The sequence below is a fragment of the Pseudochaenichthys georgianus genome, chromosome 11, assembly GCF_902827115.2.
Source record: "Pseudochaenichthys georgianus chromosome 11, fPseGeo1.2, whole genome shotgun sequence".
Taxonomy (NCBI): domain Eukaryota; kingdom Metazoa; phylum Chordata; class Actinopteri; order Perciformes; family Channichthyidae; genus Pseudochaenichthys; species Pseudochaenichthys georgianus.
The window spans coordinates 8,984,624-9,263,238 of NC_047513.1; the positions used below are offsets into that span (position 1 = coordinate 8,984,624).

Here is a 278,615-nt window from a genome sequence, read left to right on the forward strand (position 1 = left end):
GGGTAGTGTAGTGTCTTCTGCCGTCCAAAAACTCCGAAAATATATTTGTTTCTCCGAATCGAAGGGGGAAAATACAAAAGCATTGTACACAATTCAAACCAATCAATGTTGTGTAATTAACAAGGACAATCTGGTGTTTTTTAGTCGATGAGTAGTGCAGATATCACTGTAAAATCAATCGACAGTAAGGAGAATAGGCTACTTACTTCCGGGTGTAAAATTCTCCGTTATCCAATGGGAATGGACGCTCCTAATACAATACAGGGGACATGATCATTATCTTTTAAATAACGGTAACTGAAGGGAACAATCTATTTGACACAGCTGAAGCTCTGGCCTTCCTTAAAAACTAACTAATTTAATAAAAATAACAGTTGCATTACACACAATGCACGTTGTAGAAATGCGTGTGTGCACCACGACAAAGGAGCCTCATTCACTTTACATTGGGGTTGTTTGCGTGGTGCCGACACGCAAATGTAACAAAGTTCGTGACTCCACCACGCATTGTGGTGTTAAGGAGTCGTGGTGGAGTCACGCATTCTGGTGAGATCAGGTTGATCGTGACAGCTACGACCTGGTGCTGCTAAGACGTTTTTTTATTATGCGTAGAAAGCGTTCTCACCATACATCCTGTCTCAGCTGGAGCATGCCAGCAGAATTGATGTCGTGTGGGATGAATATTTCCCCGAAAGTCTGAAGGCTGAAACACGCAGCAAGAGAGGGAAGGGAGTTCATAGACGAGTTGAGCCATCCAGTGTCATTCCTGGAAACTGGCCAGAGTTTCTGCGCATTGAAGACAAGAAGGCTGAACTGTTCTTCTTCCTGGCAACCAGTGTGACAGCCCTCAACACTGGCAAACAAATAATCAGTACTTGCAACATGCACACATGAGGTGGCTGATACCTGCATCCTACTGCACCTAGGAGGTGCTGTGAAGGAAGGGTATAGCAAGGTGTCAATATGCACAGTTGACACGGATGTGGTAGTACTGGCAATCACAGCAGCCCAATCCCTCAGCATCACTGCTGTGGGTTGCCTTTGGAGCTGGGAAGAGTTTTCGGCATTTAGCAGCTCATGAGATGATGAGGTCACTAGGTCCAGATCGATGCATAGCCTTACCAATGTTCCATGCATTTACTGGATGTGACATTGTCATCTTTTGGTGGCAGGGGCAAGAAGACGGCGTGGGATACATGGATGACGTTTGATGATGTCACTAGAGCCTTCTGTGCCTTGGCTGCCACCCCAGACTCCGTACACAACTGGATGGAGATTTGTGGTATTGCTGTATGACCGCACTAGCAGCCAGGAGTCAGTCAATCAGGCACGCAAGCAGCTCTTCACCCAGAAAGGTAGAACAATGGATTCCCCCCAACACAAGCAGCATTGATTCAGCACACAAAGAGAGCTGCCTTCCAAGCTGGTCACTGCTGGGGACAGATGATGTTTGCAGCCCCTGAACTCCCATCCCCAGGTGACTGGGGGTGGAAGAGGAAGGCCACAGGTGGATGGGAAGTTTACTGGACCACATTACCAGAAGCGACCCAGGCCTATCGTGAACTCCTCCGCTGTGGATGCAAAAAGGGGTGCAGTGGACAATGCAAATGTGTCAAGGTAGCAATTCAGTACACTGCCCTTTGCCACTGTGGTGGACTGTGTTTTCAGAACTAAGTCTGCATTTAGTTGAAAACCTGTAATATTACATACAGTGGAGCAAAAAAGTATTTAGTCAGCCACCAATTGTGCAAGTTCTCCCACTTAAAAAGATGAGAGAGGCCTGTAATTTTCATCCTAGGTATACCTCAACTATGAGAGACAAAACGAGAAAAAAAAATCCAGAAAATCACATTGTCTGATTTTGAAAGAATTTATTTGCAAATTATGGTGGAAAATAAGTATTTGGTCAATAACGAAAGTTCATCTCAATACTTTGTTATATACCCTTTGTTGGCAATGACAGAGGTCAAAAGTTTTCTGTAAGTCTTCACAAGGTTTTCACACACTGTTGCTGGTACTTTGGCCCATTCCTCCATGCAGATCTCCTCTAGAGCAGTGATGTTTTGGGGCTGTCGCTGGGCAACACAGACTTTCAAATCCCTCCAAAGATTTTCCACGGGGTTGAGATCTGGAGACTGGCTAGGCCACTCCAGGACCTTGAAATGCTTCTTACGAAGCCACTCCTTCATTGCCCGGGCGGTGTGTTTGGGATCATTGTCATGCTGAAAGACCCAGCCACGTTTCATCTTCAATGCCCTTGCTGATGGAAGGAGGTTGTCACTCAAAATCTCACGATACATGGCCCCATTCATTCTTTCCTTTACACGGATCAGTCGTCATTGCAGATGCAGTCTTCCCAGCCTGGTGCAGGTCTACAATTTTGTTTCTGGTGTCCTTTGACAGCTCTTTGGTCTTGGCCATAGGGGAGTTTGGAGTGTGACTGTTTGAGGTTGTGGACAGGTGTCTTTTATATTGATAACGAGTTCAAACAGGTGCCATTAATACAGTTAACAAGTGAAGGACAGAGGAGGCTCTTAAAGAAGAAGTTACAGGTCTGTGAGAGCCAGAAATCTTGTTTGTTTGTAGGTGACCAAATACTTATTTTACAGAGGAATTTACCAATTAATTCATTAAAAATCCTACAATGTGATTTCCTGGATTCTTTCCCCCCATTCTGTCTCTCATAGTTGAAGTGGACCTAGGATGAAAATTACAGGCCTTTCTCATCTTTTTAAGTGGGAGAACTTGCACAATTGGTGGCTGACTAAATACTTGTTTGCCCCACTGTATATTATGTAACATGTATTACTTCACCATAATAAATATGGTAATGGTTTACTGTGTATTTTGTTTCCTGAATACCAGATACATATAGTTAGCTACATTCTAGCATGTTGTAAATAGTACCAATGCATTCCCCATCCTTGAAAATGTAGGATTAGCCACCAGAATCAAGATCCTAGGTGGTCTAGATCCTAAACTACTGGTAAAATAACAACCAATGGACACATTTGCGATGGCCCTATAGCCAAAAATCTTCCTTAGGGCATGCTCTAACATAGGGTGACCAGACGTCCCCGTTTTCCGGGGACAGTCCCTGTTTGTATTGGCCTGTCCCCGGTTGAAACTGTCCCCGGAAATGTCCCCGTTTTTTAATACGTTAAAAACACATAGCAAGGTGAAATAAAACGTTTCATGTCAGGAAACACTGGGTAAACAGACTGTGGTCGAGTCATTCAAATTCAATAAAATACTTATTTCACTTCAGGGTGATAGCAGGAGACCCCATCTAGTCAATCAAAGAAAATCAGGACAATCTGATGTAGAATTTCAAAATAAAATATCTTTGAAGTCTCATATATGAGCTATCGTCCTTCTGTTTGTATCCAGCAGTTAAAATGTTCAAATTACATTGAACCAGATTTGTCCCCCTTTTTTCTTTAACAGTGAAGAAAATCGGATATGTTATTGATATATTGACCTCAAAACTCAAAATGTCCCCGGTTTTAATTTCGAAAATCTGGTCACCTTACTCTAACAGTGTGCCAAATGTCATGCTTTTATCATCAAAAGCACAATTCTTTCACATATCTGCTGGACTAGAGGGAGTAAATACAGCGGCAAGCTTTGGGACAAACTCCCCTCTCTCCGGCAGAAACAGGAAATGCCGTAACTGTATGTAACAACGGTGTCACTACCATGGTCACTGTCACTACCCGACCCGTCCCCCTGCCCGATCGGTACTGCGCATGTGCGAGATGGTCCGCCATATTGGACAACTCCGGACGGCAACCCAAGTAGGACACTTGACACAGTGGCTTTTAGCAAAGCTGAAAAAGAAAACTCGAGAGAGATGAGTTATTGTTATTACAACGTGACTTCACTATTATTTAACAACTCTTTTTATTGGGTTCTTTTATTTGGGGTTAAGTACATAAGTGAGGAATGAATTTAACTTCTGTTAGACAGCTATATGCCATACATTTTTGCACACATTCACAGTAAATATATATTCAGTATGATAGCTATCTAACAGAAGTTAGATCCATTTCTCACTTATTCTGACAATGTACTTAACCCCAAATAAAAGAACCCAATAAAAAGAGTTGTTAAATAATAGTGAAATCACGTTGTAATAACAATAACTCATATCTCTCGCATTTTCTTTTTGTGATTTGCCAAAAGCCGCTGTGTCAAGTGTCCTACTTGAGTTGCCGTCAACCGTGGGTTGGACAACTCTGGACGGCAACCCAAGTAGGACACTTGACATTGTCAGAATAAGTGAGAAATTGATTTAACTTCTGTTAGACAGCTATCATACTCAATACATATTTACTGTGAATGTATACAAAAATGTATGGCTAATAGGCCTAGCTGTGCTGCAGATCGGGTAGTGACAAACGGTTTCAAATCAGCATCTCTTGGACAAAACAATTCAATTAAGAACTAAAATAAAACTCCAAACATCTTTAATTTTGTTACTTTTTTGTAAAGCTCTTTTAGTTTTACACCTGATTTTTATAAGCTTCTTAGTTTTTGCAACAGTCTGTAAATATACACAACTTTATAATAAAATGCACATTTACCTTTTTCTAGACTAAGCACAGGTATTGTTGTGTATTAGTAAAATACATGAATGAAGCAAGGGACAGAGGATACGGGTAGGCCTACTAAGCTCTTTACTGTTGTTCATGCTTAACCGCCACTGCATCAACTCCCGGGATGTTCTGAGCAGAGAAACCCTCCTGAGGATCTGCTTCTGCCGGGCTTCCTGCTGGATCAACGGTCTAAGGCAAACGTGTTCAAAGAGACACTTTGTAGAGGTGAACATTTAGGAAGGAACGCCAGATAATATAACTTGTAAGGTCATTTGTTTTCTTTTATTAGATAGAGACTAATGAGATGACAGGAAACCGATAAGAAAGCAATTACAAATAATCATTAAGAGCTGGACATGTACCAAAGATGCTGTGTTTATGTCTTGCTTTTTAAATCCCTCGGCCCTCAGGATGCACACATTTTCTTTTTTTAAATAAAAAAAGCAAGAGTGTATCAACCAATCAGGTGGTATTAGTTGCTTTCATCATCTCATCCAACCCTTTTTGCGCAGTGCTCGCTAATCCAAATGCTCATTAATGTGTTGTGTCTGCACCGTAACTGCACCAGAGTTTACGCGAGACAAACCGAATGACATCTTCTATGTTGAAAAGTACGACTTGCTAACTCCCGATTCAGGAGTGAGACCATTCATGTGCTGCGAGTCAAAAGTAGCAAACCAAGCTATCCTTGTGCAGCTCCCACTGAACATGCACCATCTCCAGAATTGAAATCTAATGTCACAAAGGCCAAAACTAACTGTTTGAAAGATGGTTGCAGGGAGATTTTTCTCAAATGTCATTAAAGTAAAAAAAATTGTAGGCATAACCCGGCTACAGTAAGATGATGTATTCAACACATGAGGACATTTCCATAGAACATTCATTCATCTGCCACATAGAAAGTGAGATATATTATTGGCAAATAACAGACTTTTTAATTTATTTAATTCAACTTATACATATTACCACTAATTAATGCCCCCTTTTGGTCATACATTTTTCCTATTTCTATATGTTGACAAGAAACAGGGGACTTGCATTTCACGGAGCTTTAACGTTGGTCAGTCTTTATTGATCTTTAAAGATGTAATAAGTCCATTATGCACACATACAGTCCTGCTGTGTTTACTGGAAAACAAGTGAAGTTTGTGCTGTCAGGAGTGTCTATTCAATTACTTCATGTCCAACAGGGGTTTCCACAGAGTCCATCTGCAGCAGCGTGTGTGATTCTCCCACAGGTGTCTTACAGCATGGGCTTTACCTCAGTGTGTATTGTCAGTTGTTTGGAGACCAGTAACTCAAATATTGGGAACAGGATGGAGTCTGGTTGAAGCTCAGGTGTGATGAGATTCAACACCACTGCAACCCGGAGAGACCTGTCCATCATGGCAGGCCCCCCCAAAGATTTTAGCTGAAAGTTTAATATCCTCTTAATGGACTTTAATTCCCAGTATCGCCACCAGACACATGTAAGAAATTAAATGATAGCTATTGAAACCATAAATTCCAATAATAGTGACTTATTTCAAGACAGTTTGGAACTTTTCTAACTTGTTTCAGTAGCTGGAGTCTTTTGGAGCCCCAAGATCTATAGTGAGTTGCATTTGGTGTTTATTGTATGACATTTCTTGTCAGGAATTACCTTCCTTGAACAACAGGGTTTGTTCAGCAGATTTCCGAATATATATTGGTTTGCATGAATTTTTTCATTTCATTTCAAACCTTTATTTAGACAGATAGGTCCCTTGAGATCATGGATCTCTTTTACAAGGGAGACCTGCATCAATTTAGTTCCACATGAAACATAAAAACAACATAAAAACAAACAATAGAGGACATCATAATTACATATTCACCAACACTTACAAACACCCATAGTGTCAGAAAGCATCTCGTGCAGACGTGCCTTAAAAACATTCAGAGAAATAAAATTGCTCAATTTCAATTTGGACTGTAAGCCTCAAAGTTGTATCAAAGTTTTAAGCTACTTAAAAAACGTCATTTTTTCCAAACATTGTGTATACTGGGTTTTTGGGGGCGTTCGTGAAAGACTGTTTAATTTGAAATGCCAAAATTAAATTTGAATCTCCCAATACTTGTTTTCTTATTTGTTACTAACGTATTGTAAGAAACTTGGTGTCTGATATGTCAAACAACATTAGATTGATGTATGGCACTGTGTATCAGTGGTTTGAAGAAATAATACAGAATAAATAAATAAAAAACGCCTCATTTCCTGTTCAAGACTTTTCCAAGGAAATTAATATCACACACCACTGCCAAGAACAGCAAATGTAAAACACTTTCTGAACTCGCTGATAAAGAACCCACTGTTGGTTTGTGTAAATGTAATCGGCGGTAGACCGGCAAAACTGATATGTGACCCAGTTTCCCTTTAAAACACATTGTTTGTTTAATTCTATTCCACAGGCTATAATCATGTTTTGTGAGGCTGTGTGTCGAATGGTTGAAATCTTTATTTGATGTACTCTGTTTTTTATCTTTTTCTCGCTTCACACTGACAACACATGACTACTTTTCATGTCTTTAAAACACATTTGGAATGAGGCTCTCACTCCTCTCCAGACATAGTGTGTGGGGCTTATGAAAGACCATGTAGCAAAAAATGAAAGACCCATTAAATCAGAGCTTTTTTCGGGGCCCCTGTCATAGCTAGGGGCCCCCTTAAATTGTTACCCACTTCCGGGCCAGTCGTAGAGCCTGCAGTGCCGTCGTGAAGTCGCAGCGAAATGATTAATGACGTTATTAAACCGTTTAGAGAGGTTGTGTGTTCTTCTAGCTGCAGCCAATTTAGAGTGATTTGTGAGGTGAAACAATGTAGTCCAATGAAGTGGAGCATGTTTTCCAGTGTGTGTGTGTGTGTGTGTGTGTGTGTGTGTGTGTGTGTGTGTGTGTGTGTGTGTGTGTGTGTGTGTGTGTGTGTGTGTGTGTGTGTGTGTGTGTGTGTGCGTGCGTGCGTGCGTGCGTGCGTGCGTGTGTGTGTAGAAATATGGAGTGCCTCAGTGTGTGTGGATGTTGCTTTGTACTTTCTGAGTGCATAGCAGTGGGCGTACATTTAAGTGAGGGTGAGTGTAGGAGAAAATATGAATTAAGTGTATAAGTGTGTGTGTGTGTGTGTGTGTGTGTGTGTGTGTGTGTGTGTGTGTGTGTGTGTGTGTGTGTGTGTGTGTGTGTGTGTGTGTGTGTGTGTGTGTGTGTGTGTGTGTGTGTGTGTGTGTGTGTGTGTGTGTGTGTGTGTTTTAGTGGCTGGGAAGGTGTGTGTTTGAAGGACAGAGAGACAAAGGTCAAACTGGGGACAGGTAAGCCAATAAGCCAGAATCTCATTTCCTGTGAACTGAAGAGGAGAAAGAGTGTGAGAGTGTGAGATGGACGGAAAAAGAGGGAGGGGGAGTCCAATTCAGCAAGAGGAATGGCATTGATCAAAAATTGGGATGGAGGAAAGAGAAGCAGACTCGGAAAATTGAACAAAAAGGCACAGTGAAAGAGAAACTATCAAAGAGGAGAGGAAAGGGGAGGAAAGCAGGGAAGAGGAAAGGAAAATATGAGAAACAGCAGAGGAAACATACGAAAATAATACAAGTAGAAGCAAGAGGACACTACAAGTATAGAGACACAAGGAGACAGGGGACGAGGAGGCATGAGAGGGAGAGGAGAAACGAAAGGTAACATGGAAATGAGAAGAGGCAAAAGGAGATGATAGGTGAGGAGAGGACAAGAGAGGAAACAGGGAGAGGAGATGAAAGGAAGATGAGAAGAGAGGAGAGAAAATGACAAAATGGAAAAAGTGGATCAGGATTCAAGGAGAGAAGATGAAAGGAGAGGAGACAACGAGAGGAAAGGGAGGAGAGAAAGTAGAGGAGAGGGGATGGGTTGAAAATAAAGGGACACAAAGAGATGAAAGACACAGAGAGAAGAGGAGACAAAGGATGGAAGAGACAAGGAGACGAAAAGAGGAGAGGAAAGGAAAATGTTGAAAGTGAGATAATCAGACGGATCAACAGCTGCTCTTGGGATCCTAGGGGGCACACGCACACACACACACACACACACACACACACACACACACACACACACACACACACACACACACACAGCTATGCAAACACACGTTTGTGTCATGGCTACAAAGACTCAGCTTTGACTGAAACACCTTCATGAAGCCCAGCGGAAGACAGAGGCGAGCAGGAGGTCATTAGAGGTAAGTTGAGCTTTATGTGATCCATCAAGACCCCGACTCACTCTACTCACTTACAACTCCAAATAACACGGCTGCTTCTCTGAGAGGAGAGATGGAAGGACCCCACTCTGTGTGATGTGCAGGGAGTGGCTCTCTGCTTCCTGTCCTCTGGGGGGTCTGCTGCCCCGAGCCAGGCCCACACTGCCCCCTGCTGGGACACCAGGAAACCACACTCGGACAGAAAACACTGGCTTCAAACTGCACCAGTTTGGAATTTGTTTTCATGTTTGCATCTGGTTTGATGTTTTCAGGAGGCCAAATCTTAATACTTATGAAAGACCATGTAGTAATACAAATGTGAGAGCCGAGAAGATGTCACCTTTTTTAGACATGATTTCTCCAAATATTTGAAGATTACCTTGCAATCTGCGCTGCAGGTGTAAGGTCCATTTTGAGATTAAACTCAGGCTTTTCTGGCCACTGCACTGCTGCATCCATATCGAGAATTATTATAAAAAATATGACTCTTTTAAGTCTGGCAGCTTTGTTTGGAGTGCTAAACTATATCAGAGGTGTACGTAAATCCTAAAAATCTAGACTATAACTTGCTTACTGTTACTTCCTTCCCGGATCTTCTCCTCTGCAAGTGTGTGACATAATGCAATAACAAATAATGATAGTTCTCTTTATTTAACAAACCAGTATCTTAAAACAACAATAAGTGTCCGAAATCAGTAGGTTGTATATTCCGTGTTTGCATGAATGAGTTTAATTTGAAGTGACTTTCCGACATTCTTTTGTTTAAAATGTGTTTACAAATCCATCTTAGATTATCAGACAAACAATACGTGCTTGCATTGATTTAAGATTACCAAACTATAAGAAACGTGTATATTGTCACAGTATTTCAGAAATACATTTAGAGCCATCATGGACCGTCATGACATGCAGCCTCGAATGCAGACTGCAGGCTTATTCTGCAGAGCTCTGATGACAGATAGAGAGAAATGACCCCTGTGTGTGTGTGTGTGTGTGTGTGTGTGTGTGTGTGTGTGTGTGTGTGTGTGTGTGTGTGTGTGTGTGTGTGTGTGTGTGTGTGTGTGTGTGTGTGTGTGTGTGTGTGTGTGTGTGTGTGTGTGTGTGGGCGTGCGTGCGTGTGTGTGGGCGTGTGTGGGCGTGTGCGTGTGTGGGCGTGTGTGTGTGTGTGTGTGTGTGTGTGTGTGTGTGTGTGTGCGCGTGTGTGTGTGTGTGTGTGTGTGTGTGTGTGTGTGTGTGTGTGTGTGTGTGTGTGTGTGTGTGTGTGTGTGTGTGTGTGTGTGTGTGTGTGTGTGTCAGGCCAGAGAGCTGCGAGATGAGGACTATGGGCAGTTACACTTTTCAGCCCTCTGCTTTCATCTCCATGTGACCTCTTCCCTCACCAACACTCACACATAACTGCTGTGTCCCTGAGACCCATCACACGCACACACACACGCGCGCACACACACACACACACACACACACACACACACACACACACACACACACACACGTCTCCACCTCAGTTTCAACTAAACCAAATCTGTTTTTACTCCGTCTCTCTGTCTGCCTCCATGCATCATCAGGGGAGAGAAGGTGCCGGCTGTTATTACAGGATGGAGCTCTGAGGGGAGTCTTAAAACGCCCCCCGCCCCCCATTGTTTCTATGGAAACAGTTCGGACAAATGTAATTGTCTCCCTCCACCTTTGCAGGTCAAGGCAGCGGGCATTTCAGCTCCATAATCTCTGTGTATTACTACGCAGCGGTCTGAGAGGGTGTAATAGGTTTCTGGAGCAGTGAGCTATAAAATGCTGCATGATATATAAACTGATTACATAACCTCTGTATGCTCACAGATTATTTTGCTGGGGAATGAGAAGCGGCTTCTTTACAACGCTGGAGAAAATCACAGCCAGACTTCAAATGGAAGAAAAAACAACCCTATTTTTCCTAAGGTTTATAAATGAAAACATATTTTAGTTCTCAAGACCTCCTTAAGATTTTGTAAAAAGAGTTAGCTTCATGTTGTTTCTTTTTCAGCCTCACATGGATGTTTTGTACATATGGATTGTCGTACTTTTTCAGGAGGTCTTGGGATTTGACAAATGTTAACTGTGAGTGAGTCAAGATTTATATGGATTATGCACTGAATGAATTATAAAATAAGTTTCCCTGAATGTATCGACATGTATCGTCAAATAAGTGAAATCGGACATAAATATTGGGGGGAAAACTGAGAAAAACTGAGCTCAGAGCTACTTCATAACTATTTAAAGGAGGGGTAGGTACGTTTCAGAAACCGGCTCGAGATACATTTTTTGTTATATTCCATGGAATGCTCTTAACATCCCGATAGCAATGAATATCTTAAGTGCTTTGACAAAAAATCCATAGAAAAAATTCATCTGTAGAAGCCGTAATACTGTAAAAAGTACAATCAATCCGATTGGATGGCCTACCTGCCTGTCAGCCTTCCATCGGGGCACAAACTTATCTCGTGCCCTCATTGGTCATGTGCGCGTTCATGTGTTGGAGGAGGGGCTCTATAAGGAAGTGGTAGATTTTCTCCGGTTGTGTATTTTTCAAATTCTAGCGATCTCGAGCCGGTTTCTCAAATGTACCTACCCCTCCTTTAATAACATAATTACAATAAATGATTACAAAAAATGAACTAACCAGTCTAAATGCTTCGGCGTCAAAGGTCAACACCTCACATGGGACTAGTTCATAGAAGATTCACAACTATAGATAGATTTGCAAGCATCATTTACCCTCTGCATATCTGATATTGGGTATGCTAGATGCTAGTAACGAGTACAACAATCTGGTTTCAGACAGAGGGTGGAAAGAGGTGTTGCAGCACATGAGAAAAATAAAGAGCTTTTTGAACATTAAAGCAGGAAAACATGTCAAAGTAGTCGGGGTAAGAATACTATTATGAACCTGGAAATGTTGCTGTGTTCCTGGATCCTGAGTCGTGGCTGTGCCTGTTGCTGTGGCCCTAAACTGTGATTGACTGATTAAATAATCATAATGTACGCTTTCAAAAGTCAGAAAGTTGTGAAAAAAGCCCATTAGAAGCCGGAGGTGTCATCTTCAAACCGCTTGTTTTTAATTGATAAAAATATAAAATGATTGTCAACAGGAAAGCTGCAAATTCTCCATTTTAATGAGCTGTAATCTGCATATATTTGAGGGCTGAACGATTAATCAATTTTAAATCAAAATCGCGATTTGAAATGATGCAATTATCAAATCGCAAAGCCTGTGAAGATGGTTTGATGAAACAAACCATCTGAGTCAGGTTAGTAATGCTCCACCACCAGTGGCGTTTCTATATGTACAAAAGTGGTGGGGCACAAAAAACTCAGATGTCTATATATAAGCTTCTGCGGAGAGGTTCATGGCTGGTGAGGCACTGGCACTGACTCTTCAGGTTTACAAATATATTAAATCAAAATATAATATTATTTTCAAAAGCTTTTTTTGTCTGATGCTTCAATTACTTTTAAACAGACAGTTCAACAGAAGGATACCCAAAAGAATGTAATTTTATCATTTAAATATTGAATTGTTCTCTCTTTAGTAAGATCCCATTTTCAATAAAATTGCAGTCTTACCTTGACTTGAAGATTAGGTTCATTTGCCTATCCTTCTGGACAAAAATCTCTATTACTTTTTTGTAAAAGTCCTCCTTATCTTCTTGTAGTTTCAAAAGTATATCATACATCTAATCCAGGGGTCTCCAACCTTTCTCCACCTGAGAGCTACTTTGAAAAAATGAAAGTGGCCAAGAGCTACTTGCATCGCATCGCTTACATTTATTCACATAGCACTCATCACTTGAATTAAGCTACTTTTGTGTGAAATTGCAATACCTAAAGCTTATCTTAAATCTTAACTTCACATCAAGGTCCAAGAAAACGACAATTTCTCACATATTAATATGGACAACATAGTAAGTACTTCACTGAAGATTCACATACATGTCCAAGAGCAAATTACAATGTTTTCACTTCTTCTTATGGCCCACATAGTAAATACATCGCCTTAATCACCACCTTGCAAGCATCTTATGGCACGTGTAAAATAAGTGCATTCACTCTTTTTCACAGATAGTGAGATGACTGGCGCTGCATAGAGTCCACCATACAGGTGTCTGCTGGACCCACTCAGGTTCACTCCAATAGAGTCATTCATGTTCATCAGTCGGTCTTGTTCTGTATTTAGATTTCATTCATGCCAGAAAAAGCTGCTTCACAAAGGGATGTATACAGAACCAAATAAAGCAGACATGTTCAGTGCTGCTTGGTGAATGTTCTTATAGTTTTCTGGGCGTACAAGGCTCCAGAAATGTTGTGAGTTTTGCTGAGACTTAAGATGAACATGATTTTGGAGATGTATAACCTCCATCTCCATCTCCACAGGATTGACACTGAACAGTGCAGCCATCTTTTCTTCTTCTTCGTGTTGACATGAAATTATAAACCATAATTAATCAATTGTATAGGTCTAGCCTCCCTATATCTGTGTGTGACATTTTTCCATCCTCAAAAACAAAAAACTAATACTTCTGCGGTCGAGCTGCAGCTTCAAGCAACGGTCTTCTGTTAAAAAAAGGACACTGAATGTCCTGTATGAGGCATCACACACAGGACTTAAGTCTGAACACAGCAGACAACAGGAGTATTTACAACAGCATATAAAAACAAAAATAGTGCATGTGGGTGCACACTTACATTCTCTGTCTTACTGTGACATGAATCCCATGAATGTATGAGATTAAGTTAGCTTCATCATCTCAATCAGTGATTAAGTGAATAATAAAGTTTCTATCGGGTCACTGTCAGCCTGTCACTCTTATTAGTAGTTATTTTTCAGGGGGGGGGGGGGGCGGGGTTTGGAGGAACGGAGAGGAGACGGTGATCGCGGAAGCTTTCCTCCTGCCTTCACAAACTTTACACGCGTATTTATCAACTGAAAATAGCAAGAGGACATTCATACTCTGCAATCCAAGACTTGATTGAAGCCACCAAAAACCTGACATTACGATAACGAGTGTTTTTCAAAAACACAAATCCCTCCTTGTGTGTCTCTGAGCTGCAGCGACAGGGCCTGATTCAGAGCGGGTCATTCTGCTGTTGGTTCTGGACTGGTGCTGCTGGAGAAAGCAGACTGCTCCATGTGTGGTGTCGCTGTGCCGCTGTCACATCTGCTCCTTGATCTCTGCGTCACGGACCAATTTTATATTTGTGTGACAGAAACAATTCTAAAATAAAAACACTTTATTGTCCGGCCGCGGCCGAAAAATCAAGAAGCAACGTTACTACGCTATAATCGATAATCGAGCGGCGAGCTACTGAAAAGCTGCCCGCGAGCTACCGGTAGCTCGCGATCGACGTGTTGGAGACCCCTGCTCTAATCTAATCAATGGATTTTTGATTCGAAAATAATAAAAGTAGGGTAGACATGTGGATATTAACCGGCTGAACAAAACGTACATTTATCTAACAGCTACGTTTCCCACAGATCTTACTTTGAGCTATTTTCTAAAATCCTATGGAGAAATCTCGTTGCTTTTTTGTGGAGGGAAGCCATGCGCAGCTTACTTCCTGGTTTTAGGACGCCTCACTGCAGCTCTCTCTCCTCCTCTTCACACACCACACTTTTCGCGGCACACGTACTTACAGCCAATCAGCTCTGAATTATGTGAGATGACGTATGGTGGGGATGGCAGCACTTTGCCCCTATGGTCATTATTTTTTGCCACACACATTAAATAGGAAAATACTCTGAGCATGCGCAGTGTAGTTTTTGCAGTCACCGTTCACTTAGACCAGGGGTGCCCAACCTTTTTTTAACCGAGAGCTACTTTTAAAGTTGCCAGTCTGCCGAGATCTACCAGTCCACATAGAGAGGCGTAGCCATTACTGACAGCCTACTACCAGGTAAATACACACTTCTACTTGTATAAAACTGACCTTTGTACGATTAATACTTCATAAAATACTGCAGATCCTTTATCTTACCTCTTTCTAATCTACACACATAAAAGTATTTAACTGAAGTTACACAACAGTGTTGTTGATACAGAGTTGGAGTTTATTCACACGTCACTACAGTGGGTAATGTTTTCAAGAAACATTGAACAGTGCTGCCACATGACACAGGAAAAAAAGAAAAGACACCAAACCCTTCTTTGCCATTATATAAAAATAGTGTTGCTACAAAAGTATAAATTAGGCTTACTAATAAGACAACTCAGATCTGAAGCTACACAGGAATCTGCTGCAACAGTGCAATAAAAAAGACTAAATTAATAGAATCAAACCCTTTTTTTGTTGCATTTTAGTAGATTATAAAAAGAAATGCCTTTAAAATAGGATGCAAGCAACACTAGTTTCTTAACCTGAATTGATAATAGACTATAATCAATTTAAGTTTGCATTCTTATACCATTTTGTACAATAATTATAATGAATAAGTTCAAACAAACTCAAACTTACAGCTGATTAATAACGGTATCTAACTTGAGGTTGTATCATATCAAAAACCTGTTGAAATGCTACTGTTATTTTTATTACGCATCGGCAGCCTCCAGGAATGCTTCTTTCACAACTTCGCCGTCTTTGAAAGACTTCATGTGTTTCGCAAGAACGTGACTGACACGATAAGATGCTCTGGAAAAGCCTTGCTCTGGTTATTGGCCTGGTGAAAATGGACTGCTGTGCATTTAGCTGTCCTTTCAGGTCCCTCCCCTTTTGGGAGCGTAGGGCAGAATTAGGAGGGAATTCCGTCTCGTAGCGTTTGTGCACTGTTTTGAAATGCCGCTCCTAAATTATCCTTCTTCGATAAAGCCACGCTCGCATTGCAGATGAGACAGATGGACTTTGAATTGGAATAGATACAAAAATAATCATCCTCCCACTCGGAGTGAAAATTATATATGTGTTGCTTCTTGTGTGTGTGCGGACTGTCACTCCTGGTGTTGACACGGACAACGTTAGCGAACTAGTGCACTGCCCACCAGCCACGCCCCGACACATGGGGTCACGCCGGCCAATCACAAAGCTTTGATGCGTTCAGGTGCATTATTCTGGCACAGGAAGATTATGTTATAGGACATTAACGATAAAACAGAATATTGTTGTTCTATTTTTAGACACATCTCGCGATCGACTGGGAATCTCCCCGCGATCGACCGGTCGATCGCGATCGACTGGTTGGGCACCCCTGACTTAGACAGTCAGAGGGAGGGGCAGGATCAGGTTTTGTCCCACATGGCTCTAAACAGCTCAATAGGCACACACTGTAGACACTAATTAGAAGAACACATACTAAAACAGAAATGTACAGACGAATCAGATGATTAAACATGATCTTAAAATATATTTTATATATTTTTTAATTTATTTTTTGCATTTTGTTGTAATCATTATTTTAATACTTTCTGCTGACACTAGGTGGGGCTGTGCCTGTACCTGCCCCTAATGACCAGTCGCCACTGTCCACCACATGTTTTACATCTATTACAGGGTGAATCTTAAACTGAAGCTTGACTTTAAAGCAACCCGACTAGTAGCTCGGGGTGCTAGAGGCGGGAGCATGTTGATACGACCTTCCGAGCCGGAGATATGGCCGCATTTTACAATAAACTTCCGTTGGGTCGCTTAAAAACAAATATCGCAAATTGAATCGCAATCTTTGTCAGAAAAATTGCAATTAGATTATTTCCCCAAATCGTGCAGCTCTACTATATTTAGGAGATGATCTAATAACAGATTGGCTCAACGATAGATGGTAATTATAAAGGGAAACATGTCAGCCTCTGCACCATTACGAGGGAAGGGACAGCAACACTATGCACATGATGCTTCTTCAAAACAACAGTGTCATTTTTCACAGCTATGGTGACGGATTACAATACACACCAATCATCTTATGGGCAAACTTCATTTAGAAATGCTGTAAGCAGTAATTCCGTTAGCAAATGTGACTTCATGCATGAGCTCAGATAAGAGAAATCCATTAAAAAGTTTAAGAAAAAGAAAGACGTCCTCGAAATGAAGCCGATTTAATGGCTTCATTTTCGGGATGAGGTTCTTCTTCTTGTTGACTCACTGATCATTTCAAGGAAAACAACGATAAAAGTAATAAGCAGACACACATCACATCTGTGTGGTATCACAGACGCAAAAGCCCGGAGGAAAACTAAATGTAAATGTCTAATTTCAATGTTCCATCAATCACGAATTGATGCGTAAGAAGATAAACGAAATATGTTTTAGATCGCATCGTCTTTGGATTAAAGAGGAAAAAACAAAGTTTTGGGGTGAAAAACAGACAACGATCCATTTTGAAAATATTCTTTAATTCCTCCCAGATAACTTTGATGCTGATGGCATCTCAGAGGGAAATGACAATTCTGTACAACCCCGCAAAACATCGAAGTGTTTCTGCTTTGAAATGTGACGGTTAGAGCGTAAAAGAAGAGTGATGTTTCAGTATTAAGCTGAGAAAAGGTCAGATGAAACATGACGAGACTTAAGAAACAAACACAACCTTCCACCTTAAGAGTCAAGCAGTAAACACAATGATTCATGTTAAGGCTCCAATATGCTGATGGCACACGAAACATTCAACATCAACAGTGTTATGAACGCAGACTGGATGTAATCTCAGTTTAATGTCTTTGAGGCAATGTAAACGAGACATATTTCAGATTTGCAAAGAATAATGTGGTTGTCAATATACAAAGATGATTTGGCAACTGATGACTGATCTACTTCAATTCAGAACGTTCTGAGAAACACCCATGAGCAGCCAGAAAGGCTATTTTAAAGTTGCTTGAACAAAAAACAAAAATATACAATGATTTTAAAGCAGAAATTCTTCCTTTAACTTTTTTTATTTGTGGATTGTTATTCAATTACTTCATCTTTTTTGTAATGCATTGCTTGTAACCAAATCATTTCTTAAAATGTAAGTAAGTCATAAACTGTAGGACAGATTTCCGCTTAATAAATGAATATATTTTTCCTGCAGGTTTAATAGAAAGTTGTCCGTTCATTTCTGACAGAACTTAATGTGAACAGATGGTAGTGAGAGATGCTTCTTGGTCTTTGCATTTCTAATTACAACCATCCGAGTCATCTGCACGTAATATGGCTTTTCCTTTTCTCCGTTCCATTGTCGTCACACTGCCAATCCGCCCAATTAAAAAGTAGCACTCTCAGCGACAGTCACGTGTAACTGCAGCTTGGGAATACATCCTTCATTAAGACTTTCACGTGCAGCTGGAGACAATGTGAGGAAGATGGGTGAGACGAGGAAGACATAGAAAACACATTTAAATATCTTAAAAAGCTCAAGAGACAAAAAGAATATGCAACATGTGATGAGACATACAAAACACAAATAACAGAGAAAACCTGACTATTTTGTTTTCCTTTTACATCAAAATAAACACTATGATATTAGGCTTCTTTGTTAACGTCTATAGTTGATATAGTAGTAGTGCAATGAAGTGGTGTTTCCTCAGAATACATGTTGGTTAATTTCATTGTAATGTTATGAAAGTGCATTTATCACACACAGAGATCCATGAACACACAGGATTATGGATCTCAAAGAACACTTTGTTGGGTCTCACTTGTAAAATAATTAAGATGAATCAACTCAATAAAACCAAACCAGTGATCAGTGATTTGTGTCAACTTCCTGCTTGTTTTGTGACAGCGCTTTGACAGCGACAGAAACAACATTTGAATCGACTGTAACCAATCATTTGTCTAATTTATTACAACTTTTCGAAAAATACATATGTTAAAGTTTTTTTTCTTATTTTATAGCTCAAGAGTCGACATTTCCTCTCCCTTGAACAGATCCAAAAATAAACGCTTATTTACACAGCTTCAGCCCAGAATCATTTTGATAAACACTAGCATTATCTGAACTGAGTCTATTACATGAAAAGGTGGTAAACGTTGCCGTTTAAAAAAAGGACAGTTTTTGTCCATGTCAATCAGATTTAAATAATAGAAAAGGTGCTTTAGAGTTTTTTTATTTCAGTCCAACTCAAGCAGCAGATATGTGTACAGTTACAGTTCAGTCAGGAGGAGCGTGTCCACCAAGACACATCACTGACGATCACTTCTGAATCCGTTTGTTCTGTAAAATCAGAGGATGCTATTTCATGACACTTCCCTGGTAACGAGTGCTTCCAAAGCAGCAGCCACACTGTCAGCCTGACGTCCCATAGCAACAGCTGCACACACACGCACTCCAGCGGCTGCTCCTGCCTTCAAACATTAGATTATCCTCCCTCAAGCGCCTCTCATCAGCAGCCACAATGGAAGTCTGCTGACGCACTTCCTGCCGTTGAATTGTCCTGAAACAACGTACGCTGATCCCCAGACAGCTGCACTACAGACATCTCATAGAGTTTATCATGGGGGGGGGGGAGCAGCCCAATGGGTGTGAAGGTTTCTTTCCGTAAATGTCCACTGAAGGTCCTTTCTGCCCTGAACAATCGCCGCTAAAACAGTGAAGGCGGCAGACATCCGATAAAGTTGAATGCGTGTGGACCTGAAACATTCCATCAGCCTCTGGTCAGCGACAGCCACGCTGCTCAGAAACATTTCATCATGTTTCCCGCCGTGACTGCACCTCTCCAGGCAGTCACAGCCGTAATGAAATCCCGCCTGAGACATTCCATGACACTTTGTTCTCCGAAGCCCGAGCCCTGAAACGGAGCAGCCAGCAGGTTCATGGCGCAGACAGCAGGTTCATGGCGCAGACAGCAGGTTCATGGCGCAGACAGCAGGTTCATGGAGCTGCCGTCGGACCTTTAGAAACGCTCAAACTTGGGACATCAGGCTGGAGTAATCAGGGACTTTTCCCTGCCATTAGCATCCTCAGTAAAAGGATTTCCACGGGTGTAGCTAAAGGAAATACAGATGTAAATGGTGTAAATGTGGAAAGTCTAACTGGGGCCTTTTATTTTACACCACCAGTGCCCCCCCCCCTCAGCAACAGCCGCAGTGGAAGTCAGCGTTGGGGTCCTTCAGCAGCTTCTTGCGGTCCACGTGCAGACAGTCTATGTGGAACCAGGCGTCACACACGTCACACTGGATCCACTGCACCGTGTCCTGCTGAGGGAGCCGGCAGCGGGGGGCCGCGCACGGCTCCACCGCGCCGCTTGTAGTCTCCTCCTCTTCCTCCTCGTCTTCGTCGTCCTCATCGGAGGAGGAAGAGGAGGAGCCAGAGGAGGAGGAGGCAGAGGAGGTGGAAGAGGAGGACGAGGAGGAGGGAGAGGGGAGGGAAGGCTGGGGGGGGAGCGGGTTCTTTCTGGGCCGGCCCCGTCGCTTACTGCGAAGAGAGGAGAAGAGGAAAGAAGGAGGAGAGGTGAGGGAGAAAGGAAAGGAGACTGTTATTTACTTTAACTTTTTTTGAAAGGCTTAGATTTCTCATCAATCACCCCATTAGCCATATATTACCAAAGACCCTCCTCAACACTTTTTAATACTTTTTAAAGTAAGTAAAAGTATGTCACAGTATAATGTATAAATGTTCTTCAAATAGACACAGGGACTTATGATACCCATCAGCAGCTAGAACTCCTTTTCAAATGTGCAATGCAGCATTCATATCGTTATTAATGCCAATTACACTTTCTATTTTGGAATACACATTTCATATATATTGTAGTGCAACGTGCACATTTTTACATTCATTTTTTATTTTGTAGATCTGTTTGGTCTATTTATTAAATGCATCTTCTAATGCACCTTTTTATGTAAACTTCCTATATTTATTTCAATATTTTTTTATTTTTTTATGGCACAAAAACTTACTTCTTTTCAATTCATTCTAAAATGAGGAACTGTCACCCACTCCATTTCCCCCTGGATGAGTAAAGTATTCTGATTTTTACAAATGATTCATTGGTTAAAAATGTACCTGATTATTAACAGCATTGGCCAAATTCTGAATAAAACATTCCTGGTAAGATTTTAAAAAAGAGACTTTGGTGCCCCCTAGTGGTGGTAGGACAAATACATGCAATATCCACCAACAATAGGAGATTTCTGCACCTCCTCCTCCGTGATAACTCACCTTGCTGGGTGGTGGAACCTGTTGAACTGCACCCTGCCTCTCTCCTCGGTGCAGATCCTCACTGAGGGGGAGGCCAGGCTGTACTTCTCCCCTCCCACCACCAGGGGGGAGAACACGGGGGAGCAGAGGGACCTCCGCCGGCCCCTCTGCGGCGCGGGGGTGCAGTGAGCAGACTTCTGCTGGCGGAACGCTGCGATGCTGCCGTGCGTCACCGTCTGGACGCGCTGCACCGCCTGCACTTCCTGTTTGTGGGCGGCGGGGCTGGAGAAGGACGCCTGGAGGAGGTGCTGGTTCAGACGGCTGTTGGTCATGGCGCCGTGGAAACTGCCGATGGTCCTGATGCCGGCGGGGAAGGGCTTGGCCTCCAGGGGCCGCCGGATGTCGGTGTGGGTCTGGGGCAGCAGCTGCAGAGGGGGGGGGCTGAAAGTCTCCGACTCAGACTTGTAGAGCCGCCGCCGCTTCTTCGCCCTCGACCTCTGTCCGTCCTCCACAGATCCTGATGGAGCTGGACAACATTAGACATGATTACTGGAAGCACATCGAGATAAAGATATCTCTGTTTTCCCCGCCTGTCTGTGTCTGCGTGCCAAATAGATAAACACAACTTTAACCCGACGCTGATCGATTCATTGATTGCTGTTATAGGAATGTTGCATTTTCAGTCTGAATAAAAACTAATACACTATTGAAGTGACAACCTTAACCTTACACAAGGTTACTTGTCAGTGAAAACAAATCATTTAAAATGTCCATTTGATGTTGAGTTATAGTCAAATGTAATTAACCAGACTTTGTTCCATACAAAATACTTAGAAATCGTTCTCATGTGGCTAACAAGGCTTTTTTAGTTGTATGTGTAATGTTTGTTTCACGCCAAGCATTAGCGTGGCGGTGGTGGTGAAGTCCATAGGGACTCGGCTTGGCAACTGGAAGGTCACCAGTTCAAGTCCCGGAAAGACCAAGTGCTACCGAGGTGTCCCTGAGCAAGGCACCGTTCCCTACACTGCTCCCCGGGCGCTGTACATAATGGCAGCCCACTGCTCCTAACACTAGGATGGGTCAAATGCAGAGAAACCGTTTTGTTACATAGTACCTGTACTACGTGATGACAATAAGTTGAATCATCATCATCATCATCATCATCATCATCATCATCATCATCATCATCATCATCATCATCATCATCATCATCATCATTTCCCCTTGTTTTCATGCTACCTACTGCACAACGTATGATGTATTGTGCAGAGTGTTCTCGAGGCAGGAAGCTGCTGATGTTCCCAAACAAATAATCAGCCGCTTTGAGGAACCAACCTGTGTCTGTGCTGCTGCGAAGAGCGCTACACACTTTATCATTAAAGTGTAGGTTTTATACTTTACGTGCTATTTAGCTTTTTATCCAAAGAGACTTGCATTAACTTTAATATTGTAGACATATTATGGGAGCAAAGTGGGGTTAAGTATCTTGCCCAAGGACACTGAGGTTAAGGAAACGGTCAGTCTATCGTGTGCAGCTTTACTAAGTGGCCTGGGTACATGAACAGAATCACTTGTTCTAAAAGCTAGGCTACGGATCTGGAGCCTCCATGTTTGCAGAGAGCTCAGTGTGGATTTCTTCAGGCATTAAGCTGAGCGTTACCTCCTCGACCCCTGGGCTCGTCGGAGCTGTCGTCCTCCAGCAGCACGGTGTGGGCCGACTTCCTGCGGCTCCTGGAGGTCGGCTGCTGGGACTTTGATGAAGGCGCTGAAGCAGCTGAGAAGGATGGAGGCGTGGAGGGCGGGAGCAGAGAGGACATGCCCACCTCCAGGGGGGGGGAGTAGGAGGAGCCGGGGTCCGAGGCGGTGCCCTCGTTGCTGTGGCTCCTCTTGAAGGTCCAGGCACTGCCCTTCATCTTGCTCAGACTGCCGATGGAGTTGAGGATGACGGTGGAGCGGTTGATGGACAGCTTGGACAGGTCCAGGTTGGCGGCCGCTTTACGCTCCTGGTTGGTTCTGATCCGATTCTGAAGGTCGGAGGAGAAGGTGCCAGCCTAGGAGACAACACATAGACATTAGAACTTTATGTAGCAAAGGCAAATACACATCGGCTTTCATTTGAAAGCATCATTTGTCTTTTTCTACACTTGATGAATGAGTACGTTTGTAATTCAAGTGCAAAATGTGAAAGCATCGATCATCTTTAAAATGGCCCAGAGATAACCTTTTCTGCTTTTACTATTCTGTCCATGGCATTTTCCCATTATCACAGCTTTACAATGCCTGCACTGTTGAAGCTTGAGCAGCAAATATGTAATCATCTTTCTCATTGTCAATAAATCCCTTTAAAAATAACCAAAACAACAATGTTCTCTATATATATATATTGCACTGTTGGAGGAGGAGCCTGTGGCCTACGTTTTTCATTGCCATATCTACATTGTAGCTTCTGTGTAAATGATAATAAAGCCTTGAATTGAATGTATGGTGCTTCTCTCAATTATGTACGACTTCCATACCCAAGTACAAGGCTTCACCACTGGTTCCAACAGAACACACGTTTTGGTTTTTCAAACAGTCATTTAAAATCACCAATAACAGGTCATTTCCAGTAGGACTTTTTAGGTGGATTAATACTTATTTAGTGTTGAGGTAGTGAGTATTTACGTGAGGATTCTTCAATTCTAAATACGACCAGATATCTGTACTCATTTTGTTAAAACAAGCCTGCGATATCTTTGTAAAAAAAAAAAGGTGCAATTTATAACTGACTGTTGAGGGCGATGAAGCGTCATTATAAATGTGTACCAGTAAACCAACACAGCACAGACTCTGGGAGTGAAGAGCCCACCATCTCTGCTTTATCTGACCTATGAAATCACAGAAGACATTACCTTTGGAATCGTGATGGCATCGAAGTCTAGCGGACGAACTTTGACCTTCTGAAAGAGGAAGTAGAACTCGGGGCTCCCTGGAGCCGACTGGCCCCCGAAGGTCAGCGTGTCCCCGTCTGAGAGCTCCCATTGGATGCCGGGCTGGAGGCGGACCTCGTTCACCCAGGTGCCTAGCAACGCAAGAGGAGAATACTTATTATTATATATATGTATATTTTGTAATACAATGTGCTGACTTGTTACCCCTCCTTATAAACTCTGGTCATCTGTGGCCAGACCTTTTTTTTAAATATGAACAAACAAGAAAGAGAGCAGGGCATCAAAATGAAGTCATCAGTTTCCTGTGTTTAGGGAAATGTAGAACAGACCAAGAATTAGCATAAAGGAGCTGGACGGCTCCAAGGCAATCAAAAGGCCGTAACAGCACGGCACACGATGAGAAATGCAGTGAATACTAAGGTTCAATAGCATAATGTGTGAAACAGTGTGAAATGACTTGGAGAGCTGGGCAGAGAGTGCAGTTTAGATCCAGAGAGTCCATCAGCCTTAAGTGAAGAGCTCACTTCCTCCCGGTACAGCTAAAGACTGAAGCCCTCTGAGGCCGAGAGGAGTGTTTCTGTACATACGGTACGATCCCTTTCCCTCTGGCTACTCTCAGTGCTCCTTATGCTTCCGATCTATTTTTGGGCTCTCAATCGTTTTCGACTACCTGACACTGAATTAGCTCCCGTTTCAGTTGAGGTGCAACAAAAAAGGATTTTTTCACTTTTCATTTGATTATGAAAACACATATATTTGCAATTCATTTTCTGTCCATCAACTTAGCGAATAATCATCCGAATTGTCTACTTTTCTTCGATAGCTGCTGTAAAACCTGTTCAACTGGTCTGTGAAAGTATTTACCTCTCAGTCTCTCACACCTCAGGATTTGCAACAAATGTATGTAATATTTCTGAATTCTATCGTGTGTTAGTGGGATTGTTTTGTTGTTGTTCGAGGCACTTTATGGGCATAGATATGTCTCATAATTATTTGTGTGAACATAAAAATTATTTGTGTGTAAATTAGGGCCGGGACTTTAACGCGTTAATTAAGATTAATTAATTACACAAAAATTAACGCGTTAAAAAAATTAACGCATTTTAATCGCACTTTAATCACACTTATTTTTGCACAGCGGAACGTTTCTCACTGGATGAGTTTCAGGCGTACCGATTATACTGGAGCACCAACTAATGTTCATGACTTCAGCATGGGACTTCAAACAACAACAAACCACGGTGAACAATAGTCAAACATGAACGAACAAGCTGATGGCCCGGGGCTATCGGGCAATCTATTATGCCAGTGTCATGCAGCTCGCGGATCCAGTAATGAGTGACCCGACAGTAAAACTAAACATATCTATAACTAGTTTAGGTACTTTGAGAGGTAATTAAAATAGCTACGTGTGATATTCTAACCTGAAATGTGTGTTTTGTTCCGCTCACCGCTGCATGTGATCATGCAGAGCTGCGTGTTGAGTCTCGACTCGTCAGCAGCAGCTGATCTCTCTCTCCCGTCAGATTAGACTTCACTCGCGTTTATGTCCATATCGATCAGATCCAGCTAGTTATAGCTAATGATATGACTACCTGCTTATTAAAAGACACCTAAACAATAAGTGTCGCTATGCAACTGGATGAGGCCACAAAGTATAGCGCAGCATTATGCATTTGTTTACATGCCCACCGGAACCCTGAGGCATTACCAACAGATCAACGCACAATCAACCCATACAGGACATCTCTTTCTCCACATTAAGTGTTAGACATTAGAGTTGACTATTCGTGTCTGTCACATACTCTTCTTGTCTGTCACATAAGTGGCGCAACTGAAGCGGTATTGCTCTAAAGGGAAATTATTTTGACCGAAGATATTTAGATTTGCCGGCTAACGGGAACTCTGACGTGTGCTTCGCGGATGCGCTCGGCTCCTCTCGACTGCTGCTCGGTCAGCTTCCGGATGAGGAGGCATTCGTTCGACCAACTTACAGTAGTTAACATTACAAACATTTTTAACAGGGGCCATAATAGTGTAAATAATGTTTGTTTTGGCAGTTATAACTGAATGTAATGTTTTCTACTTTTTTCCATCTGGGAAGGCATTTGCCTTCATCAGATGGAAAGTGTTTTGACCAACAACTTAAGTATTTATTATAGCTATGCAGGGCATGCAAGCGAGCAAACACAAACAAGAACAAACAAACAAGTGAAATGAAGAATAAAATTGAAATTGTACAATATAATATTGTGGTGGTTCATCTTATAATTCAGTCTAGAGAATGCACCAGACAGCATCTAAGACCTGCACAAATCTAAATTTTCTAGGGGGACGGAGGGCAATCTCTATTGGGCTCAGGGCCATCTGTAAATTAGCTTAGATGGCCCTGTGGGCCACCTAAGCTCTCTCTCCCAAAATCCTTAATGTCATGCACTTGGACTGTAGACCACTTGGAGTAAAATCCATGTGAAAATTGCTTCTCACTGTTCTCAGGTCAAATATGTATATTTGATTAAAAATGCGATTCATTTCGATTAATTAATTACAAATAGAGATGTCCCGATCCGATCACGTGATCGGGGATCGGAGCCGATCACGTGATTTTCAAAAAATCGGGGATCGGGAGAAAAAAATCGGGGATCGAGATTTCTTTTTTTTTTTTTTATAAAATATATTTTTTTTATTTAATGTTACAAAACAAAAATGACCATGTTCACATCTTAAAGTCATCCTGAGGACTTAGTTTTGGTTTAAAATTACACAACATCATGTATGTATTGCTTTCTTTGGGCTTGTTTTCAGACCTGGTTGCTTATTTCTCTGAAATCTGGCAACAGAGTGGGCGCAGTGTCTAATAGTAGCAGTAAGCTAACGAGAGGCTACGTTCAGCTGGTGACTCGAGAGTCGGGACAGAGAAAATGTCAGGAGTTTGGAAGTATTATAAAATTGAAAGCGAAGGCAGTGTAACAGCCAGATGCAATGTTTGCAAGGCAGAGGTTCCGCGTGGTGGAAAGAACAGAGCTACGTTCAACACGACCAATCTAATACGCTACCTGAGAAACCAACACCAACACGACGAGTACACAGCGGCCACTCAGGGAACGGCACTGAAACAACCGACACTTTCAGAGACTTTTAAAAGGAAAGAGAAACTGCCCCAGAACAGTGAAAAGGCCAACACAATAACAGCCAAGATAGCTGAATTCATCGGAAAAAAAATCGGTATCGGCAGATTGTCAAAATCAAATGATCGGAATCGGATCGGGAGCAAAAAAAGGTGATCGGGACATCCCTAATTACAAAGCCTCTAATTAATTAGATTAATTTTTTTAATCGAGTCCCGGCTCTAGTGTAAATATGTGATGTGTAAATGTAAAACACCACAAATGCATTTAAAGATTTGCAAACTCACAAATAAATGTGCAAGTGTAAAACGGATCTGCAAATACGCTAAATATGTTCACAAAAAAAAAAAAGATCTGTGAATATCTCTTTAACATTTACAACTTTCGATCAGGCATTTGTGAATCCATTTTATATTTGTCGTCTAAAAATGCACTTGCGGATCTCAAATCTCTGTTCGTGGATCGTCTTTTTACACACACGGAATTTTGAGACATATTTTCCGCCGGTCTCGGCTAAAATCTACTCGTGTCACTCGGTTATTTTCGGAAACCACGTGATGGCCTGCTGATGACGACATTTCCGCATGATTTCAAAGTAAGAGCATGATGGTTTGTTTAATGCTCTGTTTTTTATTATAATGAACAGCGGAACGTTAGATGCATTCTTTATCACCATCATCATCATCATCATCCCCCCCCCCCCCGGATCCGAAAGTGGCGTATAGCCTGTACTTCAACATCAACGAAAGTGCTCGATATATGCTGTATTGAACCAATAAACTAACACAAACTAACTGTATCACTATAACATGATGATGATGATGATGATGATGATGGTGATAAAGAATGCATCTAACGTTCCGCTGTTCATTATAATAAAAAACAGAGCATTAAACAAACCATCATGCTCTTACTTTGAAATCATGCGGAAATGTCGTCATCAGCGGGCCATCACGTGGTTTCCGAAAATAACCGAGTGACACGAGTAGATTTTAGCCGAGACCGGCGGAAAATATGTCTCAAAATTCCGTGTGTGTAAAAAGACGATCCACGAACAGAGATTTGAGATCCGCAAGCGCATTTTTGGTCGACAAATACAAAATGGATTCACAAATGCCTGATCAAAAGTTGTAAATGTTAATGAGATATTCACAGATCTTTTTTTTATTTGTGAAAATATTTAGCGTATTTGCAGATCCGTTTTACACTTGCACATTTATTTGTGAGTTTGCAAATCTTTTATATGCATTTGTGGTGTTTTACATTTACACATCACTTATTTACACACAAATAATTTTTATGTTCACACAAATAATTATGAGACATATCTATGCCCATAGAACTTCACTGAATGTTATGTGTGTGGAAATGATGTGACAGATGTGTACAAACTGTGCTCCAACAGCAGCATCATGAACACTTAATGAGGACAGCTATTTCAGCAGAAGCTGCTCTGTAGGCTTGTTGTGGCCCAACACCTCTCTAATACACTAATGTAGGTTTTTTATCATTCATATAGAACATACTGTAAGATCTGGGTCAAGAATCTGGAAAATGATTTGAATGACTTCATCATTATCAAGCTCCAATTGAGTTGATTTCTGTAACAAGGAAGGATTAGATGCTTCTCAACTGGCTGCAGCAGATTTAGATCATTCAAGGTCCTGGTGAGAGACACGATTGAAGAAGTGTTTAACTTGAGGTTTCAGAGATGCATGTAGCCCATAATGTGTGTTTGTGTGCATCGGAGGCTAACCTGGTCTGCATGTGCACAGCTGTGTTAGGGCAGCTAACACCTGTGATGTGCCGCTCTGTGGGGCTCCGCTGCTGCCAGGCTGAATGTGTTAGGAATTCAGAAAAACAGCTCGTGTGTGGGGTTTAGCATTTGTGTGTTGGGCTCCCTCACATCACAAAATGTGTGTGATAGTGTTTCACATGTTTACATTATTTAGTATCTGTATGTAAAGCGTCTAATATGCAACTTTATTACCTGTCAGTGAATCTGTATCTTTGAAACACAAATCAAGTGTGTGTGGTGTATTTGTGTGTGTGTGTGGTGTATTTGTGTGGGTGTGTGGTGTATTTGTGTGGGTGTGGTGTATTTGTGTGTGTGTGTGTGTGTGTGGTGTATTGTTGTGTGTGTGGTGTGTGTGTGTGTGTGTGCGTGTGGTGTATTTGTGCGTGTGGTGTATTTGTGTGTGTGTGGTGTATTTGTGTGTGTGGTGTATGTGTGTGAATGCGGTGTATTTGTGTGTGTGTGTGGTATATTTGTGTGTGTGCGTGGTGGTGTATTTGTGTGTGGTATATTTGTGTGTGTGTGTGGTGTATTTGTGTGTGTGGTGTATGTGTGTGAATGCGGTGTATTTGTGTGTGTGTGTGTGGTGTATTTGTGTGTGTGTGTGGTGTATTTGTGTGAATGCTTTTCCCCGTAATGGGTTTCATGTTTCTTGTAAGCGGGTGTGTAACTTTCTCTTCCACAATGACTGTAGAGGAGGGCGTGTCAGTGTGTGAGAGTCAGTTTGGACTTTGGCTGGTCTTAAGGTCTTTAAAAATGTTTCCCTTAAGCACAATATGAAGTGAATTGAAAAAAGCTTAAATAGTCAGCAACAGCTATTTTTAGTGTTATGAGTCTATGAACTTCATTTATTTGAAATAGCGTCTTTTTGTCTTCATTCTTAATAAAGCCTTCTAAACAATTCAGGGCTCGACATTAAGGACTGCCCGATGGCCCGGGGCCATCTAGTATTGAGCTCGTGCAATGCAGCCTCACCTGCTGGTTGCCCGATCGGGCAATCTATTATGCCAGTGTCATGCAGCTCGCAGATCCAGTAATGAGTGACACGACAGTAAAACTAAACCTATCTATAACTAGTTTACGTAGTTTGAGAGGTAATTAAAATAGCTACGTGTGATATTCTAACCTGAAGTGTGTTTTGTCCGCTCACCGCTGCATGTGATCATGCAGAGCTGCGTGTCGACTCGTCAGCAGCAGCTGATCTCTCTCTCTCGTCAGATTAGACTTCACTCGCGTTTATGTCCATATCGATCAGATCCAGCTAGTTCTAGCTAATGACATGAATACCTGCTTATTAAAAGACACCTAAACAATAAGTGTCGCTATGCAACCGGATGAGGCCACAAAGTATAGCGCAGCATTATGCATTTGTTTACATGCCCACCGGAACCCCGAGGCATTACCAACAGATCGACGCACAATCAACCCATCCAGGACATCTCTTTCTCCACATTAAGTGTTAGACATTAGAGTTGACTATTCTTGTCTGTCACATACTCTTCTTGTCTGTCACATAAGTGGCGCAACTGAAGCGGTATTGCTCTAAAGGGAAATTATTTTGACCGGACATTTTGTGTGCTTCGCGGATGCGCTCGGCTCCTCTCGACTGCTGCTCGGTCAGCTTCCGGATGAGGAGGCATTCGTTCGACCAACTGACATTTTTAACAGGGGCCATAATAGTGTAAATAATGTTTGTTTTGGCAGTTATAACTGAATGTAATGTTTTCTACATCTGGGAAGGCATTTGCCTTCATCAGATGGAAAGTGTCTTGACCAACAACTTAAGTGTTTCTTATAGCTATGCAGGGCATGCAAGCGAGCAAACACAAACAAGAACAGACAAACAAGTGAAATGAAGAATACAATTGAAATTGTACAATATAATATTGTGGTGGTTCATCTTATAATTCAGTCTAGAGAATGCACCAGACAGCATCTAAGACCTGCACAAATCTAAATGTTCTAGGGGGAGGCCCCCCAACATTTCGTCCGCGCGCATTTTTCAGGGCAATCTCTATTGGGCTCAGGGCCATCTGCAGATCCCAAAATCCTTAATGTCATGCACTGAAATTGATTTTAAGCTCACAGATATGTGACCATCATTTCTCCCATTTGTCAGGGACATTGAAATCTTCCCGGACGCAATTACTGCCATGTTTTTTTTAATCCTGGTGCAAGTGTGGTGTCCTTTTCTCACCATGACTGCTCCTGTCCTTGATGTGGACCATCCAGCCCTCCTCCTGCGGCGCCTCTTCCCCCGCCTCCCTCTCTGCGTGCAGCTCGGCATGGATCCGTGACACCGAGGTGGAGTCCAGCGTGACGTCACACAGCTCCGCCGCCCGGCCCAGCCTGAACACCGAGTGGCTCAGCGCCGGCCTAAAGGTGTACAGGTCCCTCGCCGAGTCCCCTGCAGACGACCCGATCCGCAGCAACTGGAAGCACGGCTGCACCCCGCACAGCATGACTGAAGGCTTTGATTGTCTGCCACCGCTGAACCCCCCCTGACCCCACCCAGAAGCCACACAATATCTGTGACAGGCCCTGAGCTACAGCAGGTTAAGATCCATTGTGGGATATACTCTTTGCTAGTGGACAGAAGTTAAATTAAAGGCATGTGAACTTGCAAGAAACTGCTAGATCAAATACTCTAAGCTCAGGCCTGGTTACAGGCAGGTGCAGCTGTTTGAGCAACAGTTGTTTGCATTAGTATGGAAAGCAGATGTCTTGTTGCGCCTTGCCGTGAATACATGAATAAATAATGAGGATATGGAGCACTGTGTAAGCTGGGGAAGTGTGGACATGAGCTACTGCACTCTGTCATGAGCTCAAACTCAAACAGATGAAATCCTCCGTGGAGTGGAGGCTGTAAGAGGATCTTTAGTAATGTGGACAGCCTGCGTGTTACCACTAAATGGGAAAGGTGCAGTATATATTAAAACCATGAAAAGCAAACCTGCCATAGAAACTTGACAGCCGCGACTTTTAGCCTGAGTTCTGGCGTTTAAAATTAACAGGTTTGAACAGCTGTCACCTGAGCCTGTGTGTAAGTGTGTGAGATTAAAATCCCAGGCTCCTGACATCAGCCGTCTCACAGGTGAGAAGCCTGGCAGTGCTGTCTGATCTGAAAGAAGAAAACATAAAATACATTTGCTTAATTGCTGTACTTAGTGTGTGAAAAACATCTTTATAGATGTTATTTTGTTGACACTTCAGACGCCACATAAAACATGCTTCATTACAGGCTGCCGTTAAATTAAACTAATGTCACACTGAGGGAAAAACACCAGATGCTTCTTAAACAAAAGAAACATGAAAACTGTCAGCTTCACACTGTGATCTTTAGCTTTGTGCAGTCTGCACCGCATGCCGTGCATCAGCTGCATGTAGACGTATCATGGGACACGGCACAAAGCAAGACACAATAACCAAGATAAATCAACGGAATGTCAAGTAAAACCTCGTTTTAAAAACAATTACTGCACATATCCTGATAGAATCTGCACATATACTTAAGAATGCAGCGATAAACGTTACAGTGAGATTGAAAGATCAATGAGGTATCGTAGTCCTGGTTTTTAGCTTGTCAGTCAGAAACAGGATCAAGCTAGCTGACGTAGTTCCTTGTAGGACAGAATGAAAGTCAAAGCTGCCACTTACAACAATGGCATTCCGTCTTTATGTGAATTATTCCTCAACCAGCTGCCGAAAAAACACCGTCGACTGCTCCACCAGCGGCTTCAGCTCATAAACTTTGAATAAAATGTTTTGTTTCTGCAGGTTTTTATCGCCGTTGTTCGCTTAGTTCGGTGCAGCTTTTCGCCTCCTGTCCTCTCGGGAGGAAGTGCTTTGAAATTTGGCGCGCCACTCCTGGGGCTTCCTTGCACGAGAACACGCGTCATGTCCTGCTCCGCCCTCATTGGCTGAGGGCCAAGGCGCCTTCAGCGGGAACAGGACGGGCTGAGTCCGGAGACCAGAATCACAGCTGCTGAACAGCTCAGTGGAGGAATAAAGCTCCTTTGAATTTGAATAACTACAAGTACATTAACTCAAGTACTTAAGTACAAATCCCAGGTAAGTTAGTTGTACTGCAACTCCATGCTGTACTCCACAGAGTGGGTGAAAGAACCAGCCATTCATCGTATATTTTACTTATGTTAATGTACTGTAGCAATAGGCCTACTTCAGGCCGTAAAAGTAGGCTAGAGGCTACTGCAAGTAAAGGTCATGCATTCATAATCTTAGTTCATAGTATACATTATGTATATATTGTAGATTACCCTGTAACAGCATACATCAATTTATATGTATTAAATACACTGCTTACACTGCCATATTCACCTACCGACATCATTCATGTACTAAAAGTTAAAGTTATCATTATCAGGAATGGGAATATATACTGTATATTATATTACTGCATGGATATAATTAGTATTGCATTAATTATTAAATTACTTTAATGTTGCAGCTTTGTAAGGTGGGGCTTATTTTAATTACTTTATACACTGTCATATATAGTATTATTAGACATCACACTTAATTCTTTTTTTGTATTGATAACATGAATCAACAAGGTCACTAAATCTGTCAAATATATTTAGTTGACTAAAAGTCAGCAATAAATGGAACAACTCAAGTAGTAACATTTTAGAACCTTTAAAGTTATACCTTAAAGTGCATTACCTTACTTTACAGTCCACCACTGCTAGGCTAATATTGTACTTTCCCCCCGCTACATTCCAACTTAACTGACATGTACATTCTAAAATGTTGGAAACACCCCTCATCTCAAACTGTGTTACACACTACAGTTAAAGCATTGAGAAAACGTTATGTAAGTAAGTTGCAGGCCTTTTGCTTCGCAACCCACTCTGCCCACAAGAAAGGGGAGTTTATATTTTTAAGTTGATAGAAGTTTATAAAATCCATTTTCTTCCTTACACAACTTTCAGTAGCTTGTAGCTCTGTGTATATTCAAAGTTAAAGAGATTACATATGTCTGAAACTTTGAGATCCTCTCTAGCCTATTACAAAATAGGTTTTCCTTGGAATACATGACTGAAATTAAAATGGAAATACTTGAGTTAGTATGAATGAAATCAGAGTATTAAAAGCAGGTGCACATAAAAAACAACAACGTTGGATTCATTCTCTGTTGAAAATTCATTTAATTGGAATTATTCATTCATTACAGAAAAAGAGAAGCTTTATAAAAGTCATTGCAGGGTGCCGAAGGGTCTAATATGATACAGGTATATAAATATTCATATTCTTCAAGCAAACAAGGCTGTATGGCCGCTTGTTCATGGCAGTGCAGTGAAGTATCGCTAGAGTCAAAGATTACTGATCTGGAGCAATGAGATCTGAACTCTTATAAGATATAATAAAGCATTCAAGTGATTTCTCTCAAAGTGAAAGTAACAACAAGGAACAACATGCAAACTCAATGTGCACTATCCTGAGGAATAAACGATTACATGTTTCCGTGTTTAATGTGCATGTGACAATAAAGCAGAATTAATCTGACTTCAATTAAATAAATGTAAACCTTAAACACAACACCAAATAAAATCAAACCACAAAAATGTTACATATATTTTTCCAAAGGCGTCATACTTCAGAATTCATACAGATTTAAAAACAGACCCATACCTGTGATGATGTTATCCCACATCTCCTCACAAAAAAAAGAAGCAACAGCAGTAATATCAACAGTGGCAATACTTCTCCTTCCCAAACCATGTGCTAAAACAACTAACAGGATATCGTTTTGCCTCAAAAGCCATCCTGACTCTGGGGGTTCCCAAAACCAAAACTAATGTCTAATGCCCCTTAGATCGAAACCCTCAAATAAACATAAGCCTTAACTCAGAACTTTGTTAAAGGAGAGTACTAGTGTCATTAAAATAATAAAAAAAATAAAGTATAAGCTAACATTGATTTCCTCTTGTGATTTGCAGAAAGGGAAAAAACAAATGTTGTATACCATTACATTTCCAATTTAAGAAGTTTGACTTTTCCAAATGGAGGCTTCAAAGTTTAAATGTGTTATATGTTCATCATTATTTTTGATTTTCAAAATAATGAGTTATTGTGTGCACCCAAAAGATTGGTAGCAACCTTTACAAATCTGAAATATTCTTCTCTAACTATCACTCTCAGCTTAATGCCAGCATTAACAAGTGATTGTAAGACCCAGGAGGATCATGGGAAACCAGATCTCAGCGATGGACTTAGGAGAACAGCGATACAGACAACTGCAATTCATACTATTATTATTAGAGATCATCATCACGGCTGCTGTCCCACAAAAAATCTACAGGTCAGCATGCTGCAGTTACACTAGCTCTTCAGGACAGCGGGTATAGGCTATAATATCAGAGTATGGAGATATATCAAGAAGCACATTAGTTGCAGGAGTAGTCTTTTTGGTGCTAAATATGATGCAACTGACAATGAGAATGTATGCATGTCCATTCATTCAAAAGAAGTGCGATTTATTTTTTTAGTTAATGCATTAGTTTGGGATGAGGTACGTTTGTCCCAAAGTAAATACATTGATTATATGAAAGTACTTTTTTAGGAATATTATTTAATCATTTTTCTTGTATAAGAAACCATTCTCAGGTGCTGGGAGTATCACGGTGGGGGCAGACGTGTGACAAATAACTATTTCTAAGCAGACAGTACAATGCATTTCTGAATAATTTCCAATGTTTGTCCAGAGATGGAGTTCTGCTGAACTGGGATCAGTTCAAGTCCAAGTGTGTGTTAGAGGGTGAGCTTAAAATGATGAGGAACAGCGGCTTTTCAGTTATATTCTCCAATTATGAGTCATCAATCAAAGTTAGGAATATATTCAATCGCAGCAAGAGCCACTGACTTGCGCTGCAGTGAATTACATTTAATTTATCTCAGTGTCAGCAAAGGCAGATGACATTCATCTCGTATTTCCACTAAAGCTAATTTCTATTATGATCAGCGGTATCACCAAACTGTGACACTGCAGAGATCATTTCATGGGTTTTCATTACATTCTTTGGAAATATAGAGAATAGTGGATTAGCAGAAGATTGAATCTACCAGAATTGAAAGAACATTTTATTAAATTCTCACCCTACGCACACAGGGACGAGCACTCCTGCTCTGGCTTTGTGAATGGCGGCTCTGATGTGTAATGAAACAGAAAACACCAGACAATGTTGAATGACGGAGAGTGAAATCCTTTCATCAAGACTTCCTCAGCTGAGAGTTCCTGAACTATAGTATTATTATTCCATCAGGCACACGCTGACATCCAAAGCAGGCTCTTTGCCCTCCACCCTGTACGACACTTAGTGTCCTTCAGCAGGGACTTTTAATGCGCGTTAAGAATAAAACATTTGATCTGCACTGAAAACAGCTCGATGTGATCGCAACAGACCTGAAAAGAACATCCTTACTGAACGTTACGCTCAATAAAGAAATGACCATACAAAGTGTTTGCAGAGGTGGAAAAAGTGCTTAACTAGAATTAAAAAAGACTATTGTCCTAAAGGGGACATATTATTCTCATCTCCAGGTTCATATTTATATTTTGTGCCTCTCCTCTGACTTTAAAATACTACAATACACGCAAAGGTACTGCATTTAAAATGCAGAAGTACAGAAGTATTTTCAGCCAAATGTACTCAAAGCCTCAAAAGTAAAAGTAATTGGTATGCAGGATGGCCCTTTGAGGATGTACTATATGATAATAGATTATTATACAGTATAATCTTGTTTTAATTACTAACACATACATGTAGGAGCATTTTAATGTTGTTTTTTGTCAATGTTTGGCCAATTTCAGATACAATACTGGTTTGATTAGTACATTAATGCATCATATCATATACTGTAAGTGGATATGTACTATATTTGCTTTTATAATGTCCTGGAATAGAAGTATAAGGTAGCATAAAATGGAAAACTCAAGTAAAGTACAGTTATGTCAAAATGAGGTGTGGTACCTGAGTAAATGTACTTAGTTACATTCCACCACTGCATGTTGGTTTCCTTGTGTCAGTCTACAAAGCTGTTACTGTGTAATCGTGCACCCCTGAGGCGACTACAGATACTCCAACACTACTGAACGAATATCTATGAAAGGATTTCACGCAGCGTCTGCATGACCCCAACATTTAAACGTGACATGAGTAAGAGCGAGCGTCTTCCTCCAGCACTACGTGTTTGTTTTCTACCTGCTGTGGACACGCGGTTAAAGGATCAATGCAGCGTTTGGATAGTATAAAACCTTGCATAAGCCTTGCAGTGAGAAACATATTAGTATCTTCACACTATACACATGCAGATCACATATCTTAATATATACAACAGTGGGGAAAAAGGGTGATGTTGAGGTGTCAGATTCCTCATTCTGCCCGGTGGATCATGTGAGGGATGTCTCAGTGATATCATAATGAATATTGCTTTAGAATTCATTAAAGATAAGTCACTTGACCACCAATTTGTTATGACCTAATCTCCTTATCAGAGCTTATTTGAATCAACCTGATATTTACATCAAACACAAAGTCAGTTTTGGAGCCTTACTGTCTTTGTGCTGTATATAAATCTGAAACATTACCTGAACAAGCAAACGTGCTTCCCTGTAAAACAGCCATACAAAATTAATATCCAATAACAAGTAGGGTGTGCATATCACTTTACACATTCAGGGTTTATATATTTTCCCTTTGCAGTAAATAAAAACTAAATCAAAGCCGCTTTTTCCTGAATAAGAAGGGACCTAGTTAGTCGTTTCTTTTTGCAAATCCATATATTGCATTTACAATAGCTGCTACCTTTTACATTTGTTGTTATAATGTGAACCTTCGTCTTGTTTTAAAAGGATCACATGATAAACGTTGTGCTCTTCTCGCTCAGACACCAATCGTGGGTGTCCGTGCGGCTGCTTTTAGTAACCCTATGAGGTCGTAAATCTTAAAGACTTTCCAGGTTGACATCAATTCAGTTATACACAGGGGTGGTTCTAGGGGGGGCCAGTGCCCCCCTAACACTGACCTCTGACCCCCCTGTGGCCCCCCTAACAATGAAAAGTGTTTTGTTTTTTTAAATGTATATTTTCTGGTACTCGGTTTGCCAAAAAACCGCAGGATTTTGTTGCTGTAATGTGAGATTGTGCAGACACCCTTATGTAAAGTAGAGATGTAACTGTTCATTGCCTTTATTTTTATATAAATATGGTGTTAGTGCAAACATTGCACTATAACTTAAGCTGAAGCTAACAGTAATAACTATAAGATCTATCTGAAATAAATAAGTGTACTGAAACAAATACCAATAACTGTATTGCATTGTTTTCTAATGCGCAATTACTTCATACTGTCTAGTTCTCTTTTTCGTCCTGCATTTATTGTGCCCCCCTCAGAAAATAACTGGCCCCCCAGTGGCCCCCCCAGTCAAATTTGTCTAGAACCGCCAGCATGAGGTAGCCATGCCGCTCTCTCATCTTCATCTCTGTCGTACTGCTTGTGGGTTTTTTGAAATCCCCCATCAATATGTTTATTGTTGTAAAGTGTGTAATTAAATGATACGCTGGCTGATGGAGGCAAACACCCTACAACGGCCCAAAACGATTAGGAGAAACGTGCTGCACTTTCAAAAACCATGTTGGTAGAGTTAGTCTGTCTCGTAGTCAAGTGTTTTGTCAGTATAACTGAAATGAGGTTAGCTACGTTAGCTAGTGATATAATAATATGGGAAGGAATGATGCAATCACATTCTTAAAAAAGTCAATAAAACAAACATTTGAGTTTTTCTGTGACAGTGTGCAAATGTTATAATCCTAACGTCAACAAGCGCTCCGGTCCCAGCTGTATGGATCATTTAGTGTTTCCGTTGTGTTTAGAGATTCCTGCAGCATGTTTCTATTTGCAGCGTTCTGTGTTTGTGCATGTGTTGTCAAGTTGTTGAAGATGTGTATTCATTTGCATGTGTTTTGGCACATTTGCGTTTTTATGTGCATTGTTTTTGAAAGTGCAGTGCATTTCTCCTAATAAGCATTTTGGGCCGTTGTAGCCACCGTAAAACGAGCCACTCTTTAGTCTTTTGGTGTCACAAGGAGATCGTTCAAAGTTTTATAAAAAATAAAAAAAGGATATTAAAGGATGTGAATAATCAGCTACCTGGTCAACAGTATCTGTACCAACTTTGATCTGTTCTTATTTAAACTCACACAGTTCAGTTTGAACTGTTAATTATTGGGATTTAAAATACCTTTGACTGAGAAAAATGGTGTAAAGAATAACTGAATATATTTAAACTATATTGGTTGTAAACATTTGACCTTATACACTATTACTGGTACAGTTAATAGCAGGACTGAATATTGTGTTGTAGAACTAATGGGTTTGGATTCACAGAGCACAAGCCGCTTTGAGCTATTATTCTGAACGGTTAATTAAGGTCCTCTGAGGTTGCTCTTCTCTTTTTCATTTCCTATTTTCCAGGAGCTGAAAGGGATCATGTTTCCATGCAGAGCACTGAATGTCTCATAATGTAAGTTGCTTTCTAACACACACCCACCCACACACCTTCACAATCGACTCTCTGTTGGGGCTGTAGGCTGCCTGCTATCCGGTCCCTTCATTTTGATAAATAACTGGGCTACAATTATCTGAGATTTGTCCCATGGAAGGTGGTTTAAATCATAAAAGTCAATTATCTGTTCTCCGAATAGTACCCTGATCCATCTCTGAGGTCTCTTCTATCGCCGCTGCTCACTCTATGGTGTCCGTGAACTGGTACTTTCTGCAAAGGGACCAAAAATCCAATGATGTTCTCGGGAACCATTCCAAAAGTGTTTCGCAGTGTTCTCCTAATTTATTTTGCTCTGACAGGGCTCGGGACAATTCCGCTGGGGGGGGGGGGGGGGGAGTTTCAAGAGTATATGCTGTGGCTCTTGAGGGAATATCTAGCAAATTTATGAGAGGGGGAAAAAAAACAATCACCGTCACTCACATAGGAATGGTGCTATTCAATTTATAGAGCTTGTTTCTGTGCAGGCAAGTTGAGGAGGTTTTTTCTAGTGGATATCTGTGAATGAGTGCTGAGACAAGCACTTGTGTCTGAGAGGCAGAGGCGCTTTCTGACATACATGCATTGTAGAGTCTGTGGATGGATGGAATGCAATCATTGCTGTTTGTCTGATGCCGTGAGAGCAGATGCAAGTGTTGTCAGGCTGAGATTCTCCTCAATACAGGAGAGGCTTTTTGCTGCTGTTGTCAGTCTCCTTGGTCTTAGTGAATCATTTCTGATTCCTCAGAGCCGGCTGACTCCCACTGTCACCTTGTTGACAGGGGGTGAAATCATTTGATCCCTTTAAGGTGTTTTCCCAACATTGCTGAGAGGGTTTTAACCCCTTTTTCAAATAGCTTCCTTTTATTGTCCGTTGAAGCTCGCATGCAGTCAGTCTACGCTAACGTCAGCATTTTCCTAACTATGATATATACTTTAATGTTTCATTTAAATGCATGCATTTTCCATATGCACACATTGTTCTTCTTAAAGAGTGTGGGTTTACTCTTTTGCATCTAACTTTTCAGTGCTCAGTGCGTTACGTTTTGTGCGTTTTGTGCAACATTTTCTTTTGGTCTAATATGACATCTGGATCCAAGCATGAATATTGTGTCTGTGTCGTCGATTGAAATGCAGTGATGAAGGACTCGTGGTGTTTGGATATGATGGACGGAGCCAGATTGTTGTGGCTGTCATTACTGTATGAGGATCATGAACTACCAAACACACCGTGGTGCCTCTCAGGTGCTCTGGGCCGACTCCTCCTTCTGCCCCACCTCTTCGCTCTCAGCCCCTCCCTCCTTCTGGGCTGGATCTGACCCCACGGTGCCCCCGGAGGTTGCTCCCGGCGACGCGGCTCCGTGCAGGCTGCCGTTGGGGGTGGCAGCAGCAGCGAGCGAGCGTGGATTGGAAGCTGGGCTCGCACTCATGGCCGAGTCAGGGGTCCGGCTGGCGCTGAGGTCCCCGTCGGGGCCCAGGGTGGCCTCCGGGCTCTCGGGGGGAACTTCTTCCGTCATGGCTGTGGGGGAGACGGCATTCAGGAGGGGCTTGTGGGAGGCGTAGGTCATGCCGCCATCCGTGTCGCTGTCCAGTGGGAGGCCAGAGGAGGTGAACTCCACCCCGGAGTCGCTCATCTCCAAAAAGTCGTCAGAGGAGAGAGTGTGGTAGCGGCCCGGTTTGGACACCTCCAGACCCTGAAGAGAGTAAGGGAGGAGGAGACACAGGAGAGGAGTGGTTAGAGGAAGGGAGGAGGGTGAGGGTCATGAAAGACACAGGGAATGTGAAATTACCATGGGCAAGGAAAACACAAAGAAGAATAGAGACGAGAAAAGAGGAGAGAATAATAAAACAACAGGGGGCAGAAAGAGAGGGAAACCAGGACAAAAAGGATTCCCCCACCAGAGGGGAAGAGATGGAGGAAGTGAAGAAGCAGAGGTGGTAAAAATGTAGGTCAGGAAACGCAACGTGAATAATTTATGCACATGTTTCCGCGTTCATATTTATAGATTTACATTCCACTCCCAGCTACCAACCCGACTTATGTTCCTCCTTGCATGACAACATGCACAGCAGCTGTGAATTGTTCATGGCACCAGCTCTCTGGCAGGCCTCCTGAACATTACCATCCCATTACCTTCGCTACCCGGATTCCTACTACCACCTAATACTACATTGACATCGGATGTATTCTCTGCGTGACTATATCTAACTGTAAATCTTCCTTGAAAATGTATTTCATCAGTGCTACTTTGTTTTTATGTTGCCTTTGTTGTATTATTTTATATTAAATTCCTATGTGTGTTGCAAGGGTCAGGTCTACAACTGGGCTACAGGTCTGAATGTGAACATTAAACTGTGATGGCAGTGTGTACAATGGGAATCTACAGGAGTCCACTTACTGTAAGTGTGTTGACACCAAAATAATCACTAAAGAGTGTTAAATGAGTGTTAAATATTCTGCTTGTTTTGCTGACCTATGAGCCTGATTTCCACTTTGTCACCAAACAATCTTATGATGGTTTCATTTTTACAAAATAAAACCTGCTTTTGTCTAAAACTCATAGCTGGCGTTTTAATAAAAAGTAATAAATAACTTAAGGCAGATATAAGCGGCATGTTGATAATGCATTACAACATAATTCTGTTTGAGGTCAACCTCTTTGCTTTCGTTGTTCCACCACTGACCTTTATGGGGACCTCTGTGCTCTCCGACGGGTTCTCACACACAGACTGCATCAGAGAGTCCTCAGTGAACCTGGTGTAAGCGTCATGGACCACCTGCAGACCCACACACACAAACACACACAGACATAGATACATATGTCAAAATTCAGCCAAAACAACGTTCTGCCCCAGCAGCAAACTAGTCATCATAAAACACAAAGACACCGCTAGAGAGGACACAAACACACGTCACTGGACACCAAGCCCCATATAGGATATTGAAGAGGAAGTTTGTGCGACATGAACTTTATATATACAGTCTATGGACATGACTGAGAGACAAGCTGAATTATTTGTCCTGACGGGGTGGCGGGAGGTTGAGAGGAAACAGAGCCAAGGGGGCTGCAATCGCTCAAATGTCGGCCTCACTGAACAGCACCGAGACACCACTAGGGGATAGATAAATGGATAGATGCTTTTGGATTAAAGAGTTGGAGAGGAAGAGGAGGAGAGGAAAGAAAGAGATGGATTTGTTGAAAAATAAGTCCTAGATGAAAGCTAATAGAAGCAGTTAAGAGAATGAGGGAAATAGATAAAGCTGTGAAGCATGGTATTTAAAGGGGGCCTTTAATACTCATTGTCAGGTTCATATTTGTGTTTTCTGTCTCTACTCTGACATGTCTCCATGCTTAGATGTTCAAAAAGCTCTTTATTTTTCTCATACTACCTGTGCTGCAGCACCTCTTTTCACCCTCTGTCTGAAACCAGAGCCCAAGCTGCTCTGATTGGTTAGCTGGCCAGCTCTGTGGTGATTGGTCAACCGCTTGGAGAAGTCCTGCCCCTTATCCCCTTATCACTTACAATGTGTTGGCGCTTTGTGTTACATAGTGATGGAAGTAAAGAAATGAGTCCAATGGAGACTTGTACAGTATTTATATCATCTTCAGAGATATCATAATTATCCTATGTTTACTTTCACTATTATTACAGCTGTATTTTTTAAATTGACAATGAGAGAGGGGAAGGGAAAGGGATTCAGGAGTATGAGGTATGATTGATTTTAGTTTAATATCAGACTCTCTTGGGTATTGTCCAGAGAGGCCGCTGACAACCTCTCACGCGTGTTCTGTGTTCTCAGATCGATGAGGAAATCCATAACATGTCAGAGATCAAGGGCAACTGCCGTCATCTCAACCTCCTACTGTCAACACACAAACACAAGTTCACATACACACTGGACCCACAAACACACCCAAAACAAAATCAACACAGTGAGTGAGAGAGATACAGGGGAGTGTGACCTGCTGATTTTACATGTATTATTCTATTTACTTACCTATTATATTGACTGCTCTTCCAGTGCTTTTACTAGTTACTGAAATAAGTATTTTAAGTATACTATTTACAGTCAACTGTTATTGGTCGCACTAACAGTAAGGAAATAGAATCTTGTTGTAAGTAGTTATTGTTTTAATTTAGTGTGTAATCAATAGTAATAATCTTGGCATGTCGTAGAAAATTTGATTTGATTCAAATACTCACCATTGATAGAGTGAGGCAATGACATGGAAAAGGTGCCAAATGATCCTATGTGTCTAAATGAAGGAGTAAAATACAGCTAATAGGGAGTGGTGTAAAGCTAATAGGGAGTGGTGTAAAGCTAATAGGGAGTGGTGTAAAGCTAATAGGGAGTGGTGTAAAGCTAATAGGGAGTGGTGTAAAGCTAATAGGGAGTGGTGTAAAGATAATAGGGAGTGGTGTAAAGCTAATAGGGAGTGGTGTAAAGCTAAGAGGGAGTGGTGTAAAGCTAATAGGGAGTGGTGTAAAGCTAATAGGGAGTGGTGTAAAGATAATAGGGAGTGGTGTAAAGCTAATAGGGGAGTGGTGTAAAGCTAATAGGGAGTGGTGTAAAGCTAAGAGGGAGTGGTGTAAAGCTAATAGGGAGTGGTGTAAAGCTAAGAGGGAGTGGTGTAAAGCTAATAGGGAGTGGTGTAAAGCTAATAGGGAGTGGTGTAAAGCTAAGAGGGAGTGGTGTAAAGCTAATAGGGAGTGGTGTAAAGCTAATAGGGAGTGGTGTAAAGCTAATGGGGAGTGGTGTAAAGCTAATAGGGAGTGGTGTAAAGCTAAGAGGGAGTGGTGTAAAGCTAATAGGGAGTGGTGTAAAGCTAATAGGGAGTGGTGTAAAGCTAATAGGGAGTGGTGTAAAGCTAATAGGGAGTGGTGTAAAGCTAATAGGGAGTGGTGTAAAGCTAAGAGGGAGTGGTGTAAAGCTAATAGGGGAGTGGTGTAAAGCTAATAGGGAGTGGTGTAAAGCTAAGAGGGAGTGGTGTAAAGCTAATAGGGAGTGGTGTAAAGCTAATAGGGAGTGGTGTAAAGCTAATAGGGAGTGGTGTAAAGCTAATAGGGAGTGGTGTAAAGCTAAGAGGGAGTGGTGTAAAGCTAATAGGGGAGTGGTGTAAAGCTAATAGGGAGTGGTGTAAAGCTAAGAGGGAGTGGTGTAAAGCTAATGGGGAGTGGTGTAAAGCTAATAGGGAGTGGTGTAAAGCTAATAGGGAGTGGTGTAAAGCTAAGAGGGAGTGGTGTAAAGCTAATAGGGAGTGGTGTAAAGCTAATAGGGAGTGGTGTAAAGCTAATAGGGAGTGGTGTAAAGCTAAGAGGGAGTGGTGTAAAGCTAATAGGGAGTGGTGTAAAGCTAATAGGGAGTGGTGTAAAGCTAATAGGGAGTGGTGTAAAGCTAAGAGGGAGTGGTGTAAAGCTAATAGGGGAGTGGTGTAAAGCTAATAGGGAGTGGTGTAAAGCTAAGAGGGGAGTGGTGTAAAGCTAATAGGGAGTGGTGTAAAGCTAATAGGGAGTGGTGTAAAGCTAAGAGGGAGTGGTGTAAAGCTAATGGGGAGTGGTGTAAAGCTAATAGGGAGTGGTGTAAAGCTAATAGGGAGTGGTGTAAAGCTAATAGGGAGTGGTGTAAAGCTAATAGGGAGTGGTGTAAAGCTAATAGGGAGTGGTGTAAAGCTAATAGGGAGTGGTGTAAAGCTAAGAGGGAGTGGTGTAAAGCTAATGGGGAGTGGTGTAAAGCTAATGGGGAGTGGTGTAAAGCTAATAGGGAGTGGTGTAAAGCTAATGGGGAGTGGTGTAAAGCTAATGGGGAGTGGTGTAAAGCTAATGGGGAGTGGTGTAAAGCTAATGGGGAGTGGTGTAAAGCTAATAGCTAAAAACGTTTGCTTATTACGATGTTATAGCTAGACATGCAGCAAGGAGGACATTTTATCCAGACATTTATGGTTCCAAGAGGAAACCTTCTAATACTTTTAGTGATCGCCTGACTTTTCCTGTTGCACCTCTATTCTTCTTTGTAATAAATCCGGAATCCATTTTGAAGGGGCAGTTGTTTGGATTTTTTGATATTTTTACAAATAAGACTTTACTAATATCAAATAAGAAACTAAGCATGTGAAGAATACTGACACATGTAAGTGATGGTTTTTGTTCAGTAATTACACTTGGGAATAAATGTAAAAACAGCACGTCACAGGGGAGTTTTCTCAATGTCACATGTCATAATTATGTCTTGAAAACTAGAATATGAACAAATAACATCTAATTCACAGAAACTAGACAAACACAGATGGACACAAAAAAACACAGACCGCACGCCAACACACTTACAAGAACAACAACTGCACTGTACATCATGAAGGTTCAATAACTAATCACTACCGCCCAGGCACGTGCACACAGACATCAAAGTGGGCTTGAGCCCCTGCCATTTTTCTTCCTCCAGAGAAAGTGCCCTTTTTTGTTTTAAATAAATGAATATATATCTACTGCTGTTTGCGCACAGTTTCCCTTTCCAAAAATATATTGATTGAATACTAAATAAAAATATCAGGTCAGGAGATTAGACTGTGAAGTTCCGATGCTCTCTCTACCCTCCCTCCCTCCACGTCTCGCGCACAGCGATGCGGACATCGGCAGTCACTTCAGACAGCAGCACCTCCCACTTTACTGTCCCATGTTATGCCAGCTTTTCTTGGCTTGTTTGAAAGTGAGTGGTGATGAACAAATGACTAAACTGCCAGTGCCTCGAGTTTACAGCTAATTAGCTAAAAGACAAAAACTATTATAGGCATTGCAGATGAAAAGGATAAAACAAACAGAAACACATATCACCTCACAACTTCCCCAGATAGTTACTTACGTCAAGTCAGTATTTTCCCCTGAAATGTTATGTTTAAATGCAGATTAGCTTTAAATCTATAGATGAATTCAGACGTGCAGTAAAACGAACACCATTTATCTGTGTTTTTTGGAAGTTTTCTTTCCATTAGAGTGAAAGAAAACATGGAAGCAAAATAGACCAAAATAACAAAATGTACAAGTACATGAAAAAACGATCTTTTAGCCTGTAATGTCCTTAAACAGTAACTTCATAATTTTGATTGTTGGCTGCTCATTTAATAACTATTCATTGTACTAGTTTTTTGTCTGCTCTTGTGCATTGTGAATACTAAAGAAGACCATTGTCTCTGTGTTAGCTGATTATTTTGTAGAATTCTGTTGAGTATTAAACAATTGCGTGAGTGTGAGGGTATTCAAATAAATTGGCCAGAAAGGTATAGTGCAACTATGTTTAACTTTTTGTTTTAAAACATTTTTTTATAAATGATTATGGGAAGTGCCCTTTTTCTCACTTGAGCTCCCGCGCCCCAAAATGTCTGTGCACGTCCCTGCTACTGCCCTAACACATACACAGCACGCAAAACCAGCACGGTTACCCACACATACACAGCATATTCACCTTGTTTATCAGCCCATACAATAAAACAACACTCAAGATACATAATGTGCATGTGTGTGTGCGTGGTAGCTGAATCACCACACACTGTATGTGAAGCTGCATGTTGGCACTTATCATAACTAGATTGTTTATGAGTAACTGCAGGTCTGCATCTGAGCCGTAAACCAGCGGAAATAAAAAGACAGTGAGAGAGAAACAAAGGAAGGACAGCGAGAGGCAAAGCAGAGGCGTGGGGGGCACACATGACATCAGTGTGATGTCATCTCAAATCATTGCTCAGCTGCAGTTACACACATCAATATAGAGGAGAGCTTAGACATCTTAATTAGTCACTCAGGACCTATACTTAGGTTTAAAACCTTATTTTCTTAAAGCAAGTGAACAACTCTACTTTTCCATTTGCTTGTTTCATAGACTGTCTTTGAACAAGGCAGAGTGTCACTCTTTTTAAGAAACGTAAGATTTTGATAGTTAAATATTAAATTGAATTACTTCAAAATGGACATTTTTGCAGTTTACACCCCGACCTGGTTCAAAACCGTATCTAAAATCGCTGCAGATAATTCACACTCATGACTGAGCTTGTCAAACTAACAGATATTAGGCACTGATCATTTGCCTCCCATGCTGTTGACCATACTTGTGTTTTTGCATCAACAACAACAAAAACAACACTGTGTAACATCATTTTTTAATGATTTCACAGGCTCCTGGCAGCTGTTGGTTTCTAGTCCTAATGTACTTATATTTGTAGGTAAGGTATACTTGGACAAAGCTCAGTCATTTGAATGTCGAATACTCTTTAAAGATCCCAGACACGGATTGTCCCAGATTGTGGAGCCCCACTTAAGGTAATTCATTGACTTTTTCTCAAAGTAGGTCTTCGATCAACTTCTGCCTGTTCATTTAGAAGGATAGCAGATTCTCCTCGGTGTTCAGGGTTTATTTAGCGTGTTGGTGGGGCATTGCTTTGATGGATTTGTATCATCTCAAAACCACACGATTTACCTAATACTGAACAAACATTTCTTAAACTGTCAAAAGTTGATCAAGGAACTATTTTGTCAAAAAAAAGGAGAGTACATTTCTCTAGACACCAAAGGAAGGGCAATAAAAAAGGAGGCGAGAACACAATTGTCTCACCAAGAAGAGGCTCCGTTTGAGGCTCCTTAAAGTAAGAGGGAGACACGTAACGCACAGGCATCCAGCTGGGAGCAGGAAGTCTGCACAGCTTTATTTTCAATTGACTCAAGCTGAACCAAGAGGCACATCAGAAACTTATCACATATATTATTTAAAACAAAAACAAACATACAGAAATACAAACACATGACCCTGAATGATGTAAATAGTTGAATTGAAGTTACATTTAAAAATGTGAAGCAACCTTAAAAAGACAGAATAAGGAATGTTGCATCTTAACAGCCTCACAAGACTGTCAGCTAAGACCTGCCTGCATGTCTATAGGTTCGGCGAAATCTGAATCTATGGAAACAATACAAATCCACTGCAACATGCATACAATTATACGGGGGGGAAAAGAGAACAGAGAAACATAAGTAACATTAATGTGTCATCACACACAAATACTCGCTTTTTCAAAGGCTGTAAATAACTGGTGCATTGCCCGTTGTTTTATTTGTTCAATTTGTCTCAAATTCTGGCCTCTGTTGGTGAACTCAAGTCAAAAGTCTCAGTCCTGATTTCTTCAAACCACATCTACACTTCTCTAAGTTGGGATCACATGTTTTAGAGTATTATATGACCTGACATCACCACATCCATCACAGAGAGGCAATTACAAATGTATTATCTTCCACTCAAAGTTAGCTACTGTGTGCTGCAACAGTACATGACGTTTATCTCACACCAGCTTCCACTCTAGCTCTGTGGTTTGGATCAATTATTATATTATTACCAGCACTTTTAAAGCCGCACTCAGACCATTTCTATTATTTCTAGAATTATCATTCAATTTCCGGATTATCTATGGAGTCATGTTCACTTAATTTGATATCAAAGACAGTCAATTGATCCAAGAAAGCCTTTATTCTGACTCCAGTGAGTTTTAATTGAACCACAATTACAATCTGTCTCTCAGAACATTAACTGTGGATGCTGGAGAGAGAGGGGATATCTGTCAGATGTTTTAAAGATCAAATGTATCATTCATTTTGGAAAACAGTACTCTGATTATAAACTCTGATTATAAGACGTCTAAAATAACCTTTGATAAATCAGTCCCATCGATTTGTAATGATATGAAAATGATCATTGGTGATAAGATAAGACCGGCAGAGTTTGAAACGCAACACTCGAGGTATACAGGGAGTTTTTTTTAAACACTCATGTAATTAATCTGGACATATCTCTGTTAACAATGGAGCCTGTATTGAACTAAACATTATATGGCGTCCCTCTGTGGAACAATCAATATCGGAATCTGATGTTTAGGTGTTTTTTTTACAGCCGAGTCATCAGTGTGTAATGGGCTTTTAATTGATCTATAAATGCAGTTGGTTAACAAACCCCAACTGTGGACGCTAAAAGGAGGGCCGTAGTGTCAGAAAGGTTAACTGTCAACTCCTCTTCATCATCCCATTGGTCAGTCCAGCCAGTATTGAGCAGGTGATAACAGGCAGAGCAAAGATTTTCAAATACAAGTATATAGAAAACATTGGAAAACAAGAAGTGTATTTTAGTTGTTTGTTGTGTACTTGTGCTCAAGCATTGATAGTCGTCAAATGTAATTCCTAATTGAAGAGTTGTGAAAAATAAATTAAATTAAAACGATGCAAATTAAAACGATGCAAATTAAAACGACTGACTCTCAAAAGCCTTTCTGTAGCGATACACCCAATCTAAAAACTGATTAATAGTTCAAAATTAAAATGAGTAATAAAGTAGTGCAAAAGGGATTTTATTATGTGACACAGGGTGCTTGTTATTGTAGGAACATTCAGTCATGTATATGACCAAACTACTACCCTGTGCAAAGAAACCATTTACAAATGTTGATACCATATAATATTTGTGCCAACATCTTGCCACTACCACTGACACTAGAGAGACTGTAACTTGGACCTGTTCTTCGTTAATAATGAAAATGCGAGCTGTGTCAAAACGTGTGAAAGTGGATTGCCACAGCTCAAAGGTTCCACATTTGAATGCAGTATGTTTCAGGCTTAAGTCTCCATCTCATAGTAAATTAGTAATAACTGGCAGAGCTGTAGTCGTTTACTTTAACACCACATACATGAATCCCTTCTGTTCCTTGAATGCATATGTTTGACTGTAAGAGTAAAAGAAGAAAAAAGAGACCCAGGGAGCTGAACGATAAATACTAAAGCTGCGGTCGAATAGTCAAAAAATGACGTTTCCTGATCAATTTTCTCGATCTCTCCTCGGTGGAAAAGTGTTAAGGGAGAATTCCTGAGCACACCAGAGACAACCACAATGCTAAACAAATCTGTTTCCAATTAACTAAACCAAGGATATATATTTTTTAAGTTAATATATTTATAACAAATAGAACTTGAGTCCACACCTTGACATTTTCCAGATTGTACATTAAACAACAAGGACAGATGTTTCTTACAGACACATGCTGGGTCAATATAATTGTTGCTGCTGTAATCAATTGTGATCCAGTTTGCCTTAACTAAATAATAAGCAATCAACCACTTTGCATTTAGAGGATTCAACCAACTTTCATCCTACTGTAGCTGCAGCTTAGATTCCTTCTGGTGTATCCCTCTGTTAGGAACCTTCCTAAGCTAAAAAGACAATTTGATTGCAACCTATATTTCTTGTGAGTTTTCCGCTGCATTATGGTTGTCTTTAATTGGACTGTACCATATGATCTCAGTAGGGGAGGATTGTACCAGCTGGCCAACCTATCTCCAACAACAGGAACATCCTGTTCTACCTTTGAATCCTTTTGCAGCAGACAAACAGACCTGACTTTCACCACGTGACACATGTTCATTTAGCCTAAAGATCCACTGTTCCCCCAGGGCCTTTTCTTATTCATATCTCAGTGACTCTACAACACTCCTCCATTCATAAGACATGAAGACGGTAATACAATAGGTGGATGTTACCTGTCTGAAAGCCTCTCCTTCTTTATTGCCGGTCTGCTGAGCGAGCAGAATCACCCTCTTGTCCTTCTCATTCCTCATGTGCACTCTGTAGACACAGGACAGCAGGCAGAGCAGCAGCATGAAGGCGACCACACCCATCAGAGCCAGGATGGCTACAGTCAGACGAGGCAGCTTATAGGCTGGGGGGGGGGGGGAGAAACCACAAGCACAGAGAAAAAGAATCAGCCTACTGTGACCTCATGCGTAAATGCTGCTTCAAACTGTGTATTAAAGCTACTCATCTGTTTCTTGTGGTTTTGCTATTATGACAGCTTCATTGTTTACATTTATGACTAGCCTAATACTGAGTTTAGCTGTAAAGTTTCAAATGGATAGAGCAATGGACTGGGGGTGTGGATTTCTTCTGTTACTTTGATTTCGATCCTGTCAATGGCCCAACAGTGTTATGAGTGCAAAGCTAAATCGGAGGGGTATTATTTTAACAGATGATCTGTGTTCTCTGACACTTGTGATCTCAATGGTTTCAAAATAGCTCCGAGTTCACAGCTATGCAGGATGTGCCAGTCTGCTTGTATACTTATTCAAGATGCATTACTTTGACTGTCACTACACTATTCCCACTGTATGAAAGTCTTTCAATCAACACAATCTATTAGAAGCTTTTTAAAAATGTTATATAAGATATCACTGTTAATCTTTCGTCAGTATATAAACCGATGCAGGTTAGTTGTATGCGTAGCCTAGCAGATGGTGGATGGTTGCTAGGCTAGGTTAAGGCAGAGAACATATTGAACATATACTGCATGTTAGTTCATAAAAATATTGTAGAAAAATATCTAACTTCGATATAACGCTATCATTTCTAAGTCATTTCTGATACCGAGCTCCGATGGTGAAAAGGCATCGGAAACGGCTGTCCTTATTCCTCCGACCTAGGTTTACAACGTTCCCACTAAAATCTACACGCAAGACCACCTGCTTCGGGAGGCAACTCACAGCGTGGCCTCAAACACTATCGTTTGCTGTTGTATCACTTATTTCAGGCACTAAAACGTTGCATGTCTGACGGCCAGGATATCAACGGAATGTGTCGTGTAGGTGTTGGTGGGCTGGTAGAACCCCAGAGCAGTGTCAAACTGCCCCTGGAGGAGAAACCCTGTGTCGGTTGGGACACTCCCCGGTTTCGAGCAGCTTCAGGACCCTCATTCCTTAACCCCCCCCTTTTTGAATCTTAATGATGTCCATTTTAATAATCTAACAAACTGAGCATAAGGGAAAAGTCAAACACAAATATCACAGCTGTGATCTTACAATGCCAGCAAAGCACAAATCATATTTCAGCATCAATCAAAACCAAATCAACCACAGTTACCGATATGAAACTATAGCTTATCTTTCACATGGTTTCTACTTTCCACATTTGAATTCCAACATTTGGAATTTAAATGATCAACTTCTGTCAGCCTTTTCCAAGGAAGGGTGTTCAGTTCTTACCTTACCAAGCAGATACCTTCAGAGACCACGAGAGACCACACATTGGGTTAAGATGTAAAAAGTACAAACCGGTTGTGTTGGTTTTTTACAAAAATAGAGGATTACAAGATCCAAAAAATAAAATACAAAAAGTTTAAGTCAGATACAAAGTCGAAAGCTTAAACTTCTTTTAACTCAATAGAAAATATGAAAACTAACTTCTTAAATGTTTAATTGTTCTTTTGAGGTAATCTTTTCAGGTTGTAACCGCCCTAGTCAAAATCACAAGGCCTTCTTTCCTAGAATTGGTGAAGAAACCTACGCTTACTCAAGCTGAGGAGTCAAAAATGAGATTAGTTCAAACGGTCAGTATGCATCAACTCTGGTTTCCGATGTCTGGTAAGAGATTTCTGAGAAATACTTTCTTTCCATCAAACCAAACTAACGCCTATTATATATGTATTAGCAATGGTACATGTCATAGAGATAGGATCGGTAGGAGAGGTCTGTCACAGACACTTAAACAGCAGATCTGTCAACAGTGTTTTTTCCATCTTACCTTCAACCTCTATGTGAACATAAGCCACAGTAAAGCCCGTCAGGTCTGTCACAGTGAAAACCCCCGTGTCTGTGAAGGTGGCCTTCTTCAGGATGAGCTCCGACCCCTCCACACTCAGCCTGCCCTCCAGCTCAGAGTCCAGCGGCGTCACCATGACCCCCTCCTCCAGGATGGGCCGGTCCTGATGGCCGGATTTGGGCCTGTAGACAATGTTAGCGTTGGAGTGGTGCAGGTAGAGTTTTATCTTCCGGTTTTCTCCGTGGATGAGGTGGAGAAATTCCTGGTGCTCTGTGTGAATAAATACAACGGTTATAATAGCTGGCTTAGCAATGTGCAGATGCTAATGTAGACTAATTTGTAGACGTTTCTTTTGATGGAAGCCAATTTATCAAGTTCGAGTGAAAAGCTAATAGTTAAAGATGCTAACTATTCACCGTTAGCGCTGATAGCATAAACATTTCAAAGTAACCTGATTTCATTGAACTGCCCCCTGCTGGTCTGAGAATGTGGAAAGTCAATGATACACATTTTAAAAGCTTCCGGAATTTTTGTAATCATTCTATAGCCTATGTATAATTTCGACCATATGTACCAGACTGAACTTTAGCTCAAACCACATGTACAACAGAATATCCTCAAAGAACAACAAGTATGGCTGTGGATAGCCTTGTTGGGAGAGTGTGACCTAAAATCAAAGATTAAAATGTTTGTTTTGGTTGCAAACCAAAAAACACTTCAGCACTTCCTCCTCCACAGAAAATGTATGAAGCCTCATGAGCAGTTTACTGTAGGAACTAAACTGCATTCAGGTCATGATTTCTGAAAAAGATATCTGAGTTTTTCAAAAACATTTTGTTGGCACCACAAGCAAATAATCATTGTTCATTTAAATTGGAGAGAAGTTAGATATATCTACGGTTTATGTCTCCTACATGTTTCAACCAACACCAAAGCAAGCAAAATAGCAAAATAAGCCAATGTATCTCAGTTGTCAGTTATAATATTTAATTTCCCTAGAATTGCAACAACTATAAAAACATGCACATATGATTAATATATCCGATAATTAAAACTGAGAGGATGCAGCAGAGCATAACTCTCTCCTCACCTCTCACATTCAGACAGTTTCTCCTTCTCACTTTGCCCTCACGGTCCAACACTGTGAAGCTCCCCTCGTCCGTCACCTTGACCGAGTGCAGTGTCACCTTTTTCTCCGACACAGTAAGGCGCCCCACATATTCCTCGGCCAGCACCTCCGTCTGGTTGTACAGCACCAGGGGGGGGGGCTCTGTAGTGTGATGTATCTCCGTCTGATTGGGCGGAGTCAGAGCGGGCCTGAGGTTCGGAGAGAAAGGAAGTGAATGAGTGTTAAACCACCACATGAGAAATCAGCGTAAATCCTGTTCAGCCCAGTCAGTGATGTCACAGCAGGTGTTTTAATGCTAATTGCTGATTGGCCAGTGGTGAACATTCAGCAAAGCAGCAGGATATCTCTCCTGTGTATTAGCCATAGCCAGCTAAATCAAAATGTCCACCACAGTTGTTTTTAACCTTTTGCCACATTTCAGCCTTCATCAGAAAAGAAGTGTTTTTGTCATGCTAATTTGGTACAAGAAGAAGAGTGTGGTCTATACTTCAAAACAGGCCAAGCTCTTGAGACATTTGTTATAGACTGTTCTGCCTCCTACACATAAGCCCCGCCCCCTTCATAGCCTGTTTGTTGTAGACTCTTGTGATGGTTGCAGCTATTGGAGTTTATGTAACAGATACTATACAGATCAACAACGTTACAATACTATACAATAGATGTATTATATATAGTGCTGGCTGCTAAATGTGGATACATCATCTGTAATAAGCATGACTCCATTCATGCATTCTTGTTTTTCTTGTTATGCTTTCACTGGCCGTACCTGAACTCCAGAGTGATGGGGCCTTCCACTTGGTTGAGATAGATTTGGTAAGTTTCTCCATACTTCACCATTTGCTCCAAAGCGCAGTCTGATCAACAGGACCAGAGGAAATAAAGGTCAAAGCAGGAACGTTTGTGAAAGGCAGATCACCTATGTTGTTGAGCTGAGTGCGAAAGGTAAAATGTTTTTATGGTTGCTTGGTTCCTTAATTTGAACAATCTTCTGGGGTTAACAGAATCTAATCTTTGCCAATTTGAGTAACACTTTAAAATAACCATCATTTGTAAATGGCAATTTAATTAAAATTGTTATTAAATGTAAGCTAATTGTTATTTCACTATTAAAAAACAATGAAATGTTAATTATTAGTGTTCATTTAGTATTTGTATTTTATATTTTTTGAATGGACCATAAACCAATTATCAACCATTAAAGAAAAACAAAAAAGTGCTACAGTGAGATAGCCACAGCTTACTCATTATATCATTAGGTCTACAAAATATATGTACATTTAGGACTACACAATTTTGTAGTCCTAAATATTCCAATAATGCCGTTGATAAAGATTGAAGCTAGTTTAGCATGGGCCACGATCTGGTATATCCAATAAACAAGCATATGTGACTGTTTGGCACCATCCTTCCATAGTTCTCTATATGTTTATTTTTTTTCTAGATAAGACACCAAAGACTAATAAAGTTGTTTTCACCAATCAAAAGGTATTTTTTTTAAAGATGAACTACTAAAGACTTTAAACAGCCAACCTCAAGCTGGTAAACACACTCTAGCGCTGCCTCTGGATAGGAGTGCACAGAGAGCTCACCTCTGACGATGATGATGAGGTGCTTGGCGGTGTTGGGGCTGTTCGTGTTCTTGATGACGTACACCCCTTCGTCCTCCTCCAGCATGTCCTCCAGCACCAGGTGGCCCGGGGAGCTGAGGCGGGCCCTGGGGTTCACCACCTGGCCCGCCTGCAGCAGAACCACCTCAGCGGAGCCGTTGGTCCTGGGTTTGAACACGACCTCACCAAGGTTCCCAGACGGGATGTTGATGTGAATCTCCTCCCCAAAGAAGGCTGTCAGGCGTTCCTCTTCAACTGGTGGAAATGTTTAATTAGATATGATAGAGAGCCTTCATTTTCTTATTATGGCCCTTTCCTCATGCATATAATCTGTTCATTCTCATAAAGCATTTTTAACGCTCAATTAATCGTATTTTAATCGCAATTACTATTTTGGCTTGCAACGATTATGAAAACAACAAAGTCGAAATAAAACGATTATTAATATTTTTTTTATTTGTATTGGTTTTTCAGTTGAATTATACTCAAAGTTCAGAGTAATCAACTGTTAAAAACATACTGTTCAAATATTTTTTTTTCAATAAATGGATGTTTTCAAAGTAAATGGATAATCGTTTTTAATAATCGTGATATCAATTATTGACCCAAATAATCGATGATTTTTGCCATAATCGAGCAGCCCTATTTTTAAGCATGCGTTATAGATTGGGATGGGCAATATGCAGAAAATCAAATATCACAAATGTTTTGACCAAATACGTCCATCCAGATACTGCAACAGTATTGCAGGTTGGATAAGTGGTGCTGTTACAAAAATATTTACTCACTGAGATTGATAAATAATTATCAGTATCCTCAGCCTGATTATGGATATAATTAAGGTAAATAAAAGAAGAGCTAGAACAGTCTGAAACATTTTAGAAAAGTACATAACTTTACTTTAAAACCAGAAAGAGGTAACACTTTTGCTATATTGTCACATCACTAATCTAATCTAAGACAATAGTCTGATATCACAATATCGATATAACATTGATGTGGCTCTACAAAAAGAAGCATGCAACGTTACCTTTCAAAGAGGCCACAGCTGCAAAAAGACAAGAGAGCGTGTTCGTTTTAAAATATATTGTTTCTTTTGTTGTCTTTTATTGTACAATCTCTTAAAATAAGTCAGATTTTCTTTGTTCTTAATAAGTAAAAAATAAGAAAGTATTGAAAAGGAAAGTGCACCAAATACTAATCAAATAGATCACAAAATAAATTCCTTGGTGCGGTTTTCATACAGTATGAGCTTATTATTGCAGGAAGTCTGCTTCAGCCGTTTATCTGAGCCCACTCCCAAGTGAATGATTTAGTTTGTGCTTACCCGTGCAGATCAGGGCGCTCAACACTGCAGCGCTGAGTACCTTCATCTTTAATGGTCAGTGTCTGGAAAATAGAAACACATAAAACACACCAAATAAAAAAAACGTACATTTAAAAAAAGCCTTTTATAGCAGGATTATGTCCAATTAAAACTTAGTAAAAAAAGAACCTGCTAATTACCTCATAGTTATTTGCCATACGATCAGGCTAAATGTAAAATGGGTAACCTATTTGGGTGTTTGGTTCAAAAGACCTCTGCAGAGTAGAAGCATACCAATTTCAATCTTGAAGTCCCACCCTGCATCACCCTGCTGCACTAAATAGCTTTTCACAAATTGGCTCAAATACCTGAGGGAGAGCACTGCCCATACATCTTAAACAGAAAATCTATAGTGTTGCTGTAAGGTAGAATATAAGCCCATTTGTGTAGATAAAGCATCTTAAAAGCAGAATGTGTGTTTCAAAGACATGGAGCTGTGTGGTGAGCTCAAGAGCAGCTATCATGACGAAGACCACAAACCGGAGAAATACACGATGAAGGAAGAGAAGCAATAAAGAAAGGAAGGAAGAGAAGAGAAATGGTGAAAGGGAGAGGGAGAGAGGGATAGAGTAGGTCCCATTGGGACGCTGAGATGGACAGCAGCCAGCTGGCCTGAGGGGCCTCTAACCTGTCAGCACTGATGCACTGGATTACACTGAGCAGTACAGCACGCAGTTATTAAGGTGGGATAATTAGATGCAGAGACCGAGGGAAACAGCTGGAGAGACTGGAATTTAAAACTGCATTACTAACAATTCTTCTTCAAAGAGGCCCTATTATGCTCATGTTCAGGTTCATATTAGTATTTTGTGTCTTTCATGTTCAAAAAGCTCTTTATTTTTTTTCACACTGCCTGTGCTGCAGCACCTCTTTTCACCCTCTGTCTGAAACCAGAGCCCAGTCTGGTCTGATTCGCTGTCTGGCCGGCTCTGTTGTGGTTGGTCAAGTGCTCAGAGACGTCCCGCCCATTAGCCTATGATATACAATGTGTGGGAGCACTCGCCAATAGAGACGAGACAAAGTGTTATGGAGTGATGTCACAGAAGTAAACAAAGGAGTCCAATGGAGTGTGTGAAAGAGAAACTCCCACGGGGATGTTAGCCTTTTGCAGACCACAAAGATCTATATAACACACTACAGGAAAGAGACAACCCCAAAAAGCACAATAGATTCTCTTTGAGCCCTCTGATCAACGAAAGAGTGGGAAACTACAGAAAAGTGACTATCTGACTCAAGAAAGATATTCAAATGTGCCGTATTCTTTCTTGTCTAAGTAGATACTATTTGCTTCTTTTGTTTGCTCTTTTTCGCTCTATTTTTACGTGTAGCCCCTCATGTTTTTGAAAGTAAAAATATCAACGAATTGCACTCGTCACTATTCCCAAAGTAAACCACAGTGAAGGAATATAACGTGGACGTTTTTTTGCCAAGAAAACACAGGTACCAACTTATGAGTGTAACAGATTTACATTTAACAGGATGCATTGTTTTCAGCTACTGTAAGTGTATCTTTTTCCTTTACGATATTACCTGTAGAATGATACTTTTCAAGCTCCTCTGCAGGTATTTCCCCAACGTATTCTCTTGCAAATGATATGTATATTTACTGTATACCTCTGTATGTGTAAATAAATAAACAAACATGCACATCACTGCCAAGACACTATGTCTAAATCAGACTGCTGAAGCATCATATTGGCTCAAGTACTTTAGCAGGACGACGGGATATGTTTTCTTTACAGGAAGTTAGAAGGGAGTTATTTCAGGGGCAGTACGTGGAGGAAGTTGATTAAACAATGTATAGCTATTCTGATGTATATGAGGTCATGTGAGTATTATATAGGCTGGCATAAAAGATCTGACAGTGTGGGATTGTGACATGATGCCGCACTGAAAGAAAATCAGTCTGTTTCCTCTCAACACTGAAAAGACTTTGTTTGTGTACAGTACAACTTTATGTGTATGGAAGGTCTATTGATTGTATGTTTTACTAAAATGAGATGAGCCCCAGCCTCATCATGTCCTGTGCTGAAGTTTCCAGTATGCAGTGTTAGGGGACAAAGTGAATAACCGCATCTTTTCACTCAGAACAATAAAAAGCCATTGAATCTCAGCCAGTTTCTTCAGATGAAGGATAAGAGTGCTATTTAAAGAAAGAAATAAAAGCCAATCTCACCGTGCACATCAACAGACGAAAATGCACTGCCAAATGACGCCCTAGCATTTAAGTGGGCAGGAAAAGAGCTCAAGAGGCTTTCAGTCCCTGAGCAGAACACAGTAATCATAGCATATGTTCTAATCAGTGGCCTGTAAAGCCGGTTGAATCAGCATCTACAGAGCCATTAGCTCATTGTATGTGTGAGTGCTTGAGCCTGAGTGCTGCAAAGACGTAAATTACAGGTTTGATGTATAGGTGAAGACAACTGAACATCTGAAGAAGTGCGTGGAAGTTAATAGTGTCCAATCAGAGTTTGACAAAAATGTTTTCGCCTGAGTGCAAAAAGTGTATTCCGTATGCATTAAAAGAATATGACTTGAAGAGGCCCTATTGTGCTTGTTGTGCGTTTCCCTTTCCTGCTGTGTGTTATACAGACGTGTGTGCATGGAAATGGCCTTCTTGAGACAGAAACTAGTGAAAACTGTCGCTTCTATTGGCTAGCACTCCAACACATTGTACGTCATAGAGCGGGACATCTCGAAGCAGGTCACCAATCACAACAGAGCCGGCCAGCTAACCAATCAGAGACAGCTGGGCTCTGGTTTCAGACAGAGGGTGAAAAGAGGTGCTGCAACATAAAATAGGCAACAAATACAAATATGAACCTGAACATGATAGGACCCCTTTAAACACAAGTAGAGGCCTAATCATGGTAAACGGTGCCTCCTTAAAACCCAAAGAGGTTATGCTAACCTGAACAAACAAAGTTTAACAAAGGGGCGAGGCAGGACTAGAATGATATGTGTCTATAGGAAGTGTGTTTATGTGGCTGCTTGAAGGTGAATGGGTTGAAAAGATGTGTTATCTAACCACTGGATTAAGACATTGCTTAACATTTTAAATCATTGGAAGGGATGATGGTGAACTCGACTCTTTATTTTGAATGAATGAACTCTTGGCTTCCTCATGAAGGAGGGTTAGGGCTAGCCTGTTCACCATGGGATGTCCTGAAAACACATAAGCTCAGCAGCCTGAGCTAACAATGTAACCTCTGTCCTGTGCCTGAGGGTGTGATTTCAACCTGACTCCAAATGGGTCACTGCTCTCCTGACTCGTGTTATGAGCAGTCAGGTCAATGGAACTGCAGGACGCTCAGCCTTTACTGGACTGCGTGTGGGACAGTTACATCTTTCAGGATGATCTCATCAGCCTCACATCCATCGTGACTGACGGACTGAAGAGCTGTTTCCCCCTCATCTCTCCTCGCCCACACGAGCATCATGCCTCTATACAGTCTCTCTCATCCTCCATGCTTCTCTCTGTTTCTCCTCTGAAACACTTGAGCTGCCTTCTCTTCCTTTTGTTGGCTGTCCCTCTCTCCTCAAATATCTTTCCATGTGTTTCCTCTAAGTCTGATAAAGTTATTTGCTGATGTGCTGCCATAATATAAAAATGTCACCCCTAGCTGATTTGATAGGTTTGCCTTGTACTTTTTCTCTCTACTAATGTTGCTACCTGCTGATTTACATGAACTTTCATAGTGAGATCAATGCCACCTTCAAAGTGGGTCACCCCGTGGCACTTGCACTTTCCTTTTCTGCAACACCCCCTCCTCACCATTTACGCATGCAGCCCATAAAGCCAGCAGCAGCTGCTGGTGCAGCCAAGGGTGTGTCACCACCGACCGGCATGAATGGGAGCTATCCCACTACAGGGGGTGTCCGGATGGAAGATGGAGGAGAGGAAAATAATGAATAAAGAATGGAAGGAAGTGGGGCCATTAGGACATTAAACACACACAAATAACCCCCCATATCCCCACTGTGCAATAATCATGGTCTGTCTCTATGTGTATACTGTTTATCATATATATTTTATCATAATTCTATTTTATTCATTTATTTATGAATCCTGGTCATCGACATGACGCTCCGAAGCTGTGTGCGCTACTTGCTGGTCGTAACTGTCAGACCTTTTAATCTGTGTTTTAAGATGTCTGTTTTTAAAGCACTCGCTGGAGCAGTAAACTATACATCTCGTTGTATTCTGTACAATGGCAATAAAAGCTTTTACATTTTTGAATTAGAATTTGGATGTATCACCACAGTCTGAGTATGATATATTAGTTTTAGTGTTGGAAAATAGCCTTTACTCTCTGCTTCAGCTGTTATATTCCTTCAGAGAATGAAAGGTTTTAGACACTAGCATTTACAGTGAGCCCACAATTTTCTTTAAACTGAAGATTAAGGGGGGAAAGCATCATATCGGTGGACGAGATTTGTTACAAAATGAATCTCATGGCTGTTCCACTTGAAGATGATATTAAGTTGTAATGGTTTATCACTAAGAACTCTTCTATGTGACAAATACTTAGTCAGCAGCTCTAATGTGTGCCGTAGCGCCAAAGTACATTGCGTAACCATTTCCACAGGGATGGACCAGAAAATACCCCAATCCAGACGGGTATATCCCACACACCGGGCATGCGAATGCACCACAGCCAGGGCAACATATTAAATCATTTCTTTATCGTGGGTTAAAACAACTAGCATACTTCTAAGCATCCGAGTGTAAATATGGTGGAAATCCCGTAGACAGCAGCAGAAAATGTAGGATACAGAATGAACACAATATTGAGAAAGAAGGGGGTCATTAGGTGCACGAAAACCTTACGAAACAATGTCTGCTCTGAGCAAGGCTTGGATTCCTGTCTCTACACTGTGCATTGTATCCATTTTGCCCGGAAATATGACAGTTTAAGCCTCTGTTTTGTGTCTATGAAGCGTTAATTGTTTTATTTTTGTGTAATTGCCGCCATCCTGCACGCCTTGGCCGCGTTGCTGTTGGTTACACGCCCTAAATCATCGGTTACTATATGTGATCATACCTCAATAAAGGAAAAAAGTGAAACAGCAAAGGAAAAAAAACTGCAAAATGTAACCCACTAGCTCCCCGTATGAAGGAAATATTCAAGGAAAAAAGACCAAGTGCTGTAATATACAATTATAATTATTACCTTTGTCAAGCCTCGAAGCCAAAAATCGCTGGGCTGGGAGGGGCTGAGGAGTGATGGTTTTCTTCAAAATCTTTATTTCATTAATCTCGTCCACCCCGCCACCCAAAACCCGACAACATCAGACTTCTATGATCGGCAGTAGAGGAAGTGTTTCGGCTTATGTCGGTTTTATGGACCAGTCGAGTTCGGCCACGCTCGGGAACATCCGGTATCGTCAATTCTGTCTCGGAGCCACAGCCGCTCTGCAGGCGACCATTACACATGCACGACTTCTCCAATGTGCTGTTCACTCCTAGACTAGCACACTTGGACACAATCCTCAGTATTTTCCATCATCCCTGAAGTTATATCTTACTTTGGGACCATTGCATTTACTTGTGTAGGGTATGTTGGTAATATCAGCAGCAGTAAACTAATAATGTTATTACCTCTGTCCTAATCTTTCCTAACCTGTTATGGTGCTGCTGTGAAAGGTCCACATTATGTAAATGTTAGTTTCTGTTGTTGTTGCTTGTGCTGTCCAAGGTCCTGAATGTAGCCACTGGCACATGGGGACTTTTCCCCCATTTGATAATAAGTGAGAAAAGTTAACGATAATTGTTATGGCCATATTAGGTTAAGGAGTAACATAACCACATTTTATACAGATATTTTCCAACATTTATTAAAGACATAAGGTTCCCAAACTGCTCATATGTAACCATTTGGAATTAAATTGGTATTTAAAGAGGGCACATTGTGTTTTAAAGTGCACCGATCATGCTATTTTTAGGCAATAGCATAGGTCTCAGATATATAGAAATATATAAAAGACATGTCTATGAAGTGTTTTGCTCAAAAAAAGAAAATTTCACTTCCTGTTTCAAAAGTGCTGATTTGGGGTATAAAGCGTTAAAAAGGAGGGGGCTGAGCTCATTATAAGACATTACAACATAGACTCAAGAATGGAGTTAAGAGACATCATTTTGACCTTATCTCAAAAGTAGTCAACTAGCCAATACAAAGATAAATCATTAGGCCATAGCCAATGGGTTTTGAGATTGCAGACAACACGTTTGGCACAGAAAGTTCACCTGCATTCAACCACAGATACTCCAACCTGACAGGTCTATAGGGGGACTACAAACAGAAGCCAGGATGTTGCATATGTTGGCAGATATCTGTCTATAGAGACAAAACATATCAAAACCGACTGCAGCCCATTCAGGCGAGCTAGGGCCTGGTTTAGGATTGTTGGCTGTTCCGTTGTTAAAGGCCTGCTTCATCTCTCTTCTGCTGGAAGAGCTATTTATCATAACAACAGTACAAGTTTTTCTGTCAAAATGCCTCTTTATTTCTCGCAAATGTTTCACAGTCACTGGGTTACAAAATGTTCTACAGGAGATAAAAAAATGGTACTAACAAACAATGGAACATAAACAGACAACATGGTTGAGGATCACACACTGACAAAAACAACTGTTACCTAAATTAGATTTTGTCCGTATTTGGGCGAGTTCTACTGATGCTGATGTCATTGTCTTATCAGAAAAGTGGCTAGATAAATCCATTTTGGCCTCTGACATTTACATAAATGGTTACAGTGTATATCGTACTGACCGCCCTAAAAAAGGTGGTGGCGTTGCCATTTATGTGAAAAATAAGTTTTGTGTAACTAATATGGTTTCCAAATCTGTTGGTAAACAGCTAGAATTTTTAGCCGTGAATATTGAGGTAACAAAGGGTCAACAGCTCAGGGTGGTGGGCTGCTACAGGGCTCCTTCGGCTGTCAAGGACTCTTTATCGTCATTGGCAAAACTGTTATCGCAACTTTCCTACAAGGAAATAGTGCTGCTTGGTGATTTTAATTGGGACTGGTTAACTTCTGTGTCAGAGGATTTTAAAAACCTGTGTACCTCATTGAATTTTACCCAGATTATAGACAGTCCTACTCGCCCAAATATTAAGTCCCCAAATAAATCCTCCTTAATTGATCTAATTTTAACAAATGTTCCACATAAATACTCATCTGTGGGAGTATTTGCTAATGATGTGAGTGACCACTGTGTTGTAGCCACAATTAGCGACACTAAGGTCCAAAAGGTTAAACCACGTATCATCACAAAGAGAGACAAAAAACACTTTGTGGAGCAGGGTTTTTTACATGATCTGTTTGATTTTGATTGGGGTAGAATCAATTTGTGTGCTGATGTAGAAACTGCATGGTCTTATTTTTATCTTGGTTTTATGAAAATTATAGATAGACATGCACCTCTGCGTAAATTTAGAGTGAAGGGACGAAACAATCCCTGGTTTTCTGCTGAGCTGTCCAGTCTCCTTCATGAGAGAAATAATGCTTGGGCTAAGGCTAGGAAATCAGGCTCAGAGGTAGAATGGCTACGTTTTAGGCAGCTAAGAAATAGCTTCACATCCCAAATAAAAAGTGCTAAATCAAAGTACTATTTGTCGGTTACCACAGAAAACCTGAATAATCCTAGGAAATTTTGGAAAGCCATAAAATCGATTTCCACTGGTGATATCCCAAATGAGCTACCTCCGTGCCTTACCACAGCATCTGGCACTATATCAGACAGGGCTACTATGCTAAATTGCTTTAATGAGCATTTTGTGTCTTGTGGCTCTCTGTTTGGCTGTGTGGCTCCTGTGAACGCTCCAATCCTTGACTCTGAACAATGTGGTCTGGAAAACCCTTTCAGTTTTACTCCTTTAACTGTTGGTATTGTTCATGAAGCATTATCCAAGTTAGATCCTAGGAAACCGGCTGGCCCGGACAACGTAGAACCTTTCTTTTTAAAGATAGCTGCAGATTTTATTGCTCCACCTCTTACTTCTCTTTTTAACCTCTCCCTCAGCACGAACACAATTCCAAAAGTATGGAAGTCTGCTTATGTCTTGCCTTTACTGAAAGGAGGGGAGGCAACTATTTTAAATAACTATAGGCCAATCTCTAAGTTGTCAGTTCTGGCTAAGGTGCTCGAACGCTTAGTGAGTGAACAGGTAAAGGAGTTTTTATGTAACAATGACATCCTGTCTAAACATCAGTCAGGCTTCAGAAAGAAACACAGCACCATCACTGCGACAATGAAAGTGGTAAATGACATTACTACTATTTTAGATAATAAGCAGAGTTGTGCAGCTCTGTTTGTTGACCTTTCCAAAGCGTTTGACACCGTTGATCATCGCATCTTAAAGCAGAGGCTACTCAGTATTGGCCTATCCAGCCTTGCAGTGGGGTGGTTTGTAAACTACCTCTCTGAAAGGTCCCAATGTGTTCACTTTGATGGGCTGTCTTCTGAATGGTTAAACATTTCTAATGGTGTTCCTCAAGGTTCTGTTTTAGGACCACTTTTATTCTCCATATATATTAACAGTGTAGGTGATAATGTGGATGAAGCTACTTTACATTTTTATGCGGATGATACTGTGATGTATTGTGCAGGTCCCTCCATTAAAGAGGCTGTTGTTAAATTACAAGCGGTTTTTAACATTATTCAGACTCAGCTCTCTGAACTAAAGCTTCTTTTAAATGTTGAGAAAACCAAGGTAATGCTCTTTTCAAAAGCTAAATAGACTCCAGAGCCTGTTTTAGATATTGTAACTACGCAAGGAACAAAACTTGAAGTTGTTGCCTGTTACAAATACCTTGGTATCTGGCTTGATGATTGTCTCTCTTTTAAACTTCATGTCAATAACCTGCTAAAAAAACTGAGGGTTAGGCTAGGTTTCTTTTTCAGAAACAAGTCCTGTTTCTCGCTTGAGGCCAGGAAAAGGCTAGTCACTGTGACCTTTTTACCTGTGCTGGACTATGGGGATTTGTTGTATATGAATGCACCTGCCAATTACCTGAGCAAATTGGATGCTGCGTATCACAGTGCTCTGAGATTTGTCACAAATTGTAAAGCGCTTACGCATCACTGTACACTGTATACCAAGGCAGGTTTACCATCTCTCTCTGTATGGAGGCTCAGTCACTGGTACACTTTTATCTATAAAGCTTTGTTGGGTAAACTCCCGTATTATATCTGCTCGCTGATAACACAGAGAGTTGCAAGCAGCTATTGTCTGAGGTCACATGATGTGGTCTTGTTAGATGTGCCAAGAGCAAGGACTGTCTCAGGTAAGACAGCTTTTATGTGCGCAGCTCCACTTGCTTGGAACAATCTTCAGCAAGAATTGAAACTGAGCAATCTCATTCCTCTGCATGTTTTTAAAGCTAGGGTAAATGAAATGCTTGCCGATACAATGGGCACTTGTAAATGTCTATAACTATGTATCCTGTAAATATAATGTATAATGTCCTTTATTGTTTTATGTTTCATGTGGAACCTATATGCTGCAGATCTCCCTTGAAAAAGAGATCTATGATCTCAATGGGACCAATCTGGTTAAATAAAGGTTTGAAATGAAATGAAATGAAACTTCCGATTGATTTTCAACGCAAAAAAAATCAGAAATATTAAATTGTGCACTTAGTCACGGGAATGTAATGAAATATTAATCTCCAGTTTGGTTCATTTTTGGAAAAGGAGAAGAAGAAAAGAACCCAGCATTTAGTGTTGGCATGTTTTGCAAGAAGCTTTAATACATCAAATCTTAAAAGGACTTTGAATTGTAGAAGGATATTTAGAGACAAAAAATGTCTTTGAATACATTACAAATAAAGAGAATAAATATCACTGCAAAGTCCTAGCAGGAATATTCTTTCCATGACCTGGCCTGGCCTTTGGACACCCGCGGTGTGTGATCCTCCTCATGAAGTTGGCTGGTGTCTGAGAATAATCCTGCTACTGTTGCTTTAAAACTATGAAAGTGCATATTTAACACGCACCATCTCCCCCGGCTTCATCCATGCCTACCACAATCATCCAGACCAAAACAATACAATGAAGATGGAAGCAGATTTCCAAACCCCCCTTTCTACAGTGTAGCCCCCACCCTGCCCTCCTATGATGAGAGGAGCAGGGTGGTGGGTCCTCCCTCCCCTTCAAAGCCTGATAGGGATGTGTGTGTTCAAAACGCTGCAAACTGATATCTGCTGGGTCCAGGCTCAAGGGCGTATGGCACTCTCAACTCTTTCCAGGACATGTACTAGAAACACTATAGTTTCTCGTGCAAGAAGTAATGTCATTTGATTATTTGGCTAAATGTATAAGCCGGTTTGGGGTGTGAATGACTTTACGTGTAATATAGCATTTCGAATCAGCAATTCAAGCATTTAACAAATGTTTTCATGGTGGACTTAACTTTTCAATATAAACCCCCATCATTATGTTTTCCCTGGTGTTTTTTTTTCCCTCCAGGAAACAGTAAGGTATATTCTTACGTGATCAAAGTGACATAGAGTAAGTGCTTCTGATTTGTGCATTTGCTACCCTGCAAGAATTAAGGGTGAATAAAAAGATGTTGGGAGGCGAAGTCAACATGGTGTCACATTAATGATGTATTCCTGTTCCTTCACATAGTTTCCATCCCTCCATTGTCCAATTCAGATTGTGTGCTTTCTTTCTTATCCAATCTGATACATTTTTTCTTTTAAAATCACAGCAATTGTTTTTCCACCATTTTGTATTTTGTCAGGACTTTGACACAAACTGATGAACCCAAATGCACGACCCAGAGACAAAGTCTTAAATGTAAAAAAAGTATCTTTGATGTCACAGATCAGGAAATTACTTTGAACAGAGTAGGTACTGGAATTAACAAAAAGTGCTCACAAGGAGGCAAAACTATGCATAACAAAAAGAGAACTTAAGAAAGAAACTTAAGCCTACAAAATTAACAAAACTAACATGACATGAGTGAAAGTGATCCTTTCTGAGCTGAGGCTTGGCGCGACCATTCGGGGAAACAAACAAGACGAACTGACACAGGACAGGGGAGAGGCAGGCCTATTTAAACATGAGGTGAGTGGGAAGTTGAACAGGTGGAAACAATCAGGGGCGGGGCAGACGCTGATGATGGTGGGAACAACACACAAGGGGAGGAAGAAACAGGGCCTGAAATGAAAGACAAGAGGTAAGTACAAAATAAAACAGGAAATGGAAAACGAGACATGACAATAAACACTGTGGGTGTTTCTCAATCTCGAGTAAAGCTGCTCCAGAGCCACTATTTCAAGCATACTACGTCATCGAGTGCCGCCGAAGTACTGTTCCAATGTCCAGCATACTTGGCATTCTACCGAGCCCGACGTAATTCGTAGCGAGAAATTTCGAGGCTGCACATGTGTAGACTCCACGGTCTTAAAATCCCCACAATGCTTTGCGCACGGACCAATTTCCCCAAATCTGTGGCGGAAAATGTAAGGCGGGGCTTCTCATGTGATGCACACCTGCACACTTGCTAGCCTGTTCCACTCTTTGTTTTACAAATGCCAGGAAGTATTCTTGCCTTGCTTCTGAAGCAAGACGCTCGGAAAACATGTGCTACCAAGCAAGCGTATACTCGAGATTGAGAAACCAGGTCGTTCCTGTTGCTCTCCGCCTCGGTGAACTCCATCTCGTCCATGCTGGCGGAACATGGCAGTGAACTGCTCTGAGATGCGTTTGAACAGCTCCTGGATGGCCGTGCTGTTGCCGATGAAGGTGACGGCCATCTTGAGGCCGCTTGGCGGGATGTCGCAGACGGCCGTCTTCACGTTGTTTGGGATCCACTCCACGAAGTATCTGCTGTTCTTGTTCTGCACGTTCAGCATCTGCTCGTCCACTTCCTTCGTGGACATGCGGCCTCGGAACACGGTGGCCACCGTCAGGTAGCGTCCGTGGCGTGGGTCGCAGGCGGCCATCATGTTTTTGGCGTCGAACACCTGCTGGGTGAGCTCGGGCACCGTGAGGGCGCGGTACTGCTGGCTCCCCCTGCTGGTCAGGGGGTGAAGCCTGGCATGAAGAAGTGGAGACGGGGAAGGGCACCATGTTGACGGCCAGTTTCCTCAGATCAGCGTTCAGCTGGCCGGGGAAACACAGGCAGGTGGTGGCCTTGCTCATGGTGGCCGACACCAGGTGGTTGAGGTCGCCGTAGGTGGAGGTGGTGAGTTTGAGGGTGCAGAAGCAAATGTCATAAAGGGCTTCGTTGTCAATGCAGTAGGGCTCCTCAGTGTTCTCTACCAGGCCAGCAAAGTCCATGGGGTTTTAAAAGCGACGTGCGTGTGTGCGTGCGTGCGTGCGTGCGTGTGTGTGGTGTGTGCGAGAGAGGTAACAGATTGGAGGGCAAGTAAATCTTATTTTTAATCTTCACTCTCCATCTTTGGCCTTGGGCGAGGATTTTCTTTACCAGCCACAAGTTGTTCTGTGTGTGTGTGTGTGTGTGTGTGTGTGTGTGTGTGTGTGTGTGTGTGTGTGTGTGTGTGTGTGTGTGTGTGTGTGTGTGTGTGTGTGTGTGTGTGTGTGTGTGTGTGTGTGTGTGTGTGTGTGTGTGTGTGTGTGTGTGTGTGTGTGTGTGTGTGTGTGTGTGTGTGTGTGTGTGTGTGTGTGTGTGTGTGTGTGTGTGTGTGTGTGTGTGTGTGTGTGTGTGTGTGTGTGAGAGAGGTAACAGATTGGAGGGCAAGTAAATCTTATTTTTAATCTTCACTCTCCATCTTTGGCCTTGGGCGAGCACTGAACAATGACATCATTTACTAAATGAATCACTTACATTGACTGATTCTGGCTTAATATACATGTGATGTACATTTGGGTTTCACACTAGCACTAAAATGTGCAACAGGAACAAGTACCGAAACCTGTTTGAAGTAACATTGTATTGTATCTTTAATGAGTTATACGTCAGACGCTAGCAACATATTTAGGTTGGATTGGCTAAGTGAGTGAATTCAAGCAGAGTTAATCCATTGTGAAATGAGGATGACCTCAGCCGCATTAAATCCTCCACTTGTTTTCACAGATCAGGGCCATCGAGTCGTGGAGTTTGAGTCACCCCCACATGTTGAGTTACCCCGCATACAACCCCAGCACCAGCATTATCATGCTCTGCAATACATATGTAAATAAATGACTAATTGTGTACTTGATTACTGTACTGGTGTAACTCAACATAACGTCTTATGATCTGTTAACCCTAACTCTAGTAAAAAATAGCTGTTATAAAATCCCAGAGCCAAAAGGGATGTCTTTTCCAAACTAACAGTCCAAAAGTTAAAAAGTATTTCACTTAAAAAATGGCAATCAAACGTGGATTATCAAAATATTTGCCAACTCATTTGTTAAATTAATTAATTATGGAATTGAATCGGAGGGATGAAACCCTCGTTAAAGGTCACACATGCAGAGCACTCAGCACACACAGTGAAATGTGTTCTCTGCATTTAACCCATCCTAGTACCAGGAGTCTACTAGGAGCAGTGGGCAGCTATTGCACAGCGCCCGGGGAGCAATGGGAGTGGGGGGGAGGGGGTTGTCCGGTGCCTTGCTCAAGGGCACCACGGCAGGGCCCAGGAGGTGAACTGCCGTAAAGGGGTTTCTCCCATGTTCCCTTTAAACTGTGGGTTTTTCTCTGGAAGTATTTCCTTGTACGATGTGAGGGTCTAAGGACAGAGGGTGTCGTATCGTCATACTGATATTCTGTACACACTGTGAAGTCCACTGAGACAAATGTAACATTTGTGATATTGGGCTATATAAATAAACATTGATTGATTGATTGATTGAACTGGGACCTACTCAAAGTAGCAGTCCACACTCCATATTTAGGTCTGTTCGGGGACTTGAACCGGCGGCCCAACGGCTCACAGTCCAAGCCCCTACTGACAGAGCCACTGCTGAGTCAAATGTTTTTGACTGACAGTGGATGTCTAGGAACTGAAGTGCAGAAACACAACAGGACATTTAAAGAGCTGCATAATAAATGCCGATAACATTATTTTAATTTAGCAGATAATTACTTTATAATTGTAGTGCCATGTGTAAACAAGGTTTATTGAGTTTACAGTGCATGTGAGCAGCTATTTAAATGACCTCTTCTGTGCTCTTAGGGCAGACACTGATCCACTTGTTATCTCCCCCCCTCTCCTTACAGCCCCCTCCTGCTGCGTTCCTCCGCACTGCCTCAGCAAAGTTCTCCTTTCTTTTCTCCCTCTTGTTTTCTACTTGTCTTTTTTCCTCAGGGACATAGACCCTGCCCTCCGGGCGGGCGACAGCAGCTGGTCCTGCGCCTCTGCTGCATTCTGTCCCGCTTCATTAATTGCGGATAAACATAAGCCACTGTTTTGTCAACAGTTCCTATGTGTGAATTGTTACTGCATTCATAGACAAGATATGATTAGTTCTCATCCCAGAAATCCTATTGGCTGTTCTTTCTGGTTGGCTATAGTAGCTTCAATCTTCTATTGTTTCACCCACTATATTAAATACTACAATACAAACTAGTTTAGCGTGCTTATTGGGCTATGGGTAGACTTTACTGTACTTTGTTGTGCTTTTATATTATTCACTTCACTGAGATCATTCAACATTGATTCTGTCTGCCCCTTTGTATCAGTCAGGTACTTACAGTAGTTTATCACACACAATAGGATTAAGTGTGGTTCTTGTTTTTAATTTCCATTTTGATTGTGACTTGAATGTTATTTCACAGTTTTACTGATAAATGTGAGCAAAAGCCATGTTAAATGTGTAATAAAAGTGCCACATTTCCTTTAGATAATGTAGCTTGCACTGAAAACAAATCATGTTGGTGACAAAAAAAAACTACAACTTAAAGAAATACTAATTTAAGTATTGTTTCTTAAGGGTAGGCTATAAAGATGATACTTTCTTGTTCAACAAAGATTGTTGTGGAACATTTGCTATGTCTGTTACTCAAAATGAAAAAGACATATTAAACAAGTGATCACATTTGCGATCTAGCAGAGATACATGAACACATTACATGTTTTAATGAGTCTATGAAACAACAGAATGGAGTGCAAATAAAGGGCCATTATATCCTTACAATAAATAATATACAGGTGTAGATATTTATGGTGAAGCAGTTGATTTTTTCTCATAACATACAACAAAAGAAAGGCCTCTTTAAAAGTGTTAAGAATGCCATATACATGTCTTGACAAGAAAACAACTAACTAAGTTGCTAATCATGAAAAATGTTTTTCTTACCTTTGCACCAATCTGGTTCCCGCACTGGCCGGCCTGGATGTGCACAATTTCCCTCATGACGGCTGTAAATTGGTGATGAGTAAAGTGTTGGCACAGAGATAGAGGTGCTGCTGACCAACTGACAGGCAGGCTGAAGGCTGCACTGCACGGTGGGGGCGGGGCTAAAGTGTTGGGATGCGGCCGTCAGTATGAGCACGGTAATGATTGGCTGAAGTTGTTGGAGCCCCGGTGCTGATTGGCTGAAAGGAGAGAGTTTCTTTCAAGGAACGGAAAAGAAGAAGGATTTTGTCATCACTGTCCCGTTGGAGCCTATATGAAGCATAAGGGTGATGCCCAGCTAAATTAAATGAAACAATAGAGTAAAGAAGAATAGAATGGGTAGATAATTTTACATTTTATAATGAAGAAAATAACTTGTCAACCTAATTTTTGCGTCGTAGCCTATTGTGTATATTTTAGATCACCCTAAGTTTTTTTGCACACTTTTTTTCCAACTTTGTATAGCAAAGTGGCAAAGTGCATACAAACCTAAATATACACTATACAAACAAGTCAAGGAAAACCTATACAAACACATTTGTTCTCCAGAGGGGTTCAATAATTACTCATTCCCAAAAGCAGTGTAGACGTTTGAATACCAGGCTTTTACTTGTTATGGTATTTCTACAATTATGTAATGCTACTTTGGTTTGAGTACAATATTGTAGTTTTTACACCACTGTTTTAAGAAGGGAAGCACATGAATGTAGCAAAGCACTGAACTTGCTTCCCAAAATAAACAGTGTGTTATTTGCAGTTCTCCACTCCGCCACAAGAAGGCGGCCGCTCACAGGGTGAGAGATGGCGTGCTGAATAGAAACCACTGAGCTGCAGTGTTGTGTTCATGGACGCATCATCTCAGCTGCTGTCAAACGGGAATAAACGTCACCTGGGACTAAATTACAATAATTGTTCCCAAAACAGACCGCTATTTATTCCACCATTATCACCTTACTCTACATAAACTACATCATTTATTTTATAACCGGTAAGTGTGTCTCTATTTGACGTCTCTATCCACAGCCATTGTCGATTGTAAACAACAACAGGTCAAATTGATTGTGGTAAAACAGCTAGCCGCCAGCAAAATGCACATAGTAATATAACACACATTTCTCTTACTGCTCTAATGTGTGGTGTTTCCAGTTATTTCAATGGCTTTTAGACAATTTTTACTGCGTAACATTTGTGTAAATGATATTCTATCCATGCTGGTCTGCTCTCAGATACCCAAGCCAAGTTACAGTACAAACAACGGCTACTTTTTGAGGCCTTATATTTTAATATAATAATACAAATGTGTTTGTTTAGAAGATGTCCAAACACTTATTTTATTAAAGTGTGTGTTTGCAAGGTGGGAATTTAATAGTGACTCAGTATTTTTCTTTTGTTTTATTCCACAACTTTCTTTCCTTTTCAGTTTGAATCATGTTCTACACCTGTGGTCCAAACGAGGCTATGGTGGTGTCAGGTACAATTAGGCCTATATAAATCATCTTTCTTCATCAAAAAAATACCATAATCAAATGTATAATTCTTGCTTTTCATTCATCTCCATCCATTCAAAGTGGGGCTTACCAAATATTTAACATTATCTAGTTGATAATTTTGTTAGCAAAGATTGGTATTTCTATTTATCCAGTTGGCTGTCTTATTTTGAAGTAGAACATGCTACAACATCTAATACTATAACAACTTGATGTTGCAATATTTTGTTCACATCACTCAACCTTTGAGGTCTGACTTGAGGCTCTGCTCGGTCTTTTATGTGTCCCAGGGTTTTGTCGTTCTCCTCCACTGATGATACCTGGAGGCCGAGTGTTCGTCATCCCGTGCATCCAGCAGTTACAGAGGTCGGCAAATATGAATGTTTACTGTTTTCTGTCCATCTTTATTCCTGACATTGGTGCTTTTTCATCTCACGCCTAGACTACGACAACTCTCGCCTAGTCTCTCACGCCTAGACTACGACCACTCGCGCCTAGCCTCTCACGCCTAGCTAACTGCAACTCACGCCTAGACTCTCACGCCTAGACTACTGCAACTCACCCCTAGACTCTCACGCCTAGACTACTGCAACTCACGCCTAGACTCTCACGCCTAGACTACTGCAACTCACGCCTAGACTCTCACGCCTAGCTAACTGCAACTCACGCCTAGACTACGACAACTCACGCTTAGACTCTCACGCCTAGACTACGGCAACTCACGCCTAGACTCTCACGTCTAGACTACTGCAACTCACGCTTAGACTCTCACGCCTAGACTCTCACGCCTAGAATACGACAACTCACGCTTAGACTCTCACGCCTAGACTACGGCAACTCACGCCTAGACTCTCACGCCTAGACTACTGTAACTCACGCCTAGACTCTCACGCCTAGACTCTCACGCCTAGACTACGGCAACTCACGCTTAGACTCTCACGCCTAGACTACTGCAACTCACGCCTAGACTCTCAAGCCTAGACTCTCACACCTAGACTACGACAACTCACGCCTAGACTCTCCCGTCTAGACTACTGCAACTCACGCTTAGACTCTCACGCCTAGACTACGGCAACTCACGCCTAGACTCTCCCGCCTAGACTACGACAACTCACGCCTAGACTACGGCAACTCACGCCTAGACTCTCACACCTAGACTACTGCAACTCACGCTTAGACTCTCACGCCTAGACTACTGCAACTCACGCCTAGACTCTCACGCCTAGACTACTGCAACTCACGCCTAGACTCTCACGCCTAGACTACGACAACTCACGCCTAGACTACGGCAACTCACGCCTAGATTCTCACACCTAGACTACGACAACTCACGCCAAGACTCTCACGCCTAGACCACGGCAACTCACGCCTAGACTCTCACACCTAGACTACGGCAACTCACGCCTAGACTCTCACGCCTAGACTCTCACGCCTAGACTACGGCAACTCACGCCTAGACTCTCACGCCTAGACTCTCACACCTAGACTACCACGCCTAGACTACTGCAACTCACGCTTAGACTCTCACGCCTAGACTACTGCAACTCACGCCTAGACTCTCACGCCTAGACTCTCACGCCTAGACTACTGCAACTCACGCCTAGACTCTCACGCCTAGACTACGACAACTCACGTCTAGACTACGGCAACTCACGCCTAGACTCTCACACCTAGACTACGACAACTCACGCCAAGACTCTCACGCCTAGACCACGGCAACTCACGCCTAGACTCTCACGCCTAGACTCTCACACCTAGACTACGGCAACTCACGCCTAGACTCTCACGCCTAGACTACGGCAACTCACGCCTAGACTCTCACGCCTATACTCTCACACCTAGACTACCACGCCTAGACTACTGCAACTCACGCCTAGACTCTCACGCCTAGACTCTCACGTCTAGACTACTGCAACTCACGACTAGACTACGACAACTCACGCCTAGACTCTCACGCCTAGACTACGGCAACTCACGCCTAGACTCTCACGCCTAGACTCTCACGCCTAGACTACTGCAACTCACGACTAGACTACTGCAACTCACGCCTAGACTCTCACGCCTAGACTACGGCAACTCACGCCTAGACTCTCACACCTAGACTCTCACGCCTAGACTACTGCAACTCACGCCTAGACTCTCCCGCCTAGACTCTCCCGTCTAGACTACTGCAACTCACGCTTAGACTCTCACGCCTAGACTACGGCAACTCACGCTTAGACTCTCACGCCTAGACTACTGTAACTCACGCCTAGACTCTCACACCTAGACTCTCACACCTAGACTACGGCAACTCACGCTTAGACTCTCACGCCTAGACTACTGCAACTCACGCCTAGACTCTCACGCCTAGACTCTCACACCTAGACTACGACAACTCACGCCTAGACTCTCCCGTCTAGACTACTGCAACTCACGCTTAGACTCTCACGCCTAGACTACGGCAACTCACGCCTAGACTCTCCCGCCTAGACTACGACAACTCACGCCTAGACTACGGCAACTCACGCCTAGACTCTCACACCTAGACTACTGCAACTCACGCTTAGACTCTCACGCCTAGACTACTGCAACTCACGCCTAGACTCTCACGCCTAGACTCTCACGCCTAGACTACTGCAACTCACGCCTAGACTCTCACGCCTAGACTACGACAACTCACGCCTAGACTACGGCAACTCACGCCTAGACTCTCACACCTAGACTACGACAACTCACGCCAAGACTCTCACGCCTAGACCACGGCAACTCACGCCTAGACTCTCACGCCTAGACTCTCACACCTAGACTACGGCAACTCACGCCTAGACTCTCACATCTAGACTACGGCAACTCACGCCTGGACTCTCACGCCTAGACTCTCACGCCTAGACTACGGCAACTCACGCCTAGACTCTCACGCCTAGACTCTCACACCTAGACTACCACGCCTAGACTACTGCAACTCACGCCTAGACTCTCACGCCTAGACTACTGCAACTCACGACTAGACTACGACAACTCACGCATAGACTCACGTCTAGACTACTGCAACTCACGCCTAGACTCTCACGCCTAGACTCTCACGCCTAGACTACTGCAACTCACGCCTAGACTCTCACGCCTAGACTACTGCAACTCACGCCTAGACTCTCACGCCTAGACTACGGCAACTCACGCTTAGACTCTCACGCCTAGACTACTGCAACTCACGCCTGGACTCTCACGCCTAGACTACTGCAACTCACGCCTGGACTCTCACGCCTAGACTATGGCAACTCACGCTTAGACTCTCACGCCTAGACTACTGCAACTCACGCCTGGACTCTCACGCCTAGACTACTGCAACTCACACCTAGACTCTCACGCCTAGACTACGACAACTCACGCCTAGACTACGGCAACTCACGCCTAGACTACTGCAACTCACGCCTAGATTCTCACACCTAGACTACCACGCCTAGACTCTCACGCCTAGACTACGACAACTCACGCTTAGACTCTCACGCCTAGACTACGGCAACTCACGCCTAGACTCTCACGCCTAGACTACGACAACTCACGCCTAGACTACGGCAACTCACGCCTAGACTCCCACGCCTAGACTACTGCAACTCACGCCTAGACTCTCACACCTAGACTACCACGCCTAGACTACTGCAACTCACGCCTAGACTCTCACGCCTAGACTACGCCAACTCACGCCTAGACTCTCACGCTAGACTACTGCAACTCACGCCTAGACTCTCACACCTAGACTACGGCAACTCACGCCTAGACTCTCACGCCTAGACTACGGCAACTCACGCTTAGACTCTCACGCCTAGACTACGGCAACTCACGCTTAGACTCTCACGCCTAGACTTCGGCAACTCACGCTTAGACTCTCACGCCTAGACTACGGCAACTCACGCTTAGACTCTCACACCTAGACTACGGCAACTCACGCCTAGACTCTCACGCTAGACTACTGCAACTCCCTCCTGGCTGGTCTACTTGCATGTGCCATCCGACCTCTGCAGCTCATCCAGAATGCAGCGGCTAAATGCAATGTAATGTCATGTTTTTAACTGACCTGGTTTGACAAAGAAGATTAGCTTGCAAAAAGCATTAATATTAATTGTAAAGGAAAGATTATCTTTGCACTACAGGATATTTTATTAAAAGGTAACTAACAAACGATATACAAGTCATCACCAAATGTGATCAAAATCCCAGGATGATTGATGGACTCCTATTGGAAACAATGATCATATTCCTCCTCCTTAGCAGATACAAATTATTAGGAGCATCATTTTCTTGTCTAATAATGTCTAATGTAATTCATTTTTTACACAAACCATTGCTTACCTGTTTGTCTACAACTAACATCTCACAACAGCAATTTGATATTGATCAAGCCTGCAGGCAGGACAGGCCTTTTTTCTTTAGCTGGAATCTCAATAGGAGTACATAGCGGAAATAACCTTAATGTATACCATTAGGGCAGTAGATATTCAATCAATAATCATCATTTCCTTTCTGTCTCACCCTGCCTTTCTCCAGGATTTCTCTGAACACGCTGACTCTGAATGTGAAGAGCGATAAAGTGTACACCCGCCATGGGGTGCCTGTCTCCGTCACCGGGATAGCCCAGGTCAGTGTCCCCTCTGCAGAGGGATCAGCAGGAGGGAGTTTCCTAGGGGGAAAGGTCTAGAGTAAAGGACAAATAGTTCCTTAGGGTCATCAGAAGGGAAAAAACAGTCAGTTTACATCTTAACCCGGATACACTTTATAATAAAGAGGCAAGGTTTGTGTATACACTCAGTCAGTTTGTTCATTATGGCTCATCCTCATCTCTTCGTAAGTTACATTCACTAAACAAGGCAAGGCAAGGCAAGGCAAGTTTATTTATATAGCACCTTTCAACACAAGGCAATTCAAAGTGCTTTACAAAAAACGAAAGACATTAAGAAAATGGCATTTAAAATCAGTCATTAAAATGAAAAGATAATAAAAGAAACATTAAAAGAAAAAATACATGGATAAAAGTTACAGTGCAGTTTAAGATGTGAATAGTTCAATTAAAAGCAGCGGCAAAAAGAAAAGTCTTTAGTCTGGATTTAAAAGTAGTAAGAGTTGCAGCGGACCTGCAGGTTTCTGGGAGTTTGTTCCAGATATTTGGAGCATAATAACTGAACGCTGCTTTACCATGTTTAGTTCTGACTCTGGGGACAGAAAGCTGACCAGTCCCTGAAGACCTGAGAGATCTGGATGGTTCATAATTTAGCAGGAGGTCAGAAATGTATTTTGGGCCTAAACCATTCAAAGCTTTATAAACCAGCAGCAGTATTTTGAAATCTATTCTTTGACACATAGGAAGCCAGTGTAAAGACTTCAGAACAGGAGTGATGTGATCCACTTTCTGAGTGTTAGTGAGGAGGAGCAGCGTTCTGAATTAGCTGCAGCTTTCTAATATATTTTTTAGTGAGACCTGCAAAGACACCATTACAGTAGTCCAGTCTACTGAAGATAAAAGCATGGACAAGTTTTTCCAAATCCTGCTGTGACATTAGTTTTTTAATCCTAGATATATTATTTAGGTGATTTTAATGTGACTTTTGAAACTCAGGTCAGAGTCCATGACTACACCTAGATTTCTGGCTTTATCTGTTGTTTTGAATATTGCAGACTGAAGCTCAGCGCTAACTTTTATATGTTCTGCCTTGGCTCCAAAAACCATTACCTCAGTTTTATCTTTGTTTAATTGGAGAAAGTTCTGACACATCCAGTCATTGATTTGTTCAATGCACTTACTCAGTGTTTGAATTGGAGCATAGTCTCCTGGTGAAATTGTTACGTAAATGTGTGTGTCATCCGCATATGGTAACTTATTTTGTTGTTTTTCATTATCTGAGCCAGTGGTAGCATGTAGATGTTAAAGAGAAGAGGCCCCAAGATGGAGCCTTGAGGTACCCCACATGTCATATTTGTCAACTCAGATGTGTATTTATCTATAGAAACAAAGTTTTTTCTGTCCTTTAAGTAGGATTCAAACCAATTTAGAACTGTTTCCGAAAGTCCCACCCAAACAAGGCAAATTCATTTATATAGCACATTTTAAAGTGCCTTAATATATATTAAAACAGTGATTAAAAGCCAAGAGAAAAAACAGATGTGGCAGTTAATGTGGCAGATGGGAGCCTGTTGTAGCTTTTCAAGTCTCAGCATTAGTAAATCATTTTACTATTTGTATGTACTTCAGGCAAATGTGACAACAGCTTCAAATATCACAATATCTTGTGACAAAATACCTCAATATTGATATCACCAAGATGTTGTAGGGGTGACTACTATTTACACAATGAGGTTTTTGATAAATAATCTTCAGGAATGTGGCTGCAATGCCTTAAGTGGCTAAAAGCAAATAATACAGAGTCGGGTAAGTACAGAACACTATTTATTATAATGCGGCTTTTAATTAAACTTGTGTGATATTACCACTTCGAGCAATAAAATGAAAACAAAACAAAATAAAAACCACTTATATACTAACAAAGCACTTATATACTAATAAAGGACTGGCCAGTTGAGTAGCACTTGAAATGTTTTGGCTCTATGAAACCTGATGTACTTATGAAGTTTGTATCTTCTTGGTCGAATGAACTTATTGTAAGTCGTTTTGGATAAAAGCATCAGCTAAATGCAATGTAATTACAAAATAAATGCAGATATGTAGTCCTCATATTGGTACATTTCCAAGCACTACTTGGTATTATTATGATTGTTTTATTATCAGAGTGTCTGGTATTGGTTTGCATAGAAAAAGAGCTGCCATGGGGAAAGAAAACAGCAATATTTTTCAGTTTTTGCTTTTTCCCACAGATGAAGATCCAGGGTCAGAACAAACAGATGCTGGCTGCAGCTTGCCAAATGTTCATGGGGAAGTCAGAAGCAGAGATCGCTCAGATCGCCTTGGAGACGCTGGAGGGACACCAGCGGGCCATCATCGCCCACCTGACTGTGGAGGTAAGGGTGTTAATTAAACGAAGGGATTCAAAAACCTGGTTAAGAATTGTTACCCTGAATCACCTACTACCTTCAAATGCGCCTGGATAAACAATTTCCTAACAGACCGTCCTCAGACAGTGAAAATAGACCCTTATTGCTCCTCCACCCTGCGGGGAGCAGGGCTGCGTGCTGAGCCCTCTACTCTAAACACACGACTGCTCTCCCATTCACCCCTCCAACTCCGTTATAACATGTGCGGATGACACCACTGTGGTTGGTCAAATATATAAGAGAGACGACGAGTCGGCATACAGAGACGAGATCCTGAAGCTGTCTGCGTGGTGTTCAGCAAACAACCTACATCTGAACACAAGCAAAACAAAAGAAATCATCATAGACTTCAGAAAACACCGTCCAGAACCCGCCCCCCTTCACCTCAATGGAGAGAAAGTGGTGGGTCTCCACCTTTAAGTTCCTGGGGGTACACATTTCGGAGAGCCTCAAGCTGGACAGCACACACCACTGCAGCAGTTAAGAAGGCCCAGCAGCGACTACACTTCCTGAGGGTGCTTCGGAGAAATCGAGTGAACAAGAAGCTGCTGGTGTCCTTCTACCGGACGACCATTGAGGGCGTGCTGTCATACTCCATCTCTGTGTGGTATGCAGGATGCTCAGCTGCGGACAAGAAAGCCCTGCAGAGAGTGATCAGGATGGCAGAGAAAACCATCAGCTGCCCCCTGCCCTCTCTGGAACACATCTCCACCTCCCGCTGCCTCAGCAGAGCAAAAGAATAAAGGACAGCTCTCACCCGGGTCACAGACTGCTGTCTCTCCTGCCTTCTGGGAGGAGAGACAGGAGCTTCAAGTCACGGACAAACAGACTCAAAAACAGTTTCTACCCCTGGGCCGTCAGGCTGCTTAACCACCACACTTAATGCAATAACCGTAACCATCTTCACACATACACACTTTGAATGCACTTTAAAAATGATATACTATTTTTATATCAATATCTTTAACTATGTATCCTCCCCGTATGATTGCTTATGTTGTCTGTCCTACTGCCGTGTTTTTAATGTTATGTATGTCTAGTTTTTGCACACTGGGACAGAGTTGCACTCTGAATCTCGTTGTACTTTTTGTATACAATAAAAAGCTTTAACTTAAAATAAACTTGACTTGTAAATGTACTCAGTTTCAAATATGTCATTGTTCTTAGTTGCATTCAGTGAGTATAAGATGGAAAAGCTCATGTTAAAGGTTTGTTTATGTCACATTGCTTCTAACAAGGTTGAATATCTGAAATAATACCGTGATAGTTCTGATGCTTTCATGACCTTGAGAGACACTGAACTTCCTCCTACAGGAGATCTACAAGGACAGGAAGAAGTTCTCGGAGCAGGTTTTTAAGGTGGCCTCCTCTGACCTGGTCAACATGGGCATCAGCGTGGTCAGCTACACGCTCAAAGACGTTCACGACGACCAGGTACCCACTTATCTTCTCATATCTTTATTAATGTGTCTTTTTCCAAATGTATAATTGCAACTCTTTGTCGGCTAGCCCTTCACTAGCTATTTGAATCTGACGTCCACAAAAAAACGATTGATTAATGAATGAATGATGTTTATTCGCCGTTTGTTTACTGGGTTTGCCAGGGTCCTTTTATTCTTTTAAACAAATTGACGACCAATTTACCTTCTAATTCAAGGAAAATAATTGCACACCAAAAGTTGACACTGCCATCAACGTGCACATCTCACTATATTTTGCCCCGAGCCATTACAAGCCAAGGCAGGAGGCATTATGTTTGGCCATATGATTGTCAGTGCCTCTCATTCACGTGTACGCGATATCTCTAGGATGCCTTGAGGGAATAGCTTAGACACACACTCTCACTTGTGAATAAACTGGTTAGAATTTGAGGGTCAAAGGTCAAGAGTAGTGTGTGCAAAAAATTGTAGTGGCAGATAATAATTGCACGTTATTATATAACATTATTAATAATATTGCACATGTTATATAGCAGAGAGTAACACTGGAAGGTGGTGATTGTGGTGTATGGGTTTGTTGTCAACAGAAAAAGCTGCAGCAACTCGGACAGCTGCTGCAACAATCGGTTTGCATAACCAAAGCATTTCTGCACAAACTGTCAGAAACCGTCTCAGGGAAGCTCATCTGCATGCTCGTCGTCCTCATCGGGGTCTCGACCTGACTCCGGTTCGTCGTCGTCACCGACTTGAGTGGGCAAATGCTCACATTCGATGGCGTCTGGCACGTTGGAGAGGTGTTCTCTTCACGGATGAATCCCGGTTTTCACTGTTCAGGGCAGATGGCAGACAGCGTGTGTGGCGTCGTGTGGGTGAGCGGTTTTCTGATGTCAATGTTGTGAATCGAGTGGCCCATGGTGGTGGTGGTGGGGTTATGGTATGGGCAGGCGTATGTTATGGACGACGAACACAGGTGCATTTTATTGATGGCATTGTGAATGCACAGAGATACCGTGACGAGATCCTGAGGCCCATTGTTGTGCCATTCATCCACGACCATCACCTCATGCAGAGATGTTCACAAGTCTTTTTTTGCAAGTCCAAGTCAAGTCTCAATTCTTTGGTCACGAGTCCAAGTCAAGTCTCAAGTCTTTGTGGGGTGAGACTTGATCAAGTCTCAAGTCTTTGGTCACGAGTCCAAGTCAAGTCTCAAGTCTCTAAAAAAATAAAAGTCTCATGTCTCTTCTGGTTGTAATAAGCCTTATATTGTCTGCTGCTATCCAGTCTGTTAAGAATACTGCACAGCTATATCTAAGAAATTCAAAGCATTTACTGTGTTATTATCACTCCTATATCTATTAGCATACAGTATCAGTACTGATTAGTTGTTTGTTATATGATCACTTTAAACAGGCTATTGCAATATGAGGAAAAACATCACACTTTAGCTAAATGCAAACAACTTATAAGCAAAACACTTCAGAATCAGAAATCAGTATCACAAATACTTTATTAATCCCCCGCAGGGAAACTGTTAAAAGTACTTAAAAGCGGGTAATGATTAACGTTACCGACCGTTTTTATGTCATGTCAAGAGTTGGATGTCAACGCCACTCAACTCAAACAAGTGTGACAAGCAAACATTCACTCATCTTTTCAAATATTCAGTTACAAAGCTAGAAGCAAGCTAAGTTAACATTACATAGCTGATGCTGAGCTAAACATGTTTGCTAACCGTCCATGCGTTAATGTGACTGACCTCTCCGGGTGAGTTTTCAAGTGCCTGATGAAATTCGACGTTGTTGCGCCAGCATCCTTGATTTTGATATTGCAGACTTTGCAGTGTGCGCTCCTTTTGTTGGTGCCGCCGGCGTTTTGTTCAAAGTTTTTGTAGTTGAACCTAATTACAAGCGGTACAGCTGCAGGTGTGCCGCCGGTCGCCATGGTGTTACTACGAGGTAGTAACAGTACGCACGTCTGCGTAATGAGCCCGGCTAAAGTAACTGGATGGCCTACCTGCCTGTCAGCCTTCCATCTGGGCACAAACTTATCTCGTGCCCTCATTGGTCATGTGCGCGTTCGTGTGTGTTGGAGGAGGCGGGCTCTATAAGGAAGTAGCAGCCTCTAGCAGATTATCTCCGGTTGTGTATTTTCAAATTCTAGCGATCTCGAGCCGGTTTCTCTCAAATGTACCTACCCCACCTTTAATACGCCAAACATAGAAAACACAATGATTGTTCACGAGTCCCAACACACGAGTCCAAGTCGAGTCTGAAGTCTTTTGGTCACGAGTCCAAGTCAAGTCTGAAGTCTCTGTGTGTGCGACTTAAGTGCGACTCGAGTCCGAGTCCCCATGTTGCAAGGATCTGCACACAATTCCTGGAGGCTGAAAACATCCCAGTTCTTGCATGGCCAGCATACTCACCGGACATGTCACCCATTGAGTATGTTTGGGATGCTCTGGATCGGCGTATACGACAGCGTGTTCCAGTTCCTGCCAATATCCAGCAACTTGGCACAGCCATTGAAGAGGAGTGGACCAACATTCCACAGGCCACAATCAACAACCTGATCAACTCTATGCGAAGGAGATGTGTTGCACTGCGTGAGGCAAATGGTGGTCACACCAGATACTGACTGGTTTTCGGACCCCCCCAGACCCCCCCAATAAAGCAAAACTGCACATTTCAGAGTGGCCTTTTATTGTGGCCAGCCTAAGGCACACCTGTGCAATAATCATGCTGTCTAATCAGCATCTTGATATGCCACACCTGTGAGGTGGGATGGATTATCTCGGCAAAGGAGAAGTGCTCACGATCACAGATTTTTTCAGATTTGTGAACAATAGTTGAGAGAAATGGTTATTTTGTGTATATAGAAAATGTTTTAGATCTTTGAGTTCATCTCATGAAAAATGGGAGCAAAAACAAAAGTGTTGCATTTATATTTTTGTTCAGTGTATGTCTCGAATGAAGATCGCACAACTAACATCTCTTTCTGGTGCTCAGGATTATCTGCATTCACTGGGGAAGGCTCGAACAGCCCAGGTTCAGAAGGACGCCCGCATTGGAGAGGCCAAGAACAAGAGAGATGCTGTGATCAGGGTGAGATATATCACGTGGCCCCCATCCCACAGGATATTGTTGTTCCTCTCAAAATGTAAATCAGGACATAAACCGGGTTTCTTTATATTGTGATGATCATCTTCTCTGTAGAAATCAGTTTTTAGTCATTTTTTCCTAAGTCTGTTCTGCTCAGTTAACCGTCAAAATTGTTGTTGCTACTTTTAGCATTTGTATGCTAATATATGATTCTCAAGAGTGATTACCGTTGATCCCTATTTTCCGCCTCCTTACTCTGTTCCTGTTTGTCTCTGCGTCCCTGCAGGAGGCTCATGCGATGCAGGAGAAAGTCTCGGCTCAGTACAAGAATGAGATCGAGATGGCGAAGGCTCAGAGGGACTATGAGCTGAAGAAGGCAGCCTATGACCTGGAGGTGAACACTAAGAAGGCGGAGTCGGAGATGGCCTACCAGCTGCAGGTACACAGGAGGTTCAAAAGAGTTTGTTCAGTGAAACCTGACCGGATTTAAAGCTGTACGAAATACTACATGAATCATGTACTGTGTGTCTTCCAGGTGGCCAAGACGAAGCAGCGCATAGAGGAGGAGAAAATGCAGGTCCAGGTGGTGGAGCGCACGCAGCAGATCATGCTGCAGGAGCAGGAGATCACCCGTAGGGAGAAGGAGCTGGAGGCCAAGGTGAAGAAACCTGCAGACGCTGAGCGGTACCGCCTGGAGAAGCTGGCTGAAGCTCAGCGGTGAGACTCGAGTTCACTAACGGCTGCTCTTCTGAAACTACAGTTTTAGTACTGAGATTTAACCCCCTGTGTTTTACAATCTCTGTTGTTGAAGGGTTATGAAAGACTATAGATCTGAAGCTTCAAAGTAACAGGCAACTGGAGTTGTCAAAGAAATGCAGTGAAGTAAAACAATATTTGCCTTTTTAAAATGTAGTAAGGTATAACTGAATGATATGGAAACATTCTTGCAGTTGCAGGACTGATAAACACTCAAGTAAAAAAGCTCAAAAAGCTACATTGAATACATGTACTTACCCACACTGATTAAAAGAAGACAGGTGGAGTATTTTACAGCCACTGACAAATAGTTTTTAAGAAAACAAACCCAATTCATGACTGGCTGAACCATCTGTCTCTATATAACTCTACATTTCTCTCTTTGTCCAGTCTCAAGATGATCATGGAGGCGGAGGCTGAAGCCCAGTCCATCAGGGTGAGTCACAGATCTCTGCAGCTGAATCCATCTCCGCTCTCTTTCTAAATAGTTCAAAGTGGATATCATGTTGGGATGGGAGTTTCCCTTTGTGGTTCCCTAAGGTAGTACGTTCCTTGTCTCCTTCAGATGAAAGGTGAAGCCGAGGCGTTTGCGGTGGAGGCCAAAGGTCGCGCTCAGGCGGAGCAGATGGCCAAGAAGGCAGAGGCCTTCCAACAGTACAAGGATGGAGCCATGGTGGACATGCTGCTGGAGAAACTGCCTCTGGTGAGAGATGGCACCATAATGAAGCTCCATAACAGCCATTTACACTTTGTATACAGTATACACCCTCATTTGAAAGTTTTTGGTAAACATTTGGTAAGATCTGTGTCACCCACTAGATGGCAGAAGAGATCAGCCGGCCTCTGTGTGAAGCCAATAAGATCACCATGGTGTCCAGTGGGGGGGGGGAGGTGGGCGCAGCCAAACTGTCAGGAGAGGTGATGGACATCATGGTCCGCCTCCCCGCCGCCGTGGAGAAACTGACCGGAGTCAACATCTCCCAGGTAACACATCCATAACTTTTCTGACTCTGGTCTGCTGATACATGTCCTGTCTCGATGATGCAAGAATGTTTAAAAAAGCAGCATTCATTTATTTATTTGTATGATAGTTTAGTGGGAATGCTGACACCGCATTCCAACTATCTGTTATGCTACGCACGAAATTCTTTATTATTCCGCCGGGTTATTTTGCGCCACTTCTTCTCCCACATTGAACATCGCAGAAACTCCGTTCAAACATCAAAACGTTCAGCTCGGTCGGGAATAAATGGCTATTACTTTTATCATTCATAACTTTCATAATTCCAGAGATACATCCCATTTTTAACATGGAAGTCAATGGAGAAACTCTTCAGACTTGAAAAAAAATCTTCATGCGACTTCAACTGTTCCTTCATACTTTCACTCAGAAACCTCATTCCAACTTTCAAATGTTGTTCGTGTTAAACAACTTCTGAATCTGATTCATACTTTTAGAGATATTAAACATTGTTCAGACCTTGGTAAAGAGGCCTTCTTCAGATTTTAACATTCGTGTGTATTGAGCAGCTCGATAAGGTGCGTGATCTCAAAGCTGGAGTGGAGGACCGCTTGAAATGTGCCTTCATATTTGTTTTCAAACCTGCCATAATTCCCAAACCCTACACTCCTGAGACATAATTTTTCATGACAATCGTAGGAAAACATCTCGTAGCTTTCAAGCACATCACACATTCAAGCCCCCAGTGTTCATGTATCATTTCAATCTAAATTCTTCACTTTCTTCTTACACATTACATTTCAGCATAGCAATTCAGCGTCAGCTTTTCAGCATAAAGCAATCCCACTAGTAATTTCTTCAGGAATTGCATTCTCTAGTTATTATTATCATGGGTTGATATAGGGCAGTGAGACCACATAACTAGAATGAGTAGCACAGATATTACCATTACAATCAACACAGCAGGATCGTCTGGGCAACGGGCATTTTTATGTGAAGCGTTGCCATTGCAAATAAATGTTTCTTCCACATTTGATTCACAATTACTATAACAACATTTCCATCCTTTAGACTGCACAGAGACCACATAAAAAAACATTTAAACAGACAATACAGAAATGTCACATAACAGAAAAGCAGAATAAAACATGAAATACTAATGTCACATAAATAAAGAATACAGATTAAAACCAACACGGGCAAGTCGACTAGTGACGCTTTGTGTTAACAACTCAATTATGATCATCTTCTCTCATTGTATGACAAATTCATACGAATATAGTTGAGTTACTTTAACCAATGGTGCAAAAAAATACCAAACAACAATATATTAAACTAATAAGGTTAAGTTATAATGCGTTATTAATACAAAGAAATGATACATGGAACTTAAAGAAAGATCTCCCTCTCTTGCCCTCTTCCTGCAGGTGACCTCAGGTACCGGCTGAAGAGAAACAGCAGTGTGGTGACCGGACAGATCCACTCCGGCTCTTTGCATGAGTCTGCTCACACTAACAACAGATATTTATTTAGTCTTCAGCTGTGATTCGGAGTTGCGAAAATATCATATTTGATCACCGATACGCGGCTCTATGTGATCTGAGGTACTGTGCTCCTCTGGCTACTGTCACTGTTGTTATCTCGGTTGTTGTTTTTATATAGGCTACTGTTTTTTTTTTAATTACATGCATAATCACATGACATTCAAATTACAATTCTTCTTCATACTTTATTTAAAAAACCCAGACTGTGACTTAATTTACTTTGACTTTACCAGACTTTGAAATGCTTAGGAACAACACCTTTTAACAGAAGCCTCTTTGTATCCCATACTTTTTCCCCCATTCATTTTAAAATTCCTTTTTCTTTCCATCCCTGTTTTTCTCTCTGCAGTATGTCAGATCGTGTGTGTCTGTGTCACTGTATTGAGAAATGATTTATTTGTCTGAGTCACTTCCACTGTCTGCGTTTAACTGTAAATGTCTCCTCCATAACTGCCTGTCCACTGCCTTGCTGCCAAACCTTAAGTGCATCTTAACATGAGTTTGTAACACAAACACGGCTTCATTTCCTAATCCTTCTAACATGTCATACTCTAATACTAGGACAAAACCACCGCCTGTGGTCATGGCCATCCCTCATCCTCATCATGGGATTTGATTAGTGTAATAATTTTGAAATTAGGTTTTTCAAGTTGTGATGGATGGTCTAAGCCAGGGGTATCAAACTCAAGGCCCGGAGGCCAAATCCGGCCCGCAACTTCATTTTATGTGGCCCCACAAGAGCTTGCAAAGAATATAATATGTTTATTATACGGTTACATGCTACTTTACAGAAGCACGTTGCCCATAAACTACATGTCCCACAATGCATCTCAAATTTGACTTTTTTCTCAGAATTTGACTTTTTTTTTCTTCAGAATATGCATTTTTTTTCTTAGACTTTGCCTTTTTCTCAGAATTAGATTTTTTTTTCAAAATGTCTCAATTTGGCTTTTCTTTTTCAAACATTTTGTGACATTCTCACTGTAGAGACTTGCAATTATTTGCCCTATACTTCTGCTTTCAGACGTAGTTAATTATGAAGTTATTACCCTATCCGATAATAATCCAATTCAGAGGCAATAATGTAATACATTATTTTATATATATTAAATATTTTTATATGTATTTTTATATAGTCTTAAAGTTACAACTGGCCCTTTGAGTGCAACCATAATGCTGATGTGGCCCGTGATGAAATTAAGTTTGACACCCCTGCTCTAAGCAAACAGGTAATCAAAATGATAATGCAATGTGTTAACATGTATGCCATACTTTCTTTATATCTGTCATTGATTTCTATTTTCTATTTGTGTGTTCTCCATTCATACTAACGTCCACTTGCTGAATCAGTGTTAATATTTGTAATAAACCCTTTGCTCAAAGCATACCAGTATTATAATACAAAAAGCAGTGCAGCAGACCCATGCCACACATTTCTCTGTGACTTAAATTATTAGCAAAAGTTGTCCATGTTCACTTACTGTATACTAACCCACCCATATGTCCATCTCCCTTGACTTTATGTCCTAAGCTCTTTAACACGTTACTAACTAGTTGATATTTTTTAGAACTGTCATCAGAGCACTGCAATGGTCACTTTACAGCCCTTTCTACTAGATGCTTATATTGTTGGCAAGCCTAGAAATGTAAATCTATGTACTTTTAACCTCACTGTAAATCAGCCTATCTATACAACATACAGTACATACAATGTATATATGTAATATGATAAGAGAAAGAAACTCTTAATTGATCAACTATAGGCATTATGATATGCTGAAAGTCCAACAGATCTTGGCTAAAACGGAAGCTAAAAAAATTCAGACTTGTGGTTCAGGCTCCCTTGAAACGTGTACAGTGTACTACATGTATTGTATACCTAAAGGGAAGTGGGGCACCATTTGGGTTATTGTGGCATTTATGTAGCAGCTCTCATAAAGATGTAGCTTGTGGAGCAAGTGGGTAGCTTTAACCTTCAATTGTAGCAATGTGAATACCAGAGTTTCATTTTGAGGTAAATGTATGGAAATGCTAAACTGTAAAGTATTCGTGTTTATTTTTTATGGATTACTGTTTACAGCTTGTACTTCAGGGGAAGGATTGCTCGGCTTTGGTCAGGAATGATTGTTGAAATAGATCAAATGAGAAGTTGATTTATTTGTCTTTATTTCACTGTATTCTGGTCAATCTTGCTGTATTGTGTACTGTATTGATTTGTTAACTTATTTATGATACAAAGTTAATACTAATCCAATTATTGTAAAACATTTAAAATGTCTTGCATTTTATAATAGTTATTTCATAAATAAAGTCACCCAGAATGATAAAGGTTTAGGAGCTAGCTCTGAAGTGTTGGTTCTTAAAAAGTGCTCTAACTTGCCTTATTCCATAACTATATCACACTTTCACCGGGCTGGGTGTTCAAAACATGTTTTATGTTGGAACTGTATTTTATAGATCTAGAAAAATAAATGCATGTCTAATTTATTCTGACAGCACTGAACCTAAAATAGTATTTTTCCTCCATGAAAAACCGGCCTAAACACCTCACTATTTATCCATCTGTGGCCATGTGTGTTTCCTTCGAACTGCTGATTACAGCACAGCCAAATGTGTTGCAATGGCATTCTGAAAGTACATTCAATCTATTAAAAGAGGGACACTAGTATTTTGATGCATAATTGTTACACTAACTGTAACTTTATTATATGCAAATGTTTTCAGTCAATACTGTGCGGCTTTAATGTGAAATTACCAAAGTAGAAGGAAATGTATTGGCTATAGAACTGTGATCTCTATTTTCGGGATGTTTTAATTGTAATGGTACTCTGTTGCACTTCATATAGATATTTATTCAGTCTATATTTGATATTGAATACAGTACTGTTTGCTTCACACGCCACCATTAACAACTGTAACTAAAGGCAGTGTTTTAAGGTAAATGTATTTTAGGCTGTAAAGTTTTCTGTGTTATTTCAACTCACTGATTTGCACTTTGATGCTTTGTAATTACTGTCTGTGCACGTTACAATCCTATACATAATAAAGTTTCTGTTCGTTAAAGGGAAACCAAACTGTGTTCTCTGCTATTCTGAAAACAGAACAATTACATTTTATATTACTAATATTTACTTATATTTGTACGTTTGATTTGTGCATGCGTTTGGCCGTATATATATGTGTTCCTGTTTTTATTTGTCATCAATGGGCATGTTTTGTTGTTTTTTAAATGTAACTGCAAGTTTTTAGGGGACCCTATGATGGAGTTATTAAATGCATGATGGAGTTTAGTAAAGATTAACTAAATGTAATGTTGATTTAAGATGTCCGGTTACATTGACAATTCCTTGGAGCTTGAGTTTTCCCCTTTTAGCACTGAGCTGCTCCATTAGAGCTACAGTGCCTTCTAAGGAGTAATTACAAATAAATTGAGATGTGTTTTATGCTCAATAGCCATGGTGTCCAATCAAAGACAAACAATTAATCATTAATTGTTAATCATAATGCCGAATCCACACACTGAGAGGATAATTAATACACCAGACGTCTGCAGCTGTGTTAAGTTAGCTAGCTGAACTATTACAGGAAATAAGAGTTTTGTCTTAAATTCACCAGGGCACCAACATGTCTAGAACCGGCCCTGCATTCATGTGCAAAAAGAAAGAAAAAAGTAAGTGGAACCAACACATTATGGAGAGTGTACTGCTGAATAGGAAGTCTATTAAATATAAATATATGAATTTACTCAAAAGAGTACAGTTCATGGTATGTTTTCATTAAATCGTCCACTTATAATAATAATATGGAAGCCAATTAATAATAATAAAAGTCATTACCAAACAAACTATTCCTCAAATTAATGAGACATTTTCTTAACATTTAATTTGGATTTTCCAAGCCACTTATCATCTTGGCTTTTGGATAACGCAATGGTTGTTAATCATTATGGGTTTTATTTTTTAAAGTTGTGACCGGAAACGCCACTGTTTACATCGGATTTACTTGACACTGCTGAGGAGAGCTGGAGGGGAAAAAAGGGAAAAAAGCGAAGAAAAAAAGGCATATTTGAGGGGCGGATTTGGACAAAGTTTCCCAACTGTCCCGACCCGAGGAGGCTCCGGGGGGGTTGCAGGGGAATCCATTTGACCGGTAATTAACACTGGAGTTATTAGTCGGCTGTTAATGAAGTGTTATTTTCAGTGTGTCTGAGAGCGCCTTCGTCCCGACCGCCGGAAGTCTGCATGAAGCTGCGTCTCCTACAGAGTCGACGGCGTTTTTTTTCACTCTTGTTTTTTTTTAATTCGAGACTTTTTTTCTCTTTTTTTATTTTCTCTGAGCGAGATGAGCAGGGAGTGAGGAATGGAGGCGTAGAGAGGAAGAGTGTTTGTGTTTACTTAGCAGCAAGCTAGTTAAGCATATGATTATACAGGCCTCCTTGTTGCAAAGCAAGCCAGCGAACAAAAGCAGAACATTAATGGAGGCGAGTTAGCTAGCTCCTCTTGTCTTGTTGCGTTAACCAGCTAACGCCATGTTTGTTTATAACCCAGATAGCTCATTACGCCTTTGGCAGCTGGTTAGCTGCAGTGTGACTCATCTATGCTGGGTGTTTCGCAAAGGGTTCCCACGTTTAACCGTGTTATGACAAATTAGTATTTACATGATTTCCTCTATCACTGCTAACGCAAGCTAGCAGTTGTGTAGCCAGCTAGTGCCCCTCATCAAACATGGCTCTCAGAGCACTGAAACATTGACTTTGTATTACACTTATGATGTTATGTAAATTAACTACACCCTGTTGGAACTCATTTAATTTTCCTTAAAGCTTGCCATATTATTTATTTAAAGGTTGTGCATCTGGGGAGGGGAGAAAGGGCTCATGAAGACAACCTAAAACATACATTGAGTTATATTTTGCATGTATTATACTGTTACCTCAGGTGTTTCAGAGTTTATTTTATTAGTCTATAACGTTATGTTAAAAGTGTAATTGTCATGGGCCTATGCTCCCTTCAATGTCCTAACAGATACAAGTTATTGTTAAAAGTTATACATTTAAATATCAGTTCAGCTTTACTAACATGTTATTACACGCTTGCTTTTCTTGGCATGTTAGCACAATGGCTATGCATGGCATTCACAATCTTCACCTGCATACAGAAAATCATACCTCGGAACTTCTTTAACTATTGGTCTGTAACAGTAGCAAAGTATGTGGAAATAAAGTGCAAATGCATGCTAAAATAGAACAATGAAACTATGAAACTTCCTTCCTTGTGCTACAGAAAACATGTTGCCTATGTGTCAGTGGGAGATGATCGGGAAACAGAAGATCAGAGGTTTGATAATGAAAAGATAGACGGTAGTCTTTCAAACAGTCCGTTTTGTCTCAAAAAAACATGTGCACTTTTAGAAGGGATGACACTTTCAACACATACTGTAAGAGCATCTAGTTTGGAAGAACAAGCCTCTCTGTTACCTTTTTCTGTCAATAAATGGTTATAACATTTTGGCACAGCATTGGGTTGCATTCCAAAACTAGACACATTAACACTGATGAAGCAACTCTAATATTGTGTTATGTGTTATTAGCGATGCAAACTGTGTAAGAATCTAGTGAGGAAGTGCATGGACTGTGTTGCAGAACATTATCAAAAACCTCAAAGACTGATTATTGTTAATTCTTTCTCAACTCTTGCCTCTTCTATCCTCCTGTAGATGTTTATTTTTTTTGTAAATATCCATCCCCGCGCGGTTGAACATCTTTGCCTGATTCCTTTCACATCCTCTTCTCTGTTAACCTGATTAAATATTTCACAAAAGCAACAAATCTAACGGCGTTATCCTAAAAGCATTTCCCTTTAACATTCAGTTGTGTAACAGCCATCGTACACATTTAGCTGGGATCCCTATGAGCAATAATTGCTTGCATATCAAAGTGGCTGATTTAACAGCCACAACACAAATGTTGTATCTGATGACTAGTCCGAGTGACACTGACCCTGAAACATGTTCGATGAGTCATCCAAAGAAGGAGAGGATTTATGAAAAGGAAACAAACCAAGATGATTGAAATGCAGCAATGCATGGTCTCGTTTCACGCGAAAAAAAACAGAAGCATAGGTAGAAGGAGGAAGAGGAGGAGGACGGGTGTTTTCTAAGTGTGTTGCTTTTTAATTACAGAAATAATGGACGATTCCCATTTCAACTCATCGTACTTTTGGTCTCCCGTCCACACTGTACAAGGACAGGTAGAGACAACCTTATTGTCCTGAAATACACATTATAGCATGGTGGTGTGTGCTATCGAAACATACCCTGGAAGCAATTAAGACATTTGTGGAAATTCTTTAAACATTACATGACACCAAACAATGATTTGACCCTGAACATTTAGTAAATAACACCACCTAATAAAGCTCGCCTAGTTGGTGAAGTTGGTTTAATCTCACACAAAAGCTGTTTGAATATTCTTGATATGTGAAGGGTTCACTTAATCACTCCTGTCCTCACCTCTTCATCCTCTCCTTACCTTTGTTCAATCTTCTCTCACATTGACTTCTTCTCCACACATGGATCCAACTCATTATTATTTCCTCATTATCCACCTGCTCTGCTTCCTTCCCTTTTCTCATCTTTCTTTCGTTGTTCCACCATCACCCATTTTTGTTGTTGTACCTTTATGACCTCACCCTTTTTCCTTGCTGTCTATATCACCTCCTTTTGCTACTGTTTTCCCATCCTCTTATCCTCCTCCATCCTTGTGTTTTCCCTTCCATCCTTTCCTCCTCCTCCTCTTCTGTCCTTTCCCATTTCCTCTCATTTCATTATGCCTGACCTCCCGTCTTCCTACACATGGCCCCTTCTTTTCCTCACCTCTTATCACTCCTCACCGGTCTTTCTCATCTCCCATGGCATGTAACTCTTCATTTTCCTACCTGTTCTCACTTCCTCACCCCTCCCACACTTTCTTCCCATCCTCCTTTTCTACCTCTTACCCCCAACCCGCCCCTCTACTCATCCCTCTCTAGATCGAGAACGCCATGTTCCTGAACAAGGCGAAGGAGCAGGTGGGTCACGAGAAGGCCAATGCGTCCTCCTTCCAACACACTTCTGCCACCTCCACCTCCTCCCCCCACTACCCCATGGCGGTGCTTGCCACCCCGGGCTCAGTGGACGCAGGGTCCGGGGTGCGGTTGGTCCCCAAACAGGAAGGAGGTGGCGGAGCAGCAGGGGGAGGTGATGGCAGCCTTGGGATGAGTGCGCTGGGCGGACACCTGCACCAGGCACACACCCAGAACATCACCGTCGTGCCTGTGTCCTCTACAGGAATCATGACTGCAGGTGAGTGGGCTGCACTTATTTACATTTCCGTATCCTCTCTTTATATTTGTTTGTTGGTATCACTTTAAAAAATATGAGTCACTATGTATATTTAACTGCAGCTGCTAGAAATCTTTATGCGAACAGTTTTCTATGTAATCTTAATTGTCTCTTCGTCTTCAATTAGGGCTTCACAAATAATCGATATTGATAAGGACTAGTAGAATTTTCAAATTCCAGTATGCGCCATATTAGTTAAAAGGCAACATAAATTAAAATACCATTCCAAATTAAAGAGGCCCTATTATGCACATTTTCAAAGTTTCATATTTGTTTTTTGTGCCTCTTCTTTGACACGTTTTCATGCTTTAATGTTCAAAAAGCTCTTTATTTTGCTCATACTGCCTGTGCTGCAGCACCTCTTCTTACCCTCTGTCTGAAACCAGAGCCCAGTCTGCTCTGATTGGTTGTCTGGACAGCTCTGTGGTGATTAGTAAAATGCTTAGAGATGTCCCGCCCCTTAGCCTATCAAGTCAGTGTGTGAGCGTTAGCCAATAGAAGGGTGAGTGTTCGTAATGATGTCAGTATGTGGCGAATAAAAGAGTCCAATGGAAGCGTGTCAGGCAGGGGTGGAGTGTGGGGGACAAAAACTCCCTTTGGAGGGAACTTAGAGATTTTAGCCTTTGCAGACCATTTACATGCACCAAAACCTTTATCCCCAAACATCAGAACAGGGCATTATATATTAAAATACCATTCTGTATTGTGTATTGGGATTTAGCTTGAGACTCCCGGCATACAAATCATATTCTACAGATTTAAGAAAAAATCTTTGTTTAGTACGGATACAAATTAAACCATGATAATTTTGACATATTTACAATGATAATTTCCTCTAATATCGCGAATCATATCACAATTGCAATATCAGTCAAACCATTGCAATTAGTTATATTTTCCAAATCCTGCTGCCCTATACTACTTGACTCTTAGTATGAATGGTAACCTAATGTAAAATGTTTGTTTGGGAGGCGTGTGGTGCAGTGGGTTGTGCGTTGCTGTTGGGGTCAGGGGTGCACAGGTTCAAACCCCACTGTAGTCAGCATGTCGTTGTGTCCCTGGGTAAGACACTTCACCACAAATTGCATTGTAATGTAATGTTTGGACCAATAACAACTGTTTCTCTTCTCCTCTCAGCGGGGTTAGTGTTCACCACCCCTCAAAGCACTCTGGTCCCCGCCTCCTCCACCCAGTCATTTGTTGCCGAACACCCCACTGCCACCACCATGATCGTATCTGCATTGCACCAATCAAACGCAGGTAAAACGAGGCCGCAGTTCCCCGTCACTTCAGTCATTTGGTTAATGGTCATGTTTAATCAAACTGCAGTTAAAGGTTTACGAATTGATTGAGGAATATAGAAGCTTTGTCAGCAATGTCTTACAGTACAGTCCTCTCAGTAAAACTGGCAGCCAAAACCTGCCTACTGTAAACATTTTTGGCCACCATTTAGTGGAGCAAATGGGACTGACCAACAAGGGCACCATGACACAAACTGAAGATATTTCTTAATCTATTCCTGAGATCAGTTAGTTAGGCTAGAAACACAAACATCAACTTCCTGTTTTTGACCCACCATGCATTCCTTTCCTTTCTTTCTACACTTTTCTCTTGTTTCCAGACAAGAAGGAGGACATTGCTGTCCCCCCCGCGGTCGTCATGCAGATGCCATCAAAGCGAGGCAGAAAGAACAAACAGATGATGGGCAGAATGGCTGGAGTGGGAAGGGTCCTCCCTCCAGGAAGTGATGCATTAATATTGGCACACCTTGCAGCTGGTGGACAGGTGAATGGAATGATATCTTAATGATATTTTGTCTTTAGCAGTAACTGATTTTCTAGTTGATTGTCAGTGTAACATGCTGTTATTGTGTTAGCACCACAATGCTGATCCATATGACCTGTCAAATGATGAGGACGAACACACCAACAAAGATGGCCCTAAATCATACAGGTAATGGAAAAACAATGAGATTACAGAAAAGTATTATCCTTTGTGGCGTCACCAGCTTTTTATGCGCATTTAGAGCAGGTCATCTTTAATAACAGACATTATCGTCTGTATTTTTAAGCCTAGACCCAACCCTGAATTAAACCTGCTTCCTTGTCTCTGTTACTGCTCACTTGTCCAGGTGTCGGATGTGTGCAGTGACGTTCTTCAGCAAGTCAGACATGCAGATCCACTCCAAGTCCCACACGGAGGCCAAGCCCCACAAGTGCCCCCACTGCTCCAAGTCGTTTGCCAACTCCAGCTACCTGTCCCAGCACATCCGCATCCACAGCGGGGCCAAGCCCTACTCCTGCACCTACTGCCAGAAAACATTCAGGCAGCTCAGTCACCTCCAGCAGCACACACGGTACTGGACTGAGTGTGCGTGTGTGTGTGCGTGTTCGTGTGTGTGTGTGCGTGCGTGCATGTGTGCGCACGTGTGTGTGTGCGTGCGTGCGTGCCTGCTTTGCATGTGGTCTCTGTTGTTAAAGCATGTGTCAGTGTGGTCCTGTGTGTGGGGACTGATGAAGGAAAGGGTGGTGGGTTGGGAATGTGCCAGGGTCTTTTGGGAGAGTGTTGCCAGCGTAAAAAGCTCTACGCCTCTAAACGAGCAACACGTGTACCGACTCAAATGTAATAGCGGTTATTAGCTTGTTTTTTTACTTTATTTATCAATTAAGACCAATTCCTTTCTGGTAAGTGGTAATTGTCAGGACAGGAAGCCAGCTTCGTCATTAATTGATCAGTTGCTTTGATCACTTCCAAGTCAAATTTTATTTTATTTATTTATTCATTTATTTAACAGGGACAGTGCACATTAATTAACATTGCTGTACATGTGCCAGAGTTAGCCAAGACGCTATTTTTCGTCTGTAGTCCCTGGACAGATTTTACAAGTCAACCAAAAACACATTTCATTTGTGTCATTGCATAACACATGTGGATGCATGCCACACTGCTCTCTGGAGGAGGTTAACTTACAGTACCAGTTACCAGTGGTGGGAGAAGTACTCAGATTATTTATTATTACTGTAAAAGTAGCAATACTACAGTGTTAACTTAATATATATATAATATAAATACTTTAAGTACCACAATATATTTTTTAATGATCCTACTTATAGTTATTGATGCATTACTTTGTTCATCACTTGTTGCATTGGGTAAAAATGGGGTTTATTACAAATACTTTATATATACTGGGTAACTTAACCTATAATATTTTATAATAATGGATTAGTTGATTTTATTTTGTACTCAAAATCTAAATCTGAAAAGTAGCTAGTAACTAAATATGTACACAAATGAAAAGTATTTGAGTAAAACTTACAACATTTGCCTCAAAAAGGGAGGAACCTTTTTACTGAAGTGCAGTACTTGAATTGATGTACTTAGTTACATTTCACCACTGCCAGTTACTATTAAAAAAAATATCAGTTTGGCTTGGTAGTGTCTGAATGCTGCCTTTTCTTAGCTATTATATTCTATCTGGATCCACCTTTGCTTTTACAATAATAATAAAAACAAATCCCTCTTTTGTTTGAGGCACCTTATAAAGACCTTTCCCTGACCTTGCCCCTAAAGTTAAAACATCCCAATTAAAAAAGGCAGTGAAAGTGCAATGTTAGCTAAAGTAACCCTAAGGAGATTAAAGGCACTGATTACGTTTTATAAATGACAAGATAGAAAGAAAGATAGACATAGAAAGTCAGTCTATTTAAATAACAAGTGCATATTCTTTATTTGAAACAAAACACGTTCCTATTTACCTTTTTCATTCTTTTAATGGACTGCAGACAGCCTATATGTTCCACACACCCTCGTGATCACATTTACAAAGCAGATAAAGCTGCTATCTCAACATTTAGATGGATTTGACTTGTCATTATCTGTGACCATGTAAGTGATGAAAGCACCTGCTCCCGTTCATGCCGCCATGACTCATGATTTTGACATTACCTGCCTTGTATTTTTATTTCCCTTATTGCGACGTTCTGGCTGTGTGGGTTTCAGGCCATTTTATTTTACATTTTAAACGGGAAGATGCGCTCCACTGGCCTGCCACACATCTTGCATTTGGCAAACATTATATACTGTCCACACACTCAAAGCAGAGCACACCAATAGAGAGAGAGAGAGAGAGAGAGAGAGAGAGGAAAGCGTGACTGTGCCTGCTGTATGTTTTTGTTCTGTGTTTTCACAACTCAGACACAGCACAAAGAGCACACTTTCTAATGATCTATGATCCACGCAATCGATATCACAATCTGTTCACTTTACAGCATGATTTGATTAAACGTGAGCTTTGGTCATGCTGTAGCTAAAGAAATCTCTCGCTTTTCTCTCTCTCTTTCTCTTCCTCACCCCTCCAACCCTGGTGTCCCGTGTTAGAAACCACACGGAGGCCAAGCCCCACAAGTGCCCCCACTGCTCCAAGTCGTTTGCCAACTCCAGCTACCTGTCCCAGCACATCCGCATCCACAGCGGGGCCAAGCCCTACTCCTGCACCTACTGCCAGAAAACATTCAGGCAGCTCAGTCACCTCCAGCAGCACACACGGTACTGGGGTGGGGGGGGGTTCAATGTCTGCTTGTGTATTTATGTGTGCAGAGAGTTGTGGCATTGTGGTTGTGTGCATCTTTTTGGCATTCTTTTGTGTGTTTCGCAGCATCTTATAGGGGAGGTATGCCTTGTTGTCAGGCGGCTTTGTCACAAAATAGTTGTTTTAATAAATAAAGTAGTAAGACATTAAGAGTGGCTTAAAAAGGTCACTGATCAGCTAAAGCAACGACCTGTCTTATGGTTATGTTCTTTTTTGGGTGGCTTTAGAATGTATATTTTTTATAAATGCCACAATTGTATGCCTGAAGATATGTTCTGCCACTTGTTGCCTGTTTGAAAAAGAGTCGTAAGGCAGGGTAGAATAACATTGATGGGGTACAAATAACCACAAAAGTTCTCAAATCCTTAGACGTAATCATTTATAAAGCCACTCACCGAAAGAAGCTACCTTTTTGGGCGGTAGGGAAAGGCAAGAGGTTCACTCTTACCTCCTTTTATAAAGTGCAGTGATAAAGTATTAGTTGTTTTGTAATCAACTAATGGTTTGCTTTACTGTTCTTTCAGGATTCACACCGGTGACCGACCGTACAAGTGTAACCATCCAGGCTGTGAAAAAGCTTTCACTCAGTTGTCCAACCTACAGGTAAATTAAATCACAGGTTTGATCCACGCTACTGATCTGGTCAAATGTCCCCTTGTAAGACCTTTTCTGTCTCTTTATTGGCTCCAAAAAGTTGAATATCAACTTTATATTTAGGTTTCATTAAACAAAATAAATCTGTCTTTAAGCGGTTATAAATGTTTCCAGTGTAACCAAGATCAAGGTAAATATTGTTCTTGGCCCATCTTAAATTACATTTTCTACTGTTTGAATAATAAATGTTGAAAAACATCCTCAGATTGTAAAGCCGTGTATTTGAAAATAATTACGTATTCATTTTTCTAAAGTGTATTCCTCTTCCCGCAGTCTCACCGTCGGCAGCACAATAAAGACAAGCCGTTTAAGTGCCACAACTGTAACCGTGGTTACACGGATGCGGCCAGCCTGGAGGTGCACCTGTCCACCCACACAGTGAAGCACGCCAAGCTGTTCTCCTGCGGCCTCTGCAACCGATCCTACACCTCGGTGAGCTCTCGGACCCGTCAATCACACATCAGACGTTCAGTGGTTGACACAATGCACTCTGGCCTCAGTATGACAAAGAAAATACATAATTATTCAAGATTGATCGAAGATTGTCCTAGTAGGCACATTCATACAAAGACAGAGAAATGCACACATAATGTTTAGAAAAGCATTAAACAAATGGATACAATTAATGTAGTAACATTAGCAGCAGCATAAAATGGCCCGCTACATTAAGTGCTCTAGGTATATTAAAAACATCAGAATCAGAAAAAACGTTATTAGTTACACAGCGGAGACATTTTCTTTTTTTTAGTCAGTTTATTGAACATGTCAGAAACAAAAACATACAACAATAATATATATATATATATATTCTCTTTTTTTCCTTTTTTCTTTTCTCACTCAAATTAATAATTATAACAAAGTACAAAAAACAAATAATAAAAAAACAAACAAACAAAAAAAACAATAATAATTCTCAGATAGTCTCTGTCATGTTCAACAGGGGCAAGAAGAAGCTTAAAAAAAACTTTTCTGGTCCTACCCCCTCTAGGATATATTTTTCTTATAAATAAAACATTAGGTCATCGTCATCAGCGACATGTTTGTCTTTTGTTTGCTTTTAGTTTACAAAACAATCAGAAATAAATTACTTTTACAATTACAAGAAATAACAACAAATGGGATTTGACAGGTCCTGTTCATAACCATTAATGATTTGACTCCTAAATAATACTTTCAGTTTAGATAGACTTGTACAATATTTCAGTGCATCATTACAGACTAACACCTTTTGATGAGATGCAATGAAGTTTGGCATTTGTTCGTACGGGTGGTTTTTAAAAAATGCAGTTTCCTCTCAACATGTGCATGCTTTCTCTCCGTGTGAAAAGTCCCTGGATATTATGAGGTCATTGTTGATTTGCGGCTTTGAACATCATTTGAATAGTTTTATAGTCAACCAGGTCTTGTAGTTTTAGTGTTTTTAGTTTGATGAACAATTTATTTGTAGGTTCTCTGTACGTAGTTTTATGTATAACTCGTATGGCTCTTTTTTGCAGGATGAAGATAGGATGTGTATTTGTTTTATATGTGTTCCCCCAAACTTCCACACAATACATCATGTATGGAAGTATGAAGGAGCAGTACAGCATAAACAAAGAAGCTTGATTAATTCGGTATTTGGCTTTATTCAGAATTGCTATTGATTTGGATATTTTGGCTTTGATAGCTTACTGTATATGTGGTTTCCAACTTAATTTATTGTCTATGATTACTCCAAGGAATTTTATTTCCGATAGTCTTTCTAATTGGACGCCATTTATAGTGAGTTTCTTCTCTGTATTGGTCGATCGATTCCCAAATATTTTGAGTTTGGTTTTGCTTGTGTTCAATGGTAATTTATTTGTGGTCAAACCAGATCTTCATCCTGCTCAGTTCCTTCTCCATTGTGACCAATAGCTGTTCTAAATTCAATTCAAAACCTTTATTTATCCAGGTAAAATCCCATTGAGATCAATGATCTCTTTTTCAAGGGAGACCTGCAGCAGTAGGTTCCACAAGAAGACATAAAAACATAAACAACAGAACAACAAAAGGACATCATACAGCAAAATGTACAGGGATTACAATTTACATATTTAACCACATGTACAGGTACCAACAGCATCTGATTTTGTAGCATCCAACCGAGCTTTAAAAACATGTAGTGGTACTAGCTTGGTAATTTTTCATTCTTTTTGCAGACTGTTCCATGTTAATGGAGCTGCACATCTAAAAGCTTTCTTCCCTAAGACAGTCCTAGCACTTGGCACATTTAATAAAACCACAGCATGCGATCTCAGGCAATAAGTACTTTCAATTCGCAGAGAGATCAGGGAGCAGATATAAGATGGTAGTTTATCCAACATGGCTTTGTAAATGAAAAAGTACCAGTGACTGAGCCTCCGTACAGTAAGTGATGGCAAAACCGCCTTGGTATACATGGTACAGTGATGCGTAAGTGCTTTACAATTTGTCAAAAATCTCAGTGCACTGTGATACGCAGCATCTAACTTGCTCAGGTAATTGGCAGGTGCATTCATATATAACAAATCACCATAGTCCAGCACAGGTAAAAAGGTCACAGTGACTAGCCTTTTCCTGGCCTCAAGCGAGAAACAGGACTTATTTCTGTAAAAGAAACCTAGCCTAACCCTCAGCTTTTTAAGCAGGTTATTTACATGAAATTTAAAAGTGAGACAATCATCAAGCCAGATACCCAAGTATTTATAACAGGTAACCACTTCAAGTTGTATTCCTTGCGTAGTTACGCAAGTTAGTATTTTTAGCTTTAGAAAAGAGCATTACCTTGGTTTTATCCACATTTAAAAGAAGCTTAAGCTCAGAGAGCTGAGCCTGAATAATGTTAAAAACAGCCTGTAATTTAACAACAGCCTCGTTAATCAAGGGACCTGCACAGTACATAACGGTATTGTCCGCATAAAAATGTAAGGTGGCTCCTTCGACATTTTCACCTAAACTATTAATATAGATAGAGAATAATAGCGGACCTAAAACTGAACCTTGTGGTACACCATTAGTGATGTTTAACCACTCAGAAGACAGCCCATCAAACTGAACACATTGAGACCTTTCAGAGAGGTAGTTCACAAACCACCCCACTGCATGGCTGGATATGCCAATACTGACCAGCCTCTGCTTCAAAATGCGATGATCGACGGTATCAAAAGCTTTGGATAGGTCAACAAATAGAGCTGCACAACTCTGCTTATTATCTAAAATACTCGTAATATCATTTCCCACTTTTAAATCGTCCCCACAGCAGAGTAGACTTGTGTCGTCTGCAAAAAGAATGGTTTTAATAATTTTTCGTACTTCACATATATTGTTAATATACAGAATAAATAGTAATGGCCCCAAGACTGAGCCCTGAGGCACCCCGCATGTAACCTGCAGTAGTTGTGATTTATGGCTATGTAGGTAGCTGGATAGCCATGATAGTGCAACACCTCTAATGCCATATCTCTGTCGTTTTTTAATTAATAACTCATGGTCAACCGTGACAAATGCTTTTTTAAGGTCCAGAAATATCCCTATTGCATATTCTTTCTTTTCTATTGCCTTAGTAATGTGTTCCATAAATTCTATAACTGCAAATTATGTAGTTCTGTTTGCTCTGAAACCATATTGTTGTTCATAGAGTATGTTATGTTTGGTGATGAAGTCATTTAGTCTTGTATAGTAGATTTTTTCCAGTATTTTAGAAAACTGTGAGAGCAATGAAATTGGTCTATAGTTTGACAGTACATGTTTATCTCCAGATTTATGTATTGGTATGACTTTAGCAGTTTTCATTTTATTTGGAAATACACCGGTTTGTATTGACTGATTACAGATATGAGTTAGTGGTTTGGCTATACATTCAATAATGTTTTTAACTGTATACATGTCAATATCATGACAGCCTGTAGACCTTTTACTCTTAAGTTTTTTAACTGTGTCAATAATTTCATTTTCATCAGTCCCTCTTAAGAATATAGTTTCCTTCACATATATATCTTTACTTTAAACATTTAAATTCTTACAGCAAAGTAGACAGTTTAGATAAAAATCTAAATAAATAATAGACTAAAATGTTGAATTAGGGGGCAATCACATTAATAAAAAAAGTCAAATAAGTACCCATCCAAACTTGAAAAGATATAAGTCGCATTATACAGGTAAGTGAACAAATAAAATAATATATGATGTAGCATCCAAAAAATACATGAATTAAATGCAAATGAGTATATGCTGCACGGTGTTACATCACAGAAGTGTTTTTTCAAGGCAAGGCAAGGCAAGTTTATTTATATAGCACCTTTCAACACAAGGCAATTCAAAGTGCTTTACAACAAACGAAAGACATTAAGAAAATGGCATTTAAAATCAGTCATTAAAAAGAAAAGATAATAAAATAAACATTAAAAGAAAAAATACATGGATAAAAGTTACAGTGCAGTTTAAGATGTGAATAGTTCAATTAAAAGCAGCGGCAAAAAGAAAAGTCTTTAGTCTGGATTTAAAAGTAGTCAGAGTTGCAGCGGACCTGCAGGTTTCTGGGAGTTTGTTCCAGATATTTGGAGCATAATAACTGAACGCTGCTTCTCCATGTTTAGTTCTGACTCTGGGGACAGAAAGCTGACCAGTCCCTGAAGACCTGAGAGATCTGGATGGTTCATAATTTAGCAGGAGGTCAGAAATGTATTTTGGGCCTAAACCATTCAAAGCTTTATAAACCAGCAGCAGTATTTTGAAATATATTCGTTGACACACAGGAAGCCAGTGTAAAGACTTCAGAACAGGAGTGATGTGATCCACTTTCTTAGTGTCAGTGAGGACTCGAGCAGCAGCGTTCTGAATTAGCTGCAGCTTTCTAATAGATTTTTTAGTGAGACCTGTAAAGACACCATTACAGTAGTCCAGTCTACTCAAGATAAAAGCATGGACAAGTTTTTCCAAATCCTGCTGTGACATTAGTCTTTTAATCCTAGATATATTCTTTAGGTGATAGTAGGCTGATTTAGTAACTGTTTTAATGTGACTGTTGAAACTCAGGTCAGAGTCCATGACTACACCTAGATTGCTGGCTTTATCTGTTGTTTTGAACATTACAGACTGAAACTCAGTGCTAACTTTTATACATTCTGCCTTGGCTCCAAAAACCATTACCTCAGTTTTATCTTTGTTTAATTGGAGAAAGTTCTGACACATCCAGTCATTGATTTGTTCAATGCACTTACTCAGTGTTTGAATTGGAGCATAGTCTCCTGGTGAAATTGTTACGTAAATGTGTGTGTCATCCGCATATGGTAACTTATTTTGTTGTTTTTCATTATCTGAGCCAGTGGTAGCATGTAGATGTTAAAGAGAAGAGGCCCCAAGATGGAGCCTTGAGGTACCCCACATGTCATATTTGTCAACTCAGATGTGTATTCACCTATAGAAACAAAGTTGTTTCTGTCTTTTAAGTAGGATTCAAACTAATTTAGAACTGTTTCCGAATGTCCCACCCAGTTTTCTAGTCAGTCGAGTAATATGTTGTGGTCAACAGTGTCAAACGCAGCACTGAGATCTAATAATACTAACACTGAAGTTCTGCCACTGTCTGTGTTTAAGTGGATGTCATTGAAGACCTTTACAAGAGCAGTCTCAGTGCTGTGGTTTGGACGAAAGCCTGACTGGAACACATCGAAACAACTATTTAAATGCAAGAAATTACTCAACTGTTGAAAAACAACTTTTTCAATAATTTTACCTAGCAATGGCAGGTTTGATATGGGCCTGTAATTGTTCATTACTGAAGCATCTAGATCAGGGATCTCCAACCTTTCTTCATCTGAGAGCTACTTTGAAAAAATTAAAGTGTCCAAGAGCTACATGCATCACATCGCTTACTTATTCACATAGCACTCATCAGTTGAATTAAGCTATACTTTTGTACAACTGTGAAATTGCAATACCTAAAGCTTATCACAAATCGTAACTTCACATCAAGGTCCAAGAAAACGAAAATGTCTCACATATTATTATGGCCCACATAGTGAGTACATCACTGAGAAGGCACATAAGTGTCCTTAAAGGAATGGTCCACTCATTAGATAATTAATCAAAACTTCAGTATTTAGTGAAACGTTATGTTTAAACCATACCCTGAAGAAATCAGCGATATTCCCCGGTAAATAATGATTTTATAGCTCTTTTTTATCAAGACCTGTATATTCCGTCTGGCCGCCGCCATGTTTGCCATTTTCAGTAGTCACGTGATGGTCGTGACGTCATCCATGCGTTCACTTTGTCAACACACGGAAACATGGTGGAGTATTTCAGTTCGGACTCGTCAGCAGAGGAACAAGTTTTGACCAATGTGAAGAGATTGGATGGGGGAATTCAGCGACACCCTCTGTCCTTAGACCCTCACATCGTACAAGGAAAAACTTCCGGAGAAAACCCACAGTTTAAAGGGAACATGGGAGAAACCTCAGGGAGAGCAACAGAGGAGGGATCCCTCTCCCAGGACGGACAGACGTGCAATAGATGCCGTGTGTAAATTGAAAAGATAATACATTTGCAACATAGGTAGTCCAAATGTTTGGAAATGCATGTGTGTATAATGGGAAGATGATATAAGATACTATATGTATGCATGTAGTACCACCCTTGCTAGCTTTTCCCTCTCTAGTTTAGCATACTCAGCTTCGTTGTCCCTGGCCATAGAATCACGATTTTATGGGGCCGGAAAAAACTGGGGTAAAATACACACTAGCCGGTACTACGCTATACGGAAAGGCCACCAAAAACTGTCCTGGCCTGGACGCTAAAGGACGTTAAAACGGGGCTAGCCGCTGCAATGGAAATGCGCTATAACATACCTTATTCTTACTCCGAGCACTACTTCTGCTCCTCCGTCGCTTCACACTTGCAGAGGGCGATTTCTCAACTGGCCGAACTGGTGTCCTGGTCGGTGATGACACCAGAAAGACCGATGGTACTGCATCTCCATTAAGTAATGGTTGTTCCATAAATCCCATGTTATGTTTGATCATACTCTCAGAGTAGTCGTCCGGAAATGTGAAATGTTCGCTGCATACATGAGCCTGTAAATCTCTCGGTTCGGGCCGGCCACATTTCGCTAGCCACTGCCTCCGAATGTACTTCTTATGCTTACCTTTTGGCAACAGATGGAACCGAGCATTCCGTGGATTGTTCCTATCCGAATTATGGCAATATTTCGCGATACAGTGAGGCATATTTGAATAGAGAAACTACAGTAAATAACATGGAGATCAACGTGTCTTCGAAAACCAAACGCATGGATTACGTCACGTCCGGGAAATGGCGGCGCCCACAGTGTTGATGTTATTTCGGTATATAATCAGTTTAAAATCACTGATAATGTCATCGGATTAAAAAAAAAAAAAGAGAGACTGGCAGAGACTGGACTGTTTTATCGGATGATAATTTTTAAAAAATGAGTGTCATGAGCATACCATTCCTTTAATCACCACCTGACAAGCATCATGCACTTATGGTCAAATAAGTGCATTCACTCTTTTGTACAGTCAGTGAGATGAATGGCACTGCATGGAGTCCACCATAGAGGTGTATGCTGGAGTGCACTTAGGATCACTCGAATAGAGGCATTTAAATGTTCATCTGTCAGTCTTGTTCTGGGTCTACAAGGCTCCAGCAATGTTGTGAGTTTTGCTGAGACTTAAGCTGAACATGATTTTGGAGATTTATAACCTCCATCTCCATCTGCACAGGATTAACACTGAACAGTTCAGCTATCTTTTTCATCTTCTTCGTCTTCTTCGTCTTGACATGAAATTATAAACCATAATAAATCAACTGTATAGGTCTAGCCTCCCTATATCTGTGTGTGACATTGTTCCATCCTCAAAAACAAAAAACTAATGTTTCTGCAGTCTAGCTGCAGCTTCTAGCAACGGTCTTCTGTTAAAAAAAGGATACTGAATGTCTTGAAAGTGGCATCACACACATGACTTGAGTCTGAACACAAGGCAGCAAGAGGAGGATTTCAGAAGTTGAATAATGTCCTCTAAGTTTTTATCATTAATCTGATGGAATTGTGTCATGGTGTCTGACTTGATATTAGGTGGACATAGGGACAACACATTTGCTGTACCTGATGCAGAGGCACTGACTGCTTGTCTGATTTTCTGAATTTTGTCAGTGAAAAAAAAGGCAAAATCATTGCAGACCCTGGTGGATATAAATTCAGAGGCTACTGACACTGGGGGGTTTGTTAGTCTGTCGACGGTAGCAAACAAGGCACGTGCGTTGTTTTTGTTTTTGGTAATGATGTCAGAGAAGAAAGACATCATTTGCAGTCTAAAGTAGTGCAGTAGAATCCAGGAATAACAATATTTAATTGTACAAAAAGAAAAAATCCCTTTTTTGAACACTATATTGAACCTGATAAGTGTTGTGCAGTGCTTTGCTTGTGATGTTAAGGAGGCACACAACTTCAGGACAGGTGCTTTCAGAAGTAAGACAATTATAAAGAGTAAGAGGTGTCCTTTAAAACTTGAAGGCCCTTATTTTGCAGTCTACCCAAAGAGAGAGTTGACAGGAATTACAGGCTTGGAGGTTTGTAATAGCTGTGCCGTCATGTCTTGTACTTTTCTCTCTCTCCAACTCCAGGAAACGTATCTAATGAAACACATGAGGAAGCACAACCCCGACCCGCTAACCGTGGCCGCGACATTAGCCGCTCAGCAGGCCCAGGGCCTCACACCGGGGGGGGGCCGGGGCCGTGGCCGAGGGAGAGGGACTGGAGGTGCAGGCAGAGTGGACCAGCTCCACAGCCAGAACCCCAACAGCCAGAACCCCAACCCTGGAGCTCCAGGCATCTACCAGCAGAGCCAGCAGCCCCCCGAGGCTGTGGTCCAGTGCCCGTTCGACCTGCAGCAGTACAAGACAGTGTCAGCCAGCGAGATCCAGTACAAACCGGTCTCTGTGGCAGACCTGCCAGTGGCACACAAAGACCTCTGCCTCACCGTCTCCACCTCAGCCATACAAGTGGAGCACATGAACTCATAGGTCGAGTCTTCACACTTTTAGGAATTACTAATTCCGCATTGTAAAAAGGTCGATATAAAAAACGTAATTTACGTTACGTTTAAAAAACGTAATTGAATTCTATTCACTATTAAGTTCTTCTTTAACAGGAAAAATGGCTATGTTAAATCCCAATGCAATTTTTTCCTTCATTTTAAGAAGCTTTAATGCTGAGTAGAGTAATAAATTACTTGTTAGAACACAGATATTTTACAATGTGCTTCTCGATTCCTGAGCCTACTTGTGCCAAGTATCTCTCAGTAGAAATGCTGGTGTTGGACACTGATATAAACAGTTTATTATTGAGGCTAAAGCCACATTCCTTCAGTTTGTGATAACTTAACCAAAACCTAATCTGAGATCACGTTTGGCTTTTACATCATTATGAATGAAATGGTGATTAAAACCAGACCTGAATTTCTCTAAAGCATGTTTAATCTAATTTGAACGACTCAATGGACTTTTGTAAAACACACCTAATACACTGATCCGAAACCAGCAGTCCTCTGAGGATTTTGATAAAAGAGGCTCACTGGTGTCGCTTCTCTTTTTTTATTGCATTGTTTGCAATGAAGATGTAAAATATCTGTACATTTAAAAATGACACTTCTCTCTGCACGTTTATGGTACAGGGAACGGTGTAATTTTGAGCACATTCAGATCACATTAATCTGAACATTCTGCATTATTTAGTTCAAGCCAAACAAGGGAGAGAAACAAGACAAACAAAGAAAAAAGACTGTAAGGAAGGACTTATTGAATAAGTGTGGATGACTTATGAATGACACCTTTTACTGTACATCGAGGTTGGATCGGGAACGCTAAATTGGAACCAGAGAAAAGACCACAACAAAAGAGGGGCTGGGGAAGGAAGATGATGAGGTGTTTTATTGGATCAGCCTAAAACCTGGGGCTGAGTTTTGAAGTGTTCACTTCAGAAATCATGAGAGGGGGTTGAAGAACCATTTCCTTGTCTGAGCCCAAAGTATTGAACAAAAGAGACGGGCCGCTTAAGAATGCACTTAATATGAGAAATCTGCAACAAAGTGAGAGAAAAACGGCTCTTGGTGGGGTGGGAGGGGTCAACGAGAAAGCACTTGATGAAGCTTGTACTTCATGTCTATGTTTGTCATTATTGTACTTTTTTTTATATATCATATGTATGTATTTTTCTACCAACAGAGAAACATGTGAACAAACGCTGAGAGAAAGCATAGTGATGCATGAATGTGAAGGGAACAGAGAGACAAGTCCTAACGGAGTGTTTTTGTCCCATTATTTTCTTTTTGTTACCATTCAAAGAAAGTAGTAAAAAAAAGGCCCAACGCAACATAGTCAGTTGTTGGGGAAATAATGATTGTGTGATAAAAATGGCTAACAGGTACTGTTATCTTTTTTTTTTTTTTATAGAACTATTCATACATATTATTACTACTTTCATTGTAACTATTTAAAATCTTATCCACATTATTATCAACCTGAGGCATTATGGTATTGCAGTATGCTGTAGATAGAAAATACTTTTTTCATCTGTAAAAGGGAAGTATGTCCTGTGTAAAGAATGTATGGAAACTAAAGGAACTCTTGTTAGCATGTGCCAAACCATTGGCTGCCTCGCAGGTCACATCGATCGTAACTTCAAAAACCTGTCAAATAAAATAATTTCAAGGCCTGAGAAGTTTGGGAATAATTTGAAAAGTTGATGACACTATCGGAAATCATTTGATCGAATTATGATGTGTTTGACGACGCAACATTTCCTGCATTTTAAGCCCTGCTCTCCCTTTGCACACTGTGATATTTATTCTAATAAGGATGTAACATAAAATGGTTTAACTAAATTAATATTATAACACTTAATGTGTAGCAATATAGACAAGATTATTGTGGAAACAACAATCTTGTTCACCAATGAGAATTCCTTCAAACTGAGAGTATAGTTTAATGACTAAATTATAGATCTGTGACCTGGGACACTGCTGCCATGTTTTTGTGCACACGCTATCTCTACCCAATCAGAATGTGCAGGCAGCCTGTAAGCGACTGCTTGTCTTCATGTATACTCCTTGTATTTCATTGTGACTTTTTATGAAAAATAACAGATTCTCAATATTCTTGTTAATGTTATTACTGATGCTCCTGATAATAGTACCGTTATTAACTGCCCTCTTATGCTACACTCTTGCATACTGTATGCACAAGTACACCTCTTGCTCATCTGAACAGACTGTTTCTTCCCTGAAGGAGAATAAAGTTCGAAAAACAGTTTATGATGAAAATAACGCAATTGTCTGATTTCATTTTTCCAACTCCAGACTGTGTACTACTGACAATAACGTATTATGTCATACATTTTTGAATGTTTTGATCAAACATAAGTTCAAAGTGTCTGAAATATTTTATAATATCTCTAACTCAAACTGTGAACCACACTTATTGTCAAGGAATAATTAATTGATTAGTCAGTTTAGCATACACAATTAGTTTTGTTGTAAAATATTCGAGCAGCTTTTGGGATTGATAATTATCAACACAATGTTGTAGATCATCTGCTGAGACATTACAGGACAATCAATATGTATTTGAAAAACAGTGGAGTTAATGTGGGTAGATTACACATTAGGATACATTTAATTTAAGATTCAATAAGAGATGTTTTACAGTAGGGGTGGGCTGATCGCTCCCAAAATATCGATACTTCCGATATTACGTTACGTTTCAAAATATCGATACTAGAGCCAATAGGATCGATACTTTTATACTTCTTTTTTTCCTCTCCTCTACTCGTCAATTTCATCAAAAACTATGTGCAGAGTGCAGACGAACACAAGTACGCTCTTTTCTTCTCTCTCCAGCCTCCTCTCCTCGAGGCTCGCGCACGCGCAGCGCGCTCCCTGACTGAACGCCGATTATCAAACTGACTGACGGCAGGACAGCAGCAGCCAGCGACTCGCGAGTGCGACACACACACGCGCATGATGGCGTCACGTCATGGCGTGAGAGAAAGAGGAGCGTTGTGTGGAGCTATTTCACAACTGTCAAGGAACATTTAGCGAACTGTAATGTGTGCAAGAAGGCAGTTCGCTACTGTGGCCACTTTGTATTGTTATTTTTTCACGTTTGTACTTTAAATTTGCAAAAGTAAAACGTTTATTTGTATATATAAAAACTGTCCTGTCTTTAATCATGAAAATGAATTCAGATTTTTTTATTTTTGTAATCTTTAATACTCTTTTTATACATGCTTTAGGTGACATTAAACTGTTTTTTGCTCTTGTATATGTATCCCCTGTGGGACTAAAGGTATTCTCATTCTGATCGCAAAAACCAAGCCAATACTATGCTGCGTTCATTGAGCTACGTGGAAGTGGGGAAGGACAATGCTTGATTGCGGATACGTAATTTCCATAGACTGTAGATAATTTCACATTCTAGCGCAATTTATTGCCCGTTTATCTATACCTTTATTGTTGCCAACTACGATGCTCAACAGCTCGCTTAACGGAACTTTTACGTTGGTATCAGTTTTGCTTCCCACCAATCACGGGAGTATTGTGTATAGAAAGTATTGGGTTGTATTTATCGCACTACTTAACATCCCTGAAGGCAACATGACAGAGGGAGGCCTGTCACTGCCCCCCAAGCAACATTAACCAATCACAGCAGCATCTCTGGAGCGCCAACCAAAACAGTTTGATTTCAAATTCAAACCGCCCGGATACGGAGGATTGGGAACGTTGTTTCTGAAGTCAACTATAGTCAGGTAAATATTTGTATTACTTAAAGGTATTTATTTCGTTCAAATGCTTTTAAAGGGTGTTACAAAGCACTGCTCACAAACTTAAAAAAACAAGGTTCCTGGACTTTGACGTAGCCATTGTACTGTGTTATGCTCTTGCTAACAATAACAGCTAGTGCTAAATGTTGACCAGTGATACTGGATACTGGACGTTGGTTAATGATGTTTACATGGCTAACTATAATCCAGTCGAAACTCATTTAATATCTAATCGTTAGCTTACACTCTCTTAACGTTATATGACTCTTAAGTTTCAGCCGACAGTAACAGTTCTGAATCTAACGTAAACGCTGTAAACCATAAAGACAGAGTTAGCTTCTTGTACGTTAACTGTTAATAAATGCAGCATTTCCACTGCATGATACGGCATGGTTCTTAATCACGTTACTTAACTAAACCTGCTCTTTTTGGGGTAGCCAGCCATACGCAAAGTGTATAGTACCTGGTCATTTTGTATTCCTGGTACTGGGCTGATACAAGAAAACACTGCAGATCACTGATTTGTCTAAAAGAGTTCTCATTTGCACTACATGGGACATCCTGCATGAAAAGCCATGCTATGGCAATCACACATACACTATTTAATCAACATGGTTTGAAGAGTCTTAGGGAGTTTGGAAATGTAAGAATAATATTGGGTGTTGTTAGAACATGTCTGTTAAAACAAGGCTGATGCTTATGCTACTCAAATAATAGGAACACTGGGAATAAATTGCTCCTGAGTTAAATTAGTGTGGCAAAGAAGTGTTGATACTTGTTTTTTCTTTCTTTCTGTGATGGTCTCTTTTGTTCATAATTGACCTCCTTACCCTCTACAGAACATGTCACGCTTGCCAGTAATTTCAAAAAAGAGGGTCCTCGCGACCAGCTCCAGCAGCTCCGAGAATGGCCAAGACTTGGCACCGGCTCAGGTTTGTACGAAAAGCATCAAGTGTTTTTCTCATTGGTTTTACCAAATGTTATAGCTCATAAAAGCAGATTCGTTGCTCTTGCGTTATCCTGGTCGTGTTTTGTGTTTATAGAAAAAGACTCGCACGGACCCAGAGCGTGTCAAACCTTATGCAGCATCTACCGTCATCAGTACCAGGCGGCCTGCAGTTGCTGCAATCAAAGCACCTATTTGTAAGTTTCAAGATTAAACTTAGTTTTCACCAAGGTCAGAATGCACCGAGACTATGTGGGAACTAGATTGAGTCGATGTTGAGGAATTTCTTTGTGCCAAATATATTGAAACAAATTTTTTTATATATATATATATATATAGCTCTGTCCTATTATATCGAAATATAATCCTATCATTTCATCCCCCACACAGCTCGGCCAGTCAGACCAACGGGAGCTGCTACTGTGGCTGCCGCTCCTTCCAGAGGTGAGATGATTGCTTGGTAATGGAGCAAAGTGCATAGGCATACTCTTTTATGTCAGGGTTGCTGGCCTTCTTTTACAGAACTGTACTGGAGCAGGGATTGAGCATTCAAGTTTGAGGTTATGTCTGATATCAAATATTAGACGACATTTAAGAAGTTATATTGTTACTAACTTCAAATCAAGTTTTATTTATATAGCACATTTATAAACGATTTTTGGTCGAGCCAAAGTGCTGTACATATAATAAAAATAGCCTGCAAGAACGTTCAGAAGTGCTTTAAGCAAAGGGTGTTATTAAGTTAACAGATTCTGGTGTGAGATTAATTATTCTGACGTGATTTGTTATGCATTGTTCTCGTTCCATCAGGGGTCCTGAAACAATCTATTGCTTCAACAGCACCAAGGGGAAGCAACATTAAAGCAGCTGCTGCACCCACTGGCACAAAAGCAGGTGAGAGATCCCACCCAGATATCATCCACCATTTATTCTATTATTTACACCTCTGCTTTTCCTACCATGACATGTCAAGTTCCTATGGGATAGAGGTGAATGTTTAAAAAGCATGTTCTGTAGTGGGCTAGAATAAAATCTGGTGACTGTCACTCCTGTTGATGATTCGGTTGTGTATGCTTGCAGTCACAGGCGGGGCCGCAGGCACAAAGCGTCAAGGATGGGACCTGAAGGGCAAGGTCACCGATATGGAAAGTAAGCTGCGTAACTACCAGACCAAGGTCAAATCTGTCAGCCAGGATAATGAGGATTTGAAAAGCACGATGGTCAAAAGCCAAACAAGAGTGACTGATCTGGAGACAAGTGTGGCGGTGCAGAGGAGCCAGATCAGGTACAAGGACCACTGCAGTCAAATATTTTACTTTCATCATAATGTGGTTTATAATTTGTCTTCTTTTTACACGCCATTAAATGTCCTTCGCTTTCTGTGATTGTTTTTATTTCTTTAGGGAGTATGAGGAGGAGTTGCAGGTGCTGTCAGGAGTCCGGGAGGAGTTAGATAAAGTTTCCAGTGAGAAGAGTTCTATTGAAAAGCAGCTCTCCAACTTAGAGGAAAAATACAAGGTCATGGAGACTCTCCGGCAGAGCCAGGAGACGGAGCTGCACACTCTCAAGGTATAAGCTGGGTGCTATCATTGCATAAATATGACCTTTTGCAGGTGCCCTGTGAAGCTGACCATTGAGCGGCCCGACCAAGTAAGGAGGCAGAGGCAGAACGTCCAAATACAACCCGGTGTGGGCATTTATTCATCATTGTGGTACATGATACACAGCCATGACTGTTGAACGACATGTGAACACAGCAACCAGGATCTCACCCACACACACTAACAGGAAAACAGAACCTAAATACACACAGGATTAATCAAACCAACAAGACACAGGTGAGGGGGGAGGAGAAAACACAGGGGCACCAGGGGAACACAATCACCAGACGGGAGGGGGAGCACTTTTCAAACTAAAACAGGAAACAGAGACAGACAAACTAAAACATAGACAGATCGTGACAAATAGATGCATAAACTACATATATTCTATAACGCCCTGTCAAATTTAAGGCCAAACGTTCTAGATATAAGCATGCTTGCACTTAAAACATTTGGCTGCCAGTGCAGTAAGCAAATTTCACTTGATAAGATGTCTTAAAACAACTATCATTATAGCCAGTGTTGGGACTAACGCGCTATAAGTAACGCGTTACTGTAACGCCGTTATTTTTGGCAGTAACTAGTACTCTAACGCATTACTTTTTAAATTCAGTAACCGTTACTACATGGTGCGTTACTCCGTTACTTTTTTTATATAGTCAACAGCCAGGTGAACAGAGATGAGAACTGTACATGCGGAGACGGGCTGTGGGCGTGTTTGTGTTGTTTACTAACAAGACTATCATGGCGGCGGCGGAGCTCAAGTCTAGTTTCTCCACCTGGAGATATTCTCACTATTTCACTTTTGTCGAGCACAAAGAAAAGAACGTTTTAGTTAAATGTAAGTTGTGTCCTGGCGGGTCAAAGAGCCTATCTACTGCCCAAACCAGTCATTCAAATCTCTTAAAACATCTGCAAAAACAACATGCTGGGACGAAGCTAGTAGCTAAGACCACAGAGACTCAGCCGACGCCCCTGCACCTAAGCAACAGTGGCTGGATTTTAACCGAGGGACTGCTAGCCAGGGAAAAGTCGATAAAGCCATTGCACGGTATGTTGTAGAACACATGCAGGATATTGCTACAGTGGAGTCACCCGCTTTCAGGGAGCTAGTTAGCATGATAGCATGTCCGGGCGGCATATGGGACGGAAAACTTTTTCCAACTACCTGGAGAAAGAATATACAAAAATGTAAAGCCAGCTAATATCGATGCTATCCAGATTGCATATAATGCATGTCAAGTTGAACAACAGATTGTATTATTCTCCAATGCAATAACAGTACTGAAATGAAGGCTATAAGGGCATTAATATAATGGGAGCCCTTTTTTAAGTAACTAAAACATTACTTTTCACAGTAACGCATTACTTTTTGGTGTAAGTAATCAGTAAAGTAACTGAGTTACTTTTGAAATGAAGTAACTAGTAATGGTAACTAGTTACTGGTTTTCAGTAACTAGCACAACACTGATTATAGCACATACAATCTTGAAATAAGATTAAAAAGACTAATTTCAAGCAATCTAGTTAAGCCTATTTAATGCAAAAGAAGCCTATTATCACTCAAAACTAGGGTATTTTTAGCATCAAATTACGCTCTTCAACATATATACATCCTCATAGAACTGACAAACATTGGACACAGAATTCAAGTTCTCTACTTTTTTGTGAATTCTGCCCATTCAGCTATTGCTTTTTTGTATGAATGAGTAAGGTCACGCTCGTGAATACTGTCCTTCAGTACCTCAGTCTGGATGACGGATATGAGAGTAGCAACACATTTGGGGTAGGTGAGGTGGAAGGTGTAAAAACATTCCATCAGGATGAGTGGAGCCTCGTGCATCATTTCCCTAGGTAGGGTCATCAGTGGGATTTTGCCAACAGCCAGGAGGAGGTTAGTAGAGTCTAGGATGACTGGACTGGTGATGGGACGTATTGGGGTCCTTGGATGGCTGAGAGCAACAAAGTAGAACAAAATTAAACCTCTGGGCATATCAAGTTTTATTTCAGTTTAACTGATACTGACTCAGACTCACCTCAAGAACATGGAATAGTGCCTCACTTGCTGACCCAAGCTTTTTGGGTGGGGCAGTTGGGGAAGGAAACATAGAGGGAAGTGCCTTCATCAAAGCAATCGCTTGTCCAGCTGAAAAACAATATGGATACATGATCAAATCCATTGTGCTTGTTTTTGTTAGGCAATTTGACTTTGACATTAAGTGTTGTGTAACTGAAAAGTAAGCACAAAAGCAAAAAAATATTTCTGTGCCGAGCCCAAGGGAGTATAAGCTAATCATGGAAAAACTATGCTGTTGGGGAACGACAGTGTATGCGTGTATCCCTGAAGTGACATGAATCTTAATGTCACCTTGGGAAATTGTACATAAACTGGTGCTACTTTTTTTTTTTAAATTGGCCTGAATGAGACAGACAGAGAGCGTGGGATCACCAAAATCAAACGGTTCTCCTAGGGATATTGAATGTGCACAGCGAAATGAAAGAGTGAAATAAAAACGATTGCCGTTATTGGATCAGCAAACTGAAAGTTTGGCTGGATAGTGGGGGGGCAGCGGTCGGGGTGAATTTATAATATCTTTCACTGCAGGGGATATAAAAAGCACTTGTCAATTGCACAAGGGAAAGCAAAACAATAAGGGTCACCTGTATACATGACATAAGGTAGTAGTGTTTAAACCCTCTGGTGACTACTACTACCTTATAACTACCATTTTGCCATAATTCAGTCATCAAAAAGGAGATCCTGTCCTATCAAAATAAGCTAATACAATCACATCCCATGCGGCCATTAAATGGTCACCCCAACCTATAAAACATCAGTGTTATCTAATATCTATACATTATGCTTACATTTATCCAGACCCATTGGTGGCTTCAACGACTTGTTCCACACTCCAAAGAACAGCGCATTTTCGCAAAAGCTTTCCCATCTGGCTTTGATCTGGTCAGTGAAGTTCTTGTTGCCTGCCTCTAGAATTCGGCCCATCTCGTCCAAAACCTGAGTGTAAAAATCAATAGAACTTTGATACAGAGCAAACAGATGTTAGATGTCTAAATAATTAACAAGAGATTTACCTTTTAAGAGTGACACAGTTGTGTCATCAAATCTATCCATCTCACCATGAAGAAGCATTCTGTAATTTACAGGAAAAGACGGCCACTGTCATTTTAAAAGTCAACCCCAAAAAAAATCACATTAAAAAGGCATCATTACTAAATTGTAAAATTGCTGTGATTCACTATGAACTAGCTAGGTCGACGTTAGCTAGTCTACCACCACCCTTTAGCGTTTTTAACTAACTGCTAGCTTTTAACAGATACAATTACTGAATACCAAAAGAAAACGTATGATATTAACGTCGGCTAATTTTGTGTTCCTTACAGACAGTTTATTTATCTGAGAGTAGTTCATGTTAGCTAGCTTAATTTTTACATACCCCATTAGTGAGGTTAAGGTTAGCTAGCAGCACGTGCTTCGTAGTTAGCTAGCTAGCTAATTCAGCTAACAGTTAACCAATGAATGTACTACTACTTAATAAATTGAAAGCACTAATATTTTACATACGCCTATGGACTTTTATTCCTACGTTCAGTTACTAACGTTACCTTAACTGCACTTCTTGGTCGCCTCTCTGGTGAAGGTGAACTGAACAACGTGTTACATTCCGCTGGCGCTGCGGAGCTTGGCTTGTGGTGCGTCCAGGTGATCCTCGTGAAATAGGAAATTCCCCGTTTGCCATAATTTGGATACAAACAGCCATCCACTTGTAAACACTGAGGACTGATATATAAATAATATAGTACTGGCATTCGTTGTTTACATCTTTTAGTGGATATTGTCATTGATCCAGCATCTGGCAACAGCGGTAATTACAGTTTAAAAGTCTCAAAAATGCTACAACTACTGTCACAAACTAGATGAATGTGAAGTATTGTGTTAAAGGAGGATGGACGCGTAATTAAGGAGCACTATTGGAGTGACTTTGATGGTTATTGGACTCAGGATTAATTCATTTGGATTCCCGCTGTATGAAGAAATTAAAAGACGGCGCAAGTGGAAACAATTCACAAAGGGATTAAACTGTTTAAAACACATGCTCAAAGTAAGCCGGATTTGGCCGATGTGTTTATGTGGATTCAAAAGAGACCGATCTGATCGGAGCAACTGTGACAAATAATACAACTGAAACCGTCATGGACAATGATAATGTTTTTAAAATGCGCTTATCCAGCAAAGCCTGGTTTGGACACTTCTATCAAAGACAAAATTATACATTTTTGTATTTGTATGCCTTTAATAGGTAGCCTACTAACTTGAATTTGTATTCAAATGAATTAATCAATTATTTTGTATATTATATTGTAATGAAGAGACAAGGCTTTTAGTGACAATCATGTATTGAGTTACAATTCTATGTAAACAATTTTTTTTTATATTTGGCCTCAAATCATCTGAGGCCTGGCGATCTTTGGCGAGGGGCCAAGGCCCTCCAGGTTGGGAACCACTGCTCTACACAATAAGTTGTTCTATTATACAACTGGGCATTTAAAAACCTAAAGTTATAATCCATTCTAGAGGTTAGGATATTTTAAAAATCTAGAATAAAATGGCCAGATTTTGGTATAGAATTGAACTAAGCAGTTATTTCGTCTTTCCTTCCTCTCCAGATGAAGCTCTCCGTGCAGGACTCTACTCTGTCCCGCCTGCAGCTGACCCTCAGAGACGCAGAGGAAGAGGTCCGCTCTCTGGGAGAGACAGTGGTCCAGCAGAAGGGCGAGCTTCATGCTGGGGAGATGGAGCGCAGGCAGCTCCACAACTCCATCCAGGAGCTCAAGGCAAGTAACAATGTGGTGTACCAGCTGAACACAACCCAATGACAGCACACTGAAAGGCATTACAGTTCATGGCACGTTCGGCTGTTTACTATTTATACCTTTCTGCATTTATTTTTGTACTTTGTTGTGTTGTAAGCACTAAACATCCAAAGCATTCTAACAAACAGACAAATGTTACTTTTCTCTCTGACCAATGAGACTAATATGTCCCTCATGCTTTGCCTGCAGGGTAATATCAGGGTCTTTTGCCGAGTGCGCCCCCTGACGGGCGGAGGCCTCAGCCAGCACCTTCAGCTGCCAGCCACTGACAACAAGACCATAACTCTGGCTAAAACTCAGGAGGTGAGAATCTATGACATAAAGATATGTATGTTAGTTACTCAATATAAAGAGAAATCATTTGGAAAAAAAGTAAATGAAAAGTAGTAGTTATGGAGCTTGTGTTTATTTTGTCCTAGTTTACTACAGTTGTTAGTATCATGCAGAGTTTCTGTGATATATTTACTCTCTAACCAGCCAATAACAACTGTAATAATTATTTCTTCCCCTTTCTGCTTTTTAGTCTCACACAGGCAAAACTGCTGACACTCAGAAAAATTACAACTTCAGTTTTGACAGGGTGTTTGGACCCCAGGCTTCACAAAAGGAGGTACAAAAGAAATCACAATTTACAATATATAAAAGCAGTGTTCAAGTTATCATGAATAAATACCAGATGTGATTTAAAATACTAATATTGTGTGGTGTGGCGTTTGTTTGTCCATTTGTTGTCAGGTCTTTGAAGAGATCTCTCTGCTGGTGCAGTCTGCGTTAGATGGCTACAACGTCTGCTGCTTCGCTTATGGCCAGACAGGAAGTGGAAAGACGTTCACCATGGAGGGAGCCGAGTATGATGAGGCCAGAGGCGTCATTCCCAGAGCCGTGACACAAATCTTCAGAGCAGCAGAGAAACTCGGAGCACAGGGCTGGGAGGTGAGTGCGATGTCATGCGAATATATATTTCCTATTACATATGCCAATTAGTCTTAAAGTAAACAGTGTTTAGTTCAATCAAACCATTTTAAACACACGTTGAGAAATTAGGCTCAACATTAATTTGTTTGCTGATTTAGATTTTCAGTCATTATGGTGCAAGATTATCATTCAATTTGCTGCTGAGCAGGTAGTGTAGTCACTTGATATAGCTTCTTCTTCTCTGAGAAAAGTTGCCTGTGTTGATTCTCAAACTGCAACCAAAGCAGTTAAAGTTCAGTTTGTACAGTTTAACACTGTAACGCGGAGGCTTAACCAAACACTATTTATCCACCAGAGGCCTGTACTACGAAGCTGGATTTTCCTAACCTAAATGTTGTAATCATTCCTGTTTTATCTCAGTTCACCTTTACTGCTAGTTTTGTCGAAATCTACAATGAGACACTCCGGGACCTCCTCTATACCGGCAAAGCCAGCAAGAGGCCCGAGCACGAAATACGGAAGTCAATAAACAACGAGGTGACGATCACCAGCCTGACATATGAGAAGGTCACCAACGAGGATCAGGTACGCCAGGCAGTTATCTAAGTTCACTTGCAGGTTCAAATGAGAATGAAAAAAGTATGATCGGTATTTCAATGAACTGCTTGCACACCGTGTCATCCGTGCAAATGTTAATTAACGGAAAATGATCTCTATCATCCCCTCCTCCTGCCAGGTTCTCGGTCTGATCATGATGGCAAATCACAACCGCTCCACGGCCCAGACATCCCAGAATGACCGCTCCTCTCGTTCCCATTCAGTGTTCCAGCTGGATATCGAGGGAGCCAATGTTGGCAGGGACGTCAAGTGCAAGTGTGAGTATGAACCCACTCATTATGGCAATGTGTTTCACTTGTATACTTAAAACATCAAAACTGTAAATGAAAAACTGTTTCTGTTGTTTGGAGGTCTAAAATTGCTGTTGTTCATCTCGTTTTGAAAAATCGGATATTAATGTATATTACATTTTGTTAAATGTTTCTTCAATAAAAAATGTAATGTGTTTGATGATGTGTGTGCAGCCACTCTGTGTCTGGTGGACTTGGCTGGCAGTGAGCGCTTGCTGAAGAGCCAGTCTCAGGGCGAGCGCTTTAAGGAGATGACGGCCATCAACAGCTCCCTGTCCAACCTGGGCATCGTCATCACGGCTCTGGCCAACAAGGTCTGTATGCAGGACTTCAGAGAGGCTGCGGTTTATCTTATGAGTCCGTAAAGCCTTGGATTAAGGGTTTATTTAGACCAGGGGTCTCCAACCTTTCTTCATCTGAGAGCTACTTTGAAAAAAGGAAAGTGGCCAAGGGCTACTTTTCATCACATCGCTTACTTATTCACATAGCCCTCATCAGTTGAATTAAGCTATACTTTTATACACCTGTGAAATTGCAATACCTAAAGCTTATCACAAATCGTAACTTCACATCAAGGTCCAAGAAAACGAAAATGTCTCGCATATTATTATGGCCCACATAGTGAGTACATCACTGAGAAGGCACATAAGTGTCCTTAATCACCACCTGACAAGCATCGTATATGCACTTACGGTCAAATAAGTGCATTCGCTCTTTTGTACAGTCAGTGAGATGAATGGCACTGCATGGAGTCCACCATACAGGTGTATGCTGGAGTGCACTTAGGATCACTCGAATAGAGGCATTTAAATGTTCATCTGTCAGTCTTGTTCTGTATTTAGATTTCATGACATTCATGTCAGAAAAAGCTGCTTCACAAAGGTCTGTAGAACAGAACCAAATAAAGCAGTATGTTCAGTGCTGCTTGTTGATGTTCTTATCATTTTCTGGGTCTACAAGGCTCCAGCAATGTTGTGAGTTTTGCTGAGACTTAAGCTGAACATGATTTTGGAGATTTATAACCTCCATCTCCATCTGCACAGGATTAACACTGAACAGTTCAGCTATCTTTTTCATCTTCTTCGTCTTGACATGAAATTATAAACCATAATAAATCAACTGTATAGGTCTAGCCTCCCTATATCTGTGTGTGACATTGTTCCATCCTCAAAAACAAAAAACTAATGCTTCTGCAGTCTAGCTGCAGCTTCTAGCAACGGTCTTCTGTTAAAAAAAAGGATACTGAATGTCTTGAATGTGGCATCACACACTGTTACATTCAGATATGGCTGGTTAATGTCTTAATGCACAACTTCACTATATTAATGCTCTGATGTGTAACTCTAGATCAAATACATTTGTTTAGGGTATGTAAGAAATGTTCTGAGGAAACTGTTGTCTTATATGGTTTTGTCATCAGCATGTTCTCCAAGTTATTTGATAATTGAAAAATCAAGAAGCAACCTTACTACGCTATAATCGATAATCGAGCGGCGAGCTACTGAAAAGCTGCCCGATCGACGTGTTGGAGAGCCCTGATTTAGACCCTACATCTAAATTCTACCATTCAGTATCCATTCTTCCTGTGACATCCATTCATTCTGTCTGTGTTCCAGGACATTCACGTGCCATACAGGAACTCCAAGCTGACGTACCTCCTGCAGGGCTGCTTGGGAGGGAACAGCAAAACGTGGGTGTTTCAACAGAATACCTTCAAGTCCCCAGCCGTCTGTTTGGTTGTGTCACTCAAGCTCTAGGCAGTAGACTTCTCTCTGCTATCACTTGTCAACATTTAGAGGTGTTATCAAAATCATGAGCTAGCTTGGCTGAGCAGAATAAGTGACTTTATCATCTTTGGTAATGGTTTGCTGGTTTTAAAATCGGAGTTATTTTATTCTAACAATGTTTTTTGTCTTTTTCTCATCTCAGCTTGATGTTTGTGAACATTTCCCCAGAGCCGGACAGCTTTGGGGAAACGCTCAACTCGCTGAGGTTTGCCAGCAAGGTACGGGTCAGATGTGGCTGGTTAATGTCTTAATGCACAACTTCACTATATTAATGCTCTGATGTGTAACTCTAGATCAAATACATTTGTTTAGGGTATGTAAGAAATGTTCTGAGGAAACTATGTTGTCTTATATGGTTTTGTCATCAGCATGTTCTCCAAGTTGTTTGATAATTGTTTGTTAAAGATAAATGAAAATACAGTAGTTCTTGAATAGACCAGAATGTATCGGAGCTTTTTTTTCAATATTTTTGAAAGAAATGTTGTTTTAATAAAATTACTCTTGAAATTCATTTGTAACCATGAAAAGAAAAGGGAAACAAATGTGGAAATTAAAGTGAAGTTATTAAACGAGTAAATAAAAATGGGGATATTTTACGTGAAATAAGTCAATAAAAGTGACAAAGAGACAAAAATAAAAGCAAGTAAAGTATTGTAATATAAAGAGAGAAATGAACTGATTAAATGGGACAAATGTAAAAATCAAAAGGGATAAGAAAAGAGGATCAAATAAATACTTTATATATAAAAAGTATACAGGTAGTCTTTTCCAAATAAAAATGCTTTTAGTTATTCTATATGGAGTTTTTCATTTGGCTGTCATTACTTCACATGGAACACTTATTATGTTACATTATAGACGTTTTATAATTGTGTCATAACTGTGATTTTTGACATGTGATTTATTTTGTTGCATTCTCTCTCTTCGCAGGTGAACGACTGTGTAATCGGAACTGCAAGTGCCAACAAAAAATAGACCAAAACGCTTAAAGAAAAGAAAACAGTTATTTTCTTATATTTTAACCATTATGTTCCCAGAATGAAATGTTTATAATTGTTTTCTATGCTTACACATTTTTCACATGTGTACATACACATGTTTTTAGATGGTGATTTTTTTATGGACTTAAATAACCTATATTCTTTTTTCCCGTTTATATGTGGAGCTGCTCTTATAACTTGCACAAACAGTAATTAATAAATGTGTCAAACCAATACTGTCATTTTTGTTTTTGGTGACATTGTGGATTTCTATCTCTCTAGCCACATGATCTAATATAGACACCTTTTTATTTCCTGTGCGTGTTCATTCCAAACTAATCTTTGCAAATTGTTTCTCAAACATAAAGCATGTCAATGCATTTTTGTCAACACAACTGAAACTATTTATCTAAACCTCCAGTGTTTTTGACCCTATTACTTTGTTTTGACTGACTTTAGTATAATTTAACTATGACATGGAGGTCCTCTTGCTGGTTGCCTTTTGGCTGGTGCTTACCCAACTCTGAATCACAAAATGAATAGGTTTAAGAGAAGTTTGTCATGACCAATGCCGTTTTTTGACTTCATAGATTCACTTTAGTTAAATACTTTACGTTACATTATTTCTTGTATGTTTGTAATTTTGAACAGTAGATGGAACAAATATTATGGAAATGAAATTGCATATTATACAGCATATTAGCATTGTGGGTATATTCGTCACATTACAGTTTTTACTCACTATTCTAAATAATCTTTAGCTTTCTTCCATTATTGTTTTACACTTTAACGCTGTATTCCAATGTTTATTTTCCATTGTTTATTGGATGTATTCAGGGTTGGGAGGGTTACTTTGTTAATGTAATCTGTTACTGAATACATGGCTCTGAAAGTAATCTGAATACAGTTACATGTCTTAAAAAAGTAACGTAATCAGATTACTTCTAGATTACTTTTGGATTACTTTCTTTTTTCATAACAGATGGGTGTTTTGGTGAACAGGAGACACAAAAAGCAAAGGGAAACTGAACGTGTTTTTACTGTTTTAATGGCTTATCAAGAGCACAACTGAAACATCACATCTGAAACGATGCAACAACATAATAAACTTGTTGGGGATGTGAGGATTGAGAGACACGGCTTAGAACGGGCGTGTCGCCTTTTGTCCTGTCCTGGCAGGACATGAATTCAAATGTCGAACTCGGACTTCATTTTAAGGACATGTCGGCCAGGGGTTTAGAGCTATATTTGTTTAAGCACCGGATTGGCAAAACAGGAGAGTGTGTGCACCAGTCTGCCTTGATCTATGAATTCATGTCTGTGACTCTCACAGTATCTGCTGCCCGCAGCTGTTTTATAGAAGGAACACCTACTTCACTTCATGAAATCTCTGCAGCAGCGGGAGGGTTAACTCGGTCTCTGAGAAGACGAGCCTTTCACGCACCGCCTCACTGTGTTTACCTTCAGAATCATTAGAAAGACTAAAGAGCGGTGTGGCTGATGTGTTTTAACCACACACACCTCTACACACACACACAGACGCGCGATTTAAACGCAGACTTTTGTTCCTCCATGTTTCGTTGTTATTGTTTCACTGAGCGGACCCGCCCCTTTTTTTTTTACAAACGCTCCCTTTTTTGGTCCATCTGCGGCGGTAATAGGTTTTGTGCGCTGTGATGATTCGGCTGTACCTTTAGTAATGAATATTAAATGGTGTGAGGAAATCTTTCCACCAATAATTCCAATAAGTAATCCAAAATGTATTCACTTCAGGTTTACGAAAGTAACTGTAATCAGGTTACTCGTTTTTCAAATGTAACGCGAGCTGAATACAGTTACTTGATTTTTGTATTCTGATTACGTAACGCCGTTACATGTATTCCGTTACTACCCAACCCTGGATGTATTTTCTGTCGGCCGAAGTCTGGCTCGTCTGTCTGGAATCCTTTTAAAGGCGACGCGTCGCGGTCTGCCGCTGCAGGAGAGCTCAGATGGGAAGAACATTTTATAAAAATGGTCCCCAAACTTCAGGGCCTGGATAAACCGGCAGGACACCCTGCCGTCCGCTCGGACAGAGACTGTACTTCTGAAGGCGGCAGTGTCAACTAGAAACGGTGAGTTTAATGTCCGCTGCGGCTCATGTTTTCTGTAGCCAGCCGCCTGCTAGCTAGCAGGCTAACGTCACATCTATATGATAAGAGTGCAACTAAGTCTGCTGTCTGGAGACACAGCCAGCAGACTAACATTTCCACAGCAAAGCCAGCTTTCATTTCAGACCCGCAGCTCTTCTTCTGTAGCTTGTCCGTTACTAAAAAAGTGTGTTGTTTTTTTACTCCAGCTGTTGATTTTCCCCATAAGCTAAAAATATCACAATAACAAAGTGGCGTGTGGGTCATGTATGTGATGTGGGCAGTTCTGTTCAGTAATGAATCACGTGATGTGTTCTTGTTCTCTGTGAAGTACATATTGACACTGTTGATCTGAGTTTTTTTATAATTGTCATTGTGTTCTCAAAGTGCAATCAGTTCAAGTCTCCAATGGTGCTGCCTGATTTAACCTACACATGACATTGCATGCCATACAATACAAATGCATATATAACTAAGCTGCTAATAAACACAATGTGCAGCATGTCTTTGTGCAGCAGAGGCTTGCTGCACAAAGACACTCTGTTTCTGAGTTTTAACAAAGACACTTCAAATTGACACTTCAGGTTAGGGCTGCACTTCTTCTGTCTCAAGTAGGACTAATTTGCAGTGTATTCTGGGTAAATTATGAGGCTTCCTTGATTGGCCACTGTCTACTCTGCATTTAAAATCTCTGCTCCAAATGATGTGATCAAGGATGACACTCTTAACTGCAGAACTAATCTGGGAGTCCTTTAGGTTAGGTCAGGTTGAGAAATAATGCTGAGTATTAGATAATAAACTGAATGTGTGCATTTTGAGCAATCAATTTGAAGGGTAATTGTTAGCATTTAAGTGTTTAGATTAGGATTACTTCCTTATGTTTGCTCAAAAGGGCAACTTCTGTATTTGTTGACTTTACCAATGGGCTTGTATCTGAGTGTTAAAGTAAGTAAATACTTTTTTACTGATAGGTGGGTTTAACCGACCACCAAGCTACATTAGGGCACTGTAATTCAACAGTTGTGACATCTATAACGATTTGTAGAATGGTGTTAATTCAATTTAAGTCATTTTAGAATATACAGATTGTGGTGTTGAATAATTTGCATTATTTATACTGTTGTTTCTTTTTGTCCACTCCAATATTTCAAGGAGAAAGTTGTATTAAAAGACTTGAATATGCAATTTATTTAACAGCACCAGAAACTAGTTTAACAACAAGCAGTGGATTGACAGAACATTAATCAGCAGTTATTGAAGATTAATTAATGATATGTTTCGAGTCATTTTCTAGTCATGTTTTATATCATTTTATACTAAAATACTTTTATGTTTTGGACTGTCAGTCCGACAAAACAAGACATTGTTACAAGATGTTCCTTTCATCTGCGTGAATCTAAGTCAGAAATGTTTATGTTTTTAGATTTTCTATAGAATAAATTATTACTAGATCGATCAAACACTAAGGAAAATCATTATTATCATATTTATTATTTTAATAAATATTGAATATTCTCACTGTAATGAATGCATATTTCATTGTAGGATTGTTTTTTTTTCATATCACACTAGTTCAATTCAAAACTACCAAATAAATTGTGAGTATCTCGCTTTATCAATTCTGGGTTTAAATCAAAATGGGTTGAGAATGGCAGTCATATGACATTTACACAGGTTATTCACACATATCTGGATTTTTTGAAAGTCCTGCGATCAATTTGACATATTTTTAATCTCACATCCTGACATCAAGCCTATAGTATTATCAAGATAATAGTATAAACTGTCCAGCAGTAAAAAAAAAAGAAAAGGAAACAATAAAACCAAATCCAAATAACAACTTTAAACTGGCAGTCATGACAGTGTTCCTGCCCCCCAGATGCAGTCCCTGCCCGTGGAGGTGGGCAGCAGCAGCAGCTCCGCCCCCAGAGACACATCTGGCCCGGTGGTGCAGGTGTGCTTCCCCAGCGCTCAGGGCTCGGTGCTGGGCAGCCTGAACCAGCAGAGAGAGGACGGCCAGCTCTGTGACCTCTCCATCCACGTCCAGGGTCACGTGTTCAAAGCCCACCGCTGCGTGCTGGCCGCCTCCTCACCATACTTCCATGACCAGGTGGGAGATTAAGCTGCTGATGATTTCTGGTCAGAATAAACACATCAAAGCCTCATGGAGTCATACTCATTCATTTCTGATCTGCACCATGTAGGACATGTGCCAAATAATGAGATTCAAAGGCATGCACCCTCCCTGTTTCTAAGCATGTATGCATACTGGCAGTTTGGTTTAGCCCGATTTAGCATAGAAGGATTCAAAGAAAATTGATATGACTAATGATTCAAAGGCAAATATTTGACTTGATAATCTTTTTGGATATACTGTACTGGGAACGTTTATAACAGGACATGCTGCTCAAAAACCATTTATAAAAACAATTAAAGGAACAGACACTTAATTAAATAGAATGTCGGTTAAGATGAAATGCTTAATGTTGCCAAGAATGCAATAATTAATCATTAAACAAATGGTCATTCAGAAGCAGCCTGAAGAACTCCATGGGATGCATGCACATTGAAAGTAGTGGTGCAAGACACATTTGACATTAAAGAGATTTGTTTAGTGAAGCCATATGGGCCATACTCTAACGGAGCCTGCTGTATGTGGCATGGCTTTTCTAAAGTTGACAGCATAGCTGAAAATCATGTTCTCCTGATTATATAAATAACATCAATTAGAAAGGATTCATTTCCCATCACGACAACTCTAAAAAGAAGAAATTGGAGAAGTAAGCTGTTGGGAGGAGGTGTGGGAGAGGCAGGACACACCCTACACAAATTAATTAAAGGACCTATCATCCTCATTGCCAGGTTCATATTTGTATGGTGTGCCTCTTGTGACGTGTCTCCATGCTTTAATGCTCAAAAAGCTCTTTATTTCTCTCATACTGCCGGTGCTGCAGCACCTCTTTTCACCCTCTTCAACCAATCAGAGCCCAGTCTGCTCTGATTGGTTAGCTGGCTGGCTCTGTTGTGATTGGTCAGCCGCTTAGAGATGCCCCTTAGTCTATCACGTAAAATGTGGATGTTACATATTGATGTAATTATGTAACGGAAGTAAACAAAGAAGTCCAATGGAGGTGTTTCAGGCAGGGGGGGGGGGGGAGAGAAACTCTCTAAAGGATCTTTAGGATTTTAGTCTTTGCAGATCATTTACATTCACAAATACCTAGCTAACGCACTTCAGGAAAGGGAAACCCAAAAAAGCACAATGGGGCCCCTTTAAAGTATTGTGATGTATCCCCCCCCACCACCAGGTGCTCCTGAAGAACATGTCCACAGTCTCCATCCCGGCAGTGATGGACCCGCTGGCATTTGAGAGCGTTCTGAGCTGCGCCTACACCGGGGAGCTCCGCATGCTGCGCGACGACATCGTCAACTACCTGACGGTGGGCAGCGTCCTGCAGATGTGGCACATCGTGGACAAATGCACCGAGCTGCTGAGGGAGGGCCGGGCAGCAGCGGGCGGAGGGGGAGGAGGGGGTGCAGGAGGAGGAGGTGTGCTGGACGGGGTCAGTGTTGGAGGAGGAGGTGGAGGGTTCGCTAACCTCGGATGCAGCAGCAGCAATGGTGAGGGTATGGCAGGTGGGGGTAACAGAGCTGGTAGTGATGGTGGCGTGGGCGTCCCCCAGGTGGTGGGGTCCAAAGAGCCGCAGCGTGCCTCCCTCCCCCCCAGCCGCCCGTCAGTGAGTGAGAGTCAGTCCCCCAGCAGCACCAACTACTTCAGCCCCAGAGACGGGGGCGGGGCAGCCGCAGCCGGGGCCTCAGCTGACCGAGGCGGGGCCAGCAACACCCCCAGCTACTGCACCCCATCAGGAGGAGAGGAAGCCTTCCTTATTGAGGAAGAGGAGGATGACTTGGAGGATGAAGAGGTGATGTACCACCAAAGGAAGAGAGGAAGAGGAGGAGGCAGCGGGAGGAGGAAGAAGATGAGCTCAGCGTCGGAGCAGGAGGTCGGGGTCAGTGACAGCTTTGGCGTGTCTTCCTATCAGGTGAGGCCCCTTGAAGTTTATCTGGAAAGCTCTTATTTTGGAAAAAAGTCATATTTTCAGTCTTCAGCAGTTTAAAAAAAATGGACTTAATAATAATAGTAATAATACATTTTATTTGGGGGGCGCTTTCATAGGACTTAACTTTTAAAGGTCCCTTATACTCTCAGATACATACAAGACATGTCTCTGAAGTGTTTGCCTCGATACAGATCATGCATCGTAGCATGCCCCTCTGTTTCAACCCTGTTTCAAAAGTGCTGATTCTGTATCTGTTGCTTTAAATGCTAATGAGCTGCTGCTGGACACGCCCCTTTGGAAAGTGATTGGTTAAAAAAAAATATTGGTGCTCTAGGAGGAGATTCAGGTGATAAGGCGCGTTCACACCGAGTACGTTTAGTTCCGTTAGTACCCCTTATGTCGCGTTCACACCAAAAAGAGTATTTAGTGCCGGGAACTTTTACCCCCATTTTTAGTGCCTGCTGAGAGGTGGTACTCTCCTGGGGGAAAAAAGTGCCCCAGTTCTGATTGGCTAGGCGAATTGCAAACCACGCCCCGTAAAACTCTGAAATGTTTTGTAGAGCCGCCATTTTATTATCCTCGCATTAGCATTATTAGCATTAGCATTCGCTCCTGGAGATGAGGAGGTGTCGGCGTTCTGGCGATTTACTCGGAAGGCTTCTGGGAGTCCCAGCAGCTTCTACACTACTTCTACTCTGCTCATGTGCGTAATCTTCCCTCAGGGAAAAGTATTCCGGTGTGAACGCGATCGGCTCTTAGTTCCGTAGGGGAACTAAGTGCTGGGAACTAAGTGCTGGGAACTAAGTGCTGGGAACTAAGTACGGCAAAGTACTTGGTGTGAACGTGGCTAAGGTGGGCGGGTGTTACCGTTTGGTTATTGGCTATTGGCTAATGGTTGCCCAATACAAAAAAACAGTTTTTATAAACAGGTGGATACTAAGCGAATCCCTTAACACACTGGGGGGAACATTTTGTGTATAAAAGACATAAAAAAGTAATACTATGACCTTTAACATTTTGTCTGTCAACAGTTGATGTTGATAAACAGTATCTTCATCTTTGTTGAACAGATGAATACGGTTTGTTTTGGACCCACAGTCATGGAGCAATATCTAAAGAGGAACATGGTTTTATTTTATTGAGCATGTTTTATTGTCCCATTAAAAATTTTTTTTAAAAGATGGTATCTAGAAAATATCGTATATAGAAAGACCTAATGTATTTTTTAAATAATTTTGATGTTAATTGTACTATTGCAAAAATGATTTAAGTGCCATCGGGAGCTCTCCTTTTAATATTGGTCTTAACCAAATGTAGCATTGTTATTTATAATTATTCAAATGGGATTAGGGTCCTTTTTAAAAACGAAAACTGTAAGTTCTATGAAACACTTTTGGAAGACTCAAAGGTCCATGGTAGTCGAGCATCTTTTCCCTCATCCTTTTGATTGTAAATGATAATAATGCAAGGTTTTCATTGACAACATGACTAGCTTTCCCTAACTGTTTATAACGAGCATTATCTCTGACAGGACGGGGATCACCTGCTGAGGCGTCCTGCCTATAGCCAGCCCAGCATCATGCCTCGCAAACAGTGGGTGGTGGTGAAGACCGAACGCATGGAGGACGACGACCTCATTGTGGTGTCCGGGGAGGAGGGGGGAGAAGACGAGGAGGACGAGGAGGAGAGGGAGATGGAGCTGGCCCGAGAGAGGGAGAGGGGCAACTTCAACATCTCCAACGTTAGGAGCCTTTCAGCCGACCTGCCAGCCAGAGCAGAGGGCGACATGAACTCACAGGTGAGCTGAAGTCACTCTCAAGGCACATTGGGGAGAGATTTATGAAGTGATTCCATTTCTATTTGTAAACAAATTCATTTGCCACCATTAAGGGGCGCCAACGTTTCAAACTGCACACAAAGAGGTTAAAACAGCTTCTCTCTGCATCTGAACTTTATTTTTTATAAACCTTTATGGATAAATGCAGCATATAAGACTTGCCCTGCACTGAGTGTCCAACGTGCAGGTGTTAGAGAAGTCTTTTAAACACTGCAGATGAATTCTGAGTCTAAGTTTGAAACATGCAAAATCTAAGCATTTAGACGGGTTCAACTCCCCGTTCTCCTTGTGTCCCCAGGTGGACTACTGCCAGTCTTCAGAGGACTACCTCAAGTTTGAAGGCAGTTTAATGGACCAGACTCTGCCTCAGCACCTCCATGACAGCGCGGCGGGTCAGAGCCAGAGCGCTAACCGAGCCGTGTCGGCGCTGCTGGGCCAGGTCCAGTCTGCAGCCTCGGCCCGGGCCCAGCTATTCCCCCTGGACATGCTGGGGAACCAGATCCTCCTCTACAGCCAGGCCTCCGGGCTCTCTCTTGACGGGGCCCCCCCTCCCCTGGGGATGGCAGGCGGTATGATGGGAGGAGCCTCTTTCAAAGGGCCCAGTCTGGAGCACGGCGCAGTCCATTTGTCAGTGCAAGGCGGCCTAGGAGTCGATGGCGTGGACTGTGGGGGGATGGGAGGTGGCGGCAGTAACAGCACCACTGGGGGTTCTGGGAAAGTGTTTATGTGCCACTGCGGTAAGACCTTCACCCACAAGAGCATGAGGGACCGCCACATCAACATGCACCTGGACCTGAGGCCCTTCCACTGCCCCGTCTGTGCCAAGAAGTTCAAGATGAAGCATCACCTGACGGAGCACATGAAGACGCACACGGGCCTCAAGCCGTACGACTGCCTCGGCTGCGGAAAGAAGTTCATGTGGCGCGACAGCTTCATGAGGCACCGCTCACACTGCGAGAGGCGCGGCGGGGCGGGGGAGGGCGGCGAGGGAGGGAGAAGAGGGGACGGGGAGGATGGGCACGATCTGATGTCCTCTCCTCACCTCCTCCTGTCTGCAGGTGAGGGAGGACAGGGCGGGGTTCTGGGAGGAGGAGGGGGAGGGGGAGGGAGAGGAGGCGTGTCGGTGTCTTCTCAGCATTTTTCCAACAGTGTTCTGTCGCCAGCAACAGGAAGCAGCAGCAACGGTGTGAACAACATGGCCGCCGCGGGGGCACTACTAGGGGTCTCCCAGAGTCAGGGCGCAGGGATGTTTGCCGCTCTGGGGTTGGGTCGAAGTGTGTGTGAAGAAGACGTGTGTGAAGTCAGTGCTAATGATAGCAGCGTGACCTAAACCAGAAGTGTGTTAGGTCCAACGGGAGGGAGCCTCTTTGTCAGGTTTCTTGTTCCTGCTGCTGTTTTTAAATTATAGAAAATACACTTTTAACTGCCAGCACCCAGTATTTCAAACAGGAAGTGGGTATTTTGGCAAAGAATCGAGGATCCTGTTGGACACAGGGTGAAGAACCTGAACATATTTGTGGAAAAGTGGGACTCTGGATGCTCGTCAACTGCCGAGAAGTTTGTGAAAGGATCTGCGGTTGTGCCATCACAACATGTCTTTCCTCCTAATAGTAACCTCATTAAAGAAGGACCTTTGAGCTAGTGAGTAAGCTATTGTTTCAAAAATACCAGAAGTTTATTCTTTGGAAGAATGCTTTGCGCGTTGAGTGGAAACCAAAAATGAAGAGACGGTGCTTCACTAGCTGTCAGTAGAGTAAAACAAATGGCTGTTCTAATCTGCTGTTCTGATGTATTATGAGGAATCAGTCACTTGATTGTATTCAAACAAGCCGACAGGAGAAAACACTGCACACAAGAAAAGAAGTGCTAAAGTTGCAGATATGTTTCTCCTCGGAACAGTTTCCCATGTAACGAGCTGTTAGCACTGCCACGTTGTGTTGAGACTCTGCGCTGCTGCTTTACCTGAAGCCCAGACTGGATTACAGTGAAAGGAACAATCTAGTTTCCTCATCACAAGGGAACCCTGTTTGTCTTCCGGCTTCTTATTCACCAACCTGTACAGTTACCTGACTGAATGTTACGTAGTTAAAGTAGCAAAAGAAAAGATCTGTTTTTAACACAAACAGTACCTGTACCGGATTAGTTCAACACTTGCCCTGTGGAGATTTAAAAGCAGGAGGAAGTAGAATGTATCATTGCTTTTACTTTCTAGTTCTCAAGCTTTGTGAAATATATTATTACTGTAAATATATAGAAATATATGTCATCAGACCTGGGACAAATGCTAACTTGTAGTGCTGGTGCGTTTGCTGCAGTGCGGTCTGCTTTAGAAGTGGGTTAGCTGTAGAGAAAGGGTTCTGCACTGCCTAAAAACATTATCTTAACCCACGGTGCGTCTCTCTGATAATTCAACGAGGATTATTTGAAGCCAGCAGCGGTAGATGGTGGTCTTATTTAAGCTATACAGTGTATAGTGTGTTTACAAGCGTACCTCCTCTGAATGGCTGACAGAACAGAAGTGATGGAGCCACATTAAAAAAGGAAGCCTTCTTTTCTCAGTAGCTGTAAGGCACACAAAGAAGCCAAATAGCTTAGATTTAATTTATTTGACTGTAGATTATTTATTTTTTTGCGATATCTTTAACAGTAGAGTAGAGTAGTGCAGGCTGACGTTGACTTTTTATTGATCAGAGATCAGCAGTTCCCCTCTGGTCGTATTTATAAGCACTGATTTTGGTCCAACACCTAATATAAATTATTTAAAGATGGGTTTCATTCACATAAAACACATTTTCCAGATGAATATATTAATTGCAGGTAATGTTGAGATAAGCGACGCTTTGATTTCACTTTGGTGAAGTACCTACGGAACACTTTTATTCCAGGAAAATGCTCAAAAATATATAACTAGTCAAACATGCTGAATATTCTATTTAATTTTCAGTGACATATTAAATGGAATTACAAAAAAAGTGTATCCTTGTTCACAAAAAAAAAAAGTGCTCTCAAGATGCCGAATAACGATTTGTGTAGTTTAAACCTCACAGGAATGTAATGTCTTTATAGAGGTACACTATATCATGTTATGGATTACAGTTACAGCTAGATTGCAAAATATTTGTTCACCTCCACCTTGTTTTTCATTTTAAATTGTCCAATTATCATTTTAATAGTAGTTTATCTTTATCATCAAGACACTACACCCTGTTTATTTACATTATAACATGTTTTACAATGTGCTGTGTGTCTTTTTAAGGTGTAAGTCACATTTTAATAGATAGCCTGTTTTAAATGAACTATAGACAAATATGGTTTTATGTTTGTGATGAAATAATATTCACTTTCAGAAAGGCGGTGATTTCGAGATGATGCTAATAATGTGTGTTTTTAAGATGTGTACCAGTGTAGCTACAGCACAGGACAGTGAGTGCTGAAAGAAATATGACACATGACCTCTTTAACATTCGACATGCCTTCAGAGATGTTTTACAGTTGCAAAGAGATAAGTGATCGATATGTTTTACCTTCTGTGAAGTCTGGATATGGATATTTTTTACAAAGGTTTGGAGCCAGGACAAAATGAAAGAACTGTTTGTACGTGTTCAGTGTGTCCTCCTCTATGACTGCTTCTGTTGTGTTTTTGTTTCACATTTGCTCTGTATGTGTAGTCCTCCGCTGAACATTTACAGAGAAAACACAGGATGATTGCTAAAGGAGAACGTGCCCGAGACGGGGCGGAGCGTGGAGTTATCTGAAGGAACCCAGAAAACAACCATACAGACAACTGACTGCCAGGGAATGTAGGTGAAGCGACGTCCGTTTGTGATGACGCTGCACAGCTGATCGTCTGACCGCAGCCAGATCACTGCATGCGCTGCATCGTCCTATCAGTGAGCGATACACAGTAAGGGGGCGGGGCGAGTGTCTGAGGATTTCACCGGAGGATGGTCTGGTAGTTCCTTGATTATCGCCCCTCCGTTATCGATCCCCGGTCCTCCGGCACAAATAATGCCACTGGGATGGTACTCAAGATGGCGCAGACAAATCAACTTCCGGTGATGCCGAGACCGAGGAGCGAGGAAATGAAAAATAAGAGAAGTGAAACGCACCCCCAGATAGTCATAGGCTACCTTCCTGTGTCATGAAAACTGGCACAGATTTAAACTAGGATTTTAGAGAAAGACCAGCAGTTATCATTTTATTAACTGAGTGATGTGCACAGCAAGAGTTCACTATTTGTGACAATTACAAAAAAGAATATGAATTGTGCCAAATCAGGAAGTGTATATTCAACTTCTTAAATGATGATAAAAACTAGACCCAAAACCAAGAGTTTGTACTTTTATTTAGTTTAAAAGTGTAATTCATTGAAAATAATCCCACGATGGGTGTGTAGGTGGTATGTTTTCAGCAGCTCTGAAGCACACTGAACAGTTTTGAACAAACAGTTTACTCTAGATTACAATCAGTCAGATGGTTTCTTGCACCTTGTGTTATTTGAATAAGTGATAGAAGAGCTGTGAGATATAAAGACGGTAGGATGTGTGTACAGAGCTGAAAGGTGTCGCTGAATACTGTATTGAGGTATTTTAATTATTTTTTTACATTCCTCAAACAGTTACATAACATTTAACATGTCTTCTGACCAGTTGATTGTTGAACAGAAGATGACGGCTGTCTATAGACATTTCGATGTAAATCCTGAGTGGTACTAATAATATAATTCTACCGCAGATCAATATTCACCTCTGCTCTGTATCAAAATAAAGGATTAATACATTATTTGGTGAGAATAATGGACTTTGTATGTTTAAATCTTGACAAATATAAATAAATCTTTGTTTCGTACTATAAAAATGTATTTTGAAGAACAAGTCTCATTAAGAAACAGGCTGTAAACATTTCAAAAATATCATTTATTTATTAAAATTGAAAAACAAAACAATTCACAGTGGATGGATCACCTCTCTGCATAGATGAGGCCTAGTATCTGTGATAGCTAAATTCCTTTGAGAAGTCTGCTTACTCCAAAATATCATTTTCAATCGGAAAATGTATAAACATTGGATTCAGGGCAAAAGACAGACATAGTTGCCTTCACCCAAGAGCTTAAGGGCTCCATTAAATGAGGACAGGACAACTGTGATAAAGGGAAATAATTAATCAATTGCTGGAGATCTTAAGTTCTACATTGTATTTTACAACGAAAAAAAAATTCTAAAATTACCAGAAAACTCACTAAAGACATCAAAATGCTTTTGTCAATTTGTTTCAAGTTTAATGGCCACAAAATGTTCTAAATACACAGTGTAATGACAGGGAGGAACAACTCTGAAAATAATGGTTGAAACCTAATCAATGTATGGGTGAGAATAAAAGTTTGGTGAGTTTAGATTTGGGCTCGGCTTAATACACTTACTTGTCCAAATGATGAGTGTCGTGCTTAGACAGAGCAGCATCAAATAAGATTATTTAACTTGATCTCTCTCTCTTTTGTTTTGAGTCATCTCAGTCATAGGAGTGTGTGCTTTAGTTCCTTAAAGCATAAGGCCTTAGTCAACAAATACCATACAAAGACCAAAACCACTAATGTGTTTGTCCATCTTTATCCTTTAGGTTACTGTGCTTTTGTTTGCGCCTATTTTTAGCCACGGAATAGTACAAACATAAAACTCTATTGAATATTTCAGGCAGCAGCAGGACAGTATGTGGGTCCTAAGATAAACTACAGTCCATGTTCAATTTAAAGAAGGAACATTACACATTGGGGCTCTTTTTGTGCAGCTTTCAGACACAAATGTGTATCATTCTTCCATACAGAGTTCAGTAACAATTATCTGGGGTTGGTCTTTTCATGGGATCTGTTAACAATAAGTCAAATAAAGAATATTGCGTGCACTTATCCTTAAAACCTTTCTATATTAGCCTTGTCCAAATGTGTCATTTTAAAATGGCAAAACTCTGAGATCTATATAGCTTTCCTGCAGGACCCATAGATCTCAATACAAATATTAACATTACACTTCATTATAAACCTAAAAATAAAAATATGTGTTGAGGTAAAACATAAAAATCTTTTTGTTTTAAATTCTTGTCCATAATCACTGCCGGCCTCCAACCGGAGAACACAGCTCACTTAGTCCACGCACACCATAGGCAAAAAATAAAACAATGTCAAAACTCCTTTTTAATCCCCTCTCTCCTTTGTGACAAAAAGAGATTGAAATATAAAAATTTAAACAAACTAGCGGTAAGCCCTGGCCAGTCGAGTGTCAGTGAAAACAATCCGTCGCACAGTTCATGTTTTCAGCCACTGGTTTCCATCTTTAAGCACACAGAGAAAAGTTCCTGTTGGGGGACGATCATCCCAAGACAAGCAGTTCTTCCTCTGCGTTCACAGCACCAACAAACTCATTTCAATGCTACTAATAACTGAAGCATTATTAGTGTTACACTGAAAGGCAGGAAGCACTGGCCAGAAGTTTGGATCAGCCAATTGATCTGGATTAGGTCACAGAGGACAGGGGACATCAACGCTCCTCTGCTGGGAGAAAAGGACCACCACTTGATTCCCCCCAAAACCTGCCAGGTTATACAGCTCTCTTTCAAATGTGATGTTATGATTATTTTTAATGTAAGCCTTCTCAAAAATATTGGCTGATATTATATGTAAATTGTATACTATAGCTTTCCAAATACTTCCCCCCCCAAAACAGTTTGAGCCCTTTTTCCTCTTCTTACAAACCAGCACAAAACGCCAGTCCTGAAAAAGTGTGAACAATCTTGCAGTCCAGTGAGAGGTCAAAGGTGAAAGGTCATTCTGAGTCTGACAGGACGATGACCTCATCAGGGTCACACTGGGTGGCCACGTTGACCTGGAAACACAAACAGTACAGTTTGATCAGCGCTCATAATGAAACACCTCAGAGGAGAACTTGACATTGCTTAGAATTAGAGCCGGGACTCGATTAAAAGAATTAATCTAATTAATTAGAGGCTTTGTAATTAATTAATCGAAATTAATCGCATTTTTAATCAAATATACATATTTGACCTGAGAACAGTGAGAAGCAGTTTTCACATGGATTTTACTCCAAGTGGTCTACAGTCGAGTGCAATCCAGTGAGCCAGGGAGTTGGTTATTTTCTCAGACGTGGACTTACTCATCCTGGCCCTGAAACCAGTCCTCTGGTTGGGTCAGGGTGTGGTTCCTTGCACTCGGAGTCGGGCTAACGTCCACGCTAGCTGCTACATGCTTTGCATTTAGGTGATACTTTAGGCTTGATGTGCTGCGGTGATATGCAAATTCTTTTTTGCATAATTTGCACACAACCGTGCTCTTATCGACGCTTCCATCCGTCCGTTTTTTAAAAACAAAATGTCCCATCCACGGGGCCGACCAAAGCGGTCTCATCAGCTTGTTCGTTCATGTTTGACTATTGTTCACCGTGCTTTGTTGTTGTTTGAAGTCCCATGCTGAAGTCATGAACGTTAGTTGGTGCTCCAGTATAATCGGTACGCCTGAAACTCATCCAGTGAGAAACGTTCCGCTGTGCAAAAATAAGTGCGATTAAAATGCGTTAATTTTTTTAATGCGTTAATTTTTGTGTAATTAATTAATCTGAATTAACGCGTTAAAGTCCCGGACCTACTTAGAATATGAATCATGATCAGCACACCTGAAATATATACTGGTCACTAGAGTAAACATGTGCCGTGTATTCACTCATTCCTGACCTCTGTGGGCCTCACCTTATTTTTCTTGGGCGGCGGTGTGGACTGGGAGCTGCTGACTATCTCCCGGGTTGGAGTGCTCGCCCGGGTTGACTCTGCGCGCTGTGGAGAGCTGCAGGTCATATCCAGAGGGATATCCACGTGGATGCAGAGTGGGATAGAGAAAAAGCATTAGGGAGAGAGAAGTGACGAGGTAGAATCAGAAATTTATCCAGAGCTACATTATTATTCATCAGAGTCCTAGAGCTTCAACTTTTTAAATAAGCCTCCATGTCACGGTTACCATCTTTGAAAGTGGCATTTAAAACTGTGGTTTGTTATTCTATACTAAGGAGTATTTTGCTCTTCAGCAAGTAGTGGCTAGTTTCTGTTCATTGAGAGTACAAAGGTGAGTCATTCATTTCAGATCAGGTGGAACCGGCTAACTCCCTCGCAGCAGGAAACAGCCACCAGTTTGCTCTAACCCAATGAAGCCTGTACCTGTCGTGGATGAGTATGTGCTTTGAGTTCCGGGAGTTCCCGGGTATAGTTTCCTCCAGCTTCCTCTTCTGGCTCCTCGTGGCTCTGATGCTGGGCGGCGGCGACGTGCCGTTGGTCTGTGTGTTGCCATTTTCTACGATGACTACTGGCGACAGCGGCACAGTCCCCCCATTGGCTGCTGCTGAAAATACGTCTGCAGCGTCCTTAGTGCCTTTGCTGGTGCTCACAGGCACGGCTGAAACGTGATTGGAGGAATCTGCGGGCTCCTCTAATGCTGAGGGGACGCCATTAGACAGTGGCGTATTCTCCTCGGTCTTCATGGGCTCCGATTGGCTGGGGCTCTGTCTAGAGGAGGGGAGGTCAGACAGCGGAGAGACTTGGGAGCCGCTGTCATCAGAAAGAGGACTGAGTCCACTTGGCAGCTCCTCGTCGTCCTCTTTCGCGTTTCCTTCTTTATCTCTGGAAACACTTCCTGCCAACTGATCCGTCTGATCCTCCTTGTCGGCAGCGTCACACGCAGGTTCTGCCTCGTTACCGTCCTCCTCGTCATCGTCTATGCAAAGAGGGAAATGAATGACATTTGCAACAGAGAAAGTCAGGAGATATGTTTCCCTCATCGAGCCATTCCTAACCCAATATCATCGGAGAGACGCGCTTGTTGAAAAATAAACCAAAATATGTTTTAGACGCATGTTGACATTAGCAGGACACCAAACACATTAACCATCACAATGTGAACTCTGACCTCCAGCTTGCTGAGTGCTGGCCTGGATCTCCTCCTCGATGTCAGTGTCTGACGACTCATCTTCTTCTTCATCATCATCATCCTCCTCCACCACCACCTCTTCTTCTTCTTCTTCTTCCTCCTCCTCCTCCACCTCCTCCTGTGCATTGCCGTTCACCTTCTTTTCTGCTTCTCCGTTTTCTGATTTGTTGGCCTGAAACAGAGAGGACATGTAAAAGTCAGAGTTTGATCTTATTTGCTAAAAGTTGCCCTTACATTACGGCTGTCCACTTTTTTTAAATTGAGAGGAACAGCAGATAAGGTAAGCTTGTATTATAGAATCCCCCCACTGCGGTGCCTTCATGTGTTGATCGAAAGTTCTCTCATGTATGCATAAATAAGAAAACATCAGCACCCTGAAAGCAGCAGGTGATTTTCCTGCTCCATACCCTTTTGTCTTTGCCGTCTTTCTCCAGTCGCTTGGTCCTCTCCTGCTCCTCCGTGTCGTCCTGCTTGACAGCGAACTTGGTGATGACCTCATCGAGACGGGACATGGCCATTTCTCTGTTTGAACGAAGCTTCCGCAGCAGGGAGGTGTCCGACAGAGCCGGGTCTGAGGCTGTAGAGGGGGGTGGACAATAAATTAGTCCGATAGGAAATGCGAAAAATTTGAAGTAACTCAGTCTTTGCACCGGCAATACCACACGTCTATCATATGGGCCTGATCTGCCCATTGAGAAACACATCAGAGAAAGTGTCTGAGTGTTGTTCAAATGAGGAACGAGGAATGGTCATTGCTAATAATATGGTGAAAAATCAATGCATTTCATATAAAAGCAATTTCATTTGAAGATAAAAAAAGTAGGAACAACTATATAGAGGTAGGCTGATGCATTGTCCTAAATATGGTAGGGACTTTGTCAGACTTGACCTTTTTTTCCAAAGAACTGTTGCTTTAGCATATATACCATTTCAGTTTATAGAAAATAGTTAATGTTGCGCTTCTGTTATATTGTTTTGTTTGTTCTAAACGGTTTAGTTCTACTAAGAGAACAAAAATGTGTTTTTTTGTGGTGTAATTACTGTTAACAACCTAGCTTTCAGTAAAGTCAGAATGCTGTCAGTCTGCCACAGCTTCTCCTCCCTTGAACCTTACCGGGCTTGTAGGTGTCAGTGATGCGCGAGCCGAAGTTGTACACCAGGTCCAGGTGACGCCTCTCCTGCATGCGGCTCCCGGTCTCTCTGAAAGCCTCCTGGGCGATCTGGTTCAGCAGTTTCCGGGTCAGGCACAGGTTGTGGCGCTCGTTGGCGCGCAGCACCTGCTGCAGGATGTCATGGTAATCCGGAGGGTTCCTCTGCGCCTCAGGACCGTTGATGAAGCGCTCAATCTGACAAGAGGAAGGAACATAGGGTAAGGAATCAGGAGCATGTCAAATGCAACCACATAGAAATAAAGTAATAGGAAACAGCTTCCAACCTAAGTCTACATTACAACACCAGACTTCTTGATCTACAATTCTGAGATCCTTGTTCAAAACTATTAGGATTCATTACATTTTAAGGTTCTGTCATTGTCTGTGTTGTATTGTGCTCTGTGTGTTTGTCAAATCTAGCTGATAGTAATCAAATCAATTTCATGCAAGATGGATGTTAGCGGTAGGAGGCTAGTATTATATGTGAAACGAATACTGCTGACATCAAGATATCGCTGAGAGGGTTAGAGGTTATTGCTAATATATTGGTTAGTCAGACTAATAGTATACTCAGTTTATCCCAGTGTCTGACTTTCAACACGTATAACTATTTAAACCAACACCCACCCTCCTGCTGATCTCAGGGTAACGGGTGCTTTTGTAGCTGATCCTCTGCTCCATGACTCGGCCGGTTAGCGTGTTGCAGCTCTTTAGTTCACACAGCTTTTCATAAATCTTCATCATCTGGAGGAGGAGAATAGGACAGTGAGAGAGTTAGGACAGGTGTGATTATAATCATCTGGTGCTACGGTTCTTTTGAACGTTTCAGCAGGGTTTATAACAAGCGGAGCACCAGCCTGACCTTGTGTTTCAGCTTGTGTTCCTGGATGTACGAAGAGCCCTCCTTTCCAAGGTCGTCCACACTCAGCTCGGCCTGCTGCAGGCGGCAGATCTCATCGTTGTAAAGCTTCAGCAGGTTCTCCAGATAGGCTATCTGAGAGTCATTGAGAAAAGACATGAAGGCCGGGTCAGGTGTGTTTGCTCACACAGAGGTCATATCCTGAATGTAGACGCTTAACCCGGGTTGTTTGGCGTTACTTGGCTCTACATCTCTCAAGCTGGTCAGGGGTAAAGTTCAAAACAAATAATATATATTTTGTGAATGGTTAATGGTTTCTAACGCTACCGAGTAAATCAGGTGACATTACTCCCAATTAATAAAGCACTAATTGTGGCCATAAAAAAACAAATTACATCACAAGGCCATTTTGCTGAACAGTGAATGAATTATGGGTATATAACCACATTTACAAATAACTTCCCTAGTTTTGAAATCATTAACCGTTTCCTTTATCCTGATTATTTACCAGATTACAACTGATTATATGAGCAATTCAGTGATTATTGTTTATTCATACTTTTATATATTAATTATATATTTAAAACATTTCATAAACACTGAAAACATGACTATTAAAAGAAATAAACAACATAGTTATATTAAGGTCATTATGATCAAAAAACCATACCTAGTAGTTTTCACCACTCACCTGTTTTCTGGATGCCCTCTTTGTCTTTTTCTCTGCTTCCTGGTCCTCCTGCAGCCCTGAGGTGGATGGTTCCTTATCCTCCGCTGCCGGGTTCACCCCTTCGTCTTCCTCGTCCATCTTCACTTTAGTCTCGTCTTCATTTTTTAGCATAAAAGAGGAAGACTGGAAATAACTTGATGTTGAGGTAGAAGGGCGGGGTCCAGCCTTGGATAGGATCAGCCTCCTCTTGGCTGCATTCTGCTTGAGTGCAGTGCACAGTTCACTGATGTAGACAAAGGCTTTGGAACGGTTGGCCTGAGCGCGAGTCAAACATCGTCCCAAGGTGTTCCTGAACTCCACCGATGACAGATAGTCGGGGGAGGCCTTGGCATGTTTGGTTTGGAGAAAAGTTAATACCTCAGGGCAGTCCTGGGTGAGAACGGTGCAGTGCTCCACAAACTAAGAGGAAAGAAAATATGAAGGATTAAAGGCAAGGTATTTTATAGAAAACCAATACAAACACAACCACTATCAGCATATGGGATTCAGGTGTGTCTAGTTCACATCCTGTTTTGATGTATTCTCAAGGAAATGACAACTCTCTGTGTATGACGACTATTGTCAAGAGTTAAGATGGAAGTTTTGCACATCTAATCAAACTTGTGGTCAGGTGCTTGATACAAAGATCTCTGCAATGACTAGCAAATGTAATAATATCACCATGTCTTTACGGTAATAAATAAAAAAGTTAACCAGCCAAAGGTTAATATAGCTTGGACTGTATATTTGTCTAGAGTTCAACCCCTGTTATTTGCAGAAAACCTACCTAATATAATAATCTCTGAAGTTCGTGGAACAATACAAAAAGCACCGTTATGACACAATAGAGGCTTCTCAATTCTCCCCTCCTCGACTCGAATTTCAGCGCGCCATTTTGAAGGACATCTCATTTCTCTAAATGCACACCGAGGATCGAGCGTCGAGGAGGCTCTCTGGAGGAGCTCTAACCGAGGATACACTGATGGTTCCTCCACGGCTCCTCCGCGGACGCATTTCCCGGGAACAGTGGAGGCGTGACGCACGGCCGGACTTATCTCAGCCAATCACAGCTCTGCATGCATCCCCTGGATATTATTTTAGAAACTGCTTTCATCGCCTCGCGATGTTTACAGTGAGAACAGCTGTGAGGTCCGTGCAGAAAGCAGAGCAGTGTGTAACATATATATCACTCAGTATAACAGGCCTACTCTCTTTATTTGCTTTAGTTTAGTAGATATCTACAAAGAGTCGATATTTTGCTAAGACCATTTAGTGCTTCACATAATAAAATACACAACGGCTGTAGCCTGATTATGCTTTAGGAGCTGTAGGTGTGTGTGGTACAGTGTGTAGGTGTGTGTGTGTGTGTGTGTGTGTGTGTGTGTGTGTGTGTGTGTGTGTGTGTGTGTGTGTGTGTGTGTGTGTGTGTGTGTGTGTGTGTGTGTGTGGTACAGTGTGTAGGTGTGTGTGTGTGTGGTACAGTGTGTAGGTCCGTGTTGTACAGTGCATACATAGATGCAGCGGACAGACGGGTCTCAGTTGGTTTGGTGTCCTATGCTTACTTTTAATACTTGCAAATACAAATTTTGGCCCGTAATTTCAATTCCCCTTTTCAGCGACCAGAGAGGGGGGGATATATCCAGTCTCTGATTGTGTTACGTTATTATGAGAGTGCTCTCATACTTTAAAAATTGTATATATTTATATAAATATATATATGTGTGTGTGTGTGTGTGTGTCCGCATCTGTAGCCTGTTATTGTCTCATTATACCGCACTGTGAATGAATTAAAAGTAAATATATAAGTCGTCATGAACACATCTGTCCATCAGACAGAGGCTGCTGTGCCTCCTGTCATCATTAATGGACGTCTCTTTAAAATGACCGCTCAGAGGAGAGGAGTTCTCATTTCTCTAACCGCCTGCTGCTTCCCCTCCTCTCTCCTCAGTCCTCCGCTCGCATCTCCTGTGGGCGGGACTAAGTCTCGAGGATAGGAGTCGAGGAGGGGAAATTTAAGAATTGAGAAACCTCTAAGGACAAACCACTTTGGATAAAACACTTGATATGAACTTGATATGAACTCACTTCAGTAAACAACTTCTGGTTGGTGGCCTGCAGAACCTGTGGGTTCTTCTTGGAAGAGGCAAAAGGTGACTGTGTAATGTGGGTAGGGGCAGGCTGCGGAGCTCTGAGGGGGGAGATGAGTTTGGCTTTGAGCTGGTAGGATGAGGTGGAGGCAGAGCAGGAGGGTTGAGGGATATCCTCTTCATCGTCATCATCAAGGACTATTATCTTATCTGCCATCAAGGCGGGAGCCACGGCCATCCAAACTGTCAGTGATTTCTGATTTCAGAAAATACAGGAAAAATGTTGATAAGGTCACCTGAAAGTACAAGGTGTCAAAGAAACAGTAGGAAGCTGAACATTAAACTTAAGTACATGTTGGTGCTCATAATGTATTGCTTTTATTTAAAGGATATATTAAACGCAGGGCAAATATTGCTAATCCCACTTCTTAAGATAAATATCTTAATAATTGTTCCACTACTGGTATTAACATACTGAAACACGACCATAAGCCTGTGATGTGCTAGCAGTACATAATGTTGTCTATGGTTTAAAGAATGAGACGAACATTCAGCGGCTTTAAGCGAAACTAAAAGGCGACGTGACAGAATGTTGATAACAGAAAAACAGATGGCAAATTAGATACAAGATATGGTTAAGAAATAAAGGTTTTGACTACCACACACTAATATGACACACTCACACATACTGACCTCTTGTTTACGAGCGACTTCACGTGAAGAAAAAAAGGGAAGTTTTTCCACGATCCACTATCAGAATGTTGTGTTCGAGTTAGCTTTAGCATTAGCTAGTTAGCAAGTAAGTGAGCGAAGTAAGAAAACAATCGACCCAGAAGAGAAGCCTGCATGATGTTTTTAACATAACTCACAACAAACATAAATCCATGATACTACTTAAAACCGTACTTTAATCCCGCATACTTTCTTTTAACCAAAACAACGCTAGTTAACTTCGCTATGCGTCGAATATGGAAAGCTCTTTGTCGAAAGTGTATGAAGTGTACCCGCTAAAGTGAGAGCAGCACCGATGCCTCTGATTGGATGATAGATGTACAGTCAGTAAAAGCGTTAGCCATTGGGTGGCTTTCGTTCGGTGAGAAAAATATTATAGTTTATGTATTTAAGAATTACCTTACTGTATTAATAAATATACAACATAGTCATAGGCGGCGCGTGAGGCTCAGGTTTGGGAAGGCTAAATAACTTTGTTTACCTGACGATGTGGCGAAGTACTGAATAAATATTTACTGTGAATGTATACAAAAATGTATGACATATAGCTGTCTAATAGAAGTTAAATCCGTTTCTCACTTATTCTGACAATGTACTTAACCCCAAATAAAACAACCCACTAAAAAGAGTTGTTAAATAATAGTGAACTCACGTTGTAATAACAATAACTCATCTCTCTCGAGTTTTATTTTTCAGCTTTGCCAAAAGCCACTGTGTCAACTGTCCTTCTTGGGTTTCCGTCCGGAGTTCTCCAATATGGCGGACCATCTCGCACATGCGCAGTACAGATCAGGCAGGGGGACGGATCGGGTAGTGACACCGACAAATCTATGCCGACAACAACAACAATGGCCGATTGTGTTGAAGCGCTACTCGTTTTGGTTTTGCTCTGTCGAAACGCAATGGAAGAAATGGGACGACTTCACTACCAACTTTATGTAGTATCAGGCATAATAGGGTAGGAACCTTTATGATGTGTAACGTGTTGTGCACATGGTTGTGCATCAGTGATTAATAAACGAGAGCAAGTCAATCTACACGTTTGTCCAATCCTTTCCTATACAAGAGCCTCTATATAATTTATAGTGAACACTTATAACAATAGATCATGGTGTCAGAAGTGAAAACGATACATTAACAAGACAATGTTAGTGTCCAGCGGACCAAAAAGTATGTCAGGTTTAGTGCCGTTGTAGGTACCATAATATGTGTTCGGCCTACCAGCACCTATACATCCATGCACCAGATTTGTTCGGGGCATGGATGTATAATAAGAACTGGATACAGCGTGGGAGGCGGGGCCTCATTCATTCTTATGAGAGTTGCTGCGCATGATGACAAAATGGCCCAACTTTTGAGAGAGCGAAACGTCACAGATTACCCGGCATGCCTGAGAAGTACCCGTATGTGCACTCATAGAGCATGCGCAACTTTAACCACGCCGCCCAAAAGGCTCGTTCACATTAAGCACGTGCATTTGCGTACACGTAACAGCACCGCGCGTTCATGACAGCATGGTACTGGATTTATATTAACGAGGCGGCAGTTAGCAGCTAGCGGCTAGCTAGTAAATTATGCTAAATTACACATCAATCGTTATGTACTTTTATATTACGCTGACATCAGGATCTAGTGATATCCAAGCAACAGAGCTTCATTTAGCATGATACTTGTGTGGGTTGTACATGAAACCACTTGGTAATAAATAAAAATGTATATGTTGAAGCCTGTTATGATCAATTGTGAGTTAAAACTTTATCTAAAAAGTAAAGCTGATGATGGATTACTGTGGTGGAGTTAAAATAACAATAGCCTATTTCTTTTTTAAATGTGATGGAGTAAAAGGATAGTAACTGTGATTATTCATGTTAAGTAGCCCACAAGTAACTAAAACAATTGAAAGTGCAATAAGAAGCTACAGGAACGTTAATCTACGTCGGTAATATTAACTTTATTTAATACAACATTTACGGTACAAGATTTACATCATACAGCCCATGTAGTATAATATTTTATAAATGATGAATTACAGCAAACATGTGCAATATATCCATTATGACAGCTCCGTGGGCTGGCAGTAAGGCGATATGGTCCGTTGTTATTGTGCATCCATGGGTAAAGAAAAACTCATGTAGTACTGAACACGTAACATGAACGTGCCGGGCGGCGCGGTCTCGTGGGTTAGATGCGCGTTCATAATGCAGAGGGAAATAACTCTCAGAATAACGTTATTAGCACATTTTTACAACTTGAGGAACGAATGTTTTTAATAAGGGCTATACAAGTGTTCATACTGGGTAGTTAATTTAGTTTAAAAAAAATTATCCAACGAGTTACAGACCACTCTTTCCCCATGTAAGTCAATGGGAAAAAGTGTTTCCGGGCCCAGCAACCTAAAGGAAGTGTAGTACCGCCGTTTGACCAGCACGAATATTCTCATCAGACTCCGTCGCACTTCGTGGGGGCTTGGTTCGGGTCCGTTACGCTTACCAATGACGTCACGCATTGGCTGTACGGCAACCCAAGAGGACATCTTACACGGCCAAATTCCGAATGTATTGAAACTCCAGACTCAACGTAGAGCTTGAGCCTCTTCGGGGGGTGCTAACATTTAGGGGAGGGGGGGGGGGGGGGGGGGGGGGGGCGTAGTAATCAGCAGCGAACCGCTTCAACACATGTATTTCGGTGTATTCATGACATTCATTTTGTTGTTCTACAGCAGGGGTGCCCAACCAGTCGATCGCGAGATGTGTCTAAAAATAGAACAACAATATTCTGTTTTATCATTAATGTCCTATAACATAATCTTCCTGTGCCAGAATAATGCACTTGAACGCATCAAAGCTTTGTGATTGGCCGGCGTGACCCCATGTGTCGGGGCGTGGCTGGTGGGCAGTGGGCACTATTTCGCTGACGTTGTCCGTGTCAACAGGAGTGACAGTCCGCACACACACAAGACCGCAATTATGGCAGAAGCAAAAGAGCCCAAAATATAACATTTTCACTCCGAGTGGGAGGATGATTATTTTTATCTATTCCAATTCAAAGTCCATCTGTCTCATCTGCAATGCGAGCGTGGCTTTATCGAAGAAGGGTAATTTAGGAGCGGCATTTCAAAACAGTGCACAAACGCTACGAGACGGAATTCCCTCCTAATTCTGACCTACGCTCCCAAAAGGGGAGGGACCTGAAATGACAGCTAAATGCACAGCAGTCCATAGCATCTTATCATGTCAGTCACGTTCTTGCGAAACACATGAAGTCTTTCAAAGATGACAAAGTTGTGAAAGAAGCATTCCTGGAGGCTGCCGACGCGCTTTTGGGGACAGTAAACAACAACAATAACAGTAGAATTTCAACAGGTTTTTGATATAATAAAAACTCAAGTTAGATACCGTTATTAATCAGCTGTGAGTTTTAGTTTGTTTGAACTTAGTCATTATAATTGTTGTACAAAATGGTATAAGAATGCAAACTTAAATTGATTATAGTCTATTATCAATTCAGGTTAAGAAACTGTTGCTTGCATCCTATTAAAGGCATTTATTTTTATACTCTACTAAAATGCAACAAAAAAGGGTTTGATTCTATTAATTTTGTCTTTTTTATTGCACTTTGGCAGCAGATTCCTGTGTAGCTTCAGATCTGAGTTATATTAGTAAGCATAATTTATACTTTTGAAGCAACACTATTTTTATATAATGGCAAAGAAAGGGTTCAGTGTCTTTTCTTTTTTCCCTGTGTCATATGTGGCAGCACTGTTCAATGTTTCTTGAAAACATTACCCACTGTAGTGTGACGTGTGAATAAACTCCAACTCTGTATCAACAACACTGCTGTGTAACTTCAGTTAAATACTTGTATGTGTGTAGATTAGAAAGAGCCGAGGTAAGATAAAGGATCTGCAGTATTTTATGAGGTATTCATTTCATTTCATTTCAAACCTTTATTTATACAGATAAATCCCATTGAGATCATTGATCTCTTTTTCAAGGGAGACCTGCTCAAGTAGTTCCACATGAAACATAAAAACTAGGGCCGGGACTTTAACGCGTTAATTAAGATGAATTAATTACACACAAAAAAAATTAACGCATTTTAATATTAGCTGTACACTTTACGAATGTAATAGTTTTTTATGGACAACTACCATTCAATCTCGTCCAACTGATCTTGCAGCTGTCACTCCTTGGCTCTTGGTAGTTCAGGCATTTATCAAACCTGGCAACTCCAGGGTTCCTGGCAACTGTCAATCAAAGTCCAGTGGCTCCGCCCCAAAGTCCCAGAAACTTTTCGCGTGCGTAGACAGACTCCACAAGCGAGTGAGGCTGACACTCCTGCGAGGGAGCAAGAGGGCTGTCTCTCTCGCGAGCGAGCGCATAGCCGCTCGCGGGGGTTTAATCTGCGCGAGGGGGTCATTTTATGCGCGTGTTAAAGCACATTTCCCGCTCGTGAGTAGCTTGTTTTACGCACTAGAATATTGACCCAAATCTGACTCCATAGAAAAATTCAATGACACGCTGGACATCCAGTGCCTTACTCCTCTGCTTATTGATAGCCAGCAGGCCCAGGTTGCTGTTCGGTGCATCACCCAGTGGCGACTGGTCATTAGGGGCAGGTGCACAGCCCCACCTAGTGTCAGCAGAAAGTATTAAAAATAATGATTACAAAAAAATGCAAAAAATAAATTAAAAAATATATTAAATATATTTTAAGATCATGTTTAATCATCTGATTCGTCTGTACATTTCTGTTTTAGTCTGTGCTCTTCTAATTAGTGTCTACAGTGTGCCTATTGAGCTGTTTAGAGCCATGTGGGACAAAACCCGATCCTGCCCCTCCCTCTCCCTGTTTAAGTCAATGCATGACTATAAAAACTACACTGCGCATGCTCAGAGTATTGTCCTATTTAATGTGTGTGGCAAAAAAATAATGACCATAGGGGCATAGTGCTGCCATCCCCACCATACGTCATCTCACATCATTCAGAGCTGATTGGCTGTAAGTACGTGTGCCGCGAAAAGTGTGGTGTGTGAAGAGGAGACGAGAGAGCTGCAGTGACGCGTCCTAAAACCCGGAAGTAAGCTGCACATGGGTTCCTTCCACAAAAAGCAATGAGATTTCTCCATAGGATTTTAGAAATTAGCTCAAAATAAGATCTGTGGGAAACGTAGCTGTTAGATAAATGCACGTTGTGTTCAGCCGGATAATATCCACATGTCTACCTATTTTTATAATTTTCTAATCATAAATCTATTGATTAGATTAGATTTATGATAGACTTTTGAAACTACAAGAACATAAGAAGGACTTTTATAAAAAAGTAATAGCGATTTTTGTCCAGAAGGATAGGAAAATGGACTTCATCTTCAAGTCAAGGTAAGACCACAGTTTTATTGAAAATGGGTTCTTACTAAGAGAGAACAATTCAATATTTAAATGATAAAATTACATTTTTTGGGTATCCTTCTGTTGAACTGTCTGTTTAAAATTAATTGAAGCATCAGACTAAAGAGGCTTTTGAAAATAATATTATATTTTGATTTAGGTCAAAATATAATATTTGTAAACCTGAAGAGTCAGTGCCAGTGCCTCAGCAGCCATGAACCTCACTGCAGAAGCTTATAGACATCTAAGTTTTTTGTGCCCCACCACTTTTGTACATATAGAAACGCCACTGGCATCACCACAGCTGTTTCTTAGATAATTCTTGATGCGACGGAGACAGGAGAAGCTGCGTTCCCCGCCAGCAGAGGGCAGAGTCCGGGAGATGCATACGAGTCTGTGTAAATCCGTAGGCTAATAAGGCATCCTTATAGGGTCGCATTAAAGCGCCTGTTCGACTTGTTGTACCTCAATGCGAGGGCGTTTAAGAACAAATCTATCCATCCGAAATATACAATTAATCCTAGAAGTTCTGCTGTCTGTCTGAAATTTACTCGGCGCGAGTTTGGGGACTTTTCACTGTGAACGTGACGTATCAGTAATGCATGACACAGCAGACCCAACGTTTCGTTGCTCTGATTGGCTGTGCAGGCCCGGTTCTACGGGGGTGCATTGCACCCTCAGTTGAGTCGTTATGCACCCTCATTTGAAAAATGAACAGTGAAAACAAAAATAATGAAAAAAAAATTAAAGGTGAAAAATATTACATATATAATAATAATAGTAGTAATAATAATAATAATAAGAATTTAGTTGAAATAAAATAAATTGTAATTGTGGTTAAATAACATTGTCTGCTGCATTTATTTGGTCAATTTAAACGGTAAGTAACGTTATTATGTGAGGTGCGCGTGACCTGTGCCGCTGCGCGTTCGTCATCTGCAAGGTGCTTACACAGCAGTCAGTGATGGACATCAGAAAATGGTTAAAACAACCAGCCCTAATCGGCAGCAGTAACACTGCATCTACTGCATGTAATAACAGTTCAGATCATGGGGACATTACTTTACGTTTGTTCTCACTGTCGTGGACACTAACGTCCTCCCGCCCGCCTCGCCGGCTTTGCCCACTGAGGCGGAGCAGCCGCAGCCGTCTTCGTTGCCCCAAACACCGCCACCCCTCAGCGCCCCACAAGTCCCAGAGGACCTCGGCAAAACAGAGCCTGCCCAGGTATATTTAAAAAAGTACCCAATTCGCCTGTACAGTGGGGTAAGGCGCTCATTTTGAAGCTCATGGTTTCAAAACAGAGATTGGCTGGAATATTCATGTGAAAAAGATGCCATCTTCTGCTATGCATGTAGACATTTCGGTTCAAGTAAGTCAGATGCCTTCACCACAACGGGCTACAACAACTGGCGCCATGCTCTTGTACGTGATAAGGGACTGGGAAGGCATGAATCAAGCAAAGAGCACATCCATAGATCTCTTAATGTTGCTCTCAAAGTGCACCAGATATTTAAAAAAAATCTTCCCGGGGGAGCATGCCCCCAGACCCCCTTAGAGGAGGTGAGGACCCCCCTAGAGGGTGTTAGGTCCACTCCCCACTTATAAAAATAGCACTTTACCACTGCACCCTCTCTAATCTCAGATGCACCCTGAGTCATTTTGTTCTGGAACCGAGCCTGGCTGTAGGTCTATTCAAATTGCATTCGGATGCATTTTGATCTGACCGCGGCCACGCTGATATTATAACGCGAGAGAATTTCCACACCTTTAGTGTATAAAACTCCCCCACTACTTAGACTATTCCTTACACCCCTCTAGCATAAGCCTGAATGGTCTCAACCATATTGCGTCAGTAACGTGCACTTCAGGATCAGTTTGTGTGTTGTGGACACGACTGGTAGATTTTCGCATTCCGTGTTTTCAACATGCTTACTTTGACATAATTTTTCATGGTCGGGCTAAGCAATTTCTTGGTATGGCTGTAGCCTACCCCAGCCATACCCTGGCGCCGCCACTGCTCAAAAATAAGTCACAGTTATCCTGGTTTTATTTATGTGTTCTGTTGCTGTGATTTTTTTCTTCCATTGGTCAATATACAGTAATAAGCCTTAGTTTTACAGTATAATGTATGGTTTTCGGATTCTGGCCGACAGCCAGAGCTACGGCACTTGAAATAGAATTCAGCCAAAACACGGCAGAAAAGTCAGGCATGTTTGGAATGAACACTCCTGATTGGTTAATATAAACGTAATCGAAGAAACCTGCCAATGAGAACTGTCCGCGCCTGCCGTTCACATTAGAAACATCCACGTCAGTTTGAGCGGGTCTCCTCCTGCGAGGTACAGCTGTCTGTATGTCTGCTACAGGAGTTTATGGATTAATATCGGGATCGTTTTACATCTACACGTTAAATATGAGCATCGGGACGTCAACAAAGAACAGAAGACTTGAGATCTGGTGAGTCCTGCAACTGTAATGGAGTGAAACATGTATTTAGATAATCCTTAGTTTGTGAATGTTTTATTTTTTATTTATGGTTACATTTATTCTTCGAGTTAGCTGAGTTTCTTCCCGTTAAATTGGTATGTATTATTAATAGGTTGTTAAATGTTAAGAAGCTCTGAGATGCTGTTTCTTGCAAGATGTTGCGCCCGGGAAACCCGGCTTAACATGCGGCAGCTAACGTTAGTTTACAGTTTATTGCAGTGCTGCCGCGTCACCCTCTCGTCTCCAACACGGGAGAATTACACATAAACATGCAGCGGTCTTGATTTTCCTCACTGGATTACAAAATGCTCGAATCTTATTGTACAGGGACATTATGCAGATTTAATCACCTGAAGATGAAAATATAGATTCAGCGGTACCCTTTTAAGGAAATAGACTGTTAGTGGTATTGACCGAAGCTCAGCTGTAGCTAGGCGCTGCTAATGAAAACTCAAGTGCTCAATTGGTTGGTTTTTCTTTTTTATTAAGAATTGACCAAGCATATCGTCCTCTTCGAAATCCCAGTTGTACTTCGCTAACACGCAGTGCCTGGGAGGGTGCGTTTGATTGTTCCCACCCTTACCTCATTTATGGACTAGGTCATGTTAGACAAGCAATCCAGTGGTTAGTTTTAGGGTAACCTCCATTGTTTTATTTTTTATTTATTCACTTTAAGAGAAAGGGATTTCAGAAACAAGTCTCACAAGTTTGGCTCGAGGTAAAATTAACAAAAGCTAACTGTTGTTAGACTATGTTCCCCCCTTCTAAACCTATGAAATAATCAATGCCCTTGGGATGCTCTCAATAACGTGTGTGTGTGTGTGTGTGTGTGTGTGTGTGTGTGTGTGTGTGTGTGTGTGTGTGTGTGTGTGTGTGTGTGTGTGTGTGTGTGTGTGTGTGTGTGTGTGTGTGTGTGTGTGTGTGTGTGTGTGTGTGTGTGTGTGTGTGTGTGTGTGTGTGTGTGTGTGTGTGTGTGTGTCTCAAAGGTCCATCATACAAGATTTAGGGGATCTATTGGCAGGTGCTGATAATAACAGCCATCATTATGGATTACTAATAGTTATCACTTCACTTCCTCCTCCAGCACCTGGACACAGCAGGAACCTACGCCAGGATCCTGTTTGTGGACTTCAGCTCTGCCTTCAACACAACCCTCTGGCTGGAGGCTGCGCTCCATCAGGACCAAAACCTCTCTCCATCGGGACCAGAACCTCTCTCCATCAGGACCAGAACCTCTCTCCATCAGGACCAAAACCTCTCTCCATCAGGACCAGAACCTCTCTCCATCAGGACCAAAACCTCTCTCCATCAGGACCAGAACCTCTCGCCTCAACAAGGGCCGCCCCCCCCCACTGACACTTTACCTCAGCCACAACTGAGACTCTGCATGGAGATCACAGGATGGTAAATAATGCAATGTTTAAATATTGCTTACTGCACATATTTTATATTCTATAATTTATTGCATTCTATTTCTTAATATAGTTTTCGCTATCTGTGTACTTTTTAAAAAAAAATTATTTGTATGTACGACACCTCCTCATACGTGTGAACCTACCTGGCAATAAACCCATTTCGGATTCTGATCTGTTTGTCCTCTAGGTTGCACTGCCACGTCTCCAGTAGCGCAGTATGGACAGAGGAAACATGATTGCGCCTGAAGTTTTTTGCAGCCAATATTCATTCTCCTACAAACTTGGGATAAGAGGGTGAGTGAACAAGTTATCCATTGGTTGGAATTTACCATTGTTACACGTACTAAATCCTGCACACTGCTCCTTCAAATTAACAATGTGAACATATGTCGCCATTTTGCAATTTCTGTTATTTCAGTTGAGAATGTTTCAAAGTAATCTTAAAAAATTCAACTTACTTTTTGTTTCTACTGTTTATAAGTATGATGTTTAAATATGAAATGCTGTATTCATTAGTTGTACAATAATTCTACAAATATTTTTATATTTTAAGTTTTCAGAGTAATTGTTTCCTACAGAACATTTTGTGATGTCATTTTGTTGAACCTGTTTGATTTAAAATGTTAGAAAAAAGCTGTAAAATAACAGTATTCTAGCTCTTTAGGTTCTGTATTTATTTTAGTGTTTGATCATACAAATCTAATAAAAAAAAAAAGTAAAAAACTGTTTTTCTCATCAGAACTTTATTTAAGGTATTTTAATGTAACATTTCGAAAATTTCCTCTAAAATCTTTAAGGACCATTTCTGTATACTAATTGCTTTTGCACTTTATTTCAGTTAAAGTATTTTTACTTTAATTTTATGGTTTTTGTCTGCTGCCAGTCATTTGACTGTTTTTTTACGTTTTTTTTTACCATAGAAGTATTAGTGCTGTACTTTTATTAAAGGTTATTGACTGTAAAAAGAGCAGATAAATCTGTAAAATTACAGTGTTTTCCTGTAAAATCTTTAAGGACAATTCCGGTAAATTAATGTTATAAGTTCTGCAGAACAATTTTATAGAAAACAATAGCAATTTTCTATAGGATTCTATAAATTATTTGGTGGAATCTATAGTAAAATTCATAGGTGAATTCTATAGAATATTTGCCAATATCCTGCAGTATATTCTACAGAAACATCAATAGATTTTTCTATAGATTATTTTTGCAGAATCTATAGTAAAATCCATAGGCAAATTCTATAGAATATCTGCAAACATTCTATAGTATTCTTCAAAGAAGTTCTATAGAAATGTCCACAGATTCTATAGAATATAGGTCACAAATGCTATAGTATTCTACAGAATGGTATTCTACAGAACAGTTCTATAGAAAGCATCCATGGGGTTTTCTATAGGATTCTATAGATTATTTTCTACAAAAAACCCATCTACACAGTATATATTTTTGCACACTCCAGTGCCATAGGCAACGATATAAATGTAGAAAATGTATCAAGTCATGGTATTCAGATGTGTGTGCCTGAGACTTTACTTGAAGAGACTGAATGTACACAGCCGAGTAAAGCCACAGAGACTGTAACCAAAAGGTATCCACAGAGAAACAAAAGGAGACCAACTCATCTACAGGATTTTGAGACTGAGGATGCAGAGGACAAAGCACAAACATGCATGGACTTTTGCTACAGAGCAGTCTGTGATATCCCTCAAACCTACAATGATGCCATAGTGTCAGCAAAGTCAAGGCAGTGGAAGAATGCCATGGACGAGGAGATGCGATCTCTGGAGGAGAACGAGACCTTCCACCTCACCCAGTTGCCACCAGGTAAAAAGGCAGTGGGGGGAAGATGGGTCTATGCACTCAAAAGTGACATTGATGGATCAGATAAATACAAGGAAAGATTTGTAGCAAAAGGCTACAGTCAAAAACCAGGAACAGACTACAAAGAGACATTTTCTCCCACAGCTGATATGACAAGTGTAAGAGTACTCATGCAGAAAGCAGCACAAGAGGGACTTTACACCAGATGGACGTTAAGACAGCCTATTTGCATGCACCCATTGATTGTGAAATCTATATGGAGCAACCAGAAGGCTATGAAGAAAAGTCAGTAACCGGGGAAAACCTAGTTTGTAAGTTGCAAAAGTCTCTCTATGGCCTTAAGCAATCAGGTAGAAACTGGAATGCTATATTACACGCATGTCTGCGAGAACGGTTTCATACGAATCCAGCTGATCATTGTGTGTATAAAAGAGAGAAAAGGTGATTGTATGGGTTGACGATCTGATCATAGCAGCAAGCAACACAAATGTACTGGAAGATGTAAAGATTATGCTTTCTGAAGGACCTGGGAAAGTTGAAACATTTCCTGGGAATTGATTTTCACCAAACAGAAGGTGAAGTTAAAATGTCTCAAAATAAATATGTAGGCAAAATCCTAGAGAAGTTTGAAATGCAGGATTGCAAGGCCAGGGGGACCCATTACATCCCTAATACAACGACATTAACATGGCACTTTCGGATACTAAAGACAATATAAAAGAAAGTCAAAAACAAATTGAGCATTCTTTTACTTTCTCTTATATTTTGTTCTACTTAAATTGCTATCCGGTGTGCATTTAAACGATAAAACCACAAGAATACTATCTAGCAGCAACACAAGATGCAAAAACGTAGGCCAATCCTTACCAGTGTAATGAATACACGCATTTTTCAAGACAGAGTTTAACCAGTGGGGGATGAATGTGGGGTAGGCCATGTTGTGTGGTGTGAATTAAACAGTTATGATTTACGTATTATTCCATTGCCTATTATACAAATATAACTGTTATTTCAGATCCTTACATATTTTCAGTCGAGGATTAACACCTTTCCAAAGCAAAACATATTTCCCCCGGAAGTCACATCAATGCTTGATAGATACTGTTTATACTCACTTTATTATCACTTTCCATTCTAACCATCTGAATCTTTGCAGAATGTTCAATAGGATTTTCTTTTAATTTGGAAACATGTCATCCCTGCTGAATTGTTAGCAAGAAAAAACGCTTTAGCCACACTGTTAAAATACCACACATTATTCTATGAAGACTCCTTTTAACCAATGATATATGGACACTTATTTTTCAAATAATGTGACATTTTATAAACAGGAATAAAGGAATCCAATGTTGTTTTTAAAACACTTAAACTAAGATAATTAAACACATCTTGAATGTTCCCTTCAGTAAACACATGCTTTGTTTGTAGTATTACCTACAATTTTAACTTAACCTGGGCTGTAAAGCGTCATTTCTACCAAAGGTTGCAAAAGTAACAGCGTGACACACAAACATTCTTTTTTCACAATACACACACCAAATTTACAAAAACAGGATTCAGTTTGTGGTTTTGACATAGGTCTAATATATATACATATTTTTTACTTCTGGGTCATTTTTAAAATAAGTTTTATTTATTTATTTTTATGCTCCCTCTTTATTATTACCCAAAGTTGAAGTTTCTAAGGGTTGCATCATATGGAAGGGTTTACACCCCAAATTGTAGCTGATATTTCAAAACATTACCATTTAAAATCCTCTCAGTTTCTGGTCCTTTACCAGCTACATCGCATAAAGCTAACACTAACTAACACGTTTAGACTGAGCAGAAGCCATTTTTGAAAAAATCTTGCAGAACAGAATTTCAATCCCTAAGAATTATTGTCTTAAAAGCAAAATATTGAAAGCAAGCAAGCAAGCTTCTCTCTGGATCAGTGAAAAAACAATGATATTTCCTGCTAAACTCCATCCAAACCTGGATCAGTATCACAATTTCACAGCAGTGGACTTCACTCTTCTTTACTTGTCCTTCTATCAAGGAAGAAATTGAAACGTGTTATTGAGGCAGACATGCAAATCAACTTTGAGCGATAAAGAAAAAAGAGGTTGACAAGTGTTACACTAATGACAACACATTGTGAATTATGAACTTTTGTTTTGAAAAATAACAATACCTTCTCTTGTTGGCCAGCCACATCTGAGCCTGTGTAAAGTGAAAAGAGAAAAAGTTATAAACAGAAGTAAAAAAAAAATGGACTTTTGAATGAATTATTTGTTACCTGAGCTGGTGAAGGTCCAAGAGACGAACTTGATAAGACCGTAGAGGACTAGCGCTACACCGACCATTCCCATGGAGTCCTCGATGGAGGGAGTACTGAAACCTTTAAAGACATAATAACAAAGTCATAATTGATTCCAGTTTATATGATTTGTATCTTTGTTATTAAGCTTGATTCGAATAATTAATTCAACCTATAACATTAATACTTTTAAAATGATATATTCCAACAGAGCCATCATATACAGTAGATTAGGTGTGTTACAAGATTACGTCCATATTTTATACTGTCTATGTTTTGTTTTAATGGCCCACAGCGGGAAATGACCATAATCTAGCATAATGAGCACCAGTCTCTTTACAGCATAAATCAGAACCATAAATATTTACATCAAATTAAGATATTCACGGTGTGATTTAAGGGTTGGGTGATATAAATGAATAAAAGTTTACTTAATTGGATATCAATGCAGGTAAAGACATTGACGGCTCATTAAACTTATTAGAACAGTTAAAAAATACATTTAAAAATGGCATCACCTATCTCTAACGCTGTCTTTAAAAGCAGAAAATACAACATGTAGGCTATCAATTATCATAATAACCATAATCCCAAAAGATGGTCTCATATAACGCTATCATTTTTATATTAATATATCTGCGTATGCTAATTGACACATTATAACTTTGGCAATGTTCAGAAAAATCACTAACCGGCCTCTATCTTGTTATGGTGTAAAAGTTTGAACCCCTTGCTGCCAAAAGAGCTTGATAACTATCGGAAACAACAACTTTTTTTAACATTACCGATGATATTGAGGGTCACGCTGGCCTGTCTTTTGCCTCCAAGATGGACAGCGACACAGATGACCTCCCCTCCTCGGCCCAGGTCTAGTTTAGTCGTGTCAAGCTCCAGCCGGCTGCTCTGGCTGTAGGTTCCATCCCAGGCCTGCCTGTGGCCCGTAACGCTGCCTGATCCCAGAGGCCTGGACTTCCCATCGGTGCCTTGAAATTCCCAGCTCAGTTCCAGGGAGAGGGGGGCAAAGCCGGACGCCTCACACTGAGCAGTCAAAGTCTGGCCTTGAACAGCGAGGGGGAGAGGGGACGGGTAGATGGACACGGAGGGAGGTTCTGGGAGGAACAAATGGAGGAGCAGAAATAAGAGGAAAGCCATTAAGAGAGGTGAATCATAATCCTTTTTTTCCCAACGTTGTATGCCATCAGACAATATACAATTACAGGCTTTATGTGACTGTCAACAATGAATAATAGTTAGATATAACTTATTCATAGAGCAGAGGCATGCAGGTGTGCCTCCAAACACACAACATAAAGCACATACATTTCCCCTTACCTACAATTTCAAGCTCCAACGTCACCTGAGCCACAATGTGTGGTAGATACACCGAACAGATATACATCCCGGAGTGACGCACTTCAGCTTCCTGAAGTATCAGAGACGCATTTCCTTTCTCGTGCAGTCCCTCAAAGTCCAGTGTGGCCCCTTTCTCTTTTGCATCAGCCAAGCGGTCTGTTTTCCCGTCGTAGGCCAGAACCAATCGTCCGTCGCCTCTGAACTGGTAGCGCCACTCCACGGCAAAACCTGACCCGGACAGAGGCGAGGAAGAGTCGACCCAGAATCCGCAATCCAGCAGCACTGGTTCCCCGAGCCTGGACTGCACTGACACCGTGTTGCTGGTCACACTGAGGATCACTGAGCAACCAGACAGTGAGGAAGAGAGAGTCAAACTAACACATACAACATACGATTCAATTACTGACCAACTTCATTATATATTTAATTAATTGTGTATTTGTCGAATAATTATATATTTGAGTGTTTCTTTAATTGAAACAGACATATTGCCACGGGTAACAATTTTTTGTGTCATAAATCATTACCATTGTGCTCTTTAGTGGCTGTTGGAGCGCGCATGATCGTGGAAATGGCCACCTGTTTGTTGAGGCCCTGCAGGGAAGTTGAAAACCAATCAGCTTCCAGGTATATGGGGCTTAAGCCGGAGTCTGTGAGTGGAGCAACCCATTTGAGGTCGGAGGGCTGCGGTGAGAAGGGGTTGATCTCACACTCGGGCTTCTCCACCGAGCCTCTGGGAGGGTTCAGAGAGTGGTGGCAGAGCGTGGCTGCTGGGTCTGAGCAAAGACATTTTGGAGGGAAATGTGTATGTTTTGTCATTGTACTTCTAAATCAGAGATGCTCACTCTGCTTATTTGTAAAATAAATGGAATTTGACAAAAGAATGGTAGCTTGATCTAAAAAGGGACATGAACAAAATCTACAAATTATTAATTAATCCGAGAGACGATGATGATTGAGAAACATTTCAGGTCTGTTTAAAGGATTTTGAGAAATTAATATTAAAATATTTTAATAAATATATCATATAAATAATTATGCAGTCGCTATCAGAAAAACTCGAGTTAAAGACTAGAACAAAAATACAATAAATTAAGCAACACTGAACACATATCTACAGTGTATACTCTATTATGAAACAAAGCAACTTTAAAGAGAAAGTATATAAGTACTGAAACTGTAAAAGAAACTAAATGGATAGTCTGGATCCTGAGATCTGATTCACTGCATCTGAAAAAGTGCAATGATGTATAATAATAATTATATGGACCAATGGCTCTTATATGTCGCTGGAGGCTTATAATGGACCTTAAACTAAGACTGCTGACTTACAGAAAACGGTTTAGGCCGTTAGTCATTTTGAACTAACCTGTGATAAAGTAGACTCTGTCGGGGTTGATGTCAGATGGAGCCTGTTGGGACTTGGCTGTGTGGCTGTGTGCGTCTGTCCTGATGTGAAGCAGGGACTTATCCTGGCTTGTAGCTCCAGTTAAACCTCCTCCTCGACCAGTTTTCTCCTGAACAAACCAGCACTCCAACACTGGACAGCTGCTGCTGCTGCAGGCTTTGGGCAATAGATTTAGGAAGGAATTAACAACATATATATTTTCTAAAACAGTGTAACATAGGAGAATAATAGCACTGTTTTCTCAATTGTAAACCCTAGCTGTTTGTACTTTTCATTGGCTACAGTGCAACATTCCCCTAATTTTAACAATTTAATAATTGTGTTTTCTTGAGATACTTTTTATTATTTTACTCAAAAATGTATATTGTAGTAGTAGTAGTTATATTAATTTAAAATGTTATGTCAAGCATTGAGGGATAATACGAATCAAACCCTAACAGACCAAATAAAAGTCAAAGTTGAACTTTCCTCTTCCTCTTCCTGTTGGTCGACTGGTGTGTCTTGCTTTCATATTCATCCTTTTTTCTTGCTTTGCATGTCAATGTTTGAACTTTAAACAACAATTATCTGTGTATTGTTATTCTTTTCTATACATTGTTGCTCTAAAACCACTTTGTGTAACAGTTTCAGCCATGCACACCAAACTCCCTTTAGAAATATAGCCGTATTTAACATAATATTATGTTAAAGTAAAACAATTAAGGACATATAGGACATTTTACACAGTATATTACGTAAATATATGTTAAATTCGGCATATAGGTTTTACAATGATTGCACATTACATTATCCTGAAAGTGTAAGTTAAAGTCGTTTTCACAATGGGATCATAATCAAATTATTATAGTAACGTTAGACAGCTGTGTTGTTATGTTTTGATTTTCCTGAAATGATTGTTGACTCTTAAATATATAGAGTGCCATAATTAATACTTTAGAAGTCTTCTTTAGTTAGCAATGCACATTAGTGTGCCCAACTGTTCCACTGAGTTAGGGTTACTTTATGTACACAGGTAAACACACATCAGGGCCACAGGTAGATATACTGCATATTCATAAACAATTATTTTTGGTGTATTGGCCAAAAACAGAGCAACAATAATATCGACTAGTACTATTAGTAAATATCGACGGATACAGTAACCTTACCTCTTATGAAGCAGATAAAAGTCACCAGGGACAGTTTGTAGATTGTAGACAACTCAGTCATGATTGTAAGTCGTATAGGTTCTGTCAGGTCCTCTTTGCTGCTATCGCACTAAGAAAAAATAGTGTATAATGTGGGTTTTCCCCCTCAACTCCGGGTTCATTTCGGTTTCACTTTAACGTGCACCGTTCCCGGAAGCCAGAACTAGCGGGGGGAAAACAGACATATTCCGGCGATCTTTTCAAAATAAAGCAGCATTTATCAAGGTTTAGCGATCTACACAAGTTACATCTGAAAATAAAATGACTTGAAACTTAAAGACAAGTCCTTTCCAGACATTGGAGGCAAACACTGTCGGAAATATGATAGCCAACAAAGAGGAAGTTCTCCATCTCTACAGGTAGATGGCGCTACACCATAATCTACCATGACGTCTGAACCTTTTCCTCCACTTTTATGCTCTATTTATCTGCAAAAACATGTCAACATGCCATTGATTTTGAGCATAACTACGTTCTATTTGCAGAACCGATGTGTGTCAATCTTAACTCGTTTAATCCAGAGAGTGGGAGAAGTCGAGAAGAAGCACAGTAAGGCTGCAAATGTAAAGGAAAGGAATCCAGTATCAGAACAGAGGTCAGATAAGGACAAGAGAGATATAAACTGTCATGAATGGACCAGGGTTCTCACTATAGCCTTTGTTTTTATACATTTTTCTGCAAGATTATGAACATTTAATTAATGTAATCCAACACACGGAGGTCAAGACTCTCATATCAAGAGGGCAATTTTTGTCCAGCATGTCCTTTGAAAAAGCTAATTTAGTTTTATGATAAATAAATAAATACATTCACTATGTTTTGATTGGTGTATTTGTCTTATAGATTTAAAGCCAATTGTTGACACTTTGTTTATGAAATGTCAGTCTAAAATGTTACTTCTGACAAGAAGCATGGATGGCCTGCCAGGTAAAAATAGATAACAACCATGGCCTGCTCTCTCGACGAAGGTACGTTTTAACCGTTTGATTTTTAGTTCTAATTGAAACAAAAAAACAAACAGAAACGGGTAATTTTTTTGTTTTTCAATTTAGTTTTTCAATGTTGTCTTTGCCTAGACAGTGCAGTGCGTGTTTGCACAAAAATACATTGAATATATGGCTACACGCAAAACATACAGAAGACTGTGTGTGTGTGTGTGTGTGTGTGTGTGTGTGTGTGTGTGTGTGTGTGTGTGTGTGTGTGTGTGTGTGTGTGTGTGTGTGTGTGTGTGTGTGTGTGTGTGTGTGTGTGTGTGTGTGTGTGTGTGTGTGTGTGTGTGTGTGTGTGTGTAGGTGTAGGTGTGTAGCTGTGTGTGTGCGCTAAGGTGCAGGTCAGAACCATTCAATACACTTGAATCAGGAGGTTAAAGACCCTGAAGTGGTTCGAAAGGTGTGGGGAAATCAGAATGAATGACTGGATCAGCACAGTTGTGGCATGTCTGTCTGGATCCTTAGAGCACAAGCTATTTGCTCCATCTGATAGATTTCCCACACCTTCTCAGTCCATACATTGTGTGTTGGGGGGTCAGGCTTTAACCACTTCATTGAAATACATTTAATTGCTGCTGTAAGGAGATATTTCTTAGCCCTTCTGGTATCACACCTAGTATTGCCACCTTAGCATCCTTTGTGACATTTTGATGGAATTCTACATTAAGGGCCTCAAACACTTCATCCCAGAAATGTCTTAGTTTAGGACACGTCCAAAACACATGGGTATTGTTGCCCACTTGTGCACCACAACTTCTCCAACATCTATCTGAGTTTGTCGGGCTCATTTGAGCTACTATTTCTGGTGTTCTGAAAAACCTTGTAATTACCTTCCATTTGAATTCCCTCTATACACTTTAGGCAGTGACTATTCAGTCATTTTTTTAACTTATCTGCCTTCCTCTTTTTCTCATAGTTTGGTGCTTTTTTATGAGTTAGGTCTTGACAACTTGTAAGTGTTATTTGTTACACACTAAGCAAGAGGAAATGTTAAAAAGAATACTGATTTATTACATTCTATTTTACATTTTATGAGTTTGTGTGAATGTTTTGTTCTCAATGTGTATGACTTGACAGGCACTAAGCTCTTGTTCTTACTGCACATATCCAAGCTCAATCTGGTGCTTCGTTTCCTGTAAAGAAACCTGTTGCATCAAAATCTGCCTGGCAACTGACGACATAACAACTGTGGCTTCTCTAAATCAACAGCGTTTGTCTAACTAGATGTACTGTACTGTAGTGTGTGCTGTAAGTACCTACAGTATAACATACCCCAACCAGATGAACTCACACATTATATTATTTAGGTGTTATGGTACTATAGCTTTGACAATATTTTGTGTAATTAAGAAAATGTGACGTTGGTTTTCAATTGAAACAATTAATCTGAGAAATGTATTTGCCAGTCTCCTGTGAGCTTCATGTTAAAGATAATTGAAAATACTAAAAAATACAAAAGCACTATCAACAATAAGTGATATTATCTCGTTTTTAAAGTATTATAACTTATTCCTCCTGGGTTCCAGCCCATTGAAAATGTCCACTGTAGTGGACATTTTGTTAACATGCATCTCCTTTTACTCTTTTGAGCTCTATCCCTGATGTGCTGTACAGAGGACATCCTGGGCTTTCCAGTGAGATGTCATTGGTTAAAATGGCATGCTGGGAAGTTCCTCTTTCTTTTCATCCAAAATGGCTGGCATATCAAAGACAACATTTTATAGAAGCAGGAGAAGTCAAATATTGTTGAATAATTGTAAATTGTACCACGAAAATCATATATGTTCTTGTTTATTAACATGTGAGGAACTATATAATTAGTTCTGAAAGCAATTAAAGAATTCAAGTTTTCAAATAATAGCCCTTTTATAAATGTCCATTCTAGAGGACGTCAGGACCGTCTTCATGGACTTTATGACTCAATATTGTTGCAGGAGACGGAACTGAAGCAGACATTTTCTGTACCAGATAGTTCAGGGAGATTAAGATGTTGAGCTCTCAGGTGATGAGAGAGGTGAGGCTTTCACACCTGGGATAGAAGAGGGTCAAGAAGAAGGGGGGGGAAGATGCAGGAGGCTCCATGAGCTCACAGATAGATACATAGAGACAGATAGGGACGAGCTGGAAAGACATGGCCCTCTGTGGGCCAAGAGTAGCACGTATGTCTTATTGTTGTTTTTATTTTAAGTTGAGCCATGGAAAATGAGAATTGTCTCAGGAATGCAAGCTTTGTTTCTATGAGCAGGTCAAGTGGAGACCACATCCATAAAACTAGTCCAGATGACCCTACAGCCCGTGCTGACTGGAGTCAATGAGGTACTTTTCCCTACATTGACTACAAAGTCTTTGAAGATCTGGAAAGATTCACCAAAAAACAGGCTAGTTTTGTATTGACCAAATAAACAGCAATGTTCAGATCAATGACTTATTCATGTTTTAAATAAAGGTGAATGTATTATTGTATTAATATCACTCTATAACCATAATACGTTACATAGTCTGTTAATTTTGGCTGTCTTTTCAAACTAATATGGTCCCGACGTCCTCTACAGTGGACAGACTGTAACATTTTAAAATAAAATAAAATAAAAAAGTCTAAATTGCAAGATGTTTTTTTAACCCTAAATAGGTAGGAAATCACAAAAGGAGGATATATTGTAAAACACCATAGCAGAAATCTCACCACAGGTTTATTTGCAAGTATCATGAGAAGAGGTTTGGCACACTCTGCGTGTTTGTGCTCACTTGATGACGAGCAAAAGAACAAACAAATTCTGTTGTGAGTAGGTGATGGGTTTACCTTTTTTCTTCCACAGTTTAATATAGCAAGAGAATCTATTTTTTAAAACTACAAAAAAGACTTACCTAACATTGAAGAAGTATGTGGTTGAAACTTAAAGAGGATATTACGCACATGTCAACCTGTTTCCGCTGAAAGCTGAAAATGTCTTGCTTGTATTTACAAAAGCATTTCAATACGTAACATTCTGTATTATTTTTCAGGAATCGTCCACATGAAATTCATCAGAAAGCAATATATCAGATAAAGGGAATCAATGCACAACATGACTGAGTTGACCAACAGTCTTTATTTGGATCTGAGTGTTGTAAAGTATTAGTACAATTATTATTTTAGAGGTTGCATGGTTAGAATAAACTGCAAAATGCATTACATAACCTTGTACGTATCAACATACAAAATACCTCCGTTACACACCATAAAGAACACTGGATGACAACATGCACTTGCAAAGTTCAGCTTCTTATGTAGCTAAATAAATGGTTCTACGCAGCATTTTCATACATACACTACATTTATTGATCCCGAATCAAGAATGCAACACACTCTTGGAGACAAAGTTGGGTCATTCATTTCCAAAATCAGATGTCAACTATTCCAAGATACTTTTGAAAAAAAGATGTTGAAATATTGACAAAATAGGTTGATTTGGGTCAAACTCAGAACATCCCCTTCCTGTAGCGGTGGATCAGCTCGGATACATCCTCCTTACACACCTTTATCCAGCCATCCTCCCGCATGTGGTACACTAGAAAAACACACACAAAACACAGATGAGCCTCGCATATACATGGTGCCACCAGTTTACCCTAATCAAGTTCTCACAGCTTTATACGAAACATCTAAGGACTATGCAATATGCACGTCTTTTCTCATTCATAATTCTTCTGTGTGCATGATGTGCTTTATTGTAATTGGTATCAGTAGAGACAAAACAGGAATTATGGGGAGAAAGAGAGATAGGGAACAACATTAGTTATAGGTATACACTGTTATTTGACACGTCATTCTTGTTGGCAGTGTTCATTAATTTGATTTCTCGTACGTTTTGTGCAAATTAACACTTTTAACATGAGTGTACAGATGTGGTTGTGTGAGAGCGTTCAAATGTCCGTTCTTGTTTATTTTATTGTATTGATTGCTTTGTGTTGCTTGGATTTATTTAGTTTCTGTCTTTCATGTTTTTGTGTCCCTGGATCCGCTTGAAAACTAAATTATGAAACTCTCACATCCTTAAATGAATAATGAAATTATTACCACAAAACAATGGTTGAGGATTATGTCATATTCTTTGAATATTTGGGATGATGAAAAGTCAAAGGATCACAAAATTGTTTAAAATCATCCTGAGGGGGGCATGAATGCATGCACTGAATTTCATGGTAATCCCTCCAAAAAATGTTGGAATATTGAACTCAAACACAAAATGTCAACCTCATGGTGATGCTAGAGGGAAGGTCTAGGGATCAAGCAAATGCGTATGAACATTCCATTCAATAGTTGTTAAGATTTCTGACTGGAGTAACAAACAAGAACAAATTGACAGAGGTACAAGATATACTTTAAGTTAAATATAGTTTACTCACTGTTGACAAACCCTCCAGAGTAGGCGTCCCTGTGCGTAGCGTGAGCAATGCCCCGGCGGCCCAGTTCATATGCCTCCTCCACCGTCATGTCCTCGCGGTAACCGCTGTCCACCACACCATAGGCGAAACTGCTGCCACAGCCGGTAGAGAACATACAGCCGGACAGACGGGTCGCGTTATCGTCCACATAGTACAGCCCAGGACCCTGCAGTGTACAGTCATCACATGGTCTGTGGGAAGGTTCACTTCACATACAGGTCAATTATTGAGCTTCACCATTAGTGATATACAAATAATAAAAAGAAGACATTACAGTTTAATTTAAGAGGTTTGAGCTGCAGGCCAGTTGATGGTTTCTGTCCATATGGTTCCTTGGATGCGTCATATTGAAGTGTAATACATATTTGAATATGTTGTCCTTTTATGTGTTGGATCCCCATGTGATATGTTGTGATTTCTGCATGCATACAAACATTCGACTTAAAACAGTCTAGTATCATTATAAGTCAATACAACAAATGATGATGCTTTCATATGACAGGCATCTAAAAATAAACGGGGAACATCCAAATTGAGCATCCTGTCTCTACAATCTCCTTGCTTTTACTGCAACCCAAAACATCACACACCTCTCCTACCACAGTGAGAACTTCTCTATAATCTAAACAGATTATAATGGTTGCATTGCTGGTTGTGACACACACACACACACACACACACACACACACACACACACACACACACACACACACACACACACACACACACACACACACACACACACACACACTGCTAACCTCTTTGTCCCATCCGCAGATCATGCTTCCCATAGAGAGGCCCATGCCTCTGTAACCCACCATCATGTTAGACAGCAGCTTGGAGGCAGCAGCCACTGAGATCCTGTGGTTGTTCCTCAGCCTGTACAGCCTGGAAGAAGAAAGAAAACAAGGTACCAATCAATTACCAAGAAAATCAATTCACAAATTACAGTAATCAGTCACACAGGTGGGTCAGATTGGACTGCATTTGTGGCTTTCAAGAAATGAACTTGAGACACCTTTATTTTATTTAGGTAGAAGTGTTCTATGAATGTTTTTGTTATAATTGTATTTGTAATAAAATGACAATTACTTATAACACGCATGTATTTACAAGGACCTCAAGTCAAGGACCCTATTGCTTTGAGGTTGAGTTCCTGACAACTGCCCTTCTTTTTGTGACTGAATAAAGACAAACTAAATCGGAGAGATTACTCCTGTATATTTCTTCGTGATTCATCAGATATTACTCAACTATGAACACAACTTTGTGACACCTAGAATACAAGCATATACAGAACTAGAACATTATATGGAAAAAGGGACTGAGAAACCATGGTACAAATATTCAAAACTCTGCATGACGGACCTGCATTCTTTGGCCAGGAGTCTCTCCCAGTACTGGCAGTCTGCAGCGCTGCCCGACATGGTGCCCAGCAGGTACGGGTTGATCTCTATCACCTTGTTGACATCATTGGATGCTGCAGAGAAAGGAAAGGAGACATTTACAGAACCGACGTAGCCCAGTGAAGCAGCAGTTTGGTTACCCTTGTTGTCTCATCTACATTTTGTGACCTAATGGTCCATATCTTTTATATTCAAAAGCTCCTCACCTTATTAAAACCCTCGGGATTTGAGTTGATGAGAATCTTTTGATATGTTATTTATTAATAACAATAATACATTTGATTTATATAGCACACTTTAAAGACAACGTCGTCTCAAGGTGCTTCACAAAGCTATAAGAAAAAATAAGTGAAAATATATCTAAAGGAGAATATTGGATAAAATATGGCAATAGAAAAAAAATAGAAATAAAAGGTTAAGAGCATAAAAGGTTTAAAAATAAATAAATAAAGTAAAGGACAGTCAGTAAAATGCGGTGTGGAACAGGTGGGTCGTGAGGCAATTCCTAAAAACTGAGAGTGATGACTATTATTGGATTGTGACTGATTGGATCATATCACCTTGATTTAATTGAAACACAGGAGCTGATAGATTGTCAGACTGTGAGGAATGACAGTTTTATAATCCACCTTCCACATTCCAGTTTTTTGTGCAGTTTCATTTTGTTTTCAACATTCTCCAGGTTCAGACATGCATTTACCTAAGTAGCGGCCAGCAGAGGCTCTGGAGTCCACAGCCACGATGACTCCATGTTTGAACTTGAAGGCCAGGGTGGTCGTACCGTGGTTCAGGTCTATACACACACCCCCTTCACGGTCGCAGGACTTGAGAAAAACTGATGGCTGAAGTAAAACCAAAAGAAAGGTGTCAGTGGGACTGTATCTGCGTCTGTAAGATAATATTAGTCAATTATCCACCAGAACTAAATATAATTTGACAATACCTCGAAATAGTTAAGCAAATGCATGATATTACATTTCACAAAACGCAGATACTGAAAACCACAGACGCGTAAAATAACTTGATCCACAGGGCGTCTGACGCGTCATGCTTGGGGCAGATGTACCCGTAAGATTCAGTATATTAGAGCTTTTCTACAACTAAGTGAAACTATACTTACGTCTACTCCCACAGGTACAGCGAATTCCTGAGTTTTGGTCCCGAAATTGTAGTGGTTGGTTCGGTCTACGAGATGCGTCTGTCCAGATGGAAGAATCTGTGCACGAAGTTCAGCGTAATGCTTAAAACCAGTTACTTGGAAAAGAGCCATTATGTATTAAAGATGATAAACTAATTCTGTTTTTTGGTTTCTGTAGTTTTCAAAAGGACAAATGCGACTGGCAAAGCGTCAATGATAATTTCCTCGTTCTGTGCGTGACAAAGAATTCGAAAGTGAAAGGGTTTTAAGACTTATTTTGTTCATGTCCTCTGAAAAGACCATGCAGAATTCCTCAATTTATACTAATAGTAATAATACATATATAAAGGTTGTTTTAGCAACACAAACGTTAATTGATCAAAATAAACCCCAAACTCCGAAATATTTATTTTAAAATAACAAAATGTGTCTCAAAAACGTATAAACCAATCAGAAAGCATTATATGTGTTTCATCATCAGTTACTAAGCGGAAAAGCATCCTTCAGGTGTAGGAAAGCCAGCACAGATATATTTCGACTTGTGTTTGCATTATTTTATAAAAAATACACAATCTAAATCAGGTTAATGACACAGTTTGACATGTATTTTAACAAATTGTGCATTAGCCTATAAACTCTTACTGGGTATGTTATCAAAAGTGTATGGAAGAGGATTAGGGTCATTATTAACTTTTTTGAGATCTGACCAAAAGGAGATTAAAGTCAGAATTCTGTGATTAAAGCCCTAATCCTCTTCTGGTGGCTGCTGTTAAGAGCATCAGCAAATAATTTCAAAACATGACAAGATATGAAGCAACACAGGTCACAAAGAATTTAATTTAAGATGTTTTTATTTAATCCTATACACATATACATGTCTCAGTCTTCTCAATATGGCTTTGTAGACTCTTTTAATGAAGCCCTGCAGTATACTGAACGATTCCATATCGCAGTGAATCATAGCAACAGAGTAAAGAATATATGATGACAATGTAAATCAAATGATCTGAGATGTTTTATTTCTTTTATTTAACATGTAGTGAATAACAATGACATGAAATTAAAGCCTTTTTAATTTTACTACTAAATGTTATGATTGCGCTGTGAGGCTCAGACTGTTTCCATCTGCTGCACGCTCTCCTGTACCACCTCCAGCTTTAAGGGGACTACTTTCTCCGTCAGAACCGGAGTGGTGCCTGGACGATATCTGTATTTCATGTTCCTAGGAGAGAGGAGGAGAGAGATATATGATTGAAGCTTTAATCATCACACTCCAAACTATTGTTTTGCTCGTAGTAGAGTAGTAAGTTGTTAAATAATTTAAAAACTGAACATTACATGTGAGTCGCAAGCAAAAACACACACAATAGATAATGAAAAATCACACTGCCAGGAACAGACTCAACATATGTTGTACTGTCCGAGAAGGAAATCTGATTTGACATGGTTAAACCTAAAATCTTCTTGAAAGTCGTACTGGCCTACCTGCTGTCTTTGTACTCTGACTCCTGGTAGGGTCGGATGTAGTCCACTCCTTCTCTGGTGATGACACAGATGTCGATGTTGTTTCCTGAGGCGAGGTCATTCATGATGCCCGCATGGATGGCAACACGCACCAGCTCCTTCGCCGCATCCAGCTGAGAGTTTAGAGAAATTATGGGGAAATTAGACAACCAGACACATAGAACACGAAGGAGAAGACACGGGCTTTCAACAGTGAGGAGAATTCATTTATTTTTCTTACATTTTCTCAACCGTGTGCATATAATAGAGGCTGATTTGGCCTACACCACTGCAGATACTCAATGAAATATTCCCTAAGATCCCCTTTAAGATTGTTTTGTGATTATATTTAAACGATCCCGACTAATAATCGTCACAATATGTAATATGTGGTTTACCTCCATGTCCTGTTGGTACCTGTCCTCTAGAATACCAAGAGCAGCCAAATCACCAGATCCTGCGTGGAAATCAAGTGAAATCAGATAAACAGATTAGATGAAAAGGTAACAAATAACTGAAGAACTTTCAAATATATAATGTAGTTACGAAAAGTAAGTTATAGAATGAAATTATCATAATCTCCAACACTTTTGTATGAAATAAAGCACTTTTTGATCCAGATTTGATAGTCTCTTCTTCTTCGAGTCCGTAGCAATCTCAGATGTCGTTCTGCCAGTATCGGGCACAGGCCACAGCTGATGGGGTAGGTTCTGCCAGGTCTTCTGGACTGCACCGGGGGGCATCGGCACATTCCAGTAGGTGGGACATTGTCTGCACTGATCCACAGCTGCACGTGTCTTCTGTGGTGTAGTTCCACACTTTCATCAGTGTGTTGCACCTCCCCTGTTCCACACGCAGTCTATTAAGTGACTTCCAGGTTGTCCAGCCAAGGTCGTGGCCACTAGCGAGGCTTTCCGTTGGTGTGATTCCTCTGTCCAGCCATTCAAGAGCTCGTGTGTCTTTGCCATTCATCTTCCCAGATGTTGGTCCTTGCTGCTTGTTTGGTTGTCTGGAGGGGCAGGGCTGTCTGCGCAAAACTGGCTCTGGATTGGAGCCTGCGTGGGGGTGCTACGTGGCCAAGCAAGGGGTGTCTGATGTCTGTCTCCTGTGTTCTCCGTTCATCTTGAGCGATACCTAGTCGTCTGATGTGCGGGGGAGAGATGCCGGCTAGCGCATAGAGGCACGGGACAGGTGTTGATAGTTAATAAATCTATACAAACTATTGTATTTGTCATTTTCCCCTTTTGTCTTGTTGATTTAATAACAATTTCATACATCAAACTACACATTAGCAACCTAAGAAGAGCATCAACAAATCTCCACCGGCAAGAAATCCTAAGAAAAGGTGACAAGGTGATTTATAATGCTGCCAAAACTTGTTGAATAGAGTTATGTCACTTACCCATTGCAAGGTAAGGCACCTTATTAACACTCCCATATGGCCCCACTGTGTACAGATGGTTCCCAGTGCAATCTACTCCTCCCAGTATCAGACTGGCACCGATTTGGCCATGGTACCTTAGGAGCACAGAGATGGAAACATACAAGGACTGATGAACACCATGTGTCATTCACACATCTCTAAATACCAGTATATGTGTGTGTGTGTGTGCGTGTGTGTGTGTGTGTGTGTGTGTGTGTGTGTGTGTGTGTGTGTGTGTGTGTGTGTGTATGTGTGTGTGTGTGTGTGTGTGTGTGTGTGTGTGTGTGTGTGTGTGTGTGTGTGTGTGTGTGTGTGTGTGTGTGTGTGTGTGTGTGTGTGCGTGGAACACCAACCTGTACAACATATCCTGTAGTATGTTGACCGCCATGACGAGACGAGGGTTCCTCCCGCTGGTCTGAGAGAAGATGGTAAGGTTGGAGGAGAGAAGCTCTGTGGTCTTCTCTGTATCTGCGGCTGTACCTGCTCCGCAACAACTATGGAGAGAAGAATAATTAGCATTGAGAAGATTGAGAGGGAAATAATAGATACAAGAAAAAAAGGGAAAAGTAGAATAAAGGATTATTTTTCAAGCCCCTATTTTGCCTAAAGGTTCATAGAATCCACCATACAAAAAACATTCCGCAGTAGCCTCAATAGACCACAATGCAATGCAACAACACCTTGCAGCTTGAGCAATCTGTCATGGATAGAGTGTTAAGCTCTCTTTTGCATTTTTCACCATTGGACTGTGTACTTTCTAGCCGTAACTGATTTTACGTGGCAAAACATAATACTTATTACAAGATCACTGTAGGGCATTCTGGGATATATAGGGAGTAAAGAAGGGAGTTAATGTGCAACACACCAAACAAGAGTAACCTTTTTCTGCAAAACAGAGCCTTACTATATGTTAGGAGCAATGTAATGGATCTTTGAACACATCTTGTCGGCCACCACTTCACCGGATGTAGCCCTGGTGTCTGCTCCCAGCACCACGCCATCCTGCACCAACACAAATGGGGATACAACGTTTATTATTCAAACTATATTTAAACAAAATAATGCAGTTGTCTCATGCAATTAAACTTTTTCTACATGTTTGGTTTTGGGGGAATGAATAACAATGTTAATAGTTATATGTATTGCAACTGTACTAAAGTAAATGTCTTGGTGCATTAATATTCAGTAAATGCAGTTTACACATATTTGTATAGTCACCTTGAACACCACTCCTGCTATGGTGGTGCCTGTTTTCATAGGTTTAGGTGTTTGTCCACCATCATAAAGACCCTCTAAGGCAGCATTCCTAGGGAGATGGAGGGATGAGTGTTATGGAGGGGATCAACTGATGAATATACGTTATAATTATAATCACCGTGAAAAATAATTACTACACTGCTTTATGAACTAAACTGATAAACAAGAAGGAAAAAGTTACTTTCACTTTTGATCCCGGTGCTCGGCGTAACCGACAGTTTAATGTGTTACTTTCTGTAAAGATACAGTCAGCAGCTCAAAATACATAAATAAGAGACTCATACCTTGCTGCGTTGTCGAAATTAAACCCAGGTAAAGGGGTTTCGAGGACATTTGATAGCGCCATACTGGATACTGGACTGCGGCTTCTCTGCGCGTCTCAGCTCGCCTGAGGTCGCTGTTCTGAGCGTCACCTCTCCTCTTCTCTTTCGATTTTGGAGTGAAAATGGAGAAACACTGCACGAACTCTCAAGTCAAAGGAGTCAGCACAGGGGTGAGTAAATCTGGACCACTTGTATCTTTTTCTATATAAGAATACCAAAGCCTATTGTGCGTAAAATGATCGTTATTGTTTTCACGAATAAACAGGTGATGTTAAACCTGAATAGTAACCAAACACGATGTTAAGTGAAATCGAGTGGACACTTCATGAGTTTTATTATCAGTTATTGAATACTTGTCATCTTTAAACGTGTTTATTCTATACATTTCTGCAAAATCAACAAGTAGCGTTTCACGTTTACTTATATATATCCCCGAAAACAATTCATTCGCAGAACTCCAAATCCCAGAGTTCATAGCCTTGTGCAGTGAAACCACTAGAACAAGGAAGTGTGTGATGCTCTATAACTCAGTATTGTGTGTGTGTGTGTGTGTGTGTGTGTGTGTGTGTGTGTGTGTGTGTGTGTGTGTGTGTGTGTGTGTGTGTGTGTGTGTGTGTGTGTGTGTGTGTGTGTGAGACATATTTGGCTTAATATAAACGTCTTCAATGTTGAATAATGACAAATTATCTACCTGTCCCCTCAGACCACCATCCTGGCTGCCACCTTTAATGGAGGGGTTGTGATTTGCTCAGATTCCAGGGCTTCCATTGGAGGGTGAGGATGTTGTGACCATAAAATACCCTTAAAGTTGCATTTACTTTAAAACACATTCATACAGAATGAAAGGGGGACAGCTTAATACCATGTATGATAAAGATACACAGTGGATACACAAAGCCAAGCTGTGCACACAAGTAGGATCGTGTGTGGTACACACATCTTTAAATATGTGTTGTACAGATCCATTAATGCAGAATAAAGTTACAATGTGTTTCATTTTGTAAGTACAAAAGGCCAAGTTTTTCATACCAGTTTCAAAACAACGCGCAGTGTTTCAAATTTCGAAATCAACCCAAGCTTCGGTATTTTTCAAGTCATGGCTTCATTTGCAGATTAAAATGTGTTTACATATTATGACAACTTCTCAAGACCTGCATGTTACACCTTTCCAGAAATAAACGACATTTAATTTTATCTTAAAGACTTCTTAAACATTGTTATCGTACATGTTCTTTCTGTGCTACTTTAAACTTCTCCTCCTCAACTCAGAGTGAATTATTGTCCTTTTTACTTCATTACATTTTATTTGTCTCTCTTTAGAGAATATGTTTCCTCTAAGACCATCAACAAGGTGATTCAGGTTCATGACCGGATCTTCTGCTGCATGGCTGGCTCACTGGCAGACGCTCAGGCCGTCATCAAGGCTGCTAAGTATAACTTGTCATTCCACAGGTGCGTGCCACACACACACAACAAATTAAAACATGGACACACATCATAAAACAGGCTCATCGTCACATTTCTACATTGGATTGAAAAAATATATTATTGATACCACAGGATATTTTGGGAGAAAGACAATCATACCAAGATGTGTGCACACAAACTCCCAATCGTACTCCAACACACCTACACACATACAATAAACACTTTTCTCACTTAACAATAACTCCATAATCGAAGAAATAACATTCAATATTCAAAGTGTTTTAAACTTTAAACAGCACATAGTTTAACATTTGGCCAACCCTAATCTTTGTTGACCCCCCTTATCCACAGTGTCCAGATGGAGAACCCTCCTCTGGTAATAGCAGCAGCATCGGTGCTGAAAGAACTGTGTTACCACAACAAAGACGAGCTGCAGGCCGGTTTCATCACAGCAGGCTGGGATAAGAAGAATGGACCACAGGTGGGGGGTGGTTGTGAAGACAGTCAAACATCAGTGATGTAACAGGAGCTCCACCTTGCAGCATATAGCAACATTACTGATATTCTCCTTCCTTCTCCAGGTGTACGTCGTGTCTCTAGGGGGGATGTTAATCCCTCAGCTGGTTACCATCGGTGGCTCCGGCAGCACTTACATCTACGGCTACGTTGACGCTAAATACAAACCCAACATGAGCAGAGAGGAATGCCTACAGTTTGCCACTAATGGTACTGTTTCACTTCTAAATACGTTTATAAAAGTAGGTCAGGAGGTTATATCAGGATTAGAAATGTTTAACAGGGAAATAGTGTTGTGAGTTCATTAAAATGTATGTTTGCTTTAATTGAGGTTATAAAAGTACGACACATTGCACAGAGATTGCTCAGTTTTCTAATTACCTTAGTATGTATATTTAAACTGAAGCAACCTTTATTCACTGGAAATATTCCAGAGTTTAGTTTAGAGGAAATGTTTGTTAAATATTCAAGACTATGCAGTGTTTCATAATACTGCCCTTTATGAGAACAAGGCTTATGTTTGCACTTGAGGAAAGGAGTTCAATGAAATCTATTTGTAAGTTCAATTAAAATGTGTTTGTAGTTGTGAGTTGGTGTACAAATGTTACAAACTGAATATGTTGGTTCTTAAACTTGACTTTTATTTCACCCACTTTTTGTTCCCGCCCTTTCTTCCTCCCTCTCTCCCTGTGCACACAGCTCTTGCTCTGGCCATGGGCAGAGACAACGTCAGCGGAGGCGTGGCTCACCTGGTGGTGGTCACTGAAACTGGGGTGGAGCATGTGGTTGTTCCTGGAAACAAGCTTCCCAAGTTCCATGATGAGTGACGGCCTCTGAACAACCAATGAAATTACATTTTTGTTTTGTTTGTAGCTTAATGGAGTAATTATTTTAAATCCATAATTTCATTAGTAGCCTACTATGTATAGGACTGGGATTTAGACAGTGTGTCGGTGTATGACTTGTTTATACAAAATGTATACAAAGCTACACAATTCCACTTAACTCTAAACATGTTAATTCCATTATAGACATCTCAATTATAAATAAGGTTATACATGTCTTCTCTGTGTTGAAACCAAATGTTTTGTGTAGGGTGGTTGTAGCCTACTTGAAGAAATATGTGAAATGAGAATAAATAAATAACACACCTTACAAATTGCATTGTTCTTCATCTCTCTGTCTTTGAGTTGTGTGCTTCAAATGTTATAGTTATGTAAACTAAAAGTAGTCGTAATTCAACTGCATGTTACATCTAAAAACAACATTTTATGTAAAGCTTAAAACTTCTTCAGTTGTCATGTCCTTTGTAATCACTCATTTTAATACTGCACTTAGGTAAACAATTGTTGTTCTTGTATTTGTAGCCATAAAGTCTAATGCATAGCCTACTTTAAGATAACACTGTCCTTCACATTTCAGTGAAGCGCAGCTGTTTGAAACACGGGTTTACAGTTCGCTACAGAGGAAGGACAATTTAACTTTCAATTTCGATTTAATTCAGGGAAACATGGAGTCGGTCTGATGAGTGATTGTTGAGTTGATTCGGCACGTCGAGCAGTTTAGAAGCTTTAGAGAAAACATCCGACAACAAGAGCGTGTATATTCTAAAACGCTGCTCGGTTGAAGTTTCCGTGTCAGTCCGGTGTCCCCTTCCCTTGCAGACTAAACCATTGTTGTTGTCGTTACCGGAGTCTCACAGTGAATCAGCATGGAGGCAGAAACAGGGCCCGAATGGTTGTCCGAGGAGGTGAAAACCGGAGTAAGTAAGATTTGGACAGTATTTTTGACAGATTTTGTAGCCTGTTGTGTATGTGTAACGTGCTGAAAACCTGTTTTATGTCAGGCCAACTGCCGTCCACATTGTTATGCATGGGATGAATTGTAAATAGCCTATGTATCGATTTTACCTCTGATTACAGACCACAATCATTGCCATTGAGTTCAAAGGAGGGGTCGTGCTGGGGTCTGATTCCCGAGTGTCTGCAGGGTAAGTTTGTACACTAACTCAGCTAAAGCACACGTGATTGCTTCACTTCTCATGCAGAATCCTTCCACCTCCATATTTCCTCACATGCAGCTTCTCATCTTCTTTTGGATTAGATACAACACTGTCATTGTCTCCATAATATACAGTTTAGCGTCTAACCAGAAATGCAAAAGTAAACTGCAGGTTAATGTAGCCAAGTATAGTGATAATTTAACAAAAACAGTGAGGGATTAACAATGGTGGAAGAAGCACTCAGATTTGTAATTTAAGTAAAAAAAGTACTTTGTTACAAGTCAAAATCCTGCATTCAAAATCTTACTTAAATTAAAGTATTAAAGTATCGTTATTAAAATATACTTTCTGCTCTGCCACCTCTCTGCATGTGGTTTTGTTTGTGCATGTCCTCCCCTGTGTGTGTAATGTGTGTAAACACAACTGAGTAGGGAAAGAAATGTCCCTGTAAGGGATTAATAAAGTATGTCTTCTTCTTCTTCTTCTTAATATTTGAAGCACCAAAAGTTAAAATACTTCTTATGCATAATTGCCCATTTCAGAATTGAGTTACAGGGTTTCTATTTTGATTATTCAAGTGTTTTTTTAACAACCGTAGAGCTATTTTGAATTACTTGATATACTGCTGCTGGCTATCTTAACCTATAAATATGGTACAAGTTTATTCAATCATTGAATTAGATTTTGTATTGACTAATAATATAACCTAAAAAGTAGATAGTAACCAAAGCTGTCAAATAGTAGTGTAAAAAGTACAATATTGGCTTCTAAAATGTAGTGGAGTAAAGTAGCGTAAACTGAAAATACTCAGAAAATTACCTCAGTACCTCAAAATTGTACTTAAGTATACTTGAGTGAATATACTTTTGTACTATCCAACACTGGGGATTACATTTATTTATTTACCATGTGGATACCCCTTATAACAAACACTTCTTTGTCCCTCCATCCAGGGAATCAGTGGTGAACAGGGTGATGAAAAAGTTGTCTCCTCTCCATGACAAGATCTACTGTGCTCTGTCAGGCTCTGCAGCGGACGCCCAGACCATCGCTGAGATGGTCAACTACCAGCTGGATGTTCACAGGTAACTACACACTCAAATAATTGAAAAGATATCAGCTGGCTTTCCTAGTGTCCATAACTCAAACACCACACACATTGCTTGTCTCTTTGTTTTTATGAAAGACCCTGTCACCTATGTTTCTTTATGTCTTTCTTTATCAGTATTGAAATAGATAAGGACCCAAAGGTTTGCTCGGCTGCCACCCTGGTGAGGAACATCTCATATAAGTACAAGGAGGAGCTGTCAGCACATCTCATTGTGGCCGGCTGGGACAGAAGAGATGGAGGACAGGTCAGTAACACAGGTTGGCTTAAACGCTGAGATCACTGAGAAAAATAATGTTAACAGACCATTTTGAAGTGTGCTTGTATGAGGTACATATCTATAATCTTTGTCTGGAGAATCACACAGAGGTTACAGCAAAACAGAATTCAGCCACCTAAAAAAGGCCCACATAAAAAAATATGTTTTAAGTTTACGCTATATTTAGCATTTGTTCACGTTTTTAGCTTGCAGTAAGACGCCATTAAGCCACCATATTCTATTAAAAAAACATACCTTTTTGCTAATTTACAGTCTACTGATGATGCAGCTTAGACAAACAACTCCTGTGTTATATGAGGTCAAATTCAACAGAGTCTGGTGGCTTTGAAGAGAGCATATAACAGCTATGTTCCCACCCTGAAAGGGCTGTTTCATGGCAAGATTAATCAGCAAAAACATTTTAAATATATCACTCACATAAACTGATATAGATTCTTAATGCTGGGTCTTTATTTTAGGTGGCTCAAATATTTTTTTTCTGACTGCCCCATCCACATTAGTACACTGCTTAGCATCCGTGCAGTAACTCCTGTCTGTTTCTCCAAACTAGGGGCTTTCAGAACACAATATTTGTAATCCTCTGACTAATTATAGAGATCTCATACAACCCCACTTCAAAAAATAAAAAACTATCCATATAAAGGATCAAAGTAATGTACCTGCAACCTCTGCTTAAGTGACCCTGATGGTGCTCAATAGACTGACAGGCAGCTGCTGATGTAGCTGCTGGATGCATTGAACAAAATATGTTGTCTAGCTAAAAGATGGGTGTCATAATAAGTGTCATATATGACAATAATGTGATCTGTCTTGCTCCTCTCTGCCCTTTGACCTTTTCCAGGTGTTTGCGACTCTGAATGGACTCCTGACCAGGCAGCCTTTTGCAGTCGGTGGCTCTGGCAGCTCTTATGTTTATGGATTTGTTGATGCTGAGTATCGCAAAGACATGGCCAAGGAAGAGTGCCAGCAGTTTGTTATCAACAGTAGGTTTTTACCTCCCAGAAAGTTGTTGTTTTTTTGTCATAATTTTGTAGGATAGAGGAAGGGAAACCTGACCCTTGTACTGGCTGCTTAGAAGAGCTATAGCTATTCAACAGTGTTATGTTGTATACAACATTTTGTCCTATAAAGATTCTCCTCCAATCTAATCTCTTATCTTATTGTCTTTCTCTCTTGTAGCGCTGGCTTTGGCAATGAACCGCGATGGCTCCAGTGGCGGCGTGGCCTATATTGTCTCTATTGATGAACATGGTGCAGAGGAGAAGGTCGTTCTGGGAAATGACTTACCCACCTTCTTTGATCAGTGATCAATATTCATTTTTGCTCAGCTGCTAACTAACATATCTTGAAAAAGATATTGGACAAGACTACTTTTTACTTATACATTTAATCTTAACGTTTCTTCAAGTGAAATGTCATTGTTTATGTTATCTTAAAGCTGATAGTTCCCTCACATCATATAAACCTGACTTGGTTTATTATATCACCAGAGTGTTGTTAGCTATGTCCCTTTACCAAGTTTTGGACAGCTCCAGGATAAACACAGCAATTGTCACTATGTCCATCCTCAAATTATCTTTTTCTCTATAACCCCTGGGTCACCAGATGCCAATCACATATTTTAAACTTGTTGCAAGACTCATTATTCAGTCCATGAATCTGAAACATGACAAAATGACCATCAATATGTGTGTACTGGTGGCAGAGAAAAGTAAATAGGACAAAACCTGCAAAACCCATACAATTATTTTAGTCTCTTTATAAATAGTCCCACAAAAACACATGCTATAATTCACAGCAACAGCAAGTCTTACAAAGACATACCAAAATGTAAAAAAACAACATTTGTTTGAGTACTACAAAAGTGTGTCACCCTCCACTGTTAGCCACTGCTCAGTCATCACAGTAATACAACCAGATTAAGATGCCTGGTTGATGTTTGGTTAAACATACATACACGTATGAGTAATGCATAGTGTCCTGCATTATTGTATGTAAATGATGTAACACTTAAAATTGAATAAAAGCCTTTTATTGAAAATTTTTCTTTTTGATGTCTCTTCTTAACAAGAAACCATTCTTTATAAACTGTTGTTTCTGCTGTCAAATGCCAAAGTGTTAATCCAGGTGAAAAAGATGGGGATGATGATTAAGATAGCAATAATTAGAAGATACAAAATAATCATGTGTGTAATTAATACGTTTTAGAATTCAAAATTGTCTTTATTCAGAGTTCAGTATAACCAGGGCCGTCCCTCCCTACAGGCCGATCATGCAGGCTGCATGGGGCCTCACATTGCGCAGGGGGCCTCGGCTTATGAGCTCGGCTTGTGCGCAGTTCTCAGCGCAGTTCTCCGCTATAACTGGATGGCCTACCTGCCTGTCAGCCTTCCATCTGTGCACACACTTATCTCGTGCCCTCATTGGTCATGTGCGTGTTCGTGTGTGTTGGAGGAGGGGCTCTGTAAGGAAGTGGCAGATTTTTTCCGGCTCGGTATTTTCAAATTCGCACTCGAGCTGGTTTCTCCAAAATTACCTACCCCACCTTTAACTCCTAACAGTCATCATCATGTCAACCACAACACAGAGAAATACTGATAGAAATGTGTGTGTAGTTGTTGATACATTGCTGATAGAGGGAACTATATTTGAATACAGATTTAAGAAATATCAGTTTTTGAGCATGTAATAAGCATTTTTTGTCTTGACTATATTACAACTATATTATAATAAAATAATATAGTATTTATATTATTGAATTGATTATGATTATGATTATTATTAGTAGTAGTAGAAGTAGTTTATTTACACTAATTATATTGGGGGGGGGGGGGGGGGCTCATCTCGCAATGTTGCTTGGGGCCCCAAATTGGCCAGGGACGGCCCTGAATTAACCAATGCCGTTTGGATTTCAGGGAAACCCCTGGTACTGCCAAAAAACGAAAATGAAAGTAGATGAAAAGTTGTGAAAACACTGGTCTCGCAGCATAGCAGGTCATTTGAGGACGACTGTTAGTGAAAATGGCAGGCGGTACAGTATTTCGAAAAGTCTTTGCTTTGATTTTAGCAGTTTTTGTCGACATTTCCTTCGTTCATTTATTGGGGTTAGTAGTGAACCACAGGGTGTTTGGACATCTTGCGCGACTCTGGGTGTCTGCGGCTCTCCGGTGTTTGGCACTGACTGCTGTTACTCTGCTCAGCCTCAGAGATGTCCGTCCATTAGTGTTTAGGGTTATATTTACACACAGTCTGCTGCCTGCGGTGCTGGAGACCGGGACCAGAGTGCTCTACCACGAGGAGACCCAGTGTGGCATGTTGGCGGATCTGCGCTGCTGGCTGATGTGCGCCGGGGCGTCGCTGGCTGGGGCTCTGTTTTGGGAGATCACCATCCCGGACACCGAAGATGCAGCCGCCGGTAAAGAGAAGAGGCAGGAAGCCCGAGTGCTGTTTGTGAGAGTCCTGCACCTGTACAGACCCGACTCTCTGCTGCTGCTGGGAGGACTTGTGTTCCTGACGCTGGCTGTTATCTGTAAGTAGCAGTGGCGGTTCTAGAACATTTTACATGGGGGGGCAAAGGGGAGGCAAGAGGTCATGCCAGGGTGGCATAGGAGGGCGGACAGTACGTGGTATTTTATACTGTATATAACCTATTTATTGTTAATTCATGACCTAACACAAGTGTTCTTAATGCACAAGAGAAACAAGGTGTTCAGACAAACAATCGGGTGCCCTTTGAGTCCCCCAAGCTTACCTCAACCATTTTAAATGAAAGGAAACTACCAAATGTATTTTAAAGCAATGAATTAATAGAACAGGTTGTTTTGCATTACAATGTAAAATTAAATATATATATTTTTTTTTTAAAAATGGGTTGTCTTAGACAGACATATTTGCATGTCCTCACTAAGCATTATTACATATTAATTTAATATTAAACAAATCAAAATGGCCAATTATCCCAAAATGTTGCTGCTAATATAATCATATGCTTGTCAACTTTAACTGATCAAAAATCAATTCTGAAAAAAATACTTGAATTATCTATGAAATTGCAATATTGTCCCTCAGTTTGTTTCAACCCCGTCACGCCATACCATTTACCCTCCTATTAAAATAATGGATCAGTCCATGTGTGATCTGCAGGGAGGATCAGTCCATGTGTGATCTGCATTGAGGGAATTACATCACAAAAGTGTCAGTTTCTTCTCTTACCTATATTTCAGTTTTTGTATTTTCAGATTAAGATTGACAAGCTCAACATTTCAACTCTGTTATATGAATTAATAATAGTAAATAATTAATAGTTTTGCAAAATATTACAATTTTGTAATGTCCTTGACTTCCATGTGGTGCCATATCTTAGCTAAACAAGGTCTCATGCCTACTTTTTGTCAAAAACTTCAACCCTGTTACAATTTTTCAAGGAAATTCCTAGTAGGCCTAATTATTTATATGTTGTGCCTGAGGTGGGAACATGTAAGTAGTCCACTACAAAAAACTACCAGATGTTATGACCAAACATTTTGGTTTCATTTTTCAAAGATATAAAGACCCAAAAGGCACCCGATTCAGAGAATACTCAGAATTCTGCATACTGTAAGTACTTAATTATAATTAAGTACACAAATAACATCACCCATCTCTTCAGAGAGCTAAGGTGACCTGTGCAGCAACACATTTCAATCAATATTTGTCAATACTAAGAGCTGCTAGATTGTGCTGCTGTAATGGAATATGTAAGGAGAATAAGAACATACCATGTGGTCCAGCTGGAGTTTCATCTGCCTCCTGATCCCTGCCTCTGGCCCTCTTTCTGATACTTCATCTTTATTCCTCACATATATTTCTTCTTCTTCACTAATGTCTTCATCTCCTCCTCTTCCTCCTGCTCTGACCCTCCTGGTCTCTTCATCTCCTCCTCTTCCTCCTGCTCTGACCCTCCTGGTCTCTTCATCTCTCTTTTCCTTTTCCTCTTTCTGTTCATCCTGATCACTTCTCATATGTCTTTTTGTTGTTGTTGAATCACTCCTATACTCTGGCCTGCAAGAGTCTACTTGTGAAAAGCACTGGTACAAATGCTTGTATAACTTTACACGTCAGGGCTTGTAGCCTAGCTAATATGTAGCATATCATAAATATAACATCAGAAAGTATTGATCAAGCGCACACAGGCAGCTGTGTTTGGATCCAGTTTTTACAGTAAAGGATGTATCCTGGTTTCATTGATCTGGCTGTGATGTGTAGTTTACGTGGATTTAATAGTAGGCTACCGCGTAGTTTAGTAAAGTGATCGATCTCCCAGCTAACGCTGTCTGCGTAGTATTTTGTAACGTAACGCCCCAAACAGCGCCCGTCTGTTAAATGCTATCGATTCAAACGGCAGCGTTTTATTAATATTTAGTTTCAAGCTCTCGTCCTTAGTAAAAACAAAACTAGTGGAAAGGGAAATGCTCCCAGGGGAAGCTGATCCATAGGTGCTGGGACAGCTCGCTCCCTCTCTGCAGCGGTGTGAGCCGCGGTCTGTGTGAACGCCGCTCCGCAGTTTAATGCAGGGCCGTAGCTGCGTTTTTAACGGGCCTAAAATGATATTTAAAATGATTTAATTTTAACTAATGTAATTAGAGATGTCCCGATCCGATGGAAAGAACAGAGCTACGTTCAACACGACCAATCTAATACGCTACCTGAGAAACAAACAACAACAACAACATGGCGAGTACACAGCGGCCACTCAGGTAACGGCACTGAAACAACCGACACTTTCAGAGACTTTTAAAAGGAAAGAGAACCTGCCCCAGAACAGTGAAAAGGCCAACACAATAACAGCCAAGATAGCTGAATTCATCGCGTTGGATGACCAGCCGTTATCTGTTACCTTTTTTTCTCTTAATGTATTGCATAAAGATCGGATCGGGAAAAATCGGTATCGGCAGATTGTCAAAATCAAATGATCGGAATCGGATCGGGAGCAAAAAAAGGTGATCGGGACATCCCTAAATGTAATGCTTGTTTTGTTGCCCCCCCGTAGATCCGCCCCTGGTAAGTAGGATACTATTACAGCAGGTGCTGATGATGAAGATGATGATGATGATTTCAGACATGCTAATTAAATGAAAAGTTAAAAACACATATTAATAGCTTTAAATGCATATCATTTAATTCTAAATATGGCAGTAGAATCAGTACTTTTGCAATACATATGACCATGATGATAATCTAATGATTTCAAGAAGAATATGAAGATGGAACTTTATTATTTTAAATTCAGTTTTCCACTCTGTTTTTTTACATGCACCTTATATGTACATACAAATACACAGTTATATTCACACAGGCACATGCATCGAGAGTATCCAGAGCGGAGAGGTAGCCAGACTCACCAGCGCCAGGGAGTAGTTGGGTGTCAGGGTGGGGGTGCCTTGCTCAAGGGCACCTCGGCAGTGGTGAACTGGCTCCTCTCCAGTACCAGTCCACACTCCGTATTGTTTCGGTCCGACCGGGACGTGAACCGGCAACCCTTCGGCCCTAAGTCCAAGTCCCTACAGACGGAACCACTGAGCTGATGTATCTAAATCTCTCTTTATGTTTCTGATTCGGTGTACTTGTGTGTCCCCTCAGGTGAGATGTTCATCCCGTTCTATACTGGGAGAGTTATTGACATCCTTGGCAGTCAGTACCAGCACACTGAATTCATATCTGCACTCCTCTTCATGGGGCTGTACTCTCTGGGAAGGTACATGGCACCGTTTTTTCTCCACATTCATCCAGTAGCATGTGTCGGGCTCACAGGTGAACATCTAACTGAACTCTCTTTGATTTGTCAGCTCTGTGAGTGCAGGCTGCAGAGGAGGTCTCTTACTTTGTGCCATCAGTGCCTTCACATGCAGAGTGAAAGCCAAGCTGTTTGGGGCTTTGACCAAACAGGAAATTGGATTCTTTGAGGCCATAAAGACAGGTAAAGATCGTATAATTTAACATGCAAAGACCCTGTATGAATAATAGGAAACTGCACATCAAGGACATGGGACTACTGTGGATCTGTAGCATACCAAACTTATTTTGTAGTAAAAAAAACATTTTTAAAAAGCGATTTTTGGAAGTAGTGAATCCACTCAGAATCTTAGAAAAATAAATCCAGATCCTTACATGGATTTCCCCCCCCACCTCTATAAACGACAGAACAAATAAGATAAGAATAACATACAGTAGGCTAACTCAAAGACAGGAGGACATTCAGACCAAAATACACCAGAGTAGCAAATATTTTATTATTATACTATTTTGTATTATTTTTTCTGTCTAGGTGAAATTACATCCAGGTTGTCGAAAGACACCAACTTGATGGGGAGAACAGTGGCTCTGAATGTTAATGTGCTGCTAAGGACATTCATCAAGACAATGGGCATGATCTCCCTGATGATGAATCTGTCATGGAAGCTCACATTCATCGTGTTGATGGAGACGCCTATCACTGGCCTTATTCAGAACATCTATGATACTCACTACCAGGTAAAAGCAGGTTCATAACTATATGATATCCATTACCAAACACATTTTCTCCATTGTACTTATTGAATTGAGGTAGTGGGAAAATCATTTCATTATCCTTCTTCTTTATCCTTCCCTCAGCGCCTGTCCCTTGCGGTGCAGGACTCAATGGCTCTGTCAAATGAAGTTGCGAATGAGGTAGTATCCAGTATTCATGCGGTCCGGAGCTTTAACACAGAAAAACAAGAGGCTCAGCGCTATGACGACTGCCTGATGAAAACACACACACTGAGGACCCGCCGGGACACTGTCAGGGCCGTTTACCTGCTCGCACAGAGGGTGAGAAGTTTTGAATGTTTTGGAGAATTGTGTTTTTTGGAGACCGGCGTTGCTCCCTTAATTGTATATCACCCTATTAAACAGTGTTCTTCCTATGTGTGTGTGTGTGTGTGTGTGTGTGTGTGTGTGTGTGTGTGTGTGTGTGTGTGTGTGTGTGTGTGTGTGTGTGTGTGTGTGTGTGTGTGTGTGTGTGTGTGTGTGCTTACAGTTAACAGGGCTGGTCATGCAGGTCCTCATGTTGTATTATGGTCGGCTGTTCATCCGGAGTGGACAGATGACCACTGGCAACCTGGTTTCCTTCATCCTCTACCAGTCAGAACTTGGAGATAACATCAGGGTAAATACACTGCTTTGTTTGAATGAGCATACACATACACTAGACTAATTTGAAGGTGATTGAAAGAAATGTTCCAAGGTTACTTATAAATAAAATTAGCTTTCATGTCATCACGAAGGAGAGTCTGTTGGCTAATAGCTTTAAGCATGTCTAATGAAAGTGTCAGGCCATGTCCCAAAATGCTTGCTCACACTCATATTTCCATTTTACATACTGCAACTCTGAATCCATAAATAAAATATGTGATCATTTTTATGACTGCCTTGTTTCAGACACTTACCTACATCTTTGGTGATATGCTAAACTCGGTGGGGGCTGCTGGGAAGGTCTTTGAGTACCTAGACCGAAAGCCTCAGGTCAGCACGGAGGGAAAACTCAAACCGGATCAGCTGACAGGAGACGTCAGCTTCCGTGGCGTCAACTTTGCCTATCCAGCATACCCCAACAAAAGAGTGCTGCAGGTGAGGCCTGAATGCAAGGTATTAAAAGGGGAATTCTTCAGTTTGGATTTGTACATTTCTTGATTTTTTTAATTACATTTATTGTGGAAAATAAACAATATGGCAATAGAAAAAGTGGATTAATTACTGAGTATCGCCTTAAAATGTATTTACAGTTACCTATGAACTCATGCATAGATGACAGACATATTACACACACCACACTCAGATTTATATGTTCATTGTCACCTTCAGGACTTCTCTTTGGAGCTGAAGGCAGGTCAGATGACGGCACTGGTGGGTCCATCCGGAGAAGGGAAGAGCACCTGTGTGAGTCTGCTGGAGCGGTACTATGAGCAGCAGGATGGAGAAATCCTATTGGACAATGAACCACTGAAGTCTTATGACCACTGTTTCCTCCACAAGAAGGTAATACACCATTACTGCTTTTTCAGAAGATGTTCCACCCTTTTCTCTGCGTTGTTATTGTTTGATTTTTTTTAATCAGTATTAAACGATTAAACTGGGAGACATCTATTGTTAACGAAGTACAGACAACAATTTAAACATATTTAGACAAGAATGCAGTTCATCAGTGACCCAGGGCGCATATTGGGTGATGGGCCTGATGAGTCGACTCACTGGAAGAACTTAGGTGATACACACCTGCTGAATACACCAAGTGTATGTCCTTTTTGAGGGATAAACTGTACACATGTAAGCAAGCACTAAGCATTCATCCTACAATGCCCTCAAATGATCTTTCCCTCCAACTTTCTGAAGACTTTCTTATTGTTTGGGCCATCAAGAACAAGCTCAAATCAATGCATATCTAATTGTGACAGAAGATTCTACTGTGGATTTAGTTTTCATATATTATGAGTTATTCATTCAGCTGATGAGAGTGTGTTTTATAGATTGCAGTGGTGAGCCAGCAGCCTGTGCTCTTCTCAGGCTCCATCAGAGACAACATCGCCTACGGGGTTGCTGAATGCTCATTGGATGAGATCCAGGAAGCAGCACGCAAAGCCAACGCCCATGACTTCATTAACCAACTGGAGAAAGGATATGACACAGGTAAACTCTTTTAACCAACCTACATGCCATTGTATACGCCTGAGAGCCGACATACAGTAAAAACGTGAAAGATCAAATTTGGTTAAATGAGACAAGACATTTTTTTTTAAAAGCATATTATTTATTTATTTTGTACAATAATCTACTAACCTTTATTATTTGAAATACTAAATCCTCCTGTCTTTTCTGCATCTGCGTCACAATTTGAACCTCAAGCTGTTATTGATGTTATTTTATAATGTCCTTTTCTCAGAGGTGGGTGAGGGTGGCGGGCAGTTAGCCCAAAGCGAGAGGCAGCGGATCGCCATTGCTCGAGCTCTGGTCAGACAGCCACAGGTCCTCATTCTGGATGAAATTACCAGCTCTCTGGACCCTGAGAGCGACAATAAGGTATGCAGCATCTTCTAACCGCAGTGTCCGTTTGTGGTCCCTTCAAGGCCGCAAGCGTCTGGGCTCCTATTGCAAACAAGTTTCTTAACATAAGTTAAATAGTGAGTTATATGTAGATAAAGACCTGAAGACCCTTTAATATACCATTTATTGTCCGCAAGTGTTCTCCTGTTGCCCAAACAATAGATGGTCATTTCTGATTTAAATCATAGATATATTTAAGTGCTGCACAGGTGTTAAAAAAGTGCTCACAGATTGGTCAGTTTTTCTATAAAGAAGTTGTCTGTTTTACAGTTTCTAGAATTACAATCAAAACTTGATTTACATTAAATATTCACATTTGTATTGCTCAACAGAACTAATATATATGCAAAAATAAAGCCTAACAAAAAGATTGATTTGCATTGCTTCCCTTAAATATCTGTTGATTGTTATGTGTACCTGCTTAGGGCCTGCGTATGTAAATGAGCTAATAGCTTAATCTGGCATAAATCCTCTCTTTTCTTTTGAAATTAATGTTTTTTTATACACGGTCAGTTCATATGCTCATGTATAAACCTTCATGGGAGGTAGTTACTGGACAAAATCAATTATACAGCTCCAATTTATTTCACTGCTCTAAAGATAAAAGACAATTTAGTCATGATAAACTATATTATTTATGACCGATCATAAAAAAAAATCCACTGTTATACATGAATTCTTTAATGTCTCACTGACATCCAATCATATTAATTCATATTCAATAAATTACATCGTTTCATCAGACCTTTAGTGTCTCATTCAGAAAATTATAAGTAATATGACTTAATGTAGCGTCTGCCTAAAAACAATCCACTGAAAGAAAATGAAATAATGCATATTTCTGGCATTGACTATGCACAGATTCAGCAGGCCCTGGCTAGTTGTCCCAACCAGACCCTGCTGGTGATCGCTCACAGGCTGAAGACCATTGAGAAGGCCCATCAGATTGTCCTGATCGGGGACGGCCATGTTCAGGAGCGAGGGACTCACCAGGAACTGATGGAGAAGAAGGGGAGATACTACAAACTGAGAGAGAAGCTGTTCACCGAGGGAAACTCCCCTCAATGACAGACAGCCGCCACTGAGCAGAGGCTCAATGTGTGGAAGATAATTGTTCTGTATGCAGCATGTATTTCTTTAGTAAATATTGAAAAAAAAAGAATGGGCCTGTACGTTGTTTTAGATATATATTCTGTAACGTGGCCTAATAGTTTACTTTAAATCGTATTTATTTTGAAATCACCTTTTGTATTGTAAAATCCTTAAATTCAATACATTCCATTTTCTCATAGATGTGTGACCACTATCATTTTGTTCCATTTCATGTCCTTGTATAAATGTTTGACATGACAGCGCAACGTTAAAATATTCCTTTATTATCAGACCGGCCAAAGGTTATCTCACAGGTGTGTCCAAATAAAAGATTGATCACCAGTATCAGACGTTTTGATTATTGTCTCAGTTAACTCCTGCTATAACACCAGTCAAACCATATCTAAAGGTTTTTTTCAAACTATTCGTCAGATATTTATATCTATGTCCTTTTAACCATGAATAATTTCTATTCATGGAATCAAATTAAATCCAGAGCAGTATGTTATGCACAGTACAACAATGTGCATTTAGTTGCAACCTTGTGAACATTCCAAAATGTGTAGGTTTATAGGCGTACAAACTTAATTCACCTTTCTTGATTTATACTGGGCTGTTGGGTGAATAGAAACCAAAAGATGAACTCAAATAATTTTAACGAGCATGGTAATTCAACATTAATTTGACTGGTTAGACATCAGAGGTATTGAGGATATGTTTTCTATGCCGTTTGGAAAGATGCCTGATGATATGTGTCATAAACATCAGAGGCACAGGGAAGGGAAATGCATCATTATGTCAAAACAGCAATCGCCTCTATCAAAGATTAGGCTTAGTTTATACAACATTGAGCACCATTTTGTAAAGACATGTGTGTGCATCCACAAAATGGTGACTGGATTCACGAGCCACGTTTGGCATTTGTTTCTCCTGCAGTTTAATGACTGCTAGGACTGAGTTTCATGCACACTTATATTTACGATATCTCAAGTTCAGAAAAGTTTTCCCAATATTTGCTTGCATTTTCTTAATTTATAATCAAGTTATTTTCATGTTCTAACAGTCACTGGATGATTAATCATGCTTCTCTATTTTTTATTTACATCTTGTTGAATAGAAAAAAGTTTAGTGGTAGGGCTGAAAACGAAACTATTTCTCATTGTTATTCTTTATACCCTGACAGTTATGAGATCCCATCGGGCATGGCGACTCTAACCTGTCAGTTTTGTTTGCCGCCTGCGGGTTACAAAGGCAGGAGGGCACAAAGTGGAAGAGCAAATGCCAAAATGTGGCGCCATTTTAGGATGAGACCTTTAGAAACCTAAACACCAAATGGCAGACAGTGGACATAGAAAGTCAGAACATGTAGAGTAAGAGGCAAATAAAAGATGATATAGTGAGTGGTATCCATTGCTATGGGTAAAAACCTTTGTTAATCCCCAAACCTCAGTATGCACCATATATTCTGTGTATGTGATGTTTTTGGATGTGCTTTTGTGGCAAGAAGCTTTTGCATAACCAGTTCTGCACCATACTGCCGCACCGCCACTGCCTAGCTGGAAAGTCCTTTCTCTTCTTTCTTTCTTTCACTTTCTGCCATTCCTGCACTGTGTATTTAGTTGGACTCCTCCACACCACAGCCAAGGTCTTGTGACTGAAAGCATTGTGGTGTGATTGACATGCTTCTGCCATTTTACCCATTCAGAGCAACAGTTAGATGGATTTGGTTAGGTGACACTTTGACGGTGCAAGTTTTAATTGAATAAAGTGTGTCTGTGTTTTCCTTCAACAGTGCCAAAGGGCCAGAGTAGATGTATGCTTTTTCAACTGATTATACAGTATGTATTTTTTAATGTTACTGTTATTCAAATCCTAATCTGTAAATGAAAACATACTATATTTTAATGTGGTGAAGTAAAAATATACTTTATTTTGTATTCTCTAAAATGTTGTAGAGTATAAGTATAATGCAGCATAAAAGCAAATACTAATTGAGTACTAGTTATGTTTTACCACTGCAAGATAATCAAATAAATAACTGCATTTTTAGTCTATTGTTTATTTTGTTTTCTATTTTCTGTCACTTGAATACACGAAGAGAGTCACAAGACAGCTTAGCTTCACTGTAACCTAAAACCTGCTTCTCTTTTCCTCTTTAAACCAAATGTAAAGAGCAACTGATGCAGCATAAAACACAACAGAAATGACACCTATCTTGATTCTTTACTACAGCTTGGCTCACTTTGTTTGACAGTTAAAATCAATTTGAATAGAGCACGACAGACAGGGGAAACATACTATAAAAAGTATTTACAATTAAAATGATATAGTCACACAATAATAATTTAGATTTTTACTGAGCAGGGAGATCTTTGTACTGCTTCATGGTCAGGTAAAACCCCACTGTCTTTTATTTAAATCCCCTAATTTCCCCTGGGGAGTGTGGCAATTGATACATTGCAACTTCTTAAGTCACTAAAAACAAAGCAACCCTAAGATGTGAAAAAGCCTAGGTGGTGTAACAGCTCCCCGGTTGGTTGCATTTGGCACTTTCACCAAGTCATGTGATTTCCTGGAAACAGCCTGATTAAATAGTCGGGGATTTTCAGATGACCAAGCAAAAGTTGAAACCATTGCTCCTGAGTGCCATCTAGTGAGAGCAATACAAAAACACAGGCTACTGCAAATTAAAAGAAATATGGTCAGGTCCACAGAAAACCACACCAACGAGAGGCACAGCAACATTTGAAGCCATAGACATTACATTACATTGCATTTCGCTGACGCTTTTATCCAAAGCGACTTACAATATGTGCATTCGACCAGGAATGAGCAGTTCAAGTGCTACTCAACTGGCTTTAGTAGCCAGTCCATTGTTAATATATATAAGTACTTTGTTAGCAATTGTATTGCTCGAAGTGGAGTCGAAAGAGATGAGTTTTTAGCCTGCGCCGGAAGATGTGTAATCTCATTCCACCATTTTGGAGCCAGGATAGCAAACCGATGTGTTTTTGCTGATGGGAACTTGGGTCCCCCTCGCAGTGCAGGTGCAGCGAGCCGTTTGGCTGATGCAGAGTGGAGTGCACGTGCTGGGGTGTATGGTTTAACCATGTCCTGGATGTAGGATGGAAGGGCTAGATCCATTCACAGCATGGTACGCGAGTACCAGTGTCTTGAAGTGGATTCTAGCAGTGACGGAGCTTACACACGGCGGCTTGCATTGAAGCTTGCCGGCGGGCATGTCTGACGCTCGAGTCTCACCCACGCCCAGAGCGCGGGGCACTATGGGCCTGACCCGTGAGTGGTACAATCTGAATACAGTGGGACTCCCTCAGAAGGTGATAAACACTATTCAGAGTGCGAGAGCTTCCTCCACCAGGTCTCTTTACGACTGTAAGTGGAGGGTGTTTGAGGAGTGGTGCCTTCAAGAAGGACACATCTCTTTTCAATGTCCTGTCGGGGTGATTTTATCATTTCTACAGGATTTGATCGATAAACACAGAGCTTTCTCAACGATCAAGGTGTACCTGGCTGCTATTGCTGCATGCCATGTGGGCTTTTAGGGTAAGACGGCTAGCCAACATCCTTTGGTTTGCCGTTTTATGAAGGGAGCTCGCTGGTGCCCCTATGGGACCTGGCAGTGGTTTTGAATGGGCTCAGAATGACCCCATTTGAACCCCTGGAAGGAGCTGACATGAAACATCTGTCACTCAAGACAGTGCTGTCACTGGCCCTGGCATCCGCCAAGCGGGTCAGCGATATCCATGCACTGTCTGTACATCCCTCATGCACTGTTTGCCCCAGGGCAAACAAGAGTGTTGTTGAAGCCCAACCCTGCCTTTACACCAAAGGTGGTTGGTTCGTGTACCCCAATTGACATTGAGGCATTTCCGCTGCCGCTGGTTTCCTCCGGGGAGCAGCAGCAGGATCTGTTGTGTCCAGTCCGGGCTTTACACACATATATGGACAGATCAAAGGAGCTTCGTCTTAATGACCAACTCTTCGTGTCCTGGGCTAACCCTCACAAGGGCAAGCCTGTTACTAAGCAACGGCTCTCCCACTGGATTGTGGAGGCAATTGCTTTGGCCTATACGAGTCAGAATCTGCAAGCACCTTCGGGTCTGCGGGCTCACTCGACTCGGGGCCTGGCTACATCCTGGGCTTTGTTCAAGGGTGTTTCCATCCAAGACATCTGTGCAGCGGTGAGCTGGTCCTCGCCGCTCACTTTTGTCCGCTTTTACAGGCTAGACGTCTCCGCTCCAAGCGTGGCCCGAGCAGTGCTGGGCACCTTGTTGAGTCGGGACTCTACCTGTTAAATTATAGATAAGCTCGTCTGGCAATACGGGAGCTACAATATCCCATAGTGAGACATCGAACGGAGTGTTATGAATGAGAACTATAGGTTACTTACGTAACCCCAGGCCTCAGAGTAACATGAAGTGAGATGTCTCACCAGACGGCCCTCCTTGCTATGGTGAAGCGAGAAGAGGTGCTTATTTTGAATAACGCATGCGTTGTGGCGCAAGCTACTTATAGGGGGTGATTTCCCCTGACGCTGACGTCAAGATCACCAGCCAATCAGGATTGGCGTAATGAGATTGATGCTTCTGTTTGCTCCGCGGTGAGGCGCATCCCATAGTGAGACATCTCACTTCATGTTACTCTGAGAACTGGGGTTACGTAAGTAACCTATAGTTCTCATCTCTGTTCGCCTGGCTGTTGACTATATAAAAAAACTAACGCAGTAACGGAGTAATGCACCATGTAGTAACGGTAACTGAGTTACTGAATTCAAAAAGTAATGCGTTCGAGTACTAGTTACTGCCAAAAATAACGGCGTTACAGTAACGCTGGGCGGGAGTAAGCTAGTGTCCACAACACTGTGGTCAAGCCAGCCGTCTTTCACTTTTGCGTGGTCAAACCAGCCGCCCCTGTATTTCGAGTGCGCGATTAGTTACAGGTTTACGGTAATGCAATAAAACAACCCTGGGAAGCTGGACGTTTCGTATGTGCAGTATTATATATTCGACCACTTTAAAGCTACAGAAAATCCCACCGAGGAACACTTCCGGTGATGATGTCAAAGTAAAGGATGGCATGTGGTTCATTTCTATTATTTGCGATTGAGGAACAGGGTAATTTATGAGAATAATGTTAGGACTTATTGCTTCATAAACTTGTTGCACAAATACTATGAACTACTTTTACTGTGTACTTTTTGAGAATGGCAAAATTCCCTCCAGAGAACAAGAAGGAGCATTTTTGTCAACTTTAATGTGGTCTAAAAAACATTTCTTCCATAAGTAGTTGTTGAAACTGCCATGTTTGTACTTAGTACTTCTAGGACTACTTGCACAAATAATATGAACTACTTTTACTGTGTACTTTTTGAGTAATTTGAGTTTCAAAGTCCTCTCCAGAGAACAAAATCTCCCAGCATGAAGAAGAAGAAGCTTTATTAATTCTCCTAGGGAGAAATTCAGTTTTTCATGTATGTATTTGAAAGAGACTGCTATGTGACTGAAGATCAACTGCTTTGAGCCCCAATCTAAAATTGACCCCAATCCTATGACCTCTTGTGGCTCTGCTTTTTCTTCCGGGAAAAGAGTGTCAACATCGGCCCCTCTGTTGTTTCCCCGACTCAGAGTCAGTAGCGTAGGCATTTGCTTTAGGGCGGGCCTGTATAAAATAGGGTGGGCCAGCTTTTTCCAGGGGGAAAAATTACTTAAAGGCCTGGCCTATAATAATAACATATAATGCCCATTGCCAAGCATCGTTGTAGCATTTCCCCTCCGAATAATGGTCGAAGACTTGACTGATGATATGAATTTATTGAAATCTCCAATATCAACGTAAGAGCTATAAAGACACAAAATAACAAATACATTTAAGCTCCATCCGTATTAGAATCACTTTAGCAGTTGCCAACTCTCACGCATCTGGCGTGTGCCACACGCTTTCACTCTCAATCTCACGCTCTCACGCTGCCCAAACTATTCTCACGCCAAAACCAAGATGAACTGGCGATCGTTTTTGGTTGGTTATTTACAATGTTGAGTTGACAGCTGCTCAAGCTGTCGATCCGCGCCCTTCCCGCCCCCACCACTCTTAACAACGTTAACAGACAGCAGAGCCGTGGGAGCCGGTTGGTCAATCCCCGACCCGTACTGCGCATGCGCAGATCTAAGATCCAGTAGAAATTATAAAGAAGTAAAAGTCTGCTGCTTATTGTTCTGCCAAAATAGAGTCAAAGGGTATATGAGAGTGAGAGTGTGTTAAAGGAATGGTCCACTCATTAGATAATTAATCAAAACTTCAGTATTTAGTGAAACGTTATGTTTAAACCATACCCTGAAGAAATCAGCGATATTCCCCGGTAAATAATGATTTTATAGCTCTTTTTTATCAAGACCTGTATATTCCGTCTGGCCGCCGCCATGTTTGCCATTTTCAGTAGTCACGTGATGGTCGTGACGTCATCCATGCGTTCACTTTGTCAACACACGGAAACATGGTGGAGTATTTCAGTTCGAACTCGTCAGCAGAGGAACAAGTTTTGACCAATGTGAAGAGATTGGATGGGGGAATTCAGCCATACATATCAGTATGACAATACGACACCCTCTGTCCGTAGACCCTCACATCGTACAAGGAAAAACTTCCGAAGAAAACCCCCAGTTTAAAGGGAACATGGGAGAAACCTCAGGGAGAGCAACAGAGGAGGGATCCCTCTCCCAGGACGGACAGACGTGCAATAGATGCCGTGTGTAAATTGAAAAGATAATACATTTGCAACATAGGTAGTCCAAATGTTTGGAAATGCATGTGTGTATAATGGGAAGATTATATAAGATACTATATGTATGCATGTAGTACCACCCTTGCTAGCGATTCCCTCTCTAGTTTAGCATACTCAGCTTCGTTGTCCCTGGCCATATAATCACGATTTTATGGAGCCGGAAAAACTGGGGGGAAATACACACTAGCCGGTACTACGCTATATGGAAAGGCCACCAAAAACTGTCCTGGCCTGGACGTTAAAACGGGGCTAGCCGCTGCAATGGAAATGCGCTATAACATACCTTATTCTTACTCCGAGCACTACTTCTGCTCCTCCGTCGCTTCACACTTGCAGAGGGCGATTTCTCTACTGGCCGAACTGGTGTCCTGGTCGGTGATGACACCAGAAAGACCGATGGTACTGCATCTCCATTGAGTAATGGTTGTTCTTTAAATCCCATGTTATGTTTGATCATACTCTCAGAGTAGTCGTCCGGAAATGTGAAATGTTCGCTGCATACATGAGCCTGTAAATCTCTCGGTTCGGGCCGGCCACATTTCGCTAGCCACTGCCTCCGAATGTACTTCTTATGCTTACCTTTTGGCAACAGATGGAACCGAGCATTCCGTGGATTGTTCCTATCCGAATTATGGCAATATTTCGCGATACAGTGAGGCATATTTGAATAGAGAAACTACAGTAAATAACATGGAGATCAACGTGTCTTCGAAAACCAAACGCATGGATTACGTCACGTCCGGGAAATGGTGGCGCCCACAGTGTTGATGTTATTTCGGTATATAATCAGTTTAAAATCACTGATAATGTCATCGGATTAAAAAAAAAAAGAGAGAGACTGGCAGAGACTGGTCTGTTTTATCGGATGATAATTTTTAAAAAATGAGTGTCATGAGCATACCATTCCTTTAATTAATATATTTGGCAGTTTGGAGTAAGTCTATAGATTTGTTTGTGTGTATGGGTTTCATGTATAGGCCTCTCCAACCCAGTCTCATAAGAAAACGTTTAATAACTACGTTGGTCCACAACTTGGGACGTAGTATTTCTACAAAAACACCTCTGAAATTGTAAGATCCCTACGTTTTTTTTCACCATTAATTTCCAATGGCTGGCATCTATGTCACGTAATCTTCGAATTTCTCCCTGCAGAAAAAAAAAACATGGCCGACATTCGTTTTATTCTCGGTGGAAAATGCATATTTTAACGTTAGTTTGGCGATTAAAATGCGTTTGGATGTAATTTGATGCGAGAAATATGAGTTGTTATTTCAGATTATGTGTGCAGTGGATGTACATGATCTTTAGTTTGCTAGTTATTACAAAGATTACTTCAGGAAATTGTGTCCATTCAACGTTTTCATTGTTACCAAGGTGGTTGCTAGGGACGCTGCTATCGATATTATTTATGTTATGTTGTGTAACTGTTTAATAGTTTTATCTTTATTGCTACCCCCTTCCCCGTCAATTTATAGTGGTGGTCCACAGCGCAAACGTATTAGTTTAACAAAATCCGCATATAAAGATAGCCTACGTTATTTTCCCCTGTGCAATTCCAGTCTCACATCTCACAGCACATCGTCATTAACAAATACCGGAAACAGACCGAAAACATTTAAAAAAATAATAATAATACTTTATTCTGAGTGTGCTTGCTTTTCTCTTTGAAAGTCATCACATAACGGCATTATAATACACGGTTCGGCTGCATTAAATATTACATATCTGCCGTAATTCTCTATTTATAGAGCCCTGATGAGAAGACTTCTAGACAAACATGAGGAACTGAAAACGTGACGTGGATCATAAATATATCAGCAATTAAACAACATCTTACATTTCTTTTCACACAATACGTCTCCTTGCAGTATCAACACTAATTCGGCTGACTTTTATATTTGATCCAATTGGTAGATAGGCTGTATTTACACCATAAAGGTACACAGCTGATATAAACGGACACCTAGTGGTTAAAGCATGTTATTGAATTTCATTATTTTTATTATTAGATATTAATAGGATCCCTATAAAGTATATTCATTACTCGTTATCCTCTACTAATAGTTAATTAAAGACTGTATATAATGACTATTTTGCACATCCCTTTCAAGATTTCAAGATTTTCTAAGGTTTATTGACATATCATATACACAAACGGTCTAGTTATGCATTGAATGAAAAACTTGGGTCGCAGGTTCCTCAATAGTGCATTACAAGACATCTATCAATATTTGTACATACCTCCAGCAATGTTAACTATGTTGAAGCACTTATTTTAACTGATATTATACATGTATTATACTCTTATAAGATGTATGTAGATATTTCATCTCCGGCCTTGTCAGGTATTGAACAATCAATAAATAAAGAATTGTTAAATATAAAACACAGAATTTGTGTGATTATACTAAATGATTTACAAATAAACACCACTGCATATTTACAACTGTTACACATGATGATGTAACGCAAATGTTTCCATTTGGGATCAATAAAGTATATCTTATCTTAAGCTGATCGATGGCTACTGCCATATTTGCAAAATTTGCCTCTGAACCTTGACAAGTGCATGTTTCAGGCTTATCAATTAATGTAATGTTATCACAGGGGTCACAAACATAAGACCAGCTGTTAAATAAAGCTCTTCTGACCTTAGCTGGCATGTGGGTGTATATATTAATGCTGCCCATTATGGGCACAAGCAATTTACACCCATTTATTAATTATATGTTTTAAATTTGTAAAACAAATGTTTCCTATCCCCTACACCTCCAGGGATGTACACAGTTTAATACTGGCAACTTATTATTATGGGAAATACGAAAACGTCTTTTAAAACTACAACTCCCAGTAGAGACGTGCCATAGATAGAGAACATGTTGCGAAACACAATAGCCAGCATGTGTAGTTCTGGGGACGGGGTGGGGGAGGGGGGACGCGGTGGACCCGTTCAAATCCAGTTTTGGACAGTCTGCCGTGGTTCCATCCCATTTCAAGTGCTGTTCGACGCTCGGCGTAACCCTCGGAGCACACTCTCCAATCACAGAGCTTGAGGACTATCACGGGGTTTGTCAAGCGAAGCGGAGAGAATACTTACTTCCCGGTGTAATATTCTCTAAAGCAAATGAGCTGCTCTGACCCTCGGTCCTGACGGACTCCAACTTGTGTTTATTAATCAAACAAATAAATAAACACAAGGATAATTATGTGTTATTGTTGAGTAAATGGAGAATTGCACAGGGGAAAATAACGTATCTATGCCACAATTTTAGATGCAGATTTTGTTAAACTAATACGTTTGCGCTGTGGACCAACACTATACATTGACGGGGAAGGGGGTAGCAATAAAGATAACACCATTAAACAGTTACACAACATAACAGAAATAATATCGATAGCAACGTCCCTAGCAACAAGTAACAAGTAGTTAATAATAATAAAAGACATTAAGAAAAAGGCATTTTAAACAGTCATTAAAAAGCAACACAATCTACCTGCATTGCATTACTCTAAACGTGTAATAACGTGCTTTAACCAGTAGGTGGTTTGGGTTAAAAACAAATCTGTCAAGTTTACAGTGTTAACAAAATAAAATATACTGCTGTTTCTGGTTTAGTTTACGACGGATATATTTAGTTATTGTTTTGATATTTGTAACACAAAAGCGATGGAAAAAACCCACAGCAACACAGAAAAGATGGTCTTAACATGACCCAGCGGTCTAGTAGTTAATAAAAAACAATAATATCAAAACAAAATATTACTACTAACTTTATTGTGAAATTCAATAAATGGTAAAAGAATAGTTTCCGGTCTATTCTGAGCCCGATCCAGTGCTTCTCAAAGTGTGGTCCGCGGACCACTGGTGGTCCGTGAGCGCCCCCTAGTGGTCCGTGAGTATATTGGTACAATTTCACATTTGAAATAAATAAATAAATCTAAGTTTTCCGCACTCTCGTGGGAATATCTCCGCAATGGAGCGAGCTTACGTTTCACTTTCAATTGCATGATATAGCCCAGATAAACACCTTCATCACACATGTGGCCACTTGTTTGTAGCATTTTCAGGCGATTTGTAAAAAACGATGTGTTTTTGGATATTTGTGGAGTTAGGTGGTCCGCGAGTGTTTTTTTATTGGTTAAGTGGTCCTTGGTATGAAAAAGTTTGAGAAACACTGCGATAAATAAAAATAAAGAACTACGACAGATGTGTAATATATTTAATGCAGCTGAACCATTTATTACAATGCATTCATGTGATGACTTTTAAAGAGTAAAGCAAGCACTGCTGAATAAAGTATGATTTTATCTTTTACGAAACGTTTTTTTTCATATGGAATGCAGTTGGAGGTCAACCAATCACAGAGCTTGAGAACTAATCACGGGGTTTGTCAAACAGAGCACATGGTGTAGTCCTAAACTAGCTGTGGATTCTGGGTAGTGTAGTGTCTTCTGCCATCCTTTACTCCGAAAAAATATTTGTTTCTCCGAATCGAAGGGGAAAAATACAAAAGCATTGCACACAATTTAAACCAATCAATGTTGTGTAATTAACAAGGATAATCTGGTGTTTTTTAGTCGATGAGTAGTGCAGATATCACTGCCTTTAAGGGCAGCCGACACAAACGAATGCCGTGCTTCCATGAGCGTCAAATCTCGCCGCAGATGGGAATACATTGCAATCAGTTGAAAGCTATTTACATCCCTTTATGAAGCTGAAGGAGCCTAGGAGCGTCACAACTGCACGCCACGGGATCCTGACCAAACGTCGCTCCTGGACGATTATGGAGTGAGAGTGTGTTGGTGAGGAAGTCCGTGGATTGGTCAATTTGGACCAATCAGCGGGGGCTTAACGTAACAGCTCCGCGGACGTAACGTAACGGCTCCATGGATTGGTCCATTTCGTTCCGGGTACAGTTGACATCATGCGTACCCGGAAGAATCAAATGGACAATGACGTATCTCCAACGAGGTGTTTTGGGGAGGTATTTTCTGTGTTAGAGTTTTACTCGCTACAGGGTGTACTTTGAGGGTTTTGACTCTGCACACCGTTTACATGCATAAAAACCTTCATAACACACAAGGGGACGGGTACTAACCGGAAAAGCATGACATGGGACCTTTAAAATGCGTATTTTCTAAATGGAGCTTGGCTAAGCTAACGTTATATATGCTCCGACCGTCCACACGCACAACAACGGCCTATACAGACATAAATAAACCAGCGACTGTATTCGCCATGACACAGGCAGTTTGTGGTTTGTACTTGTTTAACGTTTGTCTAGTTTCTGAACAGATATGAAGAGCTGTGAGCTGTGAGTGCTAAGAGCTTACGGCTGTGTTGTTTTTCTGGGGCGCTCATTGAAGATGACGTCACGGCTCCGCCTACACTGCGTTACTATAGTAACTACCCCAGTTCCTAAACTGTAAAGGAAGCGCAGCATAAAAGTGAGCCGGGCCTAATAAGGCCTAACCAAACCGAGCGAGGCCGAGCGAGGCCTGCAGTGGAAACGTGCCATAAGATTGAGAGTGTGCTGAAGTTCAACGGTGAGCTGTGTGCTCCTTTTAGAGTGTGTCGAGGGGTCCGGCAGGGCTGTGCTCTGTCTGGCATGCTCTATGCACTCTCCCTACAACCCCTCCTCAACAAAATACGCTCCAAACTGCAAGGGCTGTTTTTGCCTGGTTTTAGTGGAAGCATGGTTTTATCAGCATATGCGGATGATGTCATTGTTTTTATTAGAGACCAAAAAGATACAGACATTTTAGTTAACATCGTAAGGGAGTTTAGTTCAGCATCGGCAGCGAGGGTGAATTGGAAGAAAAGTGAGGCCCTCGCTGTCGGTGAGTGGAGTGGCGGTCTCCCAGTTCTTCCCCAGAACACAAAAGATGGGCTAAAGTACCTGGGTGTGTTCCTGGGTAATAAAAGTATAGTCCTGAAGAACTGGGAGGACGTCATAGGAAAGATAGAGGGAAAGCTGTCCAAGTGGAAATGGCTGCTCCCTCAGATGTCAAAGGTAGTGTTGGTTTTAAACAACCTTGTGGCACCGTCTTACCTGTGTGGACCCTCCCTCAGGCTTACTAGCCCAGATACAAAAGAAGTTGGTAGATTTCTTTTGGGAGGTTCTACACTGGGTGCCACAGGGGGTGCTATTGTTATCTCGAGAGGAGGGGGGACAGGGCCTTATCCACCTGGCCAGCCGAACAGCCACTTTTAGGATACAGTTTTTACAGAGGTATCTGACCGGCCCGGCTGATTTGGTGTGGAGAGATGTGAGCAGCTGCATTCTCCGACGCGTGAGTAATCTGGGGCTGGATGCTGCTCTGTTTTTAACTGATTTAAACATTTTAAAGTTAAGTGGGTTACCTCCTTTTTATCAGGGTGTTTTTAAATCTTGGGCCCTTTTTAACCATAAAAGGTGTCCAAAGACTGACTCTCTGTACTGGTTGTTGAGGGAGCCTCTGATTCACAAAGCCAGGTTGGACGTCAGCAGCAGCGAAACGCCCGGCCTGACGGTGGCGCTGTGCCGATCCAAGACCCTGTGCCTTCAGCAGTTGGTGGATGCAGTGGGGCCGGAGCTGAGCGATGCCCGGGCCTTGGGCTCTCTGCTGGGTCTGCACTCTGTCCGGGTGGCCGAGAGGATCCTGCAACTCTGGAGCCAGATCCTCTCCCCTGATGACAAAATACTTTTAAGGAGCTACGGACAGGGAAGAGCCAAGCCGGACCCAGCAGACCCCTTCCCGGAGATCTACCTGAGCCCAGGGCTCTGAGAACTGACCGCCCCCCTGCTCAAGGTCGCAAACCAAGGACAAATGACCATCCGCAAAGTTGACAAGAAAACACTATACATGAACATTGTAAAGACGACCAACAAAAATGTGCTGAAGGACAGGGCCTCGACTGTGTGGAGCACCAGACTGGGTGCAGGAGGCTGACCAGGCCCACTGTGGAGGATTTTATACAAACCTCCCATTAAAAAACGTACTGCCGACCTCCAGTGGAGAATTTTACACGGTGCCATCGCCTGTAATTCTTTTATCTCCATTATTAATCCTGCTGTTTTTAACAAGTGTCCATTTTGTGGTTTTAGAGAGACTGTTTTCCATGTTTTTACAGAGTGCAAGAGACTCACGGGTTTCTTCTCTCTTTTAACATTGGGTTTTAGTCTTTTTAGTATAGCTTTTACCGAGAGTGTTTTTATCATGGGGGCTCCATATAAAAAGACAAGCAAGGAAAAGTGGCAGCTCCTGAATTACCTCTCTGGCAAAGCAAAAATTGCCATTTATTTAAGCAGGAAAAACAGGGTTGAAAATAAGAAAGGGGAAGAGGCAGAGATCTGGCTGTGTAACATCAGAGCCAGACTCTGGCTGGAACATCGTTTTTATAAGCACATTGGGGACTTGGACGCTTTTAAACAGCGTTGGTGTTATAATGATATTGTGTGTTCTGTTGTGGATGAAGATTTGCACTTTGCACAGTTTTTTAAGACATAGGTTTTAATGTATTGTTTTAAGTGATTCGTTTTTTTTTTATTGCACAATGAAGCACTTTATTTGAAGAATGTATAATTGATCGTATGTAAATAAAGTGTTTTTGAAAAAGTCAAGTCTTCTTCTTCTTCTGTTCATCACATCATGCATGGGGGGAGGGTGTCATCATTAACTTAAAACTGCATTGTGATAAAAACATTAGGAAGAGCAACAGCACCCCAAGTGCTTAACTCAACACAACCATGTGATTTCCTGTAACTCCTCAGTGGTGAACTGGATATCAAGTGCCCCCAAGTGGAATTAAATTAGAATGTTTAGTTAGGCTATGTTTTTACTCTTTGTTTGTCTTTGAGTATAGCTATAAGGTTGTTAAAATCCTCCTGTGTAACACTGTTCAATATAATTACACATTATTATATATATTATCCTATAACTCAGTTTTGTTTGACAGTTTGGCAATTTGCATTTTGGGATTTCAAGTAGAATATAAAATGAAGTGCTGTGTATTTGAACAAAGTTTGCTGCACAGCCTGAGTTTGAGATATAGACTGGCAGTAAGACATTTCCGGAAAGGGGGAATGAGGGTTCAAGATTAATTTCACCTATTTGAAGTGGCACTCTTTTGTGTCAATAAATCATGTCCTGTATGTATAAATCTTTTTACAGACTTTTAATGTGACTTTAATTCTCATTTCACCAATAAGTCTTTGAATTAATTTATTGAATTATAGTCAGATATATAGTCATTTATAGTCAAATGGTCCACGAAACAGAGGAGTGATAAGATCACTACTTCTCGGAGACTTCAACCTCCAGACGGGGAAGATAGACGAACTAACATCTCTGTTAACCGCCTTTGCTTTCTCACTGTCTCCATCCCCACCCACTCATAAAGCTGGCAATGTCCTTGATCTCATATTCTCAAGGAACTGCGCTACTTCTAACCTCTCTGTAAACCCGCTCCACACATCCGATCACTTCTTCATTTCATTCTCTCTACCCCTTTCCAAACATAACAAACTAATCTCTTCTCATCCTGCACCTGTCCACCGTAACCTCCGTTCCCTCTCCCCCTCTACCTTTGCCTCATCGGTACTCTCAGCCCTCCCTTCCTCTGACTCATTCCAACTCCTACCTCCAAACTCTGCTGCAGAAACTCTCCTCTCTACTTTCTCATCCTCTCTGGACTCTCTCTGTCCTCTCACATCTCGGCAGGCTCATCAGTCCCCTAATGCTCCCTGGCTAAATGACGCACTGCGTGCTAATAGAACCATCCTTAGGGCAGCAGAGCGGAAACGGTGGAAATCCAAACACCGCGACGACCTCCTAACCTATCAGGCTCTCCTCTCCTCTTTCTCTGCTTCGATCTCTCAGGCAAAAAGCACTTTCTTTCAAGATAAGATCCAATCTTCCTATTCCAATCCTAAAAAACTATTTTCCATCTTCTCCACCCTCTTGGACCCTCCCAAAGCCCCTCCCCCTCCTCACTTCTGTCAAGTGACTTTGTTAACCACTTTGAAAAAAAGGTTGATGATATTCGCTCTTCTTTTTCTGACTCACCTTTACTCACCGATGGGTCACCAGACCCTCCTTCCACCCGCACACTAACCTCCTTTTCCCCTCTCTCGCCAAGTGAGGTTCTTACCCTCATTACCTCTGCCCGCCCTACCACCTGTCCTTTGGACAAACCTCCTTCAGACTATCGCTCCTGATATTCTACCGTTTCTCACCCATTTCATCAACACTTCTCTAACTTCTGGTCACTTTCCAAACAGTCTCAAGGAGGCAAGAGTAAACCCTCTCCTAAAGAAACCCACTCTCAACTCGTCTGATGTTATAAACTACAGGCCTGTCTCTCTCCTCCCGTTCCTGTCTAAAACACTTGAACGCGCTGTCTTTAAACAACTCTCCTGTTATCTCCATCAGAACAACCTTCTGGATCCACACCAGTCTGGTTTCAAGGCAGGTCACTCCACAGAAACTGCCCTCATTGCTGTCTCTGAGGAACTGCACACGGCTAAAGCAGCCTCCCTCTCCTCTGTCATCATCCTGTTGGACCTGTCTGCTGCATTCGACACGGTGAACCATCAGATCCTCCTTCGCACTCTCCATGAACTTGGAGTTTCAGGCTCTGCACTTTCCCTCCTCACCTCATACCTCAAAGACTGTACCTACAGGGTAACTTGGAGAGGGTCCGAGTCCGACCCTTGTCAATTAACTACAGGGGTCCCTCAGGGCTCTGTTCTTGGTCCCCTCCTCTTCTCCCTGTACAAAAACTCGCTCGGATCTGTCATTAGCCCACATGGTTTTTCATACCACTGCTACGCTGACGACACCCAATTAATTCTGTCCTTTCCCCGCTCAGAGACCCAGGTCGTCGCACGCATCTCTGCTTGTTTAGCTGACATCTCTCAGTGGATGTCCGCTCATCATCTCAAGCTCAACCTTGACAAAACTGAACTGCTTTTCCTTCCGGGAAAAGATTGTCCCACTCTTGACCTAACTATCAACATCAGCATCTCTGTTGTTTCCCCGACCCAGACTGCAAGGAATCTGGGTGTGATCCTAGATAACAACCTGTCCTTCACTGCAAACATCGCTGCTACAACCCGTTGCTGCAGATACACGCTTTACAACATCGGGAGGAAGCGTCCCCAGCTGACCCAGAAAGCGACGCAGCTTCTGGTCCAGGCTTTCATCACCTCACGCCTAGACTACTGCAACTCCCTCCTGGCTGGTCTACCTGCATGTGCCATCCGACCTCTGCAGCTCATCCAGAATGCAGCGGCTCGTCTGGTCTTCAACCTTCCTACATTTTCCCACACCACGCCGCTCCTCCGCTCCCTTCATTGGCTTCCGGTAACTGCTAGAATTCACTTCAAGACACTGGTACTTGCGTACCATGCTGCAAATGGATCTGGCCCTTCCTACATCCAGGACATGGTTAAACTGTACACCCCAGCGCGTGCTCTACGCTCTGCATCAGCCAAACGACTCGCTGCACCCTCGCTGCGAGGGGGACCCAAGTTTCCATCAGCAAAAACACGTGGGTTTGCTATCCTGGCTTCAAAATGGTGGAATGAGCTCCCCATTGACATCAGGACGGCAGAAAGCTTACACACCTTCTGGCGCAGACTGAAAACTCATCTCTTTCGACTCCACCTCGAGCGATAGAATTACTAACAAAGAACTGCTAACAGAGTACTTATATACTAATAAAGGACTGGCTTATCTATAGCCAGTTGAGTAGCACTTGAAATACTTGGCTCTATGAAACCTGATGTACTTATATGATTCTGTTTTCTTCAAGGTTGTGTCTTCCTGGTCGAATGTACTTATTGTAAGTCGCTTTGGATAAAAGCGTCAGCTAAATGCAATGTAATGTAATGTAATGTAATCACAGAGCACTAGATGACTCGGGACATGCTATCTTTTTTTCAGTCAGAAAGGGGTTTGCATGTTTACAATTAAAATATGCAGGGATGAGGAGTCAAAGGATTTAGAGTTTACGGGCAACAACGATCAGACCATGCTCATGGACCAGGCACACACATGCTGGCTGTTCCAGGGATCGAAAGAATTGCCTTTTAAAAGTATTAGTTAAAAAAAACTGCATACAGTACACATTATTATCATTATGACACTATATTTAAAAAAATAACAATTGGTTACAGGCCACGTCATTCTGCTTTGTATTACAATGTCCCACAGAAATGACGCAGACAAAATAAACCTTCACATAGTTTATGTAATGCTAAAAAACATGTTCATACTTGACTGGAAATACAACTACACGTAATTCACTGTCTCTTATTAAGTTTACCACCAAGTGGTCACCAGATGGCGATATTACACAAATACAAAAAGATGGCAAGTAAAAAATAACTCAAACCTAATTTGTAGATGTTACACACATAATGCATTTTCTGCTGGAACAGGAAAGTGTTGTTTTTGAAAGTGTTTTTAACACCCTTAAGCCACATATTAAACTGTTGATCAGTATTGTAAGCCCTCTACCACCTGATGTGCTTTCCTCATGCTACTGCTAGTGCTAATCAAACTAAATGATGTTCACCCTTCTATGCAGATGACTTGCCGTTTTTTAATGGTTGCATTTGATATACTAATAGCAGTACAGAAATACCACTTTAAAACACCACGTTTTGAAATGTAAAATGTAATCCTGAACATGGATGCAGGTCATGGAGGTCTTCAAATAAAGATAGTGGCTTTTGTCAGCCTTAAAGTGTTAAAACAGCACTGCGTTTCGCTGAAAAATATGCCCCCTTGTTGCCCAAAATGTTTGGTTGAGGAAATAAATTAGATGAAGTGAAGAGCAATAATTTCTCTTCAGTATCATCTTGCATTTGCTCTTGTAACTGCAACCGAGAAAAACCAGGCTTGATATGAGAGACTTTTAATCAGACTCAGAAGGTTACCTCCTTAACATTTTTATAAATGTGTGGAAAAGAAAAACGGGCGGGGAGAAGAGGCCCTATCGGACGGGAAGCCAGACTTTCACACCTGAGCCTAGCTGTGGGAAATTCAATATTTCCCTTTTGTCCTTTTCGCTGTCTTGCTCTTACTTTTTACTCTCCACATCAACTATTTGTATAAACATAATTTAAAGTATTTTGACCAAAAACGGCAAACAGCAACATGTAGCTACCTCCTTTCTTACACAACTCCAAGGCTCAGAGACATGCTCTTAAAGAGATTAGGATTAGCAAACATGGTAATCTTAATCTTTTTTCATGCCAGTGATCATTTTTGTAGATTTTATCTGTACCAACATCTACCATTTCCTGTCCTAGCTGAGGTGCAAAGTTGCGTTCGAAATGCAATCACATTAGCCATACCTCAAAGTACATTTTGCCTAGGCTACATAAATAACTGGCCAGCACCGCTTTGAAACCACGCAATGGTGTGTGTTTGAGGACAACAACATGAACACACACACGGATGAGATCATTTGCAATAGCGGCAAATGCACAACACAGTCTCACGGCATTTCGTGTTATAGTCACAAAATTAATCTATTGATTCGTGTTCATCAAAAGATGAATTAAGGTTTCACAAATCTCAAACTGGGTTATAAAGAATCTTTAGACTCTCTGGGATAATCCAGTCCAGATTTGATGAGTCTAGGTCTAGTGGTTTTACATCAGGACCTGGTCTAATGTGGTCTACATGTAAAAAAAAGCACTGAAATCTCCCTCGTTTGTATTTTCACAAATAGAATTAAGGTTTCAAAAATCTGAAACTGTGTTATAAAGAATCTTTAGACTCTCTGGGATAATCCAGTCCAGATTTGATGAGTCTAGGCATAGTGGTTTTAGATCAGGACCTGGTCTAATGTGGTGAAGATGCGAAAAAAGCACTGAAATCTCCCTTGTTTGTATTTTCACAAATAGAATTAAGGTTTCACAAATCTGAAACTGTGTTATAAAGAATCTTTAGACTCTCTGGGATAATCCAGTCCAAATAAATCGGCTATGCAGTGATTTAAGAGGTTCAAACACGGAGGATTGTTCGCTCAGCATTGTAAATTAAATGTCCCTTAACTTTCCCCTTAACTGCCGAATCGGATGCTCTGAATCGGAAGCCAACTTCAGCGTCGTCTTCTAAACGGGATTGTATGCGGGGGTGGAGGGAGTTAAATATTAGATAAATATAACTTTGGTGCGTGTAAGAGTCAGTGTTTTTAGCAGAGCCATATTGTGTCCTTGTGATTCTGTTGATTATTACCTGTCTGTATAATGTTGCAGCTCAGCTGATTTTGGATTGATGGCAAAGGGAGAGGGACTTAAGTGAGAGTGAAAACACAAGGTAAGTTTAATTTTATATAAGTAAGCATACTAAACATGTATTCTATCACTGTATTATATAAGTAATCTTGTTAGTAACCTACTGTATGGCAGGTGGAGGGGCAGTGATGTTACAGGTGGAGGAGCAAAACTGCAATACTACAAACTCACAAGACAGAGAAATCAAAGTTTGTTCTCCAGAGAAGAGGTTGATTTCACTTCAATTTTTTATTTCATATTTTCTAAAGATGTGGAAATGGCAAAAAAAATAAACTTGTGAGCTGTAACCAAGACAACTGTAACAACATGAGTAGAGAGAGCCACCAAGGTTTTTCAAGTCCCTCTCTTACTCCATTTTGCCAACCCAAACTTCCAGGTACATGACGGGACACCTTGCTTGTTTTTGTTGTTTGCGCTCCTCTGGCTGGGTGCTGGCAGGTGGAGGGCAGTGATCCCTTCCCTTCTTCCCTCAATCTTTGAGACTACTGTAAGTAGAAGACATGGCACTGTACATTTTCGAACATTTAAAATATTATACCACTTAAAAATAAGAAATATTACTTTTGTTACTAAGAGTTCATACTTATTATACCTGTGTCACCTTTCACACTATAGCTGTTGTAGAGGCTAAGCCAACGCTTTAAGCCTCTGAGGATCCGCTTGGTGGGTCTAATTGACGCACACAAGTTTGCTGCCGAATAAAGGTCAGAAACAAAGTTTCCTGTTTGAAACAGTCCATTTATTTCCATTTGACTGGTTTCCATTTACTTGCTTCTTTCCATATTCACCACACGATATTACCGTTTACACAATACCTTTGCTTTGCTTGTAATCCCGTGTTTGTGTGTGTGTGTGTGTGTGTGTGTGTGTGTGTGTGTGTGTGTGTGTGTGTGTGTGTGTGTGTGTGTGTGTGTGTGTGTGTGTGTGTGTGTGTGTGTGTGTGTGTGTGTGTGTGTGTGTGTGTGTGTGTGTGTGTGTGTGTGTGGGTATCCGTGTGTGTGTGGGTATCCGTGTGTGTGTGTGTGTGTGTGTGTGTGTGTGTGTGTGTGTGTGTGTGTGTGTGTGTGTGTGTGTGTGTGTGTGTGTGTGTGTGTGTGTGTGTGTGTGTGTGTGTGTGTGTGTGTGTGTGTGTGTGTGTGTGTGTGCTCCGTGTGTGTGTTCTCCGTGTGTGCTCCTTGTGTGTGTGTTCCGTGTGTGGTAAAAAACTGTATGGGCCTTCTGGCGGAACCTCTCCCCAACACACATAGGTTCCTACCTTTATACCCACAGTCAATTGGCTCCATACAGCTGTGATCATGAGCTATGGGCTTTGTAGATACAGGTCCCGGGTGAATCGTGGTGCAGGGGCCCTTCTCTTTTTGACCACAGGGCGATGCACGAAGATGGTGGGTATAGCCTCTGCTCTTAGCCTAGTCTTGCCCTTTTTTGTCTTGACAAACTGGTCTGCATCAAAATGTGCCTGCGGAGTGACTTGAAGTTACTTCACACACAGAACAACTCAGTTTTGTCTGCCCACATACATATTCCATAGTGGTTGAATACACAGTATTAGGAAACACTTACTGGACTTACTATACTATACTTACTGGACATGTTATACTCATTACATACTGTATATAAAATATGACCAAGAATGTGAGACAACTTTATAGAAATGCATATCACATCTGTTACTGATGCCATTTGTCATACTTTGTTAAACTCACAAATAATAAAGTTCTATAACTTCAGTTGGGAACAAAGACCACACCTTATCTCCCCAAGGCAATTTCCGATCCAATAGGTGTGCTATATAGGTGTGTATAACCCTTTCTCCTGTCTGTTACTCCCTCTTTCAGCACAAGAACCAGAGGGGGATTCAATGGAGCCTGAATACCTGCACTGAGACCCTCACCCTGCACCCTGAGTCTCAACTCCCAGTGTTTTTCAAGCCTTTCCCTGTTTTTTTGTATTAAACAAAACATTAAGCTTTCCCAATGGTGTGGTTTTCGTTTTTTGAAAAAGTGCAAATGCAGTGTTTGTATATAATTACCTCACATATTTTTTTGCTGTTGGTCGTGAAATTGCTCCTGCTGACTTGAGCCAGCCATTTTTTCCTCCGCTCTGTGTCAGTGTCGTACTCCTTTCTCGGAGTGATTTGAGCATCCCCAGGCAGTACAGCAAACCATGGTGGCGACTAGGAGGCAGCACAGCAAACCAGGACAACACGGAGGAAAAGGCACAGACAAACTGCATGATATGCTATTCAATGTTTATTGAATTCCATGTATTTGCAATGGATGTTCCTAAAACAACACATTTAACATCATCATCATCATCATATGCTGCTGCTGCTGCTGCTGCTGCTGCTAGTCCTTTGATAGTCACCTGTCGGTCTCCTGTCCTTTCTGAAAGCCATAAAGATGACATTAGTCATTTAGATAACTTGTGTCCTCAATTACCATGGGATTACTGAATCTACCATGAATTTAAGAAAATGGTAGAAATTAATCTAATCTGAATTTTTTTAATACTTTCGATCCCCTCCCTCTAAATATATCAATATTCATTAGAAAGTGATGCTCCTGACTACCATACAAGTTTAAGAAGATAATATTGGTTTTAAAGAATTTAAAGCTATAAATAAACAGCAACAGGCTCTTTAACCAAGGCACTGTTAGCCTAACATGTAGTCTAGTTGTTCACACTAATCCTAATATTATCACTTAATATTAGCAAATTCTATTTTATTTTTAAAAAAATATTGATGTAAATACATACACATATCGATTTGTTGTATAAATATTGCAAATCAAAACCTTTATTCACTAATAATTACCAAAAATCGTAGTTCTATCTCCTGTTATCAATGCATTCACATTGCCCGCCATGAACTTCCGGGGAAGAATCCTCGTCTACATGTCATGAACCACGTGATGATAACCGTTTTTGGACTTCCGTTGTCGTAACTCTTCTATCTATATGGCGCTGATGTGAATGCAAGACTAAAGTGAACTATCTAAACACTCAGGGTGCATTATACACACATGCATTTCCAAAAATTTGGACTACCTATGTTGCAAATGTATTATCTTTTCAATTTACACACGGCATCTATTGCACGTCTGTCCGTCCTGGGAGAGGGATCCCTCCTCTGTTGCTCTCCCTGAGGTTTCTCCCATTTTTCCCTTTAAACTGGGTTTTCTTCGGAAGTTTTTCCTTGTACGATGTGAGGGTCTAAGGACAGAGGGTGTCGTATTGTCATACTGATATTCTGTACACACTGTGAAGACCACTGAGACAAATTTAACATTTGTGATATTTTGCTATATAAATAAACATTGATTGATTGATTGATTGATTCACACCCAGTGGCGGCTGGTGGAAAATATTTTTGGTGGGGCTGTTGATATAGTGAGTAAACACATTTTTTTTGGGAGAAATGACCCCTTAAATTAGGACTTCTGGTGATGTAATGGCGCGTTTCCAGTGCAGCGCGGAGCTTGCTTTAATGCTGCGTTCAGACCGGACGCGATGCGAATATTCGCTTCGCTCTAAATGCTTCTATCGCATCGCTCTAGTCGCTCGAGTTTCACCGCGGCTGCCAGCTGTGTTTACTCGCATCATTCAAACAAGACGCGCTGGCTCGGGAGCTACAACTACAATAAAATGAACATATTTTACCGTGATTAAATTGTAATACACGTTTCTAAATGATGCCGACGTAACAACATACTGATACCGGTTAGTAAAAACCATGAATTAATGCTTTGACAAGTCTGCAGACAGACGGCAGGCGAAAAACCTTTTAGAATGCGTGTTTTCTGAATGGAGATTGGGTCGACCAGGCTAAGCTAATGTTGTATATGCTCACTCCACACTCATAACAACGGCCTACAGACATAAATAAACCAGCGACTGTATTCGCCATGACACAGACAGTGCCGAGCCGTGCGGGGCCCGTTTTTGGTTGCGTTTCCACTTGGCCTAGTAGGCTACCTAGCTAGCGGGTCCTAATTCACAGTTTTTCTGGCCCCATAAAATCGTGGTTCTAGGGCTAGGAACAACCAGGCTGAGTCGGGCTGAGCATGCTAAACTAGAGAGAGAATCGCTGGCAAGGGGGCTACAACTACAACAAGATGAACATATTTTACCGTGATTTAATTGTAATACACGCTTCAAAATGATGCCGAATTAACAACATACTGATACCGGTTAGTAAAAACCATGAATTAATGCTTTGACAAGTCTGCAGACAGACGGCAGGCGAAAAACCCTTTTAAAATGCGTGTTTTCTAAATGGAGCTTGGCTAAGCTAACGTTATATATGCTCCGACCGTCCACACTCACAACAACGGCCTATACAGACATAAATAAACCAGCGACTGTATTCTCCATGACACAGGCAGTCTGTGGTTTGTACTTGTTTAACTTTTGTCTAGTTTCTGAACAGATCGTATCTGTCCCCGGCTGTTTGAAGAGCAAGCATGGGAAACAAAAGACAGCATTTACCTGTTTGCATCCAGCTAGCCATGCCTTTCTGGTGTACCAGCTACGTGAGAAGCCTCGTTGATACGTTTTGTCTTTTTCACGAGCTTGCTGCGATATATACAAATCGGGTTGGTCTGGTCCAAGGTCTTTAACTATCAATTTATCTCCCAAACTTCTCCTTTCAAAAGGATTGGAGAGTAGCTCTTGCAAGGAATTGGGTGCGGACCGAGGGCCGGCGACTCCACCTGCACACGAAGCCATTCTCATCCAACTACTGCGTCACCTTGGTCACTCACAAGTCAAAAAAACAACTCACGTCAACGCACGTAAGCAACTTGGGCGCCAACGTGAGCGCCCTCGTGACCAAAATATTTGACGGCGCTGATTGGCTGAAATTATGTTTCGGCGGCACAGTTTACTATTGAGACTTTTGCAACGTGCTGGTTGCTGCTGTTTGGCTCGGGGGCTCCTTGCACGGCGCCCGGTAATGATAAACTAATGCCACGGGCAAGGCCAGGCAGGAAACATGTGACTTATCAGTAACTTTAGACATCGTAACACAATTTTAAACGAGATTTTATTGTAGATTATACATTTTACTGATACCAATTGTATGATATTTACCTTGTTCATTAAAAATAAAAATATAAAATATATATATTTTTTAAATATTTTTTTTATAAATATATATTTTTTTAATTTAATATTTGATTTTGTATGTGGGAAGAGGTGGGGCGGCGCCCCTAGCGCCCCTATGGGCCGGCCGCCACTGTTCACACCTAATAGTCAGTTTTTTGGTGAGCACCAGACGACAGTTTGTTACATTGTTTCATTTTTCAGAAGGTTCGGTTTGCGTTCACACAAAACTCAAAAGGACTATAAACTTTAAACACAAGTCATGTGCACGGAAATGCTGTTCAACCATTGGTCAGACATTAAGGGGGTAAAAACGCAAATCCCGGCAATTTCTACCGAAGCCTCCGCCATGGAGCATCGGCACTTTCGGCAGGTTATTCTCATGCTGCTGTTAATCTGGAGATCAACAGACACTAGCGGCCCGCGCATATGATTATATAATCAGACAACGTCCGTTAAAAAACATTATAACATAATGAGAGACGTTCTGCAGTAAGGAGGAGGTTTCACCGACGACAGGTGTTCTTACTTTTATGTAGTTGACGGAGCATTTTTACTTTACACGACACTGTTCAACGCTTAATTCTGCTTCACTCTTTAACTAAACAACTGTGGATGTCTTGAAAGACTCTTTCGCTGAAGATTTTTGAAGACATCCGCATTCTTGTGACACGTAAATACTACGCTTCGTATGTTTTGGTGCAGACTGCGTTCACACCAGCAATGAACCGCTCCAGAGTTCGCAAGCAAGCGTTCCGAGACCACCTATTTTTAGCGGACCAGAGTCCGGTTGTTTAGTTCACTTAAGAGGTCTCGGACTGCGTTCACACCGACCCAAATGAACCGCACCAAGCGGCTAAACGCACCAGGGTTCGATTCAACCGGACTATACAAGGCAGGTGTGAACGCACCCTCAGAGAGTCCTTTAGCTCACCTGAGTCTCTCAGTCCAACACACTCTCACTCCCTAAGCGTCCAGGAGCGAGGCTTGGTCAGGGTCCCGAGGCGTCCAGTTGTGACGCTCCTAGGCTCCTTCAGCGTCATAAAGGGACGCAAATAGCTTTAAACTGATTGCAATGTATTCCCATCAGCGGCGGGATTTGACGCTCATGGAATGTGAGCGTCCATTCCCATTGGATAACTGAGAATTGTACACCCGGAAGTAAGTATTCCCCTTACTGTCGATTGATTTTACAGTGATATCTGCACTACTCATCGACTAAAAAACACCAGATTATCCTAGTTAATTACACAACATTGATTAGTTTAACTTTAAATTGTGTGCAATGCTTTTGTATTTTTCCCCTTCGATTCGGAGAAACAAATATTTTTTCGGAGTAAAGGATGGCAGAAGACACTACACTACCCAGAATCCCCAGCTATTGTTTGGACTACACCATGTGCTCTGTTTGACAAACCCAGTTTTTTTTCACCATTCATTCCAATGGCTGCCGTCACGTGATCTTCAAATTTCTCCCTGCAGAAAAAGAAAACATGGCCGAACTTCGTTTTATTCTCGGTGGAAAATGTCTATTTTAAAGTTAGTTTGGCCATTAAAATGCGTTTTGATGTCATTTGATGCGAGAAATATGAGTTGTTATTTCAGATTATGTGTGCAGTGGATGTACATGATCTTTAATTTGCTAGTTATTACAAAGATTACTTCAGGAAATCGCGACGTTTTCATTGTTACCAAGGTGGTTGCTAGGGACGCTGCTATCGATATTATTTCTGTGATGTTGTGTAACTGTTTAATGGTGTTATCTTTATTGCTACCCCCTTCCGAGTCAATTTATAGTGTTGGTCCACAGCGCAAACATATTAGTTTAACAAAATCCGCATATAAAGATAGCCTACGTTATTTTCCCCTGTGCAATTCCAGTCTCACATCTCACAGCACATCGTCATTAACAAATACCGGAAACAGACCGAAAACATTTAAAAAAAAAACAATAATACTTTATTCCGAGTGTGCTTGCTTTTCTCTTTGAAAGTCATCACATAACGGCATTGTAATACACGGTTCGGCTGCATTAAATATTACATATCTGCCGTAGTTCTGTATTTATAGAGCCCTGATGAGAAGACTTCTAGACAAACAGGAGGAACTGAAAACGTGACGTGGATCATAAATATATCAGCCATTAAACAACATCTTACATTTCTTTTCACACAATACGTCTCCTTGCAGTATCAACACTAATTCGGCTGACTTTTATATTTGATCCAATTGGTAGATAGGCTGTATTTACACCATAAAAGTGCACAGCTGATATAAAGGGACACCTGGTGGTTAAAGCATTTTATTGAATTTCATTATTTTTATTATTAGATATTAATAGGATCCCTACAGCCGTTGTGTATTTTATTATGTGAAGCACTAAATGGTTTTAGAAAAATATCGACTCTTTGTAGAGGCCTGTTATACTGAGTGATATATTATACACACTGCTCTGCTTTCTGCACGGACCTCACAGCTGTTCTCTCTGTAAACATTGCGTCGCGATGAAAGCAGTTAATAAAATAATATCCAGAGGATCCATGCAGAGCTGTCATTGGCTGAGATGGCCGTGCGTCACGACGTGGTCACGCCTCTTTGAAACATCTCTGTTGCCGGAAATGCGTCCACGAAGGAGCCGTAGAGGACCGTGGAGGACCCATCAGTGTATCCTCGGTTATAGCTCCTCCAGAGAGCCTCCTCGACGCTCGATCCTCGAAGTGCATTTAGAGAAATGAGGGCCCAATCCCAAACCACTCCCTCGACCCTACCCCTCCGTGATGGAGGGAACTCCGTCTGTAGCCACACTCGCAGCTCAACGAGGCTCCCTCCTGTCAGATGGAGGAAACAGGAAATGCCGTAACTGTATGTAACACCGGTTTCAAATCAGCATCTCTTAGACAAAAAGTTTAAATGAATAACTCAAATAAAACTCCAAACACTCTTTCATTGTGTTTCAAAGCTCTTTTAGTTGTAAACCTGATGTTTAAAAGCTTCTTAGTTTTTGCAACGGTCTGTAAATATACACAACTTTATAATAAAATGCACACATTTACCTTTTTCTAGACTAAACACAGGTATGATCCTAAGTTAAAAACATATGAGGTTGTTAACATCGCAGTTTATCAGTGGATGTTTGCTGGAACTACTTGTAAACAGCGTATTTCCTGACGTGACTCCGGTCAGGTAGAGACCGGTCTCAAGTCAGCACCGCTGCAGACTCGCTGTTTGCAATATGGTCTAGCTGCGGCCGCGGCCAGCATAGATATATATCAGCGCCATTCTATTAAATGGCTCTGATATATATAAACACTAGATGGCTCATGGGAGATTTTCCAGCGTAGCTGACCGGCCGCCATCTTGCTACAGTTAACAGTTACACTGATTCGCGTTATGGTAGCTGTTGTAAGGTGAGTGATCTGCACAAAAATACTCTTAACTCTCTGTAATCTTGACTGATTTACAAACGGTTTGGTTTATTATAAACATGATTAGCATGGCTATGATACATAGGATGCTTGGACATGTTGAAATTGCAGCTTTTCTTTGTGTATGTGGTTGTATTTATTAGCTGGCTAATAACAAGAGGCTGTCAGTGAGACCTAGTATTACAAAGTTGACCCAGCAACTTTACACCAGTGGGAGAGGCAGAACTGCTCTTTCTTTTCAACACAACTTAAGTTACACATGATTTCTTCCAAGTGGTTTGGCTTGTTAAAAACATCTTGCATTATGATACAGGAATTTGCTGGCTTTGTGTTTACAGAAGTACCTGACTATGCCGGACTTTTGTGCAGCCTACGGATGCTCCAATCGCCGCTGTCTGCAAACAAGATCACCACATATTGTTTGCTCAGTCTAATAAACCCATAACATGGTTGTGAAAGAATACCAAAGCTGAGGCTGGACGATGATTGATTGTTGGTGTGCCATGTGTCACCGTGTGTCTTATTGGTTTTGTGTTATACTGTATTTTATTGTCTGCAGCTGGTCCTTATCGCCAAGACACATTTAAAACAAATAACCTTGAAGTCCCATCTCTCTCCACCTGCTCCTGCTTCCTACATCCCCTCCACACCACACCAAGTTGTTCTTCTTAATAATAATAATACATTTATTTTGGGGGGCCGCCTTTCATAACACCCAAGGACACATAGGATAGTTTATGTTTAAATTGTTCCCTATATTGCATAGGGGCAATATAGGGAACAATTTAAACAGTGGATTTTGTGATATATCAGCCGGGGAGAGACGAGACAAACCACAAATGGACTACAGAAGGACACAAAAGGACACATGGTACAGTTTATATTATTCTTGGTCTTTTTTCAATAACATATTTCAAAGGTTCTGGATTTGTTTACAAATCTAGAAACTAAATACAAAACTAGGATAATATGAAGATCTCATGTCAAAAATAATTGTGATAAATTAGACAGAACTGGCCTGTCTGTGAGCACATTTTATGTTGGTTTGGTTCTTCTGATAAAGGTGTGAATATCTAAATAATATACCAACATATGCTATTGTCATTAGTTGTGTTCCTGTTCTTAAAGCTAAGGCATTGCTAAATTAACAACTCTTGGCTTACAGAGTGGTAACATGAGACCGATTTTTATATATAAAATATAAATGTATTTTAATTTTATAATTTATTTTAAATATTAACAATATAATAAAATAAATGGAAATATATACACCGGCAAATATTTAATATAAATACCTTGTGTGTGTGTGTGTATAGCTATTGCTTTATCTGATTAATGTTATTTTCATATGAAAGTCCATGATTATAAGTATGCAGTATCATAACTACATCTTTGATGTTTATAAAAAACCAAACCGTTTGAAAATTGGTTGAAAATTGAGCAAGCTATGGTTATTTAAATAGTAAACCATAATGTTATGAATGAGAGAACTCCCTGTAGCAAGATGGCGGCCAAGTGGCCAGCAGCGCGGGTGAGTCATTAATGCCCCTTTCACACCAGCGCCTTTTCAGCTCCGGCTCGGAGCTAGAGCCTGAAAAGCGCTGGGTTTTCCAGTTCACACCGGAGCTGCGCCGGCTCTTAGCTCCGGAATCCGCTTCATTTCCAGCTCCAAAAAATTGTCGGTCCAGAGGCAAGAGCTTTGGAGCTAAGAGGTGACGTCGCTTACGTCTCTCTTACGTCGAGGCGTGCAGGAAACTAAACCCACCTCCCATGGGTCGACTGTTATGCCTGCCTAGTGCCTACAAGCAGTTGTGCCTATAAACACACTTTATAAAGTCAGGCAACACTAACCAGGCTTCGTGTGATTCTGTTTATGTGTGCCTTACTTTGACCATCCGTTCGCTGTTATCGATCATTGTGGAGAGAGGCAGACGTTTTGTTTTGTATTATAGCAGCTATCGGATACAAGTAGTCAGTTTAGCTTCGGTTGCTATGCTAACATCACCCGTTTTATACCAGAGAAACTTTCATAACAGCGTTGTGATACCAAACAGTGTCAATTCAGACTGACACACATTCATTTAGGCTAAGGGGAACTGGGGATATGCATCAGCTGCTTGTGTGAGTCGGACAGTGAATACTTTAGAGCGGCCGCTGCAGTGTGAGCTAACCGGGAGCTAACGGGAGAATAAACTCCTGTGGAAGAGCAGCCAGCACTGCAGCGGTCGGTAAATGCTGCAGAAACACATTAATAAACAATGAACCACGGCACTCTGGAGAAAAGTATAAGGTTGGAGAAGTCGTTATTCAATTTATTCTGGCTTCGTGTGATTAAAAGCAACACGATGATCGACCCGACGCAGTTGTTGTTGTGAGCTGCCGTTGGGGGGCAAATCAGCGATGTAAACGGTGACGTCATGACGCAGCAAGGGCAGCTCTGGGGCGCCAGTGGGCGGTGTGCACAGAGCGGGAGCTGAAAAGGGAAACTGGAGCTGAACCAGAAAAGCTCCCGCTCGGAGCTAGAAACTGAAAAGCGCTGGTGTGAAAGCCGCACTAGTGTTTATATATAGGCTTGTTTGAGACAAGCAAGACCTGCGCAGTTGCGATCAACGTCTTGCTAGTGCGTTGTATGATGGTTAGTCATTTTGTCCGACTTGCTCTGGAGGCTCGCCCACATGAGACTTTGAAATATCGCGGGACAAAGACGCCCGCAGCCTTGAGAGCGAGGCGAGGCGAGTTGGCGCAGTTGCTCTCCACGAGCTGCAGAAGCGAAATGCTTGATGGGAAACGGCTCGCTGGGATCTCGAGCTGAGCGCTCATTGGTGGTTTTCACCACGTGCTGCTGATGAAACTCTCCAATTGGCTGGCAAAAGTTTGTTGTTGTTTTGTGTCAGTTTTACGTCGCCACATCCATTCCCATTTTTCATCATTGTTCCACAATGTTTATCATCATGAAATTAATATCTATATATTTTATACTATACTGCTTACCGTTTTCATACTGTATATATCTTAGCATATTCATACACACTGTTCATACTGCTCACAGGCTGATATCTAGTGTATTCATACCCCACTGTTTATTCATCATTCAATTCATTATGTTATTCTGTAGATTGTGTACATTACTTTCCACTTCACTGCTTGTTGCACCTGGTTAGAAGCTAAACTGCATTTCGTTGTCTCAGTACCTGTAATATGTGCAATAACAATAAAGTTTCTCTTTAAGAAACTTTATTTTTCAAAAAAGCCCTCAAAACGCACCTTTTTACTAAGGCTTTCCCCACTAGTTAGTTTAATAGGTTTATTTTTCCACTACTTCCCCCCCCCTACCCGACTTGTAAAGCGACCTTGGGTTTCCTGAAAGGCGCTATAAAAATATTATATATTATTATTATTAAGTTAAACCAAATCATTAAAATAAAATCTATTATTAGTAATGTAATGATTTGGTTTAACCTTATTTATTGAATACATTATTTAAAATGACAAGATTAAATCAAATTACATTCTCCATACAATACATGTGGTATTTCTATTGCATCCACTTCATCTGCAACGAAAAACGCCAACGCAATTTCCGCCATTGCAAACCCAGCCAGTCAAGCCGACTCCGAGTCCGAGCTGTCCGACTTAAGACGAGCTTTTTGACACCTCCCCCGGCTGCGATCGGCTACTCTCGTCTACTTTCGAGGCGAGCCGCAATGTGTCTCAAACAAGCCTTATATCTATGGCGGCCAGTACACGGCGGTACACGATGGTACACGACACGCCCACCTGACACGACACTACGGTGGCTGAGAGGCACCACCGTTAAAAGCGAATTGACGAGATTTACATCATACAGCCCATGTAGTATAAACATTGATTTTAATTTCTTACAGTAGGAGAGGTTTTGGGGTTTAGGTTTAGGAGGGAGGAAGGAAGATTAGGATTAGGTAAAAAGGTAGGGAGTGGTTAGGGTTAGGATGGGGGGAAGGGAAGGGTTAGATTGAAGGGAGGGAAGAGAACTGCTACCCGGGAACATTCATACTGGGTAGTTTATTTAGTTTAAAAAAAATTATCCAACGAGTTAGAGACCACAAAGGAAGTGTAGTACCGCCGTTTGGCCACAAGACTCCGGCGCACTCCTGGGGGCTTTGTTCAACCTCCACTGTCCGCGGCCGCAGCTAGACCCTTCTCAGCCACGTAGTGTCGTGTCAGGTGGGCGTGTCGTGTACCATCGTGTACCGCCGTGTACTGGCCGCGGCCGCAGCTAGACCCTTCTCGCTGTTTGAGGGCTTGATAGCCCACTCCCCCTCCACACTCGTTGCTTTGGAACAGCCCTCAATATGACGGACCCTCCGCGTGAACGCGCAAACGGAGGCAAGGCCGGATTAACCATATGGGCAACCTGGGCAAGTGCCCAGGGGCCCTTGAGCAAAGAGGGCCCTCAGTGACAAGATTTATAAAAAAATAAATAAAAAAAAATTTCGGGGCACAACCTCACTCATCATAGATTGTTTTAAATGACACTCACTCTTCGCTATAAATAACATAGCTTTTCTATAGGGTCAAATTAATATATTTTCTAAACCGTCTCTGTACTGTAGGTCTCACTATGTATGCGCTCAACTTTATTACTACGCGGCGGCGGTGTATAGCCGACTCACAGCCCCACCCTCACTCATGTCACATTTTGTCACGTGAGCAGAAATCATGGATGGTGCCGGTAGCCAAACGCCCAGCGGGGCTGCGAAAAGAAAGAAAAAGAAGAGAGAGTGGCGGCTGCATTAAAAAATTTGCCAACAATAAATTGCTTTTTCAAAAAAGCAAAAAGTGACGAAATAGGCCAGCAACAACCACAAGGAACAGTGGCGGCGGTCATGGAGGATGTTGTTGAGCTAGCGAGCAATGTTAGCCTTGAACCTAGCATGCTAACGCAGCAGCGGGTAGAAGAGGAGGAAAAAGATGAAGACGAGCCTGACGAGGACGTCACAGAGCAGGGTGAAGGTTCGAGTTCATCAGAAGTTCCCTGTGTCTCTCAGGACCCTGCTTTTGACAAATAGGTGTGCGATTTGACATGCCAGATTGACTGAAAATTCTAAATATTGGTCATGTTGGTAGGATTGGGTAGGCGTGGTGTTACTTGTTGGTACGTGGGTTGGGGGGGGGGGGCCATGAGCGCTCAGTGCCCAGGGGCCCCTGGAGGTACTAATCCGGCCTTGAACGGAGGGGTAGGGTGTAGGGGGTAGGGGTAGGGTGTAGGGGGCGGTTTGGGAATGGGCCGAGATGTCCTTCAACATGGCGCGCTGAAATTCATTTCCGGGTCACTACCGGAGGACCGAGGAGTCGAGGAGTCGAGGAGGGGGATTTGATGAAATGAGAAAGGGCCTATTATACATCCATGGTAGAGACCGGTCTCAAGTCAGCACCGCTGCAGACTCGCTGTTTGAGGGCTTGATAGCCCACTCCCCCTCCACACCGCTCCACACTCGTTGCTTTGGAACAGCCCTCAATATGTCGGACCCTCCGCGTGAACGCGCAAACGGAGGGGTAGGGGGTAGGGTGTAGGGGTAGGGGTAGGGTGTAGGGGCGGTTTGGGAATGGGCCTCAATATATCCGTCGTAAACCAAACCAGAAACAGCAGTATATTTTATTTTATTAACACTGTAAACTTGACAGCTTTTTAACCCAAACCACCTACTGGTTAAAGCACGTTATTACACGTTTAGAGTAATGCAATGCAGGTAGATTGTGTTGCTTTTTAATGACTGTTTTAAATGCCTTTTTCTTAATGTCTTTCATTTTTGTAAAGCACTTTTGAATGTGTTATATTTTATCAAAACATTTAAATATTAAGAGTATATACAAAATAGGAGGAAAGTAGAAGGTCAATGATAGAAATATAGAATAGAAAATATCAAGAAGATAGCCTACTGTAAATGGTATCTAGAATAAAACAGTTTAGTGCCGGATGTACAAAGATATTAATAGGAGGATGTGCAAAACAGACAAACTAATTAAATAATACTTTAGGTTAAGGTCTTCTTTTAAATACATGTAAGCAAAAAGCTTTGGGGGTATCTATATTAAGCCTGACAAAGTACTTAACGTATAATATATTGCATGGTTTGTTTTGGGACTTGACAATCAACTTTCCTGCTAAGTTAACTATGTTGAAGCACTTATTTGAACCGATATTATACATATGTATTATACTCTTATAAGATGTATGTAGATAGAATAAGAAATGTGCAGAATATGACAGTTTAATGGTGGAGGTACACACATATTGATAGATCTTTTGTTCAATCAATCAATCAATCAATCAATCAATCAATCAATCAATCAATCAATGTTTATTTATATAGCCCAATATCACAAATGTTACATTTGTCTCAGTGGACTTCACAGTTTGTACAGAATATCAGTATGACAATACGACACCCTCTGTCCTTACACCCTCACATCGTACAAGGAAAAACTTCCGAAGAAAACCCACAGTTTAAAGGGGAAAATGGGAGAAACCTCAGGGAGAGCAACAGAGGAGGGATCCCTCTCCCAGGACGGACAGACGTGCAATAGATGCCGTGTGTAAATTGAAAAGATGATACACATTGCAAAATAGGTAGACAAATATTTGGAAATGCATGTGTCTCAATTGTTGAGGAACCTATGACCCAAATTTGTCATCATTGCATAACTACACTGTAGTTGTGTATATGATATTTCAATAAACCTTTGGAAATCTTGAAATCTTGAAAGGGATGTGCAAAATAACCATTATATACCGTTTTTGATGAACAATTAGAGAATAACGAGTAATGAATATGCTTTATAGGGATCTGCAGATACATTTTTTGTCTTCTCAAGCACCAACAATCAAATATCTCTCCTGATTGTTGGCACTTGACAATTACCTTCACTGAATTTTACTCGGGTGTTACTAAAGTCTGATTTAAAGGTGGGGTAGGTAAGTTTGAGAAACCGGCTCGAGATCGCTAGAATTTGAAAATACACAACCGGAGAAAATCTGCCACTTCCTTATAGAGCCCCTCCTCCAACACACACGAACGCGCACATGACCAATGAGGGCACGAGATAAGTTTGTGCCCCGATGGAAGGCTGACAGGCAGGTAGGCCATCCAATCCGTTTAGCCGGCTCGGCTAAACGGATTGAAATAAATGTAGTAAAAATACCAGGTTAACTTTAAAGAAATCCCTCAGGATTATAAAAGACCCCCATCACCCCACAAACTGTTCTATCTGCTGCCGTCTGGCAGGCGGTACCGCAGCATCCGGACTAAAACCACCAGACTCAGGGACAGTTTCATCCCACAGGCCAGAAGACTATTAAACACCTGAACTTTGAAACAACATCCATAACATTCAACTGGCTGCTATTTAGAAATTATTTTTCTAATATATCATATTCCAATCACTTGTATATAGACTCTTATTGCACTATTTAACTTTTTACTATTTTCCTTTTTGTATTTACTTGCACTATTTTTTCTGTGTTTCTGTTTTATTGTGTTGCACTGTTGGAGGAGCCTGTGACCTAAGGGGGGGGGGGATTCTGGGTAGTGTAGTGTCTTCTGCCATCCTAAACTCCGAACAAATATTTGTTTCTCCGAATTGAAGGGGAAAAATACAAAAGCATTGCACACAATTTAAACCAATCAATGTTGTGTAATTAACAAGGGTAATCTGGTGTTTTTTAGTCGATGAGTAGTGCAGATATCACTGTCAAATCAATCGACTGTAAGGGGAATACTTACTTCCGGGTGTACAATTCTCCGTTATCCAATGGGAATGGACGCTCACATTGCCTTTAAATGCCGCCGACACAAACGAATGCCGTGCTTCCATGAGCGTCAAATCCCGCCGCAGATGGGAATACACTATAGGCTTGTTTGAGACAAGCAAGACCTGCGCAGACCTGCGCAGACCTGCGCAGTTGCGATCAACGTCTTGCTAGTGCGGTGCATGATGGTTAGTCATTTTGTCCGACTTGCTCTGGAGGCTCGCCCACATGAGACTTTGAAATCTCGCGGGACAAAGACGCCCGCAGCCTTGAGAGCGAGGCGAGGCGAGTTGGCGCAGTTGCTCTCCACGAGCTGCGGAAGCGAAATGCTTGATGGGAAACGGCTCGCTGGTATCTCTAGCTGAGCGCTCATTGGTGGTTTTTACCACGTGCTGCTGATGAAACTCTCCCATTGGCTGGCAAAAGTTTGTTGTTGTTTTGTGTCAGTTTTACGTCGCCACATCCATTCCCATTTTTCATCATTGTTCCACAATGTTTATCATCATGAAATTAATATCTATATATTTTATACTATACTGCTTACCGTTTTCATACTGTATATATCTTAGCATATTCATACACACTGTTCATACTGCTCACAGGCTGATATCTAGTGTATTCATAACCCACTGTTTATTCATCATTCAATTCATTATGTTATTCTGTAGATTGTGTACATTACTTTCCACTTCACTGCTTGTTGCACCTGGTTAGAAGCTAAACTGCATTTCGTTGTCTCAGTACCTGTAATAGGCCTATGTGCAATAACAATAAAGTTTCTCTTTAAGTTAAACCAAATCATTAAAATAAAAGCTATTGCAATGTAATGATTTGGTTTAACCTTATTTATTGAATACATCATTTAAAATGGCAAGATTAAATCAAATTACATCCATGTTGTACACATCATAAAGCTTAAAGTGGCAGCTAAAGAATGAACACAGCAGCAGGTCTGTTCAATTCATGCTCATGAAGCTTCATGTGTGCGGATCTGAAGGGACTGATCATTTGTAGCCTGTCCACCTATCAGTTTTGCAAACATTAAGAGGGAGGAGCATTTCTAATTATGGAACCCAGTCGTGGTTCATCATTATGTCATTCTCCATACAATACATGTGGGATTTCTATTGCATCCACTTCATCTGCAACGAAAAACGCCAACGCAATTTTCGCCATTGCAAACCCAGCCAGTCAAGCCGACTCCGAGTCCGAGCTGTCCGACTTAAGACGAGCTTTTTGAGACCTCCCCCGGCTGCGATCGGCTACTCTCGTCTACTTTCGAGGCGAGCCGCAATGTGTCTCAAACAAGCCTATTGCAATCAGTTGAAAGCTATTTGCGTCCCTTTATGAAGCTGAAGGAGCCTAGGAGCGTCACAACTGCACGCCACGGACACTGACCAAGCGTCGCTCCTGGACGATTATGGAGTGAGAGTGTGTTGTTTAGGACAGAGAGTGAATACCTGGTGAATACACATACTATACAGAGATACTGTATGAGAAACCAATGTGAGTTTGGAAAATTGCACAATTTAAATCTATTCTAGTAGACCTCAACAATGGAAATATGATCAGTAGAAATGGCCATGACATGGGACCTTTAACAGATAAAAACTGGTTAATGAAAGAGTGGTTGATGGTTTATAAAAGGTTTTACTGATTTATGAGATGTTAGTTAATAGATTAAAAGGCATGGAGTAAAACCTCTCATGCAGTAAAACATTAGAAACATAGAAACTTTAACACCTCTTAAAAAACTGAAAACCTTAATAAGCAGTTTAACATTTTATTAACAATTACAAACTCATATCAAAAACATCTATACAAAGGTAAAACATTATAGAAACCACCAGTAAAACCTCTTATAGGCTTGAAAACCTTCAACCATTACGACCCATCCTTATCCAGTGAAACATCTTATACAACACCATTAAAACGTTTCATACCATTTAACCTTCCTAAATCTGTAAAAACTATGATATGAACCATCTTCACACCGTGTACACTATAAAACATTTCAAACGATTACAAAGTTGTAATAAAACATTAAAAACCTAAACTTTTCAAATCAACAAAGCCGTAAAATGTCTAACAAACCGCTGAAACCTCTTATAGACCTGTGAAACCTTTCAGGAATAATGCTCTTAGCTTGTGGGAGCAGTGTGTCCTCTGGTGACTTCTCCTCTTTGCGACAGAGTTTCTGCGGAAAATGCAGTCCTTCTAACATGTAGCATTTCAACGGTCAAATTACTTAATACCAGAGGCCTCATTTATACTGGGGACGCTGGGACATATCTCCACCACTTTTGGAATCACTTTGCATAGGGATAATATGTTTTAAATGTTCTGAAAATAGCGTGCATAAAGAATTGTACACTCTGACAAAGGTTTATTTGCACAAGAGCACATGTACAATCTCGGGGACTGTTCACACTTTTTGGGAGTATTTCTGGTAACTCAAGTGGTCCGATTTGGACCTGTGACACGTTTAATATTAGTAATAATTGAATAGAGAATATTAAAGCAATTGTTGCTCCCGCTTGCAGCAGCGTAGCTTACTGCACTAGTTGTCATAAAAAGTAATGTCTGCATATGTATGTATGTATTGTTTGCGGGCGGCGCTTAATGTAGTTCTAACCTTTTCATGATCCAGTAAAGCGTGTACAAACCATCAAAATGCTTCTAAACCTTAGAAACCAGTGAAACCTTAAACAAGGAAGTAATGCCTACAACTTAATTAAGAAACCTTTAAATCCTCTTATAAACCTTTCAAAACATATTTATTAAACCTGTAAATATCTTGTCAACCAGTAACACAATTTTTGTATACCAGTAACAGCTCTTTCATGAACCAGTTTCAATATGTTAAGGGTTATGTGGGTTATGATCACAGAAGGAAACAAATACATATTCATACTGTAGTGAAAAAACTCTTAAAACATATTGTATTTTCTTTGCAATCACAACCCCTTACTTATGTGCAATATATACCGTAAATAGCTGTGATATATATACTTGGAAGTATAGATTGGTTAAAGAAAGAGTTGATGATGGTGTATAAAAGGTTTTACTGGTTTATGGATGTTAATAGATTTAATTGCAGGGAGTAAAACCTTTTATAAACAAGTAGAACATTTATAAATCAGCAAAAAACCTTATTCACATTTCAGAAACCTGAAAAAACATTTAAAACACACTTAAACCCCTCTACTACCTAGCTACTGGTGAAGAAAGTCAACCTCCATTCAGATGGAAATCACTCTCTCGCATGCCTGCTCCCTTTTGTGAGAGTATAATCAAGTGTCCCTTCTCAGATTCACACATTTACAATTCATTTTGCATGACTGCATAATGAAGCAAATGTTGTTTTCCTAGTATCACCTTCATGGAAACATGTTTCCAGAGAGCTTTGTATTTTTTTAAACTCTGCTATTTATCTCTTTACTGCTAGAAAGAAAGCATGCTTCAAATTATTATGACATTAAAATAGTAAAAATGATGACCTAAACATTTAATAAGATATTATGTTTTGTAGTCAAATTAAAAAGTGCCATACACAAAAATCACATAACATTTTTAAGCCTATAAGAAAAATTAAATGTAACCAACATCAATACAGGAAATGGGCATTGTCATGGTGCTGATTATCAATTGCTTTAATAATATTTAATTATTACTAATATTAAACGTGTCACAGGTCCAAATCGCACCACTTGGGTTACCAGAAATACTCCCAAAAAGTGTGAACAGTGCTCAAGATTGTACATGTGCTCTTGTGCAAATAAACCTTTGTCAAAGTGTACAATTCTTTATGCATGCTATTTTCAGAACATTTTAAAAATATTATCCCTATGCAAAGTGATGGGGACAAAATTGACAATATCCAAAAGTGGTGGAGATATGTCCCAGCGTCCCCAGTATAAATGAGGCCTCTGGTATTAAGTAATTTGACCGTTGAAATGCTACATGTAATAATACTATCACCAAGGGCTGCTCATACTACAAATGCATCATGCAGCTGAAAAGTCACTAGGATTGAAAGACATTGAAAAACATAAAAAGTAGGGTATTGTATTCTATTTTTCTAAAGAAAAGACTAAATGTTATTATGATAGCAACCTGCAAGAGGGGAAAGTAGACATAATTTGAGCAGAAACAGAAATCAGGCTATGTAGAGGGACACACAATAACACATGGATCAAATGAAATAGCTTATTGATTGGTGTTGGTATACTAAGATTCCATTTACCAAACATTTGTATGAACAAAGATAAAATAGAAAGCAATTATGACATTGACAGTGAGAGTAATAAGTGTGAATGAAAGTCTGTATGCATTGGACAGTTTTTCAGAGAGCATGTTTTGTTAAAGATACATCAGCAGAACTTCGCTGAGGAACCTCAAATGCACAGTGCTCTTCTGTATCTGAAAACTGCCGCTTGCATCAGTTGTCAAAGGGACTGTTGTTGCTTGCTAAGGAAGGCCCGCCAAAGTGAGAGGAAGTCATTTACCGCCCTCCAAAACAAAATCCCACCTTTCTCTCCGACCTCTCTGACCTTCTAACCCAGCTATCTGCAATATCTCCATCTGTGCTCCTCGTAGGGGATTTCAATATCCACATTGATGACCCAACCAGCATATATGCCATTGAATTTCTGGAAACTCTGCAGTGCCTCAACTTCACACAGCACATCAACTTCCCCACACACAGCCACGGCCACATCCTTGACCTAGTCTGCTCCACAGGTCTCACCGCCCACCACCTATCCAGTCTCGACCCTCATATCTCCGACCACCTGGCCATCACCATGGACATCAATATCCCCATCCCCATCCAAAAACACAAGCGCACAATAACCTTCAGAAACCTAAAATCCCTGTCTCCCTCAGCACTCTCAGCTTGCATCACCCGCAAGATGTCCGCCTTCCCTCCCCCCCCGCCTGACAATCCATGTCAACTAGTGGACTACTACAACACCACCCTCTCCTCCTGCCTTGATGAACTGGCTCCCCAAAAAACTAAAACTGTCTCTTTCACACATTCAGCTCCCTGGTACACCCCTGAACTCCGCCAAATGAAATCACAAAAACGCCAACTGGAACGCCTCCATAAGAAAACCACTCTAACAGTCCATCTCCATGCCTACACCGACCACCTACATCAGTACAATAATGCGCTCAAAGCAGCCCGGACCAACTACTACTCACAACTGATACACTCCGGCTCCAGCAACCCCAAGGCTCTGTTCTCCACCATCAGCACACTCCTTAAACCCTGCGACAATGCCACCCCATCCTTCACAACCGCACAGTGCAATTCTTTCCTCTCATTCTTTCAATCCAAAATCGACAGCATCTACAGAAACCTGACCTCCTCAACAGCCCTCCCCATCTCCCCCACTGGCTCCCCCCCCCCCTTCACCTCAAAGCCCCTATCCCGGTTCTCCCCTGTGACCCCAATGCAACTTTCCACCCTCATGGCCGGAATGAACTCCACCTGCACTCTGGACCCCATACCAACTACATGTGTCAGGGAATGCCTCCCTCCCATCTCCCAACTCATAACCACAATCATTAACTCCTCCCTCTGCTCTGGATCAGTCCCCCCCTCACTCAAACTGGCTGCTGTTACCCGGAAAAACCCGGACTCACACATGACATCATGTCCAACTTCCGGCCCATTTCCAATCTCCCGTTCCTATCTAAGCTACTCGAACGTGTTGTAGCCTTCCAATTAAAATCCCACCTCAGCTCCAATAACCTGTTTGAACCCTTTCAGTCAGGATTCCGGACAAAGCATAGCACAGAGACGGCCCTCCTCAGAATCACTAACGACCTCCTCCTCTCCTCAGACTCCGGCAATCTCAACATCCTCATCCTCCTCGACCTCACAGCAGCGTTCGACACCATCGACCACACCATCCTGCTGTCCCGTCTGGAATCATCCCTCAACATCACTGACACTGCACTCTCCTGGTTGAAATCATACCTCACCAACAGACACCAGTTCATCCACATCAATAACTGCACTTCCTCCACTGCCCCTCTGAACCAAGGCGTCCCCCAGGGCTCGGTGCTTGGTCCCCTCCTCTTCATCCTCTATATACTCCCCCTTGGAAAAATCATCCATCGCCACAACCTCCAGTATCACTGCTACGCTGATGACATCCAACTCTACATCTCCACAAAAACCATCACTGCCACAACTCACTCCACACTCACCAACTGTCTCTCAGAAATTAAATCCTGGATGCAAACAAACTACCTTCAACTGAACAACGACAAATCTGACATCATCATAATCGGACCCCCATCCCGCACCAACACCACTCAGAACTTCAACCTCACCCTTGACAGCACCACTCTAACCCCCTCTCCTCACATTCGCAACCTTGGAGTAATCTTTGACAGCCAGCTCAAATTTGACAAACACACAAACCACATCACCAGGACCGCCTTCTTCCATCTGAAAAACATTGCCCGCCTCCGTCCCTCACTCACCTTCCCGGCTGCTGAAACCCTCATCCACGCATTTGTCACTTCAAGACTGGACTACTGCAACAGCATCCTGTATGGTTCATCATCCAAAATCCTAAATAAACTACAATACATCCAGAACTGCGCTGCCCGCCTCCTCACCCACACCCGCTCCAGAGACCACATCACCCCCGTCCTTCAAAACCTGCACTGGCTCCCTGTCCGTCAACGAATACACTTCAAAATCCTTCTGTTAACACACAAAGCTCTCAATAACCAGGCCCCCCCCTACCTCTCCGACCTGATCCACCACTACACCCCTTCCCGCAGCCTTCGCTCATCAGAAGCGAACCTCCTCTCTATCCCCACACGAACCAAGCTCCGAACCTGGGGCGACAGAGCCTTCTCCATCGCTGCCCCCACCCTCTGGAACTCCCTCCCCCAACACATCAGAGACTGCACTGACCCCCCCACTTTCAAAACACTGACCAAGACACACCTCTTCAGACTGGCTTTTAATCTGTGAATTATGCTGTGTTGCTGTTTTAATAACTTTTAAATGTTATTTTATCATGTTCTTATACATTTTTAAATTTTATTTTATCATGTTTTATCACCACTGTAAAGCGTCTTTGAGCACCTGGAAAAGCGCTTCGAAATGAAATGTATTATTATTATTATTATTAAGTGAATGGACTAGATTTACAGAGTTATGCAAACAGGCAACCTCACAAACCATGTGACAGTCACATGACACATTTATTTTGTTACATTATATTCATGATACCAGGCTAATGCAAACAGCATAAAAGCAATGTGATCCTGAAGTTTGGCTGTCAGGGTTAAACCAGCAAACAGTTGCTTTTAGAAACTCTGGCAACCTTTGAGTCAGGGTTGAGAGAGCTTCCTTGGCAACCATTTGTGGACTGACGGTTATCATGTGACAGCCAAGCTGAAAACAACCGAGAGAGGGACCTACAGGGAGAAAGAGAGAGATAGAGAGGAGAAAGCGCGCACGCAGGCATGCGCGTACACGCACGCACGCACGCACGCACGCACGCACGCACACACACACACACACACACACACACACACACACACACACACACACACACACACACACACACACACACACACGAGTCAAAGGAGGCTGATTCTGATGTAATGCAACAACCCCTCCCTTTTTCCAATTCCCCTGCCTCCAAGGCTGTTCCTGGATATTCAAGTGTACCTGGTTCCCCACAACATATAGCGACTTACCGGCGGTAACACAACTTACTGTGCATATTATATAATTACAGATCAGTTGAGGACCAGCAGTTGACGGCTTACCACTACTTTTAGTTTTAATGGCATTACAATGTGGTCACCCCTTTTTTGAAAACAATGATAATTCAGGCTTTAGTTAACAGAAATGGTGTGAGTGATACAATAAATAAGAGAATATAGGGGAAATGTGCATGATTGTTTTTATTTCATAGTTTCATATAATATATGATAATAGAAATATATATAACAGAACATGATGAACAAGTATTAATAAAGACATTAAATCCCATTCAGTTATAAATCAATTAATATATGACAAATACCTTACCTACATAATACAAATACCCCCTATTTCTGTGATCCTATCGACATCCCAACCAAAACCAACTACAACAATGATCATTCTGAAAAGCATATTTCATTAACCCAACCAGAGATGTATGCGTTACGCGACTTCTTCCTGCTTTAATTTGAAAGCCAACACTCGTCAGTTCTTCTGCAGCTGGATCCCCTCCTTTCCAGGGAACACCCAATTGAATATCATATGAAAAAACGCGAAACTGCTCTTGGATCAGCCTCGTGTATTCAGTGCATCGTTGCCAATGGGTCTTCATGGCAGGGAGGGACGCATGCGCAATGCTTTGTGTTGCAACACAACTGAGCTCGACAGCAATCTTCATCAGGAGAAAACCGACGTTACTAACCCTTTTGAGACAAACTGAGAAACTACACATGATTCAGATTCAGGATTACTGCGACCACATACATGGATTACAATAGAGGAAGCTTTGAAAATACCACAATCAATGATACTAAAATATTTTTTGTCACGTGGTCATACTTGACCAATCGGAGGGAGCCAGATCCAGCGGAAAGTATGCTCTTTGTTCGGGTATTTTGCCAACTTTATCCCGAAATCTGAGCCTTATAATTTGTATAAATCACAGGATGTGTTTATGGAGGGTACGTTTTTATAGCAAAAGGCACCATGTGGATACTTTTTAATGCGTTCGTGTCGAAGTTTTGATTCCATTCGCTCAGCCTTATTTCATCACATGACTCCCCTCCCCCACCCAGCGCAGGGATCGGTGAAGAAGGCGGACATGTTTGAGGGAAATGTGTTGGTTAAAAAGTATCGAGGTGGAAGACAAGAAGAATATTTGAAGAAAGTTTCGCATTATTTTGGGATCTACCAGTCGCTATTCATATATCTTTTTTATTTAAGGTTTTTATGTCGTACTTTTGAAACACTCTTTTTGATAATGTGACTTTCATTTAAAACTGAATCTACTTTGATTTTACATTTTTAGAACTGTAGACATATTTAACGTTTCGAGAACATGGTGTTTCTTTTACTAGTTTATTTGAGTGACATTGTGGGGAATTTGTAACCTTGGTGTGGGGGATGGGGGCATGTGGTTAGGTAACCATTTTGTGTGGTTGTTGAAATGTCCAGATAGTGTCGGTCGCTTTTAAAGATCAAAAGTCTTAGTAACTTTTGCGTCTGTTTATGATTTTGATTTGATCTTGTTTTTTGGTTTTCTTTGAAAGACCAGCCATGGTATTAGCATTTTTAAACTGCAACTTAGATTTTCGTTTTTAATTCCTAATGCTTTAACACATTTGTCAGTGGGATTGTCTTATTCATTTGGTAAATGCAACATTACCATACTTTTATCAAATGAATGTGGTCTGAGGTCAATGAGAAAACTGCTGTGTCATTCAATGGATATTGGTAGTTCTTATGATCCTGTCTAGGTGTGGTGTTGTTATTAGTCGTTGAGGTAAACGGGGGCTATAGTTTCGTCGTTAAACATGCAGTCAGAAGTTTTAGGCTCTGGACTTGATCCTAGTTATGTGGTGGCGTTTGTAAGCCATGGAGGCCTTGTCCTCTAAAATGTTGGCCGTTTTCTGCAACAGATGAACGCTGTTTATTATACTCGTGCTTTTAAGCAATATGTGTAGCATTTTGTACGTTTTCCTTCATGTTTTATCGTAGTTATTATAACGAATTATTTTACTATGTGTCACTGTATTTAAGATGGCGGGTGTGCAACTCTTGTGAAAGACAGAAATGCGGATATTCTGCTAAGCATAGAGCTCGTGGGAGAGGCTCTTATGGGGTTCGCGTGACCTGGCGCTTGAACCAATGGGCTTCTTGGTATTTACCCTAGAAGCCCGCGTTACAAACCCATTGACCAATCCCTGCTGTCGTTTTGCACACGTTGACGTAATGTAATATGAGAAGGAGGAGGGCGGTGTCGGTACCCTCACATATTGTACAGGATTTAAATTGAGGAGCCATTTATCAACAGCATTTCTGCATTACAGAATAGGCTGGGCCAATGGTATTGTTCTCTATCTTTGACGGACAGAAGAAACTTGCGAATAGGTTGGCCCTAAAGATTGTTAGTGACGCGTCAGTATCTAGGGGTGTGGTGACTTTGACTGACGTGGTAGGCAACGAATAGCAATTCAGAGGGCGTGAGTAGGCTGACGTAGTCTATCCAATAGGGTGAACGGTTGGTCTATAAAATAACGGGTGTAGTCGCATTGTCGCCATTTCAACGAAGCTGATTAAAGGAGTTCGCCGTGGCGGGGAGCGGAGATAACTGACGAACAGAGACGGATCCAGGTCTGAGTCTAGCTAAAAACAGAATCCGGATCCATCCTGATGGATATGGCCGTTAACCCGCTCCTTGAAAGGTATCTACCGGTAAAATTGACTCTCAGCTTTCCACCAGATGGAATATTATAAACATTTCTTATGATTTTATCTAAAAAAATGTCGTTGCTGTCAGCTTGTGTTTGCTGTAATAGGACCGGAAAAGGAAAATAGACAACGAAAATGCTACAGGAAGGGTCTAGCTGATCTTGAAAGGGATTAGAAGATGCATTCATGGCGAGGAAATGTATTGTGTTTGGTTTGAAACAAGCTGCGACTGTTGTTCGCACTACGCCGGCGCCATCTTCTGAGCGCCTCAGCCGCTGGCCGCTCTCTCCCGCTGCCCTGCAGTGCTAACATTGCTAGCATTAGCATTACAGACCAAAACCCATTTTCTGTCGAACAGTGCCTGAAACCCCGACCAAACTTTGTGTAGGTAGTGTTTGTAATTAAGCGTTTTGTTCCAAACTTCATGACACGCTCTCAACACTGTTAACGTAAGCTCTAGGACCGTAACATGTTTATACGGGCTGCTAACAGCATCATAGTGTTAACGAGCATAAGCTGTTTTACCCAAAACAATAAGAGTCAGAGTCGTGTGCTTACAACGATAACTTGGCGGGTTTAACTAGTTTGTTATTGTAGCCATGTGACGGGCAGTTGTTGTGATCAACGGTACGACGAACATTACTATGCAAGGGTTAACCACCCATGTGTGTTGGCTGTTTCAGTTGGTTGCCTGGTTACGTTGCTCAATGTCACTCAAAATAGGTAGCAACTTTGATTATGAGGTTTTCGTTAGGTTTCACAGCATTAACATAACGCCACTGTACTTGAATCTCATCTTTTTTTAATTTTTCATTTCATTGGATATATACCCAATTTTATTTAATAACTAACTTTGTTAACTACATTTCAGCTAACGTGAAATATGTTTTTTTTAGTGTTGTTATTGTTATGTACATGGTCACATTTTAAAATAATAAAGTACACTAACTGTCAAATGTGTTTCCTAAAGTTGTATTATTCAAAAAAGACTGTCAACAAACTGCCAACAAAATTGATAAATTAACGCTTTATATGTAGTCTACAGCCATATCTGCATATGCAATTCCTTTCTGTGATGACAAAGTTAACCTTTTACTGAGGAGCCCATATCTGTCTATAAACAGTGGTTTAGTGCAATGAGTATGGAATACGGTGATACAGCATACACCTGCCCCGGTAGGTACTTTTTCCTCACATGATACAATCTCAGGAATACTACCTTTTGCTTTAATACCAAAACCAGCCAGATCAACTTTATATAAATACTATTTTGTTGTTTAAGAGTGTTTTGTTAGGCTAAAGGTTTATATTAGTTCATGCTGTTGACATCAGGGGAGTGAACGTATCCCTGACATCTAAACTACCAGGGGAGGTAGCCAGATATACTGTTGAGTTTTTGAGCATTTCCTTGTAGAACTACAGCAACTCTGAAGAACTGGGATGAGGCATTTTACTCTACTTGCAAGTTTATGTCATACACCTTGTATCAATCCAAAGCGGCTTTAGAAATTGTACAGTCTTCCCATAGTAGTAACACAGGTCTTAATACTTGCTACAGCACAATATTCACATGATTAAAAAAAAAAAAATCCCGTTAAATATATATTTCCCCTCCATAATATCAGAGCATTCTAATGCTTTACTTATGGAAACAACCTTTATAACAACTACCCTTTTGCAGTGGCTAGCAATATCCCAGTACGGCATACAACACAGCAAGATGTTAAGTTATTGTGACAAAATGGCTGGTAAAACCTTGCGATGGATAATACATTTTTGTATTATAGATCATAACACATCATTTCCTGTTCCACATGTCAACAGGGAGGAGTTACTGTCGCTCTAATTGATAGACATAAAGCGGAAGGAGTGCTAGGCAGACTGTACATTCTTATTACTGTAGTTTGTGAGTGTTGAATCAAGTTTGAAACAACTCACAATATGCCAGCAAGATGTCATTTTGACATGCACGTTGACTCATTGTATTATCCACAGTATTTATGGGAATAAAAATACGGTATATATGTTTCTGCTAATACTGGGAAATTAGAGCCTGGACATTAAGTTTTACTATTAATGAATTTGTTAAGGTGAACATCAAACATAGTTCAGCATTGGAGACATACCAGTCCTGTAGCACATATTCCAGGTAGTTAATTGGTTTTTTCAACTGCTCTCTACAGCTCCCATGTCGGGGTTGAGGTTGGCATAATGGGAGTCACAACGATGGACCAGAGTTCTGGCACAGCAGGAAAACGCATCAGAAAACCTTCCCTTCTGTATGAGGGCTTTGAGAGTCCTGGGATGCCCCCGCTCAGTCTTTTGATGTCTTCAGGACCCCCACAGCCCATGGTGAAAGACCCACACCGGCAGGGGAGGATGACTAACCAACTTCAGTTCCTACAGAAAGTCCTGATCAAGTCTTTGTGGAGGCACCACTTTGCATGGCCCTTCCATGAACCCGTAGATGCGACCAAGCTCAGTCTGCCTGTGAGTGTGCTTACTAGTAATTATAAGGCTTGCATTCTGTTAAGAGGAGGGACGGTTATTTCTATAAAACAGTATTTTTTTTTCACAGCATTTCCTAAATATTAACATTTGAAAGGTTTGTTTCACCATCACTAATATTGACTATCTTACCATGTGAAATCTACTGTGTCGGATTTTATTCAATGTTAATAATTTAATTTATTTAACACTAAAGAAGTTTCTGATCTTGAAAGTGTCTTTTTGACCCCTTTCAGGACTATCATAAGATCATCAAAACTCCCATGGACATGGGCACTATAAAGAAGAGACTAGAAAATTACTTCTACCGCAGTGCCAGTGAGTGCATGCAGGACTTCAACACCATGTTTACCAATTGCTACATTTATAACAAGGTAAGACTTTGTTTGAGCCTGGGGCACTAACAAGATTATGTTTCATGCCAGCTGCTATTGTTTGCTCTTACATGTGGTCGACGTTGAAAGCGAAGATGCAAAATTCAGTATATTGAATAAAAAATGTATTTTTTATATGTAATATCATGTTTATCTTTGTACTGTTAGAATCATTATACCCCTCTCTTTAGCCTACAGATGACATAGTACTGATGGCTCAATCTCTGGAGAAGGCCTTCCTTCAGAAAGTCGCTCAGATGCCCCAGGAAGAACTAGAGCTAGCTTCTCCCACAGGGCGGATCAAACCAGGAAAACCTGGCCGAAAAGGCAGAGGTAATGCAAGCAGGCAATCAAACCAGGCATCTCAAGTTTGTCATACTCCAATGCCATACCACCAATTATTAAAAAAAATAAAGACATGTATAAACAACTTTAATTTAATCTTTTTTGCAATCTCACACCTTCCTGTTCTCTTATCCTCGCCCTCTATCTTGCAGTCTCCGGAGGAGTGACTACAGCTCATCAGGTCCCGGCTGTTTCCCAGTCAGCATACTCACCGCCCACTCCGGAAACACCTGACTCCATCCTCTCCACCCCCCCACAGACACACATGACCAAAAGTCTGCCCCCTATTCTTACAACTGAACAAAGCATCCCCACCATTACTGGTCTTCCTCCAACACAGCCAACCACTAAGGTAACGATAGTAAGTTAATCGATAATTATTAATGGAGACCATACACAAAACGTGTTTCCCCGACTCACCCATACACCTTATTTTTCCTCACAGAAAAAAGGTGTGAAGAGGAAAGCAGACACAACCACCCCAACCACTGTAGCCATGCCCATCATGAGCACAATGGGTGTTAGTGGCATCAACATGGGGATGGGCGGTGGGCACAACTCCCCGCTCACCCTCACTTCACTTGGGGTAGACCATAACTCCAGCCTCGGTATGAACCAGGGCATGAATATGGGTATGGGCTGTGGAACAGTAATGATGGGTAGCAAATCAGCATCCGGGAGCCGGAGAGGAGTGAGTGGACGAGCCATCAAGCCCCCCAAGAAGGACTTGCCAGATTCCATGGTGCCACCACCGGTGCGCCGCAGCAAGCTGAATCCCCAGCTGCGATACTGCAATGGAGTCCTGAAGGATCTGCTGTCAAAGAAGCATGCAGCGTACGCTTGGCCGTTCTACAAGCCTGTCGATGCCTCAATGCTTGGTCTCCACGACTACCACGACATCATTAAGCAGCCCATGGACCTCAGCACTATGAAGGTACTCACCATAAACACACTTAATTATTAACATTTCAGAACAGAGAAGCACTTTTTCTTGGTCTAAGTTAAGGAAACCTGTTGTGGTATGGGGAAGATTAACTGTTTTTGGCAAGTTTAGAATGTACCTATAATCTCCTTCTCTCTCATTGTGTGTAGCGGAAGATGGACAGCAGAGAGTATCGTGACTCCCAGCAGTTCTCTGCTGATGTTAGACTGATGTTCTCCAACTGCTACAAGTACAACCCTCCTGATCATGACGTTGTGGGCATGGCCAGAAAGCTGCAGGTAATGCACTTATTTCAGTGATACTATTTGTTATACTCCTTTTAACAGGGTGTCCGCGGGGTCTTAAAAAGTATTAAAAGTTGATAAATCAATTTAGCGAAAATTAAGGGTATTAAAAAGTATTAAACGGCATTTTCCAAGGTATTAAGAAGGTCCACAGCAACGACAACATGAAACACCCTTTAATTTACTGAAACAACATGTCGGGAAACCCCCTCAAGGTGGCCCCATGCATAGCGTGCCATAAAATGCTGCTTCTTATTTGAAGTTTCGTTGCCTTGCTCCGCTCTGTGGGGGGGGGGGGGGGTTATCTGCTGGTGGACTACCTGAGAGATATACAGCAGGAGAACACGCCATCCTCCGCGGAGAATAAACAGAAGGGCGACCATGACAACTATGCTCCGGGGTCTTCTTCGCTGCTTTTGGTGTATTTTGTGGCGGCAGCAGCGCCACTTACAGGCCTGGCATATGTACTACAGCGTTTCCAGCATTTCCAGCGGTCTATTGTGAACGGACATGTTAATGAATCGAATGCGTGTGAACGGAAGACTTTTTTGCATTTGCGTTTTACTGTATGAGACCCCTCGTGGGGCCGGGGTCTAAGCCAAACTATATCCGGTCACAGAGATCTGTTATTTTAAAGTAAGGTCAACACATATACATATATATATATATATATATATATATACATATACAGTCTATGGTCAACACATATCGACCCTAAATATAGTCTATATTAAGAACGAGAAAAATCTTAACATATATATTGTTTTTTGTAAACATATGACAAATGTGTGAGGGTGATGACGTCAGAGCATCGTCCTATGTGCCGGGCTTAGCCCGGGACAACCCCAGCCCAATTTAACCCCTGGGTATTTGTGAGGGAGCTCCTATATGGCATTACCCCGCTGAAGCTCACCAAAGTTTAATATATTTCATAGTTCAAAGTTTTGTCAATTGTTTTGTATATTGGTCAAATACTGGTTTCTACTGGTTTCTGATGGTTCTACTGGAATGAAAGAGCACCGAGTACAGAAGCAGCAAAGCAGCATGCTGCATTAACCCTAACCCACAGAGAGGTTGAAGTTCATGTGGAGAGGAGGCTTCAGTAGTCTGTCTGCATTCTGTTTAGTTGTGCTATCTTACAATCAATATAGTAAATGTGAGGTAAAGTGTGTCGCCAATGTAACCGGTTAGAACTCGAAGTTGCGATGAGGTCTTAAAATGTTTGGAAAGGGTCTTAAAAGGTATTAAATTTGACTTCAGGATTCCTGCATATACCCTGTTTAACACATAATTCAATTTAACTGCTTGTGTTTTCTCATTCCCTCGAATCATCACTGTTCTTTTATTATTGATCCTCACCATCTGTTTAATCCTTTTAGGATGTCTTTGAGTTCTGCTTTGCTAAGATGCCAGACGAGCCACCAGCGCCCCCTAGCTCCTCATCTTCCTCCTCCTCCTCTTCATCCTCATCTGAGAGCGAGGTCAGCAGTGAAAGTGAGAGCGAGAGCAGCCCCAGCTCTGACTCTGAGGAGGAGAGGGCAAACCGGCTGGCAGAGCTGCAGGAACAGGTTTGTACTCCTGTGTTTGCACACGCGTGACACACAACATATGAAATCATTTTCATATGCCTTTTCATCAGGAATCATAACATATCTGTCTTTCTTTCTCTCTTCAGCTAAAAGCCGTACACGAGCAGCTCACTGCACTCTCACAGGGCCCCATCGTCAAACCCAAAAAAAAGAAAGATAAGAAAGACAAGAAAAAGAAGAAAAAGGTAGAAAAGGAAAAGCATCGGAAGATAGAGGAAGAGGTGACACCCATTAGACCGCCCAAGACCCCTAAGATCACCAAGACCCCAAAATCTAAGAGCAACAGAGGAACATCAGGTCCTGTAGCATCAGGCAAGAAGGCAGCAAGCAAGAAAAACAACAAGCGCAAGTGAGTACTGACCCCTGCTGGACGATGGTGGAATCATGTGTGTGGCATGATGCTCGATATGTTGGTGCGTCTATATGCCCTAGACATCTGAAAAGAAGCCCCAAAGGGATGAATAAGACGGATTGCTACTTGATGTATATTTTGTATATACAGTGTCATTGTAGTTGCAAGTAAAATATGTAAATCTGCTTTCTAGCTGCTAGTGATCACGTTTGAATTTGAAGGTATATATTGTAATTCACCTTTTAACATTCTCTCCCGCCATTTCCTTTTCTTGTCTCATCAGAACCAAAAAGGGCGGCATGACCTTTAGCGTGCCTCAGCCGGTCCACGAGCCCATAGTGAGCCATTACGACTCAGACGAGGAGGAGGAGACGGCCCCCATGTCTTATGATGAGAAGCGCCAACTCAGCCTCGACATCAACAAACTGCCGGGAGAGAAGCTGGGCCGCGTCGTTTACATCATCCAGTCGCGCGAGCCCTCGCTCCGAGACACCAACCCCGAGGAGATCGAGATTGACTTTGAGACGCTGAAGCCGTCAACGCTGCGGGAGCTGGAGAGATACGTCATGACGTGTCTCAGGAAAAAACCCAGAAAGCCATATGGTTAGTAGAAGCCCAAAGCCCAAAATAATGCATATTTGTTAACCTGTTAAGCCCCAAGCCTGTTTTTCAGGCCTCAGGCTCAAAAATGACTAACTTCTAAAAGGGGTAAATTAATAATATTTTTTCTCAAAGCAATGATAAACCTGTGAGTTGGATGTAGAAAATTCAGAATCAACATAGAATTTGTTTATTTTAAAGTAAATTCAGATTGAACATAGTTTAAAAAAAAATGTAAATGATAGTGTCCGTCCAAAAGAAAAACATTACTTATAGTGAAAACCACCCTTGAATGATGGGATGGTAGACTAAAAGCTTTAGGAATCCAAACTATAACATATAATAAGTAAACTGTATCAAGATTGTTGCAAAACAAGTGAAATTTGACCTTTTTAGAGAGATTTAGCAAAAAAAAACACCTCTGGGATCTTTTGGGTGCATTTGCCGTTTCTCTGGAACCCATTGGTCGATTTTGGTGATTGACACCTTTTTAACCCTTAGAGCCAATAGAATCGAAGGGGAAGTTCGACATACACACACATTACAATTGAAGATTGAGAGTGGTGCATACGCAGTCGAAAGCTATGTTACGCTCTGAAAAATCAAACCTTGGCTCAAACTAGTAAATATGAAGATGGATTGTCAGTAATCATTTCAAAGTGACAGACACATTGTATTAACCTTCAGCAGCGTTTTTATCGTTTTGATTCCATTGAACACAACTTTTGATCAGAATAACAGCAACGGTAAGACTATTCGCGCGTTTGCTCTGTAAAGCTACGTTGTGTGATGTCTGGGTTTGTATCCGACAGTGGCGAACCGTCAGGGCCTTCAAGGTATTCAGAGAATACCCTGGAACACTCAGATAAAACAAACAAAAAATCGATTTAATTATATAAATAAAATGAATACATGAGAATGGTATCTGTGTTGTTGATCTGTAATATTACAGTGTTACGTTGATTTGTTGTCCTTCTCGGACCATGCACTACGCATTTCAGTGGTTTTGTGTTAGAAAAGAAAGCAACCAATCAGATCTGGTTCTGGGTCTCTGGGTAGAATATCCTTCAACCAAGGTATTCTACATCCTTGATCGAATGCCCTGGCCGTTGCACTGAATGAGAGCGTACGTTCGGACTGACAGGGGGGGGGGGGGGGGGGGTGTGTGTGTGTGTCTACAGAAGGTCCAGTTGTGATAGACAAGGTTCGCCACTGGTATCTCATGCTGCGAGTTCTGGTCGATCAGTGATGATACTTATACTTCTGGAATCTGTGGAATCTCAGCTTGCTAGCTATTAGGGGTGTTGAAAATAATCGTTTCTACGATGCATTGCGATGCGGACGATTCGGTCTCGATGCAGTGACGGAAGATAATCGGTTATACAGTAGAGTAGTAACGTTGCTTCCTGATTTTCCGGCCGCGGCTTTACTATAACGTTTTTTCTGTCACTTTAATATCAAATCGGTCGGTGACGCAGAGATCAGGGAACAGACGTGACAGCGGCACAGCAACACCGAACGCGGAACAGTCTGCTTTATCCACCAACACAAGAACACCAGTCCAGAACCCACAGCAGAACGACCCGCTCTGAATCACTCCGTGTCGCTGCGGCTCAGAGACACAGACAGGGATTTATGTTTTTCAAAAATAATCGCGTTACAATCATGTCAGGTTTTTGGTGGATTTAATTAAGTCTTGGATTGCAGAGTATGAATGTCCTCTAGCAATTTTCAGACGATATATACGTGTAAAGTTTGTGAAGGCAGGAGGAAAAAAGCTTCCGCGATCACAGTCTCCTCTCTGTTCCTCCAAGCCCCGCCCCCTCCCTGAAAATAATGACTGACAGGCTGACAGTGACCCGAAAGAAACTTTATTATTCACTTAATCACTGAGATATAATGAAGCTAACTTAGTCTCATACATGCATTGGATTTATGTAACAGTAAAACAGAGAATGTGAGTGTGCACCCACATGCAGTATTTTTGTTGTTATATGCTGTTGTAAATACTCCTGTTGTCTGCTGTGTTCAGACTCAAGTCCTGTGTGTGATGCCTCATTCAGGACATTCAGTGTCCTTTCTTTAACAGAAGGCCGTGGCTAGAAGCTGCAGCTAGACTGCAGAAGCATTAGCTTTTTGTTTTTGAGGATGGAACAACTTCACACACGGAGGCTAGACCTATACAATTCATTTATTTTGGTTTATAAATTAATGTCATGACATTTATGTTATTGATTTCTGAAGCACTTTCTAAATAATAAAAAGAGAGTTCATATGTATTTACTGCATGTAGCCTATGCATTGATGAAAAATAAGCCATGTGCAGTAATATAGAAAATTGAGGATGCAACGCATTGGTATGAATCGTGATGCCCCGGGATATCGAACCGAATCGAATCGTTGACAGGATAATCGTAATCGAATCGTGAGACCAGTGAAGATGCACAGCCCTACTAGCTATGATGTCTTGTTTGTGCAGATCCGATAAGTGATGGAGTGTTTCTACCGTGAGTTCTGTGTTAAGTGCGTTAGCCTTTTTTCCCCGCTCAGGGCTAATTCAGAGGCTCGGCGTTAGACTTGTGTTTCGTTTGGCTATAAATGGTTCATATTGTCACTTAGCTGAGTTTCTTCCCGTTAAGTGGATATGACAGATTTATAATTTGTTAAATGTTAACATGCCCTCAGACGCTGTTTCTTGCAAGATGTTACATTTTGGGGGCATTGGGCTTAACAGGTTAAACAACTTTTTTGATCACATTGTTTACACGATCTTTGATACTTAATTTACTTGAAAATAAGTATACATATTAATCACTTTTTTAATCCGTAAACAATAAATCAGAGAACATCGGGGCAGAAATGGTATTCTGTGGAGGCTGTAGATCACCTGTAGATCTTTGATACTGTAGTAAAGCACCGTCATCTTATGGATATTGTCTCTGTTTCTTTGCAGCTAGTAAAAACAACGTTGCTGGCAAATCTCGGGAAGAGATCACTCTGGAGAAACAGATGGAGCTGGAGAGAAGGCTGATAGACGTTAGCGGTCAGCTGAACTCCGGAAAGAAGCCCGTTAAGACCAAACGTAAGTTTTCCACACTGCGTTTTCGTTTAATAGTATTTTGGAGCTACGGCTTTTCAGAAAGAAAGTAGAATATGATACTTATTTTTCTTCCCCGAATGGCTGAAACCAAACATAAAAATGCAAGTTAGGGCATCTGCCGATTCTTCTCTGGATTTGAAATTAGATGAAATTGTAGAATATTTCTTTTGTCCAAAACCCAAAAATATTTGTTTATTTAATATGAAATCCTGACATCCATATTTGGGAGACTGGACAACATTCTCTACCATACCTCGACAGTTTAAAAACTAGATATAGATCAGCCATAGAGTTGGTGATTATTTGACCCATGATTAATCAGTCGACTTATAGTTGAAGTGCGGCTGCTATCCTGATTTTGTTATCGTGTTAAATTGCTGTTCCTGACATTTTAATGTCATGCTCTTTGTCTCAGGGTATTAAACTCAGGAAGTCTTGAATCTCAACATTTGACATCTTTATCAGATAGTTGCAGCATTTCTCTTACGCATTAGAATATTTAACGTTTGAAATGACGTTGTTGTCTGAACATATTTCATATTTCTTTCCAGCAGAGAAACCTGTAACGGAGCAGCACAACACCCAGCCAACACGTCTCAGCGCCAGCAGCTCCTCCTCAGACTCCTCCTCATCATCATCCTCCTCCTCATCCTCAGACACAAGCGACTCAGACTCTGGCTGAGAGGCCCTGTGTTTCCGTATGACAGGGTCATGTAAGGGACCCTGGGTAATTTGCTTCCCACTGAGAGGACTGAACTGCAGTAGAGCTACTGACGATGGAGCCGCAGGACGGATCAGACGAGATGGGCAGAACTGCTGCGCCTCAAAGTATCAAACCAAGAAAGAGGGAGATGGAGCTTACCCTGCGCTCATGCATCCATCCCAGACACAGCACAGTTGGGAATGGATAGTAGGAGGAGATTGTAAAGTCGTGCCGTTCTCTGGAGAACTGGCCTTTTTGGGGCAGAGCGAGGGACGCTCCATCTCCTGCAAAAAAAAACAAGGAGAATAGCGACGCATGCGTTGGAGGGATAAGGGTGCTAGAGCCAGAATTTGTCTTATTTCTGGAGATAATGTCCCTTCTTCTTGGGCTCCCTGTCTTGATGCTGTATAGATAAGATGTACAGTTATATAAATATCTATTTTTCTTTTGTAAAGAAGCATTTTATGGAGCTAATTTATTCCCTCATTCTGGGAAAGAAGAAGTAGTGCGGGTGTGTGTCTTAGTTTTTGTTTAGTTTTTTTTTTTTCTTGAGTGACATAGAGGGGAAACTCAATGCATGTGTGAGTGAGTGTATGAATGTGTCATGTATGAGTTTGCATGTGTGAGATCCTCATAATTTTGACGCAGGCGTTGAAAATCAGTCGGCACGCAGAAGCACCTTGGTTCAGTAAAATACAGAATGCATGCAATACAGAGGAGCTGGCAAACACCTGCATACTCGTGCACTCATGCACTTGTTTGAGATGGTCGGCCACTGTACACAAATGTGACATAGTTTCATGACATCAGTTTAGACAAACGTATATCTGTTGCTATGTCTTTTTTCCCCTCTATTTCTCTGTAAACATGTTGCTTTTTTTCTCCTTGTGACCAATCTGCGAATAAATTGTGAGGACGTGTCTTGTCCATTCACCCGTGCCCAAATAACATCCTGGTTCTTTTGATTTCTTCTGGTGTTCATGTTGAGTTTGAATACGTCAAAAAACATCTGTCGAGATTTGAGGTTGTATGAAAATAGTCTTGCTGGTTCTTCCATAACATTGTGTTATTTAAATAGGTGAAGCATTTTGGTTAGATTTCCCCATGGGTCATCACTTCTTCTATGGTGTCATACAAACCAAACTGCTTATAACAATTTAAGATCTATGGCAGCTCAAAGTTTAATTTCTGTGTTAACTGATTTTTGTTATAGAGTAAGTTAACTTATTCGTGTGAATATAATTGTTTGGAAAGTTTTCACCAGCATCATTAGTGGAGGACGACGTTTTCTCCTCTTTGGCCTTTTAAAGCCAAACCAGTGTGGATGATTGAAACAAGCAAGTGGCCGCATACAGTTTAACAAGTGAACAACATCTGGTTTATTGTGAGTAACAATGCACTGTTTGTTTGATGGTTCTACTAAACCATGTTCTTTGGGAAAGGTGTGTGTCGTTAATGTTCTTTTAAAGTCGCCTACAGCGTAAGATTGGAGTTTTAGACGTTTTGAAAGTGATTCGTTAGCAAGAACTAGAATGGAGATTTCTTCTTCACAATACTGAAGGTAATCAAAGCTTTTAAATTGAGGTATACTCTACAAAATATGCACAGAGTAAATGTCAGGTTTTTAGAAGTGTACATACGGTCTCAATCTTGAGCATGTTTTTGTTCTTCCTTCAGTAACTTTGTCCAGCTGTTTCTTTTTTGTAAAACAAATATTTGATTTTGGGCTTCTGTTGTAAAACAAAACACTTCAGTTGTCAATTCTAATTTCATGAAGTTTGTCCAAAACACCTCTGTACTTGACTCCATTTCAGAACTTCATCTGTACTCAAATAAACTGCTACATGTTCATCTTTACACTGACTGCGGATATATTATTTATAAATTGCAGTTGCTCACAGTGTGCTTAGTTTAAAAACTAGAGAAGCAGTGAAACGGATAGAAAATAGATTTTGATTATGAAGGTACTTGCCACATTTGGATTTGACCGCATTGAAGCTGTAGAAGGATTTAGTTCAAATAAGTAGTCTTGTTTGAGACAAGCAAGACCTGTGCAGACCTGCGCAGTTGCGATCAACGTCTTGCTAGTGCGTTGCATAATGGTTAGTCATTTTGTCCGACTTGCTCTGGAGGCTCGCCCACATGAGACTTTGAAATCTCGCGGGACAAAGACGCCCGCAACCTTGAGAGCGAGGCGAGGCGAGTTGGCGCAGTTGCTCTCCACGAGCTGCGGAAGCGAAATGCTTGATAGGAAACGGCTCGCTGGTATCTCGAGCTGAGCGCTCATTGGTGGTTTTTACCACGTGCTGCTGATGAAACTCCCATTGGCTGGCAAAAGTTTGTTGTTGTTTTGGGTCAGTTTTACGTCGCCACATCCATTCCCATTTGTCATCATTGTTCCACAATGTTTATCATCATGAAATTAATATCTATATATTTTATACTATACTGCTTACCGTTTTCATACTTTATATATCTTAGCATATTCATACACACTGTTCATACTGCTCACAGGCTGATATCTAGTGTATTCATACCCCACTGTTTATTCATCATTCAATTCATTCTATATGTTATTCTGTAGATTGTGTACATTACTTTCCACTTCACTGCTTGTTGCACCTGAGAAGCTAAACTGCATTTCGTTCTCTCAGTACCTGTAATATGTGCAATAACAATAAAGTTGAATCTAATCTTGAGCAGGAACAAATGTATTTACTTAGTACATATCTGACATTAACGATTAAACACATTTGTGCATTCTTTATAAATGCAAACCGAGTCAAGCCGACTCCGGAGGTGGCGGTATGCACCTTAAAGTTGTTTGCAATCCGCCAAAAAACCGAGAGAAGAAGAAGAAGATGAAGAAGCCGTCTCCGAGCTGTCCGACTTCAGGGCTGAAGTCGAATAGTCCATTTAGCTTAGGAACCTTCCTAAAGGAGTGAAATGACCCGGAAGTCCCTCAGTGGCAGCCATGATAAGTGCCGTTCGAATTCTCTAGAATGATGAGAGTGAAAGGAAAGGAGGTTTCAAACTTCCTTTATAGCCTCCTTTAGCTTAGGAACCACTGGACCTCCCTAACTGACAGGAGAAGCGAAAATGCTGCCCCACAATGCCTTGCAGCCGCAGCATTTGCCGTCACTCAACAGTCGGCCGTTCACGGAAACAACCGATTATGACCGAGAAATGATATCATGAAAGTTACGGTGCTTATTAAGCTTTTTAAAACATAGGTGGTAAGTTGCCAAAGTGCTTTGTTTTGAACGTTCATCAGTATTATAATCAAAGAGAGAAATATGAACGTTAGTTTTTACTGAAATGATCAAATAAAGTCAACATTTCAGTCTTCACTGAGCTGTGTGGAGTTTGTTCAACTTTTAAAAGATGTTTGAATGGTGATATACACAGTGATAGATGTTAAGGACTAACGTTTATAATAAATACATCTGTATTGATTTTAAGATCTTTAGTTCATACAATCATACGTATTGGGATCATTGGTATTAATGTGGACCGGAGGGAGAGGGTGACGAGCATAAGTTTCACTTTCCTTTTTTATTTCAATTCCAACTTTGGTCCTGAAGAATATGTTTCTCTGTTGTCCACGTTCATAAAACAAAGCAGCAGCATCAGAGCACGGTGCAGAGTCTCTAGATGAGTTTACAGTCGTCCCTCGTTCTTATTAAACATCCATGTTGTAGTCCGCTGTATAGAAAACTGTGGTTTCCATAGTTTCCCCACAGCAGCAGACGCACACAATGACGTCCGCGGCTGCATCATAAACACGTCGGATAGTGAAAGTGCATTCGGATTCTCTAAAGTGCCACAGTCTCTTCTCCTAAGTCCTTTTTAATTCTCCTATCCACTATCCCTTAACCCCGTGACGTTTCACTCAGAGGTCAAGGAATAGACGATAGGGTTAGAATTTAGGAGCTGATTTTTAAACTATCCGACTGCAGCCCAGGCGAGCTTTTTGAGACCTCCCCCGGCTGCGATCGGCTACTCTCGTCTACTTTCGAGGCGAGCCGCAATGTGTCTCAAACAAGCCTAGTGTCTTGAAAAGTGCAAAAGTAGCACATAAAATAAAAATGGCTGACTTCCTGTTGCGTTTATGATTCCTGACTGTCGGTTATCGGCCCCTTTTATTAAACCATACCACATAGGCCTATTAGTAAAAACATCTAAATGCTAACGCAAATAAAAAGCTGTAGGCTACAGTTTTTAATTCAAAGGGACAGAAGTGAGGATTCAACCTGGTTCTTAGTGGCCAAATTCATCTTTTTGTAATTTGCCTATTAGAAAATAAACGAAGAAAAATAAACAACTTATTTCGTTTTTTAAGTAGGCCTAACTGTTATTTTCTTTTATCAAATCTTGGCTAGTGTCCTCAGTCCTTCTGAATATTATAAGCTCAATCAATCGTCAGTATTCAGCCACACATAACTCATTTGAATTGTTTAAATGGCTGATTCATCAGTAGCAAACCGTGCAAAAATATTCAAAACCCAATCAGGCTCAGTCTAGATTACATGACAAAGGAAAGTCATGAGTTTCAGGGACAGGGGCCCCGTCTCAGGTCGGTTAAATGACATCCTTGCTTCCCTCACTTGCGTCGTTTCCCTGCGTTTAGTTCCTCCCACCAGGGAAGCATGGGCTGAAGTCGAATAGTCCATTTAGCTTAGGAACCTTCCTAAAGGAGTGAAATGACCCGGAAGTCCCTCAGTGGCAGCCATGATAAGTGCCGTTCGAATTCTCTAGAATGATGAGAATGATAGGAAAGGAGGTTTCAAACTTCCTTTATAACCTCCTTTAGCTTAGGAACCACTGGACCTCCCTAACCGACAGGAGAGGAGAAAATGCTGCCCCACAATGCATTGCAGCCGCAGCATTTGCCGTCACTCAACAGTCGGCCGTTCACGGAAACAACCGATTATGAGCGAGAAATGATATCATGAAAGTTACGGTGCTTATTAAGCTTTTTAAAACATAGGTGGTAAGTTGCCAAAGTGCTTTATTTTGAACGTTCATCAGTATTATAATCAAAAAGAGAAATATGAACGTTAGTTTTTACTGAAATGATCAAATAAAGTCAACATCTCACAGTCTTTACTGAGCTGTGTGGGGGTTGTTCAACTTCTAAAAGATGTTTGAATGGTGATATACACAGTGATAGATGTTAAGGACTAACGTTTATAATAAATACATTTGTATTGATTTTAAGATCTTTAGTTCATACAATCATACGTATTGGGATCATTTGTATTAATGTGGACCGGAGGGAGAGGGGGACGAGCATAAGTTTCACTTTCCTTTTTTATTTCAATTCCAGCTTTGGTCATGAAGAATATGTTTCTCTGTTGTCCACGTTCATAAAACAAAGCAGCAGCATCAGAGCACGGTGCAGAGTCTCTGGATGAGTTTACAGTAGTCCGTGGTTCTTATTAAACATCCATGTTGTAGTCCGCTGTATAGAAAACTGTGGTTTCCATGGTTTCCCCACAGCAGCAGACGCACATTCAGGACGTCCGCTGGCGCATCAGAAACACGTTGGATAGTGAAAGTGCATTCGATTCTCTAAAGTACCGCAGTCTCTTCTCCTAAGTACTTTTGAATTCTCCTATCCACTATCCCTTAACCCCGTGACGTTTCACTCAGAGGTCAAGGAATAGACGATAGGGTTAGAACTTAGGAGCTGATTTTTAAACTATCCGACTGCAGCCATGGAGGGACGCAAGGAAACCACGAGAAGCATGGAAATGAGTTTTAAGAGCAATGGGACGTCCTTTCCTCCGGAGCGTCACGTGAAGCGACGTCCGCTTTGTGATGACGCTGCACAGCTGATCGTCTGACAGCAGCCAGCATGCAGCCAGCTCTGTCCACGTTGTTTTCACACACACCCCCGCCTCTGTTAGCACACATTTACTGACACAAACATTTGTATCATCTGTTGTAGACCACAATAAATAAAATAAAATAACTCATTCGCAAAAAAGATAAACGCCATTTTTAAAATGTATAAACAAACAATAGTTTGATTATATTGATTAGAGTGCACAATAGAAATAAAAATAATTGAGAGAAGAAAAAGAGATATTTATCTACCAAAACCCAGTTAGATTAACATGCATTGGATTGCACACTTTGTTTGTTTGTGTGGATAGTAGCACATTAACATTTTAATAGCACTTAATGATTGACTGAATGGAAATGACAATAAATGAAAATGTAAAACGAAAAAATCGATCATGAAAATGTTTTCCAACAAATGAATAAAATGATTTTTGACCACTTTGTTGTTCACATATATCACATATTTGTAACTAAATGATACATGAATTGAAACAAAACACAGTATAAACTGAGGAGGGACTCTCGTGAGTTTCATGTTATTTCTTCTTCACTCCGCTCGGGAACGGCTCTCATGTCAAGAAGCATCAGATCAGTGCATGCGCTGCATCGTCCAATCAGTGAGCGATACACAGTAAGGGGGCGGGGCGAGTATCTGAGGATTTCATCGGAGGATGGACTGGTGGTTCCTCCATTATCGCTCCTCCATTCTCGCTCCTCGATCCTCGGTCCTCCGGCAGAAATAAGAGCCATGGGACGCTACTCAAGATGGCGCAGACAAATCAACTTCCGGTGAGACCGAGGAGCGAGGAAATGAAAATAGTCCACCTGAAACAGGGCCAGGATTTTTTCCTCAGACACATCATGACGTATCTCTCCAGCTCCCGCAGCGTTGACGGCTTCAGCGTCTCAAAGTCAATCTCGGGTTGCGTTCCAATAGTCCATTTAGCTTAGGAAACCTTCCTAACCAAGGTGAAATGACCCCGGAAGTACGTCAGTGGCAGCCATGGTTAAGTGCCGTTCCAATAGAGAGGCGAAGTCACGCCCATCTACTTCCGGTCCATGGGACCCCGAAGCGGAAAATTATACAGTTGAAGTCAATGGAGAGAGAAAAAGTTATCTTTTGATCCCGTTTAATTGTGCCACGAATGACACATATGATGTTTTGTCAATCTTAACAATCATTTCCATGTAAAAAAGTCACAGTTTGTCGTAAAACTGTTGAAATATAAGACTATGAAAAATACGCAACTAGAAAGACTACAAATCCCAAATCCCATTTTTTGGGTCGCGTAAGTGAAGTCATAGGCGATAAAGACTGGGTTTGCGACTCGCAATTAAATCAAGAAGAAGAAGAAGATCTCATAACTGATTTTATTCCCTCCAGAGTTGCTCCAATAAATTCACTTTATAAGATGCCTGTTGTGCTTTGTACCAGGTTGGAATCACAAAAGTGATCATACCACTTGCTCGTTCTAGTCGCTTCCCGTCTGATGAAAGGACCAGGAGTCCAAACATATCAGGTAATATACATGTTTTGCATGGAACATAGTCAAGTTAGCTACCTAGCTAGTAGCGAGAACGTTAGTTAGCATTACATTACTTAGCCTTGTCATTTGTATTAGCCTTAACATGAAGGTAAACCAACATGTTTAAACAGTAAGAGTAGTCATGATGGTAAGTATTTTGTGAAACATGTTGAAGAGTATAGCCTATCGCCCCCCCTCCAACCAGGTGCTAAGGGGGGCCGGGAGGTAGGCTAACGCCACATTAGCATCTGCGATCTTTTCTACTTAATGCTATCTGCACAAATGGTTAACATTGAACATTAAAAGATCAGGCAGTTCAGGAAGAGTCGAAGGAAGGAAGGCAGGCAGCTTTGCATGGCATTCTTCTGGACGTGTTTCATTGTGATGACAGTGAGGGTAAGTCAATCTGTTTGTTGGAAAGACAGTAGTTGAGTGATTACTGAGAGAAAATTATTAAAAGAGATAATTATTCAAAGTGTTGTTACATTAAAGTGTTGTTACTGACTTTTTTCTATTTTATTTCCTTTACCTCACCTGTAACTGCTGAGACCCTGAGGAACATGCACACTGGACTGACCTGCTCTGGCAACCTGATTTCCACTGTACATAATAGTATTTGGTTATGGTATATTATTTATATACATCAAAAGCACAATACACCCCCCAGAGACACACATGTATTGAGTGTGATATTTTGCATAGGTCATGTGAAATCATCTTTACACACTAGAAAACTGTAGGAGCGGCAACTTGTTTTGAAATTGAATTTTTAATATCCGATAATAAAGTTGATCTGTTTCCTTTATTCTTCTCTCTTCCCAGCTCCATCCATCACCGTTCTCTGTTCCTGCAGGTCCTGCTTGCTAATCAATGCTCATATTTTTTACACAATTACAAATAAAGCCAATGTATTGTATGACATGAAGTTGTGCTTCATTCTGAGTCAATATAAATTCATTCTGCCTTCAACTGCATAGCTTGCCCCCCAGTAGATGAACCAGCAAAGTTGACATACTCAACATACAGCTGTGCTCTTAAGTTTACATGAAGAATTTGTGAAATATTGGTAATAACAGGTTTAAATGATTATTAGTAATTAATCATATAATTTTCTCATTGTAGACGAGCAGACAGGGAGCCAGATGAGAAAAGCAGAATATGCAGCTGCCATTTTCCACATGGAAAAAGAGAAAGGGCCAAGTGTATGGACAAAAGAGAAAGGGAGCTTGCTGTTTCATTCAAACTGGGTTTCATGTATCACTTAGTTTTACTGAACCGTGATGAATGAAAGAAATTAGTGAGGTAGTGGTTTACTGAAGTTACAAAGACATTAATATATGAGTAACAGGTCAGTGTAAACACAAGCTTCTGTCAATTATGGATCATTCAAACTATATACAAATAATATGTAATAAAGTTCTAAAATAAGTATTCGGTATATTCCTTGATAGCTTTTGGAGAAGGTTTGTTTTTAAGTTTACTAAAATCTATCGTTTCAACTGTTTCACTTTATAAAAAGGAACAGGGTGAGTAGAGCATTATTGAGTTTCTTATTCTGTCAGTAATTATCCAAATGAAATGTTTTTCATTATTTTAGTCAACCCTAAACAAATTGATTGTACCTTTTTAATAATGACCTTACATGGTTAAGTTAAATTAACTTCAGAAAATCAAATCTGTTCTGAGAAAAAAACTAATAAATGTTTAAAGATAGATACTTGCCATCCCACTGAAAAACAGTCCGTAGAGATTTAAAGGCGTAGTTGTAGTTCAGTCCAACGTTTCATTTGGATTCATTTCTCCAAAGTCAACTATTTTCATAAAGAATATATATATTTTTCAAAGTCAACTTTATTGTCAATCTTACTCAGTTTGTGTTTATAGACAGAGATCAAAAAGACGTTTCCAACAATCCCAAATACGAAAAATTTAATTATACAATTTACAGATATGTATACAAATATATATATCCTATATACACCATCATGTATAATGATGATGGTGTATGATGTAGAAGGAAGTGTGGTAGATAGCAAGTAAATATAGAGTTACATACAGATCCATGTTACAGCAAAAGATGGAATAACTAAGAAGCAAGCAGTATAATAATAATTACATGCAACAATGAAATAACTGCTCAGCGTCTCCACCACAATCCCAATCGGCTGTGTCCTGTTTTCCTCCCCTCTGCATAACACCCATCGCACATACGAAACAAAACGCAGAGTCCCAGGGTGTTAAGAGTATGTTTATTTAAATGTCCTCCTCTCTACTGGCCAACACAGGGAGCATATGCTGGCTGTAGAAGTTCTGCAGGAGGAGGAGATTTCCATGCCATGCAGGGTCTTTGGGGATGAGGATGATGATCGCCTCCTTCGTGGTCCACACAACAAAGTAGCAGAGACTCCGGTCTGTGATGTGCAGCTGCCCTTGGACTGGTGCCAGTATGGGTGATATATGACCCATCCTCCTCACGGAGACAGAAGGATGGTAACTGGACTGCCTCCGCGATGGTCATGTTCATGTCACCAAAATCCTTGAATCTACACACAGCAAATAAACTCAAATGACACAACGAAATGTAAAAGGAGATCACACATACAGTATAGACTATACTGTATAGTCGATATAAAACTGGCCGCTTCAATCTGAAGAGCAACTAAAACAAAACACGGGAGTGTACCTTGTTCTTGTGAACACTAATGTTATCCACAGCATACACAGAGACCACGAAGTTCTAAAGGAGAACACTAGTTACTGAAACAAAACACGTTAGTGTACCTTGTTAGCTAATGTTAGCTAGCTGACATTAACGTTACACATTGCACTCATATTACTCACAAACATCTTGTAAAGCCGGTCCCGCTGCTCTAACAGAACCGACTAACTCCCCTTTCGTGTATGTACAGCTCTCAACGTGTCCAGACTTGTAGTGATGTTCACCTCGTTTTATACTTTTATTCTCATTCTGAAAGAAACAGGTGAAATTTGCTAACGTGATGGCCGTCTTTGTGATGGTGACGCGTATTGTGCGAGACGAGAGACCTGTAGTTCACTGAGCGGTTTCACACAAAAAAAAGTGTAACTTCACAGTTTTACGACACATTTTTATTTTTTTGACTCGCAAAATATTCTTTTAAATTGACAAACATCATATGTGTCATTCGTGGCACAATTCAAACGGGATCAAAAGATAACCTTTCTCTCTCTATTGACTTCAATGTAAAATTTTACGCTTCCGGGGTCCCATGGAGGCTCCCGGAAAGGGAGGGACTTCGTGTCACAGTCTTAAGGAGAACCCAAATGCAGCACTCGAGAAACCAAGGAGAATTGGTAATATCCTTTATTGGAGATTCCACTGGATCGGAGGAATACCAACCGGGCAGTATAACGCACCGGAGGACAGCGGGCAGAAGGTGAGTCAGGGACAGGCAGAGGGTCAGGGAGTAAGCGAGGCGGTCAGCGTGGATACAGGCAGGGTCGGATAACAGGCCAGGCAGGATAGTCGAGGGACAGGCAGGATCAGGAAACAGGCAGAGCAGGCAGGTCGGGGACAGGCAGGGTCGGAACCGGGTAGGCAATCTAGTGTTGAACGCGGGAGAGACAAGCATGAGGCAAAGTACAATCTGGCAAAGAGTGTGTGTAAGGTGCTAGTTTAAATACTGGCAGAAGCTAATGGGTGCAGAAGAGAAAGAGAGTGAGTTAACGAGTGGGTGTGGAAAACAGGTGAGACAGGTGAATGGAAAACTACTGGTGAATGATGGAGCAGACTATGACAGAACCCCCCCCTTAATGGACGGCTCCTGACGTCCCTAAATGCTAATCTACAGATGAAGGTGGGAGGTGGGATTAGTACTCATCTGAAAAAGTTCTTTCCGCCTCCCTCTCCTGCCCCCTGTGGGAATCTGCATCCTCATCAGAAGCCTGCCCCTCGCTGTCCTCCTCTGACGAGCTGACGGTAAGAGGAGAGACTCTCCCTGTGTCTCTGCCCGTCAACGTGACGGTCTTAGACGGTTGCTCGGGATTACGCCGATGGAACTCCCTGATGAGCCGGGGGTCCAACACATGACGAGCTGGAACCCAACACCTCTCCTCAGGGCCGTAACCCTTCCAGTCCACCAGGTACTGGACTCCTCTTCCTCTGCGACGGGAACGAAGAAGTCGTCGGAGAGTGTACGTAGGCCCGCCGTCAATCATCCGGGGGGGTGGTGGGGGAGGGATCGCAGGAACCAAGGCACTCTCTCGGACAGGTTTGATCCTGGAAACGTGGAAGGTGGGATGGATCCGCAGAGTCCGAGGCAGTCTTAGCCTTACTGCTGCGGGATTGATTATTCTGACAATCTCAAACGGTCCAATGAATTTAGGTGCAAGTTTCTTTGAATCCACCCGTAAAGGAATATCCCGGGAGGAAAGCCATACCTTTTGGCCCACCTGGTAGACAGGTGCTTCAGAACGTCGGCGGTTGGCAGAGGAGGCGTACCGGTTGGCCGAACAGACGAGAGTTCTCCGGGCTTGATTCCAGGTCTGTCGACAACGACGGATGAAAGCCTGGACGGACGGACAGGTAACCTCCCTCTCCAGGGCCGGAAACAGAGGGGGTTGAAGCCCGTAAGCACACTGAAATGGGGACAGCTTGGTGGCCGAACTGACCAGAGTGTTGTGGGCGTACTCGACCCAGAGCAGCTGTTTAGCCCAGGCCGCTGGGTTCTTGGAGACTATACATCGTAAGGTTGTCTCCATCTCCTGGTTCTTTCTTTCTGTCTGACCGTTGGACTGCGGATGGAAACCAGATGACAGACTGACCGTGGCCCCAAGGAGCGTGCAGAATTCCCTCCAGAACACCGAGGTAAATTGAGGACCACGATCGGAAACCACATCAGTAGGCAGCCCATGGAGCCGGAACACATGGAGCAGGACCAGCTCTGCCGTCTCTTTAGCTGAGGGGAGCTTGGGTATCGGCACAAAATGAGCCATCTTACTGAATCGGTCTACCACCGTCAAGATGGCAGTGTGTCCGTTGGACGGTGGCAGACCAGTAACAAAGTCCAAAGAAATGTGAGACCAGGGGCGATGAGGGATAGGCAGAGGTCGTAGGAGACCAGCAGGAGCTTGGTGAGAAGACTTGTTCTGATTGCAAACGGGGCAGGCATTAACAAATTCCCTGGTGTCCTCCTTAAGTGTTGCCCACCAGAACCTTTGCTGGACTACCTCCCATGTGCGTTGGATCCCAGGATGGCAGGTGAGTCTGGAGTTATGAGCCAACTGGAGAACATCAGACCTCAACGTCTGCGGAACGAACAGGCGGTTCGGAGGACAGGCACTGGGTCCCGGCTGGTCCTGCTGGGCAGCCTTGACCCTCTCCTCCACCTCCCAGATGAGGGCGGCGACGAGCTGAGAAGTCGGAAGGATGGTGTCCAAGCCCCTGGGAATGTTACCTCCCTCTCCAAACTGACGAGAAAGAGCGTCAGCCTTAATGTTCCGAGAACCAGGGCGGTAGGAGAGGGAGAAATTGAACCGAGTGAAGAAAAGGGCCCATCTAGCTTGTCGGGAATTCAGTCTGCGGGCCGACCGGATGTACTCCAAATTCTTGTGGTCGGTCCACACCAGGAAAGGTTGACTGGTCCCCTCGAGCCAGTGACGCCACTCCTCCAGAGCCAACTTCACTGCTAGCAGCTCCCGGTTTCCCACATCATAATTCCTTTCCGCTGGAGTCAAACGCTTTGAAAAGAAAGCACAGGGATGGAGTTTTTGGCTGTCCATTGCTCGCTGAGACAGGATGGCTCCCACCCCCATATCAGAAGCATCCACCTCCAAAACAAACTGTCTTACAGGATCGGGTACTCGGAGGATGGGGCCGGAGGTGAACCTCGCCTTAAGGTTCTGGAATGCCTCCTCAGCCGAGGAGGACCATTGGAACATGACCTTAGAGGAGGTCAGGGCTGTGAGAGGAGCGGCCAAGGTACTGTATCCACGAATGAACCTCCGGTAGAAGTTGGCGAACCCGAGGAACTGTTGTAGCCGCTTCCGGGAATCTGGAACCGGCCAGGAAGTGACTGCATCAACCTTGGCAGGATCCATCTCGATGCTCCCTTGTCCCACGATGTATCCCAGAAAAGAGACAGAGGATGTGTGAAACTCGCACTTCTCCGTTTTAACAAACAGCGAGTTCTCGAGTAATCTCCTGAGAACCGCCTGGACGTGGTGCACGTGTTCTTTCAGTGTCTTGGAAAAGATCAGGATGTCATCCAAGTAAACAAACACGTGTCGGTCCAACATGTCTCGGAGCACATCATTTACCAACGCCTGGAATACTGCAGGGGCGTTGGTAAGCCCAAAAGGCATGACTAGGTACTCGTAGTGCCCCGAGGTGGTGTTGAAGGCGGTCTTCCACTCATCCCCCTCGCGAATACGTACCAAGTGGTACGCGTTACGCAAGTCCAGCTTCGTGAATATGGTTGCTCCCTGCAACAACTCAAATGCAGAAGAGATAAGAGGCAGTGGGTATCGATTCTTGATTGTAATGTTATTAAGACCCCGAAAGTCGATACAGGGCCTTAGGGTCTTGTCTTTCTTCTCTACAAAGAAGAACCCTGCGCCAGCAGGTGATGAGGACGGGCGAATAATCCCAGCCGCCAGAGCGTCATTGATATAAGTCTCCATGGAAACTCTTTCCGGAGCAGACAGGGAGTACAATCGACCCCTGGGAGGGCTGGTGCCGGGATGCAGGTCGATGGCACAGTCGTAGGGCCGGTGTGGTGGTAGGGAAGTAGCCCTCGACTTGCTGAATACTTCCTTGAAGTCCAGATATTCCGGTGGAACTCCTGTAACATCCAGAACTTGGCTGGGGTTCCCCGAGCGTTGAGGCGCGGCAGCCTGTTTCAGACAGATCTGATGACAAGAGGGGCTCCATCCCAAAATGTCTCCCGTCTCCCAGTCAATGTTAGGGTTGTGGCGGCGGAGCCATGGGTAACCCAGGATAAGCGGGATATGTGGAGACCGGAGAACATGAAACTGAATAGTCTCGTGATGGTTCCCAGACAGGAGCATGTGAACGGGTACAGTCTGATGAGTCACTGTCCCCAGCAGGTGACCGTCTAAGGCGTTGGCTGGAACTGGGCGAGATAAGGGAACCCGGTCTATACCCAACTGCAGCATAAGCTCTTCATCCATAATACTCGCGTCCGAACCAGAGTCAATAAAAACTGCAAGAGCCTGAGAGCTATCCGGCAATAGCAACCTGGCGTGGCTCAATGGTCTCTGAGTGGGAACAAATCCAGGGGTTTGGCTCACCAGTATGTTCCCCATTACTGCTGAGCCTTGCCTTTTACCGGGCAGTGAGAAACGAAATGGCCGGCCCGGCCGCAGTAGAGACACAGGTTACGACGTCTGCGATGCTCACGTTCCTCCAAAGTGAGGTTGGTGCGACCCACCTGCATGGGCTCATCCCCCCCTGGTTGCGGCTCTGGAGTGAGGTGAGGAGTCGCAGCCAAACTCGGACGTCGGGGCGCCCAGGCATGTTGAACTTCCGCCGATCGTCGCTCCCGTCTCCGTGTCTGGATGCGCCGATCCATGCGGGAAGTCAGTTCAATCAACCCATCCAGTGAATTGGGCAAATCAAACGACACAAGCTCATCTTTGATGTAATCCGCCAACCCACGCAGATAGGCGTCACACTGGGCTGCAGAATTCCAGTTGCTGAGGCGGCTCCGGGTGCGAAACTCAATGGCATAATCCACTATAGATCCATTACCCTGGCTCAGGTTCAATAGTCCTCCTGTAGCGTCTGGACCCACAGACACGGGTCCAAACACCTTGCGCAGCTGCGCAGAAAAAGCGGGGAACGAAGAGCAGGCGGGTGTTTGTTGCTCCCATTCCGCTGTGCCCCACAGTCGGGCTTTCCCAGTCAAATGATTGACCGTGAACGCCACACGAGCAGCTTCAGAAGCGAAAGTGTGTGGCTGCAGTGCAAACAGGATAGAACAGTTCGTAAGAAACGGGCTGCAGCCCTCCGGTTCCCCGGCGTAGCGCTCCGGAGTTCCCACCCGAGGCTCCGGGGTAAATCCCATCAGAGGTGATGCAGAAGCGGGTGTCGACAGCATAGGAAGAGGCGCTGGAGCAGCCACTCCTGCCACTAGCTGCTGCACAGTAGCCGTTAGCTGCTGTAGCTGCGCAGCTAAATAGGTTAGCGTCTGGTCATGTGAAGATGTAGCATGATGAGCCTCGGTGGCCAGGGCGGCTATCGAGGCTTCCTGCCTCTGGAGAGCGTCCTCAACTCTCTCGAAACGGTCTCTTGGTGAAGAGGAGTGCGCTGGGTCCATGTTCTGGCCAGATTGTTCTGTCACAGTCTTAAGGAGAACCCAAATGCAGCACTCGAGAAACCAAGGAGAATTGGTAATATCCTTTATTGGAGATTCCACTGGATCGGAGGAATACCAACCGGGCAGTATAACGCACCGGAGGACAGCGGGCAGAAGGTGAGTCAGGGACAGGCAGAGGGTCAGGGAGTAAGCGAGGCGGTCAGCGTGGATACAGGCAGGGTCGGATAACAGGCCAGGCAGGATAGTCGAGGGACAGGCAGGATCAGGAAACAGGCAGAGCAGGCAGGTCGGGGACAGGCAGGGTCGGAACCGGGTAAGCAATCTAGTGTTGAACGCGGGAGAGACAAGCATGAGGCAAAGTACAATCTGGCAAAGAGTGTGTGTCAGGTGCGAGTTTAAATACTGGCAGAAGCTAATGGGTGCAGAAGAGAAAGAGAGTGAGTTAATGAGTGGGTGTGGAAAACAGGTGAGACAGGTGAATGGAAAACTACTGGTGAATGATGGAGCAGACTATGACACTTCGCCTCTCTATAACCTCCTTTAGCTTAGCAACCACTGGACCTCCCTAACCGAAAGGAGAGGAGAAAATGCTGCCCCACAATGCATTGCAGCCGCAGCATTTGCCGTCACTCAACAGTCGGCCGTTCACGGAAACAACCGATTATGACCAAGAAATGATATCATGAAAGTTACGGTGCTTATTAAGCATTTTAAAACGTAGGTGGTAAGTTGCCAAAGTGCTTTGTTTTGAACGTTCATCAGTATTATAATCAAAAAGAGAAATATGAACGGTAGTTTTGACTGAAATTATCAAATAAAGTCAACATTTCACAGTGTTTACTGAGCTGTGTGGAATTTGTTCAACTTTTAAAAGATGTTTGAATGGTGATATACACAGTGATAGATGATAAGGACTAACATTTATAATAAATACATTTGTATTGATTTTAAGATATTTTCATACAATCATACGTATTGAGATAATTTGTATTAATGTGGACCGGAGGGAGAGGGTGACGAGCATAAGTTTCACTTTCCTTTTTTATTTCAATTCCAACTTTGGTCCTGAAGAATATGTTTCTCTGTTGTCCACGTTCATAAAGCAAAGCAACAGCATAAGAGCACGGTGCAGAGTCTTATTATACATCCATGTTGTAGTCCGCTATAGAAAACTGTAGTTTCCATAGTTTCCACACAGCAGCAGACGCACATTTATGACGTCCGCTGGCGCATCATAAACTCGTCGGATAGTGAAAGTGCATTCGTATTCTCTAAAGTACCGCAGTCTCTTCTCCTAAATCCTTTTGAATTCTCCTATCCACTATCCCTTAACCCCGTGACGTTTCACTCAGAGGTCAAGGAATAGACGATAGGGTTAGAATTTAGGAGCTGATTTTTGGATTATCGGAACGCAACCTCGATCTCCTCGGGGTTGGTGTCTCGGAGCGAGGGCTCGCGCCACTGAATGATGTAAACGACGCGGCCCAGCTTCTCTCCCGGCAGTTTGTTGATGTCGAGGCTGAGTTGGCGCTTCTCATCATAAGACGTCTGAGTCGTAATGGCTCACATATGGGCTGCAGTCGAATAGTCCAAAGATCAGCTCCTAAATTCTAACCCTATCGTCTATTCCTTGACCTCTGAGTGAAACGTCACGGGGTTAAGGGATAGTGGATAGGAGAATTCAAAAGGACTTAGGAGAAGAGACTGCGGTACTTTAGAGAATCCGAATGCACTTTCACTATCCGACGTGTTTATGATGCGCCAGCGGACGTCATTGTGTGCGTCTGCTGCTGTGGGGGAACTATGGAAACTACAGTTTTCTATACAGCGGACTACAACATGGATGTTCAATAAGAACGAGGGACTACTGTAAACTCATCTAGAGACTCTGCACCATGCTCTGATGCTGCTGCTTTGCTTTATGAACGTGGACAACAGAGAAACATATTCTTCATGACCAAAGTTGGAATTGAAATAAAAAAGGAAAGTGAAACTTATGCTCGTCACCCTCTCCCTCCGGTCCACATTAATACAAATGATCCCAATACGTATGATTGTATGAACTATGAAAAGATCTTAAAATCAATACAAATGTATTTATTATAGACGTTAGTCCTTAACATCTATCTCTGTGTATATCACCATTCAAACATCTTTTAAAAGTTGAACAAACTCCACACAGCTCAGTAAAGACTGAAATGTTGACTTTATTTGATAATTTCAGTAAAAACTACCGTTCATATTTCTCTTTTTGATTATAATACTGATGAACGTTCAAAACAAAGCACTTTGGCAACTTACCACCTATGTTTTAAAATGCTTAATAAGCACCGTAACTTTCATGATATAATTTCTCGGTCATAATCGGTTGTTTCTGTGAACGGCCGACTGTTGAGTGACGGCAAATGCTGCGGCTGCAAGGCATTGTGGGGCAGCATTTTCGCTTCTCCTGTCGGTTAGGGAGGTCCAGTGGTTCCTAAGCTAAAGGAGGTTATAAAGGAAGTTTGAAACCTCCTTTCCTATCATTCTCATCATTCTAGAGAATTCGAACAGCACTTATCATGGCTGCCACTGAGGGACTTCCGGGTCATTTCACTCCTTTAGGAAGGTTCGCTAAATGGACTATTCGACTTCAGCCATGGGCTCGTGGACCGGCTGAGGCACGCTAAAGGTCATGCCGTCCTTTTTGGTTCTGATGAGACAGGAAAAGGAAATGGAGGGAGAGAATGTTAAAAGGTGAATTACAATATATACCTTCAAATTAAAACGTGATCACTGGCAGCTAGAAAGCAGATTTACATATTTTACTTGCAACTACAATGACACTGTATATACAAAATATACATCAAGTAGCAATCTGTCTTATTCATCCCTTTGGGGCTTCTTTTCAGATGTCAAGGGCATATAGACGCACCAACATATAGAGCATCATGCCACACACATGATTCCACCATCGTCCAGCAGGGGTCAGTACTCACTTACTACTAGAGGGACTGTTGGTAAACTTCTCTCCTGTTTCTTGTTCCAGTGAACAGAAGACAAGTTTCCAACGTCCCCCGCCTTTATCCCGCTGAGATGCATCCCCTCTCTCTGCTGTGGGTGAGGCAAAACACCTCGTCCCTCCTCTTCTTCCTGCACGGGCTGTACCAACTGCCCCCAACTGCTGTCACACACCTGCATGAGAGGGGCAGATCACAGAGATGGGGTGGGGCTGAAAATGAGGCAGCATTTCTTACCTATTGCCACATTAAAAGTTGGTGTTTGACATTTTTGATGACATTTGCTGGCATCACGTAAAGACATGCATTGCATTTATTATGATACTGAATACTGTGCATCTTCTGTATGTGTGTGAGCAGGGCCGGCCCTCGGCATAGGCAGTATAGGCGAATGCTAAGGGCGCATCAACCCATAGGGGGCGCCGAAAGAAAAGAAAAAAAGTTAGGAAAAAAAAAAAAAAAAATTCATTTAAACAATTTTTTTAAATGTAAACACAATTTCCCGATTTTGGATCAACAAAGTACATCTTATTATCTTATACTAACAGAACTACGCATATATTGCGTACAGCGCCCATAAACTCTGGCACACCCCCCCCCCCAAAAATCAAGTTGAACTGCCCCAGTCCCAGTAAAAACCAGAGGTTTATGTGAAATTGTTCTTTTTTTGAAATAATGGTTTTAGTGTGCAATTATAGGTTTTAATTTTGTATTTGTATTCATTTAAAATAAATCAAAACTCCCAAAAAACGTACACAGCTTCTGTGTGCTTTTCGGTGCTTTTATTAACATTGGAATTTACATTGTAAGCGGCCGTGGGGGGAGAGCTTTAGAGAGCTCTCTCCTGAAAGACTGAGAGGCTCTGATAACCTCAGCTCAGTGAGGTAAAGGCACACCTTTATATGATCATTATAGTTATAAAAAAATAAGAGAATAGATGAAAAACAGGTATAAAATACTGACAGTACAAAAAAGTTGTTATTAATAAACAAGAATACAGTTTGGAAGGGGAGTGATTTGTAAAATATCCATAAAGAAAAAGAAAATCTGCTTACAGTTCTGTTTCATCTGGGTGTTGAGAGATGTATCCATATCTCCTAATTTTGCTCTCAAAGTGCACCAGATTGTTGCTTGTAACTTCAATATTAAAAAAAAAAGTCTTTCCAGGGGTGCATGCCCCCGGACCCCCCTAGAGGAGGTGAGGTCCCCCCCCCACTTAAATCATGTTCAAATGGATAGGAAACTAAATACAGTTGCACACATCTTGTGTCAATATCTTTCTGTGTTGGTGGTCATGCCACAACCGTGCACGCGCAAATCATAGTGAGTGTCTGCATTTGGGGGGGGGGGGGGGGGGGGGGGGGGGGGCGACAGCTAAAATCTTGCCTAGGGCGGCAAATTGGTCAGGGCCGGCCCTGTGTGTGAGTCTCTGCTGTCAGCACATTTCTCTGCACATACACTACCAGTCAAAAGTTTGGACACACCTTAAAATTCAACGTTTTTTATTTATTTTGTTCGACTTTGTAGATTAATACTGAAGGCATGAAAACTATGAAAGAACACATGGAATTATCTAATTAACAAAAAAGTGTTAAAAATCCAGAATATGATTTTTATTTTATATTCTTCAAAGTAGCCCCATTTTGCCTTGATGACAGCTTTGAACACTCTTGGCTTCTCTCAGTCAGCTTCATGAGGTCGTCACCTGGAATGATTTTCAATGAACACGCGTGCCTTGTCAAGAGTCCATTTGTGGAATGACTTGCCTTCTGAATGTGTTTGAGGCCATCAGTTGTGTTGTGCAGAGGTAGGGTTAGTGCACAGTGCCCTATTTGACTACTGTTGTTATCCATATTATGGCAAGAACCACTCAACCCAGTGAAGAGAAACGACCGTCCATCATCACTTTAAGAAATGAAGGCCAGTCGATCCGGAAAATGTCAAGAACTTTGAATATACCCTCAAGTGCAGTCGCAAAAACCTTTCAGCGCTTTGATGAAACTGACTTTCATGAGGAAAGGAAGAGCAAGAGTTACCTCTGCTGCAGAGGATAAATACATCAGAGTTACCAGCCTCAGAAAGCACACAGGACCTCAGATTAGAGCCCACATCAACTATCACAGGGCTCAAGGAGCAGACAATCTCAGCATCCACTGTTCAGAGGAGACTGTGTGAATCAGGCCTTCATGGTCGATTGATGCAAAGATCCACTACTGAGGATGAACAACAACAAGAAGAAGAGAATTGTTTGGTCCAAGAAACACAAGGAATGGACATTATACAGTGGAAATCTGTACTTTGGTCTGATGAGTCCAAATTTGAGATTTTTGGTTCCAACCTACGGAGGTTGGAACCAAAAATGTCTTTGTGAAACGCAGAGAAGGTGAGCGGATGGTTTCGGCATGTGGTTCCCCCCGCGAAGTATGGAGGAGGAAGTGTGATGGTGTGGTGTGGGGGGGGCTTGTATTCAGGATTCAAGGCACACTTAACCAGCATGGCTACCACAGCATTCTGCAGTAGCCAGCAAAATAAAAATCATATTCTGGATTTTTTAACACTTTTTTGTTTACTAGATAATTCCATGTTTTTTTATAGTTGTGATGTCTTCAGTATAAATCTACAATGTAGAAAACATTAAAATAAATAAAAACTTCGAATTTAACCCTCCGGTATCATTCGATTGGACTACGCAAATTAGTCATTCGACACAAAAATGTTCACTGCAAAATGCTTTGATAAAAACATTATATTAAAAAAAAAAATTTTCACAAGTTTTTTGGGTTCAATCTTTAAAGCAACTTCCGCCCTAATAGAAAATACCAAAAATGTAATCATTTTCAGGATTTTAACCCTTTAAATGCCATTTTGAATACATGAAACCGCTGTTTTTTAAATTATTCATCTTTGACATATCCAAGACTGTTATAAAAAAAAGAGCCAGTCTCCAGATATGTATTTTTTGGAAAATAACACATTTTCTCTGTTTTCATCATGAAAAAAAACAGCGATTTCATGTATTCAAAATGGCATTTAAAGGGTTAAAATTCTGAAAATGATTACATTTTTGATATTTTCTATTAGGGTGGAAGTTGCTTTAAAGATTGAACCCAACAAAGTTGTGAAAAAAACCTTTTAATATAATGTTTTTATCAAAGCATTTTGCAGTGGACATTTTTGTCTCGAATGACTAATTTGCGTAGTCGATTTGTTACACAGTGAATTAAAGACCGATTTAAAAAATTGAAATTGGAATTCCAAAATAGATCGAGAAAATAGCCTTGTTACAAAAAATCAGGCCATTTGCACCAACACATCCAAAGTTATTGCAAAATGAAAAGTGAAAAATGACCCATATGGACAAAAACGTCCACAGTGATACCGGAGGGTCCGGTCCAAACTTTTGACTGGTACTTTATATCAGCGTGCATCTTGTGCCACGTAGATATGATGGTGTACTGTACATACAGTATATATTAATACTGTGTGCATTGTATATATTATACAAAATAAGGTTTTGATGAAAGATTATAACACAATATATAATAAATATAATATATCTCTTTAGTTTGTCTTGTATTTCAACAGAATGTGTTGAACTTGTTTGTATTTTCATTAGTGCAAGTGCTCCCTTTCCATGACATCCTCTTGCAGGGTAATACTGTGGAAATCAGATGAGCGGTCAGAAGTTACTAAGCAACAGGATCAACTGTCGGCAGACAAAAGAGCTCAGTCAGAAACATCGAGTTCTCTCCTGTTCTGCAGAAAAAGACAGCCACTGGCGTTTGAGTGATACTGCCAAATGTCGGCCTCATGCAACTTGTGTGGACTTTGAAATTATGTTATAAAACTTCATAAAAAACATTTAACCCATCGCTGGTAAATCTATAGTTTTATATGCAACGAAATACATATGCATGTATATGATTTCATGGTATATATTAGATAAATAAAAACCACAAAAGCTTGTTCCAGCTGTTTTAACTAAGCCTGGAATAATTGTGTTTGACCTTTTGCTTTTGTCATCAGACTTCATCAGTCTTCTCATTTAGACAAACTAGTTGAAGAATTTGATAATAAAGATACACTTTATTCATGAATGATTTCAAGTTGGATAAATGTATGTACACACTAGGTATTATATATGAATGTATTGTAAATATAATATATAAATATTACTCCTAGCACATTACCCCTGTTTTATCTGCACTATATTGGCTGCCAGTGTCTTTTAGAATGGATTTTAAAATTATTTTACTGGTTTCTAAAGCTCTTAATGGTTTGGCACCCACGTATCTCACAGAGTCACTCTCATTGTATGTCCCTGGACGAGCCCTGGGGTCCTCTTCAGCTTTTTAAATGTCCCTAAATTCCCCCAAAATAAAATGGACGAGGCCGCTTTTATCCACTGTGTCCCCAAACTGGAACACCCTACCAGGACATATCAGAGAGGCCAGCTCAGCGGACATTTTGAAACGCCAGCTAAAGACACATCTTTTTAGATTAGCTTTTTATCAGCAACCCCCCACTTTAAATGGTCTTTTAGTCTTTATTATTTGCCTACTAATACTTAAAGGGTTTTATCTTATATTATTTATTTATTTAACAGATTCAATAGCAACATTTATTTTTACGTTGTTTTTTTTATATTTGAATCGTTTAACCTTTATTAGAATTATGAAGTTTTTATTACTATTATATATTTTTTTTTATTTCTGTTGTACCTATACAGTCCCCTCCAAAACTATTGGAACAGCCAGGACAATTGCTTTATGTTGGCTGTACACTGAAAACAATTAGGTTTGACATCAAAAGATGAATATGAGACAAAAGGTTCAGCTTTTCATTCCAGGTATTTAGATCTAGATCTGTTCAACAACTGAGAAGATAGCACCTTTTGTTTAAACCCACCCATTTGTCAAGTGAGCAAAAGTAATGGAACATGTTATTGACAGGTGTTTTTTGTTGCCCATGTCTCCTGCTACATTGATTATTCAAACAATCAATAGCACTGCATGTCTGCTATCAGTTTTAGCCTTGGGTTTTGCCTGTGCAGACTGCCTTTTTAGTTAAAACGCCATGAAGACTAGAGAGCTGCCTATGGGAGAAAAGCACATTTTGAAACTGAGAGAAGATGGAAAATCAGTTGCACAAACATTGGCCATAGCCAGTACCATTTAGAATTTCATTAAGAAGAAAGCAAGCACTACTGAGCATCAGACTTTACACTGGTAGACCAAGGAAAACATCAGCAGTTGATGACAGAAACATCGTGAGAACTGTAAAGAAGCATCCACAACAACAGGAGTGAAGGTATCACAATGCACTGTTAGCAGAAGACTTTGGGAACAAAAGTACAGAGGCTACACCAGAAGATGCAAACCACTCATTAGCAATAAGGAAGGCCATATTTGAATTTGCCAAAAAGTACAGCGAGACCAGGCTCAAAAGTTCTGGGACAAAGTTTTATGGACTGATGGGTCAAAGATGAACCTTTACCAAAGTGATGGAAAGGCTAACGTGTGGAAAAAAAAAGGATCTGCTCATGATCCCAAGCACACAAGCTCATCTGTGAAACAGGGTGGAGGTGATGTCATGGCTTGGTCTTGCATGGCTCCTTCTGGACGGGCTCATTGATCTTCATTGATGATGTAACACAGGATGGCAGCAGCAAAATGAACTCAGAAGTCTACAGAAACATTTTGTCTGCCAATTTAAAGAGAGATGCAACCAAACTGATCCTTCATCCTGCAGCAAGACAACAACCCACAACTCACTGCCAAAACCACCAAGGAGTTTATCAGGGAAAATAAGTCAATCTCCAGACTTAAACCCTTTTGAGCATGCATTATAGCTGCTAAAGAGGAGACTGAAGGGAGAAACCCCCCAACACAAACTACAACTGAAAGAGGCTGTGATGAAAGCCTGGAAAAGCATCACTAAAGAAGAAAGCAAAAGTGTGGTGATGTCCATGGGTTGCAGGCTTGATGCAGTTATTGCAAGCAAAGGATTTGCAACTAAATACTAAGTATTATTCACTTTTCACACTTTTTAAGTCTGTTCCAATACTTTTGCTCACATGAAAAATGGGTGGGTTTAAACAAAAGGTGCTATCTTCTCAGTTGTTGAACAATACCTGGAATGAAAAGCTGAAATACTGACCTTTTGTCTCATATTCATCTTTTGATGTCAAACCTAATTGTTTTCAGTTCACAGCTAAAATAAAGCAATTGGCCTCGCTGTTCCAATAGTCTTGGAGGGGACTGTATGTTCACTTTATTCTATAGGGTTTTATATTGTTGCATCTATTCACTTGTCTTGTGTCTTATCTTTCTGAGAGAAATAATTATTTATTTTATTTTTTATTATCATACCTTTTACCTCCTTGTGTCTCTTAACCTGTTAAAATGTTATATTTTGCTGCATGTATCTGTAAAGGTTTTAACATCTGATCTGAGGGGAATTTCTTGTTGTTTATTTTTAACTTGTGATGTGTGCCATTTTGTAAAGCACTTTGAGCTGCAAGTGCTGTATGAAAAGTGCGATATAAATAAAGCTTTATTATATGTATATATATATATATATATATATGTACTGTGCTGTTGTATTTGCTGTGTATTTGCTGTAAAGTGTCTCTACTGTAGGCTATTTTTATTATATGTACAGCACTTTGGCCCGACCAAAAATTGTTTATAAATGTGCTATATAAATAAAACTTGATTTGATTTGATATATTCAGGATGTTTGTGTGTGTGTATATATATATATATATATATATATATCTATATATTTTATATATACACATATACTGTACATCCTGGGAAATGTTACAATGTGTGAAAAATATGTTAATATATATGTATATATATATATATATATATAGATAGATAATAGTAAGGTAATACACAGGTAATAGTTCAAAGAGGACAAATGGGAAAAACCTGCCTTCTTGTGGCCACAAGGCACACATAATCACATAGTGATACATCCGGTTAACTAAATATATGTAGTAACGCAGTGTTTCCACTGGAGGGCAGTGTTTATTTGTCACTGTAATATCAAGGCGTCTAACAGTGTTACATCCATACAGTCTATGGTTACAACTCTACCAGTCCAGCAACACTTCATCCCCTCAAGTCCTGTTCAGTTTTTTTGGAATCTTTGGCTCCTGCTGTACTCATCATACAGGTCTCCCTTGAAAAAGAGATATGATCTCAATGGGACCA

General features: G+C 41.2%; 14 protein-coding genes, 3 long non-coding RNA genes and 1 pseudogene across 22 annotated transcripts; 10 read left to right on the top strand and 8 right to left on the bottom strand.

Annotated features, from left to right (window-relative positions):
• Positions 1-17,690: 17,690 nt before the first annotated feature.
• tcf19l (transcription factor 19 (SC1), like) lies at positions 17,691-32,692 on the bottom strand. 2 transcript variants are annotated; one of them, XM_034093853.2, is made up of 6 exons: positions 32,422-32,692; positions 30,962-31,885; positions 23,803-23,972; positions 22,572-22,962; positions 20,933-21,428; positions 17,691-20,185 (listed from the first exon to the last, which is right to left on the bottom strand). In XM_034093853.2, exons 2-6 carry the CDS (start codon positions 31,224-31,226, stop codon positions 19,843-19,845), a joined length of 1,665 nt encoding a protein of 554 aa, XP_033949744.1. In that variant the 5' UTR covers positions 31,227-31,885; positions 32,422-32,692; the 3' UTR covers positions 17,691-19,842. The 2 variants fall into 2 exon arrangements, with proteins under 2 accessions (XP_033949744.1, XP_033949743.1); XM_034093852.2 differs by having other exon boundaries at positions 20,933-21,437; positions 32,422-32,690.
• A 6,994-nt stretch (positions 32,693-39,686) lies between these two features.
• On the bottom strand, positions 39,687-62,362 carry LOC117454844 (uncharacterized). The gene is made up of 10 exons (XM_034094075.2): positions 62,213-62,362; positions 57,000-57,061; positions 56,703-56,720; positions 55,655-55,927; positions 54,832-54,919; positions 54,027-54,253; positions 52,919-53,206; positions 50,887-51,065; positions 42,010-42,102; positions 39,687-41,018 (listed from the first exon to the last, which is right to left on the bottom strand). Exons 2-10 carry the CDS (start codon positions 57,043-57,045, stop codon positions 40,566-40,568), a joined length of 1,665 nt encoding a protein of 554 aa, XP_033949966.1. The 5' UTR covers positions 57,046-57,061; positions 62,213-62,362; the 3' UTR covers positions 39,687-40,565.
• Positions 62,363-64,922: 2,560 nt separating this feature from the next.
• Positions 64,923-69,312, bottom strand: LOC117455478 (tubulin beta chain-like; annotated as a pseudogene).
• A 3,855-nt stretch (positions 69,313-73,167) lies between these two features.
• flot1a (flotillin 1a) lies at positions 73,168-89,713 on the top strand. The gene is made up of 13 exons (XM_034094712.2): positions 73,168-73,327; positions 73,760-73,810; positions 74,117-74,192; positions 78,351-78,441; positions 80,670-80,813; positions 82,161-82,280; positions 85,291-85,386; positions 85,670-85,822; positions 85,919-86,100; positions 86,530-86,575; positions 86,705-86,842; positions 86,959-87,123; positions 88,528-89,713. Exons 2-13 carry the CDS (start codon positions 73,768-73,770, stop codon positions 88,546-88,548), a joined length of 1,275 nt encoding a protein of 424 aa, XP_033950603.1. The 5' UTR covers positions 73,168-73,327; positions 73,760-73,767; the 3' UTR covers positions 88,549-89,713.
• Positions 89,714-92,651: 2,938 nt separating this feature from the next.
• znf384a (zinc finger protein 384 a) lies at positions 92,652-112,611 on the top strand. 3 transcript variants are annotated; one of them, XM_034094364.1, is made up of 12 exons: positions 92,652-92,793; positions 93,927-93,980; positions 94,825-94,892; positions 95,673-95,985; positions 97,162-97,284; positions 97,646-97,809; positions 97,901-97,977; positions 98,156-98,380; positions 100,405-100,572; positions 101,140-101,218; positions 101,543-101,701; positions 109,913-112,611. In XM_034094364.1, exons 2-12 carry the CDS (start codon positions 93,932-93,934, stop codon positions 110,309-110,311), a joined length of 1,824 nt encoding a protein of 607 aa, XP_033950255.1. In that variant the 5' UTR covers positions 92,652-92,793; positions 93,927-93,931; the 3' UTR covers positions 110,312-112,611. The 3 variants fall into 3 exon arrangements, with proteins under 3 accessions (XP_033950255.1, XP_033950257.1, XP_033950256.1); XM_034094366.1 differs by lacking the exon at positions 94,825-94,892; XM_034094365.1 differs by lacking the exon at positions 93,927-93,980.
• A 1,405-nt stretch (positions 112,612-114,016) lies between these two features.
• kifc1 (kinesin family member C1) lies at positions 114,017-126,371 on the top strand. The gene is made up of 17 exons (XM_034093812.1): positions 114,017-114,092; positions 114,947-115,039; positions 115,151-115,250; positions 115,444-115,497; positions 115,864-115,947; positions 116,134-116,338; positions 116,457-116,622; positions 121,341-121,508; positions 121,737-121,850; positions 122,071-122,157; positions 122,283-122,480; positions 122,883-123,047; positions 123,199-123,337; positions 123,545-123,684; positions 124,987-125,060; positions 125,300-125,375; positions 126,088-126,371. Exons 2-17 carry the CDS (start codon positions 114,950-114,952, stop codon positions 126,130-126,132), a joined length of 1,905 nt encoding a protein of 634 aa, XP_033949703.1. The 5' UTR covers positions 114,017-114,092; positions 114,947-114,949; the 3' UTR covers positions 126,133-126,371.
• On the bottom strand, positions 118,701-120,314 carry LOC117454687 (uncharacterized). Its single transcript, XR_011644133.1, has 4 exons — positions 120,279-120,314; positions 119,748-119,806; positions 119,523-119,670; positions 118,701-118,800 (listed from the first exon to the last, which is right to left on the bottom strand). It is a non-coding gene; the product is annotated as an uncharacterized lncRNA (long non-coding RNA).
• A 1,438-nt stretch (positions 126,372-127,809) lies between the features above and the next one.
• Positions 127,810-138,946, top strand: zbtb22b (zinc finger and BTB domain containing 22b). The gene is made up of 5 exons (XM_034094013.2): positions 127,810-128,251; positions 130,146-130,376; positions 131,575-132,309; positions 133,859-134,125; positions 134,463-138,946. Exons 2-5 carry the CDS (start codon positions 130,146-130,148, stop codon positions 135,492-135,494), a joined length of 2,265 nt encoding a protein of 754 aa, XP_033949904.1. The 5' UTR covers positions 127,810-128,251; the 3' UTR covers positions 135,495-138,946.
• A 115-nt stretch (positions 138,947-139,061) lies between these two features.
• daxx (death-domain associated protein) lies at positions 139,062-148,967 on the bottom strand. Of its 2 annotated transcripts, none has more exons than XM_034094014.1 (11): positions 148,644-148,967; positions 147,949-148,206; positions 145,846-146,283; positions 145,158-145,289; positions 144,923-145,039; positions 144,259-144,490; positions 143,552-143,721; positions 143,124-143,316; positions 142,379-142,931; positions 141,917-142,010; positions 139,062-141,039 (listed from the first exon to the last, which is right to left on the bottom strand). In XM_034094014.1, the coding sequence occupies exons 2-11, from the start codon at positions 148,186-148,188 to the stop codon at positions 140,980-140,982; spliced, it is 2,229 nt and encodes a 742-aa protein (XP_033949905.1). In that variant the 5' UTR covers positions 148,189-148,206; positions 148,644-148,967; the 3' UTR covers positions 139,062-140,979. The 2 variants fall into 2 exon arrangements, with proteins under 2 accessions (XP_033949905.1, XP_033949906.1); XM_034094015.1 differs by having other exon boundaries at positions 147,949-148,246.
• A 7,407-nt stretch (positions 148,968-156,374) lies between these two features.
• On the top strand, positions 156,375-158,362 carry LOC139434750 (uncharacterized). Its single transcript, XR_011644054.1, has 3 exons — positions 156,375-156,530; positions 157,645-157,964; positions 158,163-158,362. It is a non-coding gene; the product is annotated as an uncharacterized lncRNA (long non-coding RNA).
• Positions 158,363-160,898: 2,536 nt separating this feature from the next.
• tapbp.1 (TAP binding protein (tapasin), tandem duplicate 1) lies at positions 160,899-166,202 on the bottom strand. Its single transcript, XM_034094445.2, has 8 exons — positions 166,008-166,202; positions 164,821-165,015; positions 163,979-164,227; positions 163,431-163,790; positions 162,884-163,207; positions 162,078-162,179; positions 161,973-162,001; positions 160,899-161,829 (listed from the first exon to the last, which is right to left on the bottom strand). The coding sequence occupies exons 1-8, from the start codon at positions 166,066-166,068 to the stop codon at positions 161,818-161,820; spliced, it is 1,332 nt and encodes a 443-aa protein (XP_033950336.1). The 5' UTR covers positions 166,069-166,202; the 3' UTR covers positions 160,899-161,817.
• Positions 166,203-170,105: 3,903 nt separating this feature from the next.
• Positions 170,106-174,287, bottom strand: psmb8a (proteasome 20S subunit beta 8A). Its single transcript, XM_034094830.2, has 6 exons — positions 173,987-174,287; positions 173,567-173,708; positions 172,829-172,940; positions 172,219-172,348; positions 171,422-171,626; positions 170,106-170,583 (listed from the first exon to the last, which is right to left on the bottom strand). Exons 1-6 carry the CDS (start codon positions 174,134-174,136, stop codon positions 170,495-170,497), a joined length of 828 nt encoding a protein of 275 aa, XP_033950721.1. The 5' UTR covers positions 174,137-174,287; the 3' UTR covers positions 170,106-170,494.
• Positions 174,288-174,837: 550 nt separating this feature from the next.
• On the bottom strand, positions 174,838-178,617 carry psmb13a (proteasome 20S subunit beta 13a). Its single transcript, XM_034094360.2, has 8 exons — positions 178,472-178,617; positions 178,149-178,236; positions 177,835-177,932; positions 177,284-177,424; positions 176,910-177,025; positions 175,906-175,964; positions 175,490-175,641; positions 174,838-175,226 (listed from the first exon to the last, which is right to left on the bottom strand). The coding sequence occupies exons 1-8, from the start codon at positions 178,531-178,533 to the stop codon at positions 175,115-175,117; spliced, it is 828 nt and encodes a 275-aa protein (XP_033950251.1). The 5' UTR covers positions 178,534-178,617; the 3' UTR covers positions 174,838-175,114.
• psmb12 (proteasome 20S subunit beta 12) lies at positions 178,563-181,616 on the top strand. Its single transcript, XM_034094361.1, has 6 exons — positions 178,563-178,680; positions 179,214-179,284; positions 179,831-179,962; positions 180,290-180,419; positions 180,520-180,664; positions 181,154-181,616. The coding sequence occupies exons 1-6, from the start codon at positions 178,633-178,635 to the stop codon at positions 181,279-181,281; spliced, it is 654 nt and encodes a 217-aa protein (XP_033950252.1). The 5' UTR covers positions 178,563-178,632; the 3' UTR covers positions 181,282-181,616.
• Positions 181,617-181,907: 291 nt separating this feature from the next.
• psmb9a (proteasome 20S subunit beta 9a) lies at positions 181,908-185,885 on the top strand. Its single transcript, XM_034094976.2, has 6 exons — positions 181,908-182,216; positions 182,377-182,444; positions 183,410-183,541; positions 183,682-183,811; positions 184,686-184,827; positions 185,024-185,885. Exons 1-6 carry the CDS (start codon positions 182,166-182,168, stop codon positions 185,149-185,151), a joined length of 651 nt encoding a protein of 216 aa, XP_033950867.1. The 5' UTR covers positions 181,908-182,165; the 3' UTR covers positions 185,152-185,885.
• An 877-nt stretch (positions 185,886-186,762) lies between these two features.
• On the top strand, positions 186,763-195,379 carry tap2a (transporter associated with antigen processing, subunit type a). Its single transcript, XM_034094460.2, has 11 exons — positions 186,763-187,373; positions 190,463-190,577; positions 190,669-190,799; positions 191,148-191,353; positions 191,474-191,671; positions 191,880-192,008; positions 192,281-192,469; positions 192,704-192,877; positions 193,366-193,525; positions 193,779-193,915; positions 194,801-195,379. Exons 1-11 carry the CDS (start codon positions 186,866-186,868, stop codon positions 195,005-195,007), a joined length of 2,154 nt encoding a protein of 717 aa, XP_033950351.1. The 5' UTR covers positions 186,763-186,865; the 3' UTR covers positions 195,008-195,379.
• A 19,967-nt stretch (positions 195,380-215,346) lies between these two features.
• On the top strand, positions 215,347-217,097 carry LOC139434751 (uncharacterized). Its single transcript, XR_011644055.1, has 4 exons — positions 215,347-215,612; positions 215,741-215,829; positions 216,373-216,510; positions 216,964-217,097. It is a non-coding gene; the product is annotated as an uncharacterized lncRNA (long non-coding RNA).
• A 23,360-nt stretch (positions 217,098-240,457) lies between these two features.
• On the top strand, positions 240,458-254,556 carry brd2a (bromodomain containing 2a). 2 transcript variants are annotated; one of them, XM_034094654.2, is made up of 12 exons: positions 240,458-241,894; positions 244,085-244,391; positions 244,646-244,783; positions 244,975-245,116; positions 245,281-245,480; positions 245,574-246,062; positions 246,221-246,349; positions 247,735-247,923; positions 248,031-248,293; positions 248,580-248,899; positions 251,850-251,978; positions 252,548-254,556. In XM_034094654.2, the coding sequence occupies exons 1-12, from the start codon at positions 241,863-241,865 to the stop codon at positions 252,676-252,678; spliced, it is 2,469 nt and encodes an 822-aa protein (XP_033950545.1). In that variant the 5' UTR covers positions 240,458-241,862; the 3' UTR covers positions 252,679-254,556. The 2 variants fall into 2 exon arrangements, with proteins under 2 accessions (XP_033950545.1, XP_033950546.1); XM_034094655.2 differs by having other exon boundaries at positions 252,551-254,556.
• The last annotated feature ends 24,059 nt before the right edge of the window (positions 254,557-278,615 follow it).

Coding starts and splice junctions, on each gene's coding strand:
- psmb13a (XM_034094360.2), bottom strand. CDS start 178,533: ATGGCGCTATCAAATGTCCTCGAAACCCCTTTACCTGGGTTTAATTTC. Junction 177,425..177,834: donor TACATTGCTCCTAACATATA/GTAAGGCTCTGT, acceptor TTCTCTCCATAG/TTGTTGCGGAGCAGGTACAG. Junction 175,227..175,489: donor TCAGAGTACAAAGACAGCAG/GTAGGCCAGTAC, acceptor CCTCTCTCCTAG/GAACATGAAATACAGATATC.
- znf384a (XM_034094364.1), top strand. CDS start 93,932: ATGTTGCCTATGTGTCAGTGGGAGATGATCGGGAAACAGAAGATCAGA. Junction 97,285..97,645: donor ATTGCACCAATCAAACGCAG/GTAAAACGAGGC, acceptor TCTTGTTTCCAG/ACAAGAAGGAGGACATTGCT. Junction 101,219..101,542: donor CTCAGTTGTCCAACCTACAG/GTAAATTAAATC, acceptor CTCTTCCCGCAG/TCTCACCGTCGGCAGCACAA.
- daxx (XM_034094014.1), bottom strand. CDS start 148,188: ATGGCCGTGGCTCCCGCCTTGATGGCAGATAAGATAATAGTCCTTGAT. Junction 144,491..144,922: donor ACCCTGAGATCAGCAGGAGG/GTGGGTGTTGGT, acceptor TCCTCTTGTCAG/ATTGAGCGCTTCATCAACGG. Junction 143,722..144,258: donor CACTGACACCTACAAGCCCG/GTAAGGTTCAAG, acceptor CCCCCTCTACAG/CCTCAGACCCGGCTCTGTCG.
- brd2a (XM_034094654.2), top strand. CDS start 241,863: ATGGATATGGCCGTTAACCCGCTCCTTGAAAG. Junction 244,392..244,645: donor CGACCAAGCTCAGTCTGCCT/GTGAGTGTGCTT, acceptor GACCCCTTTCAG/GACTATCATAAGATCATCAA. Junction 248,900..251,849: donor AAAACCCAGAAAGCCATATG/GTTAGTAGAAGC, acceptor GTTTCTTTGCAG/CTAGTAAAAACAACGTTGCT.
- zbtb22b (XM_034094013.2), top strand. CDS start 130,146: ATGCAGTCCCTGCCCGTGGAGGTGGGCAGCAGCAGCAGCTCCGCCCCC. Junction 132,310..133,858: donor TTGGCGTGTCTTCCTATCAG/GTGAGGCCCCTT, acceptor TATCTCTGACAG/GACGGGGATCACCTGCTGAG. Junction 134,126..134,462: donor AGGGCGACATGAACTCACAG/GTGAGCTGAAGT, acceptor TTGTGTCCCCAG/GTGGACTACTGCCAGTCTTC.
- kifc1 (XM_034093812.1), top strand. CDS start 114,950: ATGTCACGCTTGCCAGTAATTTCAAAAAAGAGGGTCCTCGCGACCAGC. Junction 115,251..115,443: donor TGCAATCAAAGCACCTATTT/GTAAGTTTCAAG, acceptor TCCCCCACACAG/CTCGGCCAGTCAGACCAACG. Junction 116,623..121,340: donor CGGAGCTGCACACTCTCAAG/GTATAAGCTGGG, acceptor CTTCCTCTCCAG/ATGAAGCTCTCCGTGCAGGA.
- psmb9a (XM_034094976.2), top strand. CDS start 182,166: ATGGAGGCAGAAACAGGGCCCGAATGGTTGTCCGAGGAGGTGAAAACC. Junction 183,812..184,685: donor ACAGAAGAGATGGAGGACAG/GTCAGTAACACA, acceptor GACCTTTTCCAG/GTGTTTGCGACTCTGAATGG. Junction 184,828..185,023: donor CCAGCAGTTTGTTATCAACA/GTAGGTTTTTAC, acceptor TCTCTCTTGTAG/CGCTGGCTTTGGCAATGAAC.
- tapbp.1 (XM_034094445.2), bottom strand. CDS start 166,068: ATGACTGAGTTGTCTACAATCTACAAACTGTCCCTGGTGACTTTTATC. Junction 165,016..166,007: donor TTTTATCTGCTTCATAAGAG/GTAAGGTTACTG, acceptor TATTGCCCAAAG/CCTGCAGCAGCAGCAGCTGT. Junction 164,228..164,820: donor CAGAGTCTACTTTATCACAG/GTTAGTTCAAAA, acceptor GTCTTTGCTCAG/ACCCAGCAGCCACGCTCTGC.
- psmb12 (XM_034094361.1), top strand. CDS start 178,633: ATGGAGAAACACTGCACGAACTCTCAAGTCAAAGGAGTCAGCACAGGG. Junction 179,963..180,289: donor TATAACTTGTCATTCCACAG/GTGCGTGCCACA, acceptor CCTTATCCACAG/TGTCCAGATGGAGAACCCTC. Junction 180,420..180,519: donor ATAAGAAGAATGGACCACAG/GTGGGGGGTGGT, acceptor TTCCTTCTCCAG/GTGTACGTCGTGTCTCTAGG.
- LOC117454844 (XM_034094075.2), bottom strand. CDS start 57,045: ATGAAGGTACTCAGCGCTGCAGTGTTGAGCGCCCTGATCTGCACGG. Junction 54,920..55,654: donor CCTCATCATCATCGTCAGAG/GTGAGCTCTCTG, acceptor CCTGTTGATCAG/ACTGCGCTTTGGAGCAAATG. Junction 54,254..54,831: donor CCCATCACTCTGGAGTTCAG/GTACGGCCAGTG, acceptor TCCGAACCTCAG/GCCCGCTCTGACTCCGCCCA.
- tap2a (XM_034094460.2), top strand. CDS start 186,866: ATGGCAGGCGGTACAGTATTTCGAAAAGTCTTTGCTTTGATTTTAGCA. Junction 191,354..191,473: donor TCTATGATACTCACTACCAG/GTAAAAGCAGGT, acceptor TCCTTCCCTCAG/CGCCTGTCCCTTGCGGTGCA. Junction 191,672..191,879: donor TTTACCTGCTCGCACAGAGG/GTGAGAAGTTTT, acceptor GTGTGCTTACAG/TTAACAGGGCTGGTCATGCA.
- tcf19l (XM_034093852.2), bottom strand. CDS start 31,226: ATGCTGTGCGGGGTGCAGCCGTGCTTCCAGTTGCTGCGGATCGGGTCG. Junction 21,438..22,571: donor CGAGCCCAGGGGTCGAGGAG/GTAACGCTCAGC, acceptor AATGTTGTCCAG/CTCCATCAGGATCTGTGGAG. Junction 20,186..20,932: donor AGGTTCCACCACCCAGCAAG/GTGAGTTATCAC, acceptor CTCTCTTCGCAG/TAAGCGACGGGGCCGGCCCA.
- psmb8a (XM_034094830.2), bottom strand. CDS start 174,136: ATGGCTCTTTTCCAAGTAACTGGTTTTAAGCATTACGCTGAACTTCGT. Junction 172,941..173,566: donor CTCTGCTGGCCGCTACTTAG/GTAAATGCATGT, acceptor CTTTCTCTGCAG/CATCCAATGATGTCAACAAG. Junction 170,584..171,421: donor CTCTGGAGGGTTTGTCAACA/GTGAGTAAACTA, acceptor GTGTTTTTCTAG/TGTACCACATGCGGGAGGAT.
- flot1a (XM_034094712.2), top strand. CDS start 73,768: ATGTTCTACACCTGTGGTCCAAACGAGGCTATGGTGGTGTCAG. Junction 85,823..85,918: donor AGATGGCCTACCAGCTGCAG/GTACACAGGAGG, acceptor TGTGTCTTCCAG/GTGGCCAAGACGAAGCAGCG. Junction 86,101..86,529: donor AAGCTGGCTGAAGCTCAGCG/GTGAGACTCGAG, acceptor CTCTTTGTCCAG/TCTCAAGATGATCATGGAGG.